Here is a 243,313-nt window from a genome sequence, read left to right as displayed (position 1 = left end):
TGCCTAAACAGTCCTACAGGGCTGAAAATCACCTTTGAAGAGGAGCTTTTATAATAAACACAAATTTAATGGTTGCTTTTGCATTATATCATTGCCTACACTCCTCGTCATTTCATTTCTATGCCTGGTTAACCGTATTTTTGTGAAGCCACGCTGCCTGCTGTCTTGCCATTGACTTCCTTGATGCTCACTGCTGTTATTTATGTCCGAGTGCCATCTCCACATTGTCTAGGGGTTGGTTCTAGGTGGATTTAATCTTTCCCTCAAAATACATTTGCTCGTTTGTTATTCAGGAGATAAACGTCATCTCTCGAGTGAAACTAGTATTGTTCCACTTCTTGGAAGGCACGATTGTGTTCAGCAGATCACAGCATCATCTCCTGATTTGAAACCACATAATCCTGTGGGTTTTACAAAACCCGGGAACTCCTTAGAGACACTGTAGGGCAGAGCTTCCATCAGCAGTAAATACAAATATTTTTCAGCACATAAAGTATAATTACCATTTCTGATTTTAAATGGTTATACATCACAGCATTTTGTATGGTGATGTGTGTTATTTTCTTCATTACTAATCTAATAAGGAGAGGTGTGAACGACTGAAACATTGCTGGAGTAGTTAAGTAGCAACAAAAGCTGTGCACCGGAGAACATGCCAAATACACAAGTGGTTATATTTACACATACAAACACCAACTCTGTGTCGAAATACAGAGAAATCTTGCTGTCGATATCTTCATGGAGCCCTACGAGGCTTAGGAAATGGACTCACTGTGAGGGGGATCTTGTAGATTTTGCCAAAAACGCCCTTTATAAAAGTGGGGAGCTGCTGCAGGCTGTTGGAGTTCTGCTAACAAAGCTTCAGTGTAATCAGGTCTTAATTTATTGTAATCAAAGCAAGGCAGACTGTCTTCTCTAAACCAGCACCATTGTTAAACACCTTCAGAAAGTCACATTTGTGTTTCCTTGTACAAAACACTACAAAGACAAGTGTTGTGACATTACAGTTTTTTATTTGTTTTTGAGTCCACAATCTGTACATGTATTTACACGGCATGAAAATGGATAACAGCACAAAATACAATTGAGGTATAAGCTAAGAGCACAGTATGTCATGTTTCAATAAATATAATTCAAAATTTGTAAACTAAGTGACCAGATAGAAGCCTCTTGTTTACTAAAACCATATAAAATATCAGTTAATCTCACGTGAGGTAGAGGACAGTTTTGTGTGTCATGTAATGCAACCACAGCAACGCTAGCAGTAAGACTGTACATCATTGGCAAAGTATTAAAAATCCTTGAATGCACTGATCGTTTTCACAGGCTTTTACTATGGTTTTGGAATAGTCATCCAACCTGTTGCCTTGAGCTAAACAGACTGGTGTTTTGCAACTACTTTCTGGAATTTAAGATAATCGTATTGGCATGTCAACATCAATAAATACTTTTGAGAGCAAGTACGAAAACACAAAAACAGATTTTGTCCATCACAGAAAGCAACGTAACTGCAACAAAATATTTTAGACCAACTTTTTATTATTTCCTAGAATTATTTTAAATACAGTATAACTGTGCTTTCCTTTAAGTGAGGTATCTATATTCGAAGAAAAAAAATATCAATTGATATTGTTACATATATTCAATTTTCCAAAAACAAAATTTTAACCATTTGCTGTGCTTGATGAAGTGCTTAAAACTCATTTTTCAAGCATTTCCCAACTGAACCACCAACTCTGGAAAAAAAAAAAAGAAAGCTAAATAATGGAAAAATCTAAATAATAGAGACACACAGTGAACTTGTCATGCAATTTGTAAGCAATGAGTGCTTTCACAAAAGCTAAAAAAAAAAAAGATATTTTTGAAATAGATTTGCAACACATAGAAAATTCTACAAGCTTTCTGTAATGAAAACACTGATGAACACTTCTCCCACTACAAATGAGCAAAAAGATCAAAAATTGCAGCTTCTTGCTGCTTGCTGCTGACAGCTTAAATAAAACTACTGATATAGTTCAAGCACAGATTAACAGGTAGGTGTAATTACGTCGTTTGTTGACTTCACCATATTATAGAAAACTCTGTTGTGTGGATCAATTACATGAATTAAGTGCAGAAAAAATACAAAGTTGTTATCTTTGCTGACAGTCAAAATATATACTCTACAAACAAGTGAATTCTAGGAAGCTGACCGTGACAGCATTTCAAGGCCAACTTCACAACTAATGCTAGGAAAGTTTTCCAAAAATTTCTTAACACATTATAGCTATCCAACCTCCAGTATAAATCAAGAATGTATGAATAAAAAGTCGTGACTTCTAAAATATGGACCAAGCCGTATTTTTTCAGGCCACTGGTAGCTTTATGCTCCCACTCCACTTTTCCTACTTCACTAATTGCATTATGCCTTCACTATATACAAACGGTTTTACACCTAGGCTATTAATATATTAAATATAGAATAAAATTAGTTGAAGGATGTGAAACTTAACTACATTCACCTAAGTTCTCAAGCTAAACGATATGCTTTACAAAAACTAAACACAGACGGACTCAAGTTTGGAGATTTTGGATAAAATCTCTTTCGTCTAGGGACACATGGCTACTCTGTGAACGAGGGTTCTCTCAGACTTGCAAAATTTCTCTCAATTCTTATATTCTCTTGCTCATTAGAGTACACAAAGCTTGTGAAAGTTCTTTTCAAAAAGTCTAGGAGCAATTTAGGTATTTCAGCCTGAATCCTACTTTGTTCCAAAAGGTGCACTAAGCAACTTTGATTTCAATCTAGGTGTTTAATAATCAAGACTTAAAATTGTGAACAATTCTAGGATTTTTTTTTTTCCTAAAGACTTAATGTCACAACTATCTGAGGAAACAACTTCCTGCCTAAATTGTTGGCAACCAAAACCTGAAGGTAGAACAAACAATAATACATAAAATGAGCATGCCATGGCTAAAAGCAAGTACCTAGTGACAGAATTAGTTTCTACCGTTAGGTGTGCACTTAAGTGAAGGCCCTTAAGCTCTGATTCCAAGTTCCTACATTGGGTTGTAAAATAAACCACTCAATATTAACTAGCATAAGGTAGTGAAAAAAGGTCAACATATATTTGTTCTGGAACTTGCATCATATTATTTACAATTTACTAAAAAACTATCTTTCAAAGACTGAACACACAAAATCTATGGCACATTTATGTATACATTATTACTTAAAATCAGTATAAAATTAAGTCTACACATATGAAAATTATTTATGTTATGTAAAGAACCTGAAAGTAATATTTAAGAATTTTAAGAGGATTACAATAATTTAAAATGCATCCTAACTTCAGATTGACTAAATGGAATATTTACAAAGCTACTTTTTAAGTCATTTTAATAAATGCTCAATTAGCTTTTTCAGCCAGATGTTTTAGAAGTATTAGGAGGCCTTACCTGCAGCTGGAATTGCTAAAACTGCTATAAGCTGCTGGAGTTTTTGCAGCAGTGAAAATATTAGTACAAATTACGGCCACCAGCATTTTATTGGTCTGTAGCAGGAGCCAGCAAGCCTGGTTGGCGCGCGGTGGAAGCGCTGCCCGAGGCACGGACCCCGGCTGTACCGGTCCCCCACTGCAACCAGTGGCAAAATGGGAAACTGGAGCGGAAGTCACGTAACGTAGACAAGACCTGAATGAAAAGTGAATATACAGTACTCTGGTATAATAATCCCGTGAGGATGCCATACATTCGCCAGCTAAGATATAAACACTGCGGTAAATCCCGTACTCCAGCCCTACCGTGTGGCCTTCTCTACACTGACAAGTGAACAAGTTTGGTTCAAAACACTGATACTGAAAAGCAGCTCCGAACGGTCTCTTTTGATCCTCTGGTAACACCCAGAAGAAACTTTGTGGTTCCCCAGGACGGTGTTTCCTTATTTATCAACTTAGCTAATCCAGCTTCAAGCTGCAGTGCCTAATAATAATCACACTTTTACCGACATTCTTGCCCACTCCCCCTACAGCCATGTTCTTGGTGGTTATTAAAATAAAACATTCAAGTGATCTTAAAGCAAGTGGTGAACATACAAGAAGAATAATTTATAATCATTTTGTTCCAAACCATCACTCTGCTGTAAAGACAGTCTTTTCTTTTTTTTCTTTAAGTAATAATTTGGACATGGAGCTGAGGAAGAAGGGAAAAATGTAATCTGGATCCTCTTTTCTGATTAACATCGTCAAAGAAAAGTGTTCCATATTTTTTCACCTAACCTGCCTTAATTATCAGTGTAAATGTGACATAGAGTCCATAGACAAAATTATATACAGCTATAAAAGAATCATTCTATGACTCCATGACATTTATCACCTAATTTTTCATTCAATTTAAAGATTTGTGCAATTTTATCTGTCTCTACGATATTCAATCCTATTATACCACTAACAGAGAGATAAGGAAGAACTAGAAGTTTTCAGTTTTACTAGTTCAGAATAAAAATCGATGCTAGTAGGCTTTCACTAGTGGTTTCACCAGTACTAACTGAATTATTAAGAGAGTTATAAACCTAAGTACCTTAAAAATGTAACAGGAGCTAAAGCACAGTTTAAAATTATGTAGTGAAGTAACAAAACTGCTAAGACATTTCTAGTCATCGACATAATCAGCTAACACCTGTCAGCTATATCAAACTTTTTGGAAAGAAGTGCAAAGAAGTACTTCATCTTAATCTGTAGTCATGCATTGAATCTACCAGGAATCAGACTTCTGAAGTACTCAAGTAAATGTTATATATACATAAAACAGAAATTCTGTACAATTACACATTTTTAAATGTTATAGCTCAACGAACATGCTGTATTTCTTAATTCATGGTAACATTACCATGCCATTCAAATGTAGAAACTATCAAAATGATTTTCAAAGTGCCATATCTTAAAATTTGATTTTTCTAAGCAATTATCATCATGTCAGTTAAGGCCTGTTTTATGTGATGAAAGAAAAATCCACTAGCTAGCAAGAAGCTCAAAGTATGGAGGCTTGGGGTACCAAAAAAAACAATACTTTTTTTTTTTTTTTTTATAAGTATTATTTTTCTTGAAAGCACTAGTATCTGAAAACCAGGTAAGCCACTGAATCATGGAAGTTCAGGCTGGAAGGGACATTCAAAGATCATCTAGTCCAACTCCCCTGCCATGGACAGGGACATCTTCCACTAGCTGAGGTTGCCCAAAGCCCCGTCTAACCTAACTTTGAATGTTTCTAATGATGGGACACCCACAACTTCTCTGGGCAACGTGTTCCAGTGTCTCATCATTAAAAATTTTCTTTCTTATATCCTATCTAAATCTACTTTCTCCTGGTTTTAAACCATTGCCCTTTCTCCTGTCACTACAAGCCCTCGTAAACAGTCTGCTTTACCTGCAGTACAGAAGACAATAAAAGAAAATGTGATTTTTATATTTTAGAAGATTTCATTTTTGATTCTATTTTTTTAATTTACGAAAAAAAGCCTGTTGTTTTCTTCTTCTAGCATGATAACCGAATGATTACTGTAAAATGCTTTAGAGTGAATGAATTGTTAAATAGCACATACTGAAAAGATCATCTTGATTTCAAGTAACAAAATTATGGGAAAAACTCATGCTGGCAAATCACTTCTGATAATCATCCATCTATTGTCACGGTGATTTTGGGTATTACCTTACAGATGAAAAGCTGCCTTTACTTTCTCCAATTAGAAAACACAAAATTCTCACTGAAACCCAAACTATTCTTGGCCTTGAAGAAATCAGAATTTTTAAATTTTTTATTTTTTATAACTGATGCTAAAATAAAGATCACCAAATATATTTTAACAGACAATGTTAAAAGGTATACGGTCCTCAAGACTGCATTAGAAATAAACAGAAACTGGTCACTCTGAATCGTAAGTTTCTTTTTTTTCATAGTTTGAGAAACAGCAGTACAAATAAATGCAGATTTTCATTAGTTAGGAAAATCTAAAAATGTATACCTATCTATTTATTTATATATATATGTATATCTTCATCTGGACTTGTCTGGCAAATAGAAATCTGTAGAGAATACTTTCTCTTATCACACAGAAACAGCTTACAATTCGATAAAAAACAAAACACCCTGTTTGAAAGACACAGTCATGCTTCCTCTTTGAATTTCTATTTTCCTTTTCCATTTTTTGAAGATTTCAAAATCTGTAGCTTCAATTCTTTTATCATCATCTCTAACTTTTCCCTTGCCTCTCGTTCTTGCCTCAGTTCATCTTGAAGCTCTTGTCTATCTGCCTCTGCATGATCCAATCTCTGTCTCAATTCTGCTAGCTGTAAAAGAGAAGACAGACATTTAATTTTAGCAAACGTATTTGTAAACATCAACTATTCAAGACCCCACCGATGACCACCCTGTGAATCAGATAAAAATATTTTTCACCATTATTTATCAGCTCATTTTCTACAGTTATCAAGAATTATGCTACACCTACTACACCAATAGCAAATGACACCAATAAGGAAAGTTCCACAAACATCATATTATAATCAAAAAAATGGAAGACGTTGATTTTTAAATACATATAAATTCTAGTTAGATGAACTGCCACATCAGCCCATATCAATAATGTTAGGAAGACTGTGATGATGTCTGCATCAGATGTTTCACAAATCCCCAAATAAATAGCACTTTTCCACTTTCCATGTTAACTTCTCTTACCTGACAAAATATTACTATTTTTTTTCAAAGACTTAATGCATTTCTAGAACACACGAAAACTACCAACACTGCTTTTGATATTCTTTAGCATAAATGAAGGAGAAATGAGATGCAGAAAATCCTGAATATAACCGCATTTATGTGTGTTCAAATATAAACACGAGTCTATCCAGGATTTCTTGTGAAATATTTTGTGTTTCAATGCAGAAAATTAAATACGTTTTTAATCTTTGGAGTACCGTAAATGTGAAACTTGCCAGACTGTCAGAAAGGCTTAAGTAGACCAAATGATACCAGCCACTGATGAAAAGGGCATTTCTGTTATATATATATGAAACAGAGTAATTTTAAAAAATTAACCACATTTTGTTTATATACGAATAAATATTGCACCTAGATTTAAATAATTAAAAAACTATTTTGAATTTATTGGGGTCGGTTCTTTCCCATCAAAACTTCTTTACAGTGAGATCTGGAAAAGTCTGAGGAATTTTTCAACTGTGACAAAGTTCATGTCAAGTTGCTTACACGTATACTACCCTCAGTTAAAACAGGGAGACTAGAAACCAGTTATCTTCTCTTCCACTGATTTACGTGTTTCTTATGAAAAGACCTCACTGAATCTAAAAACTCCATCTGCATTAACGATGATGTGTATCTATCTAAATAATCGCTACATGTACATCTCACTGAAAAAAAAAAAAACAGCTCATGAGAATGAAAAAAGGAGGAGCATACAGGAACACTGGTGTTTGCCAATTGCTGTACAACATCCTGGGCAAAGAAACTGCTGTGCTGATTTTAGAGAAACCTACTGCTCAATGGACATTAACCTTCACTTGTATAATCAGAACCATTTAAACGGTTCTTAATATGATCAGAAATATATAAGTAATTCTTAGACAGCACTAGCCTACTAACACAAGTCTTCTGACTCCACTGCTTTGATTATGTGGACTGGTGCAGCACGGTAAAGCCCACTGCCTGCATGTCACAGCACGTACTACATAAGCAGGTCCTCTGGCTGAGCTTTGGTTTCCAGCTGTAAGGAGAGGCTTCAGTACTGGTTATACTGCCCTGTTGTGATTGACAGGGTAAAGCAGCAATTAAACTAGACAAGTCAACAAAGGAGTAAAAAAAAGGAGGAGAAAACACTTAGCACATCTTCAGGCAGGGCTAGATAGAAGAGCAAACATTTACCCAAATTCCAACCCCCCTATTTTCATTAATTTCATTTAAAGTACAAAGAGGGTTCTTCTCAGTCCACAGTTCTGAGAGAGAGACAGCGCAACTGGCTTCAAGAAGACATCAGCTTAAAGCTGTTTTCAATGCTGTATAAGACAGCTCTGGGAAATTAACCATTGCCAGGACCTCTGTTTAACTCAGACGCTTCTGACAATTGCTTGGAACCTGGGGTCCAAAATATAGATGTGATAAATGGAAAAAAAGAGTCAAATGATATGTTCCAGATAGTTATACAACTAATAACCAAGTATACTTTCATGGACAGAACGTATTTAGTATTCTAACATCAAAAGAAACAATCGATGTATCTCCTCGGGGAACAATCTATGTTTTTTATCCTCTAAAGAACGTAAACTACACAAGCCATACAAAACACACTATGCACGATTATCTTCATAAATTAGAACATGTTGTTACTTGCAGTAATAGGGCTTGTACCAGATGTTTGGTAAATCAGACCTTAGTCAGAGAGGATTAGTTCTGGCAGCAAAGGCTAGGAATCTGTGGAGCGGGATGTCATGAAATTAAATTCATGAGAAGGATTTATGATGCTAGTCACTGCCCTACTCCCTAAAAATACCAAAACCAGTCACTCAAGTACAGCCTGTTTCTTATTTTGAGACAATAAGAACAGATAAAACTATGATCAAATGACCACAAAGTTTTACTGAGCTTAAGTTTTAGATTTTGTTTGTTTAAAAGACTATGTTTTGTGTGACAGTACAAAGAACTTCAATACACATTTAATCATAACAGCAATGAATTTTGAAAAGGGCCCTTCCAAGTCTGTCTTGGGCGTTTAATGGATTTTTCCTATTGGAATGACCTCCATCATAAAGAAGCAATAATAATAGTCAAAAAGAAGGTGAAAGAAAAAAATACCTCCGTAGGTTATGATATTTGAACCCAAGAGGCAGGAATAGGGAGAAACAAAAATCCCCAAAAAATGTCCAAAAGAGAATTCTTGATCAAATACTTTGATAGAGCACAGAAGGGGTTTCATGAGATGGTGCAGAAGATGGTACCACCAAGGAACACACAGAGCAGCAAGGTATGCTACTAACCTGACACAAAGGCAGTCGAGAGGTTTGGTACTTCCCCCTCCCACCCCCCCAGTAAAAAGAAGAAAAAGATTAACAGCTTATTTCTATAACTAAAATGATAATGTTTAATCCTGAAACATGGACAAGCCTACATACATTAAAAACATGACTTGTTTTAAATGAGAGTATTACAGACCTTATGTTTAAGATTAATTATTTCATCAGCAATATCATACAAGTATCTGAAATGGGAACCATGCAGCACCTGACAGGTGAGGTGTTTCTGTAAGTTGCATTCTCCCTCAGTTTCAGTCCAGGGAAAGGGAAATAAACATGCTGTCATTGTCGCTTATTTTGGAGTTAGTCTATGGCATCAGAAGATATGGAGAAGATGAAATCTTAAAATGGACGAGCAATAACTTTGCAATTTACTGATACACTTCTCACCTGTGCAGCATATTCCGCTTCTTTGTCTTTTTCTAAATTGGTGTCACAGGTACACTTTTGCTTCATCACTTGGTCCAGTTTCTTCTCCAAGTCCCTCTGCTCAAAATAAAATTCTTCCATTCTTTGAGCATGCTCAGTTTGCAAAGATTCAAGTTCTTTTTGTAAATTCTGCTGTTCTTCAGTTAGCTCCTTCATAGCTTTAGAGTTGCTTAACATTTCCACCTCCTGTGGAGACAGATCAGGATTACATACACCTTGGTTCTAACACCAGGGAAGTAAAACACTAGCCTTGTAATTTAAATGTGTATCTAGAAACAACGAGGCCAAAAAGAGCATATTTATGTTAAGGTAACAATAGCCTGGTAATGGTGATTATCTACTTATCAGTGCTGGTATGGAATTTTGTAGCAAGCACTTAATTCAATATAACGACATCATTTATACTTTCAAGTACACGGAGCTTCCAGAAACAGATCCACAACATCCAGCAGTGAACCTCAGAAAGCAGTAGCACTAGTTTACTAAAACATACTCTAAAGATGAAGAGGTGCATCATCAGAAAAAAGAAGTGTGTTTGGTTTCTTTTTCTGTTAACATTAAGACCTTTTCAAAAATATCAAAATATACATATATATACATATATAAACTTCTCTCTAAGCTTTACCTCCAAAAGCAGAACACCTTAAAAGTAGCAGCCCTGAGACCCTATCTGAGCTGACCAATTCTGAGCTTAATGTTAAAAAAAAAAAATAGGTCTGGGTTATGAATGTAAGCAGCCAAGACAGTATTTACCTAAGTTAGTACAGAAAATAGAAATGAGGCAAAATCACAAATGAACACTGATTTCTAATGCCATCCATTATTAAAAAGATCAATAAAATCTCCTAAAAACAAGGTTTATCAAATAGAAATAGGAAGGTGGTATTCTTGTTACACATGCCAATGATAACATCGTTCCCAGGATATTGATGTCTCCATCTTTAAAATCCTAAAAATTGAGAAATTTTTAGAGGACTTAAAACTGTATTTGCCAAAATACTTATATGTTCGGAAAATATTTTAAGGTAGTTTTCTTGTGGATAAAATAAAAGAAGTTCAAACACAGTAGTTACAAACTGAACACACATCAATTATTAGTAAACTCTAACCTAATAAACACATAGGACATTAAATATTTCGTGTCTGGATTCAAGCCGGTGGAAAACTATCTGTGTGTTCTGGTGTTTCTACATGAAAGTCACCTGTGAGATTGATTCTAGAACCAAAAATCTAGCATTAGTTTTCTGTAGACAAAAATTAAAGGTATTCAGACTGGCACTGTACCATTTGAAGCTGCTGTTTCCTCCGCAAAATAGTATTTAGTTTTTCTTGCTGTTTGATGTAGGTTTTCATTACTTCTTCCATGATCCTTCCCTTGTCATCTTCACAGCTGATGTCTTTCATGAGAGTGGGGGACAAGGTTCTCATGCTACCTACTTCAACACGTTTAGAGTCTCTAGTGCTTTTGGTAGAAATGCGCTCGGATTTTCCACCTCTTGCAGAATGAGTTGACACAGGTGGATCTATAGATAAAAGAAGAACACAGCATAAAAATCACACAAAACTAAGCTTAGAGTGAAAAAAATGCAAAGGGAACTGAAGATTAAGAAAAGGTCAAAAGAATTTTTGGACATGGAAATGATCAGAAAATACTCGGTTGGTGTTGAACTTTCCAAAATTACATGCTATAAAAATTGAAGAGAATTCAACATAATTTTCTTTACAGTTTATCTACTCACCTAATCGTTTATGCTGTTCCATGCCAGCTTTCAAGTCAATTTTTTCCTGTTCTTCAAGAGAAAGCTCTGGATAGGAGGCAACTTTTTTGTGCTTTCCGCTACTGAGCTTTTTCTCTGACTGTCCAGGTGAAGATTTAATTACTTCTGAAGCTTTGACTGCTGTTTTCGCAACGTCCTTGTATTGTGATGCAAGGGATACATTTGGGGCAACCACTTTATCACACATATAAAGGTAGTAACTGCAACGGTAGAACAGTACAACCAAGCATGAAAATGTGTAATGAATGATGAATGAGAGCAGTAAGTTTAATTTAATCTGATTTCAAACAGTAAAAGTTCCAATGAAAAATAAGCATATCCTTTCAAAATTTTTCCTACGCAAAAGGAAATAATGACCTACTTCATCTTTACTGACTAGATTATCTAGATACAGTTTTACGGCCATCAAAAAACAGATTTTTCAAACATGACAGATTAAAAAAATCATATAAAAATCATTTGAAGTCTTCATTTAAATGCAAAGAGTGAAATTAGAATGGCACCAGATCCAGACTCTAGCATTTTCATAATCCTCGTATTAGCAACGGAGAATGGCGGAAGGGATCAGTGTAGTGGGAATGAGCAAACTGCTCTTTAAACAGCAAAGCTGTGTGCTGGCTGTGCTGGGGCGGACCCGAGACCAGCATCAGACGACCTTTTTTCCCCACGTGAGTTTACAAATCTGTCTGGATTTTCACAGCTCCTGACTTCTGGGAGAATTTGTCTCTATTTCCCTAACCTAGCCACTCAGCTTTCGTCTAGTACAGAAGGAAAAATTGCCAGATCTGTTAAGGGCAGTGCCAAGATAATTACTGTCACGACGTTGGAGTCAACACTGCTGCCTTCACCACTTTCCTTCCTCCTGGTTCTGAAGGGGGCACCGGCAGAAACAGAAAACAGGGACCATCTGAAATGTTCTGCCATTCGCGTGTCTGCATGGAACTAGTGTGTATTTGTGTTGCTCTGATGCATGCTGCTAGTCAAAAGAGCCTGATCTCACCCATACAAACTAAATGCATTGCCCCGCAGGGATGCAGGGTAAGAGGTACTTCAACAAAGACTGTTTCTGTGGTTGATGCAGAATACAAAGTGCGCACTATGTGAAGGACGTGCACTTGGTTTCTAAAACCAGGAAACTTATCAACCAACAATTCAGCTGCAGTCATTGTTTCAGGGTGGGATAAAGTCTTCAGACGGTTTTTGCAAGTTTTTTTTTTGAAAGAAAATTAAGTTGCACTCATGGTAAATAGGCCTTATGCGGTTTTTCAGAGACATGAGTTACATTATAATAGGAAAGATTAAAAATTAGCTTCTGCCATTTCTACTCTGAGAAGGGAAACTGTAATTACATTTCAATTTTATTTCCTACTGAAGAACACTCATACATCACAACTTGAGTCCCATACCAATAATTCACTCATAAGCAGTTCATTAATATTTACACTAAGAAATGAATAAAAAGTTAGGGTTCGATTATTCTTCCTAACAGTTCAGGTTGCAAGCACATATTTTTTTTCAGTTGAAACTATCTTTAAAGAGTTAAAAGAATTTAACCCATGCATACGATGCTCAGAGTTCTGCACAGGAAATTCAGTTACCTGGGATGGAAAAAGGAGGGTGGCTGAGGTTCAGTTTCTGCTTCTTGCTTTATAACGGGATACCACTGGGATAACTCTAGGCTCTGCTGTGAATCCACCTAAAGCGAAGAAAAAAGGAAAAAAAAAAAAAACGATAAAAACCAGTAATTGTGCCTGTAACAGACAGGCACATGTTATTCACATTTTAATCAATGCTTCTGAGTGGAATGGCACTTACTGCATTAATACGTATAGACAGAAGTGGGCAGAAGCAGACAAACTGGGGTACCGGAAAGCAGACAGCCTTTGGCAGAGGTACAGGGTGATGCAAGCACCAGAAGTTTCTTCCATCTCCGATTTCCCATTATGGGTAAAGGAGCAATGAAACCGAAAGAAAATCTCTTTACAAAGCTACATAAAAACTCTGCTGAGATCTCCGCCAGGGACATGCTACAAGCGCTTGAGAGAAGCGGAAGGAGGATTCCACACTTCCAAGGCTTGTATGAGCCTCTGCAATGAAGCATCCACATCAGAGTATGTGCTCGCCAGATGCTTTACTACAAAATGAATAAAGCGCAAATGACTGGTGTTAGAGAGAAGACCGCTAAAGGAAGTTAGGACCTTTTATTGGAGATCTGGGCAAGGCCACTGCAGGAACCTGACAACTCCATTCCCTTTGCAGTAACAAACAGGATTACTCCGGGCGCATCAGAAGACATCAACTTGCAAAAACCTTCTGTGTGTTCTGTATTTAGGCAGCAAGTCTCGTCGTTTGTCTCAAGAGGCATTTCTGGAGTTAACCACGGCGGCCACCTCGCGGCCTGAGAATCGAGGTCAGTTTTAGTGCAGCGACCACTGGAACTGTGGTGACGCCAAAGGCTGTGCCGCAGCGCGGGAGCAACCCGGGCATACCGAGGGCACTTCCACGGTGAGCGGGCGGGCACGATGCCACGGAGCCCAGAACTCAGCAGAAAACAAGAAACTCGGTGGCTAATGCACAGCCTACAGGTTTCTTATTAGCACAAAACTGTGTGAGTACAGTAGGGGAGGGCCTACATTGCCTACTGCTAAAGTACCGAAAGCAAAAGCGTAAGTACACTGGGAGGTGAGTAAGCTCGGAGTGCAATGCTAAGGAGAGAGGCAAGGCACAGGATCGCATCTGGAATGTCCCAAAGACGAAGGGTTTAATTAGAAATTTATTATTACTACTTCAGAGCTTCTTGTTCTTCTTTGGGTCTTATTTTACAGACGAACTACTATTTTCCTTTATTAGTTTTCTCTCCAGAAGGCAGGGATGGACCAAGACCTAGCCAAGGGGGACTGTCCGTCCTGCTCCCTCCACGATGACCTCAAAGACACGGTGACAGCTCTGAGGAGCAACCGCTCAGCAAGTGGTGAGAAGGTGACAGAGCAGCAAACGCAATATCCTGTGCACAAATTTGCCCAGGAGCGTAAGAAAATGTAATGTCTGTGTGTCACATCTAACAGCTCTCTCACACACGAATGAGGGAAAGCCAAGACTTGCCAAAGCAGCGCCAGCTTCCCCAGGACAAGGAAGCAGAGGCTGTGATCCAAACACTCCCCTATTAAACTCTTCTAACCTTTTGTACTTTCAAGATGAATACCCGTGAGACCAAACAAAAACCAACCCTCCCCACCATTTTATCTCTGCTAAAGTTTTCAGAGTTCTTCTCTCATTCTGCTTTCATGTGCTGCTTTAGAAGAAAGAACTATACAGGTGTGCAAGGGAAGACTCCAGAACGAGGTTTTTTTGTATTTCATTTGTAGCAGTCCACTCCAAATGACTGCTACTGTTAACTTGAGCTATTTTTTCATCCGTATACAGGAAACTGAAAGATCTCGTGGTCAGAAATCTGTTACCATAAAGCAGGAAGCAAGCAGTGTAATAGGTGTGACTCTGGAAGGTAATTTCCACAGATGCACGCACTCCGCGACAGTTTATTACCTGTACTGGCATTGCAAGGACAAAGATTGTCACGAGAGCCTTTATCAGACGACAAGCAGTCTCCTCGCTATGAGCTCACCTGCATCTCTAAGCACCATATTGCAGACTTTCGTGGAAATATTCTGATAAAATCCCTTACAGCAGACCGGCACAGCTGTAAAAATACTTGTTACTGTTGTAAGCCCTTCTGCAATGCTACGTTTTGAGGAGTTTACACTGAGAGGTGTCAAACACCCTGCACACCTTTTTGGGCCCATTGATCCAGCCTGCTCTTGCCGCTGCTCCTCTGGAGTCCACAACCCAACACCCAACAGGCAGAATGGATCAATCAAACCAGCAGCCAGCAAGCAGACATTTAAATGACCAATAAACTAAAAAGAAACACAGCGTGGGGCAGGAACCATTTCAGAACATCTAGGTTTAAATTATGCACAATAAACTTGTATATTCTGCGAAGGCAAACATCTCTGATTGCATTCCCTGCACATCTCACTTTCATCTACTCGTTACTCTCTGCTCCCTACCAAATGTCCTCTTAAAAACTTATTCCCTGAGCATAACACGATTATTTCCCCAGCAACGTTCACCATTTATCTGGTGCTTGTCTTATTATTTAAACTGGGGAAAAAGCAGCTCTGTATTTTTGAACCACACTGCAGACTTGCAGCGGTATTTTAGGAAAAAATACTATGTCTATTATTAACCATTGTCAAGATACCGGCCTACTGCTCATTACTTGGACTGCTTAAAACCCCCTTCTTTTGGCATATTTCTCTGTACAACTGCTTTAAACAGAAAGCTGGTGCTGAACAAGCAGACGCTGGGCTTCTAAACAGCGACTTATTGATGCACCATTACCCTGCAGGCAAAGTCATGAGACGGGTGGCTGGCAGGCTAGGTGGCCATACACCACGAGCGTGTGTGCTGGTGTAAACCTAACAAATGAAAAAGTAATTCGTAATACTTCATTTTCAAGCTCCTTTCTGCTGTGCTCAGCTGCTGCAAGGCATACTGCATAAAACATACTCAAAGGTCAAAAGGGAGAATGAGTATTTCCGCAACAGTTCTGAACTTTCCAAAGACTGCCTATTTGAAAATGGAAAAAGGACCAACAAAACCAAACCGGCTTGAATGAAATTACTCAGAGCCCAAAGAGGAAAATTACAGCACCTGTTCATCAAAAATGTATTTCCATGGTGAAGCCCTGTCATAGATTTAACTTGGGCTTGATTTGACAAGAGTTCAACATTTACAAAAGGCAAGCAACGTGCTTCCAAACAGCATATTTATGTGTGAGCAGAGAAAGATTCAGGAGTTCTACAAGAGCAGGCCAACTTACTTTGGACCGAGTTCTTTTCTGGTTTTTCTCACTAAATTTCTCCTTCATTTCCTCCAAGAGATGCTTCAGCTCCTGCTCCTCTGACGTCCCTAAGTATTTTTGGTTAATGTGAAGGTAGCAGTGCCACTTGGCTGACTCAAACCCCCAGTGGCAGGTCCTCTTGTCAGGGGATCTATGTGAGTGCATCACGAATGTCTGGGGTGAAAACATCCCGTAGCACTCCAGACACTGGATACAGGGGTCGTCCGGCGCAAGGTAGAACTGAGGTGCAAACAAACCCTGGCACTTGCCCAGGCATTCATGCTCTACTTCAAAGGCACTGCCAGTCTCTTTCAGTTGGGCCAAGGTGTTCTTACCGGGGAGAAAACTGCCATTTTGGGGAAAAGTGCGAGGGCGTAGTAAAGCATTGCATAGTCTCTGGGCATCAGTCAGTGTAATTAGCCCACAGGAGGGAGCGTTGAACGGAAGAATTCCCAAAACCTTGAGAATATGAAGCTGGTCAGAAGTGCACCTTGAGCAGTATATATACAGTTCATCACACACGGTATTAATCTGTTGCAAAGAAAAGTCTCGGAGAACGGAATTCAACACTTGAGGCAGGCAAAGTCTTTTTTCCCCTCCGACTTTGAAGCAAGAGATGGATTCCCCCTCCAGTACAGTCTGAGTGAGCTCGGTGGAACTGTCTGGAGGAATGAGCAGCGGACCAGACAGGATTTGTGGCGACGGAAGAGGCAAGAAGACGGTGGGAGACATACTTTCCTGGGAATAGCGAGCTGAAAAAGCTGCCGGTCCACCCAGGGAGCTCTGGCTGCTCAAGTGGAACTGTGCCAACGTGTGTTTCAGACCTGGATTTAAATTCAAAGGCTCAGAGATTGAAGTACTGTTTGGCTTGGCATTTTCCCCATCAGCCTCCATAGGAGTTTCATCGTATTCGTCCAAGTTTTCCTTCTTTATTGTTGGCAATTTATTTATTACGACTCGCACTTGGCTATTTACGTGCATTTCTGTCATTAGTTTTTTGAACGGGGGACTCCCGTCCTCCTGCATCCCCGTCCTCTTCTGGTCTGAAACCAGACCTAGCGGGAAGTTTGTTTGCGGGCTTTCCATCGCTAAACGCCAGAACTTTAATTAATTAAAGTCTCGAGCGTGCATTTTCCTGCTGGTTTATAGAAAAAAAAAAAAAAGCAAGAACAATCTGAAGTGATCTCGATTACCTCCGGCACACCAGGTTTTGCATTCCTTTCGGTAAGAAGTTAATTCTTCAGTCTCCAACGCGAAAAACCATGACCCATTTTGCACGTAATACTACAAAATTAAGACTGGAGAGGTTAGACAATTTTTTTTTTAAGTTTTATAAATATTTGTTCGATTCTCTTCTATAAAAAACACTGTGTATAAGAAAGGTTATGCTTCACGCCCCACCGCTGCTTCACACAATAGTCTAGAAGAGCGATTTAGTAAAAAAGGAGTTGACGGAGGAGCGGCCATCCCCGATGGGTTCTCCTTCAGCAAACCGACAGCCTTCTGCGGTAAGTCTCTAGGTGCTGAGGTACAAAAGGCTCGCAGACCTCAGCCGGAGCACCGCCGATCCCCCCCGCACGCTGGGCTCCCGGGGCCTGCTCCGCCGCGCTGGCAACTCCGGGGGGCCGCCGGGCAGAGGCCGTGGGGCAGGGGGGGGGGAGGGGGGCAGGAGCCGGCCACCCCCGGGGGTCCCCTCCCGCGGGGCTGTCTCCGCCGCACGTCCCGGCTGGCCGCCCTCACCTACCGGCGGCGCGGCTCCAGGCCAGCGGCTGCGCCCGGCGGTGCCGCTCCTCCACACACGGCCTGCGGGGAGACACACGGGGGGGGGGGGGGAGGGAATCAGCGGCGGCCGGGCCCCACCGGCACGGTCCCGTTGCCGGTCCCCGTCCCCTCCCCGCTCCCCTCACGCCGCACCGACCCTCCCCGGAAGGCCCCGGGGCCGCCGCCGCTCCCCCCCCCCCCCCCTCCCCGCCCCAGTCTCGCCTCGCCTCAGGCCGGCCCCAGCCCCCTCAGCCGCTGCCCCCCCCCCCCCCCGCCGCCGCCGCCGCCGCCTCCCTCACCCGGCGCCGCGGCGGCCCCGGCAGCCCGGGAGCGGAGCAGGCGCCGCGCACGCGCCGCCGCCCCCCTCCTCGCTTCCCCCCCCGCCCCCCCGTGACCTCACTGCGGAGACGGCGGCGGCGGCGGCGGAGACGCGCGGGCACGAACCCGCCGGGGGCGCGCCGCCTCCCTCCCTCCCTCACCCCCCCTCCCTCCGTCTCCTCCCCGCCCACCGTCTGGGGCACGGCGGGAGCCGCCGCCGGCGCCTCACGCAGAGGAAGGAGGCTGCCCTGCCCCCGCCCGGCACGGCGTTAAAAAAAAAAAAACAAAAACGCATAAAATGAAATAAAAGCAAATAAAAGGAAACGAAATGAAATTACAAAAACGGTATTTGGGTGTTTCTACTCGGTGTTCACCCAGCCCTTAGCGGCGGTGGCTCCCTGCGCGGGCGCTGAGGGCCCGGCCCGGCAGCGCGGGGCTGTGAGGGAGGGCAGAGCCCCGCTGAGGTGCCGGCGGCCGCTGGTGTCCCCGGGCACGGCCACCCCCGGCCTGGTGTCCCCGGGCACGGTCATCCCTGTCCTGGTCACCCCGGCCATGGTCCCCCGGGCACGGTCACTTCACCCCGGCCAGGCCCTGTCGCCGTGAGGCAGCCGGGCGGAGGGGGCAGCGTTGTAGAGCAGGCGTCAAAGCGCAGCATGGAGCCTCCAGCATAAATCAAGCCATCGCTTCATTAAAAGAGGGGTTTACGTGAGGAGCTTCTCCCTGCTGCATGGCTGGAAGATGCTCCTCAAGGACTGCTTAGTCCTTGTGTGGCTTGTTTGTAAGTTACAAGTTCGCTGTGTGCGCAAGGAGCCCGAAGCTCTCTGGTTTACACCTTTGTGAGGGCAACGCTGCGGCTGACTGACCCACTTTGCCATTGCCTTTCGCCCTGTGCAGCACCCGACATGAGCACACTGAGAACAAAAGCATGCAGCACAGGGGAAGGGGTGGCTGCACATACACCAGGCACCCCCTACGCCCTCTGCTCCCCATGGTGAGCGGCCTCGGTCCTCTCCTTTCCCAGCACCAGGCTGGAAGGATGATGACAGCAGGAAAAACAAAAGTTACCTTGCTGCTGAGCGGTTTACAAGCAGGGGATTTGGGTACTCTTTAATCTTTGACTTCGCACCTTTGATGCGCTCAGGTTTCCTCAGGGCAGGCCGGGCTGAGTGGTGCTCCAGCCTCACGCAGAGCGGCTTCGCAAGGCACCTTTTAACTCTCTTTTAAAATACCACATCCGCTGCAGTATCTGTAACGCTTCCTTCTGATGAGGGCTGGGCGAGCAGAGATCCAGGATTACTCTAAAGTATATAATTGCCCCTTATATGTATAAAAAGAAGCATACGCTCCTTTTCACATATTACAAACTACATATATTGCTTGCGCACTGACAGACAAAGTACTGACTTCTCTGTTATTATTCCCCGTGGTGTGAGACTATTTTGTTTGCAGGTTTTGCCCTTGAAGTTAACATCTGCAAATCTTACTGTATGCTTGCACATCACCTAATGCAATCCTGGAGACACATGGTGCTTTATATTGCAAAAACAATAAATTGCTGGCAGTTTAAACAGTAGAACAGGGTTTAGAGTAACTGTGTAAACAGCTGTGCCTGGGCTTTTAACAGTAACAGTGATCATAAAGACAATAATGGTTATATTTATTTTTTTAAAGCCTAGAGAAAACCACTTGACCTTTCTATTGTTAAAGAATTTGAATAGAGATGAAGGAATCATAAATCTGAAGCAGAACACGACTTCCATTTTTACGTTCAGTGAAAGGTGGTGTAACAAGAAGGATCATCATTTTACTGTTGCCATATTGCAGAACCCTCAGGCAGAAGGCAAGGCTTTCCTACAAAATGAAGGGGTACCAAAAAAGAAACCTTAATTTTGCTGAGGGATATAAACCTCCAAATTACTTGAAATTAAGTGTGGTCTCACTTGGAGCTGCTTGAGGTAGGCATTTCGTAGAATGCCTGTACAAAAACATTACTTCCCTTTTCATGGGCTAGAGAAAACAGAAAATGAAGGGAAAGCATAAATCCCTTCCATTCCACGTAGGCCAAAGTAAAGATAAAAGCTTCCCAAAAGCTGAGGCCAAGATTTAATCATGGGGAAGAACACAATTAATGGATAAATTCATTTTTTTCCCTTTAATACTCTACTATTTGGCCTTTTCCAACCTCATTTTGTTTCTCTATTTTTATTGTAAATCACTAAAGATTGACTCAGCCCTTCCTCCGGGAGCACTTATCATAATAGCTATTACCATTATGGGAAGGGCCTTTTTCCTTCCCTGCGTTTACCCTACTACTTTCTAGCTCCTGTTGCCAGACTCAGTCCCCTGTAGCAGCAGAATCACAGCTGAAACGTCTACACCTGAAAACATCAGTCTCTACACATTATTTGAGTTTCATGAACTGGAAGCTGATCAGGACTGATAACTTTGTACTTTCCAGCCACTTGAGACTTATCGCAAATAAGATTTGTGTATTTAAGGAAGTTTCACAGATGTTGGTCCATAAAACTATTCTTGGCTCATCTTTGCATCTGACTGCACTTGATCTAATTTAGCAACGCACAGTAATTAATAAATACCCGTCATTCCACCTCAACGTGCAGTTTGATATCTACATTTGTTGTTGGTACATTTCAAAGCACAGAAGTGTTATAAATACGTTTAAATGAATTCTAACACTGTGCAGTGTGTAGTAAGCACCCTGGTACTTCTCATAAATGCTGTTCTTTAGCCTGCAGCAACACAGAATTACATATGACTGTGCAAGCATTGGTTCTCTTTTTGGCTGCTACATCAAACACTGCTGCTACATCTGCAGCATTGCCAGAATGGAAATGACAGAAAAGAGTAAAATTAGCGATTCTGTGGAAGGATTTTATAAATATTGGTATTTTTCTCCATTTAAACAGTACAAGAGATTCCAGCCTTACATGAAAACATGAACTGTTTTTGCCCAGGGTAGGGAGGATGCATGTCACTGAGGGGGATACAAGCAAGCTGCATGTGGGTGGATATTACATCTTTTATTAGACCTACTGATGTAGGAAGCTTAGGAATTCAGCATCATCATTTCATTTGGGTTTTAAAAGTTCTGCACATTTTCCATTTCAAATTGCAAATTCTGGTAACCATTGTGCTGTAATAATGTTGCTATAGAGCTATAATAATTAGGCAACATAAGAAAGTTTGTAGGTAGAGGACTGTCTAAAACATGTTAACTCCACCTACAACTTTTACTGTGGACTGTGCAAAGCAGATCCAAAAGGAACTAAAACCTGAGTTACAGACCCTTGCAAGATATAATCAATTGCAATAGCAGAGCATAGGAGGGATCTGGCTTTTATTACTAACTGTTCTGAATGTTCAAATTCTTTGGAAACTTACAAAATTAAACTTTAAAGTTGTCTTAAAGCGTAATTCACAAACAGCACCTTCGCTGGTAGGTTTCAACACCTTTGGTTTAAAACCAAGGCAGCCTGCACAGAATTTTTGTCTTTAAAGTCAGCTCTAAGGAAGAAACGTTATTATTTTAAAAAGTGATCTTTCCTGTATAATTAAAAAGTGACTGTAGAAGTTTCATTTTCAGTTAGAGTAAAAAGAGAAGGCATATATAACATATGGTAAACCACAAGGCTTCCCAGAAAGTATATAATTTATTTCATACATTTCTAAAATAATACCAAGCAGGACACATGCAAAAATACAGGCCTCCAAAATATCGTGAATCAAAAAAGTATGTTTCAAAAAAGAACAGGTCCTGTCCTCCTCGCACACATACCTCTTTTTGTTCCTTGAAGGTCCCCTTAGGCAGTCTCTTGGGTTGATCCCTTGCATCTCCTCCACTCACGCACTAAGAAGAAGAGCAAGTGAGACAAACTAATCTGCATTTCTAAGTGCAAATAAAAATAAATCCTCTAAACAACTGCGTATAAAATGAAGTGCCAAAGAACATATTACAGCAAAATGAAATAATCTTTCAGTTGAGCTGGTTAACACAGGCAAAAACTTGTTTGTCACACTGCTAAGCATGTAAAGAATTTTGTCACAGTTTAATGGATAAGATTTAAGTCGCATATTTACAAACAAGTTTCTGTTCTGACAAAAGGAAAAGCAGTGTGTTTTTAAAAAGTGTTCCCATATAGTCTAAAGTTGCAAAAGAGGACAATTTAGCACTGACTGGGAGAGGGAAGTGTTCTCTGTAAAAATGTGCGTGCTGCTATCTTGAAAGAAAAAAAAATTAATTTTAGTGGTAATTTTTAATGGTAGTTTGTAGTACTGAAGAGCACTCAATATATTTGTGAAACCTACTACAAGAAATTAATATAGACGAGATGCTGTATTAGAGATACCCTATTACACCCCATGTTGCAGAATTCAAAAAGCTGATAGATTTTAGCACGATCCACATCTTACAGGACAAGTTACTTTGGAAATGGTTACAAACAAATGCTATATCTAACAAATATTGTGAACTATGACCTAATTTCTGCATCTAAAATCATGGTCAGAATGTAGGTGCTTAGCTCAACGCTCCAGCACCCAATGTAAGAGGGATATAAGCTCAGCCACTTGCTTCAAGCTTAGAAGTCAAATGCCTGCACGACAGATTTCCACTTCTATTTCTGTCTGAAAAAGCCCACAAAAGATGAACAGATCCAGGAGATGGGTGCTTCCCTACCTTTAATCATTGGTGATTAAATACATAATGGTGAGATCACACATCAAGTGTGCCTCTCAGATTCCTTAACACAAGCAGAAAAAAAAATTTAAAAAAAGCACACTAACTGAACTCCTCAAGAAAATACAAGATATGGTAAGGTTTCCTTCTTTTGAAAGGGGCTCCAAGCCCCAACTCCCTCCTCTCAGGAAAACACCACGGATCATATACAATTTCAGATACCTTTCTTGCTTAAACTGCTTTGAGAACATCCATCGAGGAGTGAGAATGCACGGTTAGCAGTTATCAAGCACATACAGCTGATGCAAGCTAATAATTTCTTTCATACAGTGTCTTAACATAAACAATTGCTCAGACTGAGCAGAGAGCAGTTGGCCACCAAACTGAACAGAAACAAGAAGCATGCGTGGGGGAAGGTCAAGTATTTAAGATATGCAGCCATCTGTACGTCGCATTTGTTTAGGACTGCTGCTACATGCTTTTACTAAGAAGCCAGGCTGCAAGAGGAAGTCTCGTTTAAAATGCAGATACACAGGCATTAATACACAGATATAATAAAAATGCTGCATCTGTAACAGGGTACGAGGTAAGTGCCCTTGCCGCTGTGTCAGAAACCTGAGAATACGTGGGGAGCAGTGAAAGGAACAGAAGTCAGACGGAGATAAGTGCAGTGATGACAGCATTGCTCTGAACCGCAAATCTCCAGCAGTTGAAAAGTCTCAGAAGCTCCAGCTGGAAGAGGTCCTTGGTCAAATAAGCTAGAATTGCATTTTAAATTTTACTTGAAGGCTTTTTTTTTTGGTATCTGCACAGCTGACTGAAGCCTATGTTAGTTTTGTTTCATCACTGGTGCTGGAAGGAAAGACAGAAGTGACACGGATGCTTTTTCTTCACGGAGCGCGATGAATATAAGGCTGCTGAAGCACGTTAGGGAGGGACCTGCATACCAGTGTACAAGATGAGTTTGGAAATCATGGGCTGGCACAGGTATATCGGATAGTTAAGGGTCTTCCAGGGATCCCAAACAAATCACAGAGTTTCGCAGTATTTGTTTTTGAGGTTAACACACAGAGGCCTAATGTAAATGTTTTATTTAAAGTAAAAATTGTGCACAAATAAAGGGAATGATTACACAACAATGTTCAAGACCACATTCCACATGAAACAGGAAAATAGTGACAATATTAACTAGCAGAGCACCTATAAGAATCCAACTTGTGTACAAAAAGGTTAACTCCACATAAATATATCATGCTTCTGATGCAGACACTGTATTCAAAAAAACAAAGCCTACTGCCCTGAACTGTTTACACCCTACGTCCCTTCTGAATATTCATGACACTTGCTATATGCTCAACAGTGAAAAATAACTGTTAATATGATGGCACTTTGGAGAAAATTAAAGTTTAAAAATGGACTTACAGTCATGTAAGATCTTTGTGATTTATGTCATTGACAATGGTTAGATATATAAATAGAAAAAAGTATTCTTTTCTGTAACATCATCTTTTTTTTCTTTGAGCACAAAAGACAGTGTACTACTCCATTACACTTTTGTGATGAACAGCAGAAATGCCCTTCCCTACGTAAAGCCATTTTACTTAATACCCCATATGAAATTAAGCCACTGTACAACCTTTTTCTTGCTTGAAGTAACTTCAAAGTTTAATACCAATTAAGTCCTGATGTCTAAACTAGTCACCCAAGTGTAAGAGTCAAAGGCTAAACACTTGATCGCAATTTTAAAACTGCACGCAAGCAGTTCATTTCACATGAACTAACCACGTTGAAGTTATTAGTTGCTCTTTAGAAATAGGTTTACTCTGATAGTTTACATTTGAAAATACACAACTTGAGTTCAAGGGAACCCGACTTCTAACAGTGCAGAGGTTCGACGTTTCCCTGAAATTGAGGCCCCTCCAATCACTTCCTAGTTTTGAAAACTCAGTCCAATATTTTGTTTCCTACTCACGTTGCAAAGAAAAGTATGAACTAAACCCCATACTACCAACTACTGTGCATTTGTGCAATCTCTCCCCTTGAAGCTAACTTGTAAGTGAAAACATTCACTGCAAGATTGGTGCTATGAATCTACAGTTTCACCACACAAGAATTTTTCAAGGAGAGACATTGACTAAACAGAAATATTATTAAAAGCTTCAGATAAGTTTTGCTAACGTGTTTACAGACACTTAAATCTGCTTTCAGTAACACTCAGCTTGCCGTACAGCTCTTATTTATATAATACAGATTCTTTTCTTCAATGTCTCTTAATCCCTTTTCCCCAAAATACAAAATAAAAATAAAAAAAGTGATACATTTGGCATTTCTTCAGCCTAAGACATTCAAAACTATTCCTCAAACATTAAAAATAAGCCGTGCTGTATATTACACTGTTTACCAACGTGAAATGTAAGAAACACACCTCCCAAAAGTCCTAGTTTGAACTGTTCTATTTATTCCGATTGCTTTACTATTAGATTTGAGTTTACTACCGACATGTAAGGTTTGATTGTGATTACAAATTACTGTCTATAAATGGAAAAGTTAAGGGAGTCATTGTGGACAGCACCTATTTTTTTTCTAGATGTGCTTTTTCCACTGGCAACAGTATGGCAGTGAGATTAAAAAAAAGGGAAACAATGCCCTTACCTAGGCCATAGCTGTAGTGTATGCAGTTCTAATACATTAAGACAGAAACTGTGAAAGCAATAAATAATAGCATGAGGTTCTGCATTCTTCAGTATTAGCTGCCCATTCCTGCTAAATTGCACTCTACAGATTTTAATTTTTAAAAGTATTAATTGAATTCCACTTATTTAAACTGACACTTAATACCACACAACCCTCACTGAAAGGGACAGGCTCAGAAAGGCACTCTGTGTATCAAACCGCGTACAAGTCCTTGTATATCATTTTGGAGTGAAGCCTATTGATTCTAATACTGAGTTAATCAACTCCTTTAGGACAGGATCAATATACTCTACGAGAACAGCCATTCTTGACCTATTCAGTTTAAAAATCTGCTTTCCTTACTGTCATTTAAATCTGAAGGGCAAATGTAGCTGTAAGATGGAGCTGCAACTTCGACATCTAAGGAGAAGAGGGCTATCACACATTTAGATTTAGAACTACAAAAGTCATGAGGTCTTACTTGTCTTGCTGGAAAAATGGAAGTCCTTTAATGATATTTTATTACTTCCCCTAATGCAATTTGTATTCTTAAAGCAGTAAGAAAACTTTCCTTTATCAGAACACTGTATTGGCAAATTATACAGCCAGATCCCATTGTTCAGTCAGGAACCCCAGAGACCAACTTCTATATTAAAATTCAAGTTTGGCAAGACTGCTGGGAAGTTTACATTTTAAATCTTCTGGCAGCCCGAGGTTCAGCACAACAACTGTCCCAGATGACAATTAATACAAAAAGAAAAATTACTGAGTAATCCACGCTAGGTGGCAATGGTATGACGTTTTGTTATTCATTTTTATGCAAGTGCATTCAAATGAAGAGATGTTTATCCATGCAAAAACGAACAGAGTAACAATTGGCACAGTCCAGAAATGGAGAATTCAGACACATTCCTCAGCTGACATCAAAAGAGGATTTATGTATTCAAAGCCTTCAAATTCAGACTGGTCAATCTTCTTCACAATATCACTATTAAGATTAAAAACAGTTGTTAGCTCAACAAAATTAAAAGGCAGCAAGATTAGCTGGTAGTTTGTCCTCAAACATAGACGTCTACAATAGACTGCAATTGAGAACATTCCCCTTTCTTGCTTTTGACCCTCTCTTTCCTTGTAACTTTTTTCTAGCCCCTGCAACTGTGACAAAACACAAAACCACTCGGGATCAATATTCTAGAAATATAATGGCTTAAAGTAATGCAGAAATAAACCACACAAAACAGGTCTTCTCCTTCACGTGTTCGTTTCTTGCAAGTGATACCATTAAAACTTGTAAAATAGCACTTGTTCATCCTTTTTCAAACTAAAATTCTTTATAGTAGCTTTCCAACTGCTGATTTCTACATCGTGCCATAGCACAATATTGAATCCATCCTTTCTAAGTCTACCATGAGGACACACACAAGAATTTTCCAAACTAACACAAGAAATCATTATTTACTGTTTTACATACACTCTCTGTACTATAAATACAGCTATTCTATAATTTTATCTAACTCCTTCACTGACTCATCAAAATGTCTTAAATTCTGTATTACTTACTCATCATCTGGAGTGAGCTGCACAGGTTCATTGGTGAACTGGGAATCAAAGTTATCCAGACCAAATTCTCCAGATATATTTGGTTTAAACGGAGGCACCACTTGCTTTTGCTCCATCTAAGAATAAATGCATTTAGTGACACCAAAAATGAGTTACAACCTACTGAATTATTTTTAAACAAGGCTGAAAGTTAGTCTTTATTTTCTTTTGTATGCTTTCTTTGAGTATTCTATTAAACTACTGTACTTACAGTAAGTAAAAAGAATTAAAAAGTTCTGTGTTATGACTATGGTACACCCGTTAGGAGTTTACAGTTTTTGAAAGTTTTTTTTTTTTTTTTTTGTGGCATCCCATACAACCAAAACAAGTTGTCAAGTCACCACTGTGTACAAAGAAAGTAAGTCACGCCAACAGGTATTCACGTACCAGGTCCCAATCAACGTTGCGAAAGAACGGATGTCCCTGGATATCTGCAAATCCTGTTTGAGGATGGCAGCCTAAACGCTCTTTTGGATCCTGTGCAAGAACAAAAATATTTCTAAATTGGTGCCATGGCCTACACATGAATAAAAAGACAAACATGAATTCTGTGAGAAATTATGAATTGTTATGAATTCTGTCACAGAGGGCAATGGAGAACTAAGTTAACATTATTTATTTTGGAAAACATTCCAATTTACTGTCTGAAACAGGCACGAATATATGGAAGCCTATAACTAAATTATATATAACAGCCACCCCATCTTTCCTCATTTTTATTTAGACCTGTTTAAATGTACTGTAATCTAACCAAGCTCTGAAACACACAAGTGAATTTGACTCTTCCCTCTCAACAAGCAGATTGCCTACGCCAGGCAATTGCACTGGGATAGCAACTGCAAGTTCCTGATGAATACAGCTGAAAGATTATTTTAACAAGTCTTTCCACTAGGAGGCTGTAACACTACAGCTCTCAATACAGGAGGAAGCTGCAACAGAAGCAGCGTGCTTTAACAGTATTACCCTCTGAGTAATTTTAACTAAATCTGATTTCTCCTGCTATTCTCCCCCCACTTTTGCAACTCACTAAATAAAACCCAGCATGTGCTCAGACTAATCCACTGCCACAGATGTAGGTTTTGACTATCAGGCTAGTTAGCTACCAGCAAACAGCAAGTGCATAGTGCCTCTGCATTTTCCTCAAGAAGGTCATCAGAAGTTGTCAGAGTGATTTGCTAAACTCCTGTTTAAGTACCCAGACAAATCTGGTAGTTGTCCAATTCCCCAAGTTAAAGAAATTATTTAGAGCATTTCTAAACCTTTAAATTTGAAATTTACTCTCAACCCCAGACTAAGAATCTAAAACTTCAGGTTCTAAGAGAAATATCTAAAACAGGTTTCCCAGCCCCATTAAAACTCTGCAATATGTTCACACCTTTTCTACCCTGTCTCTGTGTACAGCAGGTAAGATACATCTGCTACACAACAATTAGTCAACAGGTTTTAAAAAACAGCTTCTCTTGAGAAGTCTCAAATTGTCTGATTTAGCTCTTACCTTATTAAGGAAACTCTTTAGAACACCTGCTGCTTTAACAGAAAGGGATCGGGGAATTCGGATCTGTTTTTCCAAAATTACTGCAAGAAACCAACGTTCACATCAGCCTTTGCATCTTTAAGGTTAGATTAAAGGTAAGTGGAGACAAAGCACTGAAGTATATGAACATTCATTGTACTTACCTTGAAACAGATAGTCTTCTGTGTTCTGATCAGGGTTGTCAGAACTTCCAACAATATCAAATGGTGACCTGCCTGCCATCATTTCAAACATAAGTACACCAAGTGCCCACCAGTCTACGCTGAAGCCTAGAATTCACAAGAGAAAATACACAAGATTAAGGTTTTTTAGAGCAAAAATACAAACATTTTTAGGGCTAAATTAAGACTTGCTTTAAGAATTAGCTCAAAAATTTGACAGTCTTTCTGATTATGTAGTTCTCTATGAACTACTGAATAGAGGAGAGGTAACAGCTGTAACAGACATTACTTGGTTCATTGGGTGCAGGATAGGAAGGAATGCTGTACAAAGAAAAGGAAACGCAACAGGTTTAAAGGTTGGTGTTACAACCTTAAAGTCTTAGACTATATATAAGCTTAGTCATTGCTAACCAACAGTGCATTATCTGAGGCGGGGGAAGGACAAGAAGGAAGTACGTGGCTCTTAATAGCAGAGAGACAGTCATTTATGGAGCTGAACATATCTATTTTATGATGCACTGCTAAAGAAAAAAAAAATCCAGCGGCTAGGCTTAGACTGATATAGTCTGTTTGGCCTATAAAGTTTGCGCAAGGAAGGATGGACAGAAGGATGTTATTAAGCCAGTCAAACAGAGACAATCAATTCAGTTAGTAGACTTGAAAGTACAGATACACTTTTTGTTGTTGTTTTGGTTTTTAATTGGAAGTAGTTGTGGAACTTTTCAGAATCTTAAGGAAAAAACACAGATCAAAGATCTGCTTGGCACAGCACTGGAAGCTCAGAAAGAAAGGGTAAGTAGAGAAAACATACACAAAAAACCCTTTGCCTTCTGTACTCTCTTATCTCTTGCTTCAGGAATCTTGTGGACTTCCTGAACAAGCAATTGCATAGACAATTTCATTTTTTTCTTTTAACACCGAACCTTGTGAAAGGGATGTCTGTTACCTAAGCCCTTTGCAACACATTTATTACTATCACTGCTGCCAAATACAAAGGTCCAAAAACAAAAACAATTCAAGACAGCAAGTAAATCATTAAGGGTATATAAAATAGTTATAAACAATAATAAGTTTAGAAGACCCATGCTATTCTTCAAGATTGGTAAAAAGCTAAAATGTGGGAGACATGGTGTTTCTTTTGCTTGGTGTAATGTTTCCTGTCTTTGAAGGGTTTATTCACTTCTTCCGACAGAATGTTGAGTTAGATGGATCAGGTGTCCGATCGAGATTTGTATGTTCCACTGCCAAACAACTTGAGTAAGAGACAAGCCAAAAGTTATATGAGGGTAGTGAAAAATGCAACTTACCATAATCTTCTCCCCGAAGAATTTCAGGAGCAATATAGTTTGGAGTACCACAGAATGTGCTAGTTGTATCGCCAGGCCTCAGTCCTTCCTTTAAAAAAGGGTGGAGAGAAAATACATCTTAGGAAAAGATTCCACTCTCCCGCTCCACTAAAGACTACATGTGCAATTAATGCAAGTGTCCTGAATAAGCTGCTTTCATTTTGAAATGAGTATACAGCCTATCTGCATTGTGTATAAACAAATACTTGGAACTTTCACCTTTGTATGTCTCTGCATATTTTAAATTAGAACAATTTCTTAATTGTTGATTTTACTGGTTAGCAAGGAACTGCAGCTTACCTTGCACATGCCATAGTCTGTGAGTTTAATATGCCCTTCAGAATCTAGTAGCACATTATCCAGTTTTAAATCTCTGTAGATTATCCCTCGTTCATGTAAATAATTCAGTGCTAGGCTGATTTCAGCGGAATAAAACCTAGAGTAGAAAGAGATATTGATTACCCAAATAATCAAAAAAAACACACCAAATCAGTCTTGGTAGATTGATACTTTTCTAAATAGCATCTTATGTATTCCATTATAATTTTTCACCAGGTGAGTAGGTAAGTTGTTTGTAATTATACAACCATTTCTATCAAGTCACACAAAAAAAATTGAAGTAATATTAATGTCAGCTGAAATCATCCCTTTCACCTCAACCTGAGATCAAATACATGCAAGAAGAACTCAACATTTGCCTAGACAGCTGTTCATGGTTGTTCTAAAAGAAACACATTATCATTAGACAATTTAAAAAATACTACAGAAGTGTTTTTCCAGAAAAATATCAGAATCAGATGCAGTCATCAACGGTAATGCTAATACAAGCAATTCTTAAGTGATTCCAATTATAGGTCCTTTTTGAAACAAAAAATATTGTAGCTTGCAGCATTAAAATGAGGATGCAGTTTCAAATTTCTTAAATTCTTAAGATCTGGAGAAGATTCACAAGCTCACCACCATGTCAGAAAACCAACCATTCTGATGAAATAAATCTGCAATTAGACATACCTGGCATGCTCCTCTGGCAGTTTTCTCTGCCTCTGCATGTGAAACATTAGATCTCCTCCATTTACATACTCTATAACAAAGAATAACCTGAAACACACAAAAGTGTATCACAAGTGATTCTATACAAAGCTGAAAGATTTTCTCATTGAACAGATATTTAAGACGTTACAGGTCTATTATTGGACAATGTCAATTTAATTCCTCCCATCTCTCTAATAACATGGTTGGCTTCACCTATTTCCTTTCCCTTGAATAAACTCCCAAAGTTAAAAATCAAGTATACAAAGTTTCGCTAGATAATCTCTTTACTGCTAGAGGAAAGTAAGTAATCCTTCCCAAAATGTTAATCCGTTACAACTACCGCTTCTCATCATTATGTATGTGACTATATAAGCAGATTGACATCAGTGTCTGTGCACACAAAAAAATTCCACATTTTCCTTCATGATCCTCTTAATCTCATTTGTTCATAATTAAAATTACTAATATCTTACAAATACTCTTCTCACTTAGCTCCACTAGCTTATCACCTTTTCGTACAGCAATAACATTGTTTAAATATATAATAACTTTTATTTATACTGAAAATTATCACTGTATAGAATAGTAATTTACTGTTGAATTTCTTTTCCTATATACAGAAACACAAAAAAACATTTTCATCTCTATTCCATTGTTTTCCAACTTCTGCTTAGAGATTCATCTTCAGAGTCTATGCATCACTTAGATTAATTTTTTTTTTATTTATTTTTACTACTGATTTCACCTTCCTTAACCTATTTTTTCCTCCCATTCTAGTTTGTCTCTTCTACTTCTCAAGCATCTTTTTGTCTGCTGGCTATCTCTCTCTCTTTCTTTCTAGAATCCTTCCCATTATAACAACCAGTATTTCACAATCTTTTGCATCTTTCCAATCTGAAAAGCTTAGATGATAAACAAGCCTTCTGTTCATAAAAGGCTACAGTGATTTACAGTACATTGACTTTTACTACCTAACTAACACTTAACCGTTTAAATAGGCCTCTGAGGTGCTAACAATAGGAAATATTTATTGAATAAAAGACTATTATCTTATCATCTCACAACCTTTACCTGCTTTCTGTCTGGAAACAAGAGTGTAGTCCAACAAGAAAGGGATGATTTGAAGCCTGTTCAAAGACATGTTTCTCTGTCTGAACCCAATCAATGTCCTATTTAAGAAGAGAGACATTTGGATAAAGATTGTTGTACTTTGTAGGTCAAATACTAAAGACAATTAGCAGAAAAACTGGTGCAGATGAATGTGAAGTAGCATTAACAAATGCAGAAGAAATCAATGATAGACCAAGAAGTAGAGGCAAAAGCTCTTGAATAGCAGACCACAGTCACTCAAATCTTTACAGAGTAGCCTAAAGAAATGTCAGGGAAATCTTCAGCAACAAGAGGAATATGGCAGTTGAATACTGCAATTCCTACAAACTGCAAGTTTCCTCTAATCACTGTGTAAGCTACAACCAAATTAAGACAGATGACTGATTTGAAGAGCAAGTAAAATGACATCGTGAGGATCTCAGTTGTGACAAAAAATCCACAAACTCGAACATATGAAAAACAGACTCCACCTCTTTCTTCTTCAGCCCAGTGAACCCAACAGGAGAAATACTGAATACTGCTCCAAAATAATGAAGTGTGAGAGGCTCATTAACTTGAATTCTGCATGAGTTACTGCTGCAGACAGTGCTGATTATGACAGTGACAACACTGGTTGAAGTAATGAGGCTCACGACAGAAACCACTGGCACTGGACAACTGCTACGAACTACCAGTCTGTCAATGAAGACCTCAAAATTGGTCATTTGTCTTGTGAACTTGTAAAAATATTTTTTCAAGAAGCAGAATGTATAATGCATAATTTTCAACTAACATTGCAGACCTAGAACCCTGGCACCCCCTCGCTGCAGGTACTAAAGCTCTTCCGAAGAATTGCTGAGTTATTGATAAAAAGCTTGCCTACCTCATCATCATTGACGAGTTCTTTTTTCACCACCTTCATTGCATAAATGCGTTCTGTTTTCTTCAATCGAACAAGCAGTACTTTGGCATAACTGCCTCTTCCTATAACTCGGAGCAGATCAAAATCCTGAAGACCCAAACTGGAGGAAGCTTTGCCACTTTCTCTAATGCCCATTGCCTGGTAACAGAGATACTTTGGAATTAGTGAGCAGGCTTGTCAATTTTAACAACTGCAGTTGCTGTTGTTTAAGAAAAGTTAGCATTTCAAACAGAATAGCAAAATGAATATAAACAAGTGATTCAAATAACACTTGTTCTTAAAACTGCGCTACCCTTGAAAAGCAATGTGAGGGGAAAAGAAGGAGGCAGAAGCAACGTGGCAGATGAGAACAAGTGAAACTGGAAGAGTTTGGAATACTTTCTAAATCAAAGTGCATCTCAACTCAAGTTTCAAAGTAGAACAGCTTGCAAGACGTACATGCATACACCTGAGTTAGCATCCCACACGTGCTTTATGTACTAGTTTTCATTTTGTAACAAGTTAAATTACAAAGGCATTGAAATAGAGAAAGACTTGAAGATTTCTGAATATGGTTAGTATGGTTAGATACTTTACCTCTTTTTCTTCACCAACATGGTCCAAGCTCTCATGGCTTGATGGATTATACGGAATCACTAGAGGTGCAAGAAAAACAATTAGACTTGACATGAAAGTATTTTCTTTTTCCATAACGTTTCCACACACAAGAACCAAAGCAAGAGAGAAACAGTTTAAATGTATGTAACATAAGTATTCAAAACTGGCAACCCTTTTTGTTTGTTTCTGAACTATTGGAATCATTCTTTTAGCAATACTGCATTAACGATCATCATGGCTAATACAAGAGTCTGCAATGATATTTGGAAACCCATTCAGACTAACCCCAACACAGAAAACATCAGTTTTTTGTTGTTGTTGTTTTAACTGATCATTGTCTATATCCAAATTCAAACATCAGGATGACCATTCTGACTGTTGCAAGAATGAATTTGTTTGTCTACTGATCACATAGAAACCTTACTGATCTTTTTTTTCCCACTGTTATTGTGTTTAGGGCTTTTTTTGATTGTTTGTTCAGGACATTTAAAATATGCAGCATATCAATCGGAAAAGGTAGCTGACTGCCTAGATTTTTCATTTTTAGCCTAGTTTCTTACACTGCAAGATACAGAAAACTAAGGGATTTTTATATTTATTTTCCCCTTGGTATTAAGGATCTCTTATTTTTTTGTTCTATTAATAAAAGTAAAACAAGGTTTTAAGAATAATTTGCTTAAAATTATCCTGTTTCATTTTAAAATCCATGTTCATGTTTCATCTACATACAGTAAAGAATAAAAATTATTGATCTTACCTGATTCTACGTTATCTGGATGCACTGATGATGGATCCATAGGCATTATTGGTTCCTGCAATTAAGCACATTTTTGTAATAGACTGTGAAAAACATTACTTTGGAGACAATAATCGATCCCCGAGGAATATAATCTAGCTACTTTTTAACATGATGAATCAACATAGTTACTGCTCTAATTCATACACAATGAATATTAAGAACTGTAGTCCTTATTTTACCTATTTTCCAGAAGTTATGACAAGTTTCCAGAAGCTGTTGAAGTGACAACTTAATACAACAGAGAAAAAGTAGTACAGCAGATGAGAACTGAGACAGAGAATCTCAAGTACTTTAGCAGTACATATATTAGTCAAATGAATTTACAGAATATAGACTTGTAGATGTCTGCTTTTAACATTAAACTAGGAAAAATATTTATTTTACTCCCCCCCCCGGAGACTCAAGAACTAAAGATGATTCTGTCGCTTGAAAGAAGTCTCAAAATTTTTGTGCCTCAATCTTCCTTTTCTATATAGAAAATAGTCACATAATCTAACGTGTTTAGAGAATATATTTTACATGCACTTCACTTTGAAGATATAAAATAGTGTCGTGTGCATATATATGTACACATATATACATACACAGCATAACAATACAGTGAAGGAAAAGGTAAATATATCTGTCATAGGAATAAATAACAGATGCAAGAATTAAATCTTCTCACTGAACTGCCACTTTGCTAAGTGACTCTGAAACCTTCTTGCCATTAACACAGCAGACAAAGAATGATAACCTTTCAGATTTCATCTAATATGATTATTTGCAGACTACAGTTTGAAAGCCATTAGTATGAAGTGGGCTCTTTTGCTTAATTTCTTGTGTTTTTGCTTGTTTTGTTTTTAAAAAGACAACTTTTCAGACAAACCATACTTACTGGTTGTAGTGTATGACGTCCACATTCAATAGTGACAAGCTTGTGACACTTCTTGTGAACAAGGAGTTTGCAATTGATGCATTTATATCCCTGGCGACCCAAGCCCCATATTCGGTCAGTGCAGATGGCACAATGAGCTCGCTAGAATGACAAATCAACAAAACCGACTGAAGAGCATAAGTAAACAAAAACTATTTAGACACGCTCCACACTCTTGTTATTGAAGAATATTGGATAGAAGATCAGAGAGACCCCTAATGAAATTAGCACTACGCAAGAAGAGTCCCTATCTCAGAACTTAAAGATAGAACAGGCAGATACCACAGAAGAGCTCAGAAATTACAAATGAACAATAAGCAGCAACTGCCATACAGGAAAGAGCACATCTGCTTGAAAAGGTGCAGGCACAGTCAGGCTTTTCTGCTGCACATGGACCCAGAGAGATGTGAGCCAACTCCAGGTCAAAAGCAGTGCAGGTAAACCAGCAGGTTCCTGCAACCAAACTGACTTGCTAAGTGTCTCATCATCTCTCTGTGTAGATGAGTCCTTAAATTTGTAGAGAGAAAAGCAGGAGAGCAAAAGCTTCAGCACAGTCAAACCACCAGGTAACAGGAAATGGGAGGGTCACCACTCACTGAAGAACACTCAACACAACTCAAAAGAACCATGAAAACATGGTGCCTACAAAGCAAGAGGGAAAGTGATTCTGTGATGGTGCCTTGACAGCCTTTGACTAGGAAGAGGTCAATGAGTGTTTCCCAGAGCATTGTAAGAAAAAAAAAAAAAAAAAGGAAGAAAAAAGAAAAGAGTTAGATGAATAATGCTGAAGATGAGGTTTAGTGGAGACAATTTTAAGCATTATTTAGTGCATGATACACTCAGCTTAGAAAAGAAAGAAGAGTACTGAAGCTGTCAAGGAACCTTGCTTATTCATTTTTGTTTTTATTTTTTTAATAAACACAGCAGATAGCCTTCCTGGTTCTTAACTGTGTTTGACTATTGCTTCTTGAAAATACTAAAATTGATCTGTTACTTAGAGTTGCTTACATGCCACCATAAGCAGGATGTTTAGAAAAACATCTCAGCTTTTGTTTAAAAGTAATGAAAGAAAAGTCTGTGCATCATAGGCAACTCTGACTTTTTTTATTCCCAGAACATAAAGAACTGCAAATGCACTTTCAGCTCAGTCATCTAATGTGAGTGGTAAAGTTTGCCCTCTATTAAGGTTTTAAGGGAACAATGGAGCATTTAACTAATATCATTACAGACTGTACTGAAAAATGAATAACAGACATTTATTTTTTATTAAGTGCCCGATTTTATACTGAGAAAGTTTCCTGAAGCTGTAATTACCAAAAGTACTATAGACAATCAATAAAAATGAGAATAAATTTTGAGAGTAAATCTACCTTATAATTTTTCAAGGCAGTAGCATTAAAATTACAAAATTAGACATCCCTGTAACATGGTTTTAAATACCCAACAAGAGTCTCACCCTGTTAAATCGTTTGGCTTGGAAAGTGTGACCATTTGCACAATAGAGCTTTCGCCACCGGCGGGCGCCTCGGCGATAAATGGATTCTAAGAGGAAAAACATATGATTATATCCATAAAAATATAAACGCAGAACTACAGTATCTTCTCATGGACAATTCTGTGTAAAGTGATTTGCAGAGTAAAGTTTCACTCTTGCAACCTTATAGAAACACAGAGTAATGTTCTAAGTATCTTCTTCATTTTTTAAATTTTGGAGAAAATTTGATGTAGAATACTATGACCAACTGTCAGTGAGTCGAAAGAAGGAAAATGGTCCAAACAATACAAGCACTTGTTTGCAGAACATGCACCTACCTTACCTAAACTCAAGGAGGAGCTGTGTGAAAGGGAAGGAGGGAGGAGGGCACATTTAATGAGCATGCCCTGATTTATGAAAGATTGCTTGCACAAATCCTCCAGTTTTAGGTCCCCAGCCGCCACCGTATTTTTTCATTATCAGGAACCAAAGTTGAGAACTATGATACACAAAACTACACTGAGTTGCAAACCTATTTCAGATTTAGTCTACAACCTTGTTTTTTCAGAAAAGCAGCACTGATCATACTGCCAAAGTTAATTTTTAAGCATGTACATTGACATTTGTCAGAGACTTGGATATCAAACTGACAGATGTGTTCATGCATAACACACCCATAACCTTTTATAAAATGAATACTAACAGCATAGAAGTCTACATTAAGACAGACGGAAAATCACCTCTGTAATGGTTAGTACATTTACTAGCATTATTGAAAGGTTTTTGGAGAATACTCCTGATATTGCCTAAACATTGGTTTAAAACTGGTGATATGACACTTCATTACTACTGGTTACAAGCCTTTGCTCACATTAGTCAGCTAGCAATCTGACAACTACTAGAGACAGGAATAGAATAAAAAAAAACTGTCACGATAGAAGAGGCAAAAGCAAGGAAAGCAGAGACACATGGATAGTTAACAGAAATGCAAAATGTTTTTATTAACAATGATTCAGAAATGACAAACAACACTTAATTTTAGCAAAAGTTTCTACTCCTTTTAAATATGTAAGTTGTAGAGATTTTGCATTATTAATACTTATAAGCACAGAAAGCCAAATGATAGAATATAAAAATTGTCAAGAAGAGGAAATCTACTCAATCTTCTAGAATAGGAATTTCTGATTTTAAGTACTTCTTAACTAAAACGCCTACTTACTATCTTCTCCCGGACAAGGCATGCCAGGCCGTTCTGGTACACAAGGGAATACTGCAAGAAAAACATTAGCTTTCTATTAATCTTTGTTTTAGACAAAAAAAATCTTTGGGTTAAATACAACACTTCTTAAAGGCACTCAGAATGTATTTTAACAAAACTTTGTTTAACAGAAAACAAGCTGAAAAGCTCCCACAAAAATCTTATGCTAGACAAAACAACGATCCACATGAGAAATACAACCAAACAGCAGAGCAACCAAGTTATTTCCTAACAAAAGTAACTAGCAACAACTAATGATGATGGTTTCTCATGTGCCCAATCACTGCAGTCAGTATTTGGAAACCTTGACTATAAATATCATACTACAGTACCCTAACAGCCAAGTATGATCTTGTCTGTACTAGCCCTTTTTTTTTTCCAGTGTTATATATATTATTTATATACAAAAACAGATACAATTCTTTTCTAGTTTTTAGAAGATTTTCTGGGAAGCTGAAAAGCTATCTCTTCCTTCCAGCCAAGCTGATGAAGAACTTTGGGTGCTGTATAACATACACACACGTTTTCTATCATTCTTTGCCAGCAAGCATACAAAGGTCCTTGGGATGGATGTACGAATGAGAGATGGGAGCTGTCTCATCAATAAACTAAGACCAAAGTATTTTATCTTCACTTAATTTCATAAAAGGCATTTGCAAGTGCTGACAGCAAAAAAGCGTGGTACATGGTCTTCAGCATCCTCTTGACAAGATGCCACAGTAGACTTTAACTGAGGAAGCTGGAGTAGCGCAAAAGACACAGATAACACGTAAAAACGACACTTCTTTGTTAGTGCAATCATTAGAAGTAATATATTGAATTTCACCATACCATGAATTAGAAGCTCCGAATCCTTGTTTAGTTCATACAACCGAAAGGCTTCTTCCAACTCCAGCTGGGAAGAAACTGTACATGGGTCTCCTGAAGAAAGAAAAGAGAACAATACAAAACTTAACCCGATTAGTGCTGTGCCATTCAACAGTTCCCTCACAGTTGTTCCTAAGATTATTATTGTACGAAAGATTATTATTGTAGGAATATCTAAGATATTCCCAAGTCACAAGCAGATCATAACCACAAAATATCATTGGCTTGGTCTCCTACGAAGTTACACGTTATTTCAGTACAAGAGGTGCAGGACACCTTATGGAAAAATCTTACAGAAATAAAGGAGATCAAGCTAGAGATCTACTGTATGCACCATCACGAGCAAGAAGGACCACCTTCTAACCTTGGACCCTTTTGGACACAGACAGTACTTCACCTGTTTCTTGCGATTCATCTAAAGAACTCCTCTGATATTTTAATTCACCTCCTGAGTCTCTCAGTGTTTGGAAACTTTTAAATACTCAAAGGAACAGCCACGCACTGAAAATCTATCTTTAGCATCTGATGCAGATTATTAATGCTGTAAAAAAAAAAAAAAAATCTTCTTCAAAAGAAGAAATCTTCTTCAAAGTATTTTCCCTTGAAACAATACTACAACTGAAACACTTTTGAATTGTTGCTGAATCTGAATTATCTCTGCCCCAGTGACGGAAAACACTTCTGGTTATCAATTTGTTTTCTCCACCTGCACAAGATATCCTGTGCGAGAACACAGGACTTCTCTCTGCCTGCTTGTACAGTGGCACATGGGCAGCACAAGCTTCCTTCTAGCTGAAATTCCATACAGGCAACCCTGCCAATTTTTTAACAGAAATACGACTTTCCACTCCCTTAAACGGTAAGCTAGTTGCGAGTAACAGAATTGGAGGAAAGCAGAACAATTTCCACCTCAGCTACACTGAATCTAATCAGCGAGGTCTGCTGCTTCCAGTCTGCAGTCACTACTACGGTAGGAAAGCCAACCAGCAACAATTTATGAACTGTTCTCTACTAAAGTATAACAAAATTAATAGGGACACTGCTGAGGTTCTGCACTAGAACCACATACCCAGCAGGCAGAGAGAAATTTAAAACCTGCCCTACCAAAGTTTTTCTAGATAATTTGTTTTGGTTCTAATGCATCCATTCATTTTTACTGCTAAAACACTAGTAATGGATCTAGACTGTCCATTATCAGAATTCTATCTTTATTCTTTTCTGAATTTCATAATACTCAAAACCACTCCAGTCTTTGAAGTCACCTTTAGCCATTTTTCATCATACTGCATGTCCCTGCCCCATTAGCCTATCTGGACATCAAACCGCCTACCCACCGCACAAACTCACACAATGGAGAGCACGGCGGGAGGAGAAGGAACAAATATTTATTCAAACTCACTGAGAATCAACAAACCAGTTTTTCTTCATTTGTTGTTGACACCTGTGCAAACAGTTTTGTGTTTCTTTTTGGCAGAAGAAAGGGAGACTTTCAAGAGCATACGCAGTGCTTTGAACTAGGCACAGAAGGTTTACAGACATTAGTAGGAAGCCTCATAATTAAATCTGACTTGCACATTTATTTTTTATTGGTGATCACAATGGCAATAGTGTGTAACTGATCTTTCCCACAATGCCTTCAGATTCACAATTTCACTTTAAAAATCTAATGGGGAGTAACAGAAGTCTTCATTCAAAGTATTATTAATGGTGGCTAAGTATTAAAAAAAAAAAGATGTGTTACAAATATTCTTTCAACAACAAACTAGTCATAATTTTGCAGTTATCTAAAGCCAGATAAAATATCAGTGGAAAATATTCAATTTTGACTTATTTAACAAGAAGTTCAAAACAGAAGTTTTTCTAAAACCAAACCAAGTTCAACTCCATTTTCCAGTTGAACGTGACCTTTTTTTTCGTTTCTACTCAACTAAATTAGGTTTGCCTTTGTGTGATTACCTCTCAGAAACAGAAGTAGTTATACACAATTCTCTACACCTACACAGTATCCTAAGTGAATACATGAAAAAAGTCTAACTGCAGTATTCCTATTTTTACCTGTTTCCGATCAAAGAGCAAAAGTTGAGGTAGAACAATCTGTTGCTTCAAGTAAACCACTGAATCCGCACAATTTTTTTTTATTTTTACAAACACGTTTCACTAAAAAGAGGTGTACTTCTTACTACGACTCTCCAGACTCTTCAGTGAAAAGTCCACCGTCCTCCTCCAGATAAAACAAACCTGCCAGCTTACTGTGAAGTGCACATCCAACTCAAATAGCACCACTGCACAGAAGTTTGGCCATAAACATTGCTCCTTTCCTTAACTGCATCTGCCTTGTGTGAATAACTTGGGAATCCTGGTGGGAGAGTGAGGGAGAAAACCTGCTTAGAATCTAAAGACCGTAATCTTCAGCACACCTGCCCATATTGCACCTCCAGAATCAACTTTGGTCCATGTTTAGTTCTAAGCTGTGAATTAACTGGCACTCACCCAATTCTGAATGGGAAAGCTGTGAGAAAACAGGTTTACAAGCACCATTTATGCTAATCACTGCATACAAATACTAATCACTGCAGACAAATCACTGCACGTTATGGCCTTTTATGCCATCAAGTACTTAGCATGCTAATATAACTGCTATTTCATAATTCAGATGTCTCTGGTGCAGCTCAAAACTTGTGTAGAACACTTTCTGTATGGCATTGGTGTAAGAACTACAATTAAGCTTTTCAAAATATTCCTGATGTGTACATACAGCTCAGAAGGGACACTGGACTACATCTGTTAAGAAAAAGGGAGAACTGACTGAACTTTTTTTCATGTGAAGTAAACAATAACACAGATCATTCAGAGCTACCATTCAGAGAAGTATTTTCTTTCAATTCTTTCTTCTAATACTCATAAAAAGTTTAATTAACAACTATGCGTTGTTAGACTTTAGATTGCTAAAGGAACAGCTGATGCAAACACTCAAAATAAGTTTTGTGGTTACATGTACAACTATATATTAAATTGTACCAACACTTCATACAAATACGGTATTTTGTATCATTAAAGTTAGTTTAACTCTTTTTGAAACAGTTAAGGCTTATGGGGAATCATGGGCTCCTTCAAGTTTAAAAGCACATTTTCCATTTCCTTCCTAAAAAATCCAAACATTGAATTCACATTTTAATGGTCACTGGGTTATTTGGTTAAAAAATAAAAAAGAAACGGAGCTCCACACAAAGTGATTTGAAATAACAACAATGAAGATATACTTACAAGGGCATTGGGTAGCCATTACTTTTGCAGTCAGATTTACCATTTCTAAAAACATTGAGCTTATCTTGTGAAGGCAGAAAGAAAGGGAAAGATGAAAGGGAGAGGACAGACTGAAAGCTTAGCACCATATTGATGAGATATTTGTCAGAAAGCCAAGTGGCAAGTATTGATTTACCTTCTTCATCAATCCATTTCATGGTGAAAAGCTGTTCGTTATCAAAGGAGCACATGTCGCGGACTTCACTGCACAGTCCCTCAAATGAGATGGAAGGTTCAAAATACGTTATCATGATGTCCCTGAGCAAGAGAAAAAACAAGTCTGAGAAACTACACTGTAACACGTAGCATTTCATTGTTACCTCTAATGCCTTCCACATACTACAAATATAAAGCCCACCTCTTGCTACAGCCCCCTAAAAAAAATCTTGAAGCAATATTAATAAGCCATTAGCACCATGAGTCCTTCCTACAGCAAGTCAGGCTCCGAGAGATTTTTATTACTGCTTTGACATTTATTCCTCCAGCCATCTGCTTTTGAAGAAAATAAGATTTACATGCCCAAATAACTTTGAAGTGAGTTGTAGGAGATTTTAACGGCACACAGAAATGAAATGTTACATCAGTGGAAAACAACGAATTAAATGCTGCAAACATTTTGAAGGACATTACTAACGTATTGGTGGTTTTCCTTACTCTAACAAGTTATTTTGTTACTGGTTACCAAAATATTTAAAGAACGTATGCATCTTCTCCAACTAAATTTTAATTGCATAGATGTTATGAAACATTAATGAAAAATATTAAACAGGTTGCCTACCAGATTAGAGGGTGGAAAAAAGTTCCAAATATTTAAAGTGCCTTTAAAAAGACATGGTGATGCTTCACCACAATGACAGGGAGGGTGAACAGACGAGCAAAGCATATACTTAGATTTAAAATTTAGTGCTTTACTGTTATGCAGAACTGGTATTTCTGTTATAATCAAGATGGAGAGTGAGTTAACCTGATGCTTTAAATGCATTAACATAACACGCTGACCCACTGTCTTGGTATTTGCTGGGCCTTACAGGGGAACAGGTGACGCAGGGTAGCAGCCCTTTAAGCAAAGGATGCCAGAGGTACAGTTCAGAGGAAGGTGGAGAGGAAGAGAGGAAAGAAAAAAAAAAGAGGACTGTTCACAACACTACACTTCAAACGTCTTGTATAAGCCCGACGTTTGACCTGTGACACTCATTTTCCCCCCCAAAATTCGACCAGTTAAGATTAATTTGTTCATTGCAGTTGTCAATGCCAGCACTATTTGGTGGTGGTGTGGAACGGAAACAACAGACACCATTTGTATCTGGTCAAAATCCACATCAAGGCACCCACCAGACTGAAATGTACATACACATCAAGATCAATGTCTATTAACCACCTCGCACAGGGGCAGAATTGTATCCAGCAGTTTGTGGCTTACACTGTGGTCACGGAACATGAAACACTTCCAGGAGGGGCAGCAAACAGGCATGATAAACACGTCTGAATATTGCAGAGGCTCCTTTGAGTTCAACAGCACACAAACTAGCAAATTCTAAGCACACTAAAACAGCCTACTTCTGGCCTTATGAGCACAGAGTTAGTTTAGTTAGGGGGAAGACTCCAATAAACTGTCAGGATTCTGAAATCACACCTCAAAAATCCGAAAAGTCAGAAAGCTGCTACAGCTGGCTGAGAAATTGCTCCTCTTCTTTCCACACAAGACAAAACAATATCTGTACCCTGATACGTAGGCACTAAACGCAAAGCTAGAAAAACACAAGAGAAAGGACGGAAAAAGCCAAGGCGTCCCTCTGCTGACACAACTGACGTCAGGATGGAATCAGAGTTGAGAGGAGTGAAGAGGCAGCTCCGCTCCGTTTCTATTCAGGACTAGCTCTCGCACGCGCTGCTGACACCAGGCATCACCAGCGAGCGCGGAGGCCCTGCTAGGAGGCAAAGCCTCAACCTGCATTTCCTGTTTGTCAGGGACCTACGTCTCTGCAGGGAGATAAGGCACCGCACCGCTTAGCAACTTCGCTGATTTGCAGCTAAAGTTCACCATCCCTTCATTTACCCACCTCCCTGCACAGATTTATTCCTTCACTAAAAGGTTAAGTTCTGCAGGGCGCTAAGACGTCGGAGCTGAACATTTCAACTTTTCCAGTTTATTTTGTGATTGATCTGGTACACAATGGGAGAGGGTAGGTTTGGGCAGCGCAACCGTATGACTGCTACTGGCAGACAAGAGGCAGGTGACAGACCACAGTCCTGACAGGCGGTAATCACTGCTGCTCTAGCGAAAACTGAAGATCAAAAAAATTACTAAAAACTGTTTAAAAAAATTTTCAGGTCCACACGTTTATCTCTACGTTACTACTGTGAACAGCAAATGTCACGTATCCACGATATTAGGATGTGTTGAACAGCTGAGGAACAAAAACCCTTCCCTGATTGCTGAAGTAAAGCTGATACAGACCGAATGAACACTTCCTACTTGTTGTTGCCTTCAAGTGGCAAAACAGTTGCCCTTCAAATGGAAAACTAGTTGCCCTACAAATAAAAGAGGAGCTTATTATTTTAGAATTTAATTCTCTAAAGTACTACGCTACTACCTTCAGTCGGACATGTATCAGACAGCCGAGGAACAGACCTGGAAAAGCACCCGGTCTGAACCAACAAACACCAACTTGTCGGCGCGTTTTGCAGAACCCTAGCCAAAAGCGATATTAAACCAAAGGAGGAATGTAAATGTGAACAAGAGGCTACAAGCAACACCTAGCACGTTTTTTTCTACAGACGAGAAGGCAGCTTTACATGATGCAGGAACTGAAAGATTACAGGTCTTCCTACAAGCTCACTTTGCAATTTTAACCACACTGGTGACACTGACGTTTTCTCCTGAGCTAAGTCTCGCTTCCAGAGTAGCTCTGCTATCACACCTCCACGTTTTATGGCACTTTCCACACTTCTTGCACCTAAGACCACTCTGACGCTGTCTTCCTTAGGAAAGAGCTGTACTGATGCAAGTCCCACCTTTCCTCTGAGATCAAACACCTTTTCTCATGCCTTTTCTTTTACACATCATCCAGCAGTCACAAGAGCCTTTAGCAACAACAAAGAGAAAAAAACACAATGCTGACAGTTAAGTGCAATTGAATACACCTAGCTCACTCTCTACTTCTAAACTCAAGCTTCTGTGTGAGAATACTGCTTGCGATTTTTCTGTCTGGAGCCTCCTACGGCTATCACGTATACCTGAGGATGCAGAGATATCTAGTCACAGATTAATTACATATCCACATGATTATCACACACCTATGTTAGTCGTTAAGGCCTTAGCTCACTGAAATTAGCCCAAGCAAGAATTCTCCTGGAGAATTCTGCTGTTTCAGTATCTTTGCAGTAAGATCCGATAAGATCTTACATGATTTAAGTGTCTCTTTCTCCAGAGAAGGCCTGAGGTCTGGAAATTGTCTCCTCCTGCACAACCGTTTTTTCTGGGGAAATAAAAAATACATCACCAGAAAAAGCAGCCAGCCACAAAACGAAATCAGTGTTGAAACTGCAAGAAGGGGTAAAAGTATGTTTATAGGCTTGTACCAAAGCTTTTTAAAGCTGAACACTTTCCTTTGCAGAACTTTATATTCAACAGACATCTAACAGAAGACATTGAGATGAAAAACTGACCAGAAAGTTCTCAAGACAAAGAATAATATAAACAAAGGATGTGAGAAATCAAAAACTTTAAAAAGTAATTTTCTGGAAATATCTATGAAGATGCACTTTGATTTTACAATTAAAATGGAACTCTTTTTTCTTTCCCACCACTTAATCCACTCATGTAAAATTAAGAAAAGAGCCTAATTTAACATGTACTGCGAGAGGACTGCCAGGAGTATTTTTCATTCAAAACAAATCAAACAGTCTGTGGGTAAAGCACTGCTATCCTATGCCTTTAACTACACTAAAAGTCTAACCTACATTACAGCCTATGCAGTTAAAACAGTGCGTAATCTATGCCAACCACTGAAAAAAAAACAGCAGTTCCAATCGTGACAGAAAACGGTTCTACAAGATGGTTTTGTTTTTGTCTTTTTTAAATCAGCATCAATTCTATAGGATTCATAGTGCAAACTCAGCCTATCACCCTTACCTATCTTCACCCACTACAACACAATCCTCCCCTGATGTAACAGCTTCTGGTACTGAACTGACAAAAAGCATCCACGACAAATGAGATGAGCCAAAAAGTAAACTTTTAAAAATTAGACACTTAAAATGGCTGTAATTACAGATGCTGTGTAAGCGCTGCACATTTGAAGCTGATACACACTGTTACTCTACCAACGAAAAAGCACTGAACTTTAGTTATAATAAATTCCTACCAACTCAGTCAGGAACCTCTGTCACACACCCTGCCCTGATGACAGTAACCCTTTAAAACAGATAAGACTATTTTCAGCCTTTTAAACTAGCCCTATGATAACGTTGGTTTACCTGAGAGAAGGAAATATCAGGGTAAACTCAACCCAATTCCCAAGTGTTTGGGAATTCCCATCCTCTCATTCTCATGATCTGTTTTAGGAAAATTTTCCTTCCTGGTTTTACATATTGCATGAATTTAAGGTACAGAATTACCACTGCATAGTTGAATGAAACAAAGACCCTTCAAAGAGTTCTTCATGAAAGCCTTTGTCTCGGCTGAGAAAAGCAATTAGGCTCTTGGCCAGACGGTGCGATGTTCTGGGGCTGGGACTCAGCCTCTGGAGCTGGCAGGCGCAGCCCCACCGCCAGGCTCCGACCTTCCAAGAGCCAGCCCGGGCTTCTGACTTGCTGGGCTGGGGTTTTCCTGGGGGGAGCTTTCTTTTTTTTTCCTTTGACCAGACAAAACAAGTGGAAGTTGAAAAGACCTTCCTAGCGAGACTTGCACGGTAACTTCTACATCCCATTTAAAGGCTTCTATCAGAAAAAAGTTAAGAAAGATTAACATTTCCTGATTAACAGTATTTCCCTAAAAATCCTCTATCCAGCTCTAATCTTGATACAGTTTATTTGATTAAAGCAAAAACGCTGCCTTTGATATCAGCATTTAGATCCTCAGTCTCCGAGTCATTCCAGCGCAAGTAAAATGTTTTCCTTTGCTATCCATTTCTTGATAATGCTAGCTTGAGAAGTGGGCATGAGACTTGCTTTGTAGGAGAGTGGAGGGAATAATTTGTTTAGACCTCGAAATGAATCATTACAAAGGTATTCAGCCTGTTAGTTTGTTGGTTAACCAACTGCCCATATGATTCAGTGCCACTATTAAAAGTAAACAGCCAATTGCATTAACAGTTAAAAAGTCAGCAGATGAAACTCAGATGAAACTCAAAGGAAACATTCCAGTGCCTGTGGAATTACTACCTAATATTTAAAGTGTCATGAGCCAGCATTCCTCTCCAATGTAGCAGTTTTCTTCTGCACTCCCACAACCCTGAGCTGCTTTATCTCTGTTCTTGCACCACAGCCTCCCAGCACTAAAGCAAGAAGTCAAATGATTGCATGTGGAAGTGATCAAGATTAAAACTGACCCAGCAGAGGAAAAATAAATGGTTTTAATCCAGAGCAGTTTCCACTTTAGTTCACTGCCTGACCGAACGAACGCTTCTGTCAGCTAATAGCCAGGGCCATCTCCACTTCTTTAAGAAATGGTGCATTAAAGAGACTGTAAAACAAAGAGCAGAGAATTTCACGTACTATTAGTTTGAAAGCATTTCACAGACCTCATAAAACCACAGATTATGCCACTCTTTTACACAGATCGTACAGCACTTTTGTCAAGAAAAGCCCCAAAGCAGACACAGGCCAGAAACGAAAGGCATTACCAAATGCCAAGTGCTCAGCAAGGCTTCTGTACCTCTCCTTAAAACTATAATGCTACAGATATCAGACAGCAAACACCGTAAATATAATAAATCTTTTCTTGTACTTAACACAGGTAACTGGAAGGAAGCTGTTGAGAGTGCCTAGAGCTTAATCTTAACCCAAAAATGCAACCTGCATTGTTTTCTGATTAGATCACCTCCTACCCAACTCAGTGGCCCGATGACCCTTGCTCTCAGACTTTTAAAGTCGGCTCCTCTAACTGTCGGTGCCTAGCAGGGGGTAGCGCACCCACAGCAGGGCAGACTTTATATTATATCGCATATGTCACTACACGCTGCTGCTGGAGAGCAGCACCCAGGCTCTCTCTCTGAAGGCCTCCAGCGCTCGTTACACGGGGCAGCACCTCGCTGCCATTCGGCTCCCTCAGAGCCCCCGGGGAACCCCCCAGGACCCTACGGGGCGGGTTTTCAGCCCAACTCTCCTCCTTCAGACCCGAGAAGAGCCCAACGCGCAGCGCCCGGCCCCGAAACCCCTATTTTTTCCCCGATTTTCCCCGGCCGTGGCACCGAGAGCCCCGCTGGGGGGCGGCAGCGCGGGGCCGGCCGTGAGGAGAACCGGGCTGCGAGGGGGGCACCGGGCCGTGAGGGGGGCACCGGGCGGGCCTCCGGCCCCGCCGCCGCACTCACCCCTTGTAGTAGGCTTTCACGCGGACCTGGTGGCCGCCGTCCCCGCCGAGGCCGCCCCCTCCGCCGCCCGGAGCCGACATGGTGCCGCTGCCGTCCCGCTGCGTCGGCATCCCCGGGGCGGCGGCGGCGGCCGGGGCGGGCCGGGGCCGGGAGCGGGCTGGGGCCGGGCCGGGGCCGCGCTACGAGGAGGCGGCGGCCGCGCGCCCCCCGCCGTCCCTCAGCCCGCCCAGGCCGGGCGGGACCACTGCGGGGAAGAAAGGGGGGGGGATACCGCAGAGCCCAAGAGGCGCCCGCACCCCCGTGACGGAGCGGGGCGGGCGGGGCACAAGCGATCCCCTCCCGGTGTCCCCGCCGCTTGGTACGGCCCGCCGGGAGCGCGCAGCGGCTGCCGGGCAGGGGGCGGCCCCGCGGCTGCGCGGGAGCGAGCACGGGCGGGGGCAGCGCTGGGCGCTCGGTGCAGGTGGAACTTCGAGAGACATACAGCAAGTGTGGTGTTTTGTGTTTTTTTTTGAAAGAAAACACAAAGGATGCTTTTTAATTAAAGGGGATGGAACGCTTAATATTTAAGAAAAGGTATTTTATTAGAGCTGTTAATCATAAATTGGTTCCTTTAGGCTTTCCCTATTTAACACCACGTTGGTAGCGTCTTTGATAACACATATTTGTTTTGCCCAGCACTTCCTTGAAAGATGGATGTTTCTGGGAATCCTGAGGAATAGGTAACCTAACCTTTTTTTGTTTGTTTTTGTTTTGTTTTGTTTTGTTCTGATACAGCACAAACACTTCCTTTTTCCCCACTACCTCCTTGGTGTAATCGGCACCGTACCCGGACGTTTGTTAAAGCAGCGTGGAATTCTGCCACTCTGTGGTCCGCAACAGGCTGCTATACGAGACCTGCACATTCCAGTCGTGCACTTTGTTCTTCTTTTTGCTTTTTGATGATAAAGTAACTTAAGTCCCCATTTGCTGTTTTCCCTGCAAGAGGTTACAAAGTACAGAACTTTTTTTGTCACGATACCTGACCTTCCTGCAGCAGGCATTTCTCTTCCTCAGAAGAAACTTGCTCCACCCAGTTTCCAAACAGTCTTGCATCAATTTCATACAGCAGGAAATACCTTGCTGTATCTTAACAATACCTTGCTCTACAACTTCCAACATTTTTCTTAGTTTCCTACAAGATCTCTAAGAGTATTCCATCACAGAGAGGAAAACATTTTGTGACAGAGAGATGGAGAGGTACTGAGCTTGTCAGGATATCCCATGCAAGATTTGAGTTAGCTTTATGTGGTACAGCAGCTACTTGTCTGCATGGAGGCTGGGCTTTGCTCTTCTACTCCAAGTAGTACAAAGCAGCTGCTACCACGTACGCTTGAGAAATAATGGCGTAATTCAACTCTGATCGATTACAGTCAGTTCAGGGGAAGAAGCAGTCATCCCCATAGCAAGGAGAGGCTCAGAACCAACATGTAGGAAGAACTGGAAGCTAGGCTAACAGATCTTAAAGACTCTTCAGTTTCATATTCCTGAGACTTCAGGCGTTCACTGCCACCTCCCATTTGGGGCTGCTGAGGTCTTTGACCAACTAACAGAGAAAACCATTCAGGGCAGGCCCTTTCCTGACCTTAACCTCCACGCAGCCCTCTCAAAACACCACATCCCCTACAGCTAATACCCCAGAGTTGTAACATTCCATTTGCTGAAGAAGAATTCGAGCAGGAACCCACGCCCCTCCGAACCCTGAGAGAAGCCAGGCCCCTCACGCCGCCGTGGCCCCGCCGCACGAAGCCACAAGATGGCGGCGGGCGGCGTCACATGGCGGCGGCGCCCAGCGCGCCTGCGCAGCACCTCCCCGGGAGGGAGGCGACAAGATGGCGGAAGCGGAGTGAGCGGCTGGGCCGAGGCGAGTCTCCCGGCGGGACGCGCGGAGGAGGAGGGGGAGCGGCAGCGGCAGGGCCCGGCCAGGCCGCGGCGGGGCGGGGCGCGGAGGCGGGGACCGGCGCCCTGACAGCGCCCCGGCCGCGGGCGGCTGCGGTGGGCCGGCCCCGCGAGGGTGCGGGAGCCTCCTCTGCCCCCCTCACGCCCCTTTCTCCCCGGGGCTGGGGGCGGAGGAGCGCTGAGGGGCCGCCGCTCGGGGCTGGGGGAGGCCCCGGCCTTGGCTCCGGGGGCTGTCGGCTCTCGGGGCCCGGTCTGAGGCGGGCGAGGGGCCCTGCCCGCCCGGCAGCCCCGGGGTCCCTCAGCGCCGCGGGGCGGGGGCTGCGTTCGCGCGGAGCGTGGCTCTCAAAAACCCGTGTTTTGGTTGAAAAATAACGTCCGAACCCCGTGTAACTGTTGGGGCGGCGTGTTGGGGGGTGTGTGTGTTTGGGGTTTATGCAGAAATCCACCTAGGGGTTAGGCTTGTGGGAATTTTTTATTTTTCTGTGTCTTGTGCGTGTAGGAGTTCTGATGGGAGGTGATGAACGGACTGAGTAAATAAATGGTTTAAACACTTAAATACCAATTTCCAAATACCAATTACGGTTGCAGAGTGCCAGTAGTGTTTGCTTTTACTGTGTCACTACAAAAAATCAAAGTTTCTCAAACATGACTAGCGACATGCTGTGCATGCGCATGCACGGTATGTACTGTGCTGGTAATCCAACATTACTTTTGTAAAACGGCAGATTTTTCTGACCTTACTTTGGATTTTTATTTTGACCAAAACTGTTCTTCAAGTCTCAGAGCAGCAAGAACAAAAACCTAAATATTTACATCATGCACGGTATAATTTGAAACTATGTGGTGTCTAATACTGTCTCTGTTTGAATAAATGCTTCTTTTAAATACAGTTTTCTGTTGTGTTTTATATTTTGAGTCCACTTTTGAACATATAGCAGTTATTCAAAGTCAGAGTTCATGCGTTTTCTAAAACTCACCCATCAGAGAGGTGCTTTTGAGGTGATGTTGCTGACAGGCAATGTCACAGCACAGCCCCTGTTCGCTTACCAAGTTTATTTGCACTGTAAGGTGGGAGTTCTGCTTTTCTGATGTTGAGTAGTTAACGAAAATTTTAGAAGACTATTTTTAATAGTATCTGAGACCTATATTTTATAACTAAATGTGGTCTAGTTAAATATGCAGTGTTGCCCTGATCTCCTTTTACGATGCTGTAAAGACAGATTTAAATTCTGTAGTGGTTTTCATACTTTCGGTTATAAAAGATCCATCTATCCATCTGCCAAATTGTTAATGGATTCGGGGTCATCTTGCTAAAAAATAACCCTCATTTTATGTATTTCCTCTTTTCCTTTAAACAACCGGCTTTTCGCTCCAAGTGACGAAAGGTTTTCTAACAAGTGTCATCTGCTGAAGCACCTTCCCGTGCTCTCAGCCAACAGAGGGCACGGTATTTCTGCGTGTCAGTGCTGCCTGCTGCAACTCGTCGCTCTTTATGTTGCAATAAGACCTGAGGGGTGGCAAGTAAGCCTCGTGCATCGTCTCTAATTGATTCGGGGTCAGACGTGCTAGAGGAGGGCTGGAGATGCACGTCAGTGCCAGGCCATGCTGATCAAAAAATTTTGAAAACGAGGCACTTAGCTAAAGAATTATCAACTAGCACTGAATTATCGACTTCTGATTCAGCTAGTGCAGTGAGATACGTTGCATATCTCACTGATAAGTCTTAAATGTGGCTAAGAACTAAGAAAATTAAACATCCAATCTTATTTTTCTTAGGCTAATTTAAACAGTTGCATAACTGCTCAAACAAGCTAGACAAGTTTTGAGGTGTAAATATTTTGATGTGCATTTAATGCTCTCTGGAGGAAACTTTTTTCAAGGTACTTTTCATTAGCAGTGCGTGAAATTAACATAAAGTGATTGTAGAAGTGATGCTGTTTTCATTGTAACTGAAGTGGTTAACGCATCAATGTTAACTTGTGCTCTCCTGTAGGTAGATAAATGGCATTATAATACACAACAGATCTGTATTTTTAACAATAAAGCCATACTTTTTCTTCATTTCTGATGAAGTAGGATCTGTGCTTTGAAAGCAAGCTTTATTGCCACAAATTGTCTTTGATGGCAAAAGGTAGGAGATATCAACACAATGATGGGTACAAAGTCCCTAGGGGACCGTGTACCTATTAAAGTTTATGTATTCCAAGTAATCAGGACCTATGGCATCGTGTGCAGCACAAGTCAGCCTGAACATATTTTTTTTTCTGGGTAGAGGATACTTTTTTTTTTAAGTTCTCTACTTGCAAAGTAGTCGTGTTTTCAGAGGGGAAGGTAGCAGGTTGGCAGCACTGCATTCTGCTTTCAGCAGCGTGAGCTGAAACTCCTTATTATGTTCCTGTTTGATGCAGCACCCAGTGGGCATTTTGCTGGGGACTTGGCAGTGCTGCTTTTTTTTTTCTAGTACATTGCAGCTCTCTAAATGATCATTTTTCTGAATCCTTCCTTATTGTAAGAAGGAAATATTTCTCCCCACCCGCTTTTTTAAAGCATCCTTTGAAAAGCAATAAACAGCAACTATGTTCTCTGTTAATCATAATACTAAAACTGAAAAGGAAAAGATAAACAACGCTCATATGTTGAGAAACAGGTTTCATTGCAGTTTTAATGACAATGTTTTTGGAGAGAGATTATACTCTGCAGCAGAAGGAAGTCTTGTGAGGCTAGGAAAAAGTCACTGGAGATTCTTTTAGGTATTTTTTTCCATAACTGTGGCTGTATTTGGGGAGGCATTGCTGTAGAAAGTAAAAGCATTTTCTCTACAGCTTTTCATTCTTTTTCCAAATAGAACATGTCGCCAGTGATGTTTGGCTAGAAAATGTTTTGCTGAATGTGCAGAGCAGACAGCCAGTGGCTCCTGCGCTGTGCCATGGGGAAGAGGGATGCGGCAGTATTCCTGTGCAGCCTGCGGGAAGTTCTGCATACATTCCTAAATTGCCACCTATTGCTACCCTTGATGCATCTTAGAAGTTCATAACCACATCTGTCTACAAATCACATCGAGTAATAGCAAATGTTACGAACCTATCCATTTGCAAGCTGTCCATTATTGTATCTTACAGAAGCTTAGGTTTTCTCCTTTAAAATCCATATGTGCTGCTCTTCGCTTTGTGAACCGCTTTCGTTTCAACTTCAATCCCGCCAGGCTGGACGAACACTGCACAGCTATGGAGAATGAACCAAACACAACGACGTGTTCTGCATCTACGACTACTATCACTACCACCTCCACTTCCCGGACCCCGCTCCCGCAGATATCTGTCTACAGTGGCTCTGACAGGCATGCCGTCCAGGTACCGGGCCATCAGATGCTATTTCCCGTCCTGTGCAATGCTCCCAAATACATGCGTCGTACAATACACAAAATTAACTTTCCATTCTTAATCGCTGTCTTCTTTCTCAATATCTGACTTACTGATTTTCATAAGATACTGTTCATAGTATAGATGTCAGACCACTTAAGAATAGTGCAGTATGCAGGCCTGCCTTCCAAATAACGGGAGAGAAATGCTGTTGGAAAACTTGATTTTTCACCGTTCCCCAAGGGTATGGATTATTAGCATAAAATTTTACAAAGTAACACAAAAAGCTGTTCACTTGACCACCACTGACTAGAGGGATCCAGAGGTATCTTTATGTGTGTGACTGCTTCTTGGATCCATCCCCATTTTGCTGTTCTTTAAATAAGATTACCAGGAAGTTTGTACAGCCCGCTCTGTTGGGTTTGATAATTGAGTCTCATGTGCTGTCCTGATCTTTCCAAAAAAATAGAATATCACATAGGATATGATGATGAGAGCCTAAGAGACTTGGTTGTAGCGTTATGAAAAATGCTGTACCTATATTTGGTAACTCTGTTGAGAAAAGTGGTGGTGGAGCAAGTTCAGTATTATACAGTTGGTGTGAAACGGATGTGTTTGGTTTTATTTCCTTGTAAAGGTAAACTTCAGCATCGTGTCAGTATGGTGTGTGCTTTGTAATTGTGATTAACTACCTACTGATTCATCACAGGTTATTCAGCAGGCCTTGCATCGTCCTCCTAGCTCAGCTGCTCAGTACCTCCAGCAGATGTATGCAGCCCAACAGCAGCATCTAATGCTGCAGACTGCTGCTTTGCAGCAGCAGCACTTAAGCAGTACCCAATTTCAGAGTCTGGCAACTGTACCACAGGTGAGAGCGAAGATTGCTGAAAAATAGTGGTTTACTACTTTCTGGAGTAAGACTAGAGTTCTAGAGCATTGTCAAACATAACAGCTTAAGTGCCTGAGCTTTCAATGTCTCACAATGATTCGCTGTTATATTTTAATGACTTTGTTCTTTTAAATTGTATCTTCCTCCAAACTGTTTGGAGGATTTTGTTATAGATGCTCCAGTAGGCGTCCATTCCACGCTTAACTGCATACATTATAATGCATCATGTAAATCATCAAACAGGAAAAAATGTATATATTAAAAAGAGACTACTTCAATCTTCATCCCATGAATTTTTCTGAAAGTTGATGGGGAAACAAACGAATAGCCACGCATCTTAGTGAAATCAAATTCAGGTAGTCAACATCTGGCATTTTAGTGTGTTTTGCCACACGTCTGGCTGCATTTATAAATAATGGCAACGTTCAATTTTAACTCCCAACTGCAGCAATGTAGGAAGTAAATGACAATGCTGTGGTTCGTTTCTGAAGCAAAGCTTTTAACGTGAAAGGAACACCGGAGTAGACCCGTTGTGAAAACTTAAGCAGTGGAAAGACTTCCTTTGACCTCAGTTGACTGTGGATTGAGAGCACTGTCTTGCAGGGATAGGTGGCAGTTAATATTTTTATATGTGGAAATGCTAAAACAGAGTTAAAAACTTCAGGGCTAGAAACAGCTGTTTGTTGTCAGAACTAGGATGGACTCTTCTATGCTCCTGGCTTCTACTTCTGTACCTTTTCCATTAGATCATGGTAACATATTGACTTATTTTTTTGTGACGGATTTGTGCCTGTACTGTTACTGAGATAGAGCGAAGAGAATCAGGCTGGGCAAGTCTAAGAAGTTCTGTTCTGCAGTCTGTTAATATATACATCTAAATCACTGTCCCTGTATTCATCTGAAGGTCTGGAGTAGCGTAGTGGTATAGACATTCTATGTGCATACATAAACTGTCATTCTAGGGGAAGTGAGGGTGTTCCTCGCAGCGTTTATAAAGTTTGTTTTAATTTTAGATGCTTCTAAATGTAATAAAAATTACAATGTGAGTTTTAATAATGACAGTTTGAATGATGTCACGTTCTAAGTTCTGAGCACCATAGGTGATGAGTTCATTAGGTAGTTCCATCATTAACAGTTTGATGGGCTTCACCTGTGATAGTTATTGTTCAGGTCTTGATCTTCGAGAGTCTGAGTGCCTGAAAGCTGCAAGGAATTCAAGGCATTTGACACCTTGCAGATTCCAGTTCAGAGCTTGGAGTGCACTTTGAAATCTAATTCCCCTGAGTCAAGCAGTTTTGCTGCTAACTCGGAGAGAGGGTAATGTTAGAGAGGGGTGTTTTTGATGGTTTATGCAATAATGTGAACATCGCTTAAACACTTTCTGATTTCGGTATTTGACGCATATTCTTGCTATCTAGGCAAGCCTGTCAGGTGGGAGGCAATGTACTTCCCCCACTGGGAGTGTCACTCAGCAGTCAAGCATGTCGCAGACCTCGGTACGTAATCAAACAAAGCCCTGCATCCATTCTCAACCCCTGTTGGTTATATAATAAATATCTGGAAAAACAGAAAAGATTTTAAATTTGTGTGGTTAAAAGGAATATTAGAGAAGCACTAAATGGAAGTATGATGACTGTAGCAAGCGTTGGCTACGCTTCCAGTGTCGTCCTCTCATCCCGATGCATGGTGCTAGCTACTAGAGTTGCAGGCTGGCGTTGGAGGCTTCCCTGGTCCCAGCCCACTCTTGGTGCTCTGAGGGGCAGTCGCTCACTTTGTGGGCACTAGTGACTGTTCAGACCACTGCAGGAATCACTCTCTGAGCTTTCATCTCTTACATGATTTCTTACTGGATTTTTCACATTAGTTTCTTTATTCAGGGCACTGTTGTAGTTCAAAACCATAACTCTGTGTACCAGTGATTAAGGAGCACCGAATCTAAAGAATCCAAGTCATTGCTCACTTATGTATGTGAAACTGGTTAAATTGTTCATAGCTTTCATTCTTTTATCATCTTTTATCATGCATCTTTTATGCACTTTAAATTACTTTATCCATATCCTAAGCATGTGCTCAGGTTTCAGTTGTTAGCGGCTCTGTGTTCAGTTCATGCTACGTTTCCTTAAATGACATCTTCAGATATGTAATTTGCACAGCCTTCTATGTACACTTCTACAGTTGTCTTCAGTAGGACTTTGTTAGTCCTACAGACATCCTGCTTATTAATCATGCCCTCAAGCTGTTCATGGCTTCAGTGCATAGCTTCAATGATTTAACTGTTTGTTTTTTTTTAAGCTTTCATAGCACTGCTTTGGCTTACAGTCGTTAGAAGTAAAATCATTCATTTATTATTAAATTTAGGAGGGAAGGTTTTCAAATATGCCTGATGTTAAACTAACAGAATAATTGGGCTTGGATTTTCAAGAAAATCTCAAAGTGATCTAAAAGAGCTGGGCACTTAACTCTGTTGAATGTGTTAGTAAAAACAAAAAACAACCAGCTTTTGCTTGAGCAGATGCTAAAAAAGAATTTTTCCAGGAGCATTTAATATGAAATTGTAGAAAACTTCAGTCTCAGACCATTTTTAAGTGTGCATATGAGGAATCAGAGTCAAAGTATGGCAGCACAAACAGGCACCTTGGTCAAGTTTCATAACGAGCATCTCAGAAGTTGTCAGTCATGTCAGATAATACAAGCATTTAAAGATACTTAAGTATTAAAATTCAAACATTTTTCTTAAAATATGACAAGCTCATGCTACGTGTTATGTAAATATGTATTTCTATGAGATGTATTTTTTCAGACTTCGTAACATCGTTGTTTATATTCGTTAATGCTTATTGCTGTGTACTGCTAAATATTGCTTGTAGTTTGAGAATTAAAATACACAGTCTTGCCAGAATCTAGTTTCGTGATGTTTGGCTCAATACATTTTTGATATCTTTACAGTTCAGAGGTTTCTACTGACCCTGCCATTTTTGTGAAAGGCTTTCTGGCTTTAGACCCTAGGATGATTGAATTTCCATGACAGAAGCAATATTTTTGTTTCCTTAGATTAACCTCTCCACCTCTCCTACACCTGCACAGATAATAAGCCGTTCACAGACCTCCAACACCACCAGCAGCAGTATTACCCAACAGACTATGTTGCTGGGGAGCACCTCGCCAACCCTGAGTGCAAGCCAGGCTCAAATGTATCTACGAGCTCAAATGGTAAGTTTGGATTTTTGTTGTTGCTGTTGTTTTTTGTTCCCTCAAATTTTACTGTTCCAGTTCTTATCTATGTTATTTCTAGAAATTATAAGAATTTTTCTTTAGTTTCAGGTAGCTTTGAGAATTTAGTTACTAATCTTTGCGTACATATCTCTGGAACGCTTAGATGTCAGAGGAGTAAAAGGATTGCTGTAGCTTAGTTCTGTCAAAATTTGTTCGGATGTTTTTAGCCTGGTTGTTAAATTGATCAAGCATGGGAAGAAAAGAGCATGTCTTATCTGGCTATGTAAAAGGACATATTAGAGTTTATGTTCAGGGTAGGTTTTTTCCAATGCATTGGTAACATTCAGAGCTCAGACTCTTGAGGAAAATTCAATTGCATTTAGCTAAGATTGTTCTTTAGGTTACTGTCTCTAGAATACGCATTAAATATGTAGCTTTCATTCTCCTTAGATTCACATGAAACTCATCAGGTTCTTCCCAATTCCTATTAATGTGGCATTTCCATTTCTTAATGGGCAACTTCGAAAAATCTGTATAGTGATTTTATTTTATTTAGTTTAATAGTCTGTGTAGTGAGTCTTGTATGGATTTATCCTTACAGGCTGTGTGGGATTTCATAGGAATTACTGAAGTTATGCGTGAATGCTCAGGTTGTGATCAGTGCTTGGTGGAGGCCAAAGATACTTCCATGGCCCGTGGGAGTTCATGACTAGAGCTTTCGGAAATGTTATGTACAAGTACATGAAACAGGAAGAATCACTGTTATGCTACACCAAGAGTCAGAGGTCTGTGACTGCAGTGATGTATAAAATTAGATGCAGGCACGAGTTCTTGAAGGAACTGCACCTGTGAAGCGTGTTTATGAAAGTTTTTTCTTTGTTCTTTTTCTGAGATTTTTTTCTTAGGCTTGCCCAGCAATGGTGTTAGGCGATGTTGAGCTTTTTCTTTGGTGGCTCTTATCCTACGTGGTTATTGAAAAAGCAGTATGAATTCAAGATAAGGGTTTAAAGATCAAACACCATCAATTTGACAGTAAAAGGATTTCCTGAGTCTTTGGTTTGTAAGCAAACCTAAATGCTGAAATCACCTAGTACTAATTAACAGAAAGTTAGGAATTCATCATGTCACTGCCTTTCAATATGTGTTATCAAATTAGTGGTGGAAGCAATATGGGATGAGGTTGCTGTTTTTTATAGTAGCAATCTGTCTCAATGACATGGATTTTTGGATACGGTTTTCATATCTATTCACACTAAGTTTTTGTCCAGACTCTTTACATCAAATTTCTTGCTTATTTCAATAACTGCCTTACATCCCAGTTTTGAGAGAAACTTACTCTGTTAGTTTCTGTTTAGGATGATAGTGCAAGATCATTTTTCTCTTCTTGGTAGCATGTCAAACTCTTTCAATCTTTCAGTGTTTCTATCTAACATGTCAAAATTAATGCTTTTCCTTCCTTGTCAAGGACTTTCTGTAAAAAGGTCAACTCTCATCTGTAGTTAGTCCATACCAATAGACTCATCACCAGCTTGATTCACTTCTGGCTAAGTAACTTCATGTTTTCTTCCTAGCTGCTCCTTGCAGTTGACATGTCTTTAGAAGTAAGGGAAAGTGACTAATGATCTCTCTTCAAAGCCTTCCATAAGACTTGTCTTTGCTATACTGTCACTGAGGAAATCAATGACAATTAGGCATGCCAGTATACTGAAATTAGTAATTGGTGGTTGTGCGATATCTGTTCTTGCAATGAAACTTAATTAGCGTAGTTAAAGTTGATATAACAGCCCTGTTTGTTAAGTAACACTTGGACAGATAACACTTGGACTGGAAGGTACTCCAAGTTTTCTCTCTTTACAATATTGTAGAAATTGGCCAACTCTTCTTTGCCTTTGTTTCACTTATTTGTAACATTGGAGGGGGAAAGCCATTTTTAAAATGCTTGTGTGAAAGCTAATGTGTGTGTGTGTGTATAATATCTGTTTCTGAATATGTAGAACAAATATTTTACATGATTTTAAATTATCTTTTCATTTTATTTACTTAAACTACTGCAGTAAATTGTTACTAGAATGAGTTGCTCTAAAAGTAAAAAAAAGAGAAGCTGTACATCACTGCATGTAACTTATATATCACTCTATAAAAGTAAAATGTTGCCTTATTTTTTTTTTTTTTATTTACGTATTTTTCAATGTTTCAGTCTGTTACCTGATATTTTTTTCTTGCTTAACAGCTAATTTTTACTCCTGCTACCACTGTGGCTGCTGTCCAGTCTGACATTCCTGTTGTCTCATCATCTTCCTCATCTTCCTGTCAGTCTGCAGCTACTCAGGTGAGCTTGTGTCCAGTAGAGTGTGCGAAAACTGAGAAATAAGGAAACTTTGTGCTTAAGTTTTACTTATAAAAATTGGTTATGGGTACTGTTTCTGTACATCTTTAGTGTTTTCTGTTTACCATCGTCACACATTTAGAGGCGATCATGTTATATGTAAAATTGGGGTCCTGGATATGACACTTCAGCTCTTCATAATTCTCTCTCATCTTTATTACCTTGAATAACTTCACGTTATCAGCTGAAGTGGTGTTGTCATTTCATTGAAACATGAAATTTGTATATGATCTGGAAAAACATATGGGACAGCACAGATCTCTACAGAATGTTAGTCACCATCTCCTGCTGTGAAAAGCAAACATTTGTCCAACACGTTTATGCTCTCATGAAAGACCTTCCCTTCTATTTTAGGGATTTCTTTAAAAGACTCTGCTAATGGACTTTGTTTTGAAACTTTTTGGAAATCCAAGTAAATTATACCAGTTGAATGTTCTTTGTGCTTGTGTTTGCGGATCCCTTCAGAAGATTCCAATAGATCTGTGAGCTACTAACTGCTTTACAAAAGTCATATTGCTTGTTGTAGGGCACGTCTGGTGCTCTGTTATAATTTCTAGTACTCTAGCAATTGGAGGTACCACATTTACTATTTTTACTTCTACAGATCTTCCTGAACCACTTCTGAAAAATCTGCATTGTGCTAGTTGCACCTTGTGCCAAGTTTGGAAAAAGGTTTCCTTCTGTAGTCACTCTTTTAACATTTCATTCTTGAGGTCATTTAGAACTCTTAAGGTGGATAAAGCCCAATCTTGGTAATTTGTTACTCCATTTATAGCATAACCAGTTTATTTTTAAAAGATAAGTGTGTTTGGCAGAACTTTGCAGCTAAAATGAATAACCTAGAAAATAAAAAAATAAAAAACTTGAGAGTAGTTGCACTAGTTTTAGATACGCTTTCGTTGTATTCCTTAATTAATCAATTCATTAAACACAGGAATAAAAAATTGCCTTGTCGTAGGCATGGACAAGGCTCGCAGTGATAAGCAAAAGGTTAACATCCCCCAAAGCTATTGAATTTAGTTTTTAGTCAGCCTTCCACATCTAACTTTTTGGCCTTCAGACAGAGAAAAAAAATTACAGACACAAAAGCTGCAAGGTAACGTGTTACCATGTCACTGCTGAATCGTGAGGAAGAGTGCCCCTTTGTTACACAAGAAGCTTTGTCAGTGAGCAGCATGAGAAAACAAATTCCTCATTTTACCTGCTGTAGTTCTAAACTCGTTCCATATCACCTGCTGAGTACCATTAATTTCATGCTGCTGGTTTAAAGATATCCGAGTAAAATTCAGGGTGAAGGGGGAAAGACTTCACCTTTGAGATACAGCGAAAAAGTGAAGAAATGCAAACGTCTATTCCCACCTCTTCATTCTCTTCATTGCACAATTTGGTACATTATGTGGGTAGGGAGGACTCTGAAAACATGTCCAGAAGCTGGTAGCTCTGTCCTTACTGGGGGCATTGTCCCTGTATCTTGCTGGTAGCTGCCTTCCCAGTCTGATCTAATTTACCTTTATTCTAGTACTTTCAATAAATGAGCAATTAGGTCTTTTATCTTCTGCTGCAGCACTTTTTTTTTTTTTAATGGATTGTAGCGGACCAAGTATTTTTTTATAGGTGATACTGCCTAGCTAGCATAACAGCTTTGGGAATTCAGTGCAGTGTTGTGTCAGGAAAATTGGTTGTATTGTTCTCGTTATTGCAACAGGGTGTTAAAATGGGCAGTTAGCTAGGTCAAATTTATATGAGGGAGAACAGGAGCTGGCAGTTATTCCCTGGTTGGCAAGCCTTTCTTAGCATGTTGGGCTCTTTTTTTTTCTTTTTTTTTTTTTTAACCTTCTCTTTCCCTTTTTTATGAACGTTCAGCAGACCAAATGACATGCTGGGAGAATGAGTTTAACGGGAACCTTGATTATACCGTAGGCTGGACTGTGAGACCTGGGCTTTTATATATTACAGAGTCCTGATAAAAGGTCATGGTAAAGCCTTCCTACTGTTGCTTCCAAAATCTAAGTTGACCTTTTGCTTCCCACACTGAATAGATTGATCTTAACTGCAAAAACAAAGTCAGAGTCTGACAGCAGAGTGCTTGTGGCACTCTGGGGGTTCTCCATGACTGGGTTTATTAGGTCAGATATGATATCCTTCATATGTTTCAGAAGCATCCCCTTCAAAAACACAAGCTGGAATGGAAATCATCTTTTGGACTTCAATGGTCTTCAGGAGTGAAAATGTTAAATTTGGAGCATCTTGATTAGTGTAAGCCAGTAGGCTCTCACAAACTCCAGAATAATCTCATTCCAGTTGTTTTATTTGCTCAGACATCTGCTTATTCATAGACTTTTCTCCCGTTCTGCAACAGCTAGGATTGCAATAAATGCATCATGCATGCCAACTAGGAAACAAATACTGTTGTTTTCAGAACAGGATTTGAGCACACCCTGTGGTAACACACTGAACAGTGAGACGTAAAATGTCAACTAGTTCATTACACAAGCACTAACTGGAATGAATAAATAATAAATAAATAAATAAATAATCAAAAAGTGGATGGCAATAAGTAGTCCTCTTTTTTTTTTCATGTAAAGTATGGCATACATTAGTGCTCTGCAAGGGTAGTCTTTGTCCTTGAAATAAAATTTTAGCTCAGCATGTAGGACTGGTAAGCTGGGGTCAAGATGTACAGAAACTGGCTGCGTTATAACACACATCAGTGAAAATCACTGCCTAATACGCATTTCAGAAGGCTTATATTTTGTTTTATTATTAGAGCTGTGGTGAAAAGGTATATTAATATTGCTATAGAAATAAGGTACACTCAGGTGTATTAAGACAGAAGTAATATACAGCACATTCTTGTCACTACCACTACCCAAGGCTCTGGTTTATTTTAGTCCCTGCAAACATACTTACCACTGTATTTTGGTAGTGTCTGCATAAAAATAAAGTTGCATTTGCTTAAGATGTGTTCTGTCATTCACTTTGAATTTACTATAAAAGGGAGAAAAAATACAAGTTTTAATTCAAATTAGTGTAATGAACAATTATCCTTTATTTTCTAAACTTCAATAAGGAAAAAAGACTGCTGTATTTATCACTGAAGTACCTCAAGATCACTGTTTTTCTGTATATTTGGTGGCTTTAAGGTACTTGGATATGGAGACTTTTAACTTCTCAGATATTTTGATAAGGTGGGATGAGAAGTATAACATAAAATAAGTAGAGTTAATGTTGTCTGTTTTTGTCTGGATGTCTGTCATAAATGTTTTTATGTATTTGTTTACATTTTACTGATTTCCCAGGTTCAAAACTTGACACTGCGCAGTCAGAAGTTGGGTGTGTTGTCAAGTTCGCAGAACGGCCCACCAAAGAGCAGCAGCCAGCCTCAGTCGTTGTCTCTGTGCGCTAATAAACCTGTAACCAGTACCAAGGGCAGCCAACCAGATCCCTCAGAGAGCAATAGAAAAGGTGATAGCCCAACTCCAGAGTGTCGGAGTACGCCAGTCACACGGACATCAAGCATACATCAGTTAATAACACCAGGTAGGATGAAAATGAAGCTATAATATATTTTAAAGTAATTTGTATATTATAGTTCTCTCAGGGTCCATTGCTCACTGACCAGGATCTTTTAGATCTTCCACGTGAAGAGTTTAATGTTTAATACTAAATTTACTTATTTGCTGATATTTGACATTACACAGGATTTTGATTTAGCAGAGTCATACAGCGTTGTTCTGAAATAACAATGCAAGCACAATGTAGCAATTGCAATATACAGCTGAATCCCAGTGCAAACATAATTCTTGTTACTGGTCACTGTGTATGCTCACTGTCATGGCATGTCATTTCCAAGCAGCCTGTTGCTGTCTCCAAAGTCCATTTTGTTGGTTATATTTCGTTGTGATCAGAATGATTTTTTTTATATTAAGTAATTTTAAAAATCCATAGGTAAGTGATCCAGAATGTTAGTATTTTGTATTAAGTGATAGATCAAGAGAAGCATGCAGTTGGTTAGATATGCATTTACATTGCGTGCAATGCATTTGCTTTTTAGCGTCTTAATTTTGAAAGAGTAATGGTTATCTAGACAATTGGTCTCAATTCTGGGGATTTAGCTTGGCTTAATGGCAGCTTTTAAAGAAAGAATAAGACGTGCTTGAGTTATTGAGCCCTAATGCTCTTGGAACTTGTTTCTGGAAGGAATAAAGTCCGTCTTTACTAGCAGAATAAGTAATAAAAAAAGGCAAATCATTTCTCAAGTAGAAATGGGAAAGCAAGAAGAGGCTTGCACATGGAGCAAAATATGTGTCTGCATACACTCAAACGCTCTAAGGAATTACTAGTGAGTCACTGGTTCACTTAAAGGTGATGTGATATCTCTGGAAGTTGCACTATTTTTAGATTCATACCTTTCAGTTTGTGCTTTCACATTCAGGAAAATACTTCAAGTGCTTTTGCTTCATACTGAACTCCTGCTGTTTTGTTTGGAGTCTCTTATGTTATCTAAAATTTAACTTAGCAGTTAGGAACAAATCCTGTTGTGACATGCTTATTTCTTCCATTCCAGTCTCTTTCAAAGCAAAGGTTAAATCCATTTGAAGCTGCATGAAATTCTTAAATAAAAGAGAAGGCTGGATCAGCAATGATCTTAGAACTACCACCAAAAAGATGTGCAGATAATGTTATATATGTATATGTATTTTCTGTATATGTACGATGCGTGGCTATGTTAATTTATTCATTGCTGCATTTGCTTTGGAAATTGGTATATTCCTATAAATTCTTTTTGCGCACTATATGCTGTTAAAGAAAGTGTTTCTAAATGTGGATCCAAAGGGTTGAAAAAGTTGTGATGGGCTTACTTTAAAGTAAAAACTTCCGTTCTTTCATTATTTCTATAATGTCCTCTGGACCTAAGGAAATAATTGCTAATTGTCACTTTTTTTTCCCTCCCTTCACAGCTTCATATTCTCCATTGCAACCTCATTCTCTGGTAAAACATCAGCAGATCCCACTTCATTCACCACCTCCAAAGATTTCGCATCATCAGCTGATACTGCAACAGCAGCAGCAAGTCCAGCCGATTGCACTTCAGACTCCTTCTGGTCAGGAGCCCCCTCCGTCACAGCACTGTCTGCCACTCCCAAGCCACGGTCTTCCTCCGGGTCCCAGCAGCGTCCAGTCTCATTGCTCACCTATTCACATCCATCCTCCACCTCTAACGTTATCTCCCACTCCATCCCAGTCAGCTCAGCAGTCAGTAGTGGTCTCCCCTCCACCTTCTCACTCCCCTAGCCAGTCGCCCACGATAATTATTCATCCTCAAGCACTTATCCAGTCACAGGCAAACTCCCTCGTGCCAACAGCTCTTCAGCCTGAGCAGGGCACTCCTCAGCAAACTGCTACCAACCCAGTTCGACCAATTGCACAGCCACTTAATCTTCCGCCGCATCTCCCACTTCCACCCTCCCCTGCTGTACATATAGGATCAGTAGATCAGCCCAGCTTGGTTTCCTCGGGCCAACAGATAGTGTCCTCCACACCACACCAGCAATATTCAGCCTTGCAGTCCACACCTATCCCTCTTGCAGCTCCTCCACAGCTGTCAACATCTTCGACCCAGATTCAACAACTGCCCTTGCAGTCTGTGCAGTCGTTACAAGTGCAGCCTGAAATTCTATCCCAGGGCCAGGTTTTGGTTCAAAACACTTTGGTTTCTGAGGAAGAACTTCCTGCTGCAGAAGCTTTGGTCCAGCTGCCGTTTCAAACGCTTCCACCACCTCAGACTGTTGCAGTAAATCTTCAAGTGCAGCCGTCAGTACCAATTGAAACTCCGGTGGTAAGTGCTCAGAAACCTCCTTCTAATTTTAGGATTAAACTGAGAGTGAAAAATCCTTTCTTTGATGTCATCTGTGACCACGCAGAGCAAAGTCAAACAACCTGTGAAAATACCTGTTTTCCAAAACCATTCTAGTTGTGAAAGCTGGCCTTAGAGAGACAGGTGCCAGAGGTGGGTGAATACAGCGAGATGTTTGAAAGTTATATTTTGGGATACCAGTCTGTCAAAACAAATCATCTTGCTGTCTTTGCAGAACTCTTTTTTTCTTAATAGAGCAGTGCTGATTGCAGAAATGTTCAAAAGGGATTTAAAATCAGAAATTTTTGCTATACACCTCATGAATAGAGAGCCCAGTTCTTTGGCACATAGTACTCATTCAAGCTAAATTTCACTGTGTATAGTGAAGAAGATAGGGAAACCTAAATGCTGGACATGTCTTCCCGTTAAATTATGCCACTCATGAACTGGGGACTCCACTGTACTTGGAAAGTACTTCAAATATAGCTTTGCTTTTCCTTTGTTACGGGGACATGGGACAGTCAGGCCAATGAAATATTGCAGTCCTTCATCCTTGACTTCTCTAAAGAATCTGGTCTACCAAGAAATTAAGGAAGGTGGTGTGCACTGTATTTTTAATTCATGTTGAGGTAATGATAATCCCAATTCTCTGATACTTCATGTAAAAATTGGGCAAAATAATAGAACTTAGTTATACTTTTGAGAAGGTAATGTTTTACATCCTGATCTGCTAAACTAGCTGTCAGTTATTAATGTAAATTTACTTTTGGAATTTTTAGGAAAATACCTTCTAACCTTTTCAATAATGCTTTTGATAGTCTTGGCATTCACTCCCGAAGAACTCAGTTTGATTACACTGCTGTATAAGATAGAAAACAATATGCAGACTTAAATTATAAAGCTTGCATTTTTGCAGAAGTCTTTAAATGGCTACAAGGGTATGTGTAAATTAAAATACAGCAAACTATAAAGATCTGGCCTTGAAAAAGTCAAGTTCTCTGGTCTGTTTGATAGGACTATGCCTCTTAAAATTCTGCTGTTTTTAACAAAATAACTTTGTTCTCAAATGTCATCTTGATGTCCCCAGAATTAATTGTTTTGTATGCAGTTGAAAACTATTATTTCATTAGATTAACATATCTTAACTCTTCAACTGGTAATTTGTTTATTAAAAAAAAAAAGCACAACTGTTTTTATACGACTCTTTTAAAGTATTATGGTAGACTGGAAATCACTAAACCAATAGTTTGCTGAATGCAGATTTACCAGGTGGAGAATGTATGTGAAGAAGAGATGCCTGAGGAATCTGATTGTGTCAATATGGTTAGGACACCGACACCGCCGACTTTGTCCCCACCAGCCATAACCTTGGGGAATGGAGAGGCACTTAATTCAGAAGAGCCTTTGTCAGGTGAGAACAGATGTAAAATTAAAGTAGCTTCTCTGCTTAGGAACTACCTAGTGATGTTTTAAAGCAAAAATGTCTGATTTTCATCTTTTTTATACTTTTAGATTATAATTTTTAAAGTAAAACTGTATAAAGTATGCTAGAAACCTTTGTGATAGAATGAATTATTCAGTCCCAAAGGCGTAACTTACATATGTATTTGGATAATGTAGTACAAAAATAGCTTTTCAGCTCTTTAGCCTATACTTTTATAATACGAAAATCTTAACAGGAGTATCAGTCTCCAGGTACTCTTTAAGTGACAGCTGTTTGATGTGAGCAAAATATGCTGGTTGATTTGGTGTGGAGCTTGATTTCACAGAATCAGGATCAACAATTAGAAGGAGCTGTCAGAATAGTTGCTTACATGGTATGACTCTTCTGTGCATCATTTTTTGATATGCACAGTAAGGAGCAGTTGTAATGCAAAAGCTACCAATGAACATTTTTCCGGAGAATTGTAAAAGATATACCTGCCTATATCAATGTTTGTGCTGTAAATTAATGCAATTTCCCCTGATGTGCTGAATGTACAAATTTCTGCTGAAGCTACAAAGACAGGATGCTTCACAGATCAGTTATGAATGTTCAGCTTGTTCTGTGCTGATCCTTTCCTGGAATAAATAAGAAAGAGAAGAGGACAAAATAGTCTTTTTTTACTTTGTAAATAAAACATGGTAACTGATGTTTGGATCAGATAGGATGTTTACTAGAGCTAAAAGCCAACGCTGTCCAAAATCAAGTACAAGATGCAGATTCCTTTGTAGGTTATGAGCTTGCCTGTATTTCCAAAGTATTTTTCAAAAAAATGGGTTTTCAGCAGAAAGTTGTGAGTGTCTATGGCACTGTATATTCGCATGTGTGTATATACACACATGTATGTATGTGTAATAATGAATGTATGTAACATCTTTGAGAACACCAGGAGGTACAACCTTTCCAAATTCAGGTTCTTATACCCAGCTTTCTATACCTACAGCTGATATTGTGTATATTTGTGACTTTAACGATTAGCAAGGCTCAGAGCAACCCTGAAAATGTTTTCTCTTTAAAAATGGCTCAGCAACTTTGTTTTGAGAATCACATGTTTGAATAGAGTGGTTTCTGGTTTTGTCTTGTGGATTTGAGATCTGTATAGGAAGTCACTTTTTTCAAATGTTTTCTCATGGCCATCTATGGTTATAGTTAATCAGTACTTAGTAAAGGAAAATGATGCTTACTTGAGAGCTGTTTGGTTGTAGACTAGTCTGTCAAGGAAAATCATTTGGTTTTGAAGGTAAAGTCTAAACTGTAAAGAAAAGCCTGTGTTACAGGATCATATGTACAAAGCTGGGTGTGTTTGTTTATCATTTCTATTTTCTAGAACTCTGAACGAATGTTTGGACATAAGTCACAAAAATATAACATACTTTATGTTTTTCAGACCATGTGGGAATACCTTCAGTGACATCATCAGTCAGTGCCTCAGTAATTAAATCTCCATCTGATCCTTCGCATGCTTCTATTCCACCACCACCTCTTTTGCTTCCAGCAGCAACAACAAGGAGTAACAGCACGTCAATGCCCAATAGCATTCCTAGTGTAGAAAATAAACCTCCACAGGCTATCGTTAAACCACAAATCCTGACCCATGTTATTGAAGGCTTTGTGATTCAGGAAGGGTTGGAGCCATTCCCTGTAAGTGTAAAAGTTACCTTGAATTTTTTGCTACTAATTCTTAAAACAAACCATTCTTAAAGATGATGCTATTAGCTAATAGCTAATAATAAGAATTCAAGGTCATTAAACCTTGAATACATTTCCAGATGTTGGGGTTGACCTTTTTTCCCTGTTTGGTAACCTATTTCTTACAGCACTTCAGTATACTTATTTAATCTGAATTTGTGCTGCTGTTTGGCTTGCCAGTGTCACTGGATGACAAGGTACTAAATGAAACAGAGACACAGTAGAGTAGGCAGGCTATCCAGAGGTAACAACAGTTATTTTAGGCTAACATTTGCACTAACTTTGTGTTACACTTGTCTCCTAGATACCTCAATTTAAGCGATAATTTAAACCTCTGCGATGAGTCTTTGTATATTAGTAGTACTTTCATGTTAAAAGCTTTGTTGTTTAAAGCACCAGCAGCCCCCTTACTGAGCTTTGTGTGATTAGTCACAAATACTGTTTTCAGTCATTCACTCTTCAGTTAACCATTGTTACTTTGCTTTTATCGCAATAGGTAAGTCGTTCATCTTTGCTGGTAGAACAGCCTGCAGAAAAAAGATTGCTAGTGGAGGGTCAAATCATGAGTGTTATGTGTGTTGAATCAGACTTGCAGAATACAAAACATGCAGACAACTCATCGGACACAGAGATAGAGGATATGATTGCAGAAGGTTTGTAGTTTTTGTTTAAATATCAATTTTTTCCTTCTGGTCTGTATGTATTACAGAATCCCATCCTGTCTGTACATCTGGAATCTTCCTCCAGTCTTTACACCATCTCTAACAGATACTGTTTTCAAATGTTTGTAACTAGCTATGCCTAGTGACAGAAATTGCTGTGGGTGCACACAAATGTCAAGAAACTGTGTACTGTCCTGCTTAGAATACAGTGGTCTCTAACACAACTCATGAGCTAAAAACATCAAACTTCCCCACGCAGTAACAGAAGCACTCATCATCATGTTGTGTTTGTTTTGTGTTTTTTTTAGAACCTGGAAATCAAGTATGTTAGGTGTGTTAGGTTGCAATAGTCATTTTCTCTTTAGTTTGTTACAGTAGATCTTAGTTCAGTTTTGTTTTCAGAAGAATTCCCTAAGAACCTTTCAGTAATAACACTGTGCTGTTTCTCAGATGTCAAACAGCTTGTCTGTTGTTTCATGCAATTATTCAAACATTCATGCTTTTGTTTTCAGTTATCATTCCTGGAAGCTGGTATTAGGCTTATGTTCGCAATTGGCAACTACTCATTAGACAAGCTAGGAAATATCTAGTATTGGGAGGCAGCTGCATAGGCAGAAGTCAGTCAAAGGAGATTTTCTGATGCTAAACCGAGATATAGATTGCATTTATACGGTAGAAACACCTAAAATGCAGAAGAGAAGGCCTTTACCATCAATTTTTGCTTTCATCTGTAGTCACTTTATTCCATGTGGCCTGGTTTGTGCATTTTTTTAACAGAAAGAATGATTTATTTGAATTATGGATCTCTAGTCTGTATTTAACTTCATTTGCAAGGTTGGTCTGGTTTGGTAGGCTTCCAACTTCCAGTTTCTACTTCATGCGTGATACCAACTTAAGTTGGCGACTTGCAACGTGGTCAGTCTGACACTACCTAAGTTTTTGTTGACTTCAGTTATGCCTTTGAATCCTGATACATCAGATATGTTATTCAAATAATTATTTCAGCCTGTTTAACTTCGTCGCATTAGTGCTTTTTTATTTATCACCTTGTTAGCACACTAGTTAGTGAGGTAATATCACTATAACAATTTTAAAATTCATAGCTAAAACCTCTTAATTAAACCTTGATACGTGTTTGTGTTAGCTGGCATTAGAGCTTAACAAAGAGTTTTGAACAAAAAGCTAGTCTGCAATATTTGCAATTAGTTGTGTAAAATTAAAAATATGAATGCAGAAGATGAATAGCAAGAAGCAAAGTTTATGAAACCGATTCAGGTAAATAAGAAATATGGAAGGAATGGATGTTTGTTTAGCTCACTGATTTTTTAAATAAATGTTTTGTCCGTGATTGCAGCCATGTGGCATGCAGTTCTTTTGCTTATGTGAATGAACACAGAATGTTACACTTCGGTTTGTGCCAGTTTTGCTCCTAATGATGTATTTCACAGATGGTGCATGGGGATAAGTTTGGGTGTTTTGTTTTGTTTTTTTAATGCCAAAAGGCAAGTTGGTTTGCAGAGATGGTAGCGTTCTTCTAAATTATGTACAAACCATCCTGTACCCACAAAATTCTCTTCCAGCAGAATAGGGTGTAGACATTCAGCACGTGACATATGCTGCCTTGTTACCTTGTACTGCCTCCTGGGCTTTCCTACATCTTTCACTGATGCTTCTCTCAGCTGTTTTTTGAGTTCTTCATGGGGAACAGGAAAAGCGCTTCCTATCTCACCAATATCATAAAAAAATACTGCGTAACAATAGACTTCAAATTGGTAGACGCTACAATCCTTTTCTTTTTATATGCATGCTATCTTTCTAATAGATAAGTTCCAATGTCTTATTTGCTTCCGCAAGTTCTCCTTTTGGTTGTAGGTGTTGCTTATTCAAAGAAAGTATTTTTAACTTTAATGCATTATTTCATTACAGGAGAGCTTGAATTTGGACCATAAAGTGCCCAGTTCTCTTAACAAACACTTTATAAGCAATTTGTAGAGACTGTAACTATTTTTTTAGTTGATTGCTATATTTGAAGGCATACCTGCTCGTGGATGGTTTGAAATGTAACAAAGAAGCTGATATAGTTCCATGAATAATTCAATCCATGGTTCAGTTCACTCAAGTTCTTTTGCATGGAGAGTAAAATCTATGATTTTCTTAGTTTGGCATAATTTTCTCTTAATCAAAATATTTCTTGACATGTATTAAATACTTGAAAGTCTTCTACCTGCCTGCTTAAGAGATGAGAAACTTGAACACATTTTTTTCATTGAAACTAACCTCTTTGTACCTCACTCCTTCCTCTAGAGGGACTGGATGAAATTGAAAATGATCTTCTGAAGTGTGAATTTTGTGGGAAAATGGGATATTCTAACAAGTTTCTGCGGTCAAAACGATTCTGCTCTACATCCTGTGCCAAAAGGTACTCTCCTCTAGTTATTGCCTAGTGTTATCTGATTAATGGAGTAGCCCCCAAATACTGTCTGATGTTGAAAAATAAAGAAGCAGTGAAAAATGTTTGCCTTCTGTGCAAATTTGCAGACTATGTGGGTACAAAGGACTATGGTAGATAGATTTATTTCAAGACAGACCTCCAGTTATATTATAGAACTCTTTCAGAGGATGACATGAATGCTGTTGGGCTTAGAGGAATGCTGATGGGTATCCATTAAAAGTTAGAAAGTGTTTGGAAAGTGGTGTAGAGGTCTGTGGGCCACAAATCACTACATATATTTGACTATTCTTATTGTCTTCCCCTTGCAAAAAAAAATAAAAATCATGATTTGCATAGAGCAGAATAGAAATAGTTAAACCATAAATTTAGTGTTTTCTAAAGCTTCTCATTTCTTGAAAATAACATATGCTGCTCTTTGCTTGGCAAAGGAAAATGACTGCTGATTTCTGTTTCTCTTTGGGTTTAGTACACTTTTTTATTTTGTTTCGGTTTAGAGGAACAAGTTATAATCAACACCTGAATGTAAAATCTTCCATCGTTACAGCTGGAAAATTGATATTTAGTCCCAAATGTTTTAGAAATAGGGGGCAGTTTTATGGGAAATAGTTTTTAGCTGCCACTTAGTTGTTTTTTTTTTCTCATCAGTGTACCTTGAGACCCCCTTTCTCTTATGTCTCCTGCTTTTTTCATCCCCAGCCTGAGACATTCGCACTTTAAGTAGTGGGAATGTATATGTTTTATTTGGTAGTTGTTGGGACACTACTATAGTGAAATAATACTCAGAAGGCAATTGGCCCTTTTTCCTTTGTCCTCCTTTGACTAGGTATTAGCTAGGTAGAGAAAATGGAAGCAAAAGATGTAATATGACATTAAGCTTTTAGAGGATGTTTTAGAGAAGTAGGATTGTAGTATGTGATAAAATCCAAAGCTGTTTTTTTATCATGGAAAATTTTTTAGAGCAGGAAAGGTGGACATCTTCCAGGGATGATCTAGATGTACTTGATCTCCCTTCAAGACAAGGGGTTAGAGTACATGGCCTTTGAGATACCTTTCTCTTATATTTGTGACACCTGTTGTTGTCTTTAATTAGGCAGTGTTTCTGTAGACAACAATGTCATTTATTTGCTAAGTTGATTGAATTCAGTCCAAAAAGCTATTAGTGCATTATTTGAATATATCTTACTTCTTTAGGCACAGCCTTAGTTGCACTAAGAAATTTGGGCTGTTTACATCAGACAAGACCAATCGTTGGAATCGGAAATCAGATAGCCAAAGTCTTGGGCGACGCGGGCGTCGACCGAGTGGCCCTGATGGGGCGTCACGAGATCATTTTCTTAGACAGGTCTGTGGAATATTTGCTTAAAACTATGGCATTGTTTTGGGAATTACAAATAAAATATAATACTGCAGTGTATTTGTGCGATGTTTTCCAGCTTCCAGTTACTTACCCATCCGCAGAAGAAGATCTGGCTTCTCACGAAGACGCTGTTCCAGCTGCCATGACCACGCGTCTGCGAAGACAGAGTGAAAGAGAGAGGGAACGTGAACTTAGGGAACTAAGAATTAGGAAAATGCCAGAGAGCATTGACTTGTTACCAGTGGTGCAAGCAGACCCATCAGTATGGACTGTTGACGAAGTTTGGGCCTTTATACATTCTTTGCCTGGTATGTAATGTGCGAGAACTTGTTCCACATTTTTAACCGTAAAGCTCTTTGCTTTTTAGCATCACTCTGAGGAGGAGATGGTGTGGTAACAGCACGAGTGTACTTGTTGATAGAGACTGGAATGTGATTTGTTTCCTCTCGCTTGTTCCTTCAGCACAAATCCCATGTTGATAGAACTAGTCCCACTTCTGCTGTTGCACCCCAGCTGATGGAGACTAGAGGTGTTCTTCCCTTCAGTCTGATTTCTCTCAAGAGGTCAGTAGAGAGATCAGACACACTTCTCCTTTACATTTCTCTCTTCACTTCCCTCCTTAGTTACTGCTTATTTAGTAGAAAAAGCAAGAAGGGAGTTCCTTCCAATTATGCAAGTGAAAATTTTGAGAGGCTTAGCATGATATAAATCACTAAAACAGAATAATCTGGTTTCTTCTATAAAGCTAAATTTTGTTTTACGTAGCTTTGCACAGTAACTGAAATAGAGAACTCCATATATAGATTACATACTCTTAGGTTAGAAGACACAGCAAAGGTAGTACCTGAGTCTGTTTGCAGAAAAACATCTTTTCTCCTTGTTTACACACCTTTTCCTTAGCTCAGTGTTCATGCTTGCCTTTATGTCATCTTCAGGTTATTTGACATTTATTTAGTTGTTTGCTATTTCTTGATTATCATAAACTTTAAAGTTTTACTCCCGTCTTTTTCCCAGGGATGCCATTCTATCTAATCAGATATTGTAATTCCTCCAGATAACAAGGCAGGTCTCCATGATAACAGCCATATAAGAATTTGTTGTTTATCCACGTAACTCACATGACTAAACACTGAACCCTGGCTTAGGTTTGTTCCTAGTTTTCTACTCTTTGCTGGAATGCTAAACCATTTTGCTGTGTATCCCATTAGACTAATAACCTGTAAGAAATTTGTCTTTATTGGTGAGTCATATGCATGAGTTTTGCCAGCTGATGTTTTATATAATCAATCAGGCAAAAAATGAATTAGGGATGTTTTACATCAAGGATGACTTTCTTTGATTTACCTTTCTTCTGATGGTTTATAAATTGCAATTAAGTTACATCATCTGCTTCTGGGAACTTCCAGTGATGCCTGTAAAAACAAACAAAGCTTCTTAGATTTAAGACGTGGTCTTTCAAGTTTCTGTATTTTACCTGCGTTGCTGGAATGTGATTATATCACTGCCATTTTGATTTACTGTCTTTATAGACTTGAAGCTTCAGTTAACTGAATAACTTCCGGATCCTAGGATCTGTAAAAGAATAAAGGATAGTTCCTATTCTAAAAAAAATAATACTTCAAGTACCATATAAACACAGTTCATTTACAAGTATGACAACAAGTATTGTCCTTAAAATGTGATTTCTACTTTGAAACCATTACTTGTAGAATATGTCCCCAGCTGCTGGATCTGTTTTTTAGTATTTATTCTATAAATGAATTGATCTTTGAATTTAAACAAACTTTGTTATTATGTATTCAATGAAAATTTATTACAGTTACTCATTTCTACCACATTAAGATCTAGTTCCTCATTTATTTATTTTTTTAAGTTCAATAGATAGTTAAAATGATATTCACAACCTGCCAGAATTTTTGTTACATAGCTGCATCCGTATTTTTGGCATTTTTTTTTCTGTTCAATACATTCTCAAACCAGTCTGAAAGAAATACTTTTTCATATGCTGTCAGAATTGAATAATACAAGAAGTAATGACTATAATTGTTTTTTTGTTATGCTGTTTTTCAGTATGTACTTGTGCAGGCCATGCAGACCGTTTGCCATGTTGCAGGAAGCAGTGATTTGTGTCTTCTGTATTTTATAGGCAGTAGGGACAGCTGATTTGATTTACTGTCCTTTTTTTTCAGTCTGTAAGCTAAGATCTAACTGTAGAGTAAAGTGTCCTTGTCAGGCTTTTTCTGAATTCTTCCAGAGTCTTGGAAGAGATGACAACAGCTTAATCTGCAGCAAAGTTGTTCCTCTTTCTTTCTTCAGTTGCCAGGTTAATAGTCTTTTACTCGCCTCACATCCTTTTTTTTTTTTAAAGCTATTGCACAATGGCCAATTGTGAAAGCACTTAAGAATACCCAGATTTGCTTGTATGAGGGAACTGAAATAGATTCAACTTCCATCTTTTGCTTTTCCAAAATGACTTTGAGAAAAGGCTGTGGGTTTTTCATTAAGAAAAGCAAATTCGTAAAGCAAATCCTGGTTAAAGAAAAAGCCTCCAACAATAACTAATAATCTATTTTCATAGGACCACTGTTGTTGCTAAATATGCACACTTATCTTGTTCTATCAGATTCTTTGTAAGAGCTGTGGTCTGACAGTCACCAAGTTCAGATCTGAAGTCAGACATACGGTGAGGGATATCTTTCACAGAAATTCTTAGTGCTCGGCTTAGGAATCTGTGTGGGTTGTCAGTACATAAATAAGAACCTTTCTAATGATACTAGAGCTGTTAAATCCTACTGAGACTGGTCAGTTGTCTGAAGATTTTTCTTCATGTTACTGGCAGCATTATCTTCATTTTGTAGCCGGAATTGACTGAACCATTCCAGGTGTTCTCTGATAACTCTGAGCTCCTGAAGAATGTTCTCATATTGATTGCGTTACAGTTTGCAGCTGGGCTGCACTGTACCAGAAATATTAAAAGTAAATTTTATGGAATACGTGCAGAACTAAAACATTCTGATGTTTCTCTGTTTTATTAGCTGTATAAATACTGTTTGTGACAAACTAATTTCGCTTTCTTTTTACCACTCTAATTTCTTGTTACCCTAAGTAATGCCCGAGAAGAGGGTGCTTGTCATGTATTAAAGGTGTGTTGTTGTAAATGCTGTACAAAATAGTCCTCGCTCCTGGTTAAAAGTTAGTCAGCAGCTAAAAAATGTTTTCCTTTTGGTATCGCAGTTTATTGATTTCTTTCTTGTAGGAGACCGTTTTCTTCTTACATTGACTTTTTATTCCTGCCCTTTCCATAATAAAGTGACAGCTAATTGTTATATGTGGTCTAGTTAATAAACTGGTAGGAAAAAAAAAAGTGCTTTATACTCAGTGAAAAGCTGACCTTTTCCAGACATCCCTTGAGCAACCTTTTGTTTCCATAGCGTTCTTCAGCAGAAAGGGGCCTTTGGTTACTTTGGACCATCAAATCCATGAAGAGTCCCCTTTCTTACGTTGTAGGCCTCTGTAATCTGAGCCCGTGTTAGTTCATGTTCAGAAAAAGAGTTTATCATTTAAAGAAAAAATCCAACCAGTTTAAAGTTGCGCTTGATGATAAATGAGATAAACTGCTGATAAATGTACCAGTGAGGCAGTCACGCCCACAAATTGCAATTCTGGTTGCTTAACCCAGTGGTGGTAACGTATGGATGGAACTAACACCTTTTGGAAATCATAGGTAAGTGAACTTTCTCGTTGAGTTCTAGCTAACGCTAGAATATGCACATTATTTCTAGAGGGAATCTACTTGAATTATGCTTGAACAATGGCTGCTTTTGTGGTATTTTGCAAGTATCTTCCAATTAGGAGATCACGGCAGTTGTTTGTATGAAATGAGACAATTGTCTATGCTAGGACTTGAAATTTCCAATAAGTAATTCATCAGTAGTTATGGCGTAAGTAGATACTGGAGTAAAAATGACTTTCAGATTATCTCAGAAGTTCCCATCAATATTGAACTCTTTCACATACTACAGGTTTCACAAGCTAAAGGGGCAAGCATTAGGGATTGTGTAACTAAAAAACTCTAGCATGGACAGTCATTGCATCTAGGGATGTACGTTTCTAACACAGTAATTCTTTTTTTCCATTGCCTTTAGGTTGTCAAGATATTGCAGATGAATTTAGAGCACAAGAAATTGATGGACAAGCTCTCCTCTTGTTGAAGGAGGATCACCTTATGAGTGCAATGAATATAAAGCTTGGACCTGCGTTAAAAATCTGTGCACGTATCAATTCATTGAAAGAATCATAGGGCATGAACACGAAGGTTTAAACAACAGTTTCTCTGTGACAAAACCAGCAGTAATATGCCAACATCTTCACCATGGCATGAGTGTTACTGTGATGTTTTGTTAAATATATGGAGTTTTTCCCACATAGACTTAAAAGTATTCCTCTGATTATACCATGTAGTCCTCTGTAGTTTCCAGCAATTTAAAAGTTCATGGTAAAGCCTGAATAATACTTTGACTTAAAGTGGGAGCTCATGGAAAAACATGAAGTTGAAATATGCTATGATAGTTTAAATATTCCCCAATATCTACTTTATCTTGTAATTTTAAGATTAACACCCCAGCACCCCCCCAATCTGAACACCATTTAGATTGTGTTACTGTATTCTGAAAGATGACTTTTCCCACATACAGCAGTTTTTGGACTGAATTCACAGAAGTGTCCACAGGCCCTGTGGAAGCACTGAAAACAGTAAAATGCTATGCATTTAGTTGTGCTCTCTGAGTTTCTTTTAGTCTGGAGCAAATTGTTTGTATGGGGTAGGTTGGCAGCCTGTTTTCCTTGTGTAGGCTTACTCTCATCTCTGCTGCTGTAGTATGTTCTTTAAGTCTGGAAATACTTTAAGCCATGTAGGCATCTCATCAAAGTCCTCATTATCAGGCTACTGAAATGCAATGGCATGACATTTTTGCCAGTGGTAACTGAAGCACATAAGTTACTTTACTCTTTGTATGCTGCTATGCACTAAGAGGGCATTAAGTTGTTAGGTTTCCAGTTTTGCGTGCTGCTAGATAAACTAGACCAGCAGTTCTCAAATGAGGATTCAGAATGGATCCTGAGAAAGTGTGAGCACATTCAGGGTTCAGGCTCCTAAATGCCTAGGCGTGAGGGGTTGAAAACTGCAGCCAGAACAAGCTCATGTTGAGAGAAGTGTACCCTAAAGACTGGAGGTAAAGAGAAGGGATAGCATAGCTCAGACCCTCTTTTTCCTCTTACCACTTCCTTTTCTAACTTGTCTTTCCCTATAGTGCATTCCCATTGCCTCACTGGAAGCTTCCAAGAACCGTATTTTGTCCGCTGGCTAGTGTGAGCTGGGCTTGCAGTAGTCCGAGGAAGGAGCCCAGTGAGGTCCCTGCAGAGCTCGGTGCAGGAGCAGCTGCCGCAGCAGTGGAAGGAGCCTGGAGCTGTAGGTGAGCAGGAGGAGCGCCCCTGCTAGGCAGCTCTGGCAGAAATCTCTGGGGGCCCTGCTTTGTGCCTCTGGCAGGAGATTTTGGCTTGGATGCTGCAGACTCAGGCAGCGGGATTAGAGTTTCCCTCGGTGGTTACTCTTTCACGCTCTGTGCAGAACAAATATGTTTCCCCACTTACTGACACCCTCAGAAGCTACCTGGGCTCTGAGGCAGCAGCACCTTCTCGATCTTTGCTTCCCCATCATGTGCTTGGACGTTCGTGGATGTATTTTGTACCTTCTGTTCCTTCCCTTTGCAGCTCCTCTCCCCTTACGGACAGGCCTAGATCTCCAAGCTCTCGTGTAGGGAAAGAAGGGCACGTGAGCTGATAGTTGCTGTGTATATTTGAATTAAATGTGTGTGTCTACAAATAATGTATTTTGTATTTTATGCAAATTAATGCATAATATATGATTGTGTAGGGAAATATTCAGGGGGACCCTAAAGTATCCCTAAAAAGAAGAGGAACTGATCTAAAGTTTGAGAACTGCTGAACTAGGTCAAAAGAAGTCGATGCACATACACTGGCTGAAAGGAAGGGTTATGACAGGTAGAATAATATGTATATTATTTAACTGACCTTAAAGAGTTGGTTGAGATTACAGAAAAAGTTGTGCTTCATTTTCCTTTAATTAGACTATTGTGTTCTTTCTATTAAGAGACCTTCTACCATTATCTTCTAGAGATCAACATTAGAACCATTGCTTTTAATTACAACTGCTTGAGCTTTCTAATAGCAGATGTTACTAATATTTTTATCAACCACTGAAAACTCCAAGTTAGGACAACCCATTGCTGTTACGTGCTAGTAAGTGGTGAGAGCCCTAATCCGAATGGCATCAAAGGCTTTTAAGAATTAATTGATGTCTGGGTTTATTTTGGAGGGAAGTTGCTAAGCACTTTCTAATTTTTTTTTTATTTTTTTTTTTCTGTCTTCAGTTACTGTTGTCAAATAAACTTAACTGAAGGTTCGATGTTTGGCAGTGTTCATTTGAAAGATACTCAAATGATGAAGACAGGTTCCCATCTGTAGCATTTCTGTAAGATACCCCGTGTAGTATATCTGTAACATATGTTCTAAAGAGTATGTTCTGTTTTGATGAGCTAATTGAAGACTAAAGATATCTTAGATATTTATCCTTTGGCTTTTGTCTTAAAGTTTTATTATTTTTATACAAAAATTTCACCGGCTAACTTTTAACCTGTTTTCTGATTGTACTGTTCTTTGGCAATGTAAAAAGTAGGTGTACTTACATGTGAATTGATAATGGCTTAAGGCATATTTAGAAATGTGGGCTGATGTTGTGAGTCCTATTTAGACCTGCAGTTAATCAATGTTACGTGCATGAGAATTTCACGGTTGTTTTCATTTTGTTTTACGAGACAGCTTTCAGGAGAACCTCTATGGCTAGTGTTTATACACAGCTCTGACTAATCACTGACAGATGCCAGGAGCGCAGAGTAGACGTGCATTTGTCATGTCTGCTCTGGTTCTTCTGGTACACTACATTTTCTGTGGTTTTGGAAGAGCCGCAGATAGTGAGTTATGCTTTAAATATTCACGAATGCAGCAACTAAGAATGTGGGCCTTACGCTTAGTGAAAGTTTTTTCTTCTTCAACTGTTCTGTCATTAACTTCCAAGCGTAGCTAAAGTCTATTGCAGAAGCTTTTGAATTTACTCAAAAAAGATTCATAATACTTGGAACAATATTCCTCCAGAACAGTTTTGCATACCGGTCATTTCTGCTTTGATTCAGGTCAGTGAGGTTTTCCCAGGTTTATGCTATTTCCCATGGCTCTCCTCACAGATTAAGCCAGACCCTCTTTGAAAAGAGGAAGTCTTGCTGATTTTAATTGATGTTAATTTTTTTAACAGTTGCTCCCACTGGATGCGTCTACCAGAAATCCTTTCCTTTAGATTTGTTTCATGGGATTTTGTATTCTGCATTCAGCTTGCTGCTGCTGTGGGCTGTATCTCAGTAATCCCTGCAAGATTTCAATTCCTGTAGAAAGGAAGGCAGGACACTGTAGGATCTTAGCTTAAAAGGGACATGTTAGGTGGCTTTTTCCCTTCCTTTTTCTCCACTGGCTTCTATCCTACCTTACTCCTGAAGGCAAAGTGCAGCATTAGCTCAGGGCATCCTCTCACAGATTAAGCCACTGGGCTTAATGGGACTGTTGAGATTTCTTCCAACAGAGATATAACTATCACACTTGTCTCAGCTCCAGAGTTTATTTGCATTTTAAAGAAATGCTCCTGAATGGTCAAAATGGGTGTGTAATTATATTCCCCTAAATGATCTGGCTGTTACCACTGAGTGCCCATGCTTTGCCGTAGGAGCAGCAAGGAAGCTAGGCCACTTGTTCAAAATCAAGACTTGTCGATGGACTGCTGACTTCTCTCAGCCACCCCATGCCTCACATTTGGCATATTTGTAAGACTTTACCACCTCGTTTATACAGAAAGTAAAAAATAGCCATCTCGTCAAGTTAAACTCAGTTGGCTTGGATCACCCCAATGTTTGTGGGGTTTTAAAGAGGCGAAATTGTAAATCCATTACACCCATTAATCTTTTTTTTATTATTATTTTATTTGCCAGAAATGATAGAGGGTAAAACTTTTCCTGTTCTTGGGTCGATATGATACCTCAGGTTTATGTCCTGCAAGTATTCATTTCCTCATTTCTCTCCTGTGAAAGCAATTTTTTCTTCTAGCTTTTTGACAAATCACAGGTGAGAATCCAGCCTTTTGAGTAGAGCAGATGGAGTCCGTCACAACTGTAGACGTGGCAGCAGGAGAAAAGAAATGTGTGAAAGTATTTGAGCAGGTTTACAATAGCTTTTGGATCACTTCCTTATCTTGATCTTAGCTGTAAGGAAATGTCAGGTGTAAAGCCATTTTTTAACTGTAGTTTGAACAGAAGTTTATGTAGTGAGACTTTGCTAGCTGGTGTCTCACTAGCAATAGTGCTGCCTATTTCAGGCTGCTCTCATCACAATATCAACGCAGAAACAGCTTAATAGCGTAAGAAATTTCTTATTCATTGACAGATATACAACTCAAGCTGATCAAAGAACTCAGTGACAGCTGTGCGGTGAGTCCTCGTTTTGCAAGTAATTAGGCATCCACATACTTTGTAGCACGAGTAGTTCTCCTGATGGCATTGAGGCTATTCATGTTAAAATTAAGCATTTATATTAAAGCTTGCAGAGTTATTTTCTCTTACCAATATGGCACAGAGATTTTCCGTTAGCATATATTTGGATACACAGTTGTCTAACCAGATTTGTACTCATCAGTTGTTCTAGGCTACAGATAATGACTCTACGAAAGAATCTGTTTGGGATACTTTTCTCTTTTTTTTTTTTGAACTTTCACCAAACTTAGAGATGGAGAGAAACTAACAAGTTACTGTGTTTTGTTGCAAGTACACAGCTTCTGTTGAATGCTGAGTGGAATAGGGATTAACGGAGCTAAAAATGCATTATTTCAATGTAAAGTGTTAATAATGGCTCGTAGTGAATACATTTTTTTAGTCACTCTTGCACAATTAACTGTAGTTTCAGACAGGAAGTATTATGATGAGAAAGCAATTTAAAATCATTTAATGCTTAGTTCACTTAAGCTAAGTCTCAATTAAGTTCTTTTTAAAGGAATTTGCCTTTGGTAATGAGAATTTAGTTAGGTTCTATGGGTTCTATGTAGCTAAATCCACTGGATGACTTTGAAAATAGCAACATTAAAAAAAAAAAAGGTAATTATGATATAGACAAGTGCCTGCAGTGTAGATGCTATGTCCAATTTCTCTTTCAAAAACTGTCCCTAATGTAGTCCAAGAGCTATAATCAGAGACTGGGACATAGATCGAATGCAAAAGCAGGTCGGACACGTTACCTTGATCCATATGAATTGGGCTGATTTACTTCTACCTTCTGCGTAACTGTGGAGGCGCTCTATCACGTGCCATTTCTTCTCCATATGGATTTAGCACATTTGGTGCTTTTTGCCCTGTTGGGTCTCAGCTGTGTTGGCCGGAGCATTTTGTGTCGTGCTCGTCTCCTGGGTGGTATGGTCAGCACTTCCACAGGTATTCAAGGCCCCCCTTCTAAGCTGCTACATAGGCTTGTGCAACCTCTGTGTTGTAACTCATACATACCTGCTTATTCACGTGGAGGTTGTACTTGTTATTTACTGGTCTCTCATAGCTGAGAGGAAGGGAAAAAAATTCAAAGGTGTGAACAGGCTTGTAATAGAAGATACGTAGCAAGCTTATGGTCTGGCTTTTGTTGCTGTTGATCTAACACGGTTCTGGAAGTCAGTGTTGTGAGCAGATTTCAAGTTAAAAATTTTAAACTTCCAGCTTGTATTAACTTCCTGCTAAATTATACAAAATGGTTGTTTTACAAGTAAGGATCTGGAAAAATGAGATCTGAAGAGATGTTTCCATCTAGAAGGAATTATAATTCGAGCACAAATGTACATTCATAGAATAATGATATTGCTTTGAATGCAATACATAACATTTAAGAAGTATTTTTAATGATGTGTAAAAGCACTATTTTTACATAGGGCTGTTGCAAGGCTTATAGTATGGATCGTAGGTACCAAATAAAGGTGCCCTCGCTGACGGTGGGATTAAGCTAGAAGCACAAATAGAATTGATTTATGGCACACATCTGCTTTGTGGCTCTGGTCAACATGCGGGAAGACTTGGGTTGTCCTGTACTACCTGCTCAGTGTTTTGGCAGCTGGGACGTTACGTCCTCTATTTGGAAAGTAGATGGTTGAAAGAACAATGAAATGTTCTGCAGAGCCAGCTTCCCTTTAAGAATTCTTTGTGCTGTAGTCTTAGCAAACCAGTACTGATCGGGAAAGATGTGTGTAAGAAGAAAGGTTTTATTAATGAGTGCCAAATACTTTCACTTAGGGTTGAAAACACATAGAATAGCTCACTAAATTCAATGTTGATTTTTAAGGGATTTTGTTTCAAGAAAAGTACAGAAGTTTCTCATGAAGGGTTAATACTTTCACCACTGTTACCACTAATATTCTATAATTCTGTAAGAATTAAAGGACTGTAAAATGTTTGCATGGTATAAGGTCATTAGTTACTGGCACAGCACAAGTAGCGTAACCTAGAGGTTAGTGATTGTCTGTAGTTTGGATTATTTCAGATATTGCTACCTTCCTAACATAGTTTCTCCTCTTTCAGTCTTGCAGTGAAACTGTAATCCTGTTTTACAAAATAATGGTTTATGGTTTTATTGCTGTGCTCAAGGCTCAGTGTTACGATTTCCCAGAAGCACCAGATAAAAGAAAATGCACGAAGAGAGGAAAAGTCTGTTAGGAGGATAATAGAATGAAGATCACAACTGGATCAGATATCTCCCTCCGTTAAAAGTTAAGGATAAAAATGGGCTACTATTAATATATTTTAAAATAGTTACACATCAGTAGGCTAAGATGCCACAGTTGGATGCTATGTTGAGACCTGTAGTGCTGCTGCTACCTACGTGGTGGCTGTAATGACAGCCTACAAATTGATCCTTTTTGACGCTTCTTCCCAAAAAGTATGAAAGAAAGAGTTTGATTGTAACACAGGGATGTGACATCAGTATATTAATATTTGATTTGCCTGCATGTTGTGGCTTCCCTGTAAAATTACAATTTTAAAAACTTAAAATGTCTTTAGAAGCAGTGCAGCAACTATGGGAATTCTGCTGTGTCGGAACAGATGGGGATGGGTAAACTTTAATTACAGGTTGAGAATCTGAACCACAGCGATAAATACATCTGTACCTTACCCAACTTCTTGCAGTTCCAGTTCTGGGTACATCTGTGAATCAGAAGGGTGAGACTAACCACACCAAAAGAAGCATCTGAATTGTGTGTTCTTGAAAATAAGGCTTCATCTGATGTTAAGTGAATTTAAAATTAGATATTTTCCCTTGCCTGCCAAATCTGTATGGATTAGTTATTTCATGATCTTCTGAAATGCCTGGTGCATTGCTGTCTGAGATACTTGCTGGTTTTTAAATGGAATTAGGTTTTGTAAATATTTTGTCAATCCCATTTCAGTGGGTGTCCAGTCTATATATAACCTGAGGAAATGCTGTGTCCAAAAATACGGTTAGACATATTTTGTCCTATAGCATCTCAAGCACTAAGTAACAGCAATTGGAAACTAGGTGCAGGGAGTGATTGCTTAAGGTCATTTTTCAAGGTTAACGTTATACATGCTTTCCTACTTTTAATGTGGAAATAGAATTTCCTCCAATACGGTATCCAGCATAAAGGATGAAACAATTTGTGGTGCCAAACACTTCAAACTATGTTGCTAAACATTGCTGCCTCTAATTACACTACTTTTAAAGTTCAGTTGTTGATCCTTTACTGTCATTTTGATGGCCTTTTTAGCAGATTTTCCAGAAACCATTTTCTGCTGCTGTAACAACGCTGTCCTTTTGGTTTCATTTCTGAAACGTTGTCACTGAAACCTCAAAGAAATGTTACCACCCACTGTGGGTCAAAGAAGCACTATGTGGGGTGAAGTAATAAATCAGAATAATTGGACTTTGATATATTGCAGAAATGTAAGATTAATATATGGTATGTGATTGTAAATTCTTATCATGGAGTGATATACTGGAATATTCTTTTATAAGAAATTTTAGCACATGTATCACGAAATTCTGCAATTAAAACGTATGTCTATAATTGATATATAGTATTGTAAATGGTAACCCAAAAATTAAATTTTACAGTTGAAGAGCACAGTGAATATGTAAAAATATGATCTTCACTTTGTGAATCATTTTTTTTAAAAAGCACTTTCCTATTACCAACTAGCATGTGAATGAATTTTAGATTCTCTCATTTGTTATGAATCCGTAGAAGTGAGATTACTTTAATCTGTCTGTTAATGGATAAATTGATTATACAAATGCTGAAACAAAGCACCTTATACTATGCTGCTTAAACTTGCTTGTAATTGCACCTTTTGTTACCTGCAGATTTTTCTTAATGAGTATTCTTGTGTGATATCATTGTTCCCTGTGGGTCTGAGTGAATGATTAACCAACCAACCTGCAGCGTCATTTACTTCTATAGTTTCTATTTCAATATAATATTGTACTGTGAGTTCAGTGCTTCAGAAATAAATGCTACTTCCATTTGTCTGCTTTGGTTGTGTATCACGTTTATCTCCTGCAAAATTCAACCAAGAGTTTAATCTTCATTGAACTGTAAGAACTTGAAAACTAAGGAAATGCTTTTGCTAGAAGTCTGAATAATTTTTCCCCTACTGAAGTAGACCTGCTTCAGCAAGTATAACTACTTTAATATCAGAGTAATCTTGGCTGCAAAATAAATTCTATTCTACTTTAACCTGTTCTTTAACCCCTGGCATGTACTTACGTGTATCAAGAAACCTTGTAAGAGGATACATGTCTGCTTAGTTGAGGGAGTCTAGCTGAACTGTTCATAGTAAGCATATTTGTATTTGTTCTGCATTAAAGCTCTTACTACTCTGTTTGTAGACGAATAATTTTTAATATGCATATATACATCAGAGAAGCAGTAGCAAAGAAATAATGAAACATCACCTTTCCTGTAGTTGTGAAAGTTACACATCTTGCAATATTGTATGTAAACAAAGCTTGTATTTCTGTAGGAGGTATAGCTTTAACTAAAACAATTTATTCCTCATTAAACATACAAAAAAGCCTTAATTTAAGTTAAACTGACAAAAAGTTACTTTAACAAGAAGATAGACTTCAAAAAATCACAGTTGTTTGAACATGACAGTAGCTTACTCGTATCTAACTGATAAAAGGGCTCCAGCTTAGAAAAATACTTTATTGCATTTTATTCTATAAAACCTGAGATCATTCCATTTAAAACAAGTGTAACATTCTAGTAAAAACATAAGGCTTAACTGAAAACGTGTTTTTTGGAAGTATTGGTCTTCTATAAAACCCATACTTTAACCTCTTTGGACCGGCAGTAAAGCCTAGTGTAGAAGCATGCAGTGCCCGCATCCTGGTGCGATATTTGTTACTATCCTTGTGAATGTTGGATTCTTTTCCATGGGTTGTAGCTCTGGAGATGCTTCTTTGTATTATCTGTAAGGACACTGTCACAGAGCATCCAAGTACGCGCTTCAGCCACACAGCACTTACTTGCAGTCTTTTCAGTCAGCAGCTCGTTAACAGATCACAATTACTGTGCCCGGCTTTTCAGCTGGCTCTGTGTTTTCATTGTTAAATGGCATAAAGCAGAATTTCCAGCTAACAAATGGGTCTGTAGACCACATCTCCTCTGTCAATTCGACATCGTGACATCGACACCAGTACGCTACTGCAATGAGAAAGCTGTTGATGAAGTACAGCCAGGGGACATTCATCTCCATGTAGGCCGGAATCCGAGCACCAAGAAACAAAATGATAAACTGAAGAAGCACAAAAGGTGCCCAAGTGCCAAGGAAACAGACGAGGAGTCTGGTCAGAAGTTGCCACTTAAAGCAAGTGCCGTTGTTGTTAGACGCGTACGAGAACATCAGAACAGGCTGACTGGCAAAAGAAACCAGCCTGACAGACAGTATCATGGTTATAACTTCCTTCCGAGAAACCATGAAAGCCATGCCTATGAGAAGCAGCATGGCAAACGAGACGGCGTAGCTCTGCACGCTGACATAGAGAGGACACTGATAAGGAGAAAAATGGTTCCGAATTTCTAGTTCTTCGTAGATAGCAGGAACTTTCAGAATACAAAAAAAAACTGAAATCCATATAAAAATCACAACAAGTACATAAAATAGTCTTTGGCCTCGTCTAGGAGATTGAGAGGTTTGGGCTATAGTCATGTAATAATCCAGACCAGCCACGAGACATACTGGGTAATGCAAAATACCGTAAGTAAGAGAAATTATCTGAGTGAAGAGGCAGATATGGTACTTTGTAAATCTTACACCCCAGAGCGCAAAGTCTTCAAAATAGAAAATGACAGCTATATTGATCAGCAGGATGAAATCAAGAAGTGCCAAAGAAACACAGAAGTATCCCATAAAACTAACTTTCACATTTTTTTGCTTAACTTGCAACATGAAGAAATCAAGGGACACTTTTCCAAGCATAATCAGAAGCAGCATGCAGCTGATCTCAAAAGGCTGGTGGACCTGCGGGTAGTGGTACTGACCAGAACAATTTTCACAGAATAGAGCAGCCATCCTCCAACAGTAAGAGCCAGCAAAATAAACATCACAGGGCACCGTGCTTCATGTCTGAAAAGGAAAAAAAAAAGGTTGTAGGGATTTATTTCTGGTGTAGTTTTACCTATACATTATTCCCTATCATAGCAACTACCAAATCTACATCTGAATTTTCCAGGCTCCTTAATTAAGGTTAAAAGCTTCAATAAAACAAGGAACACCTACATTTTATGTTCTTCTAAGTATACTCAAGAGAGTTAAAAGGTCAACGTAGACCTAAGTTACTTTTCTACCTACTTTCCTAAGGGAAGGTTTCAGAAATAAGGTTGACTGTGCTGCTTCCCTTTAGAAAGCATGGAGGTCTTTCTGTCCAGCTGGGCAGGCGGGTAGGTGGTTCAGCGCCACTACATATTTTGAAGAAATTAGATAACCACATCGGACAGAAATGGTGCAACCAGCAGGACATGTTACGTTACGGCCTCACAGTTTGTTATGCTCATAGAATCTGTATGGAATTGAGACCGCAGAAATATCCCGAAAGCAGACAAGACATCAAAACAACTCATCCTGTTTAGTTGCTAAAATCTGGCAACCAAAATAAACACGCTTCATTAGTTGATTGGGGTTCTCGTTCATCCTTTAGCAATGTAAGTTATACAGCAATAGGCACCTCAGAATTGCTGTTTTTCCCCTTGGACTTGTTATAACTTTCCTTACAATGTCTTCCCATGCGATAATTCCTAAGAAAAATGAACACGGAATGGCTTCATGCACATCAACACAACGTATCAGAAAAAGCTCTCCATGCTTTCTTCTCTAAGGGAACAGGACAGTGATACCAGAATTTTTCACAGCACGTCTCCTTAGAACCACAGATGAAAGCGAAGCATTAAATGTTTTCCCACTTTTAACTCTGCTATTCTGCAAAACTGGTAATTGCTACTTTGCTTATTTTGCCCTTCCCCTCCTTTTAGGCAATGTGGGTGCTTAATACTTCTGGTTTTTGCTTGGAGAGAAGTGGATGTGAGGAAAGTTTAAAGCCTGTCTGCAACCTTAGTCTGAAATGGCACATAGTGCAGGTCACCTGTGCTGAAGCCCGCTGCTAGGAAGCACTTCAGGCCTTTTCTACAGGTTGTTATTTTTGTTGTTTTTAAACCTTTAGCGGTCTCAGTAAGGGAGCAGCAAGCTGTCCAGGCCGATGGCAAAGCTACACCTGTAACTGACAGCTGCTGAACCGGAGGGTGAGGAACGGCGTCCGCACACCCAGCAACAGCAGCGAAGAGACCAGGGCAGCTGCAGGCAGCCTCGCAGCATCCCTGTGAGCCACCATTCGCTCACGTTTAAATCGACACCAACATTTTACTACCGGTTTGCCAGAGCTGGTGAGCAGCCGAGCCAGGTGTCTCCTGAAAAGCCAAACAAGACGAGCAAGTGAAGGCACTCGGCAGCACGTCTCCACCGCTGCGCCCTGCTAGCAGCCTACCTGGGCGTGAAGCTTCGTTGTTATTCTGCACAGGTACAGCCCGTCCTCCGAAGCCGAGTACGCGTTACGGAACAATTTACACCAGCCATCTGCCCTGTGCATCTGCTCTTCGTGGTCGCGGGGAGGAGAAACCTGCGCGCAGAGCCGCGGCGGCCTCAATCCCCTCGTCAGCGGGTCGGGGGGGACCCGGGCTGAGCAGCGGGGGTGTTAACAACGCGTCCCCCAAAATCCGCTCATCCCCGGAGCTCGGAAAGGACTTCTCTCCTTCTTCCTGGCGCTGTCCCCGGCACCCTCCTGCCGGCACTGCCGAGGGAGCTGCTCGCAGGGCACACACAGCACACGCCGCTGCTCCCCCCCTCACGGGGCTCTACCCCGCGGGGTCGCCGCGGCTGAGGGAGGCGCCTCTGAGGGGAAGCCGGGGCTGGGGGTCCCGGGGGGGGGGTCCCGCCCGGCCCTTGCCCACCGAGGAAGCCCACCTGCCGCCCACCGGTCCCGGGACGTGCCCGGCTGCCGCAGCCCCGCCGCCGCCTCCTCAGCCGGCGGCCATCTCCGCCCCTAACCACCGCCAGGGTGGGGAAGGGCCGGGCGGGGAGGGAGAGCCGGGGAGGGTGGGGAAGGGCCGGGCGGGGAGGGAGAACCGGCGAGGGTGGGGAAGGGCCGGGTGAGGAAGGGCCGCGTGAGGAGGGAGAGCCGGGGAGGGTGGGGAAGGGCCGGGCGAGGAAGGAGCCTGGGGCCGGGCCCGGCTGAGGCGAGGCGGGGCCCTGTGAGAGGAGCCGGCGGTGAGCGCGGCGCTCCCGGGCGGTGAGGGGGGAGCGGGGCTGCGAATGGAGACGGGATGGCGGAGAGGGCCCGGCTCCGTGTACAGAGCCGGGACAGGGCCGGGACAGGGCCGGGGGGCTTCGGCCGTGCCACCGGGAGGGCGACGGGCACGGCCCCGGGTGGCAGAGCCTCGCCCCGGGGGCCCTGTGTGGCTGCCGGCTCGGGTGGGCAACAGCAGTGTGTACGGAGGTCCCGTCCCAGCAGGTCCCTTCCCAACAGATCCCCTTCCCAAAAGGTCCCTTCCCAAAGACGGCACCGAAAGGACCAAGCGGGCTTTCAGAAATTTAATTTCTTCTGTTTCTTTCCAGGTCTCGCAGCTGGAAGAGCCCTCGGTGCTTTCAGGGATGCGGGATGCCACCTGGCCCCATCAGGCATCTCCCGGCCCGTCGGCGGTGCCCCGCGTGGAGCAGCCGGTGGGTTTCTCCGGGCCGTGGCGGCTCCCCAAGTGCCCCACGTCCGTGGGCTTCCACGGGCACCTTCCCCTTCCCGCACCAAACACAGCGTGCCCCCAAGCGCGGGGCACGTTGCCTTCTTACCGTGTCTCTGCTCTTTGATGGGACCGTAGGGTAAACTTAAATGTTGGAGAATTTGGCCAATAGTGCAATGATTCGCTTTTTCTACATCATTTAATGGTTTTATAAAACACTCCTGGTTTTGAAATGCAACGCAAGATTCTGCAATCCCTCAGTACTGTAGGTATATCATTTTACATACAGGAACTTTCTCCGCATAATACAGTTAAAGGATTATATAGAAAACACTAAGGAATATTTCACTGTGGACATCATCTTGGCAAAAAGATCTTTTTGCAAATGGCTCTCCCAGCGCTGTCCTTCTCTGAGACTTTTAGCAATTAAGAAAAGTTTGGAAGCAGGTTAGGAAATAGCCATTGTTTGTTTTAAGATAATGGTGAATTCAAGTGGATAATCCTGCAAGTACAACATAAAACCTTCTAAATGGGTTGGCCTTTTGGCTTGGACATCCTGTAGCAATCTACTTAATAGAGTTTAAAAATGCACAGAATAGAATTTTCTCCTCCTCCAGATCAGCCTACTAATTTAGTTTTCCATTTGTTGTTTTATTTCCCATCTAGCAACAAATGTAGGATAAGAGCACATCCTGCTGCTGGTGTGGCTCGCTGAGAGTCCTGAGCGTTGCTTCTTGAGTTAATTGGAAGTGGTTTCCTGTTGGCTATGGCTTTCTGTTGGCTGCATGTATGCAATATAGCTGTCATTCTATGGCATTTTTTTTTTTCCCCCATTATGTGTTTGGTAATTCAGAGATAAATCTAAGGAGAGGCGTGGAAGCCTGTGAGCTCAATGCTGCAGCACCCGTCCTGTGTGTGCAGAATGGAGCCCGGAGCCCGGCGCTGCCACTCCTCTGCCCCCAAGGCAGCAAGTTGGCCGTGCCAGGTGCTTGTCCAGGCTCGCTCACTGAGCAGGAGGTGCTAGTGTGAGTCACTGGGAGATCTGGGAAGAGATAGTGGCCATCCAGCCTTTCTCAAAAACTAGGTGCTGGCAGGAGTAAATGGCATCTGTTAGATGATTCCTGCGGGTTGGGCCACCTCCGAAAGGTAGGCAGAACACGTAATTTCTGGGACCTAATCAGGCTTAGGAGAGAGAAATCTTTGGGAGCTTTTCGGATTTAACTTACTCAATTTAACTTAGTCTTTTATTGGGTCTAAACTTCAGTCTCTGAGCGTGGAGCAGCCGTATTCTTAGCATGTCTAGTGCCCGTTGGGAGGGAAACATGTTTTTTGTCTTTCTTGAAGGCTAAATAAAAAATCAGTGGTGGATCTATCCATGTTTGATCTGTATGTACAAAAGTATCAGGTTGGCTGGTAATCTCTCTTCTAAAAGCAATTAACTCTGGTACTCTGGAATTAAATTCAAGTGTTGGTAGGGTGCTAATTTTTGTCTTCCCTGTTTCCTCTCACTGTTTAAATAAGCTCTCATTTTTTATTTTTTTTTCAGACTACGATATCAATCATCTTGTTTTTCCACAAAGAAACAATAACTTTTTTTTTTCCCAGAAATTAAACTAATCTTGAGCAGCATTCACATTGGCAATATTTACTTATCCAAATAGCAGTTATTAGGACTGTTACACAGATTGCAACGCAACAAGAAAATGTTTACACCTAGAATGGGTATTTCACCATCGGAGCACCCAGTCCGCTGTGTGGTCCCATTCACCAGTATCTGACTGGCAATGCCCTCGGTAATAGTTTATTCTCTTCTTAGTTCTAATCAAAGTAAATCAGAAAAAGTGATTTTTCCGGTGCTGGCTAGTAAAATGTTGGGCTGGAGCCTTTCTGATATTTTTGTTTCTGATCACTACTTTCTTTCTGACTGCAGAAACTACTGTTCTGGCCTATGTGGGGAGATACCCGGATGGTGGAAACGAGCAACCAGGAAGGGAAGGGGACGGTTTAAGCATTTCTTTCTGCTGATAAAGATCTTAATGTGTGCGTGACCTCCAGAGTGCGCAGCCCAGCATGTCAGCTCCATGCTTGGTTAGCTTTCTGGGCAGGCTCCTCTGCGTGTCCCACAGGGGCAAGTTGCGTAGACTCTTGCAATCAAATTTTCTTTTGTCAGCTCAAACAGAGGAAGAAGGGATCGGAAGCCACTTCTGCATGCACTGTATTTTGGGATAATCTTACGTGTCCAACATCCCCAAGTTAATGTTGGAACTACTACTTAGCTTCCCTTTCCCTCTTCCAAGACCCACTGCGGTGCTTGTTTGAAAGCTTGTTTGTTGCTCACTGATTACTCTCAAGTGATTGTTTTCTGCTCCGGAATGCTACATCTCATCTTCCTGTTTTTCAAACATAAAATAATGAAAGGAGGGAAGACCTCAAAATCAAACACGTTGCTTTGCATTGGCAGCTCCTTCTCATTGTGTTAGGAGCTGCTCGCGCTCAGTGTTGAGTAAGGTCAGGCTCTTCTTTAGTGTCTGCTCAGTTTGCAGCTTTGCAGGAAAATGTGCAGGTATTTGACAAATACTCTGCTCTTAAGTAATGGCTTGAGCCATCCTGCTTGATCGAGGTGGCTGCGTTTATGTGCCTGTGCGGCTGTAGAATGGTTTGAGAAATGAATGCGTATTTGCATACAGGCACCTGTGTGTGAAGGACCAAAGACTGCCTGTCCCAGCAGGTGGGTGCTTGAAGTGATACAGCAGAGCTCTTGCAACAGCTTCTCCGTGCATTTTTCAAATCACGTTGTGGTTCTGTGTCCCCTACACCTGTAAGAAACTCGGGTAGATGCGTCCTTCCTTCTTCGAGACAATAACAAATAGGACTTCAATAGGCATCGATAACAAATAGGACTTCTTTGCCATTGTGTGAAGGAACTTAGGTTATGGTTTCTGGGTAGTGAGCCCTGAATCTTGTTTTTTTTCCCCCCAGATCTTCCTGTCCGGGCCTTGTTGTGCTGCAGAAGCTAGTTGCCAACTGCCCCTTCATTCAAGTGAGCAGAAGGAATAAATTTACATCTCATCCTTGTGAGTTCAAGAAATCTCACGTTGATATGGGGGATTCCCCAAACCATGTGGGAGCAAGACGGGGGAATCAAACGTGTATTTATGCATTTTGATGTCACGTGGGCAGAGCTACAGACTGAGGAGTGAACTCCTGGAGAAATTATTATGAAAAAATCAGTGTCCTGAGCAGCAGAGGTTTGGGCTGTGGCTTAATTTGGTGGTGAGTGGACATAACAGCCATGAACAGAGCTGGCAGGAGACCAGGTGGGTGCAGAATGTCATCTCCAGAGTGCATTTGTACGTGGAGATGAGTGCTGCTGTGATGCAGCCTTTCCCGTGTCCTTTTTCTTGGGCATGCCTTTAGCTGGGTGTTGCCTAGCAGAGCATGTTTAATGCCCTATTAGATCTTATGCCTTGTCAGCACAGGATTAGCAATCTGAGTTTTGCAATGGCCTGGTGAGCAAGCATTGTGTAGTTGCTGTTCCTGAAAGGCCATTAGGGTGTTTATGAAGATTTTAATAAAATATTTATCTAAGAAATGCATGTCAAGGGACAGCTTATTTTATAACGAAGACGATATTTGATCCGGGTCCCATTTACAAGATGTTTTCATGTGCTTTTCAGGAATCTTTTAAAAGCACAGACAATGTGCATTCCTTCTTACTTGCCTTGATTTTTGCACCTCAGGAGAAGTAAGGGGGGAGGTAAATGTAGCAAATTGCTTTGTTACTCAAGGTATAGAGGTGAGAAGAAATTTTTGCTCATTTTTGCCAGCACTGATGGTTCTTTCTGTGTTGTTGCCTTTACGTGGAGGTTGCCACTATTCAGAAGGCATGAATGTGTCAGAATAAGTGGCTCTGTCTCACTAGTATGCTGAATAAAACAAGATGTTTTGCCTCTGGGCAAAGCAGATTGTAAAGCTAGGTTTTCATAACCTACTCTTCTTCCTCTTTCAGGTGAAGCAGTCTGTGTTCTGCTTCCTGTTTTCCTTCCCTCGTGTCTCTGAGCTGATTGAAGAAGGTTTTAGCAAGAAACTCGTGTTTCAAAACAACGTACTTTCAGGTCTCAGCCAGAGAACATCTAATCTCATCCTCCATAGGCTTATGGTACGTGATGCTGTTCAGAGGGTGTTTGGTTTTGCTTTTAACTTAGCTACAAATAACACCTTGTGATTCAGCCTGTAACAGATCTCCTCTAAGATTAAGTTCACGGGCTGGAACCGAACTGTGCTGAAGTCCAGATGTGAATCTGCTTTCTTCAGGGCCTTAGTTGTAGTGGCATTTTTTTTTTTTTCAAAAGAAAACCTTTCTCTAGGACTTACTCTGTGTCATTTACATCCTTCACTGGATCCTGGCTACAGAGTACTTTCAAGGATCATGAGCTTAGCCTTTCTTGTGTTTGGTTTCTGTTCTACATTACGAGGATTAGTGATGGTCACCACCTGTACAGAGTATTTTGATCTGTATCCAAAGCATGGTTGGTGTCCACTGAGTAATTATCTCTCTCTTTACTTGAACTTGCACTGAAACCATTTGCACAGTGCAATTGCTAACTCTAACTTCTCTCAGAAGTCCTTTATCATAAAACAATTATTTTTGAGTGATCATTATTTTCACATAAAAAACTACACATGGCAAAACAAATGCCTTCTGTGTCAGCCAGTGAGTAATGGACTCTTTGTGGGCACGATCAGGAAATGTGCCTTTTGTTTCCCTGCACCTGTTGCTGTACTACAAATAAAATCATCCAATGTTTTATTTAATAAAATGAGAAGCCCTAATGAAATTGTACCAGCCATTACCAGGAAGTCTATTGAAAACATTCAGCAGCTGCTCACTGTGAGTTCGTTTACACTGATAGGGTTGTTTTGTCTTTCTCCTTATGTGCTAAGTGGGCAAGCTACAGTGCAGCCTTAGCAAACAGCAGAGCCTTGGCCCATTTTATAGCTCTAACTCCTTTTAAAGTGCTTGCTCAGAATCTGTAATAAGTCCTGATCAACCGTTAAGTGTGACTTGTAAAAGTTTGTTAGCAAGCGGCCTGTCTCTTACAGCGAAGTGTTCTCCGAACTACAGCACAGTGGCAAAGCAGGTAAGGATCTGCTGTGTTCTTCTCATTTTGTAGAGTGGGATTGTTTCAGAGAGGCCAAGAAACAAGTCAGTCAATCCTGGGAAATCCTCTGGGGTGAGCTGGGGGTCACCCGTGTTTAACACAGCCGTGTGCCACCAGTCTTTCTCTAAAGGTCCATAACAGAACTGGCCTCTCTCCCGTATTTATAAGCTGATAAGTCTGTCACGTAGCTGTGCTGGCAAGTAGGTGGGGACCCTTGCACAGAACAGACTAGTTCCTAGCAAGAGTTGCCTGATTTAAAAGAAAAGCTAACCCTGTTGATAATCTCCACGCTAAATGCTGAACGGTATATTTTATATTAAAACTCCTCAGAAGTTGTGTCATAACCATAGCTGCTTTGCGTGCAGGAAAACGGTTGGTGAAGACTTTCTGGTAAAAATAGCGTAATAAAAAAAAAGTGTTCAAACTTGCGTGATGCAAACCTTTCTAGGTTTGCTTTCAAAAACACCTCAGATGCAAAGTAGTTGAATGAAACGTCAGCCAAGCAGCAAGTGATGCAGCAGCCCTCCCTTCCCACAGCAGCGCAGAAGGCAGCAGCTGCCTGTGAGCAGCGTGAGGCCCTGCGGTCCCTGAGCATCTCCTGCTGCAGCCCTCCTGTACTGCGGAGTTCCCTTCCCTTTTGGTGCAAGCAGAAGCGTTATCTCAGAGCCTGTCTCCTGTTCTGTTTGTGATGTTACAGATTTGTGCATATCCTCTGAATTTATCCCAGTGTGACCCATGAAGAATTCAGACTCAAGCATAAGAAAGCGAAGCAAATACAGCCTTCCAGAACTCGAGCCAAGGCGATGAGCTCCTTCAGCAGGGCTGGCCCCAAAAAGCCCAGGTGCCTGGTGTCCGTCCATGAAAAGGAGGACTTGGTACAAATTAGGGTTAATTGAAAGCCCTGTGTTTAACCCCAGCTGATGGCAGTGATAATCAGGCCCACCCGGTGGTGGAAGAGCTGCTCTGCCCTCACTGTGGTGGCTCCATGGAAGAAAGTGGGTGGGTGCTGACACTTCACTCTCCCACAGTAGTCTTTTTTTTTTTCCCAGGTGGTACTTAGGTTTATTTTATCTTGGAAATTGCTTAGGTTTGTGGCTGGAGCAGATGCATGGTGGTGCAGGGATAGCGAAGGGGAAGCAGCTTAGTGACGAGGGGAGAAAAGGGCAGGGCACAGCTGCCTGGGGATGAGCAGGAATTACCCTTAAACTGAGCTCACCTGGACTCCATCTGCCAACAGATCCAACAGGGGGCCTGATGGGGACGTCCAACTCCTGCCAGTAACAGAGCTGTATCTGGAAGGTGTTCCTCCGTTGCCCAGTGCTTTTGATGCCAACTGTGAGGTTTGAATATTGCTTTGCTGTCATTGTGACCGTATCAGAGAAGAATTATATCCTCGGAGCAGCTGGAAAGCTGCTGTGCGGGGCTCATACAGCTTAGTGCCACAGCGTATTACGTGCTGAGAGAAGTGCAGGTGGTTGCAGGAAGAAAAATGAGGGGCTAAGCCAGGCAACTCTCTTTTCAACATTTCTACATTTAGTGTTTACATATTCAACATCTAACGTTTACATAAGCCAGGTGCTTGTCAGCCTGTCTCCTGATATAACAAAAGGAAGACAAGTCTTGGTTAAAATGTAATAAATTAATTAATTGAGGAACTAAAGCATTCTGCATTTTTCTTTCTGCTTTTCCTCGTGCTATACGCAGCTCTATGAAAGCACAGTATTGATTTCAAACAGAAATTGAAACAGGTCTAAATGAGCAGTATGTAGGGATTCTTTAAAATATGTATTCAATAATTAAAAAAAAAAAAATCAGCTATGCAGATATGCAGCAGATGAAAGTAATGGCTCCCCTGAGCATCTGCTACAAAGGTACTTTGCTATTAGGAAATCACTTACCACAGATACAAGCATCCCAACCAGGGCTGCAACATTCCTACAGATAATGAAAAATGCAATTTTGTCAAAGAAGAATTTTTAATTATTTCTTAATTGCTAGAGAAAGATCTGATTATAAAAATACCAAAGGTGAGGTGAGGTTATTGTATCCATACCAGAGCATACTTGGGTGGAGTATCTCCACTAAGTACTGACTTGCATTAATACTGATTAGTGTTTTACCAGTAATTTTTTAATTCCCCAAAAAGTTAGGAGTAATCACATTTTCTTGCAAAGAAAAATAATTAGAAAATTGTATAGGGTATATGAAATACTAGGAGGAAAATCAGTAAGACCACTGTAAAATTTCATTGCAGTAAGGACATTTTGATAGTCCTTGTAGTAGTCCTTTAACAGTCTATAATATTTAAAAGTTGTTTGTTTAACACTCCACTAACTTATATATGTGTTTATACTTGTTCCCACTAAGGTTACCCTGCACTCTGGAAGTTAAGTCAACACCGGTAAGAAGAAAGTTACTTTGAAATACCTGATGTAAAAGTGGCCTGATAAAAAACCAAACGTTGGGTGAGTACCTTTGTGATTTTCTGTCTTTGAAGTGTTTGTCAGGTACTGCAAGTCTGCTCACAGTTCTGTTACTAGCATGTTGTAATTGCTTCTCTCGTTATCTCAGTCTAAAATAATTCTGAAGTATTTGGGGAATATTTGTGGAAAATACTAGGTTACAGCAATGGGTCTTGAAGTCCTTTAGTTAACCACTGGACACTTTCTTCACACCACTTCTTCAGATAATTTGGAGTTGTTCACAGCAGATCCAAGTGAAAGAGGTAAAGGCTAATTCAATTTCTACACCTGTGTGAGCTTGGAGATTTGTTAGGGTGACGATATAATTTTTTTTACGCTTCATTTTGGAACCTAGCTGCTTGTCCCTAGGGCCTTGTAGCAGATGGCAGCATTGCTAAGTAAGTTTTTATTATTTGGGCCATCCAACTTTTTCTCACCCATTAAATACAGAGCTATTCTCACTTTTTGGAGGAAACGTGCTCTGAAATCTACAGAACTCATTTCTCCAAAAACTGCCAGTAGGTCAGCTGCCGACTGGGAACCACTGCTGGACGTTGTCCCTGTATGTATTCTACGGGGTTCAACGTGTAGTAGTGCTCTCCAAAATGCTAGTCTGCAGTCAGCTTCTGACAGATATGTGACAGATCAGGCACCCTTACTTCAGCTCCTATTGGCATCAGCAAGAATCTAACCTGATGAACTGCAAGGATGGCTTCAGTACAGGAGATTTTATAACTCTCCACCAGCGTGGTTAAAAGCAAGAGTTCCCGAGCAGGCTGTGAAGGCCAGGTGAGCCATGAATTAGAGGCAGCTAGCTGAAGATGCTTGCACAGAACCACGGTTCTGTTCTTAATGTTAGACATAAAGATGTGAAATAGAAGCACAGCGAAAACTAGCATCTGTATGAGCTAAGTGTAAAATAGCTGCTTAAATGAGTGAAAAGCTTTGTTACTTTAATCAGCTCTATCATACAGGTGGTGTCCAGGAGTTTGTCTTTTTGGGTAGTAGATCCTTTGATTTTTTTTTGCTAAATTAATGAAAAAGTGGTCCAATTTACGTTTCTTTATGGAGAGAATATGCAGGAGATTTAAGAGACAAATGACACCGTACCCATGAGTTGTGTACCAGTGTACCTGTTATGGTCGATATATCTGCACCATCTGAAAAACACGTATGCTAGAAGGAAGGGGAAGCATTTTAGGATAGAAAAAAAAGTTCTCTGAGTCAGTTATTAAAACTTCTTGCTTACCCTTCTCTGAATGGATTCAGGAAACAGTCAAATGTATAGTTACTGCTGAAGTGATCTAGAGGAATGATGCCGAGCTTTAACTTCTTAAATGCTTAGTCAACCAAACCATACAGCAAATCCTTCAAACATCCAGTAAATAAGGGATGCATAAGAGAAACTGCACAAACTACTTCAAGGTATTTATAAACAAATTATTTATGGTCACTTCATATTAGCTTCGAGTTACCCATATTTCTGAACAGATGAATACTCTCCGGCCTCTTCCATTTAAAAAGTATTCCAGTTCCAGAAAATAGAAAGTTTTAACATTAAGGCATACATACAGCTATGTTGTTTGCTTTCATTTAATAAGGATCAATTTACTCATACTCAAATACATGGAATGTTGGCACAAAACTAAAGCTCTTGTGGAACAGCTACTGATCATACACAAATATTCTGTGAGGTCCTCTTGACTTGCATTTCTCTGATAGATACACCACAAAATGGCTTTAATAATACAAACTGAATGCTGGATCAAATCTCTAAATAATAAGTAGCAGATAAAGTAAATGGTTTGCTTTATTTGTAAATTATGTACAGAATACATTTTTTAATTATTATGATGGAACAGGAGAAAGAAAACAGCCGTCATTTCCAAACCATGCTGCTTCCTTCACCTGCTGGAGATGACATCTTTCTCTGACCCAGATGTACAAAACCAGTTTGGATTTCCTAAGTTGCTGGCACATAGTCTGGAGAAACAGAGAACACTGCAGCCAAATTCAGCGCTACCAGCTTTTATATTTTCAGCAAAATACTTCTGCTAAAACTAGTTTTCTTAGGAAAGTTTTCACAATCTTTTGAAATAAAATCAGGAAAAATATCAAGAAAGTTGTGGGCTATGAAGGGCTTTACCTAACTAGCTATCAAATGAGTATAACTAGGAATAATCTGAGATTTGGTCATTCAACTTTTACCTGTTTTACAAAAGCAAGTTTGAGAAGCGGAACTAATTGACCAGTTATGCAAGTACCAGAAAGCTATGTTTTCAATGTTTGAGGACAATCTGGGCAATCTATTAATCAATAGAAAACTTGTCAGATTGATAAAACTTCTGTAAATGTATATTAATGATTAACATAGTACCAAGTAATCAAGTTAATGGTTAAAAAATGAAGGAACTAGATATAAAACTGTTTGGTAACATGTACATTTCAGCAAACAAAGATGCTACTGTATGGTCTATGTTTTGGTGATCAGCCAACAAAGAAAATCCAACCATTTGCACATACTTAGTCCCAAAACCACAGTGAGTTATGATTTTTCATGTGAAGGCCTACTTTCGGTATCTTCCTCCTCCTCTTCCTCTTCGCAATCCCCTTCATCTGTTTGCTGTTCAAGTTCCTCTTTTGTGATCATTTCAAAGTCGTTTCCATTTCCACTACTGTGCTGGGACCTGTCGTCTTCACGCCTGTCACTGTCAGTGTCTGAGTGCCGCTCGCCTCCCGAGCCTTCCGTTCCCGAGTTCCTCGTTGCTTCTGTTTTCCCATCTTCGTCTTCTTTCTTCTCACTGTCCGATTTCTCCTCACTGTCATATTTTTGTTGCTTTTTGGATTCTGATTTTTCCTCTTTCTTTAAGTCTGCTTTTGGTCCTTTGTATTCATGTGTGTACAGGGGCCTGAAGGAGTCAATGAATCCCACGTCTGCTGTAAGATTTGGCAGAAACCAGAAGTGATGCCTTCCTCCAGTGATGAGCCAGATAATAAGGAAAAGGATGCAGCGAGCTGTATTTAAAAAATGGGAAATTTTGTTGTTATAAGCATTCACAATGTACAACTATGGTGTAAGAAGTATCCAGTACTAAGAGCCAGCCAAAGCCAGCAATAGTGGCAACCCTGGGGAAAATCCTCTCATTCTGCAGTGGCATTATTTATTTATTTATTTATTTATTTATTTATTTATTTATTTATTTACTTTTACTTACCAAGCCTTTTTCCTTGCCCCCAATAATCATATATCCTGTCTATGATCTAGCTCTTAATGCTTTAAAATCCTGGTTACACCGTTCTCACTACTGAATCTGTTTTAATGTTCTGGCATTATGTTTTTTTTTTGGTTTCTTGTTTTGTTTTTAAACTGAGGCAGTAAACAAATCTCCACAATAGAGGAAGCACAAACAGGTGGAACAAGCTTGAGACTTTTCTTTTTGTGGCACAACCCTGACACCCAGTGGCCACTAAAGAAATGCATACCCAGGATCAGTCTGGCTACTGCCAACAACAAAATAATCAGAAGTAATTGAGAGATTCACCCATCTGAGCCAATGTTTAAATGTATGGTATGTTTCTACCCTTTTAGACTTCACCTGCTGATAAAACGAAGATGACTGACACTTACCAACAGCAAGAAGAAGAATACTGGCTACAAAACAGCCTGCACCTACACTGAGGTAATAAACACCAACACGCATTTCTGCTGGCCAGAGTGGAAACAGGGTTGCAGCTATAACAGCGATCACTAAATAGAAAGATAAGAACAAATGTATGAGAAACGTGCTTAGTTCTTCCTTGTACGTACATGAAGGTTTTAGGCTCACCGTTTGTTCAAGGTATTGGCTTAACAAAGTATGAGTTACACAACAGTGTTTTAGGCCTTGACTGAAATCTTTTCTAGTTCTTGACTGAAATCTTTTCTAGTTCTGTTTTCATAGCGGGCAGACAGACACCAGGGACCACACTGAGCAAGTCTACACCACTGTACTTAATCAAAAGAGAAAAGAGCACCTCTGGAAAGGCAATAAGCAAAGAGGTGAGCAGGGAGCTGCCTACAACCAGTCCAGCAGGAAGCAGGCACAGAGAGCGGGGTGGAGCTCTCGGTGGCCCCAAGGATTGATCAGAGAGCTGAATATGGCCCCAGGGGATGACAGTGGTTCTCTAGAAAGGTGGTTCTCACATGGCGAGGAAGCTGCAAAGTACAGGTCAGGGGTGTTGGACCAGCAGTGAAATTAGCTGTTAACTCACTGACGTGAGTTAACAAGATTACATTCAATAAAAAAAAAAAAAGCTGACTGGGCCTAAACTACACAAACCCAAGGGTCAGAAAGGTATTATTTATAGTTTAAATTAATAGCTTTACTATCTTTTACATTTTTATATAACCCACCACAGCTGCCTACGAAGCAACTTGCTCATTAGTTTAAACTGAAATAAACAGCTTGCACACTTGTACAAGTTCAGACACTTGCTGAAGTATGTTTCAGCTGTCTTTAGTGTGTGTTTTGTTTGTTTTATTTGCACATGTCCTCCCTCCATCCTGAGATCAAAATTCATGTAATGTGGTTGGTATCAAATCATGCTGAAACTGAAGAGCAAAAACAGTTTGTGCAGGAAGATGATGTTTCTCCAACAAGAGATACTCCTGTTGATATCCCCCCATTTGTGGTGGGCTTGCTACTGTCTACTCTTACTTACCAAGTACAAGTCCCATAGCAAATGTTTTAAAGTGAACGGGGTCATAGATCCACACATATACCTACAACAGAAATAATGATTAATACTTGAAAAGCAAGCTCTCTGATAAATGATTTGTTTCCTCACTCAAATGCTTAGTGCCTTGCTATATTGCTTTGCACCGAGCAAACAGCACTCTGGCTGTTAACATAAAAATGTTAAAATAACATTTCTGCCATATCAGAAATAGCAGAAGAGGAGGGCAAGGGGTTGTGTATCCTTGTATCCTAAGAAGCGTTAAGGACTTGAAACAGGTTTGTCTCAGTGAAAGAGCTGCAAAAAGAGACAAACAGCCATGGGGCTGCACGCCTGCATGCCCCTACTGATTGCCTTAGGTATGTACCGATCGTAATCTGAGCTCGGTGGCAGGAGGCCTAAGGACACGGTGCTGCTGAAGCGGGATGTGATGCAGAGTTTACCTTGCTGGGCCAAAGTCTTCAGCAGGGAGGGAACGAACTTCCCCATTGTTTAAGAAAAACACAGGAAATCTCAAATGAGATCTGTCAAAGAGTTGCTTCATAAAAGAAGTTTTTATCCAGATTAATTTACAGGTGACATAAAATCACAGGGAAAACACTCAAACCGTAAAACTGATGGGGAAGTGGAAGATTCAGAAATGTCACTGAATCAAGGTGTTTTTTTGTCATCTTTTGTCCTTCCTTTATGCATTAACATTGCTCAGCATAAAGCCAAGAAAAACTTATAAAAATTTCTCAAGTCCACAAGTGGAAACAAAAATTGCTTCTAGCTTTGAAGAGATTCTCATAATAGAAGAAACACACAAAAAAACACCCAGCAGACTGACCATGGAACAAAGCGTCAAGCTGAAACACACAATTCAGCTCAAGTCCCATCTGATGACCTCAGATAAATGTATTTGTACCCTCTGTACCACAGCACACCATAAAACACTGCAGCTTCTCTTTGAATGCTGCATGCCATTCTGGGTACTCCACGTAAAAGACAAGGGGGAGGATCAGAGGTATGCGTGATTGTACACAAGGTGGGATGAAGCAGATCAAGACAGCATTTAAAAGAACTGACAGAAGATCAAAAAAGAGATACATAAAGGAAATACGTTTTCCACACAAGTAATCTATTTAGAGTTCACTGCCGCATGTTTTATAACCAAAGGGCTACTAGAATCCCAGGAGACATTCCCGTACAGTGACACAAAGCATGCTGAGCACAGTTCACTTTTGTTGAAGTAAAAAGAGTTACTAATGTATCCCAAATCTTAAAAGCAGGAATATGACTCTGTACGTTAACAAAACTGTTGAAGAATTAAATGATTTGACTTCCAGGAAAGAAAGGTACAGATGGTATTTAAGACCACACACAATTTCAGAGGTAAAGAATAATAAGGATAATACGAATAAGGATAAGAATTCAGGAATGCCCAACTATCACCCAGCTGCTCAGATCACAAAGTCGGGCAGCCTCTGGATGCCAGATACTTCTGACTTCCACTCCTGGGGTTGCCCTTCATGTTCTAAAAGGCTTGACACTTGTCTAGAAATATCTCATGAGGCCCTATTCATGAGAAATAGCCTCATGAGGTCCATTCCCCTGTTCAAAGCAGGGTCAGCTGTGAGGCCTGACCAGGTCAGTCAGGGCTTTACCCAGTCCAATCTTGAAAGCCTCTGAGCATGGAGACCGCAGAACCTCCCTGCACAGCCTGCTCCAACACCTGATTACACCGTGAGGAGAGAAACTTCACCTCATGGCCAATAGCATTATTGGTTACACGGAATTAGGTTTTCTTTTAGATTTTTTAAGTTCCTGTTCTACATTTATCTGCCCCTAATCTCATTGCAGATATCTAAAACCTGGTGTTTCAAGATAACCCATCGCATTGTCATTATTTTTTCCTTCCAAAGGACAAGAATGTCTGCAGAAATGTAGTAAATTAAGCTATTACCTGGCAATACACTGACACTAAATTTAGAAAGTATCCGTAAATCTTACCTCATTTCCATCCAAGAAAACTTGGTCTTCATGTGGCTCAAGTTTAAATTTCCTCTTAGTTTCCTTTTTTTTGGGTGTTCCTGGGGTCTCATCCTGAAGAGAAACACAAATTATACATAAAAAACATGTACAGGGTTTTAATTTCTGGTATTTTAATATATCAAGTCTGACAACTTTTTACAAACTTAAAAAAAATGGAATGTGATCTTAAGTGAAGATACTATCTTTACTATATTTCTTATTGTTTTCATGCCTTAACAATTGGGTATCTAAAAATAAAGGCAAATCGTACGGAAAGAGAAATTTTATTTATACATAGTACCTAAGGACGAGGCTGTAACTTTGGGATTACATAAAGTGTTCAAATGCATAGCAATGTTCCACTGACTTTACCACAAAGTCTGCACAGAGATCAAGCACAGAGTACGACACTTGATAATCACTAGCTCTCGTAGAATTACTGGGTACCTTGGTGCCGTATTTACCACACGGGCATCCTTCCAGGATCAATTTCTGCCTTTTCATTCTCTACCCTCCTCAGTCCTTTTGGGATATTGTGCTTTCCTATTCCCCGCCTCCTGTTTCACTCTCTTTGCTTACTTCTGTGCTAGAAACTAAATTTACAATTTTTGCCCTGTGTTAAGTTAGTACCCAATGGCTTATATCATCCACTAAAATATCAGTTCAATAATTAATGATTAGGTTAAAAATTAACATTGCATTTAATAATACAACACTTCAGAGACAGCGAGTTGGAGGACTTCCTAACTTTCAAAATCAGCACTGTAAGGTATCTCAAGAGTTAGGTAACCTTACACTGCCTTCTGTTTTGACCGCCAGCAAGACTGTTTTGTTTCTAATTCCTTTATTAGCCATGTAGCTTTCTTTTGAGATCTAGACCTTTGTACATGTAGACTACACCTTTGATTGTGTGCCATTACCTCACTCAGGAGTGTCCAAACTGCAGTAACTTTTGAGCACTATCCTACTAACTCTCACTGGATTCGTATCACTGTATACAGAAGACAAAATACACCTCTTCATCAAGTCTCTCCAGCAGATTCCTAAAGTTTTAATTTATGATTTCTGTTCAGCTACTAGAATAAATCGGGAATGAAAATGTGAAGAAAACACATGTAAAACTTGTAATGATAGTATGAACTGTAAAGAAAATAGATCAGATGTCTGCAAAAACTAGGCATTAAGTAGATTAAAACAGAGCTCCCATACACAAAACTGGCCCACTATTACAGAACTACTTACAAGCACCGAGTATCACATTCCAGACATTCTTATCACCAAACATGGCAGAATTGCTGCTTCATTTTACATGGGAAGCTGCACCGCTTTGAGAGGTTAGGTCACACGCATACATGTCTGTCTAAGCTAAGGTGCAGCTGCACAAAGCATCACCGCCCGCTGCAGCTGAACAGAAGTAGGCTTTGATTAACTCAGTCCGCACTACAAGGTGAGGAGATCTAACTGAAGTCTCTGTTTTGACCTAAATCAGAATCAGAACTCCAAAATATAAAAAGGTGTGTTTTGAAGACCAAAACAGGAAGAAACACTTTAGAAAAACCAACCTTGTTTTTAAGCCAATGTGCTCTTAACAGTACCAGTTAATGTATTCTCTGTTAACAGGTTTGTCTCTCCTCTTGCGGATCGCACTTACCTTCTTACACTCCTCTTTTTCACCATCCTTTTTCTTTTCTTTCTCCTTCTTGGTTTTTTCATCTTTGCCGCTTTCCTTCTTGCTCTTCTTCTCCTCTTCTTTCCCACTCTCAGCCTTTCCTTTTTCCTTTTCTTTCTTTGTATCCTTGTCAGGTTTCATTTTCATCACTTTTAACGCTCGATGAAAGAACTGTTTCTTCAGGAGTCTTAAAAGGAAAAGAGTTAGGTGATATATTTAAGTGCAGCTGGAATAATCATGTTTACACACACATCATTAGATAACCATCTAGACTACCTAATATAATCATGAATAGCATAACTGATTGACAGAGGTCACCATCACCAATGATCCCATCTCACCTCTTGCTCCTTTTTGTTCATCTGTTCAGAACTGAGTAAAAACCACACTTTTCTGTGCCAGCATTTGGCATAGATATAAGCGAATACACAAGACGTAGGATGGAGAAAGCCCCCAAGTCAATTTAATTATCTTTCTCATTAATATGACTATCTGATCTGTATTTGCAAGTTCATGTCAATGTATTGCATCGCAAAAATAAGGAAGTGGACAAACAGCTTATTAAGTTACTTGGTAAGAGGTACACATTGAATAAAATTACCACTGGAACTGTGGCACACGTGCAAGCATTCCATTCCTGTTAGCTACAAACATACCTTACAGTAAGTACACATATGGCTGGCTGGTCCACAGGACGTAGTATTTGGCAGTCCTGAAGTTGCCACCAAGAAGTAATGTCCTTGAAAGGACCATACCCAACTCAGAATAGGAAGAGCCGTACAGAATCCTGCTCTTCAGACTGAGGGGAAGCAGTGGGTTATGATTGCAAGGGCCAATTCACAGCAAAAAGCTGGCCCTATGCACCAAAGTGATTTGTCTTGTACTTGGTTTCTTTCATCTCTTGCTGCAGATCAAATCCTTATGCTGGACTGCTTGTTAAATTAGGAACTCACTGAAAAGAGAGAAGTCCTTCTACCACTTAAACGTACATGCATGCTGATTATCAAAGAAAGCTGCTTCAGGTTGTTGTGGTTTACCCCAGCAGGCAGCTAACACAGCCGTTCGCTCACCCAGCAGCGTTACTGCTGGGCAGGATGCCCCGTGGCACGGGACACCCCTTTGGTCAGTTGGGGCCCGCTGTCCTGGTTCTGTCCCCTCCAGCTCCTGGTGCACCCCCAGCCTGCTTGCTGCAGGGCAGCCCGAGGAGCTGCAAAGTCCTTGGCTCTGTGTGAGCACTGCTCTGCAACAACTAAAACACTGGCGTGTTATCAGCGTTGTTCTCGTCCTCGATCCAAAACACAGCACCATACCAGCTACTAGGAAGAAAATTGACTTTATCCCAACCGAAAGCAGGACACAGGTTTTTTTAAAATAAATTTAAAAAAAAAAAGACAAAAAAACCTTCCCTCAGACAACTGCTCACATAGTTTCTCTGTCAAGCAACAGAAAACCACTTGGTTGGGAGCACCTACTTTTCTTCTCAGCTGGGGGAGCCATCCCTGCCTCCGATGGAGGCATACACAGACCACACTGGAAGCCCCCCGCAGCGGGCCCGAGCAAGGGCTGCTGCTCTGAGCACGGAGCCACGCTATCGGAGCGGCCAACAGGCAGCTGGTGAAGCAGGACAGACCTTCGCATGACGGCTGAAGTGCAGGGTGCTTGCTAATTCCCAGCCTGTGGGCCCTCTTTAGAGCTGCCAAACGCAGCGTTAGTGCTGTGGTTTCTCTAGATGGGTATGTGAGTGCACCGGGAGGCCTCACGCACTGCAGCAGCGCTACGAATGCAGACAGTAAGTTGTTAAATACGGAGCTGTTCAATGCAACTGACACAAGATGATGACACAGACTCTGGTATTTGTTTCCTGATGGATAGGACAGGTAAAAAAAAAAATCACAGTAGCCACACCAAGAGAATTAAGATACTTGGTTTTTAATATGCATGAGAGCCTCTTCTGCTGAGAGAATGCTTTCCCCACTGTATTAAGACATCCCTCCATCTCTCCTAAGTGGCAAAAGAAGCAGACAGCGCTAATGTTTAAAACCCTGACAACAGTTTTGGTGGCCAAAGGTGGCCTTAGTATTAAGTGATACAGGAGCCTGCACAAGAAAGTAAATTGCAGACATGGTACGGTGCTGAATGGATCATCAGTGCACGAGATGCTGCTACTGATAAAAGTCAGAACAGAGCAGAGAACAGAGAGTCAAACGGATTTTTTTTTTGCATGCTACATTGTCATTCTCTACACTGCTGGAGCTGAAGGACTCAACCAACTGTTGTCTCATCTGACGGTTTAGTAACTGAGGAGCAAACATACAGACACTTACCTCAGTCCAAAGATTCTGGAAAGGAAGACATTTTTCTGCTTGCGTTAAAATAATGTTACTTTTTCCTAAATTTTCTTGACTAAGTCAGCACAAAGTTCAAACAGCATCAGCCCTGTCTCAGCCCTAGAACTGGGGGCGGAATCTCACCTGCTGGATGGCTATATAAAAGAGGCCCAAAAAGAAAAAACAAAACAAAACAACAAAACCCCCTAAATACAATCGTTACTTGTAAGTGGCTTTCGCAGAGCTCTCCAAGTGTAAGATTCAGCCCCAAAAAAGGATGGAAGGGTCAGAATACACCATTCATCTAAACAAAGCACTTTGAGTATGCTAAGCAACAGAGACATGCCACACGAGAGGCATAAATTGAACCTCAAAGTTCAGCTTTTGCCATGATGGCAGTCCAGGTCCACAGGAAGGAGACATTTGGGAGCTCTCATCCTGCTGACATAAAATAACTATAAAATTTAGGAAAATTTGCTGCCCCAAACAGCATAACAAATGCAGAATAGAATTTGGGAAACAAAGATGATGAAACTACATTGTTCATATTTCCCATCTGACACCCTCAAACATAGTAATAAAAAGAGTCTTTATTTTTACATACTAATTCAAATGTCTTAGAATGCATCAAGTCCTTTTATCAAAGTAGCCTAAGCGAAACTGTTTCTAAGTAACTAAGACGTCTTGACAACTATACTCATTAATAATAGTGATGATTTAGATTAGGTCATACCTGTTGCAGTATTCAACTACAGACTCTCGAGTTGTAAACAACGCTTCTTCTCCCTTCTTTGCCTTTGCCCACTTAGAATCCAGGAGGCAATCCACAGCTTTTGAGGCTAAAGGAAAAAATGGAGGAAAAAACCCACTGCGTTTCATCATGGAGTCTACACTCCTTGAACCACATCAGTCAGTCAATTTCAGTGATGTTTCACATCTTCTCAATTTTTAAGGTAAATGAGTAGCTGCTATTCTGAAGTACTTGACAACTACACACCTTTAAATCACAGAGTGAAAAGTTTATTGTGTTTACTTCAGATAAGATTAATTTTACAGCTATCTAATGCCTAGATAAGTTTTCAAAACTGTACTGGAAGATCAGTCCTTATTAGATAAAGCACAAAAAATAAAAACAAAATCCTCTCCTCCCACCACCCCCAGTACAGTGCTAGACAGTTTAGTTCTGTGGTTAAAAGTAACCCTACCGATAAAATAGTCAACTCGGTGGCCCATCATGTTGGTGGATTTTGTTGGACAGTTGAACCGTAAGTATTTAGCAACAGCCTTCTCCTCTTTGAACGGCTCACCGACCTCCTACAATAGAGAAAGTGCAAAATCAATACAGTCTGAAGTACATGGGAAAAACATTCATTTGGGTTCAAAATTCAGATATTGCAAGGTCCTCGTTATTTTGTGGCAATGTATAAATAACAAACAAAATGTAAAAGATGTGAACATACGTCACTATTCTCAAGAGCTTTCTTTCTACAACATGCAAAAGAAAACAATCCCAGAATCTAGTGTCAGATGATCCAAAAGTAACGACTACAAACTCATTCAGCCCTCTGTAAAGAGGGCAAGTTAAAGGAGGAAGTCAGAGGAAAGTAGTGGACACTTGGCAAATGGAAAGCTGCTTACAAGGCTGGATGAAAACAGTTGTGAAGCTGAGAGCAAAGAAAAACAATACAGAGAGAAGAATTCGCATGTACGAAATGACAGCAACACAGGCATATTGACAGAATACTAAGCAGCTGAATTTCATGTCAGAGTGGTGAAAACCATGTTGAAAAGAAGCTGAAAGATTTGTGTACAAGTTTTCCGTACCACTGCACAACTACAACGTGACTCAGGAGAATCATGGAGGAGGTTCTCCCAGTCCAGGGACTAGGAACACCAGTATAAAGCCCAGCACGATCAGGTACACAAGCTCCAGAACACACATTTTAGGAAAAGGGCGCCCTTGGTCTACAGACATTAATACGTGCCATACATTTACCAACTTGCAGACTGGTAGCACAATGCAAAGGACTTGTAAGACAGAAGGCGGAAGATAAGCGTTTTCAATTATGTTGAATTACCGCCTAGTATTTGTAGGGGGGAAGGAAGACCTTTTGAATGTTCCTGCTTCACAAAAACATGAAACAAACGTTTGGGATATTACACCGATTCACACAAACTTCCTCAAACTCCTTTCTGTACGAGCTCTTTCAATCAGCAAGGCTCAGGTCTCCAGGTCCCCTCCCCACTGCGACCTGGGGATCAGTCACACAGGAACCCCAGGACCTTTTGCAGACCGGCAGCACCTTTTCTGTACCTGTCCTTGTGCTGCCCACAGAAATGCAGCACAGAAGCCACAGAGAGATTGTGGGTTTATAGGGATATACAGAACACAAAGATTCTGTTTAAAGACATGGCATTTTTAAAGGTCCATTCCAACTTTAAGGCGCAAAACTGTAATATTGCGAGAAGGACGTTAAGTAGAAACGCAAGGTGAAGCAGTCGTCGTTACCCCAGAATAAAAACTTCGGACGGCGCGAGCTGTTAACTTTCAACAGCCTGCACTGCTAGCTTTCAAAATCAACTGGTTAATGAATTATCCTTTTAAAGGAGATTTTTGCTTTTCCTACCTTTTTAAAGAAAATCAATCAGGCGCAAAATATCCACGTTACCAAAAGCACTCAGTGGTTTGTTAGTTCTGAGCCTACTGAGATTTTTTAAGCCTGAATTCTTGGTGTGTACGCAGAAATACGCTCTCACGCTCACCGGTTATGTTTACAAACACATGCCAGATGATCCTAACAGGCCTCATATAGATGAAAATCTCTTTCTCCATGTTCAACCCTTCATTTTTCTCCTTTACAATTTTATCAGTCCGAGTGTAACAGCAGGTAACTACCCGCTAACTGGCAGTGCACATATATACATTTATATACTGTGGTCTCACGTCCCCTTATATGGTGCAGTTGTAACAGGAACTGTAAATCCCCGATCATCTTACCAGTTTTGGTACCAAAACAGATTTGATTTAATAGCAACACCCTACACCACAAGGCACTGAAAGAAAACGGATGAACATACCATATGATTACGGTACGGCACCCACACCAAGGTGCCATGGATACTAACGATGAGATGCAGCAACTGCATTTCAGAATAATGCTTTTCTCACGTTTCCTACCAGCACTTCATACTCCTGACAACAATTCACAAGGCAAACGTTCTTCTTTGTACCACGGTCCATGAAACAGCCAGAGAAGTTAAAGATACTTCATTCCTCTGCCAGGATTTCGTATTTTCTCCTTCCTTAAATATTTACGATTCTGCTAAGCCATGTGATGTGCTATACAGGCAGCGGCTGGCACCAGAGTTTTTTTGATTGCTCCTTACTATCTGTTGCTTTGTCCTTTTCTGCGGGATAGCTGCAGAATAACCCAAGCAAAAATGCTTTCCTGTGAGAGAAATTGCCATAGTTTAAGCAAGCTCATTCTCAGAAAGTTTTCCCTGCAAATTAATCCCCATTTTTTATCCTATTTTCAGAGCCAGACTTCTGTTACAGTATTAAAGCAGATGACAGACAGAATACTGAATTCCATCATAAAGTGAAGTCCACAGAAGCACTGAAAATGTCAGTATCTTAAATGCAAGTTTTTAAAGATGCAGTTTAGCAGATCTCTATGTTCAGCTGGAGAAATAGCCAAACAGCAGGCTTTCTACGCCTCCTGTACATTTAGGAAAGGGTTACACAAACGAATCAACGTGTACTTCCAAATAAACTATGAAGCTTTAAAGCAGACATCACAGCCTTAAAAAGTGTGTGAAAACTCTTGGATATTTAAAGTTTGCTTTTATAGGAAAGACAGAAAACCTGCACACTTAGGCTTTCAGAACATTGTCCCTCACAGAAGGTTTCTGAAGCCGAACAGTTTATACAAGTTTCAGATAAGGAAAGCAAGAAATTTGAGTAGATTAATCAGGTGCAGCTGATCCTCCAAGCTGAGAGTTTACATCCAGAAGGAGTCTACATCATCCCGCGCTCTCCTCCTCGTACCCTGCCTGCACACGCAGCTGTGTCCAAGTTATCTCGTCCCAGGATGGTCTGAGCACGTTGGAGTTGGGCTGAACCACCAGGCTACCTTCTCCCGGCCTTGCAGACTCTCAGGATGCCGTTTTCTCATTTTGCCGACCGAGCTTTCTCCAGAGGGGACTGCCAGTGGCACAGAGCTGGCTCCAGCGCTTCCTCTATGCCATCAGAGGATCCGTTATCTCAAAGTCCCTTTCCACTCCCACTATGGCACGAAAGGCACAAAGATTGGCAGGGGTTCAGCTCTATTATCACCCGCTACAGACTGACGCTTACTGCTGGAGCAGGGGTTAGACAACACGTACTTCGTGGCAGCCCACCAGCTCCTGTAACCGCTGCCACCTGCTTATGAAGTCTCCATTCAGCACACGGCCAGTACCACGTATGAAATGCACGCAGGCTGGAAGGCACTGACACTTGCATCTTCGGGAAGTGCTGACATCCAAATCCGCACAGATGTTTGCCAGGATTTTCTAAATGCCTTAGTTTTGTTACAGTGAAGTTTGGGTGACCTCCACTTAAGGGACGACCAGCACTTTAACCATCTAAGAATCTTTAAAAACCCAAATCCAACCCCTAAAGAGAAACAGTCCCTCTGCACCACCCTTTGCTAATAAGATAGAGGTGGTGGGGGGCTAAGCCTCCAACCTAAATGGAGCACCTGTACCGAACTGATGGGAACGCCCTCATGTGTCCCCTAAGGCAGGGGCTGGCTTCTGCTTGTTCAGCTTTCCGGAGGATGCTAAATGCATCAGGGCACACTCAAAAACATCAGCAGGCTCTTTAATCGGTGGTGCTCACACAGGGCACGTGAAACCCCTAAATTCCCTCCTCTTGAGACGATTCATACCCAAACCTTAGGCTGAATGTTCTGTGGCAGGGAAAGGCGTAGTCCTCCCCCACTCTGTTGAAACTTGGGTACTTTGCCTAAAACAAACCAAGGTGCTGTACAACAGAGAAGGAACATGCAAGTTAGCATGATCTGGTACATCACTGTGTGAGGGTGGGTTGGGGGAAACCAACACGTAAAAGGAAGGGCTAGGGGCTGATCCTTGCTCTTAGGACTCCGTCTGAACTTTCTTCAGTGCCTAACAAGGGTAAAGTTGCCCGGCTCCTGCACGGATGACCACTACGTGGATTGCCCCAGGTCTCTCAAAAGGCCCCATGGCAGAGGCAGGCAGAGGAACCAGTTCTTCTGGATTGCTGCGGCTGTCTGCTGGCCATAAGACGCTAACTTTTCTTTACCAGAAAAGGTTAATGTGCTTTTGTCCTGTATACACCCTACCTAAGCAGATGTCTTTGTTTGTTTCTTTGTTCTTTCCAGCTATCACTAATTTTCTGGGGAAAAAGCTGTGAGTTTGTATATTTACAACAAAACACATGTTGGGTTCCAAAACCCATGCCCAAGGAGCAGCGCACGGTATTTGGAAGATAAAACTTGCCAGCTGCAGTCTTCTAACCTGAGGCCAGTTGTTTCGACTTTCTCCCTTCCTATCGCCAAAAATCTAATTCAGATTTTCATCCTACAGGGATTCTTTTTTTTTATTGACACGAGAAGCCACCATTTTAAACTCCAGTTTTTCTGTTTTTACCCCCCCTCAATCTTTGTTTCTTCTTCCTTTACCACTTGATACCACTCCCTTTTGAAAAAGCTACTTAGCTGTTCTCCCTGGTTATCCTCCTACTCGGCTTTACTAGAATTTACCAGAAGATAACAAGAAAACTGGCCAGCCGCAATAAAATTTGTGGTACTGGTACACTATTGCATTGTGATTTCAGAAGACCCTTTCCGTACCCATTCACAAAAAGCTGTACCACAGGAAGCAGCAAGGCAGCTGTTGCACATTTTCCTTCCAGCAGAGCCCAAATCAAGGCATGAAAGAAACACGTTGGGAACGGTTAATACTGATTAGCCCATGTCCTTCATCAGGAGAATCTCAAAGCTTGCATCCAGTGATTCAAGAAGGGGAAAAAAAAGCCAACAATTGAGGTATGTTCTCCTGTTACCCCCAAACCTCAGTTTGCAGTTGAGGCGTTTACCAAATCACTGCCTCAGAACGGTTTTCTCTATTTATAAAAGCGGTATTTATACACATTAGCATTTCGAGAGTGGAGGGCACAGCGCTAGGATGCTATGCGAGTGCCATTAATCGCAACGCAAATACAAACAAAACTTCACATGTGCAGAATAAAACCATGCACGATGGAATCTGGCCAAAGTAATTAAAACTTAATGCCGACTTAATAGTCCGAATGCAGACCTGCCAAAGTGCCACGTGTTACCCAACTGAACGCTCGTCAAAGCGACCAGCTCAAGATTTTGTGTTTAAGCGAGAGTTTCAGGACAGATTGTTTTTCCCAAGAGATGAAATAGCTTTCATCGGGTTGCTGGAGCAATAGGCATCCAAAGACATCCCCCATCTTTGAGAGGTATCTGTCTCAAGAAGAAATATTAAACTAGCCATCAGACAACATATGTTGTTTTCTTCTACTAAGTCCTTTATATACATCAAGTGTCCCTGATTTCAGAAGTTTGAATCACGTGGGAGCCCACTGGCTCTAGCAATCTGCTTCCCACAGAACAGGCTCTTTGCACTACTGCGTGCCTCCGTGTTAATTACAGTTAAATTACCATCAGGAATGACACCGACAACTTAACCTACAAAACGTCTTCACTCAGACTTTTGAAGTTAGGATTTCTGTAACTTCCGTCACTTTCACCTTGTTGCCAGAGGAAGAGTTGAAGCTCAGCAGTCCAGATTAGGCAACGTATTTTGTTATGAAAATGCATTCTGTACAATAAATCCTTCCTGGTATCACTTCCGATGGAAAAATAGGCTTGAGAGAATTTTGAGCTGCTTTATTGCACCTTTTTGCATGCCTCATCTCACGTTTAGCTTGTTGACCGAAGTACCACGATTCACGTCTTGATGGTAGATATAAAATTATTTCGAAGCCTGTTTTTGTACACTCAGTATTTGTGATTGAAGTCTACTCCATCAGCTTTTTCCACAGCTAAATATTGTCTCCTGCTACAGTCTTACTCTTGACAAGAAATTAGCGATGGGGTATTCAGATGTCAGACCCGCTCACAGCATGGTAAATAGCCTCTTTATTCGGGGGTACACACCGCCCTAAAGTAAGTACTCACTTCTAAAGCACTTCAGCCACCTACAAATAAACGCCCTGCTCTTCCTTTCAAAAGCAACTTGCAGTGTTATCCTGAAACATGATAAACATATTGTAGCTATGCCAAGAAAGTTCAAAAAGCTTAAAAAAAAGCAAAACAGAAAAATAAATATTGCTTTGTTCACTGACCAATTAAGAACACCCTCTGGGCATTCAACAATATTCTTTGTTCCGTGTCTTGTCTTCCCATTGTCGTTGGGACTACTAGGAGGCAATACGGACTTATCTGTACAACTGTACCACAAATTTAGGCCAGAATCCCAAACCTTCAGCATTAACACCTAGACACGGATGCAATCAGTAACAACCCAGGAAATCCTCCTATTGCTAGCAGGCTGGAAGTAAACATGTGCTTAAGTGCTTGCAAAACCAGAGCCCAGGGTATTATACAAAACATTAAATTACTTTCAATTTGGTTTTGATGGATGCTTTATTGGGCTACTGTCATCCTTCCTTGGTAAGGGACAGTCTGTGACAATCCTGGAGAGTGAATAATTCCGTAATGCCCACCGCCTGTGATTGATAACTTATTTAACAAGATTCTGATTAATTACTCTTTGCATTTTTTCCCTTCACAGTAATTTGAATTAAAGGGAAACAGGAACCACTGCGAGTACTGACACATCTCCATCTTCTCAGGAGAGGGGAAAGCGGGCCGGGAAGGGAAAGGAGCAGAAAGAAAAGGCAACGAAGCAGAAGGACGAAGTACGAAGCATCCATCTGTTGAATAGCTCTCTGATTTCCCTCGCAAGTGTCATCTCCACTCAGAGCACAGCCATAAAACCTACGCATTATTTAGTGTTAGGGTTAATAATACATACCAGGAACAGGCATTCTAGCACCCGATGGTGTAGCTATGCACAAAACCCGCATCGGGAACTCCACAGACCTCCCTAAGCCCAATTTTTTGGCAGCACAGAGCCGCAGGTCGGTGTGACACCCAGCCCTCACCGCCTTCACCCACATCCCACGGCTCCCCCCGGGTCTCCACGCGGAGCCGGAGCCGCTCGGGTCCGTCTTCTGACGCGGCTGGTTGCGTTTCTCTGAAAAGCAACAAATTTCCTTCCCCCACCACATCACCGCCCGGCCTGGGCGCTCTGGGCTTTGAGGGGCCCGGGGGGGGGGGGAAGCTCCCGGCTCGGCTCCGCTGTGGGAGCCGGGGGGACCGGGACCGGGACGGGGACAAGGACCGGGACCGGGGCTCTCCCCTCGGTCCACCCGGACGCTCCCTTCCCGGCCCCAAACGCCACCACCGGCCGCTTGGCCCCGGCCCTGCCGAGCCCCTCACGGCGGCACCGCGGCGCTTTGCTAGAAAATTCCGAGGTAAACCCCCCCCTCACATCCCGGCCCGGGGCTTCACCGCCTCCCTTCTCCCCCCGAACACCCCCCCCCCCCATCCAGCGCCGTGAGGAGCCGCGGGGAGGCCTCGGGCCCGGGGCTCGGCCGCCCCTCCGCCGAGGCCGGGGCTCCGTGCGGGGGGCGAGGGGGGGCAGCGGCCGGCCGGGGCGGAGGCCGTGAGGCCGCCGGGGCTCGGCTACCTGGGTCCGCTTCCTGTGCCGCCGCCGCTCCGCCATGTTGTCCCCGTCCGCTCCGGCGGTGACGTGGGCCGGGCGGCGGAGCGGGGAGCGGGGGGCGTGGAGGCGGCGGGGGGGGGGGGAAGGAGGCTGCGGCCTCGCGAGAGGCGCCGGGGAGGCCGCGCCCCCTCGGCCCCTCACGGAGGAGGGGGCGGTGGTGGCGGGGGGCTCTCCTCAGCCGCCCTGCGGCCCCCTCGGCGGGAATGCTTGTGTCGTAGGAGCACAGAATCCCAGAATCGTTAGGGTTGGAAAAGAGCTTCGGGACCTCCAAGGTCCAACCGTCGCCCTCCCACCACCATCACCCTCTGAACCGTGTCCCCAAGCACCACGTCCAGCCTCTCCGTGAACACCCCCAGGGACGGTGACTCCCCCACCTCCCTGGACAACCCGTCCCAACGCCTGGCTGCCCTTCCTGAGAAGAAATGGCTCCTCATTTCCAACCTGAACGTCCCCTGGTTGTGACACCCCACCTGGTGCCCACAGGTGCCCCTCGGGCTGTGCCCATCGCCTCGCTGCATATCTTGGGGAGCCACAACCCATGCATTTAGGGTCGGTGCACCTAAAGAGCCAGTTAGGCCATGCGGACACCCAATGTGTCCAGCCTTTGTTAGGTGTTACCCATTTAAACACACCCCAGGTGCTCCGACCCTTGCGTACAGCTCCAGAAGTACAAGTAGAGAGCATCCCATATAAAAGAAGATGGATTTTTGTCAGAGGTCGCCCCACATGCTTTTACTATTAGGTCACGAAGCTAGGAAAGCGTCTAATGGTTTATCCTGGCACCGTGTTTCCAGGCCGCGCCCTGGCACTTTGGGATGGAAAAGCGTGTGTGGAGCTGTATCATCTTGTCCAGCCCTCTCGCACCGTGTTGCCTCTTCCCGTTCCTGTGATTTCGGAGCCTCTTAGATTGAAAAGTGGGTAATTAAAAAGCCGAGATTGCTTCCAGTAGCATATTTGCCCCTGAATCACCATGCCAGAATTAGTGCTTTTTTTTTTTTTCTGGTGCAACGTCTTTCTCTTTTGAACGTTTTCCTCTTGCTGTTGCTGGGCAGAAAATCTATACAAGTTACAGATTAAGCTGGCTGACTGCAGAGTGAACTAGAGAAAGTATCATTCAGGAGAGGAAATCGTAAATACAGGGAATTAAAGTTTTTATGGTTACAATAAAGCAATCTCTCGTAAAATTTAGGTGAAATGTATTTATTCAAAAATGTGTTTTTAAAACGGCAATCATTTTAACAGTTATTTAATGTGCTTACCTTTCAGTAACATAAAAGCACATCTGAAATTGAGGATTTCTTGCAGAAGAACTTTTAGCCATCTACAACTTATGGCTTGCTAATAATAACAATCTTCCATTGGTGCCGAAACGATGGTTTGGCAACTGAAGCAACCAAGCATTAATGATCAGGACACAAGCACAAAGAATACAATTTGACAAATAAAACAATGAAAAGTGGCCTGTTGCTGTCATGATTTGCTGTCGGCAAACTGACCACCTCAAGCAGATCCGTGAAAAGGACTGAAGTACGGAAAGTGGGCCGGGGAACGTATCCTCCAGTGTGAGGCACTGGATAGAGAATTTACTATCACTGTGGAATGTGGAACTTACCAAGAGTGAATCTTGCATGGGACAAGCTCATTGGTACTCACAAGTATGGCTGGAGAACAGGAGAGAAGCAACTGGCAGAATCTCAAGAAAACCAGGCAATGGAATTGGAGGTTCAAACTGCTTGCCTTTAAGGTAGGTGTCCGTGTTAACTGTGGGGCATGTTGGAAGAGGAGCATTTCAGAATTATGCAGTGAATTTACAGCCTCTTAAATGACAACTGCCGTTTTTATTAGAGTAAGGTTTCCGAATCATGAGCACTTAAATTACTGTTGTGAAGGATATTGCATGCAAGTGGAGTGGTTTCCTTTGTCAACTGAAGCAAAACCCACAGCATTTCATTAGCCTGTGTGTAATCAACTATGTTATCTAATATGGCAGCAGGGATGCTAGAAACTTAGTTTAAAAAAAAAAAAAAAGATGCATTCATGAAACAACAAAAAAAATCACCTGTGGCTGGTGTGTAATAGATCCTTGTAGATAAAAGAAGTGCTCTGAGACATTTGCTTTGTTTTTACACTCTTTTTAGGTGTCCTTTATTGGCCTCTGAGGCAGAACACTGAGGCAAGCAGTGTTCTGCTCTGCCTGGTATAATTTTCTTCTACCCTTACATTCACTTGTTCCTGGCAATTTACTGGCATGTGTGCTATTGGTAGTCCTGTTGTATTGGGTCAGTGTTGGTCAGGCTCGTAAGATGATGTGGTCTTACCACTGTGGCATAGTTGATATGCACCAGAAGTGCAAGTCCAAGTGTCAGCAACTGAATTACTGCCAAGCATGTCACAAATTGTCTTTTGCGTCACGCTGCCTTCTGCAACACAGAAACAGAGGTAACACTAGAAGTTCGACCAAGCATCTGTTCTGCTGAACTAGCCATTCACTTTTATAAAGCTCTGGACCCATGGCTAATCCCTCTGGCTTTGGGGGAAGAGATGGGAAAACACGAATCAGAGTTACCTCAACTGTTATGCTGAGGGGAAGGAAGACGGGTGGGAGGGAAGGCAGGAAGGAGGGAAGAGCATCCACGGAGGGAGCTGAGGATAGATAAATTCCCAAACGATGCATTAGGAGCCATTTCGTAGAGCATCTATACATGATAGCATGCTGCAGGCTCTGGAGTGACTTCCCATTTTATCCAGTCAGCTTCAGCATTGAATATGTGTTCAAATACAAAGAAGATGGGCCTCATACTGTACAGCAACACATACTTTCATGGCAGGTTTAGCTAACATCCACCCACAAACACGAGTCATTACTCAGAAGCACACTCCAGTGTAGACATATCCTGAGTCACTTCCATCTCAGAAGCTTATAAATATTTAGTTCACCACTCAGCTTTTAATTTAGCAGAGCAACAAAGATTCATTAGAAAAATCTCCAGAATTATCTTTTACTAAGAAGCTTCTGCAATAATTCCATTCTTGCAAGTTCCTTTTCATTTCTGCATAACTCAGAATTATTTCATATTTATAACTTTCAAAAAAACATAGTTGAACTAAGCATGAATTTCCCCTGATTCTAGTCCTTCTGTAATCAGTTTCATCAATTTCAGATACCAGCTTTGTTCAATGCAAGAATAAGTTTTTATTTTACTGACTGGTGAACCCTAGTAAGGATATGACTCGCCTGATGTCAATTCTGCTGGTCCAACAAACCCTATTGGAATCAGTGGGGATGTACCTGGATATACAAAAAGTTAAACGGAAAATACATCAACCCATTTTTTGGAAGAACTAGCTCAGGCTTTTGGAAAAAAAAAGGGGCTTGCTTGTACCTCTGTATTTTTTGGCAGTGGCAGGAGGGGGAGGAGAATGGCGATAATTAAAGATCTAGCATTAGGAAAAACTAAATGTTATTGTTTTATAAAACCATAAGTTTGTTGTTATGGCTACAAGTGTTTGAGTTAAAAATCCTTGTTATATAAAAATGTGATTCTCGAGTTTACATTTCTCAAATTAGCGGATTCAACCAGAAGCTGGTGAGTGCTTTACAGACGGTCAAGGCAGACTGTTTACAGACTGCTGGAAGCCCATGAATCACAGGCTGAGCAGCACTTATCTAGCAGAGCTGTTTGAACCTTGTAACTGAAAGGTAATCAGCAGAGATGAAACCAGATTGACTTGTGATGCTTTCTTTTTTCCCTTTGGTTAGGAGTGCTTTTTCTGTTTGCTATTTTGGTTGATTGATTTTTATTTCAGTAGTTCACACATGCAGATGCCAGATACGTGTGTTTTTAAATTTTGTAAAAGCAAAACATCTATTCGTGTCTTCATTGTACTATATAAAAAAAAAAAACTCTATATAACATGGGCAATAGGTTCCTTTTTTCTATAATCTCAGTAAAAGACTTTGTATGCTTAACAACAGAGAAATTGTTGTCCAAGAAGAACACACGGATAGTAGCAGAACTAATGTCTGCTTGGAAGAATACAGACTTAGGTAAACTTGGCAGTAGGGCAAGGGAAGGGAATGTATAAAGGCCAAGTCAACTGAATAAAAATATTTTTTTTTGTGGCCTACAACAAATGAAATAGGAGAGGCGAGTTTTTCGCTTACCATAAATGTATTCCTATTATTTTAGAATTACTATAGCGTGAAGGGCTTAGTCAAAGCCAAGCATCACAGGTAGGAGAACCCTGATGAACACCCAGCCTCATTGAACTGACTTGTTATTTTCCAGTGAATAATGAAGGGCTGAGATGAAAATATCGGGTCAAATAGGCTGATTCATAGAACATCACGCTTCTTCCTTTGACCAGGTGTTTTGTAAAGGGCTGAAGCACGTACCTGCCCTGATGGAAGTCAGAGCGCATGCAATTTGTTTATGGCAAATAGTAGGGGGAGTTTTAAAGCACAGAAGAGACTGATTCAGTAAATAAATGCGGAGTTTTGTGCATTGTGTTAGAAGTAGAATGAATAGCTCATGTACAAAGGAGGCCTTGGGAAAGGTTCTTACAATAGTTTTGGATTACATCTACCTGACCTGAAAGCTGCATGGGGCTTTGACTATTATGCACACGGTTTGTAAAATGCATCGCACATCCATGTCAGTCAAAAACCTCTCTTCTTTGGCTCGTGTATTTGGGTTGTATTACAAAGTTTGATTCCATGCTTTGATTTTCCTGGTGCTGCCAAGGATGGCACTCTTAAAAATACGGATGGCTGTCCATGTATGCTCAGACTCACCATTTTAATAAGAAATGTATATTTTGATACAGTTTACTGTGTCAGGCTCTTGCAATGATGTGAACTTTGATGACTGTTTCTTGTTTGTTTGTTTTATAAAGAGAAGTCTGCAAAGGCACGATTCCAAGCTGAATGTGAATGAAGGTTGGGTGGAGGTCACCCAATGCTCGGATGTCCTAGCCTTTAAGTACATATAGAATAGCATGGCAGTAATAATGGGAGGAGAGAAGGGAAAGGGTACAGTTCTCCCCATAAAACTATGGTTTCTTACCACTGTTTCTTGCATTTTCTGAGGAGAAGACAGTGTTTCACAAACCCATTGGAGAGCCAAGAGCATGGTTGCTCATGTAACACATACACAGGAACAAATTGATTTGAACGTTAGTAGCAACTTCGAGCCTGACCGGCTGTTTTAGGGTTGTATTGCATCAATGTATATTAAGGAAGTCTTTAAATACAGAAGCCTCTGCTGTGGTTTAGCCCTGGTAGGCAGCTCAGCACCACGCAGCCACGTGCTCACTCCCCCCCAGTGGGAGGGAGTCGGAAAAGTAAAAGTGAGATAACTCATGGGTTGGGATAAAGAAAGTTTAACAGATAAAGCCAAAGCTGCATGTGCAAGCAAAGTAGAATAAGGAATTCATTCAATGTTTAGCCATTTCCACCTGCAGATCTTGGTTGTTGGTGTTTTTGTTTTTTGTTTGTTTTTCCCAGATAGGAAAAAAAAACCTTCCTTAAGGGGTTTCAGTCTTAGATATACCTTAAATGCTGAGTTTAGATTGTTGTTTGTCTGGTCTGAAAGCTCTTCCATTATAGGATTCTGTTAAATGCTGTTCTGTCACTGTTAGTTAACATGTTAAATGCAAAATCAGTACAGGAAGGTGATGAGGAATTTGGACCTATGATGCCACACATTCAGGTGACACATCCTTCATTGTATCGAACCACTGGGTTTGATTTCTGTCTGCTTTTATGCAATTTTTATCAAAATTACTTCTGGATAGGGTTGGATGACTGCAACTCCACGCAGCAGAGCTGTTAATGCATCGGTGTTACAGCCTGACACACAACTGACGCTAAGTGAAACACCTCTGATGATGCTGCATGTATTAAAATACATCATCTGCATTCCAATGTGATTTAAATAACATAGCAGAAAAAATAAGTGCAGCGGAGGTATAGCCACCAGAAAATCAACAAGTACCGCAGTTCTGCCAGCTCTGCTACTTACTTGTGATTGCTAGCTACACCCATTTGCAGCTAGAATAAGCACTGAAGAACAGAAAACCACATGCAGATGCTGGGAATCAGCAAGGCCTCGAGTGTTTCAGTGTAAACATAACACCTGAAAACAAAACAAAAATGAAAGTATGACCGTCTACTGATTCTATATATATATATTTTTAATTTTAACCTTTGTTTTGCTTTTCTTTCTTTCTGAAGTGTTTGTCAGAGAGGAAACTTTCATTATTAGTGATACTTCCTTCATTAGAAATAGAAAAGATTATGTCCGTTTAGGTAAATCCCTTTCCTTCCTATTTCCCTCTAGCACAGTGTGCAGTCCAGGCCTTGTTGCAGTTTAGCTGCTCTGACGCATCTCCTCCCAGTACAGGAAGCCATGAAGTCATTCCTCGTGTAGCTTTGGGAAGAAGAGCCCAGTATGTGCAAAGGATCACATGCTTTTCTTTTTTTCTTTTTCTTTTTTTTTTTTTTAATTCCAGAAGTGGCATCAGACTGCAAAGTTTGGATCCCGGCTTTCTCAGCTTTTGGAACCGTTCACGTCTGAACCATTTACAAAAATAGCCACACTCTTCAGAACCAGATTTCAGGCTTTCTTCCCTGGCATATGGGATTTCAAGTCAAGCTCCTCTGCTGCTACTTCAGAAAAACAAGTTCAGTTTCTTCACATCCTTGCTCTTGACAGGCCACCTGTAGCCCCAGTGTGCTGCGTGTCACTTTGGGGTGGATTTGGCTAACCTCTCGTAGCTTTGCAGCGACATCTTGTGGCCCACTTGACCTTAAAATGCATCTGGCATTCCGCTTTCAGGGTGAAGGTCTCACGAAGAGTAAGACGGTGAGGAAGTAGGGTGCCATTGGAAAACCAGTACATTAATTGTGTTTAATTAGATAAGTGGCATTGCCAATATGATAGTCAACTTTACAAAAACGACCACCACCAACAAAGTTAGAAATTGTTTCAGATGCTAAACAAAATTGGTGTCCCTGATACTTTCACTATATAAAAATATTCTTTTTCACCAACGTTTCATGAAGAATCTACTTAAAAAAAAAGGGGGAAATCATAACAATTAAATTACTATAAAAGTAAAACTCTTCTTCTGATGCAAGTAATCTAAGAAGTTACATATTAAAATAACAAGTAAAAGCATTACAAACAGGATATTTTTACATTGAAAATTGTGTTTTATCCAGAATCTGGAAAAGTAAACATTTTTCATTAATAAGTTCAACATAAAACTCTCCTAGCTGCCTTACTAAGTTTTAAAACCTTGAAAAAATGGAGAAAAGTTAATAAGGAGAACAGAGCTTGACACTTTGTGAAACTCATTGAGACAAAGCAAACAGCAAACTAATTCCAAGCAAAGCCATTCCAAGATTAATCATGCTATTGTACTCTTCTTAGACAGCCTTATGGAATTACGTGTAGGCTTTCCAGTTTCAGGTTATAATTTTGCTTTTTCTAACACTGTTGAGTATTCAGCAAACAGTTCCTTATGTGAAAGATGCCCTCACATGATGTGTAAGACATAATCCAAACTCTCGTGTTAATGGAAAGAGTCCCGATAATTTCACAAGATCACAGAAGATTACTGCCAGCAACTTTGGAGTATTTTGCTGCATAACATTCACAGTTGTCCATCAGGCCTTACTGGGATTTATCAGTTAACCCTAAAAATGTAAACCCTGCTTACAGTATTTGGAGATTAACACACAGAGTCCCGAACTGCCATAACTGGAGTCAGTGGCAGTGTTCAGCAAAAGCAGAATCAGGCATAACTCCTTTTATAAGCAAGACTGCTGCTTCAGAAACAGAATGCCATAGATACTTGCCCTTCCTCTCAAGGCTGCAAAGTTTGGACAGCATAATTGGTAAGTAGCCATAGGTAGCAGAAGTGAGGGGAAAACACAGTTCTGCAGAGAAAAGATAGATTTCAGGCTACAGTTGGTGACCTCTTCCAATATGAAGAACACCGAGTACTCTGCTGGGTTGAGGGCTTTCCGTGGCCTGCCCAGGGGAGCAGAGGTGAAGGGTGCTGCTGCAGGGAGCGAGGCTGGCAGGAACTGGGAGCCTTTCAACCTGCCACCTCCAGGGATGTTGCTGTCTCAGCGACGGGTCTTCACGACAACGTCTGCCTGTGCTTCACTCTAAACTCAGCTCATCCATGCAGTCACGCAAAGCAGGTTCCAGCCATGGCAATAAGAATGCCTCAGAATAATTAAAATGGCTGCTACACACATTATTTTGATGTCCAGGATTTAATCTGTGTACCCTGCCTATACCCTTACATCCTTCCCAGGCACTTTGAAAGGCTTTGATCTAGAATGGGAATGGAATTAGCTCAAATTGCTGAGTCTAGGGTATATTTCTCTCTCTGTAGCAGGCAATCCCTTAGTCTCCCAATGAAATTCTATGTAAATTCCACTGTATACATTTTCTGTGTAAATTTTGCTTCAACAGAAGCAGAAGTCAGCTATGCAGCGGCAGCTTTTCCTTGTAGTTCTTCAGCAGCCTGCATAACTGTACGGAGTGCTCTGAGCCTCTGACAAATGTCAGTGATGACACCAGACTTTAATGAAAATTTAAATGTATCTGTTAGCTGTACTGATATTCTTTTCAATGAATTGCACTTGAAAGTAATTGCACTAATACGTAGTTGCATTTTTAAAATGCTTTTGAGATACCACACTGCCTCATGCATCATTTGCGGCTTATTTCGTTCAGTCCCAGTCATGCAGGGGTTTCAGGCTGCAGCTATCCTCTCAAACACTCTGTAACTAAAGGTTCCCATATCAGCAATAACGTTTTATGCCCTGGACTCAACTTTTTTGAAAAGTGATCATCTGGAAGTCAGCCTGAGATCCAGCTGTGTCACACGGATTTTCCCTGCCCTCTGAAACAATCTGTTCCACTGTTTTTGAAGCTTCTGGACCCTGCGAGCAGGGACTGTCCAGGGCATCGCCACTGCTGTTGCAGCGAAGAGGGGAGGCTATGTCGGAGGGCTGGTCTGACGGTTTGCCTGGAGCAGACGGCAGAGGCACAGACAAAGGAAGATTCATCATGTAGAGCACATTGCCCAGACGTCGAGACACCTTTAAAGACAGAAACACAGTTGCAGCAGCTGCTTCTTGAGGTAGAGTTAACATCATTAAATGTTGAGGCTGGCTGTCACGTAGCAATGCCAGGGACAAAGCCTGGAAGGTGTGTAGATCCCAACCATCTTATCAGTGGTTAGCAAAAGTGAAAAAAAAAACTCCTCCATTTTCTCTCTCATATTTTTCTAGGCTCGGCCTTTTTCCATTTTTCTTGTGGAAGGAGCTTGGCAATGCTCAGCATAGCCTGCCTGGGAAATGGCTCAGCGTGCTGGCTCTGACAGCTCTTGCTCTCTAGGTACTGTGGCACCCATGAGACAGAGGGGAGGCAAACTGCCAGCCAGGAGCTGGGAAGGTGGTTTTAAAAAGAGAAGAGTGACAGAGAGCTTGAGATTAAAGAAAACAGACAGGTAGACAACAGAAACACACAGAGAGTTTATATTACTGGATGAAATGAAGAACAGAAAATTTTAAATGTAAAGGGACAGCCTGTCAATGAAACATGTAAGAATATATTCCCAGAAAGGCTGTAGAAACATTCACTTGGCATCTTTAAAGGCCAGGCTGGAGCAAAAGCAAGTATGTATCAGAACACTTCTTACCAGCTGGGAAAGGAAAAGAGTGCAATGGAATAAATCCATCAAATATCTTTTCCATTGCCAGCCTCAGCCTAGCCTCCAGTTCAGTTATATCCTCACTCTACTTTGAGCATCTCTCAAACTGCCGGTCCTCACAACCCCTCCACCTCCAGTGTCTCCCTGCATGCTGTTGGTACATGCAGGGAAGCGAACGCAAACTACGCTGGAGGCATTTTTTTTTACCCCAATATTACGGTAATTACCTTATCAGGGAGAAAAAACGTGTATTGTTTGGAAAAATTTTATCCTGATAACTTCTGACTCCTTCACATCTTTGTGACTTGCTGGTTTTGGTACGTTTGATGATCATACCTGAGAGCGGATTTTTAGTGCTGGTCCGAGTTTTAATCCCATCGTATCCAGGAGATGTTCCTCTGTTAGCAGCGGGAGGGTTTCTCCATCAATAGCGTGGTCTTTGAATATCTTACATGAAACAAGAAAATAACATCATGGGGTGATAAAGCAGACTTCACTGTTTGTTTTTTTTTATGCTTAATCCTGAGGCATAGACAACAAAAGGCGGAAATAATTGTAGTGTTTTATCTTCATAGTTATCTCTTAACTGCACTGTGAGGCCATTTGTTCAGATGTACAGATATCTGCACATTTGCCTGTAGCAAACCTACTTGTTCTTCTGGGGAACTTTGTCATCTTTCCATGTTACTTAGTGAGGTTTTTGTTTGTTTGTTTCATTTGGGTTGTTTTGTTGGTTGTTTTGTTTTAGGAAACTTGAGCAGCCTGCTGGCAATGAAAGAGGAGTGTTCATCTTATTAGATCTTTCCCAGGAGCATACACAATTTCAACCTCTTTGCTTGCATTTCTCATGATATTTCACTTTTTTAAATGCATTGACACTCATAAGAGCTCAGGGGGGTAGGTGGGCTAAACCAATATCCAAGAACGTAGAAGTGCTTTAAAAATTGTGCAGGGTATGTAGAAAGAAAAAAAATAAGATACTTTTTTATAATATTGTTTTGCTGCTGTTAGTATGTGTCATGAGCAGTGACTGCAGATAGCAGCATGCGAACAGAACTGCATGCGACCTCTCAGAGCATGGGATACCACTACATTTATAACTTTGGGACAACTAGTTAACCTCTAACATATTTGTTCGACGGCCTTTAAATCTAGATGATCCTAAAGACCTTAAAATGTGACTGTGAATGTGATGTATGTTTGTAATCACCTGGGCATAATCTGAACAGCCTGGGAGGCTACCGATGAAGTTGTATACATCATCAACAGTCCACTTGCGAATGTCTTCGATGGTAGAAATGTCTTCTCCATTCAGGATCAGGCCATGTGCTCCTGTAAGAAGAAACACAAATGTTACGTTTGTAGGACTCTGCTGGCAAATCAGTTGGAAAAGACTGTTAACATAAGAATTTGTACACTTATCCAGAGCCCCAGATTTTAACAGCACTGCATATGAATTCTACGTTTAGTTGCCATGACTCTGTTGTACCAAAATTTTGCTTAAAACAAAGGGAAGAAACAAGAGAGCAAGTCATTAACGATAATGAATATCAATATGCCATTTTTAACTGCAGCCTGGAGACTTGACAAACCTGGAGTTAGCAATGGGTTGCTGGGCACTGGAAATCCATACGGTAGCGCTGAGAACGGGATTGCAGAAGGGTACATGTACTTGTCATCAAACGCAGCACAAGAGCTATTAGATTCCTTCTCATTTGTGTTGCTGCAGCTGTTGCTTTCAGCAGAAATTTCGTGAGCAGCACAGTTTTTCCTCAGGTCTTGTTCAAACTCTTTGCAGTTTTTGGCAACTGCAGATGGCTCGGTCTGATTTTTGCTTTGTTCGTGTTTGTTTGGTGTCTCCACCTCAGCTTCTTTCTTGTCCTCTTTCTCATCATCCACTGCGGTGGAAGCAAGGTCTGCAGTTTTGTCTTCGGCTTGGTTCTTCGTGCCATTGGCACCACAGTCTGCGGTTTTGGGATTTCCAGCTCTTCTTCCTGGTCGGCGGCCCCTCTCCCTCTGCAAAGCGACGACTGGAGGGTATGGGCTGGCTGCCATGAGCATAGTGTTGCCGTGAATTTCATCGAGAGTGGTACGATGAACGTATAAGTCACTGGGAAGGTGGCCTTCAGGTAGTCTGTGCCTGCCGCGGAAAGCAATGGGGCTGGCTGGCATCCCGTGGTAAAGGAAAGGTGCTTCCAGGCCCAGCAGCCCTTTCCGATGAGCTTTCTCCATTTCTTTTTGCTGAAAAATAGCACTCATCTCCATTTCCATCCTAAGAGACACACAGAGCACGAGCAGTCAGGGCAGCTCTGATCTTTTATCACCTCTTTTATTTTTTTTTTGTTTTGTTTTAGATTTGACAGGGCAGCCTGCTCCTCTGGCGGCCTAGAGTAGGGGGGATCACGGGACCTTGGTAAGGGGCAGAGTCCCTTCAAGAACAAGGATTTGGGCCCTTTTGGGCCCAGCACAGCTGCAGGGGTGCAGGAGGTTGTTTGATAACACCTGGTTATCAAAGCCAGAGGAAGTGGGAGAGTTGGGGGCAGAAAGCAGGGGGAAGTTTCTAGGACTGGCTTGAGAGCTGGGTAAGAGTTTGTCTTGGGGATTTAGGCTGAGCTTGTTCACTTTGGGGGTTTCTTGGGTTTGGTGGGCTGAGAGAAGAACCTGAACAGGCAGCGGTGGTGCTGATACGGCCAAGGGTATGTAGGCTGGCACTATTTGTGCCTAGCTATTTTCCTTGTCTTTCTTGGGGTTTGTACTGTGTGGCAGCAGTTATGTGAAGCACATTGTTGATGCAAGTCTTGCGCTTGGACGAGTTCAGCAATCAAGACTGGCTTACTGAAGAGCTTAAAACACTTCTGTCATAGTTCTCTTGAGGTGCCTAATCAAAATTTATCAGTTCTTTGCTCTTAATCTCACTATGCAAGTGATGCCGCAGCTCGGTGCTGTGCTGAATCCCAGCGCAGCTATAGTTGGGGTCAGAGTTTCTTTATGGAAATGGCATGGCTGTGAGGGAGGGCATTAGCGACTACTTCACCGGCTACTGATTACACTGAAACTGGTACAACCAGCCAGGCTCTCTACAGTAACCCTGCCATTCGCATTGTTTGGTTAAACTGGGAAAACTGTCTGCCCTTAGTGGGGTGGAGACATGGCTAATCATCCCCAGGGCCCAGCTGTGGAGGCTTAAAGTACTGCGTGTGATAGCACACAGCTGTAAAGTTTGAATTTGTTTTTAACTTTTTGTAACCTTAGGGTGTTTGGATCCAGAGCTCAAGGGCTGGGTCTGCAATTTGTAGCATGTTTATTTCTTTAACCAAGCTGAGAGGTTTGTTTCTTTTCCCTACATCATTTTAAGGCTAAAAGCAAAATAGGGGCAAGCAGAAAGTTCAACAGTCTTGGACCCTCAGAGATGAGAGGGCCCTCTGCTTCTCTGGGTGGTTTGAAAAATTATCTCAGTCACTCCTAATAAAAAAAAAAATCAGCAGTGTCTGTTACTTCATCACTTCCATCTGCCTTTGCTGCCCTAATCCTGGCCTGCACCTCAGAGCAAAGCTTACTCTCAATTACCTGGCAATATTTTGCTTCTGAACCAGTTCCTGCCTTCTGGCCACAGCCTCCATGGATTCTGGTTGGAGAAAGCTATATCCTTAAAGGGAAAGGAAAAAAAAAAATCTTACATTTGTTCCCTCAAGCAAATGCACAAACCCCAGAGCAATGCAAAGGCACTTCAAAAAGCTTCTTAAGGCTTGAACTGTGTGCTTCTCCAGGAAGCTGGTATGACTCCAGGTTAAATGCTACTTGTGTTCATTACTTCAGTGGGAATATGTAGAAGAAACACGAAGTCTAGGATCAGATGTGTCGTTAGGTGCACCTGCTGTTATCCATAAAGGAGATAGCAGGGTTGGGTTATTTGGTGACTTAGGTCTTTGAAGTAGTTACAGCTGCTCAGAAAACAATAGCCACCAGTTAAGCAAAGCAAACCTGCTCCTTAAAGACTATTTTCAGCCTAGATGTCATGTTATTTTAAAAGGCATATCCTCTTGAGGTAATCTCTTGTTTGAGATCCACATTTAGGGGGAAAAATCTGAAGCCAGAAATTCTGATTATGGATCTATGCAGAATCTAGAGTCTGTGTCCTCTGGTCAAAGAAGGAACCATAAGTATAAAGTGGTGTATAAATTGATTATAAATAAACTCGTGTGAATATATTTGCAGCATGATGTGCGTACCACAGTTCTGCTGCCATGCTGTGGTATCCAGCCTTCCCTTAGAGCTGTGCCCTGTAATTTTGGGTCTCCAATCAGGACAACCAACAAGTCTTTTTAAAAAAAGTGTAATCTGTTGAGAGATAAAATGGCATCTGGTACTGTGAATATGATCAATAAAGTAGTCTTTTAAAACAGCTAATACTGATACATGAGCATGAGTTAAATGTAGCAAAAAAAATGTTGTTGATTGGACTCATTTGTTTAGCTGCAACCTTCTGTTTAGATGTGGGAATGTCTGGGAAACAAAAAAACAAAGAGAACATAAAGATGCGAGTGGTTTGGAAATCAGTGTATTCAACAGAAGTTAAAATTGGTGTTTAAGACCTAAACTGGCACAGTTTAGAATCCCTTGTAGGAGACTGTCTCCTTTTAGCGAGATTATTTTACCAAAGAAAATAAATTAGGTTTGTAGATACTGCTGAGAAACCAATGGGGGGAAAAAAACAAATAGGTGCCATTTGTTTTCTCAGTTGCATGCTATCGCTTTTCAGGATACAGACAATGCTTCATTACCTGGTCCTGGATAAACACGGTTGGCCAATATGTTTGGCATGTTTGTGTGCTGTGGGACTGTGGGCCCGAGGTGGGATGCCATATGAATTTGTCTCGGGTCAGCTGATGCCATCATTTCGGTTGAAGGTAACAAATCTCTGCGAGAAAAAACATGCGTTCGGACATGGAAAGGACACTGTTCGGTTAATAATAATACAAGGTTTTTATATACTCAAGGACAGCACATGAACGTTTATTCTTTAATTGCAGTATTACAGTAGAGCAGTGATGCAAAATACCTGTCCACCAGTCGAGGCTCGAACTGGGAGGAAATCGCCTGCATTCTCTGCTGGCCGGTGCCCATTAGCGGGGGGTTTACTGCCATCAGCTGGTTCCTCATGAGCATCTCCTGTCGCTGCCGCAGTTCTGACACAAAGCATACACAGTTTCCACTGCCACCTTAACTGCTTTGCTTAAATAATGCGGTTTTATACAATCAAAATGCAGTAAAAATAAACAGGATGTGCACAGTCAAGTGTATAAAAGGACAATTTGCAATCAGCAATAACTCTTATATCACTATTAAACTAGAAGAGCATAGCCATGAATGTGAAGTTCTCTGTTTGAGAGAGTTTTCGTTTCTAATACAATTTTTCTTTGAAAGAAATCTTACTGGCTGGGACCTGCCTTGTGAGAGGGCAGCTCTAGAAAGAAGAGCCTGCAGTTGTGAGCCAGAACCTCACAGTGTCCAGCTACGGCTTCTGTTGCTGAGCTCCTCCGTGGCCTTGACTCCTCTTCCAGATGCTTAGCATTTCTTGGTCAGCTTCCGAATGCCAGGAATTCCCCATGTTAACTTTTAATTACCTTAATAGAGATATGCTTTTCCAACTATTCCTAAGAGAAATTTGAGATACCTTTTTAAAGGCATTAAACCTGTTGCTGGCTGTTTCTTGAGATTAGCAATCCTACAAACAAGCATGCTGTAAGGTTTCTTTCTGCTTACCTCCTGCTGCCATGCCACTTGCTAACCGGTACAAGTGCTTTTCTTCGAGAGCTCCTTGCTCCCCCAGGATAGACATCTTTCTCATGTGATCCCGAGGAGTCATGCTGTAAGGAGATAGCAATGGTTTTTCCAGTGGGAAGAACTGAATCAGCAGGCCCAAAGAAAGGAGTAAGACATTCAACAATACAAGAAACAGTAGGTTTTATACAAGTTGTCCCATCCCTATAAGAAACAGTAGGTTTTATACAAGTTGTCCCACCCCTGGAAGTGTTTAAGACCAGGCTGGATGGGGTTTGGAGCAGCCTGGTCTGGTGGTGTTCTTTACGGTTCTGAATGCTGTAAATGCTCGATTCCGTGTTGGCAAAGATTGTGGTCTTTCTGCAATCAGACAACCCTGTCAAGTCCAAGAGGAACAGCACTATCTCCATTGTTCTTGACACGGCGATATGATGAATGTGTGCGGCTAGACATGTTTCCATTTGCCCCCCACCTCCCCCTCCTTTTTTTTAAGGATACTTTAGACTTAAAGCGGTTTAGGATGCTGGGTGCCTCATGAAGAGCATTTGAGCTGCCAAAGTGCTTCTGAGCTGCTAAAGCATACTAAAGCTCAGTACTAAAGCGTTTTAGTGCAGAACTAAACTGTGCAGCAGCTCAAAAAATAGGTGGCAACTGCAAAGATGATATTTGCCGTACCATATTGGTCCAGTGAGCCATCTGGGTGGTTTCTGTTCATAGATGAGTGGGCTGTACTGAATGCTCTAGAAAACAAAGCTGAAATTGTAAACTTCATTCTAACTTCTACACAGCCTGGTGCACCGGACTAGAGAATATGAAGGTGCAAAGCAACCAGCAAAGGGCCATGGAAAAAAATGGGAGGTTTTTATCATTTTATTTTAGTAAATCAGGAAAGAAAAAAAAAATCAAAGTTAATGTTAACACTGATAAAGTTTCTTCTGTCAGATGACTGAAATACTGTACCACTATCATTTTAGGAAATTGCTTCAATTCAATTTTGCTTCAATTCCCTGCTCTGTTCACAGTGGGGAACATATTTGTTTTTGGGGAAGCTGTCCCTGTGCGAGGGGGGAAAAAACATAGAATTGCAAGATGCTTTTGTTTATCAGGCCTACCTAGAACTCCTATACTTTTGCTGTCGTAGTAAAAGCCCCTTCCTTCTTTCCGTAAAATCACACCTGTGACTAAAATTATGTGATGCAACTTTTAAAGTGTGGAATCATGGAAAACCTGCTGGGAAAGGACCCATCTATTCTGACCCAAAACCACCACCTTCATGTAGGATCAAATATACCCTGCCTGTTTTGACCAACAACCAAGCGACAGTAACTGGTTAGAAACCATTAGCACCAGTATCACAATAATATTTTCTGTAGAGTCTGGATTTTGCGTGGATGTGAAGCATGTTACACTGGTGACAGTCTGTGTTTCCTTTCAGAGCTGGAGCAGAGACTATCTAAAACCTTTTTGTTAAAATCTTTCTTTTTAAAAAGTGAGGTGGTCTCTTGAATGCTGGCATTTCCACTGAAAAAAGGGTTCCATTCCGTATACAGCAGCATCCACAGAGGAGCTGATCCATATGTTTTGATAGATTATGATCTATTGGATGACTAAAGATATGCCAAGATTCAGAGAGCATCACCTGAGGCAACGTTCATGACATCAGCAACTTATCCTTGCAGAGGCAGACTAGGTGGTCTGTTGGTTTGATATGGAATAGATACTATATTGAGAAGTCATGGAATAATTTAACTTGGAAGTTTATCTTCCACTAAATCTGTAGCTTACTGCTTCCACTGACCCAGTTTTTGAATCATCGTGAGCCAAAAGGAGGGTTTGATTCCTTAATGAGGTTTTCACTGGAGTTGCTCCATGAAGCCATTCTGTTTTGATTTGTTTTCTGTTGTGCCAGTCAATCCTATCTAATTTATCTTGGATTTCTTCTCAGATGTATTAAAAATAACTCTGGTATTTCTGGTAAAAGTTTTCAGGATGCTATTTCCACTGAAACTAATCTGCTTTCCTAAGCTGAATGTCAGAATACCTGTATGGTGCAAATTTTATGTAAAGGCCACATTTTGTATGTATATGTTATCCGTATTAAATTACTTGCTAAATTCCCTGCCTTTCCTGTTCAGGGAAGTATTGAGTTGATGTGGTAGGATACATACTTAGCTCAACAACCTGATATTAAGGCTAGTATATAACCTTGTGTCAGGAGGAGATACTGAACTTCGCTAATTTATGTTACACCCATTTGGAAAAACACCTTCTTGAGTTACTTAGCTGGGGCTCTGACTGGCAGGTCAAAATTAGGGTACTTACGGCTCCTACTATTTTCATAATAACTAGCATATTAGAAACCAACGTCAGCAAAAAAAAAAAATCTCTGAGGAGAGAACAGGGAAAGTATACTTCTGATACATATATTAGCTGGGATTTAAGAGTAGCTCAAAATCCGGCTGCCGAGTTCATATAAATTCATACACACCAGCTGTCCAGTGTTGCATTCATATATGGCTCTTCTCTGATCCTATTGCACAAATCCTGGCTGTACAGCACATTATAGGGATGAAGACAAGTTAATCTCTACCTTTAGAGTCTTACCCTTAGCAAACCCTTCTTGGCAGCAGGCAGAACCACTCACCCAGTACTAATTCTGTCTCAGTTTATTAGACAAGAAGTGGCAAGACACGAACTTCATGAACCAGAAGCATTTGGAAATCTAATCATCCTCTATGTGCTTTCAAAATGTCTGTAGCAGTTCTGTGTCCATATTGTAATACCGTCTTATGTATAGTACAGATTTATTGTAAGACTTATTTTTTTTTAGTTAAATACATTAAGATTTCATTGGTTAATACTGCTTTTATATACATCAAATGCATATAATTAGCATTTTTAAAAAGCAATTTTTTGTATACCTTTGCAATGAACGGATCTGTGGACTCTTGAAAGAAGCTGGGTATTGTTGAAAACTTTCGTGTAAATTTATGTCAGAGAAATCACTTAAACATATAATATAAGCATGTATCCAAGCTTACGAGTGAAATATATGAAGCAACCCATGCATAGTATCATTTTCATCCCCATTGCCTCCCTTCTTAGAAAAAGCTGTCCTGATTACTTGAGAAATCAGATTCTGGTTGAAAAAAAAAATAAATTATTAATGCTCTAGTGTTATTAACTGTCATATCAAGCATTCCTACCTTTAAACTATGCTAGTGCTGAAGTTGTACTTATTCAAGAACCCACAACCAGTAAAATAAGTTACTTTTGGAAAACAAGAAAGTTGTTATACCAATGTTACGTTCTACAGGATCGTGAAATACGTCATCTTAATTGGGGTAAGGTACCACTGGAGAAGTTGTAGGGCTGAATTCTAATCCTAGATACGTGGGCACAGACTGCTCAGAGACTGAGATTAGAGTGTAATCCTAAAACTGGATTGAGAACGATACATTCCCTAAAGAAAGGAAAATAACTATATTTATACCGTGCGTGTCATCCAGGAAAGTTCGCATTGCAAGCCTTTACACTGAAATGAAGACGTGGATGTTTCACCATTTGGAGCTAGCTATTTGTTAAGACATCAAGCAGCAAGTCAAAGTTCTTTTAAGCATGTTGGTTTAGGGAAGAAATCGAGGCCTAGTACCAGTAAATTCAGTCCTTTGGGTACGAAGGCTGACAATAGGAGTTCCTCTTGTTCCCACTGAAATGTGTGGGGGCAAAGGTAAGGTGGTGTTCCTGTCTGCTACCGAGACACCATCAACTTTACCGACTGAAACGGATGGCGGAGAGGCTTTGTGCTGAGCACACGTGCACAGCAAGAGCCCTGAGCAGGTGAGGCGGGCAGATGGTGGAGGGAAAAGCAGCAGCGCTTCTGCCGTTTGACGTGGCACGGGAGCGGTACGGATACGGGACGGTGAGCAGCAGAGGGGGGGGGTTCTGCTTTGCACCTCTCTGAGCTCCAGGCTGGAACCAGGGTGCTGGGTCCTGCAGAAGCACGGTGCTAATGACGTGCATTTGCATTCGTGGCAGCACCCAAAGGCTCCTGCAGAGCAGAAGCTTAAGCGTGCACACAAAATGCTATAACTATGCTTGCTAAAAACATAGGAAAATAACTAAACAAGAGCTAATGAAAATAGCGGTGGTAGCAGAGCAAGCGTGTGTATGCATGCATCTATGTGTAACACGGTGCACCGACCCTTGTCTCCTGACAAACTGGTACGTGGCAATCTGTGTATGAGGGATGGGTCTCTGCATTACATGGATTATATGCAGAGAGAAAAGCATGATGCAATTTGTTTTCCCTGTGGACTTATTTCACAACTGGCAATGACGTTTGGCTTTTTATTGAAACATTATCATGTTGTCTTTTATTCTTTTCGAAGTTGAAAGATTGCAAAACATGGCATAAGTGAGATCAGTTAAAAAGCAAACTGTATTTTTTACTTTAAGATCATTTTTACCTTTAAAGCATAAAGAAGGCTTTTGTCATTTCTTATTTCTAGGTGCAAGACTTGGGATGGAAAACTTTCTGATGATTAGAGAACAAGGCAGGTATTTTCAAATGTAATGCAGTTGAATTATAGTGGGATTCTTGCCTTGCTTTAACCTGAAATACTAGTGCAAATGACAACACTGCCAGTCCCAAAAGAAACCAGGCAGTGGAAAGACAACGAGGTTTCAGGAAGGCTCTTTAAAACTATTTATATTTAACAACTCTTTGATTTCCACCGTCTAACTAAGAGTTTAAATCTTGAAAACCTGTACCAGATCCTCAGTACCTTTCCTCTTGAGTTAGAATCGCACCAGTATCCTTCAGACTTCCCAAAGTTCTTTGATAAAAACGTAGAAAACTGCATTTGGTGTGTCTTAGACCAGTAAGATAAAACAAGACGGTACTTTTTTTTTTTTTTTGTATTATTAATCTTTTCAGGCTACTTTTCTTCATTATAAATCAAAAGAGAACATGAACTGATTTTAAAAAGTATTTGCAGGTATATTTAAATATATGCAAGTCAAATATCAGATACTAAAACAATCGTTATTTTCCACATTCATATAGAAAATTACGAGTTTTAATACAACCTTTTACCCTTTACAAGAGTAACGTGAAATTGCAGACTAGATCCTGTACACAGACTCAAAAGTCAGCATCTTCAACAGACTGAATGTTTTCTGTTCCACAGTTTGTAGGATCAGACCACAATAAAACTACTTGAGTCAGGATTGTCTCTCTCACTCTTTCCCTATCTTTGGAGCTTGGGGGAGAGGGGAAATTCACATATTCTGTAACTGAGCAGCTTGAAATTTCAGCTTAGAAGGCAATATAATAGTGCCCAAGCCGTTCTCGGTCTATAGTTAATTCCACCCACGTATTCCGATAATAACAAGACGTAAGGAACTCTTACAGCATAATGTTATTTTTACAAAATATATCACACTGCATATGCTGGTGTTCTACAAAGCTGTTATCACTGGGGTTTGTTACAGTGACTATGCATAGGAGCAAAACTTCAATTAGGCAAATCTAATAAATGTATATCAGAATAAACCAGACAAATGTGTATGATGATAGCCTTGATTCATTCTGATTGCACACTGATTTAGAAAATCCACTGCTCTAGGAAATACCTGCAAAATACTGATTTTTATCTATAGTATTGAAAAAGGATAAATTAGCACAAAGATACAGCTCTACACATTAACAGCCAATTATCTTTTAAGAATATTTTGTGACAGAAGACAGTGAAACATTGGTTTATGTACATTAAGCGACTCAATCTGTATCCAATTTTCTTGCAAAATACTGCCTTTGCAATGAAAACCCTTCCCACAATAAAACCTTCCGTTTGTCTAATAAATCTTTAAAAGTTTCCAAAACAATCAAGTTTATGCTGTAAAACAAATACAGAGTTTCCACCTGAATATGCAGGATTATTTACCCATGAGAATACACATAAAATATTGCTGAGAAACCGGTACGTAGTTAATCACATACGTTACTTTTTCTATATCACCCCTGCCTACTCCTAACTTTACTCTTTTCAACCCAGTGCTGCTTTTAAAGGAAAATGCTGTGAAGAAAGCTCGTTCAATCTGTGCAGTTCTATAGTAAGTCTTTCCTATAAAATGTGAAAAATCATACACTTCTTGCTTAGCGGATGTTGCATTGCCATTTACATTAAAAAATTAGCACTGTTTAGTTTTATCTTGTATACTTACGTCTATTGTGAAGGCCTTAGTTCTGAGAAAAATGATGACACCATGAACATCCGAGAGTGTGTGCCTTCACTAGAAGTCTTCCTTTCGAGCTGCCTCAGTAATGTGATTGGCAGCTTTTAAAACACATCAAGATTAACATGTCAAAAACTGCCTTAACTAACGCTGACTTTACTTTAAATACAAATTGAATTTATCTTGATTAGCCCTCATCCCTGCTTCTAAGCCCTACCCACTCTGACATCACAAGCCCTTCTCCAATAGCATCCTCTAACCAGGCTGTAAAAACATAATTACAAGAAGAGCACTGCAGTGATCTGATAAACCTATTTCACATTTAACCTGCTAAGCCGTTGTTAGCTTTTAAGATGCTTGATGCATTCACTTAAAATCTTCCTGCTCCGAAAAGAAATAGGAGAGAAGGCTGAGAAGTGCCTAGCTCTGGTGCATCGTGTTACCTCTTTGCGCTGATTTTCGGAACCGGCGTACTTCTGGCAGTTGGCAAGCGTTCCCCCCAGAACTGCCTTATTCCGGGACTGTGTATCCGATTGGATTGGGGGGAACTAGAAGATGGAAATCCCGTTAAGCATATTGTGAGGCTAACACAGGGATCAGATGGTTATACTGCTCAAGCTGGCAATTTACTCTTTAATTCTCACTGTCGGTGGGTTAACACTCTGAACGAACGCCTGGTAAGTGGCAAATTTTAAAATGGCAGGGTGTGGTTAGTTTCTGCTAATATCCATGTCACCTGATGGGACGTCAGAGTTCCTGTTTGTTAATCCCTTGTTCACACACCTAAAGTTCATCAAATGCTTGCTGCAACGTCAAAAAAATGCCCCAAGTCCTATCAAATGCTAACACAATGCCTAAGCCTGGAGAAAATTCCTTATGAAAATTGCTCCTGGAGAAGCATTAACATTAACAAAGGGCTGTAATTCTGCTATAGTTCAGCATGACCTTACAGAAAACAAGCTACCTTTTTGTAACGTAATGCAAAACACACAGAAATCCTACATTAGATAGCATAAAAAAAATATAGCAATGGTGACTCTAAGTATTTTTGTTGTTGATGCTACCGCGGCTATATTGTTGCTTTCTGAACCTTCTTAATTAAGAAGAAAATCATACCCAGAATTGTTATTTTTTAAAAAATCCAATGCTAGTGTTTTTTAAATAACCTGAGAATAATTTGCTTGTGACTTGACATGTAATGAGTCAAAACGGTCTTGAAAATAGCTCCTTTGCTGGGATGTTTAAAGATTGTCTGGGTGAGGATGAACCAAATGCTTTCTGAGATATTGGGTTGCCCAAACATATGCTGATGCAATACTTTGCTCTTAATCTATATTTCATCAGGTGTGTTAAGCCATGTGAATCACATTTCAGGAAAACTAGGAAGGTTTAATATTAGGAAAAAATACTTCCTGTGGTACAAACAAAACCAATATAATAGGGATGCATATATTTTTTTTCTATTTTACCTAATGAGGGAAGTTTGGAGAGAGAACACTACTTCTCAAGCCCCCCGGCATCCCGTCTTTGATTTTTGGCACAGGAGCAGGACTGCTGTATGCTGTAGCGACGTGTGAAAACCGCAGTTCATAAAGATGCTTTATTGGCCCCTTTCCAGAGAAGATCTAGTTGTTCTTGGCTGGATTTCACAGACATTGGGGTATATTTCTGAGTCGTGCAGTGGTCTGTTTGTCTCCGTGGTCCTGTTTTTGCTGGTCATCTTCACCAACAGGAAAAGTGGTAGAGCAGCAATGGAGCAAGAGAGAGGGGGACGTAGAAGATGAGTTCTGAGCAGAACAAAGTAATGTGGACTGTATCGACTTGGCCTAGGCCTCGGTCTGTCAATTAGTGTCACTGTTAGCTAAGATGATTTAGGGCAGCGTAGTGCACGTTATCCCCTTTGCACTGATGAATCTATCAGTAGGTGTTTCTGTAGCCTGACAGCTCCCACCCAGCGTCTGGTGTTTGTAGCCTGAGCTACTGACACTAGATAAATTCTAATGCAAAAGATGGAGCTGGAGTCACACCTTCTTCTGTACACTCTTACCCAGATATAGTGCCTGGGGTTACCTCTGTGGCAAGCAGTGCAGAAGTCCCAAAACAGCCTTCCAGTATAGGATGCGCCCTCCAGTATAGGATTGAGCCTTCCAGCATAGGAATCGCCAAGACGGCATCACTTCATCATAGAACATGAGGAGTTGGAAGAACACTACCAAAAAACATCAGATTTTGGCAGTTTTGCTATTCTGAAGCTGAATTAAGAATGAGGAGACCCCTTCTCAATTCGCTTCAGAAGAAACAGCCACTGCTGCCACATATTTCACAATTCCTGAAGTGCCAGAAAAGGTCAGCATACACTAGGATTGTAGTAGCTCTAGTCTTACTGTTGTCACCAGGTATTTTGTCAGCACTGATTTGAGTCAGAACGTTACTTGCTCCCCTTTTTATAAAATCAGCAATGGACACGTCTCAGCCGATGGAATGTATAGCTTTGGTCTTCAAAAATAGAAGGCAGATAATGATATTAGACAATTTTATTACCAGTTCAAGAACTGTTGTTTACCAAAATGCAACAATGGAATGGATTTGTATAAATAGAGAACCTGCTAAACTAGAGTCTAGGCAGGTTTTAATCCACAGTTTCCAAACACTGTCTGTCATAAGTGAGGAATCTCTGGAAGAGTGATAATCCTTATTTCTTCTCTTTATGAAGTTCACTGAAGCAAGATACATTTCAGTGGAGCCTAACTTCTGTGTAATGAAATGAGCTGGACTGACGCAGAACTTGGCAAACGGCATCTTTATCACTGATCGCCCTTTTCCAAATAGAAATCTGTGTTCAGAAACATGAAATTCTTTAGCTAAACCTCACTTTCTTCTATATTTCCCAAAAAAGTTTTAAACTAGAAGAGTGTTCACAGCTGAGCTACCTGTATTTATGGCAGTGTAGGTAAGGAACAGTGTGGTCTGATCGGGAAATCTGAGACAGCTAGGCTGGAAATCCCAAGTTTGATTTTGAACAAGAAGCTGTATCCTATAATTCTGGGATTAGAAACAATAACTAGACTCTATGGTGATGTTGTTGGCTTAGAAACACGTGGGATCCTGCCTTTGGGTCCACTCACAAGAAACTGAAAAATAACCAGAGAAGGGAAGGGGCAAAGCTGTGTGTTGGAGTGCCACGGTAATCATCTGACATCTGGGTGTGCAGGATTCCTTTAAGCTGTAACACTGCTTGGGAGTTCAGCCTTTTGGCTGAAGGGTGGTAGGGGCTGAGTTGTAGGACACTGGGGAGAGAAGTGCCCACCCGTCCGAAATACATATGGACAAGATGAGCAAATGGAAAGTGGAAAGGTGACAGGTCATAACAAGATTGATGTAGCATGACGGCTGTTCAATGGAAAAGCATTTTATTTACCAAAGCTCTTGAGAGAATTTTGGAGAGAGTACGTGGATTAGTAGGTGGAGAGTAGCTGTCATTCCCAGTGGAAATACTGGCATTTGTAAGTGAGAACTTGACCCAAACAGGGACAAAACTGAAGCTAATGAACTTTACTTTCCATGGCTGATCTCAATTCGAAAAGCCAATGGCTGAGTCTAAGGAATGAATGAGATGTGGCAAACCATTAAGTTCCTTTGAAATCTAAATTGATCAAACATTGTTGAAAGGAGATTTTTTATTTTTTTTATTTTTTTGTGTGTCCCTGAATCAAAATGGTTGGAAAGGTCTGGTTTTACAACCATAGAAGACCTGATTTTTTGTTTGACTACCATAGTCCTAAAGAGAACTGAGACGTTTTGGTCACATTTTTCAAACTGACCAGATACTGAAAGAACAAATCTGTTGGTAAAATTATCTTACCATTGCCATGCACACACAGCAGAGGTAATGGAAGATGCACTCTGCCATGCTTGTGTCATCTGTGGAACTTCACTCCTTTCACTCTGGACATGCGTTTTTACATTGTTTTCATATTTGTTTGGGGATTTTTTTTTCATTAGCCTATGTATGGATTTAGGTATTTTTGATCGTGGAAGGACAAACTGAAACTGCACCGGTATCACATCGAAAAAGAAAGGTGTTGAGTAAGCACTGTCTTTTGAATTAACTTTTGAAGTAATGGCTAGAAATACAGGGACTCAGGTGCTGTCATTTAGGATGACCATAAAATGCTTGACAACCAGCTCGTATATCAGCATAAACGTGCTCTCCAATCTGAATATGTATTTCCAGGGAGTTCCACAGAATGCAACAGGGAGTTTCCCTGAACTATCCAGACCCATTGTACCAGATGGTACCGTATGGAAGTAACACTGATCCTTTGACTCTGTTGATTTCTAATTAGGTTTCTAGTAATTAATATAGTTTGCAGGCCTTGCATGAACTCTGCAGATTACCCATTCATGTAAATGATTAACTGAAAAGGGGATTACTCCTGGCATAAGTTCAACCAAAAAGAATTTTCCAGCCCTGAAAATCTTCTTTGACAGACTAGTAGATAGTAACAGGGAATAAAACACTAAGTTTGTATTTGTGTAATTCCATTTCAAAAAGAGTGAGTCGATAGAAGAGTGTTAAAAGCATAAGCATGGTGGATATAAAGATACATTTTCTGCGACACATCTTTCAATCACGCTTTTTATGGGATCATAATTTCTATGAAATCAAAATGCACATTCAATATGCAATTGTAGTTGGAAAAAAATCTACTTATTGTTGCTATTATTTTATAATATGTAAGGTAAATTCTGGCTTTAAGAATAATAACATATTTTAAAAGTTCAGCCCCGTGGAAATGCTCTCAGACACGAGGTCTGATTTTTGGGTGGTCCTGTGTGGAGCCAGGAGTTGGACTCAGTGATCCTTGTGGGTCCTTTACAACTCAGGATATTCTCTGATTGTGTGATTTTACAGCTTGTGTTTAGCAGCTTGGGCTAAAGGCTGAAATTCTCATAACTATAGAACATCAGTGGCAACGAGGGACACGTCACAGCTCTGCTCACGACCAGTTCATCCAGCACGTGCACTTGCAAGATTATCCTGCTGAGCCCCTTTAGCTCAGGCAGAGTCCACCTTTGCATGTCAGCATCATAGCTCCGTAACTTTCCTTTTTGTTACATTTTAAAGTGTAGAAGTACAATGAAAAGTCAAAATCTCCCTCAGCCTTTCCACCCATGAAAAGCTTCACTGAGTTTAGGGGACTGTTTTAAGGTCATTCAGAGGAATATGCATTTCTGAACCCAAAGTTTTCTCTGGTTTAGCATATTCTCAGTGCCTTTTCAAGCATCTCCTGTGATCAGCCTATGGCTGTACATAAATACTGAATGAGGCGATTGGCTTTAGTTTTCATAACCCAGTGAAACCTATTGTAAACAGCTGCCTCAGGACCTGCTGTAGGCTGATATTCCGTTGGAAGGTCAAATATTTATTTTGTGCGAAACGGTGAGAATACTCAGATACTTTGGACCAAATTTAATCCTCAGGCACGCACACTGATCTCAGTGGGGGGAAGTCTGGAAAGGGTTTGCTCCGGGGAACCGTCAGCGTTGCACAATGTTTGTGATGGTGTGAGGCACAGAATCATCCGGGTGTAGACAGTCCGCATCCAGTTAGTGGGTGACACAGATATTGTGGGGCTGGCAACATACCGGCAGCACCAGCTGAAAGCCTTGCAGCTATGGGGACAAGTCATAAGGGGTCAGAGCTGAGAAAAGGTGGAGGATGAAGAAAGGGAAGAGACAGAGCAGGGGAGGGAGCTGTGGGGAGTACGGTGTGGTCTGCTGGGCTGGGAAAGGTGAACCAGGTACTGGAGCAGGCCCAGCGCCAGCAAACCTGGCACTGGCCGAGTCAGCAATGCCAGTAAGCATTTTTCCATCCAATTTCTTGGCCCACGCGATGCCTACTTCACCAAGGCAGCCCACAGCAAATCGAGCCAAGCAGGAGCACACCACGGAAGCTGCTGCAGGCAGTGACAGTCGTGCAGAAGATGGGAACAGAGCCGCAGAGGTGCGTGCTAGGGGAAGGGAGGAAGAAATAGCATCGTAGTGACTCAGTCCCCTCCTACAGAGAGCGCTGGCTGTGCTGGGCGCGAGTAAAACTGGGAAAGGGAGCTGCCTTAGGGGGAAGTAAGCAAGGCTCGCTGTGTTACTGCATGCTACAGGACTCAACATTAAAAAACCCTAACAGACAAATACCTGAAGACATCATATTCTATGTAAATATTGAGCCAAACGGCTCCCTGGTATAACCGCAGTGATCGCACTACAGCAAGCGCTCTGTGTTACTGTAACCAGGTGCTTGGCGTTTTCATTTTCTTTAATGGTTAAAAAGGGCCATTGAAAACAGAGTTGCTACCTTGCTTGAGTTTCATTGAAAGACACACTACTAAAGGGAGAGGAAATCCCCAAAATGATACTCGGTGATTAAGTACATAGAATATAGGATTTCAGTGTTTGCAAATCCTTTTTTTCAAATGAACTTGTGGCACTAATCCTCTAATGGCATTATTTCTTTGGAATATATGCTGGATTAAGGAGTCACAATGAGGCAAAGTACAAAAATCCACATTAATCTCTCACCAGTGGATGCTGTGTGGGATGCAATGTTAACTGTTTTGTTCCAAAATCGGTTCTGTTCCTATCTTTGCCCCAGGTCCACCCAGAGGGAGGTACAGATATAAACAAATGTGACACTGAGCACTTGGCAGATGGTCACAAACCATATCGCTGGATACAAAGGGGGAGGCGTTTATTATTTTTAAACTGCAAAAGCTGAGCCTGCCCATGACGGACTGTGGGAAGTAGATGCACGGCTCCGCGGGGCAGGAGCAGGACAACTCTTCAGCAGCACACCGTGGAGGAGACAACAACCGATGTGGCACAGCCTGGTCTGCCAGCTAGCAGGGGCCTGGCTGGGACTGCCATCGTGTATGTTGCATGTTCTGGGCACCACCTGGCCCGTTGCAAACTAATGCTCGTGTTTTCAGCCCTTGCTCTAGTCATCCTGCCGTGCTTTGGGGTAGCCCTGCTGTCCCCTCATCCTGCACGTCTCTTGTAAAGAAAGGTAAAGATTTGCTTTCTAGGAAGCAGAAACGAGGTCGCTGCGAAACTGCGTGTCCGTTCTCAGCGGATTGCAGGGATGCTGTCGTGGTGCCACGAGGTATTTTGAGTATTGTTCAACAGCCTGAAGCGGTGAAAGAACTTCTGAATGGGCAACGCATCGCCTAACGCACTGCTGTCAGAGCACTGAAGGTAGCCCAGCCTAACCACTGTAGCGGCTAAGGATTTAACACACTTAAGGATCACCCCGGTCCCAGGGAGCAGAGCTTATCAGATATTCCTGTGCCACCTCCCTGTCGAGCTGCGGTGGGCATCGAGCGCCGCAGGCCAGCACATGGGCACGGACAGGGGTTGCCTTGCCTCCGTCTCATCCCTGTCCACTCCTTTGTCAAGCACAGCGTGGAAAGGGGACGGCCAACACTACAGCCGACTTGGAGATCCTTCCTGGTTGGGAATGGAAGTGTGCCCCCCGTTCCTGCGGGAAAAGACTGCCCATCGCAGTGTTTTGTGCATCTTTTCCTACCGTAATCGTTTCCCCATGTAGTACTTCTCACGGGCAGGAGGATTTTCCTGTTGTGCACTTTAAGTTTCTCCTCTTTAAATCTTATCCTGTTGGCTCCTGGCAGCACCCGTGCCTCGTTCAGCCGGGTCTGAATCATTCCTAGGTTGACACACTGAGTCAAGCTGTCCTCAGGCCGGCGTCTGCCTGGCTGCTTTCCCCGAAGCGTTGGGTTTATTGACCAGCGTTATCACTCCCCACCAAAGCAGTCCACTTCGCATATGTCTCCAGTGTGTACATAGCAGAGGAAGGCCCAAAGCATTTAAGGAAGTATAAGTGGTGTTGGGACAGGTGCAGACCCGGGAGAGCAGGAAATGGAGAGTCTGCCCCGTAAGGGGAGACGAGAAGTATTTGGGTGGCTCAGGCTGTGTAAGTGAAGACACTGTAGGTTAGAAAAAATCACCAAAGCCAAACAGACTCAGGATAAGTGACCACGAGCACGTTTAAGCTAGAAAATATAATGCTTACTGTTACGGAACTCAGATTGTAGGGCAGACAGACAAAAATGGGATAGGGCAGTTTCTATATATGACGTGTTACATGGTTACCCCATAAAACCATGTCATGCTGCTGCCTACAAGCAGACTGCACGGGACGGCACAGCAGGACCTCTCCCCTCCTGTCTCGTTGCCCTACGGTGCCAGGAGCGAGCTGCGCGGGTGCCCTTCTCCTACAGAGCCGTGCAACGCCCGGTGGCACGGCACGCAGGGCTTTGCTCAGCCTCCAGCAGCCCTTCTGACCGGTATGGACAAAAGGGGTGGGAAAACAAAGAGCTTTTCTTCAGGTGCACTGCAACCTGATCTGTGAGGTGGCTCGGCCCCTTCCAGCAGCAGCTGTCAGGGCCAGGCAGTGGTTGGGGTGCAGCATCGAGGGCTGTGCTGCCGCTTCCTGACTTCTCCCCCATCGGTGGCCCGAGCTGGGACATGGTCCGGGCGTTCAGGTGGCTTCTCGGCTGTCCCCCCAGCAAGGAGAGGCCGTCTGATTTCTCCAGGAGACCGTGCAGGCGAACAGAGGCAGCAGGAAGGAGCCCACAGACCTGTCGTGCAGAACTGCTGCTGCCGGGCTGGTGAAGACAGAAACTCTTGAAAGAAAAGTATGTGGAAAGTCCTGTTAGGGAAAGGAGCGAGGTTTTGTTTGCGTGTCATGGCTCTCTTCTGCAAGCCCTGAGAGTGCCGCAAGAGGTGAAACAAATCCTCAAGTGTACCAATGGAAAAAACAGGTATGTTTTTGTGTCTGTTTAGAATAATACTGTTCTACAGCATGAAAAGCAGCAGGCATGAAAAGCAGCGCTGTTTTGCAGCCCAGGAAATGTGCCTGTACATCTATGTACGTGGCTTTGTACAATGTCTGTGCTTTATTTGAGAAATACAGCTGCGATAGGCTGTTAAGAGCAAGCTTAAAACAATGCATCAGGTTTTTGTATGTGTAAGTGCTCTGCCCTCGAACGCTTGTATCAAAGCAGATAACTTCCAGCATGAGAAAAAACACATACGTGTATGCTGCTGCCGCCAGCGACGTTGCATTTAACAGTTATTAAAGTGACTGAGTTCGTGTGCTCTGGGGATGACAGCAGATGGTGCGAGGGGTTCAGTGTGCAGGTCTGTACCAGGGGCTGGGAGCACAGGAACCTGCTCACGAGCCCTGACCCAGGTCCTTCCCCTGCAGTCCCTGGCACACAGCAGGACTCGGTACGTCCCCCTTCCACCCAGGCTTCACACAGCAAAATCAGTGATTGCCTGCTTGGTTTGTGTGAGTCACTGCCCGGTTAAAAGCATGTGTGTGCAGGTAAGTGCTAGAATTAGACCTGGAGAAAGAGCGTCATATTAATGTTTAGAGAAAAACAAAGCAGCTGAGAGTCAGCAGGCGATGATACAGCTTGTGTAGCATAAATAGAAATAAGGAAATAATATATATAAATTATTGTAAAGTTAAACTTCAATTTAAGTGTCAATTAGTCACTGAAATTGAGGTCACTATAGCACTGAACTTTTTCAAACAAGTTGTCTGGGGGGGCTTGGTTTTTTTTCCAGCATTGGCACGCTCCCAGTGTTCAGAGCTGCGATATCTGGTTGTTTTCTGCACTGTCACTGCAGCTTTGCTCTAAGGTTAATGGGGTTTCATTTGCTTGTCCCACCCCGAGCTGGGAGAGCGTGACATTGTTCGGGCAAAGATGTCCTTGTGCTCCCTGCTGCACACCTCCTCCGCTCACCTTCCTGACCGCTGGACTGGCATTTGGCATGGGTTGCTTCGGTGCCAAACTTACTTAGCATTGCCTCGGATCAGGGATGTCTTTCATTTGGCCGTAGGGGAAGCAGCAGGTTTATCCCTTCAGCACCCAGTGGCCAGTGGGGTGGCCTCAGGAGCAGTGTGCGTTAACAGGGCAGCAGGGAGTGACAGCACTGAGTCTGCTGTGCAGATGCCGAGCCTCAGCAGGTCCTTTGGAAGGAGGGGAAATGAGTTCAGACACTAGTCCACTAAACAGTGACACTGATATTGGTATGGAGGGAATGGCAGGAAATTCTCAGTGCACCCCCTTTTGAAAGAGGCAAGAGTGAACGTTACTAAAGCTAATTCCTTCTCCGTCTGCTGATCCCCCAAAAGGAGACACCCAGGGCTGCCAGACCAAGAACGAAGAGGACATCCCGAAGAGTTCCCCATTTGACTTTGTTATGAAACAGTTCCAAGGGAAGAGATCCTCTTCTGGGAAAAGAAAAGAGCAGCCTTCAGCCATCAAAAAATTCTTCAGTGGCTTTGACTTTGGGAAATCTGAAGGCAAGGACGGAGGGGAAACTGAAGGAACAGAAAAAAACAAATGCAGTGCTGATGATCAGAGTGAGAAGCGAGATCTCTCTTTAGACGGTAATGTTGGTACAGTAAAGAAATCTGTGTGCATGTGTGTACATTTTAATTTCATAGAGAATCATTTGCTTTTCTTGCTAGCCCAAATGTTGTATTTGCTGCCTATAATTTATTCTTTAGCCAGAATTTGCTTCTGATTGAAACATTATGAAGGACGTGCCGTCTAATTTAATAGGTACCATGCAAGGAGTGGGACCCATGTTGCTGAGGAGGGATAAAGCTTTGGGGTGACCTCCCTCTTGATTTCCAATGTGAGAGGTCAGTGCTGGAGTCAGCTCATTAGCTGCAGAGCTTATTTGGTTTCAAAGCCAAGCTTTGAGCGGTAGCTTGGCTTGTTGTATTTAAGATTGGTCTCTGTCCACCCTGCTGCTAAAGCAATCTGAAGACAACAAGAGCAGATGTCTCCTACCCTTGGCACTTGTGAGGGGGAGGGGAAGGCAATGGTGGTTTGTTAAGAGTCTCATTTTGCGCACACTTTGCATCCACACCAGAGAAAATGAGGGTGTTTTTAAAAAGATGCTGGAAGGTGAGGTTTAAAATCCCATCCTTTGTCCTGAGAGTTGCGGGTAGCTTGGGAAAAACAAGGAGAGCACAGCTATTGTGAGTGGAGTCACTATTTTGTGTAGTTTGGGGCTGTTTGTTTGTTTGTTTCTTTTCCAGCTATGGGCATTAGATGAAATTACCGATTTATTAAAGGATTTAGTATAGAATGCAAATGCAGTTTTCCTTTCTGTACAAACTGTGCGGGGGAAGAATGTAAGGAAAGCAGGAACTGCCTTAAGCAGACAATGTATGAAAATGAACACAAGCTGTTCCAAGGCAGGAGAAGATCGCTACGCAACTGCAGGGCCACTTGGTTCTCGCTGTCCAAGTGCAGACTGTACTCCAGCAATATGGCACGCAGAGGTGGTTGTATGACGTGCATCCAGAATAGCCGCAGCCCTGAGTTTTGCAAGAATTTCATGTGCTTGAACTAGTGGTCCAAACACCCACTGGCATAAGGTGGCACGGAGATGTGCAAGGAAGATTTTTCCTCACTGTGCATCAGGAGCTTTGTATTGATCTGACCTACAGTGATCTTATCACTCAGGTTGTTGGTCCATATTGATCAAAAATAGACCCCAGTTTACTGGCAGGTTTAGTTCATTTTGTAAAGTCTTCACCTGGCAGCCACAGACAGGTTTTACGTGTTGGGTTAGTTGCAGGGTTAACCAGGAACCTATTTCTTTGTTACTCAGATGGACCTTCACATCCCGTTTCGGAAGCGGAGTCACCATCTGGTGAGCAGAGATTTAACCAGCTCATGCAGAAACTGGGAAAGAAACCCAACAGCAAGAATCTGGATCTAAACAATTGTGCATTAAGCGCAGCAGATGTAACAGAGCTGGGTAAATATGCATTTTACTCAACTAGACACTTCATATATTTCTTTAATTCTTATTTGCCTATTCAGTTATTCACTCTCCTCTTTTCCTTTCCCTTTCTTTTTTATCATGCCTGGCTTTATTTAAAATTCCATCTGGTGGCCCCAGCTCCCTGAGAAATGTTAATTAATGAATTATATTAATTATGTAGTATATATAAATATTAAAACCGCGCAAGTCCGTGAAGCAGGAGAATGTCCTTATGCTCAAACTACTGATAAGAAAATACAGAATGTCATGATTTTATAGTGATGTACTGGTTTTAGAAAGCTTCTCTGTATTAAGATGTATTCACACAGAGGGTTTGCAGATAAAATGCAAACAGAATGCATTTTTAATTTTCTTTTCTTTTTCTTCTTCAGCTTCTTTACTGCCATATCTCCCAGAGCTGGAGGAGATCAGTCTGTCCTGGAATGGTTGCGTTGGAGGGGCTTTGAAAGCCCTCACTGTGCAGCTCCATCATGTGAACCTGTTACGAGTCCTTCGACTTAACAACTGCAGGCTGACAGCTGAGGATGTCACCTCCTTAGGTACAGGATGGGATTTGCATTTACTTCCAGACAGCTTGGGTGTAATGTAATCCACCTCGTCTCTTACCATATCCTACCTCTGCTGCTTCCACACTGGACAAAATAAACTCCCGCCGTGGAAGGTTAGAAAGAAGTTGGGTTTATGTGTAACCTCATACATTTGCGTGGCTCTGCTGAGTTCACTGCTCAGATTGTGAAGCTGTCTCATTAAGAAGGGAACAGAATCCAGTCCCATTTGGAGAAAAGCATGTTTTCCATCTGGATTAGTATTTTTTTTTGGCTACTTTTGATATCTAATGGTTGACAGAAGGACTGAAACAAACTGTCAGTCAAAATAGGGTCAGCTTAGGACTTCATGCTGCAGGACAGATGCCGTGCTCATCACAAAATATTTGATGGTCTTTTGGAGAAGACTTCAAACCAGAAGTGCTGCCTTGGAGCTTTATGACTTGTTTTTGTGAGTCTGGGAGAAACTTATTCTTCTCTTACTTCCTTGCTTGGAGTGCCTGCAGCCCTACTTTAGCAAAGCATGAGATTTAAAGGTTTTAACAGTGGTGTTACGCACTCAGGTCCTGATGCTGAGTCACTTACCTCTGGGCCTGGAGTTTACTACTGGGGTGGGTCTGTGATACTTATCTGAAAGAAGGGCAAACTCAACCAGCTAAGTTATTCTAGAAACCTACTGTTTATTTTGCAAGTTCTGAAAACTGGTCTGAGTTTAAAGGCTGTTTTTTTTCTGTCATTCAAATCCAGGCTTTTTTCAGGAAATATTCAGAAATAAAACAACATATATGGTAATAGCTCAAAAGTGGGTCATGCTATCTGTTGGGGAGGAAACATCCATCTTTGCAGAAGCTGGTGAAAATAATTGGTCTGTTTCTGATGAGGGCAAAAGCTGTGTTTCATTTTCTATTGGATTTTTTTCAAATGTTTCTTTCTTTTTCAGCCCCCTTTCTCATACTTTCTTTTCTCTTTGAGTTTTATTGGTTATATTTTCAACTAATTTATTCTGTCTGGTTCTTCCATGCTGTTTCCTTCCCCCTTGGCTTGGTCTCTGCTGAGACAGACACAAAACTGATCACAGGATTTGAATTTCCAGTCAAAATTTGATTCCCTTGAGATGTGGAATGACAACAGTCTGTTTGCATTGATCTGCCTGCGATTTTAAAAATAACATGCGTGTTTAGGCCAATGCTGCCTGCTTGACCTTGTCCATCCATCTGTGGAAATGCAGCCATCTGTGGAATCTGTGTATTCTGCTTGGAAATAAATGCCTCAGATATAACCATAATATCAACCTCTCCTATCTGATTGCTCTGAGCTGTGACTGTAAGAGGTGGTAGGAAGCCATTCCTGAAGTTGTAGTCCGTTATTTATCTTCTGGGTGGAAAATGTGTCTGGAATGCTAGTTCCCACATCAAACAGAAACAGGCTGTGCTGCAGCCATTTCTCAACTGCAGAGCATTGCTTGGTATTCAAGATTGAGGCAATCATTTAAAAAAAAAAGAAAGAAAAAAAGATAAAAATTAAAGTGTATTTTTCTCTCAAACCTGGATGTTCACTTAAAACAGCAGAAATTATTTTTGTATCAAAAATCTTTTGTGAGGAATTAGTTATGAAAACACACAGACAAGAAAAGGTCTTATTATTAAAATTCATTTCTTGGTTTTTAGGTTGATGACGAGACTTTAGATCAATGATTTATATATGACACTTTGAAATTGTATTTGCATATAGTCTGATTAATTGAAATGGGGTTAGGAGAACGTACATCTGCCTCTCTCGTCTGCAAAGCAATTTAGGAAGTTGGATTTTGCAGTGGGATATTAGCGTTGCAAAGAAGCACTTACACAGTTCCAGTTGGCTGGTGTCAACTCTGGGAAAGGGTAATTTTTCTGAATAGATTCAAAATTGGTGCTGTCTGCCTTGAAATCCTGGGAAAGTTAGTTTGGGTCAAAACAATGCTTATCTTGATTCCTTATGAAGTGAGTTGGAAATTCCTGCCAGAACCAAACCTTTCGAGTTTCAGAAATAGCTATGAGAGGACTCCTTTCATCCCATCCAAAATGACCTGTGGACGCAGTACAGAGGATGCTGGAAGTTTGCCAAATAAAATAAGGAAAAACTATACAGGACAGTAAATTCAGACTTGTCGCTTCCCTGTAGACTGGACTTTCTGGGTCGTGGCACAGGCCTGCAATGATAGGCAAGCAGTCTGATGAATATTTGGGAACCTGGATAAATATCAGGTCTGCGTGTGCTGTGACAGTAACTTGTGGTCTATTTTGCTCCTTAGACAAGGTGAGAATTTATACAACATTGTTGCAGTAGCACGGCATACACCAATTTTCCTATCAAACCATATAAAATATAATAAATTGAGAATTAAATGGCTATCTTTCCCCTTTTATGTATTCAAAAACCGTATTTTTGTCTTTCACTGAAATTGATTTTTAGAATGAATCATCTTGGACTTCTGTTACAGGGGAGGCATTTGAAATTGTCCCTCAGCTTGAAGAACTGGATTTGTCATGGAACAGTAATATAGGTGGAAAACTATCACTCCTAACAAAAAAACTCCCGAAAGGATGCAAGATAAAACTTCTGAAAATTACAGATTGTAACCTGACAGCAAAGGATGGAGAATCCCTTGGTAAGTGTATCCACATAGCTAGACTGAATGACTGGCTTCACCGAAACGTAACTCGTCTGAGTTAGATGATGGCTGTATTCAGGTCAATATTAGTCGAGAGCTATTTATTTCATGCTTCGCATTATAACTGTATTTACCACAAAGTATCGATATTTAATGCACTTCCTTCCAAAGAGGAATGTTTTTCTTCCTGATCACGTGAGGGAGGATTGAGCGGAAGAATAGCTGGATCTAAACCACAGGCTGGCTGGCCCAGTGGTCCACGATTGCTGCATCCTTTGAGACCCCGAGCAAGTCTTGTACACCAGCACTTCCAACACCGATTACTTGACGTTAAACAGCTGAATATGTAGTTAGGCGTGGGATGGAAAAGAAGGACTGAGGGGTAGGAGTTTAGGCTGAGCTGGCATTCAGTTGCCATTCCTTCTCTCTTTCTTTTTACCATAGCTTAATCCTTTGTGGTCTTTTGATCCAATTCTGTGTTTTAAAAGATTTTCTCCCTAAAAAGAATTCCCTGTGCTCTGTTCTGATCCCCAGTGCAGGAGATGGCTCTTATGCAACATATAGTTCTATACTTTTTCATTATAAATTTTTCTTTCCCTTTGTATTCCTGCCTTTTATTCACCTGTATTTTTTCTTACTGTCTTGTGTTTTTTTTCACATTTTTTTTAATATAGTTTTTTCAGTGATTTACTTGATTCCTATCCAATTCCTGTTTTGCTGTATTTTTTGGTAGAACAGAAACCGAATAAGTCTAAACCACACATATAGGCAAACCCAGCCTGCCTCTTCCTGTTTGTCAGGGTGTTATTTTTTTCTAGGGTTCATCTGTATATTCCAGAAAATTACCAATTCTGTTTTTGTTTTTGTTTTCCAGCTGAAATGCTAAATGTGATCCCAAACCTTGAAGTATTAGATCTCTCTATCAACAAACACATTGGCTGCAGCATGAAGGTCATTGCTCAGGATCTGAAAAATGTGCCAGGCCTCAAAGAGTTAAACTTGCACATGTGTGGATTAAAGCAAGACAGCCTCCAGGGCTTAGGTTAGACTTTACATTCAGAAAGACTTTCATTCTGAATAAACTGTACATCTGAAACCCATTTAAGAAAGGCAATGAGGTGGGGTTTTGCCGAAGGTTTGGCAGTATTAATGGGCACTGGTTATTTGCTGCTTGAGGATTGATAAAAGACTGCAGAGACTTTCAGCAGGAGTAACATTTATCTTCCCTGAGCTCAAGCTTGCAAAAGTCAGTGGGGAGGGTCACCTTCCATGCCATTTATCTGAGACACATCTTAGGGTGGATTAATGGCCCTCTGGACATGCGTCCTCTCTCTCCAGACAGAGCATAGGCAAGGGCACAGACAGGCTAGCTAACTTTTAAAGAACTAATCCTGCTCTCAGAGGGGAATCCAAATTTACCATTTTCACTTAATGAGCGTCCAGTGAAGCCATATGAAATGGGCTTATTATCTGTGGCTCTCCCTAGCGGAGGTCTTGTCCGTAAGACAAAACAGCTGGCACCAATTAGCACTTCCAGTCATCATTTCAGCAAAATGTTTACTGAATGGATCTGGGAGATGAATTAGCCTCACCTTCACCTGCTCTTTTAGAGGAGAAATGAGTTGCATGGATGCTTTGCAGTATTACTGTATGTCTGCTGTGTTTATACGTTGAAGCTTAGTGTAAGAGCTTTGACTTCAATAGCTTGTGCAAACTTTGACATTAAAGTAAATAAATGCTAAAGCTGTGATCTGTGCTATTGCAGCAGCCAGTGACCAGCATGCTGCCTTTTCCATTTCAGATGCTGCCTTACAGCACCTTGCAGAGCTAAGAAAATTAGACATATCATGTAACAAAGAGATTGGTGGTAGCTTCAAAGACGCAGCAGCTCATTTGGCCAACTTGAAAAATCTTGAAGTCCTTGATCTCCACCAGTGCTGTGTAACAGAAGAAGACGTGACTGTTTTGTGTAAGGACATTTTAAGGAAATTCTTTACAAATATATGGTTCTGACTTCTGAAAATATCTCAAAGACATAAGAGATTCTGCCTAACCTAGTCTAACAGATCTCAGTACAGTTTTTGTTAGGCAGTTCTGGAAGTGCTTTATTTTTAAGTTATTGTACACTCGCTAAAACAAATAGAGAATAATCACATTAATATAGTTTCAGTTAGCAGCGACGACTTTTGGAAATAACCCCCATCTCATTTAATGTTAAATTCTCTACTTTTCTGTCTAGGATTTCAACCAGGGAAATTTCAACAGGAAGCTGTGTCCTGACAACCTTCCATACACTGTGTAATACCTAATTTCTTAAACATTCCTACTGAAAATGTCAAGGCTGTTCGTGGAGTAAAACATTGCTCATCATACCTTTGAGTGTCAAAACTTGGCCTTGACTTTTGGATTGATTTATAAAGAAAAGTAATGATGTCAGTCAAATTTATAACTACATATTTGTCCTAGATCAGTGGCTGTCTAACAAATATTTCATGTTTTCAAAGCCCAGGTGATACCTTTACTCTCCAGTCTTCAAGAGCTGAATTTATCCTCGAATAAAAATGTAGGAGTCTCATCTGCTCCTCTTCTTGGCAGACTCAGATTTTTACCTAAATTGAAATCTGTGGCCATCAGCAATTGTGATTTAGGTGAAGAGTCCTTTTCATCACTAGGTAAGAATGTTTTTTTAAACTGTGTCTATCCTCAGTGTCTTGTTGTGTGACAAAGATCTTAATTCTGTTGGCTGAACTCCAGAGATAATGGTTATGTTATACTACGTGCCCTGAGTAGAAAAGTAATCGTCTCTGCTCTGGTTGCCTTGGGATGAAACCAGTGCTTCGTGGGATCTGGTTGCAAGGGGAGATCACTGTATGTCTTCCCCCGTTACACCTGCCTGGATGAAGTCATTTGAGTCCTTTGTCTGACAGTGAGCTTTCATATAGTGCCTAACATGGGAAGAGGAGGAGGCAGAACAAGATTTTATATTATGCTGGAATTACAGTTTGGTTGTAAGACTGCATTTATTACATTTATAACAGAGGGATCTGTTAGTTACTGTGCATTGTGCAGTTCTGGTATATTTTGTGCTGTTTATCGGTGACATTGAAACCCACAGTAAAACTCGACTTCCTTCAGCAGAAGCAGCATCAAGCTAAACTGTTGTGAGGTCCCCGCAGGAAGAGCACGATATTTATATCGTTGCAATTATGTAAGGATGACATCACGGAAATCAGTGCTGTCAAAAGATACTGTGCATTTCACCTTCCCAGGTGAATTACAGTAAAAAATTGCTGGTTTTAAATTGATTTAAAATGTTGTAAAAATGAGCAGTTCTCCTAAATAGACCTCAGTGGGACAAGGTTGAGCCAATAATGTAAAGAGAAAGGCAAGAAAACTGTTCAGAGTCCTTAAGGATTCTATAGACAGGACCTTGTTATATTGTTTAATGAGAATAGGAGGTATGTTTGGGGGATTTGGGGGGGGGATGTTGGTCTGACTTTTATTAAGACAAAATAAATCATTCTAAGCAGAAGTAGGCAGCCTTTTAGGAGCTTATTTGCAGGTGAATTGCCGGTGAGATGTCTATTGAGGCCACATTGTTTTCTCTTACTAAGCAGAAGTTGCTGGTCTTAATCTTTTCAGCTGAGGCTGCCCTTCACCTTCCTGAACTGGAGATATTAGACCTTTCTTGGAATAAGTGCGTTGGTGGCAACCTAAAGCTGCTTTTGGGAGCACTAAAGCTTGCAACAGAGATTCAAGTGTTAAGACTGAGCAGCTGTAACTTGGTGGCGGAAGATTTGGCACTTCTAAGTACGTATGACATGGTATTTACTAGCAGTCAAGGAGCTGGTGCATGTAGACCACAATTCAGAAGGGACTTGTTCCATGTGCTGAGCACGTTTTTGCATAAATCAAGTGAAAAGATGGAAAATACAGCAGTATTTTTCCCGGAAAGGGTTTTCATTTTGCTGAAAGCTGTGTGCCCTGTTACATGCACAGTGCAAAAACTGAAAATGATAAAAATGCAAAGAATCACCCTCGCAGTTTTATGTATTAATACAAAACTGCAGCACGTGGAAAAAATGTAGGGTTTGAGTCTGTTTTTTATATCAGATGTTTAAAGCTGCCTCTGAGGAGTTTTATTTTGCTCAGTTGGTCTTTTTGGGTTGGTAATTTATGAGAAATATACATGCTGACAGCTAGTAAAGCAGGCACTACCAGCTCTCAGTCCATTAGGTATGTTTCTAGAGTCAAACTGTTGTGGGAGAATTAAAATAGAAATATTTAACCTACTTCTCAGCAGCTGCTAAGAAACTCTGGAAAATGGGAACCCAATGAAGGAATAAATTTCAGGATCCTTTTAAAGAAACCTATATATTTTAAAGCCATCCCTGTGATTCTGTGGGCCTGACTCATGGGTTCTGAGTGTCTGAAATTGGCAATAGCTGTGCAATAGCTACTGAGGCCCTGTAATCTGAAGGCTGGTGGGATAAAGCCTGAACATTTTTGACTTTACAAACATCACCCTTGATGGGTGGCTCTTTTACCAATTATACATTAATGATCCCAGCTCCCTTTAGGGTATATTAGGTCCATTACCCTCCCATAGTGAGAGGTGGATGTTGTAATCATGCAGCCTTACAAAGTTTTGCTTTTCTCTTTCTAAATCTCTCTGTATAGCCTGCCTACCTATTTTAATTAGCAATTCATATAACCTCCAACTGACTCAAAGGTGTTCAGGTTGCCATACAATTTTAACCTGACACTTTTGTTCCTTTTGAATGGTCTGTGTTTTAAATATTGTACACACCTTCAGCTGTGATAAAACGGTCTTTCTGAGAACAACAGTAAGTGATTGGTACGTTGTATGTTGCCAAGGAGTTGATTCTTGCTGTTTGACTGCAGAAAGGCTCTAAATAATATGGTATTAAAATACTCCTCTTCTTACTTATAAGCTTTTAAAGCAATTGCTAGGAGGTATTGATTGTGTTTGTGTGTGTCACTTCTTGCAGCGTTGCTGACGCAGGATGGCCATCTAGCCAGACTACGGAAGCTGGATCTGAGTTATAATAACAGCGTCTCTGACGAAGGGTGGATGGTTTTCTGTCACGGCTTAGCAGCATTCAAAGAACTCTCAGAGCTGGATGTCAGCCTTCGCCCCTCGTCCTGCCGTGACTGTGGGACATGGTTCAGTGAGCTGCTAGCAGCACTGACAAAGCTGCCTGCATTGGCAGAGCTGGGGATGCAAAGATGGGTCCTTTCAGAATCACAGCGGCAACAACTGGAAAGCTTTAATCAAGACAACAAGAGAAACATTCGTTTTGACTGCTGATGGAGGTTGGAGGTTTCTGGAAAGCCTTTCACAAGCAGCATATGAACCAAGCGTTGTGTGTCTTTGACTTAGAAAACTGCCCAGTTTTGAGTAATCTCTTCTCATGAGAGTTCTTGAAATAGTTCCAAAATTATATAAAACAGTTATTTAACCTTCTGCATACATAGATCCTTCCATTTATTAACGTATTCTTTCAGATTCTCTGAGCCATGCTTACGCTGCTATGGTGACACTACTATATATGCCTAATCTTCTTGTGAATACTACAATGACTGATGGCAAAAGAGCAATGATGATTTCAGACAGACACACTGCAGGCTTGCCAGTGGAAGGAAGTGGCTGGGGTATGCACTGGTGCAGACGGATGGGCAGTGTGATTATGGCCTCATGCCGATAAGGAAAATGACTCTAATGTAAAGATACTTGAAACCTCTATGTTTTAAAATTTGGTTTCTTCTTCCCCAAAACTTCTGCCCCTTTATGATAGCTTTAAAGCTACGTACTTGTGAGATTTGGAAAGCATCCCAACAACCCAGGATTATATATCAGTCCATTAAGAAGAATACAGAAGGAGCTGTTCTGCCTCTGCTCTGGCCCTCAATGCCATCTGATAGTGTAGATGAGTTCTGCATACAAAATCAGCATGAAATCAAGGTAAGAAATGGTTGATTGGTGTCTTTGCAAGCCTTGGGCAAAGAAAATGCTGCAGAAGGTTAGATCAGATATGTTCTGCTATTTTTGTAAGGATTTGGAATACAGAGTAATTCATAAGCATTCTGGGTTAGGCTATGAAAAAATTTCAGGATACTTCAGATGCTCCTTCACATCCTGAGGTGTTCCGTCTTTAGCTGGGTTGAGCTCCCTGCACTGAACCTTTATGAAATGCAGCACAAAATCAGACCTCGAGACTGAGGATTCTGATCCCACATTTATCAAAGCCAGTAGGAGTTCTTGGAGTGCCTTCATGCTCTCTGCATTCAGGATTAATCCATTAGCCTTTAAAACACATTGTGACATAAAACGTGTTCTTTCTCTTACCCTAAACATGGAGGAAACAAAGCCAGGGAAGCAAAGGCTATTAAAAGCCCAGGGCAGCTTCTAGCTAGGAGCAGAGCATCCTCCTTTGCACCCAACTGGGGTCCATACAAGTGGCTCCTCTTTTTACGTTTGATAATTTCTTATTTGGTGTTTATTGGATTTGCTTACATAGAACCAAATTCTGGCATACTGACTTGTGTCATGGAGCCTGTTAACTCACACATGAGCTCCAAGTCTGCAGTGGGATTATTCATTGGTAAGGTATTTTAGGAAGTAAAGATATTGGATCTGCCCACTGAGTGAGGAGTCTTAGAGAAATCCTGAGGCAGCCTGAGGGATAAAGTACTGCTCAATTAGCCCTGAGTATGTCTACATGCTGCAGCAGACTCCTGGAGGAGAGGCACAACAGGACCGTTCACTGGCACTTTCCTAACTTTCAAGGACCCCTCAGCAATTCCCCTCATGCAGATGCAGGTCAATATTCAGCTTTCAGCCTGGGTGACCCTTCCAACACCAACTTCTGACTGGTCAGGGCTATAAGCAGCAGCTAACCATGTTGCGCTGATAGCCCTTCGTTGTTTAATCCTTGATTTCACACGAGGGTCTCCCTGGACTTCCTGGTTCCAGTTTCAGTTCCACTGAGACAGGCACTTGGCTCCCCCAGCTCTGAGGGCTGTGAGAGGAACTGGAGTGCAGTGGTCAGAGGTAGTAGGGAATTGCTGCAAAATAGGATCAGCTGCAGATATGTTCAACCTCACAGTGAAGCAAAGAGCCCCTATTTCATACAGGGCTAATGAGGGAGTCTTTCAGTCACTCAAGCCAGGAGAATTATTTTCATGTGGAAATACTATCACCTCTGTTTAACACCAGCGTACCCAAACTCCTAATCACTTGTCTTCCTGTGACTTTCCCTCTCAAATCTGCCTTTGGTCCAACTGGGAAAATGATCCTCTGTCTGTTCTTTGGGAATCTCTGTGAATCACTCCTCTCTCACTTGAACCTCTCCATCTAATTCAGACTGAGGTGGGCCTCACTGCTGGGCTTGCTTGCTGTGTTATACTTGGGTTCCTCATTCTCAGCTCCAGGGCACAGTACAGACTCACTGTTGGTAACCTCTCCACTTGCTTTTTTGGATCCCCTTCTCAGTCCTTCACTCTTTCATGATTCTGTCATGCCTATTCTACCACTAAAAAGCTTTTATTAAATCACTTCTATTACCCTGTCTATCTGCCAGTCTTCCTGGAAATCTCTCTTCCAGTGTTTTCCTCCTCAGCAGTCTCTGAATCACGCTTTTCTCTGTGCCTCTTCACCTTCACTTAAGGTGAAAAAATTTCGTAAGACACCTCCAGACAGTCAAAACAGTATTGGTTACCTAGTAAGATGGAAAACCAAAACTGAGCAATCCCACTTTTCTGCACTTAAAAGTCCCCAGTTCTCTCCTGCCAGCAAGCGTATTACTGAGATTTCAGTATCAACAGGTTCAAGAGCCAAACGGCAATGAGATCCACGCCCTGGATGCGGATGTAGCCATGGCACTCAGAAGAGCGTGACCTGGAGCAGAGCTCTAGCAAGAGCTGAGTCTCAGTGACCCTGCCTTCACCACCTCCTTCGGGGTCCCACCAACTTCTCTTTCTCTGAGGCAACGCAGGCACAGGGAGGGAGAGCAGGACTAAAGTTCTGACCTGCCAATGAAACTAAGTAGGGGTTCTGCTCCCACCCGTTCCTGCAGTTTGGATCTGCGCCGTGGCTGGTCCTAGCTCAGCTCTGCGCTGAATGGATGTTGCAGATGGAACTCTGTAGGGGTGTGAAGAGTGACTGAGCAAAGAATAAAAACTAGGCAAGAATAGTGGATGTCTAACAGGTCACTGGTAGTCCTAGGAAGTGCTGTGGAGAGGTATGTTTGCATATAAATTCGGCATGCTAGAATCATTGCAGAATACTGCATTCTGCAAGCTCACTGTTTTCACATAAACCCGTTGTACACAGGCGTTTTGCAAACTGTCACCAAGCTATCTCAGAGACGAGCTATAAAGCTAAGGATTTGACAGCTTGCAGTCATTCAAGGTACTATAACTGCAGAGTGTCAAAACGTTAGGGAACATTATTGCAAAAGCGTAGAAATGCTTTTAAAACAGCTCTTTATCCTCTTGCAAGGTAGAAAGGTACTGTAGACTGTGGTGCAAGTGTTTATGTTCTGGCTGCCTGGAATCCTGCTCCGTATTTCCAAACAAGGTTTTGATAATTTATGAATGCAAAAGTCATTAAACAGCTGCTAGCATGCAGGGCTACAAGTATTGTTTCCTTCTAGGTATGGATGTACCTCACTGACTGGAAAACAGATTTCTCAGTATTGGATGTAAAATCCTTTGGAATTCAGAACGAACACTTCATCGCACCAAATTCCTGCAGATTAGATTAATTTCCAGTTAATCATCTGCCCCTATGCTTTGAGATAACGTATTCAGAATGAGAAATCTCAGAATATTTCAGCAGATTTGATATCTCCAGATTCAGCTGGAGCAAATGATGACAAAAGAACTAAAACAAGCTTCAAAAAAAATAGTTTTCATTGTAACACTCACTGATTGAAATGCTTTAATACTACTGCTTGTCTCCTACTCACTTATCTCTGCTCACGTTTGCTCTTCTTGTAAATGAGAAGAGTTCTGTTCCAGTTACTGCACAAAGGTCATTTTTTGGTGTTTGCTTTTTTTCCAGGTTTCTCTTTTCCCTTTTCTTTTCCTTTCTTTTCCATTTTTTTGTTTGCTAGACTCTTCAATGTCAACAGAGGTCCAATCCCCTTCTTGGTCATCAACCCATGCCACAGATTCTGGATCTCAAAAAGAGAGAACAGTCTGGTTACATTGCGGAAAAGGGTAAAAGCAAACGGTTGTGTGGAGCAGTATTACTGGTGGTTATTCTTGATGCAAAAAGTCAGACACACCGTGGTCTCCAAAGCAGCTCTTATTCTGCATTCAACCACATTGTTTGCAGCTTGACTGGCAGCCACCTGACTTCTTTTTTTGTGTTACTTTTTCAAGAGGAATTCCTTACCAGGGAGGACACTAACACTGCAGTCCTCCAGACCCTCTGAGCAGTAAATGACTATGTCTACACATTTTTAAATGCAATCACTTAGTTCAGAAGAGAAGTTTGGGAGAAACACGTTAGTTCATGAAGAAATAGCAGACACTCCAGAAGGAGAGGAAGAATTTTAGTTTCAGAAGAATCAAAGGCTAAGTGTTTGCCCTTCCTTCTTGCCTCATACTTTTTTCTGAGTTAATTCATTCCATGGCCCATCGGGTGATACAAACTGATCTTCCTTCTGGGGGAAAAAAACCAAACAAATGAACAAACAACCCCCCCCCCCCCCAAAAAAAAAAGTGGTTTGTTCAATGTGTCTGCACACTGTAACTTCAACTCTCTACAGTCAAAACACAGTCAACAAGAGTGGCAGTTAGATTTGTCTCTCAACAGTGTCTTGACTTAGAGGACCTGACTTGTTTTTAGGGGCAGTAACCATTCCGCTGTCGCTGCCCAAGCTCCATTGCAAGTTGCAAGGGCCATACTGCTGACTGTGACCTGGCGGGGCAGTGACAACCTTCTGCTACATTTCTGAAAGCTGCCCAGTGCTCTATTTCCTGGTGGTTCCCTGTGTTTTACCTTAACATGATCAGTTTTAGAAGTATGGCTCCACAGTAGCTGATGCAAACAATGTTTTAAGGTGTTTTTGATGTCGTGCAGAGTGCTCTGTAGGTTGTTCTACAAAGTATCTGATTACTAAAACCACGGCTGTGTGTGTACATTTGCGGTTGCTTTCTTAACACAGGTACCTTCACGACCATGGCTTTTTTACGCTTTTGTTCCTGTAAGTACTCCAAGATAGCAGATGTCCCCTGACAGCACACTTCGATCGGAGGGTCTGTCATAGGGTTCCCGTCCACAAGGACCACCTCCAGCTGCTGCAGGCTGGCCAAATCCTCGGGCAGCTGGGACAGCAAATTGTTCTGGAGGAGCAGTTTCTGCAAACCTGAATACACAAAAGCAGAGAGCTGCAACACAAAGAACAGGAATGATGTGGAATGCAGGAATTCCTGCATTCTCCCAGTAAACAGCATATGGATGAGGCCCAAACAATTCAGTCTGTGTATGGTAAGAGTTTGTGTATTGAAAACTCAAAGTGCCTCTCCAAGAGTGGAAGGCTGGGACTGGGGCTCTCCTAGCAATGCACTAACTTGGCTAGGTGAAGACTTTAACCTGGCAGGCTGGTGGCCAAATCCAGCTTTCGGAAGCCCTGCTAACTGGTGCACTGGCAGCACTAGTGAACTCAGCCACACGTGGAGACGCACTGGGGAACTGGGGAAGATGGGAAGACTGGGGAGCAACCCCAGAAAGCAGGTTCCTCACCACCGCCCTGGGGTCACTGGTGCTGACCCATCAGGTCTTCTCCCATCAGGGGTCCGCTTGGAGCTTGGAGACACCCCGTCCCTGGGCTCCTGGGGTTGGGGTGGGTCACCAGGAAGGACCTCCTGTCCACTTGGCTTGGGCACAGCACTTCCCTCACCCTCCCACCTCTTAGCCTCTGTCCGGTTTGGCCCTTACAATTACTGGATGAGCTCTGCACAATGCACTGCATTCCTTCTCTCCCTCCTAACCCCAGAATGCTTACTGGTATTTGTGTCCTTAGGGCCACAAACACAAAGATTATTTTTCACCTTGTATCTGGCATACAGACTCTGGGAGCTCCTTAAGGAAATTGTTGTGACAGTCAAGTATTTTCAAGTGGGTCAATGAGCCGACCTCTGGGGGCAGGTATTCCAGACAGTTATTCTCCATATACAGTTCTTTCAGATTCTGGAAAATATGTGCATATAAATTTTCAGAACTGAAGGATTTTTCCTTAGCTTGCTTTATAATTAATATGCAGAGAATATCAGTAAGTGCAGAAGTAAGGTTTAAAAGCTGAGACACCGTTGGGATAACTGCCAGATAGAGAGAGAGAGCGCGCATGAGTTTTAAACACTGAGTATTGATATTCTTCCTATTTTAACAGCCCTGGCCTGATGCTGTACCATGTACATAAAGAGATTAGGAGAACCTTCAGTCCTGCATTTGGGAGCAGCTGAAGTCCACAAAAGTGCCAGGCCACAGCAGCAAAAGATCTTCCCCCTTCTGTTGCTCCTACCTGCAATTTGATGATGTCTCTTGGCAGACTTGTGAATTTAATTCCTTTATTTTGTCCCAGGTATAACCTCTCTAACGATTCCAGGAGAAAGATTTCCATTGGAAAGATACTGAACTGGTTTTCAGACAGGCCAAGGCATTTTAAATTCGTCAGTTCTTGCATTTCCACTGGTATCTAGACAGTTGTCAAAAAAAAGATACAGTATGTCATTTAAGCGGTAATCTTAGAGATTTTATTTTTAGGGGAAAATCTCTAGGAAAAAGCTGTAGGGCTGCACTACTGTTGATTGTTTCCTCTGCTGTAGAGATTTCTTATGGGGTTGATTTTCTTCTTAGCAAAAACATTTGTCTACTTCTTCACTTCCTTTGTATGCTCAGTGCAGGGGAGAGTCATTTAAATGGATCAACTCTGAAAGTGGTTCTTTTGCATGAATTACTACTTCTGTAAATGTAACCCTTAAGAAAAAAATTGCACTGATAGAAATCTCCTTGGAAAAAAAGGAGTTGCATTTACTTAAAAAAAGGAGGTGTATTCTCAGACCTAAAACTGAGTATGTCATGCTTATAACAGCACAACTTAGAGTGCGTATCTGTTCATTATCAAACGAACAGCAAACGTTAACGATGTTAAAGGCATTAACAATATCACATCCATCTTAAAGTTGCTCTCTGCTCTGGTTCAGTTTGTGATGCTTTGGTTGTACACAAGGGCATCTCTTCATTTTCCCATATACATGAAAAAAAGACGCAAAAAACCTGAAGCAGTCCCTTCCCTCCAGTCACTATTTCATCTTTACTATTCCACACAAAGGTCAGTGCTTCTACATTCTTGCTTCTCTTTCCCTGTCTGAATACTCAGATGTTAGTAATAATGAGTTACCTATGCTCAGGTGTGTGCCAGGTGGAACACATCTCACTTTAGTAGAGAAAGGTGGGACTCAGCTGAAACAAAGAACTCAGACTTTGCAAAACGGGGGGGGGGGGGGGTCTCAATAAAATAAAAACAGAAACAAAGAAACAAATACCTCCTGTATTTGATTGTCATCCAGAGCCAATACTTCCAGGCTTTTCATAGTGCATATTCCTTTAGGAATTTCATCAAAGCAATTTTCACTCAGATCTAGTACCCTGACACTGGTTAATCTGGTGAAGGAGATGGGTACTGCGTGCAGTCCGGTGTTCCTCAGATAAACACGGGAAAGTGATGTCCAGCAGCGCATCTGGTATGGGAACTTCTCCAGGCTGTTACCAGACAATTTGAGATCTATCATTTCTGTAAGGTTCTGCAAACCTGGGGGAAGCTTGCGCAGGAGATTGTAAGACAGATCCAGCACAGCCAGCTTCTGGCAGTATTGCAGTGTAGGAGGAATGGAGGATAACTTATTAAAAGCTAAAAATAGCTTAACTAAGTTTGTCAACAAACCTACCTCTTGTGGGATGAGACTGATTAGATTTTCTTCCAGATCTATTATTTCTAAATTAGCAATTTGACAAACCTCAACGGGGAAAATTTCAAATCTATTTTTTCTGAGGTAAATTTCCTTGAGTTTTGTCAGGTTTGCTATTTCTTTAGGCAGACGGTGTAGATTGTTATCAGAAAGGCCAAGCAGTTCAACATGATGGAGGTACTTGCAGATCTGCACTGGGATTTCCTGCAAGTTTGTTTTGTAGAGCCTGAGCCGACGAAGGGACTGCAGGTTGCTGATAACCAGTAGTGAACTGTAAGAGAGGGGATTGTTACTTAAATCTAAGCTCAGAAGACGTTTCAGCTCCCCCAGTTCTTCACATACGTCCTGTATGTGATTCTGATCCAAGTAGAGAACCTTCATGTTCCTCAGGCGATTTATGGCTCGGGGGATGCTCACAATTAGGTTCTTTTCTACGTGCAGCTCCTCCAGACACTCTAGACTGAAGACCTCTGGTGAAATGGTTTGCAGTTGCTTATCGGCCAAATCAATAAAAAATATCCTGTCTGTGATGTATGTGGGAAAAAGAGTTTCATTCTCCAGAGCTTCATTCTCTGGAGATTCATTCTCTGTTATTTCTTGTGCAGTCTGAACAAGGTCATCCTCAGAGCAGACAGGTTCATCTTTAGGGTAATGGATGTCCCTTGTGCTGGCGTCCACGCTCTCCTGAGACTCAACCATCTGTGCTCCTTATTTTTAATTTCATAAGAGAGAAAAAAAAAATAAAAATCAGCAGTACTCAAACACCTTCTTGCACTAAATAAAGACTGGAAGAATTTAGCATTTAGGGACAGGTTCTAATCATGGCTGTACCACTCCAAAGCAATCTGCTTACATTCCTTGACATCAAGGGGATGTGTGTACAGCAGGACTGTGACTTGGAACCCAGCATCCCGACGTGCCCCAACAGGGGGGTCAGAGGGTGGCCTTTGTGAAGTCAGTGGGGCTGGAGGAAGCATCTTCCTCGGTTCTTAATTTAAAAGTGCTGAGTTCCGTCTTCAGCTATGCTGACTGTAAAGCTGACAAGAGCCTTCCTATAAAAAGGTGCTACCTTCTTTTATAACACTCGGTAGTTTCTGAGCTGGAGAGACACCAGTAAGCCTGGTATCTGATAACCTTTAAATTGCAGTATTTGGACTGTGAAAGAGTAAGAGGTGGAAAGGAGCGACCACCTGGCTGACTGTGTCTACAGGAGTGGGTGGAGGGCACCTTTTGGCTGACATTTAAGATAAACTGAGGGAGGAAGGAGAGGTTGAAATCAGGAGGCAACCATCAGTCACCTCCTACCTGAGGCCCTTCACATTCCCCAGGTGCTTTCCCCAGGTCACCAGAACAAGGAGGAAGAACTGAAACAACGGGGTGGGGGAGACCAATGCTAAGCTCTGCAGTCTCATTCAAGCACTGTATAAGGGCATTTTCTTTTTTATTAGCTCTGAATTCAGCGTTCTGGAGTGAGTCCTGCATCTTGTGGGGTGAGGAGAAAGCGTGATCCCAGCTCAGCCCTGGGTTTTACTGGGGTCAGTGGAAGGATCTCCTCAGTGGAAAGGACAGGCTAGGGCACCTCCCAAGTAACTGCTAATCCCCATAGCTACGCTAACTTGTGCCAAGGCTCCTCGGAGGACACAGGCATGCCACTGACTAACACATTCTGGGGCTAAGCAAGCCCGGTGTGATGGGCAGTGTGTGACGGTGACGCTGCCCCTGCCTGGCCTTCAGGCCTCTCCCCGCCGGGGTGGGACTGCTGCCAGAGCCCTGAGGGGACACCGGCGGCTGTGGCCTCCTCCTGCGCCTCTCACCCACGGGCAGGCTGAGGCTGCCCCCCGAAAAGCGGGCCAGGACGCTTCCTTGGATATCAGCTCTGTGGTAACGGGCCCAGCTCATGGAGCGGGTGTGCACGGGGAGGGTGCTGAGGAGCCGGGAGCAATGGCGGGGCCGGGCAGGGCAGGGCAGGCTGCCGGGGAAGCAGCGGCCGTGGGGATGTGCTTGCTGGGTGTCACCAGCTGTCTGGCAGCCTCACACCCTCTTATGGGCTTTAGGGGGACTTGTAATGGCCATAGATGCTTGCATTGTACTATCACCAGTAATTCAGGGGCTTGTATCTTTTTGTGTGGAAGCTGGAACCTAGCATCTGTGAAGAGCAGGGTGCTGTGGTGCTCGGTGTGAGCCTGCTGTTCAGGCGGGACACCCGAGTCAAAAGGTGCCTCCTGTAGCTGCCACGTGCACCCCAGGCCCCTTTCAAAGCTGCTGCTTTTGTATCCAGATCCCAAGACACTGGGGGCAGGAGGGCAGTTTGCTGCGGGCCTTGCAGCTTTGCTGCTCTCAGTGAGGCTGAGACTCCTCCCAAAGCTTCCCACCTTCGTGCCTCTGTTTGGCCTGATTTTCTCAAGTAACTGCAACACGGTGGATTAGATTTAATCACAAACTGCAGGAAACAGTCCCTTTTACAAGGAGAAGGGATCTATCTATATGAATATTATGTCTAAAGGCTCAGATCCTTTGTGGTGGCAGATCAGGAATATATACACAAGCCCACGTTTTTTTCCTTCTTTTTTTTTTTTTTTCCCCTCCCTCTGTATGTCAGTACCTATCTGTTATTCTTTTGTTACATTTGAATAATTGTAACCCTTTTCAGCCCAAGCCCACTTTTATTGTTTTATATCTCCCAGCACAACAGAACTTGCGTCCATGGAGATGTTGCTAGGCTGCTGTAACGATGCAATAACAGTTTGTTTTATTTTCAAGCACTGTCATGTCAGTTCCTCCAGACCTTCACCAGCAGTATTTGCAGGCTTGTCAAAACCTGAGCCAACCTGAAAACCCTTTCATTGCTCGTGTGCTTCAAGAAGCTGATAAAAGTGATAACATGTAAGGAAATAACAAACAGCATTTTTCAGATTCTTCTGAACTCCTTAAACAAGAAGTGGGACAAGGAATTGAACAGTGAGAAAGTGTATGCAGTTTCAGGCTTAAACACAGATCACACTTAACATTTACTGTAGAAGTTTTGGTTTGACTCATCTTGAAATCATATTTCAGAAGTTTGTAGCTGTATATCCCTTCTGGACAGCTTTACAACAGTTAAATCAAAGGTGAAAAGGTACAGAATAGTGACTTTACATCCCTTAGAGAAGCCAAACCCAGTGTCTATAGTTATTCTAACTCCCTTCCTTTTGTCTTGCTCCTGTTTAAAAAGCCTCAGCTGCATCCGGTTAGCTTCCAGCTGGTAATGCTTTCCTGAACTGTCTCTGACAAGGTATAAACCACCCAAACTGTCTCTCTTTATGTGGCAAGATAGGGCTTCTTCTCATGGATGCTCTTGGGAGCAGGATTAATTGTCATTTGGAGAGAGAACCCAAGAGAAGATAGTGTAAGGTAGTGGTTTGTGTTAGCTTTTTATTTTGGGGGTGGGATAGAGTAGATAAAAGAAAGGTAGCAAGGTGATGATAAGGTAACCTCCAGGATAGTTTCTCTATTTTCATCTGCCCTCCCCTCATCTTGCTGTTTCCTGCTCTCTGTGTATGTGTGGTCTTGCAGCTATGTAGTGTCTTGAGAGTATCAAAATGGATAGAGCTTAGGTACAGGGTGAATCATATTGTCTGTTATGGCATTACCACAGCTACAGCAGCTAACTGCATGCAAGAGTACTAGTGAGGTTGCACATAGATACGCTTCTTATCTGGAGAGAGAATTCATTTTTCTGTATCATTTTCCCTCTCCTCATGTGCTTAAATTTTTGTGTTACAGGAAATGGACAAAAGGGATCACATTAAAAATAGCTGGAAATAATCATTTAGTGCCTGTGCAGAGAGTTACAGATGAAGATCTTCAAGTTCTTGCCTTTGTCTTACGCAGTTCTATATTTGTCACAGGTGAGTTTTTTTTTTCTTTCTTTCTGTGTTTGATGTGCTAATATTGTGGTGGTTCAACATCAATGGGGAGCTAAACATCATATAAAAAAATAAAAAACATAAAACATAAGCAGTCTTGCCTTCAGCCTTAGTTCATCTTTGTTTCTTTTTGTTCGTAGATCAATTAATTGTAGGTATACATTTGTCTCATTCTTCATCTTTTTCAGGTTTGGATCTTAGGTATAATGTATTGACTGATGTTGGAGCAAAGCACATGGCAACATTCCTCCAGGTGCCAAAATGATGTTTATGTTTCAGCAATATGATTTATTTGGCTATGTTAATATTTCTGTGGTGTATTTGAGACAAGAATGCATTGGTTTGGCAGAATTCCACTAATTTTGGCTTTCGTATCCAAATCCATCCCACTAGAATTTCAGATTGCATTCTCTGGGGGACATTTTTAATTTCTGAGAGCAAAAGAGTTTGATATTTATCTAGGGTGTCGTGAAGAAGGAATGGTGGAATAAACCAGAGGGCTTTTAGGCTTACATTCAATTAAACTAAGGATGTAATGGTAGTGTCAAGTGTGCCAGGGCCTTTGTTTCAGATACTTTATCCTTTCTATTAGCCTTTCTGTGGTTCTAAACATAGGAAGCTTTAATGTTTCCTTTCTGTCATTGTTAGCACTTGAAATACAGACTGGAAGTGGTGAGTTTCCACTCTGTGCCTGTATTTCTAGAGCTCAGGGGAGTGCCTTCAAGTTCACAAAGTACCTGGAGGTCTACATCTGAGCTTAGCCACCTGCCTTGTTGGGTCATATGGGTTCCTAGGTGGCTATTGTAAGCCCCATGAGGATTTACACACTGCATGTTTTTCTGTCTCTCTCCTCTGATGTACTTTGGCATTCTCAAACCACTTCTCCAGATCAGGTTCTGTCTGTAAAGCAGTGCAGGATGGAGGTTGTAGGTATGTGTATGACACATCTCTTTTGAAAAGTTCAGGCATGCTCTAGAAAAGAAGTCTCATTGCTTTCTGCTGTATTTGCTCCTAAGGAAAACTCAACTCTGTGGTACCTTAACCTGATGTTTAATGATATTGGTACAAGCGGAGCAGAGCTGATAGCGAAAGCCCTCCATGTGAGTATTAGTCTGGGAGATTTAGACGTTGGCATCCAGTTTGATATTTTTTTGCTTTTGATGAACCGTACTAGTTGTCCTGCCAACATCAAAGTTGGCTGAAAGGGCCCTCTGTCTTCAGCCCATTCAGCGTTCTGCTGTAACACAGGGATTGCTTGTTTTCCCAAGGCAGCCTTCAGAAATCAGATTTCACGCAAGAGAAAGTTGCGCTGTGCTGCCATTAATACTTAATTATCACAACTATCGCTCTGGATTTTTCTGTGAGAAAAATGCTATGCTGTAAGTGGTATAATGCTATCAATATTTTCCTTTGAGTTGTTTTTTTTTTTAATTTTGTATTACATTTGCCTGTACCTTGATGTCAATGCTAGTCTCAAGTCAAGATGTCTGAGACGTATTTTCAAAGCTTTGCCTCACAGCAACAGCACAAAAACATGTTAGTTGTTTTTAACGTGGTTTCCTAAGGAAATGAGGCTTGCATGTAATACTTGTTGTGTTTATGAAACAAGGCTCTCGTGCGCTCTTTCTTCCTCCTTCATAGTCTTTGAACTAATTTCAACTAAATCTGGGAGGCCTCCAAAACACTAAGGTTGTAGGGTAGAGCTGTAAAACATCGGGCTTGCCAGCATCCCCCAAAGCTATTTGTGCAGCCCTGAAGCAGCGTTTGCTGAGCTCATCCTGCAGGCAGGTGGCAGGACCTGACCTGGGCTCCCTGTGGGTGAGGGGGGAGGAAAAGGGGACCAGGGACAAGTGGAAGACATAAAAGCCATACAAAACCAGGCTTCGTTATATCTTCTGCTCACAGAACTACTTGTTTTTGTAATCTCTTACCTAATCAATTATAATCTCTGGTAAAGAGTACGGTGGTACCGAGGAATTAAAAATAGAAAACTGCTCTGCATTGCACTTAGGACTTCATCAGTTTAAAAGGTATTTTGCATCCATTGAAATTCTATGGAGAGTTGGGGAGAGCCGCTGACTTCTCTCAACCTCTGATCAGAACTTTCTACTGGCAGTCCTGCAAAGACTGATGCATTGATTTGACTGTGTAAAAAAGTCCTACTGAAATTGATTGTCTTTGCTGGGCTTTGATTTCAAAGCCTCTGAGAAATACAAGCAAACTTCTGCTTTCTTAAAGGCGCTTTGTATTCTTGTTTAAGTGAGTTTTGGTATAGCTTGCATTTCAGTTGCCAATGTATGCAGAAATACCTGCCTGGATTATTTTCACGAGTGTGCAACTTGTAAACTTGCTTGGGAGAAACAAGTTTTCAAATAATTAAGTTTTGCTTCCAGACTCTTTATGTGCTTCTGCTGTGGGGAGCTTGCACCAGCTGCTTAGTCAGTGTTATCACTTGGGTGCAGTTCTAGAGGGATGTTTGGTCTGTGTGGCAACTAGCAGGATTCACAGGAAAAAGGACAGTTGTTTAGTTGTTGTTCTTGTCGTTTGAAAGGGATTTTTTTTTTTGTCTAGAGGAATGAAACCCTTGTATATTTGAGAATGACTGGAAACAAAATAGGAAACCAAGGTGGAATGTACTTTGCTTCGATGCTACAAATTAATTCCACCTTAGAGAAGCTAGATCTTGGAGACTGTGATCTGGTAAGTAAACCAGTAAAATTGTCAGCAGTTACACAAGTCACTGTACGTGTCAGTGTTACAAAGATCCTGCAGTGCTTGCTTAGAGGAAGTGCCCTCTGTTGCCATTGAGTTTGCATCTTGTGATGGCTGGAGGTAACGCAATGTATAATAATGCAATGTGTGCTTGGAAAGGTGTGTTGCATAAAACTCTGAAGTCATAACCAATGATATATTCGAGTCACTGTCCCTGGGAATTCAGGTGCTTGGCTTTCACATATTCCAGCATTGTTTCTCTTGTTCATTTTTTGTTATGCTAAACCCTGTGTGATCCACACTGAAGAAGGGGGTTCTTCTAAAGCATGCAGTGCTATAAAGCCTGAAAGTCACCCTCCCCATAGCTCTGTTGCTCCTGTCAGAGCTCGACTCATAAAGGACTTAGGTGTGGCAGTGCTGAATTGAGTAGGAAGGCCCCTAATTTGATCTCAGATAATTTGCTGCCTCCGAGGTGGGTGTTGAGACTCCCCCGAACTGCCCTGGGAAGGTCAGGAAGGTAGGAATGGCTCAAGGCACTAAACAGAGTGCTTCCCACTCCAGCCAGTAAAAACCATGGATGGCTTTAAACACCTTTGGGGTTACGGCAGCAGGTAACAACTGGAGCTGTGAACGTCCTCCAGGTGGTGTGTCTTTGTGAGGCAGCCTCAGTGGGGTTGCAAGGTGGCTGTGGTTCTTCTCCCTGCCTAGGAGAACTTGGTCCTATGTCTCGCCTGGCAGGAGAATGCTCCGACCAAGCCAGAAGTGAAATTGAGGTGGGCTGCTCTCAGCCTTCTGTTAAAGCTGCTTGTTTCTCAGGAGAAGTGTACGTTGGGCATACAGAGTAAGCTGCACTGTAACATAACAGTTGTGGCCATCACCTGGAGGTCAGATGCAAAACTTTATTATATTTGTTTACTGGAATCGCAGAATTTGCTCCCACACTAGAAGGGGGAATACCTTCCAGAAACTGCGGAGGTTATGGATACATAAACAAAGAAAGTGTTGCTGGAGTAAGATTTATTTGAACACTTAATATGTTTATGCTTGGTAGGAAGCTGACAGAGTTGTTTTAAAATGAAATAGCCTCAGGTGTAGACCAGCCTAATTGGAAAGGAACATAAATGCAAGGTAGTGACCAAACCAAGGAAATACAGAAATCCACATCGGCCTGTATTCTAGACTCTGACTACTCTGTACCACGTTAATTCACTTTTAGTACGCATTTATCTAGTGGATAAATGTTAGCTAAGACTTTTACTGAAGACCTTGGGGAACACACACAAGCTATATTTTGCTTCATAAATTGGGAAAAATGAAGTACAGGATTAATTAAATAGACAAAGATCTCTCTGAGATGCATTATTCTTGCTTTTTATTTTCTGACTTGCCAAATTTCCTGGTCATTCGTAGTTCTTAGTCTAATTCCATTCTGTTATTCCGCAGGGAGTTGGCCTGTAAGCGCTTGCCTACAGCACTTACATTTCTCCAAGGTACAGGGAGGCAGAAATTATAGCATTTCCAAGCAGAGCCCATTCAGTGTTTTTGACCTTCTGACAATCAATTCTAAGAAGTCGTGGTAATGTAGTAGCTCGATCTATACATTGGACAGGTTTATCTAAAGGGTTTGTTTATTTCCATTTGCAGGGCACGCAGTGTCTGATAGCAATAGCAACAGCCCTGACTCAGAACAAATCAGTCAAAGCAATAAACCTAAATCGTCCTTTACTATACAGCCAAGAGGTACGTTGGTAGACTGCAGTGCCAGCTCAGTCAGAGAGAAGCATAAGTAAAGTCCACGCTGATGTATTTATGGAACTAGACTACAGGACTCTGGGTTTTCTTACAAAGTGACGTAATAATTAAAAAAAAAAGGCATGTAGATTTTTATTATTATTTTTTTCTGCCACAAGTTTTGTGCCCTCACAAGCCACCCTTGTTTAACTAGGAGGCTAATTTTTTTAATCTTAAGTGTCTTTCTTGGTATGTACGCGTATGTTAAACAATGGGCTAATGGAGATGACTCGGTATTACTGAACGCGGTATTCCTTCCGCTGCCAGAGCGTAGAGAATTTTATGCATCATTCAGCAAACCGAGGGATAAAAGCTGTTTAGCAGAAATGGAGGGGAAGAACAAAAGGCTGCTTTTTATCTGAGCAGTGTGGTACATGGGCAATTGCCAGAGGCTGCAGCCTAAGGAAGAAAGGCATACTTTAACAATATGCCACATTCACTGCGCTGTGTGGTTCTGTTGTTTCACTATGTGAACTTGAAGCTTGAATTTAACAAGTGAATGAACCTCAATGTGAAACCTATGCTGCATTTGCGATCCAAAACAAAGACACAGACCTGCCAAAACAATCAGGCGCTGGAAAGAGAATCAGTAAGGCAGTGTCTGCTGGGGGCAGCACCACGGGCCACTGGATGGGTACTTGTGCACAGAGGTGTGGGCTTTCACCTGCAGGCATGCAACTGCTGTGAACGGCTGCTGGTCCTGCTGAAGCCTTGGCCACAGAGCTGGTTCTGCCAGGCTGGCAGCAGTTTTCAGCTGCCTGTGATGCATACCCCCATTTTCCTGATGGCAAGATAACGTAATTAAACTGTCACGAAAGCCAGATCTTCCCATATCCCAAAAGTAATTTTAAGAGTTTAAACAGATTATAGTTGTTTCTTTTCTACAAGATAGGTTTGATCTGCCTAAGTATAGTTTTACAAGTAAATTTAAACTACTGGTATTGAAAGTAAAGGCCTAGTCTGCATCTGTGAGAGTTTCTCTTTGAGTTCCCACCTTCAACCTGATCATCTTCTGAGGCCTCTGGATTGCTCCCTTATTTTTGACTCAAAGAATTCACTCGGTTGCTTTTGTAATCAAATGTGACAATATCAAAATGAATTTACTGTGCCTTACAGTGACAGGGCATATTTTTCCCCACAGCAATTCTGTCTCTTTTCTTGAAATAAGAGTGTCATGACAAAATGTTTGTAATGTTAGTGAGGGCTGACTCAAACATAGTTTTTTTTAAAAGCAATGTCTGGGAGGGAAATTGATTAGATATAATGATTCAAGCACTGATGCTCCTGATATTTGTAGGGATGTATATAGCACTGTAAGTCTGCAAATACTTTTGTTATTTTTCACCTTTTATGAGTTCTAATAATACATTGTTTCCTTGCTATTTTTAATATGAAGTTGTAATATACAAAATAGCACACTACTGATGAAAAAGTTTTGCTGTTGTGCATCTCTTACTGAAGCAAGACCATATCTTATTCTAAAATAGTTTAATAAAACTTAGTGTATACTTCTAGGAAGAGACCACAGTCCATGTAGCTTCGATGTTGAAAAATAACTCTTCTCTTGTGGAACTACATTTATGCAAGCATGAAATTAAAAGCTTTGGTGTAGAGCGACTGTGTGAGGCATTGTATGAAAACTGCAGTCTGAGATACCTTGATCTTAGCTGGTAAGAGTTACTACATGACATAGCCTTGACTAACATTAGACACTCATTTTCTTAGCATTCTTTTAAAAATATATATATATATGCATAATGTCTTTCAGTAATAGGATAACTCGTGATGATGTGAAATTTTTGGGAGAACTACTAAAACGGAACCAAACCCTGGAAATACTAGATCTTAACTCAAACCGAATAGAAGATGACGGAGCCGTCTACTTGAGCAAAGCTTTGGCTTTGTACAACAGGACTCTTCAGGTGTTAGTATTTACGTAACTTCCCCCTGGGGCTGCAAGCTTATAACCACTCAGGGTAAAAGGAGCCCAGACTTTGCAGTGGCTGAATTGACACAAAAATCATGTATTTTTGTTTTGATTGGTAGCATAAAAGTCAGGAAGTTCCAAAACTTTTTGTCCAGCTGAGAAGGAAAAAAATGTGAGCAACAGATTGCGTGGGGTTCATTTGCCTAAGCATAGGTGTCTCTGCCATTTCAGGTGTCCTGAGGCCTGTGAGAGATCCGCAGGGTGCTGCAGGGAAGCCACACAAGTTCTTTTGGAGGCCTGCAGCTGGAGGCTAGGCAGGGCGTACTGATGCGTCTTACGTGGCACGAGAGGCTTGTGTTTAGACAACCAAATGAAGCCGCCTGTAGCTTCACAAGAACGATAGGAGTAAAATGCTAGGCCAAGAAATGCCGTGCAGGCCATAGTGCTGATGCTTCATGTTCGCCTTCCCTGCCTGTACTTGTTTTGTTCATCTTGGGTCCATTGCTGCGTGTAGCCTGATAGATGCTTGTTCTTCTATCTTTGGGTTTTGGGTTGAAGCTTAGATGGGTTTTGTAGAGGGTCTCGGCATCTTGCATGCGATTCGCAGCTTCTAGTCACTCTAAGGGGGATGAGGGAGGCTATGGGATCTGCTTTGTTCTTAAAGCATAGGTCCCTGTGGTGCACAAGCGTAAACAAAGCAGGATCTGTAGGGCTCCAGAATTTTAAGATAATCAGATTCCATGCAGGGATAAGGCTCTATATTTGTTGATTCTGATCTTCAACAGATAAGAAAATCCTCTGTTGAAGTTAGCTTCCGGGTGAACCCAAAAGGGCTGTAATCTCTCCATCGGGGTGTATTTTGTAGCCCGCATTAAACCGTGCCGGCAGGATGTAAAAGCTGATCAAAGGTGTTACCTGAAGCCATTAGTTTTAAGTAGCAGACTGAGGAGGTGGTGGCTGCTAGGTGCCTCTGAAAGCCTTCCAGGTTCACTAACATAAAAATAACTGCCGGTCCGCGAAGATCAAAGCTTAGCCTGGCTCCGTGCCAAGGCCTGGGCTTCAAAGCACACTAAAGATGAGACGTGGCCACCACACAATAAGTCACTGACACTGGAGAACTAAATAGTGAACAACCTGGCTGTGTGAGTCACGGAAGTGCCTTAAGAAATAGCACAATTCCATGGCCCAAGCTGCCTCTAGCAGCCTGAAGAAGGTTTTATAATAGGACTGGACTTAATGCAAGTATCTCACTGCATTATTAATAACAAGTATAGAGTTTCATTATACATATAACTATATAAAATCTATAGTAATATAACTTAGTAAAAAAATATTTTTAACTATGATATGGGAATTGAGTGGTGTGGCACATCTGCATAACTCTTTTCTCTGTTTATTAGGTTATCAGTAGTAAGCAACAATATAAGTGGCAAAGGCCTCGTCACTCTTTCACAAGCAATGAAAACAAACATGGAACTTTCCTATATTTATATCTGGGGGAACAAATTTGATGATGCCACCTGTATGGTAAGTGTTTGCTTCTGAACTCTTCTGAGAGTTTTTTTTCTTAACTGTTTTTCCCAGCCACTGGGAAGAAGCACTTAGTGAACAAGATGTGTTTTTTTTTTTTAATTAAATCAAACATATTATGATGCTACTGTAGCAAGTCACCTGATATCAGCATACTGAAACAACCAAGTACTTGACTATTGTGTTATACCTTCTAGATCCTTCCTTGCAGTCAAAGTACAATATTATTTGTCAGATTTGTGGTTTTATTAATTGCAGGCATTTTCAGAATTAATTCAGACTGGCCGTTTGAAACCTGCTTGTACAGACGTGGAACCCTATGAAGTGGATGGGCACGTTTACCTTGCAGAGCTCTCCCACGGCCTTAAGAAGCATTACTACTGGACACCCAGTTGTGGGGAGGTAACGAACAAAGCTGCTAATGCCAGCCTGGCAGTTGGGGCTGTTTTGGAATATTTGTAAGGTAGAAGTAGCCTGAAGCCATAAATGCTTGAGGTTTTTCCACCTGGCTTCTAGTGAAATGGATGACATCATACTTACTGCAGGTTGTTTCTTTAGAGTCTCTAGTCTAGAAGGAGTCTAAAAACACTTGGAAATGGTATTAGAGATGAGATATTGAACCAGTAGCCATGAAATTTGTTACTAAATAATACCCAATCTATTAAAAGCCTATTAATATGAAAATGCGTTAATTCTGCTAGTCATTTCTGTTGCGCGTGCATCTCCTTTAGGGACATGGCTTCGTGGGTGATATTGGTGGTAGTGGGATGGTTGGAGGTCTTCTCCAACCTTAATGGTTCTGTGATTCCATGATTCCTTTGCCTTACTGTAATTAGATGTAGTTCCATTGCCCTTCCTGGGCTGCAGTTCCTGCAGTCAGGCTTCCCTGTGGTAGGGAGAGCCTGCAGGTAGTAGTGTTGTTTTGTCTCTGCAGGCTGGATGCCAGCCAGGCAGACTGAACTGATAAAAGCTTCCACCTAGGACTGCCGCTGGGCAGCAGCTTTGCTTGAGAGCAAATCAGATATGTGGTAGAACAAGATTCCTGTTTGAGTAAATGCATTTGTTGCCACTGCTCTGTTACGCTCTCCTTTTACTTAAAAATGGCATGCTTGTGTTCTTTATCCAAGAGTACTTTATTTTTTATCCAAGTTAAATGAATTTAAGCTGTTAGCCCCAAGAATGCATGAACTCTAAAACTAGTAAACCTAGTTCAGATATAGAAATGGTATTTTGATTAACTTGCTGTATGTAGTTCTTTCTTAAATGACAAATGAAAATCACCACTGAACTTGGTGTTACTTCTTCCTGTCTCTTAAACTAAAAACACTTCCATCATTATAACTGTGTGGCAATTCTGACATATAAATAACACAACATATGCATATAAAGGTAGTTAAAATTTGTTTAATGCTTTGGATACAAGCTGCTTAAAAGTTTGGGAATCACTCAGATTGTTTCCTTTTCCATCCATTCTGCTTATACCTGTAGGAGCACAGATCTTGTCAAGTCTAAAACAACAAAATGACCCAAGTATGACAGAGGTTTGCTCAAAGGTTTTCACTAATGCAATCTTCTGCATATCTAAATGTGCCTGATTTAAAAAAAAAAACACAACACTAGTGTGAAGTACATGTAACAAAATAATCTGTAAACGCGTGTGCACACAGGCAAAAGACCTGTAAAATGGAAGTCAAAAGAAAAAGATAGGAAAGTAATTTCAACAGTGTACTTAAAAAGCAGTGACGTGTATTACCACAGTGGTAGTGTAGAAACAGAGAGGTGTATGGATACACTTTATCAATCTGAAATGACCAAGGTGGTAGTGGTAGCTACTGTGTTGTTGTTTGTTTTAATATTTAGAAGATAAATTAGCTGGGCTTTGTTGGTCCAAAAATTGGTTAGTATCAGAGGACTTAGACCTCCTTGTCAATCAACTTCTGTGTAGTAGAACAAACGTACCTGCTCAGTGGACTTACCTCTGTCTCTGCTCCCTCAACCTGCTTGCCTGCTAGAGCCAGTGTTTAGGACCTGAGCAAATTTTCTTCACCCTCCTGACCAGGAGTTCCCCCACGTTCTCTTCACAGAACAGCTTAGCAGATGTAATACCCAAAAAGTGAGTGCAGAGCAGGAGAACGGAAATTTATTTACCTTTCTGGCCTGCATATGGACATCTTAACCTGTGACCATCCCGGTTAGCACAAATTTGGTCTCTGGTCACCCTGTGAGAAGCCTAGCCTAGACAGCTGCTTGTGTTTTAGCTGTTGTTGCACAGGAAGAAGAGAACAACAAAAACAGAGGTTGAAGGTACAAAGAATGTAACTGTTTGAGAGGGACTTGCATACTATCAGAATTGAAACTTTTTAAAGTAGTAGATGAGCTGTAATACTGGCTTGCATTAGCAAACATTGTTTTTCTGCATGTTGCTTCTTTGGAGCATTGCAGGTTGTACTGTGATACTCTAAAGCAACTATTCTTAGTGCTGACACACTGATTGGAGAATTTCTCGCCAGAAAGACCACTACAAGATTCAGATTTAGGTATCACTTTTCCCTGTATCTGTCTTTCCCTTGTCCCGTACATGAAGTTCAAGCTAACTTTAAACTGCTGTGATAACAGGTAATCAAATCTAGCAAGTCAATTTCAACTCTACCAACAGCAGTGTTTTATTTTTAGTAGATGTGATAAGATAGCAATGCTGTTGTACACAAAAAATTAACAGCATAATGGCATCATGTTCAAAAATGCTAGCGTGTTTTTTTGAAATGTTTTTCTCCATGTGAACCCTTATTTAACAACAGGAGCACTCTGCATTATTGATGAGATCAATAAGAATAGCTCATAAGAAAGGGCTACAGTGTCATTCTTACTGACTTTTGTATAAACAGATTCCTGCAAGCTATAACTACTTATACCAAAAAAAAAAAATAGGTATTGTTTAAAGAAGTCTGTGCCAAAGACACTGCTTTCCTTTCTCTGAAACCCCAACCCTGAAATTCTTAGAAGACATCGCCTTGCGCTCTTTTGAATGAGAGAATTCACATAGGCTAGAAATTCTTGCCATGCTGTTTTAGTACTACAAGCATAATCCTGTTCTGTTAGCAAATTTTTGCAGCTGCCAGAACTCAGAGCACCTTTCAGAAAGGCAGCATTTTAGTCTCACTTTGAAAGGAAGGAAAATGACTAAGCCAGCAGGTTAGTGGTATAGGGCAGGTCAATTAAGTCCTACTTCATACTCTAGCCACTATACCACCTCCTGTAAAATTAAACAATTGAGTAAAAATAAATTAAGATACAAATTCTGATAAATAACTCCACTGAATATCTACTTGAGCAGATAAAGTACACCTTCAAAGCACTCAGGAAAAAAAATAATAATCCCCCATCCCTCAAAAAAAGTGTGGGGGAGAAAAAAGTACTAATGTAAGAGTGACCACATGAGATCGCATTTAGAATAAAGTTCTTGTTTAATTGGGTTTGAACAGATCCAAAATATTTTCTATCAGAAAAATTGGGTGGTTTTGCTGCCAAGAAAATGCACTAATCCTTGCTGTGTTGGTGTGCTGTGCCTAGGGCAACCCTACGTCTTTCTGACAGGGTGCTTTAGTGGTGGTTATGTTAGACTGCTTCCCTCCGCCTCTTGTTTCCCCTTGCAGTTATAAATAGCACGCACAAGGTGAGGGAAAAATACAAAACCAGTTTATTAAAGTCTAACATAAAACACTTCAGGCTGAATATGTACAACTCCCTTCCCTTCCCAGGTGATTATAAAATTGAGAGTTGAGCTATATACAAACAACAGAGGAAGAAAGGTATATACATGAAAGATACTTTAAAAATAATTTAACCAAAAATCAGTCATTAGTCTTTATCTTAATTCTGCAAGGCTTATTGATAGCCTCTCCAAGATCGCAGCCCTGAAGTCCTTGACATGGGACTTGTCCATACTCAAAAATTTTCTTGAAATACATGATTTTAGGGAAGTTGTCATGCTTTGTGCCCACATACAGACACAAATTCAGAAGTAAGTGCCATACAAGGAATTATTCTAACATAAATATTTTGAAACAGCCAATTCAGAAACTTATTGATGTAGATAATCTATTTAGGCAAAACTTGCACTGACTTTAGTGCAAAACTGACTGAAACAGTACTGAAACAATGGTGTTGCTGAGATAAATCATGTCATTCTCTCTAAATTACTGTTAATGGAATTATTAATATATCCTCTTTCATTTTGCAAGTAGGTTTTAAGAATGAAAATTCTCCCTAAAAAACAATTCCATGCTTTCTTCTATTAATCCCTTAAAGAAATTACCAATACTGTTATAAACCTTGCGCCTCCAAAATGAACGTGGAATCCTTAAGCCTATGATTTAATGTGCAGCTGATTTCCATGCATCTATCAGCAAACGGTACAGTGCAGACCTGCTTCTTCAGGCCCTACAGCACTCAGCATGAACATTCCTACAAATTTAATATATATATTTAATATCTATATATATTTAAAATCTATATTCTAGTAAATGAATACAGTTAATAGAGATCATACCTCAGCAGCTGAGATATCTCCACGAGAGATGAGGATAGGAATCGAGACTCTCAGATGAGGACTGAAGAGTGCAGGTCACTAAATTATTGCTCCAAGACAAAACTACAAGCCTGTGTGTTCTACTAAGAAAGGTTAAAATTGTTGTCTTGTAAAAAATAATGATTATCTTCTTGTCTATAAAGAAAACTAAATGACTAATAAAGAAAGCGTTACTCTTTTTAAATATCTAAACAAATCCTGTATAAATCTAAGTACTGTTCTTTAAAAAAGTCTGAAAATCTAAGAATACGGTATTAAGCTATAATTTTAGAAATATAAAAACAGTCCAAACAAACATTATTATGGAATGCATTTTCTATGTAGGAATGTGTGTTTTTTTTTTTTTTTCTAGCGCTATTTCTCTCTTGCTGTCTTTTATCCTGGATATATTAATCTTCACATGCTTTTCTTCAGAAAACAGCAGTGTATCATTAGTTTATCTTCCCAAGTTGGTTAAACATTAAATGTATCAGTTGTACGTCTTTGTTCTTTTTTTCAGCATTCATGATTAAGCCTAGGTCTATCCCAAGACTTCTGATCTATTTTCAGAAAGAGAAAGTAAAGCCTTAGGCCAAGCTACACGGCTCACTTTTGTTAACACAGGGTCAAGATCTTTGCCATTTGTCAGTGCCAGCTAGCTAAGGAATCCCTCAGCTACTACATCAACAACAGAAACCTGAAAAAAAAAGGGGAGAGGCAATGCCAAACAAGAAAATCTGAGCACTTCATCTATTGTCCTTTGTCAGCAGTATGAAGGACAGCACCTGTCCATAAATGTTGTGCTATGAATAAGCAAAGAAAATAAAGGCGAGGAAGATAGAGCGGTAATTAGCTTTGGGGGACAGGGAGAGGTGCCTGCATTAGGAATGTTCCTGGGGAACTCCACGCTGTCCGTGGTAGATTTTTATCAAATTAGTCATGATTAAAACCTAAAATATGATCAAGAAGCGGTTTTAAACATGCAGCCTACAAAGATGATCAACACAAAGAAGTAAAAGGTCTGTTACCTCACAAGCACAAACATGTGGAAATTAAAAGAAAACGATAGTCATGCTCAGGAGTCAAGGGACCATTTGCAGAATATTTAAATGAAGTCCTCCAAGAATTTTTTCACAAGGCTTTTTAATTAAGGTGCAGATTACTTATTACTCCATGTAGAACAGAATTAGTTAAGAGGTATCTCCTATGCCCTTCGATTTATCAGTGTCTGGACACAAGGCATCAGTGGGAATAAAATGCTAGCACCAAGTAAATAACCAACAAATAATATCTTTAAACGTCTTGTTGGTACAGCATTATGATTGTTTCTCACTATTTGATGATTACTTAGATAATGCTTACATTATGCTAATGGCACAAACTGGCAAAACGGAGCATAAAAGTACGCCTACTGTCAAGTAGTCTTTAACTAACGACCCTACCAGGACACTATGGATGGTGCTTTTTTTAAAATTTAAATTGCTAGTAGTAAAACATACCTTTACAAGGGTCTTGCTAGATACCAACTGTGTGCAGTTACACTGGACAAGCAACGTGAGAGGTAAAGCAATACATAAATACTTCAATTAAAACAAATCAGTCACACTCTAATAAACCCATGCCTGAAAGAAAATTAATCTGCTCTGTTGTATTCTTCTTAATGCCCCCTCAGGTAGCATTCATTCAGTATTTTCACAGTGAAGGGCAGTGTTTGTTTCTTCTTTTGTACAGTAGCACAACAAGTACTACTGTCACAGAAATGATAATTATGAAGCTATGGTTCACGCCTCACAATTAAGTCAACGTCTTTGTCTCCGTTACAACATGCACGTTCCAGCACTTCTTTTTAGCAAATGCTGCTGTTTGTGCCAAACCCAGGATGTTTCAGAGATGTGAAAAACAAATCTGAGACAAGATACAACAACGCTAGATTCATTTAAATAAAAAAAAAAGAGTGACTTGTTGGAAAGAATACGCAGCAGTATCTATGCCATTGCAGCCCTCTGACTTGCCATGCTGAAGAACCTCCCTTACTTGCCTTGTCAGGGGCGTTACACCAAGCTCGCTTTCCCTCTGGTCAGACTGAACCGAAGACAGGCTGCTTCTGGCCGGCAGCGGTAATGCTTTGACAGGACCTCGCCACAGCGCTGCCCTGCCTTCGGTCACTGGTGGTACACTGTATCACCTCCGAATGCAGACGCACAAGCTTGTTAGCAGTCAAATTCTGATTTTTCCCTTTAGAACTCTGGCTTGATAGTCCTAAACTATCAAATATGGCTTAAAATGTTCTCAAATCACAGAATGGTTTGAGGCGAGAGGGGACCTCTGGAGGCCCTCTGGTCCTACCCCCACGCCCAAGCCATGGCACCCAGAGCAGGTTGCCCAGGACCTTGTCCGGGCGGCTGTTAAAGGTCTCCCAGGAGGGAGCCTCCACAGCCTCTCTTGCAACCTGCTCCGGTGCTCAGATGACACTGTCACACGTCAGATCAGCAGGAACACAGAAAACGATCTCCAAAAAATGCATTAACATACTTAACAGAGAATTCTTAAGGCAGGTGTTGCTGAAAAGGAATTGTCTCCTGGAAATCAGTGTTAATTGCAAATAGAAATTTGATTGTAGATTAGCACAATTCAACCAAAGGAAAAAAAAAAAAAGGAAAGACAGCACTGTACAATGGAAATGCCTTACAAGGATTTTTACACAGAGAAAAAAAAAAGAACAAGTCCAATTCAAAAAGTGTGACTACTTGATTATGTTCATCTTTACCAAACGTATGCAAGTTCACTGCTGGATTACCTTGTGGCTCTGTTGTGCGCTGTCAGTATAACTGCTGCAAGAAAATAAACTGAGGTTCTGAATATCCAGTCACAGCGGATCTTAGCAATGTCTCTGACGAAGGAGACTGACTGCCCGTCACAGGAAGCAGCATCTGATGGTCTTCAGTCCCAATGGGAAGGGGAAGCGGTAAAGACATCTCAGAGGGTTTCACATCTATGGACTCTGATAAAGGACTTTTCTGATTCTGAATGGATTCTTGCTCATTGAAAGAATTATCGAGTGTATTAGAATCAGGGGGAGTTTCGGATCCTGGGAAAAGAAAAAAAAAAAAAGTTTTTCCAAACATGTATTTTATTTTCCCAGCAATTAATGTAAGGGAAAATTTTGCAAATGATGCAAGAATTGCTGCTAGCAAGAACCAAGCAAGACTTGTTCTCAGAAAACACGGACCAACTGCTACTAGAAAACTTGCTACAGATAGCACAACTCAACAAGAAAGAAAGACAGCGCAAGTGTCTTTGCACGGAAGAATTAAAACGAACAAATCCTACCTGAAAAATTAAAGTGCTTGAATGATTATTTAGATCTTACCAAGACATTCAAATTCCCTACAGCTTATCTTGTTGAGGACATTGTATGAACCATCCTCATGTGTGTCTCATACCGTCCCTCTTAACTTTCTCTACAGATGCCATCTCTGTTGGAAACCATCTGAAGAAATGTTCAAAAGCTCCTACACAAATTCTGCAGCTTCCCTTTCAACTGACTGCCCAAACAAGCACGTGGCATATCAAAGACTGCCCGGGCAGTTGCGCTGTCAGTACCTTCAATGTGCTGTGAAGCCAAAACAAGCTGTAAACACAGCGTGAAAACTGAGAATCACATCCTCTGCTTCCTGTGACGTGACAAACAGACAGATGATGAATTCTAACTTGATCTCTACTTGGCATGGTACAGAAGATAACAAACCCTTAACACAGTGAACGAAGGAGCTTTGGAGAAAATACAGTTATGAAGGTTTCCTTGAGGTTTCCACCACCCCGAAAACCTAAGAACCACAGCCACACGCTGCCCAGCCCTCTCTCTCCTCCCTCACCGCTGCTCTCACTGCACACTTGCTTCCACCCCCTTCTGGCTGCATTAGCACCTTCCTAAACGGGGCTTCAGGAGACTTTGACCTTCAAAGCTGCCTCCGCGTGTGACTCTTGTTTTCTCAGCCTCTCCCTAGCCGGACCAGACGTGCACAGACACCGATTATTCCCCTTTCCATACGACAGAGACAAGGGAATTAAGGCAAATACACTTAAGGATGGACAGATAATGAGGTACGTGGAGCCAGTGTTGAAAGAGACCGGTTCCGTTCTCTGAACACCTCCTGAGTTTTGTACCATAACCAAGTAATATGTCACATTTCTTCCTAATCAAAATCTGGTACGCAGAGCAGGATTTGAATGTATTTGAAAAGTCTTTTTAGGGCAGTATTTGCAGCAGAGAACATTTTGCCGGCTGTCTGGTACCGTGTTATGGCTAATCCAGCTCAGACCTGGATTAACATTGACTATGCTGTTGCATTAAAAATATTGGATCCTTCTAGAAGTAAAGTAATTCTTGTAACCAGTATGTCTTCTTCATTCGAATTATTACCCTAATAGGGACATACTCCAAAAACAGATTCAGAAGAAAGAAAAAGTTACCTATGACTCACAGACCATGCCTTAGTGTGGAAATCTCTCACAGTTTACTAGGACGAGAAAGTAAATATTCACGTACAAAAATTCTCGTCAGCAGCAATCCACTTCTCTGTTGGTCAAGATGTGCTTGCTACGGCAACGCAAACTGCTTGAAAATTTGTCTTGAATCTCCTTTAAAGCATATCCTTTGGGCTTTAAAAGGTTTGGGTACCTCTAAAGCAGATGCTTTTAGCACTAAGGAGAGCTACCATGCAAAAATCTTCTAAATTTAGAAAATTTTCTAAAATAAAAGTTTTCTAAATTCAGGCCAGTTTGAGCAAAAAACACCAAAAGTTATTTGACATGGGGGAAGACAAAACAGTTTGCACAAGGAACTCACCTGTGTGAACCTTCGTTTTGTGCTTCTTAAGATTTTTTATGTCTGTGTAAGAATTTCCACACATTTCACAGATAAATGGTCTTTCACCTGAAAAAAAAATGGGTTTGGCAGTTAGAATAATCTTGATATTGAAAGAAGACAGTTATAGATGCAGGATAATGGATTTTAAAGTTATATTTTAAAACACAGTTTGTAACTGTAAGGTATTTTGTCTGTCTGTATTTAGAATAAAATTGTTTCCAGAACAGTACATTAAAACAAAGCAAAAAGCCTCTGTGTTTGAAGTAGAACCATGATCATACATCAACACCTACACTGTTACACACCGAAATTAGTCTGAAAAAAGCAAATAAAAAAATTCATAGATATTTTCTTTACGTTATTTTCACAAAGATACATAAATTAAGAAACTCTGCTACTTTCAAGTACAGCACAATGTGGTATATTTTAAAGGCAAAAAGGTAAAAGTACAATATTATTTATTGTTCAGGAAGCAGCCTGTCTGGAAACTGACCTGTATGGGACCGAAAATGTTTATTGAGCTCTCCAGAGGAAATAAAACTCTTTCCACAAATGCCACAGATATATGGCTTCTCTCCTAAAGGAGACACAAGGAGTTTATTTCAATATATAAACCATAATACACATAAAGAACAAGTTAAAATAAAACAGAGGTGATGTCCAATGGGAGAAAGGGCTCCCTAAAGTGGAGTCAAAGGGAAAAAACATGAAAAAGAAGCTGGATGAAAACACCAGAGGACACTCCCAGGTCATCCCAGGGCAGAGATTTCCTCCGTCTCCCCTTACCTGTATGTTTTCGGGAATGGGTGATGAGAGAACTCGAGACAGCAAAGGCTTTTCCGCAGGTGTCACACACGTAGGGCTTCTCCCCTGTGTGGCGACGCACGTGGTAGGTGAGCGTGCTCGCCTGGGCGAACCGCTGACCACAGCGGTCGCACACATAGGGCTTCTCACCGCTGTGCTTCCTGCAAAAGAACAGACAGCAGTGATCTGCTGGCAGGAAGGGAAGCAGCGCCCACGGTTAGGTGACTTTCCTCAACTCCCCTCTGCCTTCTCCAAAGCTCCTTGTGTTAGCGTTCTGTGAGCTACAAAACTCATCAACTGGGAGCTGATTCTGAGCTAGCAGTTTCTCAATGAGTAAAAGTCACTGTCTGTTGGCGTGGGGAATTTGTGCATCAGTGATCTCACGGCAGCTGAATCAAACTATGGGCCCCGCGCATGTAACATTCACTGTGAGAACTCAGCAAGTGTTGCATTACAGCGCACTGAAAGATAAAACGATGGTTCCGAACAAGGGAACATGATTTGAGCTCCTGCCAAAAAACGCAACAGCCCCGTGCCGGTTGCTGTGCGCAGGGAGACCGGTTCTGTTTCACTTCCTGTCAAGGACTGCTTTTGTCTCCAGGCACTTCAAAGAGTTTAAAACAAATAACCGTCATTGCCATAAGGATACCAGTTCGTATGCTGTAACATTCATAAACTGCTCCCTCCCTAATGAGGGAGGGCACAGATGTACGCATTCTGTTCTTGCGGTGTGAGACAGGACCCAAGACAAAAGGAGTAAGAAATGAGCAATTGTGGGAACGCGTAGGTCTTGCTCACAGCACAGAGAATGATTCTGTTTAAATAAACGTGGATAAACATCTGCAGGATCTCACTTCTCCCTACCTGGCGTGAATCTTCAGGTTGCTCGAAGTGGCGAACTGCAGGTTGCACACGTCGCACTTGTACGGCTTCTCTTCGCCGTGGTGCATCCGGCTGTGGAACACTAACTGGCACTTCTGGGCAAAGCCTTTGTCGCACAGCTCACATTTGTATGGCTTCTCCCCTGGTAAAAAAACAAACCCCTTGTACTCTCTGGATTTACGTAAGCAAGCTTTCCAATCCATTACCTGGCCAAGGCTCAAGTGTCTGTTCTAGTAGGCCTTACAAATAACATCTCGTGGCATCCGGTGTTCAGCCCGCTGAGGTGGAACGTGCCAGCAGCACAGCACACAGCAGGCCACTTTTAACGTATTACAATTTGAAAATAAAAGGGAACAGTTCATATTTTTAATAATGCCATTTCCCCCCCGTTATTTTCAGAAAGCTATTACTACTTTTTCCAGATGATTCAAGATTCGGAGTGCTTGAGATGAACAGCCAGTAAATCACCTCCTCTTTCCTGCCTCTCAAACAACAAGAGGTGTCCAGTGCTCTCTCTGGCGCTCGCTGACTTCTCGCTAGTGTCTGCTGCGGAACGCTACAGGTACCTCTCCGACTGCTCGTGGTTTCTCCGTGGTCAGTACGGTCTCATCAATGGACTGCGCAACGCCACGGTCTCAGATGACAGCCTGAGAGCGCCTCTGCGTATTGCGGGGACAGCGCACAGCCAAACTAGGGACTTGGCAATTCCTAAGCACAACGTGTACTTAAAAACGTCAGAAATAAAAGCACTCGGCAGCTAACCTGCCGGCTAGGAGCAGCAAACTGTCCCTGAATTCTGCTCACAAGCTTCACCTTGCATACGAATCTTTAGTGAGTCAGTGGCTGATGGTATTTGAAATCCTCTCCCTTGGTCACTGAACGGGAATGGTGTTCTCCTGCAGCTGTACCTCAGAACCTCCTACTGGAGGCTTTGCATCCTACTCCTCTTCTGCATCTTCGCAGCTTCCTGGAAAGAGCTGCACTGCTGACCTCTGCTCACAGTTTTCCAAAGGGAAAAAGAGCAAAAGTAACCATTTAAAAAAAAATCTTTTTCACTGTTACTTCAGAATTCTGAATGTCAGCCACAAAAGGAAGAAAACCGTGCGACCCGAGTCCCTCTGCTGCTCACTGAGTTTAGCAGAGCAGCAAAGGTGAGAGCAGAACAGCTACCCTGGATCAAATCGAAGACAGAACTAATCCAGTATCAAGTCTTCCTTGTCTAGGGAAGGAAGTAAGGAAAGACAAAGAAGACTTGTGCTTCTCCCCAATGTCTTCCCAGGCTCTAGTAACTTGCTGTTCGTAATCTTTCCAGGTTGGATGTGTTGTCTTAAAGTGTTCATAAATGGTTTTTCTTTGATGCTTTCTCCAGTAGCTCTTGCTACAACACAAACTTCTAGTAAAGTTATTGAATGAAGAGAATGTCACACAGTTCAGCTATACATTTTACTAAGTAAAATCCCAAACGCTGTAATTGAGCCACCTCCACTATCTTTTTTTGAAGATTCCCCCCATGCAAGAAGCAACCTACTTGAAACAAGAATGTATTTCTTTTTCCACCATTGTTATCAAACCTATATTAGGACTTCACGTTAAAAAAAAAAAAAAATCAACAGAAATTCTGGTACGGAGTACCATGAGCCTTTCACACTCTACTGGCGGTGGTTTCTGGCACTGCACTCCATTTAAAGTCTCTGCAGAGTTAAAGGGCAGCCAGCCCTTCGGAATCTTTCCAGAGACCAAGGTGCTCTGACAAGTAAAGTCCCCTCCAGCTATTTAACGCTGAAACTATGATTTTGTACCGAAAAAACATAGAAACAGTTCATGCTACCAGGATACAGACGCTATCCCCACAGTACCAAGAGCAGACAAAATTTCCAGAGGAACAACTCAGAACACAAAGATCTTTCTAGTCCCGCATTCGCGTGCTGCTCTCGCAGATCTCCACAGCCTGCGAAGACAAACCACCAGCTTACCTGTGTGAGTTCTTACATGGGTTTTCAGCTGGTTGCACTGCGTGAACGCCTTCCCACACAGCTGGCACACGTAGGGTTTCACTCCTTTGTGTATCCTCATGTGCCGGCGGAGGCTGCTGGCTTCCGAGAAGACTTTTCCACACGTGTTGCACACCGGTTTAGCTTTGGAGTACTTCTGGTCAAGTTCCTCTCCTGAACTCTCCAGCTGGTAAGTGTTCTTTTCGTTGGCTATATTGGACATGCAGTGCTCCTTCAGCGCACAGTTCTGCTGAGACTTCCCCCGTTTTTGTTTTGCTGCAATAGTCTGAACTAAAATATCTTGCGCTGCCAGCGTTTCGCTTTCCACCACAGCTGCCAACTGGAGTTCGGAGTTATCGCTGCCTTGGGCAGCCTGCTCTGTTATCTGCGTGGCCAGCTTATTTGCGTCTAAAAACATTTCAATCGATGCGTTCTCAGTCACATCATTCTGGTACTGTATTGATTTACTCTGTACGCTTTTGGGGGAGCTGAAATTCTTCTTTCGCTTTTTGGTTTGAGCGGATTTCTTTTCTAAAGCTGATTTCTTTGCCTGTGGTTGAACCAACTCTGCAGGAGGAGCGTCTGCTTTCTCCCGATTGTTGTAATCTCGGAGAGTCAGAAGGCAAGTCTGCTGATTCATTTCAATGTTTCCAGTGATGCTAGATGTCTCTGTAGAAGAGGGATTAGCAATAAAAGCAAAGTCTTCCATCTTTATCTTGCATTTAGTCACCACTTCTTCTACTTTGAGATAGTCGGCAGCCTGGTGAATTTCTTTGACATTCCAGCTGCAAGGAAACAAGATTTAGGTGACAATACTCTGGACGAAGCAGTAATTTGTTCCGTACCAACTGTATTAATACAGACAGCGGAACTACAGAGAAGTTACACTGTTAGAGGAAATAATTCAGAGGACAATACACAGCAAGACCTAATCTCGTGCCCATAAGACACTGATAAGACTCCAGCTGACAGCCTGTGCCTAGGGGAGCCTGTAGCTCCACACAACTGAAAATTTTATTTTCGTTTACGTGCCTCTTGTAGAATTCTAAGTCTGATCGTAAGGTGGTGAGACCGGGCTTTGGTTTGTCTGTCCAAAACACTCAGAAGTCATAACACAAAGGGATAAAACACTGGAGAATAAAATGCTACAATTATTACCCTTTCTGCCAAAAATCGTAAGTAATTCACAAGCAGCACATTCACCCCAGCAATTCTGCGAAGCAGCTATTAACCTTGTTTTATAAAATGACTTGCACACAGTCTTTACTCTGTATGAGCCACGCACAGACTATGCCACCACCAAAGCAGTCCTCATTTAAGCTACTACCCACTATTTTTCAGATCCTGTAGCATAGGCCTTGACGGTTTAGAAAAAATAAATCATCCAAAAATGGTGGCAACAGGTGCCAGTAACAATCTGTGGATTTCTGGCAGTTTAACTACAGATTAATGCTAAACAACAACATTCTGCCTGTCTATTTCACAGCAAGCGTAACTAAATCATCAGACAACAGGCAGCTAGCCAAAATCATTCTCTGTCCATGTGTACAACAGGCTCGGTAGCTTGTACGACACTAGCACTGAGCTCTAGGTAAATCCTCCGGGGTTCACACGTGCCCCCGCTGTCACAGAAGACAACGGGGGCTGCAGCAGGGATACATCACAGGCTGACAGGTACCCGCCAGCAGAGCTCCAGGCGTCTGCACAAACAGCTCTCCCTGGGTAAGAACAGCACGTTCACTCACAGCCCACTTCTTTCAGAGATCCCAGCCGCTCAGAACGAACCCAGAAAGTTGCAAAGCCTAACGCACTGACTATAAGGCACTGCTGCGGGAGTTGCTCTATTAGTGTTAAAACTTGTAGCTAAGTTACAGACAGAAACAACACCGAAACAACACCCTGCATCCAGGCTTCTAAAATTCTCAAGTCTGAGTTTGCAGAGATCAGCAGCAACAAAGTTTTTTTGGACCCATTTGACACCAGACATTGCAACAGGAGTTACACTTCTGGGCTACCTGCTTCCGAGCAGTCACAGCTGAGTGAGCCACACCTCTTTCTTTTCCCTGAGAGAGCAGCACTACAAAGAACCCTCACTGCACACAAAGTAACACAACATGCACAAAAACACCCCCATGAGGGGGAAAATACTTATAGTTTCTGTGTGTTGACTGGAAAAAGGGCTCTTATAATCCAACTTCAGGAAGAATCGAGTTATCCCTCCCTCTCCCAGTAACCACACAAGATTTTTAATCCTTCCTGATCCTGACAGAAAGACTCAAGAGCCCGAAACTATCAGCAAAACATCTGACAACGTATTTGTGCTTTGGAACTCACATGCCGAGTGCTATCCTGGAGCATGCAAACAGATGATCTTCAGCGGTTTGCATGCATCACATCCACTACTACGTTCCTCCCAAATGCGTTACAAAGTACAAAAAATCCAGTACTGCCTCAATACAGTTTGTTTCCCTATTTTCTTTCCCACTTGAATAGCACGTGTTACCTGTCAAGGTTTAAGTTTCCCGTGTAAATAAACTCCAGGAGTTTTTGGAATCCATCAGCCTTCACTTGAGTCTGATCCAAAACGACGTTGTTGTCAGAGGCGTCCCTGTAGAAGGCCCCGAAGTACTCGCTGAAGGAAGCCAGCACATTTCTGTGCGCCTTGAACTGGAACTCGCCGATGACGACGGTGCAGTCACAAAGGAAGCCGGCTTCTCGCTGCTTGTTCAGCCTCTCCAGCAGGTGCTCGCAGTGATGGGAGTACTGCATCCTGGCAGCGGCCTGCGGCCTCCGTTCCCTCCTGGGAAAGCGAAGGAACCCAGTCACACGCCGGATTTTATTTCTTTTTTCCTCCTCCCTCAAAACAAAGTTAATAATGACAAATACCCCAGCGCTGAACCACCCCCCCCCCTCCCCGTGGCCGGCTGGGCACCGGGACCTCCCTCACGGGGCTCAGCGGCCCGGTTCCCTCCTCAGGGCTGCGGGGACGGAGCGGGGGAGCTCCCGGCCGCCGGGGCTGGACCCGGGGCTCACCGAGGGACAACGGGGGGCGGCGGCAGAGCCGCCTCGGGGCACGGGGAGCGGCCGGGCCGCAGCCCCCCGGGGCCGGGACCCTCCGCGGCCCTTCCCCGGTCCCCACCGGGCCCCTCAGGGCCGGGCCGGGCCCGCCCCAGCCGCCCTCGGACGCCCCCCCCTCGGTCCCGGCCCTGAGGCGGGCGGCGGCGCCTCGCGCACCTGCGGCGGGACGAGCGGGAGGAAGCGGCGGCTCCTCCGCCTCAGGCCGCCATGTTGTGCCGCCGCCGCTTCCCGTACGCCACTTCCGGTGCTCCCGGGACCGCCGGGGCTCGGGGAGGGGCGGGGAGGACCCGCGGGGGGAGCGGGGACTCGGCGGGCACCGCCCGGAGGGGGAACGGGGCGGGGCGGGCCGCGGAACGACCGCCGGGACGGCCGGGGAGGCGCGGACTACAACTCCCGTGATGCAGCGCGGCGTGGGAGCGCTGGGGTCTACGGTGTTAGGGAGCTGTGCATGCTGGGGGATGTAGTCCCGCTGGGGACTGAAGGCTCTAACGTCCCGCCGCGTTGGTGCTTCCAGTTCAAAGTAATTCGGGGCGCCGGTTCCGCAGCGCCGGCGGACCTCCGTTACTTTCCAGCGTCACATCAAAGAAAGAAAAGAAAAGAAAAAAAAAGAAAACGCGAGCCACCCGCCGGTGTTTCCGCCCGGTTTCGAACCGGGGACCTTTCGCGTGTTAGGCGAACGTGATAACCACTACACTACGGAAACTCCGCTTGCATGGAATCCCCCCAGCGATCCCCTCATGGCACCTACCTCACTGCAGGCTGGGGACCTACCCCCACAGAATCCCAAAATCATCTAGGTTGGAAAGAGCTCCAAGATCACTTGTTCCAACCACCCCCCTACCAGCAATGTCACCCACTGAACCATGTCCCCAAGCACCACGTCCAACCTTGTCTTGAACATCCCCAGGGACGGTGACGCCACCACCTCCCTGGGCAACCCATCCCAACGCCTGGCTGCTCTTCCTGAGAGGAAATGTCTCCTCATTTCCAACCTGAACCTCTCCTGGCTCAACGTGAGGCCATTCCCTCAAGGCCCAGCACTTTCCTTCCTTCCTCTGCACCCCCAGAGCTCCCCGCTCACCCCCGAGCCCCTCAGCCGAGGGCAGGCCCCACAGCACAGCTCCTCCGTGCTGCTGCCCGCTGCCCCTTCTGCCACAGGTGGCCGTGGCGTGGCTGGGGGGCTGCGGAAATAAATAAGCTGTTTGTATTCCTAACGGCAGTGCCGCGGGTTTGTGGTGCCTTTCTTTATAACGCTTTTCATGTGAGAAAAGGCCCCGTGTAGTCTGGTATGGTTTCAGGCAAAAGCAGGTAACCGCTTGGAGCACGCAGGCTGACAGAGCATCCTTTCCTTCTCTCCTTCAGGCAGCGAATCGGGGAGACAGACTGCCACCACCTCACTGCAGAAGAGCTGGATCTGCCACCTATTGGGCTTTTATTTGAACCACGTCGACAGTCTTTGTTGCTGACTGAGAAAGAGCGCTACCACCAAAAATCACAGCACTCACGTGACAGAGAAACTTGGAGATCTCGATTTTCAAAATAATCCAATTCATTTTCAATATATTTAAACCTGCATACGTAAGTAAATAGAACGCCACACCTTGGGTTAATATTTCACACTAAAGTGTCATTTGAAACCGCTTTTCCTTACAGTGCCAAATCTACCTCCTGGGGTGGTTTTAGGCGCAGATTCCAGCCCCTGAGCCCAGCCCCAGCCCCAATCCCCAAATTCTAAACCCCAAACCCGAGCCCCCAGGTGTCCGCCCCTAGACCCCAGCTCCCACCCCCTGTTTCCCAGCCCCTGACTCCACCTCCTGAACCCTTGGACCCCAGCCAGCAGGTGCCGGCCCCGAGCCCCAAACCCCAGCCCCCAGCCCCCAGGTCTCTGCTCCTACACCCCATCTCCCGACCCCAGCCCCAGCACTAGACCCCAAACCCCCCAACCACCAGGTCTCTGCCCCCGAGACCCCAGCTCCCGGTTCCTAACCCCCGACCCCAGGGCCCGGTCCCAAACCCCAAGCCCGGACCCCATGAGGGGAGGGGCGGGGGCGGGGGGTGGGGGTGGGGGGGGGTGGGGGGGGTGGGGGGGGGGTGGGGGGGGGGGGTGAGACCCCATCCCAGCGCGCGCCGCGGAGCACGTGGTGCAGCCGGCGGGCGGTTAACCCTAGCCTTCCAAACTCCCGCCGCTCTCCTCGCCCCGCCCCCTGGCCCCCTCTCGCCCAATGGCGGCGGAGGAGGGTGCCGCCTCGTCCAATGGGGGCGCGGCTGCCCGCGGTATAAAAGCCGCACGCGGGGGGCTGCGGGCGGGCCGCGTGGCTGGTGGGAGGCCCGAGCGGATCTAACCCTAATGGCGGCCGCTGCGCTCCCTGCGCCCGCCCGCTGTTTTGGTCGCTGGCTTTCAGCGGGCGAGGGGAGCCGCCAGGGAAGGGAACGGGGGGAGGGAGGAGGCGGGAGGCTGTGAGGGGGGCGGCGGCGGCGGCGGGACCGGCGAGGGGGTGTGGAGGGGCAGGGAGGATGGGAGGGAGCGGGGCGGGTGGTCTGCGGTGGCACCGAAATGGAAAAATAAAGGAAATAAAGAAACAACAACAACAACAAAAAACCCAACAAACAAAAAACGTCAGCGAGGGCTCGACTCCTGCTCGTCCGGTCTGGGGTTCCCGGCTGCCGGGGGCCCCCCGCCGAGCCCCCCGCTGCCCCGCCACCCTCAGGCCGCGGTCGGCCGGCCTCGCCTGCCCCTGCCGCCGCGAAGAGCTCGCCTCTGTCAGCCCGGGCTGTGGCACGGGGGGCACAGGACCGGGGGGTCCCCAGCCCCCAGCTGCCGGGATCGCCCCAGCAGAACAAAAAGGGAACGGCGGCGGCTTTCCTGCAACCCCTCCGCCGTGGGGTGCACAGCCGGCCACGCTCCAACACCACTGGGGGCTCTGAGGCGACCCCCGGGCGGGCAGGGGTCGGGCAGGGCCCTGAGGGGACGGGGGACAGACGGAGGGACACCGCGGGGTCCCCTCTCTCCGTCCCTGACTAGGAAACGGGCAGCGGGAGGCTTGTTGTGCGGCTGATCTCGTCACGGAGGGCCTGGCAATGATGTGGACTTGATGCGGACTTGCGGGACTTGATGGGGCCTTGAGGAACGTGCGAGCATCCAAGGACAGGCAGCTGGCGAAAAATATTTGGCGAAGGTGTGGAGAAGCGAATGACGACGGATCCGCAGGAAAAAGCGTCCAGGCTTGTCTGGAGCCGCCTCCCCTCCAGGCCAAGGATGCTGCCCAGCAGCGCGTGAAGCTGCCACGCACCGAGCTGCACCGTCGTGGTGCGAAGAGCTGGTCTTGCCGTGCTCGTCCTGACCGACAGGCTCTGCGCGTAGCTCCAAGGCCCAAATCACCGCCTGAGGAAGGTTTTCTCCAGCCGGGACCAACCTCTTACAGAAAACTCGCCAGAAATACAAAGCCACGTGCACGTCACGCGTGATGGGAGCCAAGCATGCGCCGCTCGCCACAGATCACACCTCAGCGGGGCAGAGACATGGCCCTAGAAACTTGGGTGGAACGCGGCTCGATGCTCGTGTTTTATCACCCGGCCGACGCTTTCCTGTGCGTTTGACCAGTGCCATCTTGTGGTCTTTTCTTCTTTCTTTGCACAGAGGATTGGTGAACTTGGGTACTCAATTTTTGTGAAACTGTTGGAAAGAAACCTATTGCCCGAATGAGTGGAAATGCGAGAGTCCCGTATCATCTGCTTGAAGATGTGTAGCTCCTTCCTGTTAGCAGGAACTGAACCTCTCTCAACAAACCTGACCTGGCTGCGCTGCGGTTTGGTAACATGCCTTCTAGTTTCAAAGTAACACGTTTTCAGTGTTTTATAGCTTGTTTCTGAGCAACAGATTTCACTTGGAAAGAGATACTTCATCAGACTTGTAATTGCAAAGCCAAGATACTTCATGTGCTTAATGCTTGTTTTTTCAAATGAAGTTTTCCTTGCTATACAAGTACTGGGACAAAACATTGTTTCATGGAATGTGTCTCTCGTGGCATTCACCATTTTTTTTTTGTGTGTGTGTGTGTATTTTTTTTTTTCCATGTTGCTTCTGAAAGTGGTGATAAGCTTAAACTACAGCTTTGTGTATGCATGAAAAAGTGAAGGTATGTTCAGCTTATTCATGTACCAGAGAATAAACATTTAGAAATGGAGAACTTGGTCTACTTTTATTTCTGCCTGTTTATTGTAGCAGGGAAGACTTTGCACAAACATAGCTGAATCTGCTGTTCCTGAAGGGTATTCGGCAGCCTCCTTCCTGTGCCTAATGATCACCGAAACAGCCCAGAAAGGGGAGACAGCAGCTTTTTAAGAATTGTAACAGAAATTCTCAGCATTTTTTTTTTTCCCAGAGTAGTTTAAAGCCATTTGCAAGTGATACCTACCATTGCATATCAAAGGAATTGCAGCTGATGGCTCTCCTCTGAGGGGAAGGGGAGAAGCAGCTCCGGTGAGAGTCAGCAGCCTGGGAAGCAGGTCGGCATCAGTCGCTTGGCGTTAGGCGGATTTTCTTCCCTGCAGAGCATGAGTGCTCTTGTTAATATACCCGCTTGGTGTCGGGTTTTGTTTGTTTGTTTTTGTTTTAAATGTATTCGCTAGTTTGAAGCTCGCGTGCACCGAGGAGTTTATCGCCACTAGCTGCGGGGCACAAAGTAATACAGAGGGGTGACGACATTTGGGAGGAGTACGTGTGCTCAAGGAAATTATCGACGCACCTTTCTGAGGTTCGTTCTCCAGGCTGCCATCCAGATGACTTGGGAACTAGGGTTGAGTGTCCTGGCTGATTTATTATCAAGTGTCAGCTGCCTGGAAATTAATGCAAAGAAGTTAGGAGGTCCTCTAAAGATTGTTTAGGTGCTGAACTTTGAAGGACGCCTTGCTCACATCTGCTGAAGACAGATGTTTTCACTGTTCGAGATCAGTCGCATGACACCTGGTTTGGGTGCATGGAAAGTGCTTTGGCCAAAGGTGATACAGCAACTTCTGTCATGCTAGCGTTAAGAAATGGCCTCACCATGCCCTAGTAAAAAGTCTGTTCCCATTGCACGGCCATATTTCTGGTGTGGCATGCTTTTTCTTAATATCCTAGAGTTTTTTTTGTTTTAATTTGGCTTTTTATCCCTTTGAGACTGAGGGATTTTTTTTTCCTTTCTGTTGAGAATGTTAAAAAGAAAAAAACAAACAGCACCATGTGGGTTAAATCCCTTAGGAGGCTTTCTCCGTGGGATTCGGGGGTTAGCAGCAGGTGTGACATTGCAGCACTTGTGCAAAGAGGGTGTTTCAGGAGTGGATAGATTTGGGGACGTTGGGCGGGTGAGCTTACCTCCCCCATGGGAGTGGGTTATTCTGCCTGCGGCACTCGGTGGCATGTGGGGTCCTGAGCTGTGCTCCAAGCCTGGGTCTCCCTTGGGCTCTGCCTGCAGCAAACCCCCAGCAGCGGTGCCCTCCTGGCATCACAACAACGCTTTTCCACTCCGAAGAGCTCACTGTGTATGAAAGCAGCAGTATTTCATCTCACGCTGCTTTCACTAAGCTGTTTCCAATTTGCGTTTTAGCTTTCTTGCGTTAATTTAGAGCCGTTCATGATTGGGATGTACGTGATTTGCCAGTACACAACAAACCAAAATAAGAAAGGTCCAAATCTGTTCAAGAGGTTCATGTGCGAAGATACGTGAATTTCAGTAAATTGGTATAGATTCACATCCCGGCATGTCTTTGTGTGCAAACTCCAAATACACTTTACTGCGTTCTTCAAATAAACAACAGAAAAGCCGGGTTTCTTTTCAATTATTGAAAACTCTGCTAAGTATTTCCAAAAGCTGTGGACAAGGATGCCAGGACGTGCAGGCATTGTAGGAGCAGTGCAAGTGGAGTTAACATTGAACTGCAGCACTCAGTCTAACAAAACAGTTCAAGCTGACCTTGCTTATGAGACAACAAAAAGTGTCTTAAGAAGAAATAATAATTATCAAAGAGTAAAGAATGGTTTAATTCAAAGGCTGTTTAACCTCTGACAGGTCTGGCAAACATTAATAGAACCTACCCGAATGCTGTTGGGAGCTCGCCTCAACAAGGGGCACGTTCAAAAGGTGCTGGGTGTCGTATCTAAGGGCATTTATCAGCAGAAAGAATGGCAAAAAGAATGCATCTCAGCCATGTTTCAGAAACCTAATGGCAACGTGAAGTCATGCAATCTAATCTTTGCACGTGTTAAAAATCCGGACTAAAGGCTGTTTAAGCACATAATGAATTTCTTGTGCTTTCCTTTACACTGCTCGCATTCAGCTTGACGTAGCAGAGCTGCGAGTTGTTTTATCCAAAAGCTGCCTGGAGAAAACAATCCCGTGCAATGCTGTACCTATGACAGAGGCACCTCAGAGAACTCTGCGGGTGTTATCTGGGTTTGGCCCTGTGCAGGGTGGCTTTGACCCGCTTGCTGGGTCAGACCAGGTCTGTCTGCAAGCAGGAGCTCAGTGGTACCTGGCCCTTGCACTGGGAAGGTGGGGGCGACTTTTGCCTTCTGCAGTTGTTGTTCTCAACTCGCAGAGGCACGACAGTAGCTTGGGTCTAACGGTACCTTAAAATTAAGGTTTATTCGGTAATCTTTTACTTTGTGTGATTCGACTCCAGCCACAGAACTTGGGGGAATTTTACAAACTGATCCGTTCAAAAAGAACAGTTGTTGAAGTCTGGATTTATGCATAGTTCCCAGGTATACCAGACATAAAGCGAGAGTGATTTAGGAGTAAGAGACTCCTTTTCTGCCTCTCCTTGTTCAGTTGAATCTTGTAGTTCAGTTTTCGATGGAGTAAGCTGCTCTGCTACGGCTTGATCATCTGTTTTCTACATTTTGGCTGTGCTCTGAAGGCGGGCAGTCGGATAGGCTCCTGCTGCTGATGGTTTTTCCAACAGTAGATGGCAATAGCTGTTCATCTGTAAAACATGGGAGCAGAGCTCAATGCGTTGCAGAATGTATGTGTAAGCAGGATCAGGCTTGGCTACGGATTTTAAGGGAAACTATTTGTAAAAACATTATTTTTTCAAGTACAGGTAAACTGCCACTAAATAAAAACCTTTGCAATTTAAATATTTTTTTTTATAGAATCCACTTCAAAGTAAAAATTTTGAAAGATGTTATTTAAGCTTCGTAGCAATGCACTGTAATGAATTGTCATCCCTATGTAAGAAGGCATTAAAAATGCATTTTTAATGTACATTTTAGCAAAGCTCAGGTCATTAAGGCATGCTGTTTAAAAATTGTTTTATTTTTTTTTTAATTTAAATTTAAAAAAAAACAATTGTTTTAAAAAACAATTTTTTATTACTTTTCAAGATTGCTCAAATCAGTACTAATTTTCATCCTGTTTGGCCTAAAAACTAATTAAAACATATCTTTCCTCAAATTAAATATATTTTTTTTCCTGTTCATAAGCTTTAAACCTTGACAAATTAGTTTGAAACCTTAAAATCCATTGAAAATATACTCAGAGATTAACATTTGCAGTTCTTCAATTTCATTTTTTCCTCTACAAAGGCACTGCATAATTTGACACTGGAGGTGCAAATGTTAGCCTTTCTAGTTTGTCAGTTTGTTGCCCTCCCCATGTCTCACTCCTTTAAACAGATTTGCAGTTGGCTTTTGTGAGGTGTATACTTTGTTTTCCAAACACAAATGTGGGAGGTGTGGGAGGGAGGAAGGTAACCCTCTATAACAAAGTTGTAACCAAGTCACAAGACTTTGGGGAATTTCACAGCTGCAAACCAAAGTTCTGGTGCGTTATCATCGCGTTCTGTTTTGCCATGATAACGAGTTTAAAGGCAGCACTTCTCTGTATTTTGTTGGAAAGATAATCAGACTCGTACATTAATGATGGAATATTGGCGGCTATGATAATTTGGGAGCAAACATTTGAGAGCAGCGATTAGTATTCCAATACATTTTTTTATTATTATTATTTTTGTTTTTCTTGCATTGGTGGTATGTGAATTGTGCATTTGGATGCTTCGCTGTGCTCTGAGGGGGACAAAATAGGGCAGAAAGGGCAAAAACCAACTGAAATGAAGGGGGTTTGGTCCCAATCTGCTGCAGACTCCTGATGTGCCCTGCTGAGCCCTTTTGCTTGGTGGATCCTCCACCTGCGAAGAGGTGGTGGTGACACCAGCCTCCTCCTCCGAGGTCTGTGCGTGAGAAGTGCTGCCCAGCGCTGTCCCCGCTGCTGTCCCCTGCCAGGCCAGGATATTCCCGTGTAAAGCCTGTGCTGCAGACTTCCAGGACCAGGAATATTTACCCAGCCAGCACACTTAAACCTTTTCTCTCCGTTTCAGCCTCTGAGCCTCCTAAAGCGAGGAATTCCATCACTTCTTTCATCACTCTAATATTCCTTTAAACAACTGTATCATGGGATCTATTGTACTTAGCTACACCACGTCTACCGTACAGTCCATGTTTTTCATCACAGGAAGCAGCTTGAACTGCTTATAACACATGGAGTATACATTTGTCTTGTTGCAGAACAGCTTTATATCGTTCAGCTGGCTTTACAGCCTCTTATGTGTCTAAAGATAAGTATGTTTGAGTATAATCCTGAAGTTTTTATCTTCTGCATCATCAGCCTGCACTTTAGTTACCACTTGGTATTATGCTTCTCCGAGCAGCTTTGAACAAGCCTAGCCTGACAATTAAGGGAGTGAACTGGCAAAACTCTGCTAATTTCTCTCCCTTTCCTTTCACTCTTATCTCGTTCCCCAAGGTACACGTCTTTATCTACCTGTTTCCAAGAAGGTGTTCAATTAATAACTCAGAGGAGTCAGAGCTGATAGGATCTTTTCATGGATTAATTTAACTCTTCCTTTTACAGGGAGTGCCAGAAAATCACCGTTTTCATGCTTTCTCTGTTTATTCTGGCCAATTTTTATTTTTAATTTTTATTTTCTTATAGTGTTGAAGTTGCATGCTCCAGTTCTTTGATTCTGCTCCCAGTAAATTATCGGTAATTACAGGAGGGCCTTACAGGTAGCTGGGGTTCTCACTGCTGTATTGAATAACACTTTCCTTCTGTATTAATGTGTATTATTTTTTTTTGGTATGGTGATTTTTATTTGCAGTAAAAAAATGAACCTGCAGACTCCCTCCTAGGATCTAGAAATATTAGTGTTTTGTTACTCAGCCTCTTTGTGTTTTTCTGGTGACAAGAATGATGCAATACATCAATGATGAGTACAACAAAATTAATTTTCAGTGGAGACAATCACAAGGCTCATGCAAAGACTGTGTGCAGCAGTCACTTAGCAGTTACAGAGAGCAATGTTTAAAAGCTCCCTGCTCTTTCATTAGACCTGAATGAGAATATATTTAGTTTCCATTTGTGCTGGTCTTGCCATGTTCCAGCTTGGAATAAGTGTTAAGATGAATCGATACTATAACAAATACTCTAGGCTTGTCTGCAATTTAAATTCAGCTGGTCCCTAGAAGTATCTACATCATTGGCAACATGAGCTGAGAGATACAAGGAAAAAAAAAACTAGTTGCTCTTGGCTAGAGCTGGAGGTGAGGACACCCATCTCCACAGAAGAGTGGGTCAGTTAGTGAATGTGAAATGAATGAATTTCACTGAGAAAACAGGTAACCAACAAGCCAAAACATCAAGTTCTACACTGAAAAAAAAATACCTTTAAAGCCAGAGCCTTTTGTTTGTTTTATTGGAGGTGGAGTTAATTCTTTATTGTTTTTAATATTGAAATATACTGATAAAGGATTTTACAGATGTCTATTCCTATGACTTGTAAATCACTGTTCTAATTGCTTTCAGAGGGAGTAGAAACCATGAATCTGAAACTGCCAAAAATGGATGGCAAATACTGGTAAACGACAAGTGGAGTCTTGCTCTTGATTTTGCTTGTTGAAAGCACACAAAACTTTCAGTGAACAATTTTCCTGGAAAACCCACAGAATCCAAAGGTAATGGTATCTAGTGCAGAAATTGTTATGAAGTACAGAAAAACAAACAAACAAAAAACCCCCTACCCATTAATCAGCTTTTCAAAATTATCTCTTTTTCTGCCAAGTTGTTTTTTCATTCACCACAGGACTTTCCATACTGATTTTTTTTTTTCTCTTGGAAATGTCATTTTTCAGGTGGCAAAGTTGTATCACCAGGACAAAAAGTTGGTTCACATCCAGTGAGGATCATAAAAAAAATGTGGAGTAACAGTTAAATTACTGATCCTGTGCTTAATATCGACTACTGTTTCAGTTCTCAGCCTATTTCATGGAAACCTTAGGAGTGTGAAGTCCAAGTTAAATAACCTCTGGGATACGGCAGCTCTGGAATATTTCCAGTGCTTTGTTCCTATTTTCAAGTTTATCTCGGTGGTGTCACTGGAGCAGATGACATGAGAAGCTGCAGGTGACTTGCTGGCTTGCAAACCTGCCGTGTTGGAGGGCTTGGCTGCCGCGTGGTAACGTTAAACGTCTTTAAAGTAGGGTTTAGTCTTGTAATATCAGCCAGTTTGAAGCATTTTAACTGTGCCTCTCAACTGCAGGTTCTGGCCAAGGGTTTCAGATAGCTCAGGAATATGGTTTAAAGAGGAGTTATTGCAAAAGGGAACAATACATAAAAAGTGGAATTCTGCCCTCCTGAAGCCAAGCTCTGCAACGTTATTTTTTAAGTATAGTGACGGCTTCAAGTATTTTCCTTAATAACCGTGCAAAGTAAAACACAAACAATTAAGGACAGTAGCCTTAGCTATTTTTCTGTACATCTATTCAGATTGACTGGGTTCTGGACAGATTACTGCAGCACATAACATCAAAGTGAAGGCAAGATACTGGACATGGCAAAGGCTTGGCGTAATTGTGAGCGACCTGTTGGACTGAGAAGGGCACACATTATTTCTTGGAACCCGATGGTTGGGTTTGTGATTTACCAGCTGTTACTGCTTTTTCATGGGAATCATCGTGTCCTAAGTGTGCCTTTTACACTAGCCCTTTCTAGTAAATCAGCGGTAGGGAAGTCCATTGGTTGAAGGCTTGGGAACTGAACCCGAAGCCCAGAGGAGAGGTTGTTGAATGCCCATGGGTAGAAGCCAGGGACCTCGGGCTGCTGCGGATTCCCAAGCGCCGTGTGCTGCTCAACAAGGAAGAATACGTACTGACAGTGTTCCTGAAGGCAAGCTTCAAGGACAGAATTAAAACATTTCCGTAGGGTGTAGCCATCAATCACCAGAAGGATGTTCGTGTACACCAAGTACAACACAGCGCAGCTTTCCAGCGACCTTAACGCACTAGCCAACACAGGAGCTGCTAGAGTAATTACAGATTACATTAAGTATCAAGTAAAAGCCAACAGCCAACTACGAGGCAAGCCTTTTATGCATTATTAAAATCATATCCTTCCCAGAAGATTCAAGCAAATAAAATTGTATTTGATAATGCAATCAGTAAAGAGTGGGTTTGAAAAAATCTTGCCTTTGTTGATAATTTCCCAAGAAATCTTAGGTTTTATATAATGCCTAATATACATATATGTTGAAATAATCCCTTAGGTAAATTAACAGTTTCAGTTGCACAGGCCGATACTGTTGAATTTTTTTTTTTAATAGTTATACTTTATTAAGAAATAATTGTTATATACCAGGCATGCATTGCACTTAGGTTAACAATTAAAGACTATGGTCGCCTGATATTTCTGCAAGTAGAATATAGAAAATTATAAGAAGCATGAAATTGAAAGAATTGTTCCTATGTATCAAGAAGCTAGCTCTTCTTCCCAAGGCCAGTTTCTTTTAAAACAAGGCGCATGCTATTCCCATGTATCACATACACAATTTTGAAAACAAGGTTGACATTGAAGAATATTGTAGAAGTGGGTTAGCGTGCTGCTTCTCTCAGCCTACCTGGTCCAGGAGCAGGCTGCAGAGCTGTCAGCAGATGGGCTGAGGCTGCACTGACCATCGAGAGCGTGCCTCAAGGCGGGATGCTGTGCAGATCCTCTGAGTAGGTGGTAAAATAATTAAAAATAAATAAGGATAAGTCAGTTTCGTGACAATACATTTTACACACAGAACACCACAGCTGCAAAGATCTCACTCTTCAATCTTTAGCTGGCATAGTGGTGTAAGAGCCTTCCCCCACGGTGCCTAAATGAGGACCTGTGTGCTTGATTGTTCTTTAATTCCCCAAATCTGTAAGAGTTGCTGCAGCTGTGTGCATCCCATCAGAGCCGTTATCCAAAGCAGCAATTACTGTCTGGTCTGTCCCTCTTGGAGCACAAGGCAATGCTGCTTCCAGCGGGAGCCAGCTGAGAGCTTGTCCTTAACTGAGGCAGTTTGTTGGCTGCTCCTGATCTGGATACGGTCTGAACCGTGGCTTTTGAATCAAAGTTGCCCTAATAAATTTTATTTTTTACTTTCTAAAAGCCAGATCGCTTATTTAAAAAACAAAGCATAGGTTCTATTTTTTTTTTTTTTCTAAACAAACCAGAACCTCTCAGGCCGAAGACCTTTGCCAGGGTTTCATTGCTTGCTGTCGCAGGGAACCTGCCCATGGCTCTGGGACCAGGCACAGAGAGCCCAGGGCAGCGCGTGGTGGTGTGCCTGCTGAGCCCGGGGCTGGATCTGGCCCACCGTTCTTGCTGTGTGAGTAGACATCCTCTTTCAGTACTTCAGAGCTTTGTAATTGATGTTTTCCACTCATTTTCTTTTTCTGCTGGTTCTGTATTTCGGTCGAGTGGCGTTTCCCCAGCTTTCAGATCTATGCTCGAACGCTGGAAATGCTCACTCTCATGCATAATGAAAGAGGAAAAGTTGCAGGGGAGGAATTTATTGGCTACGGTCTCCATTCCTGCTCTATATCTTGCTCCACAAGCTCCCACAGCAAGTGAGTGGTAGAGCCAAGAATAGAACAGCACTTCTCCGACACCCAGTCCCGTGCCTTAACCCCTGCCTCCCGTGAGAAATTTTGTTTCGGTTTTCTGTGCGGCTCAAAGATAAGATCATACTTTATTTTGGTGTACAAATTGATCTCCAGGGTGAGTGAATAAGGTTGGGAAATAGCCAGAGAATAACACAATGTAAACAGTGAAACACAAGGAGGACGTATATATATAATGCTGCGGCTTCTCAGACTGCTGTCTGAGAATTAAGGTAGAATTAATTAAAAATTATATGAAGGGACAGAGTTCTTGCGAGTTTGTCTTGGACACACGAGCTCTTCTTCAAGGAGAAAGGGGGACTCCTTTTGCTCTTGTGTTCTCAGGGAGCAGGCAGAGGAGGTGCTCTCCTGCCGGTGGCACGGGGCTCTTCTCTCCGCCAGTACCTGCTTTGTCGGGGATATCGACGGCAGGTGCAGCGATGACTGCTTCGGGAACCAAAGGTATTTGGCAAGAGACAGGGTTAGCATGGGTTGGCTGGTGTGTTCCAGCTGCTGTTTTTGTGGGTTGAGTCTAATAAGGAGCAGCACAAAGTCCCCAGCTGCACCCAGCATTCACAACTGGCCATCGCAGCGGTGGGCGCTGGAAGTGCTGGCTCAGCACCCTGGGCTCCTCAAACGGCCACTCCTGGAAGTATGGACAAGAAACTAATACCCTCCCCAAAATATCTAGCTGCACTGGCTTAAAACGAGCTCGGCTGATATTGATCAGCCTCAGGATCTCGGACGTGATCTTTGCACCCTACCCTGGATCCCACCTCTCTTTTAAAAAGTCATATGGGTTTGAAGAGTAAATATTTGAGAGAGATTTATTTCTAAAATCTCTTCACACATCATGAACGGGTGTGTATGTGTATATGCACACACACACATATATGTGTATGTATGTGAGAAAAAAACAGAAATCACTGTGACAGGATAGATTAAAGGTCATGGTAATTTTCTGTGTCCTTTATTCATGCTTTTTGTATAAGCATTTACAATACAAACTGCAAGTATGTTTGAAAATGACCCCCCATTATTTTTGGCACCTAACTGAGCGGAGGCAGAAGCAAATAGCTGGGGGAAGCTGAGGCATGTGCTTACAGCACCGCTGGGACACAGAGATCCTTCTCTCCTGATGTAAAGCAAGACATTTGCTTGCTCACTGGCTAGAAATGATCGGGACTTTTTTTGGCAGCGCTTTACACTCGGGAACTCTTTATTTCTCACCACTGAAGCATTTGGTGGGAACATGCCAGCTTCAGTGAAACTTTTGTAATAAAAAGTTTGTTTTCAGGCTAGAACTGAGAGGGAGCGTGTCCTAACCCTGAGTGCCCGTCTGAGAAGAAGAACTTAAACCCCAAATCTTCATGTTCCTGGAGAGCCCTAAGTCTGGGTTGCAGTGTTACTAGAGTGCTCTTTACTTTTCCTGTGCTTCCGTAAAAACAAAACAAATAAGCCAAAAGCAACGAACAGAACCCACTTCTAAGTGCGTCTTGCTGCATTTGGGAAAAATTCTGAAATTTTGAAATGATTTCTGGGATGGGAAAAATTATTTTTCTTCTTCGCACTTCAGCACTCTGTCATGAAATTTGCATGCATCTGAGGTATTGCTCTTGATGAACGAGCTCTCATCCTTACAGCCTGCTGTGAAATAAGCTTAAGGAACATTCCTGTGCAACGAAAACTAAAAGGCTAAACCACAGATACCCTAGGAAATGCGAGGAAGGAGAAAACCAGATCTTTGCTTTCCTGCCTTTTCTATAGGGTTTTATCATTCGTCCTTCAGCCAGATGCCCCGGTGTGGAGGCTGGCTGCTCTGGCTGAGCAGGACATGGGAACAGAGCAGCTCTGTGCCCTCCGCGGGGCTCCGAGCTGGGGCTGCAGCAGCTCCAGGGCCTGGCAGCGCCTCACCGGCACTTCCCCAGCTGCTTCGTCCAGATGGGTTGGGCTCTTACGAGCTCTTTGGTTGCTGTAGGAAAAGCTGAAGAAAAGGGCGGACCTGCAACAAGCGTGAGATGCCATTCTCTGCCCTCCTCCGGGCAGCAGGTACCACGAGGCTGCTCCTGCAGAGCTGCCAGGGAGCTCACGGTGCTGAGCTTTTGGTTGGAGTCCATCAAAGGCAAAAGAAACCTTACAAATCACTACACCATGTAAGGATCCCCCTCGGGGAAGATGCTGGAGAAGAAACGGTCGAACAGATGTGTGCTATTAAAATGTACTCAGATTAGGGTGATGAGTGCAAATGAAAGAAACAATATAGAGCAGCAAATGGGAATACTGTGGAAATTTTCCCAAAGACCTTTTGAAAAGATTACTCAGTAGTCATAGTATCAGGATGCTGTACTTGATGGCTCTAGAGCAGCGGGACTTCAGAGTACATTGGGTGTGATGGAGGTGGTGATACCCAGCCTTTGGGGAATCCTCAGCCAGCAGAAAGGGCTGAGCAAGGGCTGGGCTTCCCCTTCATGGGGAAGGAATGGAGCACACTCGGCTTCTGCCAGCTGCAGGTGTTGTCTGTAAATGCCCTGTATTGATATGATGTATTGGTCGATACACATTTTCATATAATCCTCAACAAACTGAAGCAACAGAGCTCTAACGCTACCTTCCTTCTTAACACCTCTTAGAAACAGCTGTTGCATCAACTACAAATACAGTCATTTTCCATGCATTTATGCTTTCATATTAATGAATGCCATGTAAAAAAAAAAAATTTAAAAACACATTTCAAAGAGAACAAAGGCAAAGAAAGAATGTGGTTCAGCTCAACCACTATGGAAGTCTTGAAAGTCCTAGTGAAAGGTAGCAACAGAGCAGAATATTTGCTGGGAACTGGACAGCAAAGCAAGAGAAAAAATCATATGTTTTCTGAATTATTTGTGTGAATACCTCAAACTTGCCCCAACAAACTTTTTAATTTCAAGTTTAATGTTAATAGATTGAAAGAGTTTTTTTTTTTTTTCTTCCCCCCCGCCCCCCCCCCCCCAATTCTTACTCAGACTTTGAAGCTGATAATTTTAGTTCAGCAGGGAACGGACGATGGTGTTTTATGTTTTATTGCAATAAACATGCTACATCTAGGCACCGTTTTCTCTTCCCTGTTCTCTTTTATTCTTTATATGATGTTATTTGCCTGTTAGCTACAGCAGGCATCAAATAAAACGTTTAATTAAAAAATATTATCGGAGGTCCAACGTAAGATCGAAGATCACATGCTCTCAGAGATCCAGTACCTCGATACCGCAGGAACGGGTACCTTAGAAATAGTCAGATGGGGTAGATTAGATAGTAATTTATGCTACCTTGTTTGCTTTTCCTTAGTACTCATTCCAGATACTGTAACCTGTTTGAGGTTTTAAGAAGAAATAGTAATTTCTAAAGTGAAAAGTAAAAGGCTTCCAGTTTAAGCAAAACTGATCAAAAAATTATGGAAGTAGGAAAATGAGACCTCTAGAATAAATATGACCAAAAACATAATAAACACTGACTGGGAGCATAATCCTGAATGCTAACATTAATCCGTTTGTTGTAACAAACATTTAGTCTAATTTAATCTTTGAGTGTATTACTGCCAGAAAGGAAAGGTTTTACAGGCTCTAACGTGTTGGTTACTCTAAAAATTCAACTCCAACTATTGATGCCGATAGCGTTTCCTACTGAAAAGACCATTTAAATTATCACTGTCATCCATTTCAGTGAGGTCTATGTGCGTGTATTATTTACAGATCATTCTTCAAACTGCTAATAAGTTGGGTACGGTCACAGGATCGAGAGATAAGATCTTCTCACGCAGCCCGTGGAAGTCGATGGGGTTCGGTGGTGTGCTCTTACCTGCGAGCTTTGCTTTGCTTCTGAGTCACTTTGACTTCAGATTAGGTAATCTAAATGACTGGTAGGGAACAGTAATTTTTTTTGTATTCTTTCATGCTCAGAAATTATTCCAACAGTTCTTCCGGCTGATAAATCATAACCAAGTTGGTACCTAATGCGTTTTAACGCTCGGCCGGTATGCGCAGAATGTTATCAGTTGTAGCGTTACAGATAGGGGAGGTGGAAAAGTGGTTTTTAAATCGTGTCGAGCTACTGCAAAGAATTTCCATTTGCCTCTCAGCCATTGCCTTTTGCAGTCCCAAGGCAACTGCATCTACGTGGTGGGGTCTGCGAGGAGGGACGCTCTGCGAAACACCCTTTGGACCCAGTGGCTCTAAAGAACTTGTGAATTGGATGAAGTGCTGTGATTCCCCAGCAGGGCAACAGAGAAGACCTACGGCAGCTTCTTATCATCTTCGCTGGCACCTTTCCCTAAAAGACATTAAATGTTTTTTTTATTGTTTTTTTTTTTTTTTTTTTCCCCAGAACTGGTTGTGGTAACAGTGCAGGAATGCAAATAAACAAGTAAAAGTCATTCTAATCAGGCATGCTGTTGTCAGAACTTCATTACTCTTCATTAGCCAAAAAATGGCAGTAAAGGAAGCCAACGACAGCAGTGCAGAGGTGCACCTTCACATCTCAAATTTTGTATTAAAAGATATATTTGTGAGTGCCAACAAAAAGCCTAAGATCCAAGATTTTGGCACTTGGCTTCATTCTTGGGAGTGACCACTGCTTTCAGAAATGAACTCAATTTAAATATCCCTATATCCAATGGAAATGGACATCTTGTTTAAATTCAGAGGCAAAAAAAAACAAAACGGGGGGGTTAAGTGTAAGACCCCCGATTCAATTTGCATGCTGAGTAATCCAGACTGTAAGAGCAGCTCTGTCGTGTTAAGGTTAGGTCTTTCCTGTGGCTGTTCAGGTGGGCTCTGAAGACTTTTTACCGTGTTGCAGGATATTGAGGGGGGAAGGTCTGACCTCCATCCATTTTTTCAGACACCCTTCTGCAGGTTTCATCACGCTCCCCGTGTCTCGCGCGCGGGACCTTGCTGAGGGCAGGATAGGTGCCCAATTGCCTACATACAATTTCATCAGGAAAGGTATATGATTTATTGCCCTGTAAAGGGTTTTGACATGAAGCCTGTGAAAAGCACTATATAAATGCCAATACAATATAAAACGTCACACAAATACTTTACTCATTAATTCCGACCCTGTGCTTTTGGACTGGAGAGAAATGGGAGTGAAATATGAATGTGTTCCTTATGTTTTAGAGGGAAAAATGGGTTTGTGGATTTTATAAAGGCTGATGTGTTAACCTGTCTTTGTGGTTCCTGCAAAGAGAGGCAGGAAGAAGCCCGCTCTTTGCTGACAGTACGGCTCCCAACGAAAGCAGCTAAAGGACCAGCAAAGAGAAACTCTGGGATCTCGCTGACAATCCTGGGTCGGGGTCCTGCTCTCGCTGACACAAACTGATTATATTTTTGACTCAGAAATTTCATTTATTCCAGCGTTGCCAGCCAGAGGCCTTTCTGCTGTCGCCCCGTTACGTTTCCCCCCTTACATTTAGTCGCGTTACCTCGTTCAAGCAGCCAGATAACCAAAGCTTCCCCAGCCTCCCTGGTACGGGGCAGGCCTGCTTCTGCACGGGGCTCTGGTGAAAGAAATCATGATTTGGGGGATGGCAGCGCCCTGCTGGAGCTGCTGGGTGCTTGCTGCTCCATTTCCCCTGCGAGCGCTGCCTAGAGGGGACCGCAGCTCCCCAAGCCCACGTCCCACCCACCCACGGCCCCTTCCTTCTGCAGAGCCACCGGGGAGGCCCCAAAACACCCCTCTCCGCTTCTGTAGGGATTTTCTGACCCTGTCCATGCCACTGTGCTTAGCGGGAGCCAGCCTGGTGTAAACCAGCCCCTGTGCCGAGTCACCTACCTGCACGGTGGGGCTGTCTTTTTATTTTTATTTTTTGCCCTGTGACCATTGCTGAGCATTGAGGTAGAGTGCTCACTCCTTCTCACCTCCTTCCTTTATTTTTACTTGGGTTTGCTTTTCAAATCCCTTCCCCTTTCCATCTTTCTCCACTATTTTGATGATTTCAATTTTCGCTTTTAATAGGATGTTCACTTTCGGCTGATCTCTGCTGACATTTTTCCCTTCTGATTTGTCACCCTATTAATTTGACTTTGCTCGGTGTTTTGTCTACGTTCAGAGCGTGTTTGTTTTCTCTCTAGTGGCCTGTAATTACTTCCCCCTTCCTCCCCGTCAGTTTTTCCTGTTGCATCTCCTTTAGGAGCAGGCAGACCAGGGGTCACCTCCTGAGGATACGAAGACACGACTTTTTCGGCTAAGTGGTGCTCTAATTCTTGGAGAGGAGCTTGGTTTGGGGGCATTGGTTGTACCTCTCTTTGGTAAACTGGTAAATAAATGTTATGTTTGCAGCTGGGGGATGCACGAGTCCTGCTGTATGTCCTGGGATGGCCCTGCCCTGCCTCCTCCTTGCAGGGCTGGGGGCTTTGCTGGATGGGTTCCCCACTGGTGAGGATGTTTGTGCCTCTTCGAGGCCTCCCCTAAGGTTTTCAGGATTTCCCTGGAAAAAGGTTAGATGTACATTTTAGACGTCCGCAGTGCTTTGCTGTGGTGCCTTGAGGCAGAGCCCTGGGGTCTGGTGAAGCCTCCCTCTGGTTACGGGAGGCTGCAAGTCCCACAGGAAGGAGCTCAGGAGATCCACGATGAGGCGGAAAGCAAAATTTGCTTCTTTTGCGCCCCGGTTGGCCACGCTAAGCCAGGTCCTGCTCTTTCCATCCGGCTGCTGACCTCCCTCTTTTTTTTTCCTTCAGCCCCAACGGTGCAGAAACCCAAGCCCCCACGGGCAGATGCGCTTCACCCAAGCCCCCCGCGGGCAGGAAGGCCATGTCCCTCACCTCACCCTGCATCCCGCGCCGTTTCCGCGGGGAATCACCCCCCCGGCGGCGACCTCACCGCCACCCCCCCCCCCCTGCGCGCCCCCCAAACCCGCCACCTCTCTCCCTCCGTCCCCCGGGGGTCGCACCCCCTTCTGCCGGCCACGGGAGACAAGCCGCGCCCGCGGAAATCTCCGCGGGATGCCGGGGGCAGCCTGGGGGTCCCCTCCCGTGTCCCCCCCCAACCCCCCCGTGTCCTGCAGTGCCGCGCAGGGGCCGCGCGGGGGCGCCGCAGACCGCGCAGGGGGCGCGCAGCGTTGCGCGGGGCGAGCCCGGCGGCGGGGGCGGCGATTTGCGCGCAGCGAGGGGCGCAGCCCCGGCCGCAGCTTTGCGCCCTTCTCCGCGGAGCAGGGGGTCCCGGGGGGGGGGGTCCGGGGGGCACCCGGGGTGGGGGGTCAGGATCGGGGTCCCTGCACCGGGAGGGCGCCGAGGAGGGTTTAGTGCGGGAGTAAAACCGGGGGGGAAAAAAAAAAAAAGAGAAAAAAAGAGAGAAAAAAAGGGGGCTTTGGGGGTTTGGGAAGGGAGCCGGAAAGTTGCAGGGCGCAAAAATGAAATGGCTGGGGCTTACTCGAAGGCACGTTTTACAAGGGAGAGGGAAACTGTGCAGAAAATGCACGCGCTTTTATTGCTGGGTTTCACTGCCTGCGTCGCGGTGGATGCTTTGTGCTCCGGGGAGCAAGTTTAATTGAAGCAGATCGCTGATTTCGTCTACCAGGGGGGCACGGGTTTTGGGGTTTGGGTTGCTTTGGGTTGGTTTCCGAGTTAACCGTTTCGGGGAGCAGAGGCAGCCAGGAGCGGGCTCCGCACCCTCCGAGCTCGAGGCAGCAAATAAAAACACGGCACATGAAAACAAACACCGAGCCCGGCTATCAGAGCTCCCATCTCTCTCTATTATTTTCCCTCGTATTTGGACCTATTTTTTTTTTTTTAATCACATCTGTCGTTCGCAGCCTTTCCCAGGACCGCCGAGCAGAGCGGACAGCTTGCATGGGACCACCTAGCACAGGAGGCGTTTTCTACCGGGAAACTTCGGAGCCGTTTTCTCCCTCCCTCACCTTCTGGGAGCTCGGAAAGGAAAATTTGCAAGCTTCCCAGCGATTAAAGCCTCCGTATTTGTCTTCAGACTCACCGGCTTTATCCAAACTTTTGTGTGTGTGCGTGCGTGCCCCCCCCCCCCCCCCCGTGCATTTGTAAAGTAGCCCCATCTAGCAATGATAAATATCCCTGTTGATCACTTGATTGATTACCTCTCGGAAAGGTCACGCGGGCTTGCAGTAATTTCCTTTTGCCTAAGGCTCCCTTTTCACTTTTACTCCCCGCACGACAGCTCCAAGTATACAGGATCTTTAGGTTGGATTTTAACCCCTCCATAGCTCCCCGAAAGCCGGCGGGGGAGCCGGAGGCGCTCGCCCGGCGGGGTCCGGCTCTGGGAGCCCCCTCCCCGGCTCGGCCGGGGGCTGGGGGCCGGCTTTAAACAACCAGACAAGCTATTAATTTACCCGTGCTACCCGGGGTCCTGAACCCAATTAATTTCTAATAATTACAGCCCAAGGGGGCTGGAGAGATCCCTCTGCCTCTTTCTAGCCTTGCCACTCGGCGGCACCGAGGTCAGCGTATAATAATAAAGTGTATATTTTGAAAGTGATCAGCAGAACAGTGAGTTATTGCAATGAATGAAAATTGTTTCCATTTTGCCTAATTGAGCCCATGGCTGAAAGCTGGAGTCCTGAGACTAAATAAAGAGGACTGTTTCATTTCAACGCGGGCTGGAAATCCCTGCGCTGCTTTTTTTTTTTCGGTCGCCCAGCGAGGAGCTTAATTTCTTAACAGCAAACCTGAAATCAAGCGTTGGGTAAACAGTATTAATAATTGCATTACAATGATTAAATTAATCTTACTGGTAGCTAGGAGAATATAGATTGCGATTGAATAGCACGACGTAAAGTTCACTGCACAAAGACAATAGCCCAGCAAAATCCCTCGATGAAGAATTCCAACTTTTCTCCAAGCAGGCTGCGGGGCTCGTTCAATTGTCATGTAAGGAAGGGAAAATTTCCTGTTACGGGGAATGTGCGAGGGGGTGCTTGTGCGCTCCCGGCGTGTACGAGAAAACCGTCGCCCACCCACGCACGCACCCCCCCCCGAAATAAATATTTCCGCGTGGCCGTGGACCCGCTGCAAACGGGCTCTCGTCCCCGCAGCCGGCCGTGCGGGGAGGCAGCGGAGGCTGGCGGCGAGGCCGAGCCTCCTTTCCCCTCGGGAACGAAACGGATTTCCCGGGGGGGTCGTCGCGAACACGCGGGGACGGGAGCGAGCGTGGGGAGCCTGCGGCTGCCGACCCCGGGGGAGGCGGGGAGGGCGGGCAGGCGGCGGGGGGCGGCCGGGAGGCGGCCCGGGACGGCGAGGGGGGGTCCCGGAGGGTGGCGAGGCACCTGCCGGGCTCCCGAGGCCGCCGGGACGAAGGGCAGGTGGCGGTGACAAGAGGGAAGGGGGGGGGTGAGGGCTGCCCGCCCCGGGAACGCCGCATCTGCGCTCCCACGCGTGTCCTCCCCTCCCCGCGGGTGGGCAGGGGAGCGGCAGGCGAGGAGTGGGGGAGCAGGGCTTGGGGCTGGCCCCCGGGAGGGGCTGGGGGCTTCGAGGGAGCTTCGTGGGGGCTTCGCGGGGGTCCCCGCTGAAAGAGGGGGTAGGGGGCTAGGGGAAGGGGGCAGTTTTGCAAAGCCCCCCCCCACGAGGGATTTTGCTTTTTCCAGACGCAGTGGCTGCGTGGGTCGGTCCGGGGGGTGTTTTGGAGCCACCTCCCGGGCAGCCCCGCTCCGGTGGGGGGCTGCCTGGAGGGGCTGGAGGCGGAGAATAACGCCCGGCCTCCGAGGGCAGCCCCGCAGCCCGGCCCCGAGCATCCCCCTGCGGCGGGCAAGGGCTGCAGGGCTGGGAGCTGCCCCCCCCCCCCCCCCCCCGAATAAATAATAATAACAATAATCATCACCATCCCAATCGCAAATCCCAAATAACGCCCGGCATCAAGGACGGCTCGGCAGGGCGAGTTCCAGCCCTCTGGGGAGCGGTGCGGGAGAAGGGGGACCCCCATCCCGCGTGGGTCCGGGGGGGGACACGGGTGGGGTGCGGGGGTCCTGGCCCGCGGGGGGGGCCCCGATCCGCAGCACCGGCAGCCGGGAGGCGGGGGGATGGGGGAGAAGGGGAAGGGGCGATGCTGAGGATTTTATTAAAACAAAAAGTTGAGCAGCGTGTATGTACTGGCGCAGCACCGAGTCTGAAAGATTGTAATTTTCTTTTATGGTGTCTGGCAGGATTTGCAACAGATATTAATGGGAACATAAATAGCGCAGGGAAGGTATTGAACAAAACTGTTTAATGCAAGGAGGTTGTACCGGAGGAAAATCTATATGTAGCTGGGATTGATTCATACCTCGGACACAGCCATCCCCTAAAGGAGTTCCCAATTTCAGCGCGCTCCCTCTTTGATTGGCAAAGCCTGTAATTAAAACAGATTAGAGCGGTCGGTGTTTCTGTTTTAAAAGCGCTTTTTTTCTGCCCAACTGGCGGTGCCTGAGCCGAGGTCAAGGTGGGGAAAGTGTCCGCGCCGGGCGAGCGCTCAGCGCAGCGGTACCCGCACCCGGCAAAAGCCAGCACCGCGTTATCTCTGTCCACCCGCGTGTACGCGGGGACCCACGGGAACCGCGGCCGGATGAAAATAAACTTAAACTTAGGGTACGGGCGCCGGAACGGCGGTAATAAGCGAAAAGATAAAGAGAAAAAATAAAATAAAAATAAAAAGGGGAAAAAAAGGGAAAAAAAAGGGAAAAAAAAGAAAAAAGAAAAAAAAGGGAAAAAAAGGAAAAAAAGGAAAAAAAAGGAACAAAAAGGAACAAAAAGGAAAAAAAATGAAAAAAAAAGGAAAAAAAAAAAGGAAAAAAAAAAAGTGTCATTTCTTCCAGCCCCGGCCCCTGCCCCGGTGGGGGCGCGGAGCTGCCGGCTCGGAGCCCTCCGGCGGCGGCTGCCCGGCCCGGGCCGGCCCCGGTGGCGGCTGTCAGGGTCCCCCCCGGCGGTGATGGATCGCTGCAAACTTTTTTTTGGCGGCGCTGAAATGTTGAAGAGCGGGGGGGAGCCGCCCGTGCGCATGTGCGAAGGTGTCCAAACTGACAATGCTGGAGAGATAGCGAGCCGGGTTTGCGAGAAAGGGAGAGCGTGTGTGTGCGGGAGAGGGAGAGGAGAGAGGGGGAGCGAAAAAAAGGAGGAAAAAGAGAGGAGGAAAAAAAAAAAAGCCAAAAAAAAAGCCCCCCCCGCGCCCCCCACCCCCCCCGGCAGCATCGGCCGCGGGACTGGCAGCATGCGATCCAAAGGCAGGGCGAGGAAGCTGGCCGCAAGTAGGTGCAATCCCCCTTTCTCTCGGCTTTTCCCCCCTCGCTCTCTGCCATGTTGCACAGACGGGGCTGGTGCGGCGAGGAGCTCGGCCGGCAACCTGCAGCATCCCCCGGCCCGGCCCGGCCCGGCCCGGCTCGGCTCGGCTCGGCACGGCCGGGGGCGGGAGGGGTGTGGGGGGGGTGTGCGGGGGGGGGGGTGGATGCTGCGGGGCTGCAGCCGGGGCGCGGAGCGGGGCCGGATCCTGCGTGGGGGCTGCGGGCTCCCGGCGGGAGGTGGGGGAAGGAGTTGAGGAAAAGTTCAGTGGCGAGCGCTGGAAGTTGCTGCCGCCGCCGGGGGCTGGAGGTGGGGGGGTCTTGGGGGGGGGGTGAAGGGGGGGGGGGGGGGATGTGCGAGAGGCTGCGGGCCCTATAGTGGGCGCTGTGGGCTGCGCGCAGGGCCGGGGGCCGCGGGTGGGGGTGCGTGCGCGCACCGAGGGGCCCCCGCAGCTCCGCGGGGGCGGCGGCGGCGCGCAGGTAGCCGGCCCCCCCCCCCCATCCCTCTGCTTGTGCCCCCACCCCAAAAGACACCGCCCCCCCCCCCCAAGCCCCGTTATCCGAGGGTCTCGGGGCCGACCCCACCGAGCCGGGGGGGGGGCGGGGGGGCGTGGGAGCGCGGCACGCGTGGGGAGGCCGCGGGGAGGCTGCGGGGAGGCTGCGGGGAGGCGGCGGGGAGGGTGCGGGGAGGGTGCGGGGAGGCTGCGGGGAGGCGGCGGGGAGGCTGCGCCGAGGTTGCGCGGAGCTGGGGGGGGTGGGGGGGGGCGGCCGGGGGCAGGGGGAGAGGCTGGAGGCAGCCGCGGAAAAGGGGAGCGAAACGCCGGGCTTGCGGGCGCCTCTCCAGCGGCTTTTGGATACGCTTTGGGCCGCCCCGAGGTCTCCGCTCCGCGGGGCGAGGGCTCGGCCGTCCGCACGCCAGCGCCGACTTATTTAATTATTTGTCTTACGCTCCCTCCATCTGTTTCTCCTTTCCGATAGAGATCTTTGCTTTTGACTGCGGCAGCGTTTTTATTTTATTATTTTTTATTTTTTTAAAAAAAAGAGGGAATCAACAACCAAACTTCGCCAGCTTTCGCGTCCTATTTTAAAAGCGGCTGATGTCTTTATTTTCCCTGACACATCTGGGCAAGTTGCATTTGATATCCATGTCGCTGGCAACCCACATTCCCGAGTGAAAAAAAAAATAATAATAATGGGCAGGCAAAAAAAAAGAAAGAAAGAAAAAAAAGAAAGTCAGATGCAATGTTGCATAAGTTGCGTGACGTAAAAAGCAGATGCTTATTTACTCTTTATTTGTGAAGGGGGGGGAAAAAAAAATAGAGGAGCGTGGAAAAGGGGAAGCGAAAGATCTCTCCGCATCATCCCCAGCTTTGCCGTGAACCTTAACAATACCAGCAGCAACCTGCCTTTGATTAGGTGATTTTCGAGCGGGGAAGCCGGCGCACACCGTTTGCAAACAAAAATGCTGCTCGGTGCCCAGCTCGCGGTCCCTGCTCCGGGGCTAGCACCGTGTCCGAGGCTGCATTAACTAATCCTCCGGCTGCAATCCGCTCCTAAAGGAAATCGGGTTTAAAAAGCCGGGATTCGGGCGTTTTGCGAAAGGCTCGCTCTTTTTTTTTTTTCCTTCCCCCCGAAGAGCGGCTCGGTTTCACGGCAAGTGGGAGCGGGGTCGGAGGCGACCCCTGCGATGTCGTCGGAAAAGTTTGCAGCTCTTCGCTGCTTTCTTTCGGGGCTGGGAGCAGCAAACATTTCGTAGCCTTCGCCCTCTTACGTGGAAAAGCGGCAGGGATCGGGATCCAGCGCGCCCCTTGCATTATTTCACTTTTACTTTTTTGTGTGTGTGCGGCAAATAAAAATCGCCCCGGTTGTGTGGCTGCCGCTAATGCTCAGGAAAGCTTTTCCCTCGTCGCTACAGGCGGGTACCTGCCGTGAACATTTGCTCGGCCTCGCTGTAAAACTGCTAAAAACCAATTTGGAGGTGTCCCCCCCCTTCCAGTGCGCCCAAACTAAAAAGAAAAAAAAAAATAGAAGAAACAAAAAGAGGAATAACTAGTAGAGGAATAACTAGTAGGGAATAGCTAGAGATTTTTTTTTTTTAATGCCCAGCTTTAAATATAGGGGGATAAGGGAGCTGCAGCCTCCCTCGCTGCCGCGCTTGCGGAGCTCTGTGCGGGGCCAGCGGTGCGGGGCCGGGCGCGGGGGTGCGGGGCCGGCCCTGGGGGTGCGGATCCGGCCTTGGGGGTACGGACCCGACCCTGGGGGTGCACGTCTGACCCTGGGGGTACGGATCTGACCCTGGGGGTGAAGATCCTGCCCTAGGGGTGCGGATCCAGCCCAGGAGATGCGGGGCCGGCCATCCGCAGCCGCGCTGCACCTGCGCGGTCCCCCGCGGGCCGGGCAGCGCCGGGCAGCCCCCGGGGTCCGGGCAGCTTTTTTTGTGCCGGTCCGGGGGGGTTGTGCCCTCCCGGGGATCCCTTATCCCCGAATAACCCCCGCCCCAGCCCCGGGCGCCGCCAGCCCGCAGCCCCGCAGCCGGCCCGGGGCAGCCCCCGGCCCCCCGGTAGCCTCATAAAGAGGCAGAAAGGCAGAAGGTGATCAGCTTAGGGGAACACACGTGAAGAAGGAGGCACTTGTTACTTTTACACTTTATCACCACTTTTTTACAGGCAATTTAGTGCGGCCAAGGTAGATCCAGATCCCCCTAACCATCTGAGATAGTAAAATAACACTTTCCTAAGTTTCAGCAGCTTTTCCTGCGCCTGTAATTTGCCTCAGCCTAGCACTTAAAAAGCCCCGATTGAAAAACAGAGCCGGCAACTTTATTTGCCTGTTTAAGACTCGGTGCGGGAATTTGTTTTCGAGCAGGGAAACGTTTGCCGTGCCCGGGCTCCCAGCCCTCGCGGCGGGGCTCTTCGCTCGCCCTTGCTTTACCCGTGCCTGTACCGCAGCCGGCGCCGTGCAGCCGGCACAGCTCGGCTCGGCTCGGCTCGTCCCGGCTCGGCTCGGCTCGGTTTGTCCCGGCTCGGTTTGTCCCGGCTCGGCTTGTCCCGGCCCGGCCCGGCAGCATCCCGGCGCGGCGCTGTCCCCGGGTGGCTTCTGCGCGGCGGCCGCAGGCTCGGGAGGCTCCGGGGCCGGCCGAGACAATCCCGTCCCGTGCCGGGCACCTCGTCCCGAGGCGCTGCGTTAACCCTTGGCACGGTGCACAGCGGGCGGGGGGCTTCCCTCGCCCCTTTCTTCCTTTCCTACTTTCCCTCCTCATTTTCCCCCTTTTTTGCCCTTCATTTTTTCTCCTTTTTTTTTTTAATCTTTCTTTCTTTCTTTCTTTCTTTCTTTCTTTCTTTCTTTCTTTCTTTCTTTCTTTCTTTCTTTCTTTCTTTCTTTCTTTCTTTCTTTCTTTCTTTCTTTCTTTTCTTTCTTTCTTTCTTTCTTTCTTTCTTTCTTTCTCTCTCTCTCTCTCTCTCCCTCTCTCTCTCTCTCCCTCTTTCTTTCTTTCTCTCTTTCTCTCTCTCTTTCTCTCTTTCTCTTTTTCTCTCTCTCTTTCTCTCTCTCTCTTTCTCTCTTTCTCTTTCTCTCTTTCTCTTTCTCTCTTTCTCTCTCTCCCTCTTTCTTTCTCTCTTTCTCTCTCTCTCTTTCTCTCTTTCTCTTTCTCTCTTTCTCTCTCTCCCTCTTTCTTTCTCTCTTTCTCTCTCTCTTTCTCTCTTTCTGTCTCTCCTTCCTTCCTTCCTTCCTTCCTTCCTTCCTTCCTTCCTTCCTTCCTTCCTTCCTTCCTTCCTTCCTTCCTTCCTTCCTTCCTTCCTTCCTTCCTTCCTTCCTTCCTTCCTTCCTTCCTTCCTTCCTTCCTTCCTTCCTTCCTTCCTTCCTTCCTTCCTTCCTTCCTTCCCTCTCTCCCTCCCTCCTTCCCTCCCTCCCTCCCTCCCTCCCTCCCTCCCTCCCTCCCTCCTTCCCTCCTTCCCTTTTTCTTTCCAACCTTCCTCTTTCCTTCCCTCTCTCCCTCCCACTCCCTCACCCAGTCTCTCCTTTCCCTCCCCTTCTCTCCCTCCTTTCTCCCCCCCCATTTTTCCATCTCCCTCTCTCCCTGCCCACCCCCTCTATTCCCCCCCCAGCAGCCGCCACCACCACATCTGGCACCGCCGCCTGCCCCTGGGCAGCCACCGCTGCCTGCTGCCCCCAGCTGCCCCCAGCTGCCCCCAGCTGCCCCCCACTGCCCCCCACTGCCCCCCAGTGCCCCCCACTGCCCCCCAGTGCCCCCCGTCTGCCCCCAGCTGCCCCCCGCCGCACCGGCCCGGCCACGGTGAGGGGCAGGGGCAGGACACAAAGGGAAAGGAGGGTCCGAGGAGCGAGCTCGTCATTAATGCGGCCCTGCTTGTAAATGAAAAATGTAACCCTTGTTAATTAGCGCTGTTTACACGGGGTACAAGAAACTTAAGAAATGTTTCTACAAAGGGGAAGGAACTGTTTACAAAACTCTTTCAAAAGTGTGACATATTGCTGCAGTTCCAGCACTAAAAAGCCAAACACACTTACACGCCTTTGAAGTTGGCTGGCTGAGGCAACATTATTTGACTCGGATTCAGCTATTGCTTGTGGGTATAACTAATGGCTTTTACCTCGTCCGTGGGCTGGGAGGGGCGAGGGCCTGGGCGCCGCGGCCATTGGGTCCCCCCGGAGCGCCGGGGCTGGCTCCCCGCCAGCCCTGCACAATGTCAACATTGAATATTTGAATTCCCAGACTCTATTTAACAACTTTCTAAATAAATAAACTCATTGTGTGTCTGTGTTTAAAATTATTTCACCTCTTGCAGAAAAGCTGCAGCATCCTATTACACCGGCCTCTCGGGCTGCTTTTCCCCCCCCCCTTTTTCCCCCCCACCCAGCACACGCGAACGGGGCCGAGGGGCTCTGTCTGCGGCCCCATATCTCCCCCGATCCCTTTCCCTCCGTCTCCTCGCGAAGCACGAGTGGGAGCCGCTCGGACACCTCCCGCCCCGCGCTATCTAATCGCTCCCAAAAACAAAGCCAGGTTCACAAAGCCGGTTAAATATTAATCATTTCCAAAAGGAGGCCCACGTGAGTGCCATTGCTGCGGCGGTGCCCTGGACGTACTCAATCATTTTGGCTGCCGTACCATAGGCGGGCTCCAGGGACAGCTTTCATTGTTGTTGCCATAAATGGCTATTAGTGTTCATATTCACCTATTCACCTAGTTATTTGTGTCTATGTGTGTGCGTGTGTGCCCGTGCCGTGCAGACGTGTGCATTCACAACGCACCTCTCTGTTCGTGCCACGGAGCTATATAAAGATGTATGATACCTATATGGAGCTATATAAAGATACCTATAGAGATACCTATACGTGTGCGAACGTACAGCCGAAAAAGCAGGTAAACACAGTGGATATCTACAATTGCACCCAATGCATGTGCTGGGTTAGACAGGGATCCCCAGGCTCCCGCGGGTGCTTGCAGGCTGTGCACCCACAGCTCCACAGCCCCAGGGGCTCAGGATTTTTGTGGCTGCCTACAGGGAGCTCGGACCCAGAGCCAGGACCCGCGAGCCTGGACGTCGGTCCCTGGCCTGCTTCCCAAACGCATTAATTGTGGACTTCCGTGGTGGGAGGACGCGCTGTGGAATATTTATTGACTTCACGTGTAAGCAAAGACGTTCGGCCAGAGAAGACATTTCTGGCCGTCTCGGGGAGCACGCACGGCCCTCTGATGGTTGCTGGAGATGAAGGCAGGGCGTGCGTGCTGTGAGGACAGGTACCTGGTGCGTCGGCGCTCAGCCCAGCCCGCTGGAGGGTGGCTGAGGAAAGGGCAGCGGGAAGCAGCCGGAGTTTTATAAATCTCAGCTAATGAAGCCTTGTCCACAGGAATTGCCCTGCCTCGCTGTAAACCAGTTTCTAAACAGATGTACTTTAACTTTGGAAGGGACTGCTCAGACGCTCAGGTTTCCAGCTAAGAATTCAGGATATTTGTTTGTTTAAAATTTAACTAGGTTTGCTGTCATTTTTGGAGCAAGTCAGAGCCCTTTTGCCATGATTTAATACAGTCAGTTTTACATCATTTTAGTTTAGTTAGGCAAGGCTGTGAGTTCCTACATGAAAAGCAGAAAGAGGTTTAATCATACATAGCTTTTCCAGCTAGCAGATACAAGTGTAATACTATCCAGTAGACAGAGCTAGAACTGGGCAAATGCAGATTACAAATACAGTTTATATTTTAAGTAGTGGAGGTATTTAACCATTAAAACAATTTACTGAGAGCTGGGTGGATTTCAACATCACTGGAATTCCTTTGTCTTAATTAAGGTTGGCTGTTTTTCTAAAAAGATATGAGCTAATCCAAACAGGAATTAATTTAGGGAATTCCTGTAGCCTGTGTTGTGCAGGGGGTCAGAGCAGACCATTCTTCCTGGCTTTATACTCTGTGCACCTAGTTAAGGCAGCGCCTTTCATACGGAGGCGTTGACTCGAGGCTGGGCTCGTAGAATTGCTCTTTAAAAAACGAAATGGACATAAAAAAAAAAAAGAAAAAAAAAAAACAGGCTTCGGCTCAGACAACGGAGGACCGATGCCTGGCTCAAAGTCCGCTGCTCTTTTCCATCACTGCTGCTGCTTGTGTCTGCACTGCAGGGCTCCCGGCGGGTGCTCCCCATCTCAGGGGTGCCCAGTGCCTGTGCTCGAAAGCAAAAGTCCCCAGGGGGGGTTTACACAGGTGGGAAGGGGAAGGGAGCCCATGGGGTTAGGATGTGGGGAAGGGGTCCCGAGGTGCAGCTGCAGGATGCTCTGCGGTGCTAAGAAGTGGCTGTTGTTACCCACGGAGCCTGGACTCTGCCTCTTTGCATTGCTGCTTTAAATATGAAAATTAAAGTGCCCAGGGTATGGAGCAGCCCTGCCTGATATTCACAGACCCTATGCTCCCCCCCTTTTGTGTGCATGTCCAGGCTATAGCTGGGCAAAGCCTTCTCCAGGGCTCTTGCAAGGAAAGGCAGCCACGGGGCCGTGCAGGAGGAGGGAAGCTAGCCTGCAAGGAATATTGTGTTTGGTGCTAAATATGTAACAAAGAGAAAGAAATGTGAGCTAATCCAGCAATAGGAGCTGAGAAGTGAAATACATTTTGTTTTATTTCAGGCTTTAATATTGCGGTCTGTTTCGGGGGAGCATTATCTTTTAAAGTAGGATATCTGCAACGACATAAAACCCCGCTACCTTGAGGGAATGTCAAAGTTTGATCTCCAAAATAAAGGAAATTCAAAGTTAAGGCTGAAATGTACCACATGGCCTCCGAGTCCCAGAAACAGCAGGAGGCAAGGAGGCAGCTGAAGGTACGGCTGTGCGTGGGGACTGCCCCAGCCACCGCAGAGAGGTGGCACGGATCGAACGGGGCTGGCACGGGGCGGAGAGGCGCTGGCTCAACAAGCTCTGCGGTGGGCTCAACTCTTTTTGCAAGTCTTGGCTGATCTGTGATGGGCGTGTGAGTTTTATGGTGGAAAGACTGCTGATAGGGCTTGATTTGTACAATAGGAACACTCATTCCCCTTTGGCACCGACAGTTTTTGTTTACAAAATCTCATATTAGGGCAACATTTTTGGACAGAAAAGAGATATACAAAAATTACAGCTCTTTTTTTTTTTTTAATGAGGAATTGCTCATATGTCTGATCATGTGCACTACTTCTTAGCCCTGTTTAAACTCTAAACTAAATTTAAATTGCCTGTAAAATAATACCCAGGATGGAAACTGCCACACGACTGTAGCCCCCGCTCCCCGACCCCAGCCCGTGTTCCCTTGCAAAGCAGTGCTTTTTGCTTCGGGACTGCAGCGAGCTACAAACCAGAGGAGCAAGACTTCTGTGAATAGGTTATTTTTGGCAATTGCATCACCGATTATGTATAAAATTTCAAAAAAATATGAGTTCTGCCAGTTTGATCTCGGAGAGGGCTATAGAAAATGGAAAGCCCTGAGACTGCTGTAACATCATCCTATTTTGTCTATTAGCTCTCATTAGATTACCAGGATACCGAGAGCTCCGTATCGGCCAATCTAACAAAATCTCCCAGGTGGCTTAAATTAAAAAAATTAGCCATAAATATATTCTGCATAATGCAATTTATTACGGCTGTTTATTGCGTGCGGTGGGAAAACGCCTGGTGTTGGATGATCCCAGTGCAGCGCGTGTGCCCCGCTAAAGCCGGTTACGCCACGAGGGCCCCAGCTGAATTCGGAGCCCGGCACCCTGCAAAGCCACACGCATGTGGCACGGGCCTCGGGCAGCTAAAAACTGCAGCTGGGGTGGGGGAGCTGGATGCCAGGATGAAGGTGGAGGGTGTCCGGAGGCAGCGGCGCTTGCTGGAGAAAGCGGGGGGCAAACGGTGCTGGGCCCCAGCATGGATAAGCCCAGTGGTACTGGGATCGGGGGGCTCGGCTGTGCCCCCCTGGAGGTTTTTCCTGGATGAAAGGCAGAGGGGACGGGGCTCTTGGGGACGGGGATGACACATCCACCTGCTGCTGGGGAGCTGCAGCAGGGAGCTGGTGGCTCCAGAAATACCTCCTGCCTCTGCCCCTGCCTTTTTGCACCAAGTCAGCACTCCAGCAAGGGCGAAATCATTCCTAGGTTTAACAAAATTCTCCCCCCGCCCCCCCTCCGGCTCCTTCACACACGCATTAACACCAAACTGGCAGGGCCGATGGAAAAGGATTTTGCATTTTGGAAACCGAGCTGGCTGAGCGCTCGCCGTGGGCCCGATCCCAAACCCACTGATGGAGCCCGTGGAGGTCACACCGAGTCCCAGGGGCTTCGGAGCGGCTCTGGCCGGAGTCACCCCCCCTCCCTTCCTCCTCCGGGGCTTTTATCAGCAGGCTGTGCTCTGCGGCGAGCCCCGAGATGTGGTGGCGTAACAGATACCTGCACATACATCGGCGTAAGTGAATTAGGTTGGCCCTGTAATCTGGGCTCATTTAGGAGCCGTTTCAGCCATTAGGATGAAACACGAACGCTGCTGGTGGGACCGTGGCGAGCCCACGTGCTTGTTTCCCACTGTGCCCCCTCCCTTCAGCCGTCCCATGGGACGGGGCTGTGGCGGAGGCCTGGGCAGGGGACCTGAACCCTGACAGCGCCCGTGTCCCCAGCACTGCATTTCTCCAAATAGCCCAAATCTGCGTCTTCTAACCAGGTATTTTTGCTGCTGAACATACCTGGCACCTGCAGGTATGCGCTGCCGCACGTGCTCCATCGCTGCCTCCCCACTTCATCCCATACAGAAGGTGTGTGAGAGATGAGCACTGACCGCCGAGAAAGAACACCCAAACATGTCTAAAACATGACTTGAGTGCCCACTGGTGCTTAAACTTTTGATTTAAAAACTATTTAACGTTTCAAGCATTTGATAGAAGTGATTCACTTTTCCCTCTTGAAACTCCTCTGCCATTTGAACTCAGTGTGGCCACGTTTCCACCGCATTTTATTCACTTGCACCTTGGTGGGGAATTAAGCAACGCTTTCGGTGTGTTTTAATCCTTCCCCTTCTCTTCGTGGCTCTGTACGAAGGGAGAAAAGGAAACATGTTGCCTGAAAGAATTCTGAAGTGATGTTTCTATTTTACTTTTTTTAGGCTCTTGGTGTATTTTTGGCTGCAGGGACTGGCATGGGGACTGGTCTAAGAATACACGACACAGAAAAATAAATTGGCTGTATCTGTGCTAACAGCACTGCTTTATACTCTTGCTGTTTTTTTGGGGGGTTGCTGTATCATGATAACGGTAATTTACAGCAATAATTAAGACCTGTGAACAGTAAAAGATAAATGGTATTTATTTGTCCAGATTCTTTCAGTTATTATAGTAGCAATGTCTAAATAGTCTGACAGCCTATGGAGGTGCTATTAAGCGTGTGCGCTCTGCCTGCCCGAATAATTGCTGTGCAGGGGGTTGAGATATGTGGTGCCATGCAAAATGAGAAATGGCAAAACCATCCTCTTGGCCAGACAGGACACTGGATATCAGAGACGTCCGAAGGATGCGAGCAGGCTCAGAATGAGAGGAGGTGAAATGACCTGTGCTGGACCAACGTCCCAAGCGAAAGCCCCACCAAACCTGTGCCTCACAGGCTGGCACAGCGTTAGACCTCGGATGGGATGGAGCAAAGCTTCCCCCTGAAGGGTCAGCCGTGCACCAAACCCAGGAGACCCATTTCCAACCTGGCTTTGTGATTTATGAGGACTGGAGTTAGAGCAGCAGCCGCAGAGCCCTGCCGGGACTGGGTGCCCCTTCTGCTGAGCTCTGTGCAAACCCGGGCAGCTCGTGCAGAGCTTAGGACCTAAGAAATGCAGATTAAACTTCAGGTTTGGTGCCCTATGTATGCAATCACTGCATCGTTGGAGGCAGAAATAAAACCCTGGGCAGAAGCTGATGTTGTAAGGAGAATCCACTGTCGGGGCTGCATAGTGTTGGACTTTCTGCTTGCGTGTCGGTGGGTGTGCTTCAGTTTTATCCCATCACACCTCCCCCTTTGCCTTCCAGTGCCCCCTCGCTCTTTTTTAGAGAGCCCTATTATTTTTGGCTGTGGCTGCTGGGTGACCAAGCCACGTAAAGCCGTGAGGATCCTGCAGCGTCACCCACTTGCTTTCAAAGCGAAGAGCCCCGAGATCGATGGGGAAGGAAGGGGGCAAACCCAGCAGATAATCCAGCCCCACAAAGCCCCAGGGCTGTGGTGCCAGCACGTTTCCTGCCCCGGCACTGCCAGGGGGACGTGAGCGGTGCGGCTGGCCAGCGCCAGCAACCAAAACGTTCCCCAAGCCTGCAAGGCTTATTATGGTTCTTTTAAAGTCAGTGCCAAGAAAAAGGGTCTACACAACCTCCAAGCGAGACTTCATAAGCTCAGCTTTACGGTGGGATAATTTGGAGCCAAACCATCATGGATTTTGCATAGAGAAATACCCCACGGAGCATCACAGACCGGGAAGAAAATATATTGAGGAAAGAGAAGACTGATAATTTTATGGCTTTCCTTGAAGTTAGGCAGTAAAATGGGCTTTATTTAGCAATTTCCTCACTTCTGATTGCAATTTTGTTACCAGTGCAATGTTTTCAGATATAATTTTCTGTGAATGTGGAGAAACTTTAGATGCCCGGGCTTTGTGTGCTGTGCCCAGAGGTGCCACACTGCTTTCCAGGATCTGCCCGCAGCGTAAAATGTTTGATTTTGGAGCAGGCTGCTGGGCAGGGCGTGCTGGTGGCACTTAGCTCTGCTCTTAACGCTGTGCCTTGAGCCCATGTGGCTGGACAGCCCTTCAAGGGGATGGGATGAGCATTTGAAAGCCAACTGCATGGCTTGATCCAGGGCACGGATGAGGGACACAGATATTTTTTCGAGGATGAAGTATTTCTAATCTGAAATTTAGAACCCAGGTGAGGTGATCTTTGCACTCTTAAAGCTCATCTTCCCAAACAGGGGCTATTAAAATCCCTTGTCCCTTAGCCTTTTGGCCAAAGCACGTGTGCAAATCCCATCCAGAATTTCTCCGATGGGATTAAGATAAACCTCCGCTATGTTTGCTCCTCGTGTGAGTAGTTATTTTTCACTCAGCGTGGTTCAACTTCAACAAAAATGTATTTCACAATGCAATAATTCACACCCACTTTTCTTTGGGAAATCATTTATAGAAGGAAAGTTAAATGCGGGCAGACATTTGCGGGAGTACTGCTGATACATGCAACATGTCCAAATGTTGAGGGAAGTGATTGTGGGTACAGCAGAAGATGCCATCATGACCTTGGCAGTTTGTTTATTAGACACGAAATCACGGATATTTCTTCTTCCAGCTCTAACTGGTCTGAGAACTCAGATATAACCTTAAAAGCCCTTTCTGGGGTTTTGAACAGAATTTAAACCTCATCACGGCTCAATACTATTTATGTAGCTTGAATGAGAAAAGGGAAAACACCACGGGAAAGGAAAAAAAAGGTGCAGAAACTAGAGAAAAATAAGGTTTTTCGCTCTGATGGCTGAACTTCCTCTTCAGTGTAGTCCCTCCTGGTGTCACTGCACAGCTGGAGCAGAGAACAGGGGAGCATTTGATGCCTTTCGCCCACTGCGTTGATGCGCCCTGTGCGCACGGCAGCCGGTACCCATCAGGTTCCTCCGACAGCCTCCTGGGTGCCACGGGGGGAAAGGGCTCTCCTCAGCCCTCGGCAGCAGAGGTGGCACTGGAGATAAGGCAGAAGTGGCCAGAGGGCAGGCAGGTGCTCTGTGGGGAGGGGATGGACAACGGGACACGCTGACGGACTGACAGACTGCTGTCAGCCCCCCGAGCCAAAGCAGGCGGACACATCCTCTCCAGTGGCACCTTCCCATGCAGGAACATTACAGTAATTCAGGACAGCGTGTTGAAGAGGTGGTCAGTATTTTTTAAATACTAAACAGGCCCTGGGTATGCTGTTCTTGATGGTTTCCTCCCCTCAGTGCCACGCCACTATTGCATCCACATGCAGGAGCTCAGCAAGCTGATGTGGCGTGACCCCCGTGCATCTTGACCTCCTCCTCCCGATGCTCAGCGCGCACAAAGGTGCTGAGCCTGCCCTCGGCTCCCTGCCTTCCCTCCGTGTCCCTGAGCAGCAGAAATGGCCGTGCTCGGCGGGTCGGGGAGATCCAGCTGAAGGCTGCGAGGGCTGGAGGGAGCGGTGTTGCTTTAGGATCCCTGCCTGCCGAGCGACATATCAGGAGGGAGAAGTCTGAGCCTGAAGCGGTGCCGAACAGCGTCGGAGCGGGCTGGAAGGCTGAGCTCCTGCAAGACGGAAAGCGAGGAATTCAATGGCAGTAAAAGAGAGGTTAAGGAGAGAACAAAAAGGAAAGGAAATAAAAGTGATATGAAAGGCTGGAAAAACAGCTACATCCAGATATTAACCGCTGTTGCTGTATTTGGACACCACACTGAGTTAATAGAAGTACTTGGTGAATGCGTGTTGGTGTGGAATAGGAGACAATTTCAGAAATGATCTAGATCTTCAGAAACACGGAAAATATTTTAGCGAAACATATTTCGTGTGCGTGCAAATCTGCCAATAGCTTGAAGACGTATTCTGCAGGAGACAAGCAAGAGAAGGTACGGTTTGCTGTTGGGATTTTCAGCCAAACTCCCTCGCTTTTGGAGTTGGAGATCCCTTTCTTCTCCAAGATGCCTTTCCCCGGCTGTCAGAGGAGCGGGAGCAGACAGACCCATCCCCGGCCGATCAGATGTGGCTGCCTGGCAGCCGCAGAAACCGCACAGATAGTGCTGCCTCGGAGGGTTTTGTTCCTCTCTAGCGTGCTGGAGCAGGAGGAGCAGCCCCAAAGCTGGTGCAAAGGTGGCTGACGGAGGCGAGGGGCTCTGCTGGCTGCTCGCCCTGGGATCCAGCCAGGACGAGGAGAAAGCAGATGCAGGGCAATCTTCACTCTGTCTGGGGCTGCTCCCGTCTCTAACACGCAGGAGGAGAAAATCCTGACAGTTGTTTAAAACAAGGAGCTTCCCCTCCCTTTCGGATTTCTGGGTGTTCCTGGGGATTGCGTTCTTCCAGGAGTGTCATTTGTTTCGGAGCGCAGCATCACGGCCAGACAGCCTCGACTTTAATTCCTGGGAACATCTTTATAGGCTGTTTTCACAGCTACATAACAACATTATTTTATCTATCCATCTCTCACACCATTTCCCGATATACAGAATTATCGAGGCTACCCATCAGTCACTCCTGTGTTTTCTAGTCCTCAGTGCCTTTACCACTTTTAGGACATCTTTCTGGTATTACAGCTACACTGATCTTGGTGTTATTATTATTATTATTTTTTAAAATTACTTGGAGTCTTAAAAAAAATCTGCCGAGATGTGCGAGGCCAGCTAAAGAGAAGCAAAAGATTAAGCTGCAGTTATATCATCACTAACTTCCTGAATGTTCAAGTGAGGAAAGGCTGTTAACTAAGTCTGTGGTTTTTTTTTTTTTTCTTTTTTTTCTTTTTTTCCATAGAAGAGCAGGACATCTGCTTTTTTAATTGTGAGCTAATGAGCTGGGGCTGCGCACCACCTGATGTTGTCCTCTGCAGCCTTTCAGGCATCCAGGCCACCCAGCTGCTTTCTCCCTGGGCTTGCACCAGGGTTTCTCCAGTTTTCAGAGAATCCGCGCCGTGTTTGCACGCCTTTCGTGCTGGATGGTCGGGGGTATGACGGGGTTAGGTGGGAGATAGATAGGAAGAGAGATTCCTTGGTGCAAGGCTTAAGAGATTGGGAAGGTGCTTCCAGCCCCTCCTGAGCTTCCCCTCCTCATAGGGGCCGTGCTCAGCTGTACTCGATCACAGGGAAGTGGCTCCCTCTTTTAGGGAAGGGTTGCTGATGCTTTCCACCTGCTGCTGGTTGGGTTTGGGGTTGGTGCAGGCAGCAGAGGAGCCTCAGGGCAGCCTGGTGGTGCTTTGGCACTGAGTGAAGCTGCCTCGGTTTCTCCCATGCTCAGGGTTTTGGGGTTCCTTCCCTGCAGCATGGGCATGGCGATGTGCTTCTTGGTGTCATGTTGTGCTGTAGCAGCGTCTTGTGGTGTCATCTCATATCAGCGTCGATGATGTGCTGTTCCCCCTGGACGTCAGGTAAAACCTACAAGAAATGAGCTTGTATGTTCTTGACAAATACATATATATTTTTTTTTTCAAAATTTTCACTTATTTAGTGTTGTGTTTGCTGATGTTGTTTTTTTTTCAGTGTTGGTTACAACATCCAAAAGCAACAGGAGAGTTTTTTTCTCCTAGTGTGCTTTTCAGATGATGCTGGAGATTAGCTTGGGTGCGGGGCAAGCTGCTCTGTCCCCAGCAGTCTCCTCACCTGCAGCTGAAGTGCTATGGGGATAGGTGCTGGATGCCATCTCTTGTTCTACTTTTTGCCATAATCTTGAGTGCTGGTGCCTTTGTTGTTTCCTCTTCCAGCCCTGTGGTTCTGCTGTGTTCTGTGTGCTTCCCTCAAGGCATAAAAATGTTATAATAGGAAAAAAATCACTTGTGGCTGTAGGTTTGGGTTGGTGTCAGTCAGCAAGTAGAAGCCAGTCTGTGCCCTTAGTTTTGGGTTTCCCTGTGCCTAAGAAGGCTTTGAGGGTGCTCAGAGAATGGGTATCTCCTGAGAGCTGATGTCTCCTTGTGTTGTGCTGGGAGCTCGCAGGGGACATGGCAGAGCAGCCCAATCTCACCCTATTGAGAACCTGCAGGTCCCCACGGAGCTCACTAGAGCTGCAGAGATTTAGGCTGTAACTGTTGGTCCTTATGACTTGAAGATGACTTTTTTTCCACGTGGAAAGGGACTGGCACCTCTGATGTCCCCAGGTGAGAGAGCAGAAGGTGTGTAGAAGCCTGCGGAGCTGTGCTTTGGGGCCGTGCCTACCCGCCTGTGGGGACCTGCGGCCACTCCTGCTCTAAGCAGCAGGAGGTGGCAGGGGCTGGTGTCGCTTCTTGTGTGTCTGTGGGCTCTGCTGGGGCTCAGCACGTACGTGGTGTCCGCTCGCTGGGCTGATGAAAAGCATGGGAACGAACTGCTGGCCAGAGTGGGGCATCGCTTGTGCGCTGAAGTCATGGCTCTCTGTTTGTGTAATGTTAACGCGTGTAGCATAAATGAGTTCCTACACCCTCTGCTGTTTCATTAATGTCACTTGTTTATAAGTGCTCTACATTAACAGCTATTTCACGGTGTCCATTAGCTTTTCCTAGGGTAATGTTATATAATAAAGCAAAGGCTAGCCAAAAGCAATAGTAATACGATAAACAAAAAATCCAAATTCTGGGTGAGAAATGTAATGGAGCGAGGGCTGAATTCTGGTGGGAGTTTGGTTTAATCTAAAGGTTAAAAAATGTTATAATTTGGGTTTAAGTAAATTGGCTCTCTAGTCCCAGAGGTCTCGCTCTTGTACTTGTCGTGCCTCCAAAGCTTCCACTAATGCCGATGGGAGTCCTGGGCGCACAAGAAATGCGGGTTCAGGTACTAAAGTTACAGATTGGCTTGGACCAAAACCCCTAATCCAAATACCTCTAGCTTTTGAAAGCATTTGCCAATTGGATTTGAATCTGGACACAAACATTGTGGCTTGAGCTCATCTGAGCTCACTTACATCTGTGTAAATCTGTAGTATGGCCTCGATCCAGCAAAGCACGTAAATATGTGCTTAATTTGACTTCAAGGGGGCTATTGTGCGCTTAAAGCTAAGCATGTGTTTAAGTGCTTTGCTGGACTGAAGTCCAAATACGTTGGAGTCAATGAAATGACACCAAATAGTGCAGCAAAAGTGAGATTTGAAATGAACCAAAATGTTTGTATTTCTACCTGGAAATGAACACACTGTTCATATCCTACATATCCTGCATCCACTTTGTGTTTTCATCCATCTGCACGTAATGTATTCTTTACGGTAACCTGTCCCTTCAATACTGTAAAGAAGAAATATACTTTGAATTTTCCTGCTCTATTACTCATATTTCATGAAACATGTTCTTATGCCAAGTGTCTGTTTATATATATTTATACATGTTGTTTCTTTATTGGTATTGGCAAGATACAAAAAGAAAAGGAATATTTTACAGTTAAAAACTTGTAAACAGTTTTATCCCTCATTTAAAACATTTTAAAAGAGTTTACCTGCCCATGGTCAAATTACTTTAACTTATTTTCAGTTTTGCTAGTCTGACAACATGAAAAATTTTTGTTAAATGCATAGGTTTATTTTTAGTTGCAAATACATTGTAAACAAGTGTGACGTGTAAGTGATGTACGCCTTTACACTTAACTATTAAATGCCACTTTTGTACTTGAAATCCCACGTTTAGTGATCGCCACACTACATAAAGCTGTCAATGAATATTTTCATGTGAATATGTTAGTACAGGTTAAAAGATCGTGTTTTGCTTTTTTGACTGCTGCAGCTTCTTGCAAAGAGGACTTGAGAGTTAATTGAGCCCAGCCCTGGAAAGGTGGCACAGGCATCAGCTGCAATGGGGAGGTAGAACAAAAATGAAACCTAAAAGAAACGAAACACAACAAGAAATAGCACTTGTGCCTGTGTGTGATGACCACAATACTGACATAAAGAGCTGCATGTTGCGAATGTCTGTAGCTTATTAATGAGGTAACAGAAGCAAAATTAGGTATCAGCGGGGTTTGGCTCTGAATAAAACAGGGATCTTTTATCTCGGAGTGGTCTATTGAAGACTCATGGGCTGTGATGTGGTGGCTGAGGTTGTAGGAGCTGACTGGTGCCATCTGAACTTGCTGGCGTTTCCCGCTTTGGGCAACAAGATGCGGGCTCAGTCGCAGAGGGCAGCTGGCTGGAAACGGGGAAAATGTTTGCATAGGAATTCATGAAGAAAGATGTTTTTGTATGTTTGTTTTTGAATGTAAAGAATATTTTTGCACTGGCTCCGTGTCTGGAGGTAGGTATTGGGTTTTCCTTACTGCCAGCATTGAGGGAGTGTGTAGAGGCTGGAGAGTTGCTGATCTCTTGCAGAAAGTGATCTGCCCAGCCTGTCTGCAGCTCTGCAGCCACTGCAAAGTGACCAAGGTCCTGTTAACTCTAATGATGCAGAATCGACCCTAGATGGGTAAGGTTTTCCTTTAGGAAAAATCACTATGGGCTTCAGTTGCGCCATAAATGCATTTAGAGATTGTGAAGTGATTCTGGTGCACGTACAGCCAAACCCTGAATTCCTTCTCCAGTAGTGCTGGGGTGAGGACTGATTTCCATCCCAAATGACTCCACTGGCAGCAATGGCATTGCTCCTGATTCCCCGTGCACGGGCAGTGGGTGCCCACTGCCACCCAATTCCCTTGCCCAGGAGGGACAGAGCTGTCCCACAGCAGTGGCACAGCGAGGGGCTTTCACCCCTGTGCCAAGGACAGCTTTGTCCCTTCAGCCTTGTCCCACCAAGGCAGGCGGTGGCATGATGCATTCCCACCCTGGGACCCGCTGCAGCACCCTCAGCTTGGGAGATGCCCTATAAATCTCCATGGCTTTTGTTACTTGCTGCGGTACGTGACTGATGGCTTAAGGTAAAGAATGGGTGTTGGAGGAGCGGGTAGTTAACAAAAACATCCTTCGGTGCTTTCTGCTCAGCCTCCGTGACTGGTCCTTTCGGCAGGCAGGCGTGACTTGCAGCTCCTCGCCCCAAATGCAGGGACCTGTGGGTTTTGCAGCTGCTGGTGCCCACCTTGCTGTGACATTTTTGGGCTGCAGTTGGTTCTCCGGAGCGTGGAGCTGCTCTGAGAGCAGCCCGGTGTGAGCACATTAGCAAAGTGAGCCTGCTATAAAATATCGCTGCATCCAGCTGCCCCGTCAGTAGGTCAGGCTATTTGTCCCACCCAGACAGGGTGTCTAGCAATTCTGGCAGTGTCCCTCGCTTTGGCATGGGAAAACTTGTTTTGTTTGGCACTGGGGAAATAATATGCATAAATAGTAATGCTTGAGCCTAAACGCTCCCGTTGTCTTTAGGCGGAGTTATTTTATGACAGGTATTTCTTTTTTCCTGAAGGACTTGAATCCCAGCCTGCAGAACAGTTGCTGTTGAGTGGAAGCATTCCTGCTATTTTCCCTCAATTCAGAGGAAGCAATGCACTTGTTGTGTTACCTTGGTGAATCGAAAGTGGTTTTCACTTCCCTTAATTAAGCCTCCTTTGGCGATGGCCCCTCCAAGGTGGAGAGCGGAGCGTGCTCAGGAGCACCGCCGCTGATTTGAATTCCTAAATTCCTATCCTTGTGAACTTCAAAGGCGAGTATATTGCTCTAAGAGGCACCAATTATGTAAACCCTGGGCTATTCAGAATGTTCCATAATTATTTATTTTCAACGACAGAGGTTTTAACCCAAACTAGACAGAAAACTGGCATTTCTCCAGTTATTAGCTTCTATTGAAAACGGTACCAAACAATGGGCAGGGTAACAGGGTAGATTAGTGTCCCTTCATCTTCCTGACCTGGCCATGTGTCAGAGCTGACCAAAATTACTTTGATTTGATGGCTATTAAAGGTCATGAGCAGAATGGGATCAGATGTCTCGGCTGAGGCTGAAGTGCACAACATTATATATTGATAGTAATTAAGTTGTTTCATTTAATAAGCGCCATCGGATTTAAAGGCATTGTTACAGTATCAGGGCAGGAGGAAGAAGGAGGCAGCCTGGATGGAGGCTGAGGGAGAGAGAAAGGGCTCTGGAATGAGTGAAATATGTCCCCGGAGTAATTTTTTATTTTATAAACTGAATGCAAACCTGATGGAGAACTATGGAAATGAGCAGTCATGCTGGATACATACACACACTCTCTCAATATTCCTATACTGTGGGTAATGAAAAGTGCCTTCAGGGATAGGGTGGCCTTACCATTCATCAGTGCCATAGCCTTAAGTGGGTAATAACTAAGAGCTCCCATATCTAGTGTGTATATAAATTCTAGCTCCTCAGTATATTTGCTGCAGACCGTATTTAATTTATACAATTCCTTAGCTTTAAAGCTGTCAATTGATAACATTCAATCTGTGAGTCTGGCTGATAAAAGGGAAGCGAAGAAGTGCTCTCTGGTGGCTGCAGCAGGAGAAGTTGCGGGGGCCAAAGATTGCATGGGGAGCGGGGTGGTGCTCGTGGGCCGAGCCATCCCCTTTGCTTTCCTCTTTGTCCCTTGGGGACACGAGCTGGTCTCTCTGCTGGGCAGGTACTGCACCTGTGTGTAGGCAGCAGTCTGGTTTGAGGATGAAGGTATCTCTCTGGCCTCCAAAGGTGGTGGGAATGGCCTCGCCATGTGCCTCTGGCCCTTGTGAGACTGGGAGATGCCAGGAGAGCTTCAGGTGGCTCCCCACATCCATGTCCACAGACATGTGGAAACGATTGCTGTACATGAGAGGGTCACTGGTGGAGTGTCTGGTCCTTGGAAGGAGCAAGATAGGAAGGAAGCCTCCAGCATGGTGACATAAAGGGAGGCTGGTAAGTGAGGGCTTTGCAGAAATTAGCTGTCTGGGGGCTGCACAGTGGATGTTGAACTTGGCCAGTGTCTGCAAATGCAGGAGCTGACCCAGCCTTCAGTCGTAGCAGCAATGAGGACATAAGTCTCTGTGACTGAATGACCTGTAGGTGCTGAAGGTTTTGGCCAAGGCACTGAGCACAGACATGGATGAGGGATGTCATGGGGCAGCTGCTGGCCAAGACAGGGCTTCTGAAGAGCTGTACTCACTTCTGCCTGGTGTATGGCCGCACATCGTGCTGATGGAGAGCCCTGGAGGTTGACCTGGCTTTCAGAGCAATTTCTTCTATAGAGGAGTCTTAGAAGAGTAGTGTTTTGCTTGTGGAGGCTCTTCAGTTTTCTAAAGAAATGTAATTTGTTGATGGATAGGGACCGATAATGAGAATGGGCTGGGTGCAGAGCTTGTTGCTCTTGTGGAAGGCTCCTGCAGCAGGATGCTGGTGGGGGCCTGTGTGCCTGCTCCTGTGCAGGAGGGGAAGTCCTACCTGCCCCGATGGTCAGGGCCAGCCAATTCCTGACGTGTCCTTTGAGGACCAGCTCTGCCACCTGCCTTCCAGGATTCCCCAGAAAGTCCAGACAGTGCCTTGAAACACAGGTTGATAAAATTCTCTTTAATTTTGAGCTGCTGTGTTTAAAAGTCACCCCCCACTCAGGCAGCGGTGCCGTGGTTAGGTCAGAAGGAAGTGCAATAACCCCCGGCGGTGCCTGCAGGAGCAGGACGAGCGTTGTTAGCGTTGCTGAAATAACCGGGCAGAGCAGCCTCCGCTCAGGCATAGCACTAAATATCCGAAGCCTTGGTGCTGACCGCAGCCCGCTCACGTGGGGCTGTTTGCGTGAGCCGGGAGGTGCCGGATGCGGCCGGCAGCAGCGTGGGGTGAGCAGGAAGCGGCATGGGGCAGGCGCTCAGGAAGGGGCTGTCGGGAGCAGCGGGCACGGCCGCGTTCCTGGAAAGCTGAGCAAGGCCACACGCTCGGCCTGCAGGATGGGAGCAGGAGTGCTGGCTGGGTTTGGGTTTGCTTTGGGCTCAGGTTCAGGAATCGGTTTTTTTTTTTTTGCTTAGCTGTGCCCCAGCAGCTCTACTCACCGAGGACACATTTCTTGGAGGTGTTGTCTCCTGTATCCTCCGTCTGCTTCTTTTCCAAACTTTTACTGCTCCCTCTATCTGTGACCCAAACTCTTTGAGCAGTCTGTTTTTCAATCACCATTGAGTACTTTATTTGAGCAAAATAACTCCATTAGGAAAGGATCCCAGCTCAATCAAGAAACAAGCATTGAGCAGAAATAAACAAACTTGGAGAGGGCATCATAATTAACCTGGGGGGGAGGAGAGGAGGAGATGATTTATCGACTACCGAACATTTGGCAAAGAAATTTTCAGCTGGCTCCTGCTTTGCCCAAACTCTTTCAATGGGAGAAAGCTCCGTCAAAAAGAAAAAAAGAAAAGAAATGGCCCAAGCAGCAGTAAGGAGCTTGCAAGTCTCCAAGATGGGAAACAAAACAGGAAAGTTTGCCAAATAAGGGCTGCAACAGGTCTTGGAAGCTGGAGGGCTGTGATGGAAATAAACCTGTGGAAAGCTAAACAAAACACATAGCACCCCAGCACAAAAGAAGGAAGGAAGGTGATCACCGCAGCAGGCTCCTATACCCTTCTAAGAATAAGTCTTCCAGTATATGGGTCAGGAAGAAGCGTGGCTTCAGCCTGGATGCCTAGGGAAAAACAAAGTGATTGTTGGGTGGTATGTTAATGTAGCAGGTGCAGTTTTATTTAAACAAGAGGTAGCTATTGTTTTCTGGAAGTGTGGTGATTTACAGGCTCATAGTTTATCCCGGAGGATCAGGGTGTTAAGTCATGTGCATGTATGTGTGTTTTACCCAGGGTGGCCGCTCTCTGCTCAGCCTCTCTGAGGCGGGAGGAGCTGAAAGGAAAAGGCCCTGTAAGCCCAGCGAGATCAAATTGTTGAGGTGTAATCAGTAAATTGCCCAACACGGGGACACGGGTTTGGGGTGAAATGGAGATGTGGTCTCCAGCCCATGTTATGGGCTGGGAGAGCCCCAGCTGATCTCAGTGGGATTTGTACGTGGGGATCTGGGAAAGAACTTGGCCTTATAAGCTGTGCTTGCCTGGCAAGCCACAGGAGAGAGCAGGAATTAACAGATACCTTAATTCCTGACATCTATGTCAACACAGTGCTGAGCACAGAAGGAAGGCTGGTGGGAGCTGTAGCTTGTCCTGCTCACCTCTGCAGTGGTGTTTTTGT

The 243,313-nt window shown here is 43.0% G+C and overlaps 11 protein-coding genes and 4 long non-coding RNA genes across 51 annotated transcripts in view; 6 read left to right on the top strand and 9 right to left on the bottom strand.

Annotated features, from left to right (window-relative positions):
* Positions 1–6,013: 6,013 nt before the first annotated feature.
* On the bottom strand, positions 6,014–23,867 carry SKIL (SKI like proto-oncogene). Of its 2 annotated transcripts, XM_080605413.1 has the most exons (8): positions 22,042–23,867; positions 19,311–19,516; positions 16,146–17,969; positions 12,862–12,959; positions 11,225–11,463; positions 10,770–11,008; positions 9,447–9,671; positions 6,014–6,323 (listed from the first exon to the last, which is right to left on the bottom strand). In XM_080605413.1, exons 3-8 carry the CDS (start codon positions 17,250–17,252, stop codon positions 6,162–6,164), a joined length of 2,070 nt encoding a protein of 689 aa, XP_080461539.1. In that variant the 5' UTR covers positions 17,253–17,969; positions 19,311–19,516; positions 22,042–23,867; the 3' UTR covers positions 6,014–6,161. The 2 variants fall into 2 exon arrangements, with proteins under 2 accessions (XP_080461539.1, XP_080461538.1); XM_080605412.1 differs by lacking the exons at positions 19,311–19,516; positions 22,042–23,867 and adding an exon at positions 18,227–18,351.
* A 148-nt stretch (positions 23,868–24,015) lies between these two features.
* On the bottom strand, positions 24,016–49,305 carry PRKCI (protein kinase C iota). The gene is made up of 18 exons (XM_080605417.1): positions 49,045–49,305; positions 42,648–42,769; positions 39,173–39,262; positions 38,303–38,353; positions 37,066–37,151; positions 35,571–35,711; positions 34,652–34,706; positions 33,874–33,932; positions 33,259–33,435; positions 32,358–32,455; positions 31,266–31,352; positions 30,555–30,690; positions 30,216–30,303; positions 28,891–29,016; positions 28,709–28,788; positions 27,601–27,690; positions 27,175–27,290; positions 24,016–26,602 (listed from the first exon to the last, which is right to left on the bottom strand). Exons 1-18 carry the CDS (start codon positions 49,152–49,154, stop codon positions 26,515–26,517), a joined length of 1,800 nt encoding a protein of 599 aa, XP_080461543.1. The 5' UTR covers positions 49,155–49,305; the 3' UTR covers positions 24,016–26,514.
* A 192-nt stretch (positions 49,306–49,497) lies between these two features.
* On the top strand, positions 49,498–87,019 carry PHC3 (polyhomeotic homolog 3). Of its 7 annotated transcripts, none has more exons than XM_080605396.1 (16): positions 49,498–49,617; positions 49,819–50,944; positions 54,182–54,329; positions 55,048–55,206; positions 56,646–56,723; positions 58,279–58,437; positions 60,671–60,769; positions 64,126–64,366; positions 65,788–66,665; positions 67,944–68,094; positions 69,554–69,807; positions 70,352–70,508; positions 72,822–72,936; positions 74,161–74,311; positions 74,403–74,634; positions 78,472–87,019. In XM_080605396.1, exons 3-16 carry the CDS (start codon positions 54,204–54,206, stop codon positions 78,624–78,626), a joined length of 2,955 nt encoding a protein of 984 aa, XP_080461522.1. In that variant the 5' UTR covers positions 49,498–49,617; positions 49,819–50,944; positions 54,182–54,203; the 3' UTR covers positions 78,627–87,019. The 7 variants fall into 7 exon arrangements, 6 of the variants coding, with proteins under 6 accessions (XP_080461522.1, XP_080461523.1, XP_080461524.1 ...); XR_013955292.1 differs by adding an exon at positions 74,789–74,889 and having other exon boundaries at positions 49,516–50,944; positions 78,472–78,609; XM_080605397.1 differs by having other exon boundaries at positions 49,516–50,944; positions 58,312–58,437.
* GPR160 (G protein-coupled receptor 160) lies at positions 83,154–91,087 on the bottom strand. 3 transcript variants are annotated; one of them, XM_080605427.1, is made up of 2 exons: positions 91,006–91,087; positions 83,154–89,118 (listed from the first exon to the last, which is right to left on the bottom strand). In XM_080605427.1, the coding sequence occupies exon 2, from the start codon at positions 89,062–89,064 to the stop codon at positions 88,045–88,047; it is 1,020 nt and encodes a 339-aa protein (XP_080461553.1). In that variant the 5' UTR covers positions 89,065–89,118; positions 91,006–91,087; the 3' UTR covers positions 83,154–88,044. The 3 variants fall into 3 exon arrangements, with proteins under 3 accessions (XP_080461553.1, XP_080461552.1, XP_080461554.1); XM_080605426.1 differs by having other exon boundaries at positions 90,530–91,078; XM_080605428.1 differs by lacking the exon at positions 91,006–91,087 and adding an exon at positions 90,131–90,264.
* Positions 90,428–103,128, top strand: LOC308200172. Of its 16 annotated transcripts, XR_013955298.1 has the most exons (6): positions 90,990–91,099; positions 91,657–91,761; positions 94,755–97,778; positions 98,175–98,272; positions 99,305–99,402; positions 102,989–103,128. It is a non-coding gene; the product is annotated as an uncharacterized lncRNA (long non-coding RNA). The 16 variants fall into 16 exon arrangements; XR_013955294.1 differs by having other exon boundaries at positions 94,755–94,849; positions 94,956–99,402; XR_013955295.1 differs by having other exon boundaries at positions 94,755–95,092; positions 95,785–99,402.
* Positions 96,059–183,273, bottom strand: LOC308200174. The gene is made up of 2 exons (XR_013955310.1): positions 182,292–183,273; positions 96,059–97,209 (listed from the first exon to the last, which is right to left on the bottom strand). It is a non-coding gene; the product is annotated as an uncharacterized lncRNA (long non-coding RNA).
* On the bottom strand, positions 100,826–119,095 carry SEC62 (SEC62 homolog, preprotein translocation factor). Its single transcript, XM_080605425.1, has 8 exons — positions 118,933–119,095; positions 111,330–111,438; positions 110,858–110,963; positions 107,780–107,984; positions 106,108–106,200; positions 104,101–104,161; positions 103,028–103,147; positions 100,826–102,414 (listed from the first exon to the last, which is right to left on the bottom strand). Exons 1-8 carry the CDS (start codon positions 118,966–118,968, stop codon positions 101,945–101,947), a joined length of 1,200 nt encoding a protein of 399 aa, XP_080461551.1. The 5' UTR covers positions 118,969–119,095; the 3' UTR covers positions 100,826–101,944.
* LRRC31 (leucine rich repeat containing 31) lies at positions 111,445–165,987 on the top strand. 2 transcript variants are annotated; one of them, XM_080605418.1, is made up of 14 exons: positions 111,445–118,717; positions 119,763–119,882; positions 120,235–120,712; positions 147,380–149,564; positions 150,947–151,204; positions 152,443–152,592; positions 152,991–153,158; positions 155,644–155,811; positions 156,689–156,856; positions 157,616–157,783; positions 158,319–158,486; positions 159,457–159,624; positions 160,827–161,800; positions 163,663–165,987. In XM_080605418.1, exons 4-13 carry the CDS (start codon positions 149,552–149,554, stop codon positions 161,144–161,146), a joined length of 1,749 nt encoding a protein of 582 aa, XP_080461544.1. In that variant the 5' UTR covers positions 111,445–118,717; positions 119,763–119,882; positions 120,235–120,712; positions 147,380–149,551; the 3' UTR covers positions 161,147–161,800; positions 163,663–165,987. The 2 variants fall into 2 exon arrangements, with proteins under 2 accessions (XP_080461544.1, XP_080461545.1); XM_080605419.1 differs by lacking the exons at positions 111,445–118,717; positions 119,763–119,882; positions 120,235–120,712; positions 147,380–149,564 and adding an exon at positions 149,635–150,130.
* SAMD7 (sterile alpha motif domain containing 7) lies at positions 124,833–138,970 on the bottom strand. Its single transcript, XM_080605421.1, has 8 exons — positions 134,470–138,970; positions 133,766–133,892; positions 133,488–133,624; positions 132,274–132,352; positions 130,299–130,978; positions 129,917–130,038; positions 129,043–129,153; positions 124,833–128,092 (listed from the first exon to the last, which is right to left on the bottom strand). Exons 1-8 carry the CDS (start codon positions 134,570–134,572, stop codon positions 127,820–127,822), a joined length of 1,632 nt encoding a protein of 543 aa, XP_080461547.1. The 5' UTR covers positions 134,573–138,970; the 3' UTR covers positions 124,833–127,819.
* LRRIQ4 (leucine rich repeats and IQ motif containing 4) lies at positions 165,390–170,139 on the bottom strand. The gene is made up of 5 exons (XM_080605420.1): positions 168,394–170,139; positions 167,370–167,543; positions 166,900–167,038; positions 166,018–166,214; positions 165,390–165,509 (listed from the first exon to the last, which is right to left on the bottom strand). Exons 1-5 carry the CDS (start codon positions 169,513–169,515, stop codon positions 165,447–165,449), a joined length of 1,695 nt encoding a protein of 564 aa, XP_080461546.1. The 5' UTR covers positions 169,516–170,139; the 3' UTR covers positions 165,390–165,446.
* LRRC34 (leucine rich repeat containing 34) lies at positions 170,289–182,295 on the top strand. Of its 3 annotated transcripts, none has more exons than XM_080605423.1 (11): positions 170,289–170,306; positions 171,577–171,699; positions 172,579–172,703; positions 172,910–172,974; positions 173,738–173,821; positions 175,293–175,421; positions 177,078–177,173; positions 178,740–178,894; positions 178,993–179,148; positions 180,552–180,678; positions 180,940–182,295. In XM_080605423.1, the coding sequence occupies exons 2-11, from the start codon at positions 171,584–171,586 to the stop codon at positions 181,141–181,143; spliced, it is 1,257 nt and encodes a 418-aa protein (XP_080461549.1). In that variant the 5' UTR covers positions 170,289–170,306; positions 171,577–171,583; the 3' UTR covers positions 181,144–182,295. The 3 variants fall into 3 exon arrangements, with proteins under 3 accessions (XP_080461549.1, XP_080461548.1, XP_080461550.1); XM_080605422.1 differs by lacking the exon at positions 170,289–170,306 and adding an exon at positions 170,497–170,697; XM_080605424.1 differs by lacking the exons at positions 170,289–170,306; positions 171,577–171,699 and adding an exon at positions 172,071–172,206.
* Positions 183,274–184,355: 1,082 nt separating the features above from the next.
* MYNN (myoneurin) lies at positions 184,356–197,186 on the bottom strand. 3 transcript variants are annotated; one of them, XM_080605414.1, is made up of 8 exons: positions 197,030–197,186; positions 196,299–196,595; positions 193,778–194,580; positions 191,787–191,946; positions 190,905–191,083; positions 190,612–190,695; positions 190,098–190,184; positions 184,356–188,336 (listed from the first exon to the last, which is right to left on the bottom strand). In XM_080605414.1, the coding sequence occupies exons 2-8, from the start codon at positions 196,562–196,564 to the stop codon at positions 188,068–188,070; spliced, it is 1,848 nt and encodes a 615-aa protein (XP_080461540.1). In that variant the 5' UTR covers positions 196,565–196,595; positions 197,030–197,186; the 3' UTR covers positions 184,356–188,067. The 3 variants fall into 3 exon arrangements, with proteins under 3 accessions (XP_080461540.1, XP_080461541.1, XP_080461542.1); XM_080605415.1 differs by having other exon boundaries at positions 196,299–196,648; positions 197,030–197,155; XM_080605416.1 differs by lacking the exon at positions 197,030–197,186 and adding an exon at positions 196,829–196,972.
* Positions 197,187–207,119: 9,933 nt separating this feature from the next.
* Positions 207,120–208,937, bottom strand: LOC308199751. The gene is made up of 2 exons (XR_013954910.1): positions 208,799–208,937; positions 207,120–208,205 (listed from the first exon to the last, which is right to left on the bottom strand). It is a non-coding gene; the product is annotated as an uncharacterized lncRNA (long non-coding RNA).
* A 214-nt stretch (positions 208,938–209,151) lies between these two features.
* Positions 209,152–215,945, top strand: LOC308199750. Its single transcript, XR_013954909.1, has 3 exons — positions 209,152–209,539; positions 213,542–213,692; positions 213,944–215,945. It is a non-coding gene; the product is annotated as an uncharacterized lncRNA (long non-coding RNA).
* Positions 215,946–219,841: 3,896 nt separating this feature from the next.
* Positions 219,842–243,313, top strand: part of MECOM (MDS1 and EVI1 complex locus) — a 319,792-nt gene continuing 296,320 nt past the window's right edge. For 2 of the 8 annotated variants that reach the window (XM_080605386.1, XM_080605375.1), the window contains exon 1: positions 219,842–221,031. In XM_080605386.1, coding sequence (XP_080461512.1) covers positions 220,716–221,031 — 316 coding nt within the window. In that variant the 5' untranslated portion in view covers positions 219,842–220,715. Of the gene's footprint in view, positions 221,032–235,049; positions 235,665–243,313 lie in introns of those variants that run through there. The other 6 variants (XM_080605389.1, XM_080605390.1, XM_080605384.1 and 3 more) reach the window with 6 other exon arrangements.

This window comes from Anser brachyrhynchus (genome assembly GCF_964034855.1).
Source record: "Anser brachyrhynchus genome assembly, chromosome: 9".
NCBI classification, from domain to species: Eukaryota; Metazoa; Chordata; class Aves; order Anseriformes; family Anatidae; genus Anser; species Anser brachyrhynchus.
The sequence above is the reverse complement of the archived record's forward strand: the minus strand, read 5'-3'. Positions and strand labels throughout refer to the sequence as shown.

Excerpts from the sequence above, each read along its gene's own strand:
- SKIL (XM_080605413.1), bottom strand. The coding sequence starts at position 17,252 with ATGGAAAGCCCGCAAACAAACTTCCCGCTAGGTCTGGTTTCAGACCAG. Across the intron at positions 12,960-16,145 it reads AGAAAAGAACTCGGTCCAAA|GTGGATTCACAGCAGAGCCT; the intron begins GTAAGTTGGCCT and ends TCTTCGCTTTAG. Across the intron at positions 9,672-10,769 it reads GGAAACAGCAGCTTCAAATG|GAGGTGGAAATGTTAAGCAA; the intron begins GTACAGTGCCAG and ends CTGTCTCCACAG.
- PRKCI (XM_080605417.1), bottom strand. The coding sequence starts at position 49,154 with ATGCCGACGCAGCGGGACGGCAGCGGCACCATGTCGGCTCCGGGCGGC. Across the intron at positions 35,712-37,065 it reads AAGCCAAACGATTTAACAGG|CGAGCTCATTGTGCCATCTG; the intron begins GTGAGACTCTTG and ends TTGTCATTCTAG. Across the intron at positions 30,691-31,265 it reads CTGCCAGAGGAGCATGCCAG|GTTTTATTCCGCTGAAATCA; the intron begins GTATGTCTAATT and ends TTTCTACTCTAG.
- PHC3 (XM_080605396.1), top strand. The coding sequence starts at position 54,204 with ATGGAGAATGAACCAAACACAACGACGTGTTCTGCATCTACGACTACT. Across the intron at positions 66,666-67,943 it reads TACCAATTGAAACTCCGGTG|ATTTACCAGGTGGAGAATGT; the intron begins GTAAGTGCTCAG and ends TGCTGAATGCAG. Across the intron at positions 68,095-69,553 it reads TTCAGAAGAGCCTTTGTCAG|ACCATGTGGGAATACCTTCA; the intron begins GTGAGAACAGAT and ends TATGTTTTTCAG.
- GPR160 (XM_080605427.1), bottom strand. The coding sequence starts at position 89,064 with ATGGCTGCTCTATTCTGTGAAAATTGTTCTGGTCAGTACCACTACCCG.
- SEC62 (XM_080605425.1), bottom strand. The coding sequence starts at position 118,968 with ATGGCGGAGCGGCGGCGGCACAGGAAGCGGACCCAG. Across the intron at positions 110,964-111,329 it reads CCGAGTTGACTATTTTATCG|CCTCAAAAGCTGTGGATTGC; the intron begins GTAGGGTTACTT and ends TTTTTCCTTTAG. Across the intron at positions 103,148-104,100 it reads TGCTATGGGACTTGTACTTG|TGATCGCTGTTATAGCTGCA; the intron begins GTAAGTAAGAGT and ends CTTTCTATTTAG.
- SAMD7 (XM_080605421.1), bottom strand. The coding sequence starts at position 134,572 with ATGACTCCTCGGGATCACATGAGAAAGATGTCTATCCTGGGGGAGCAA. Across the intron at positions 130,039-130,298 it reads CAACCCATTGCTAACTCCAG|GAGCACATGGCCTGATCCTG; the intron begins GTTTGTCAAGTC and ends TTCTTCTTACAG. Across the intron at positions 129,154-129,916 it reads GCTGTTCAGATTATGCCCAG|ATATTCAAAGACCACGCTAT; the intron begins GTGATTACAAAC and ends GTTTCATGTAAG.
- LRRC31 (XM_080605418.1), top strand. Across the intron at positions 152,593-152,990 it reads AGCAGATGTAACAGAGCTGG|CTTCTTTACTGCCATATCTC; the intron begins GTAAATATGCAT and ends TTTCTTCTTCAG. Across the intron at positions 155,812-156,688 it reads AAAGGATGGAGAATCCCTTG|CTGAAATGCTAAATGTGATC; the intron begins GTAAGTGTATCC and ends TTTGTTTTCCAG.
- LRRIQ4 (XM_080605420.1), bottom strand. The coding sequence starts at position 169,515 with ATGGTTGAGTCTCAGGAGAGCGTGGACGCCAGCACAAGGGACATCCAT. Across the intron at positions 166,215-166,899 it reads GTCTGTATGCCAGATACAAG|GTTTGCAGAAACTGCTCCTC; the intron begins GTGAAAAATAAT and ends TTGTGTATTCAG. Across the intron at positions 165,510-166,017 it reads AAAAAGCCATGGTCGTGAAG|AAGGAAGATCAGTTTGTATC; the intron begins GTACCTGTGTTA and ends TTTTTCCCCCAG.
- LRRC34 (XM_080605423.1), top strand. The coding sequence starts at position 171,584 with ATGTCAGTTCCTCCAGACCTTCACCAGCAGTATTTGCAGGCTTGTCAA. Across the intron at positions 171,700-172,578 it reads GCTGATAAAAGTGATAACAT|GAAATGGACAAAAGGGATCA; the intron begins GTAAGGAAATAA and ends TTTGTGTTACAG. Across the intron at positions 179,149-180,551 it reads TACAACAGGACTCTTCAGGT|GTTATCAGTAGTAAGCAACA; the intron begins GTTAGTATTTAC and ends TCTGTTTATTAG.
- MYNN (XM_080605414.1), bottom strand. The coding sequence starts at position 196,564 with ATGCAGTACTCCCATCACTGCGAGCACCTGCTGGAGAGGCTGAACAAG. Across the intron at positions 191,947-193,777 it reads CCATGTAAGAACTCACACAG|GGGAGAAGCCATACAAATGT; the intron begins GTAAGCTGGTGG and ends TTTTTTTACCAG. Across the intron at positions 188,337-190,097 it reads CAAAACGAAGGTTCACACAG|GATCCGAAACTCCCCCTGAT; the intron begins GTGAGTTCCTTG and ends TTCTTTTCCCAG.